General features: G+C 60.6%; 6 protein-coding genes and 2 long non-coding RNA genes across 21 annotated transcripts; 4 read left to right on the forward strand and 4 right to left on the reverse strand.

Moving 5' to 3' along the window:
• Positions 1 to 13,024: 13,024 nt before the first annotated feature.
• On the reverse strand, positions 13,025 to 20,574 carry LOC118540272 (uncharacterized). The gene is made up of 6 exons (XR_004919547.2): positions 20,094 to 20,574; positions 18,848 to 19,472; positions 15,629 to 15,984; positions 14,561 to 14,811; positions 13,532 to 13,610; positions 13,025 to 13,253 (listed from the first exon to the last, which is right to left on the reverse strand). It is a non-coding gene; the product is annotated as an uncharacterized LOC118540272 (long non-coding RNA).
• Positions 20,575 to 44,451: 23,877 nt separating this feature from the next.
• On the forward strand, positions 44,452 to 49,115 carry C8H14orf180 (chromosome 8 C14orf180 homolog). The gene is made up of 4 exons (XM_078054287.1): positions 44,452 to 45,190; positions 46,549 to 46,678; positions 48,370 to 48,414; positions 48,893 to 49,115. Exons 1-4 carry the CDS (start codon positions 45,080 to 45,082, stop codon positions 49,096 to 49,098), a joined length of 492 nt encoding a protein of 163 aa, XP_077910413.1. The 5' UTR covers positions 44,452 to 45,079; the 3' UTR covers positions 49,099 to 49,115.
• A 1,735-nt stretch (positions 49,116 to 50,850) lies between these two features.
• On the reverse strand, positions 50,851 to 94,250 carry TMEM179 (transmembrane protein 179). 2 transcript variants are annotated; one of them, XM_078054286.1, is made up of 10 exons: positions 94,075 to 94,250; positions 76,247 to 76,391; positions 73,286 to 73,359; positions 73,115 to 73,162; positions 65,611 to 65,926; positions 64,577 to 64,805; positions 61,433 to 61,675; positions 55,716 to 55,853; positions 55,130 to 55,208; positions 50,851 to 53,371 (listed from the first exon to the last, which is right to left on the reverse strand). In XM_078054286.1, the coding sequence occupies exons 7-10, from the start codon at positions 61,600 to 61,602 to the stop codon at positions 53,192 to 53,194; spliced, it is 567 nt and encodes a 188-aa protein (XP_077910412.1). In that variant the 5' UTR covers positions 61,603 to 61,675; positions 64,577 to 64,805; positions 65,611 to 65,926; positions 73,115 to 73,162; positions 73,286 to 73,359; positions 76,247 to 76,391; positions 94,075 to 94,250; the 3' UTR covers positions 50,851 to 53,191. The 2 variants fall into 2 exon arrangements, with proteins under 2 accessions (XP_077910412.1, XP_035955277.1); XM_036099384.2 differs by lacking the exons at positions 64,577 to 64,805; positions 65,611 to 65,926; positions 73,115 to 73,162; ... (1 more) ...; positions 76,247 to 76,391; positions 94,075 to 94,250 and having other exon boundaries at positions 61,433 to 61,825.
• Positions 94,251 to 112,098: 17,848 nt separating this feature from the next.
• Positions 112,099 to 123,502, reverse strand: LOC118549537 (uncharacterized). Its single transcript, XR_004924132.2, has 4 exons — positions 123,383 to 123,502; positions 114,711 to 114,964; positions 114,064 to 114,164; positions 112,099 to 112,670 (listed from the first exon to the last, which is right to left on the reverse strand). It is a non-coding gene; the product is annotated as an uncharacterized LOC118549537 (long non-coding RNA).
• An 8,298-nt stretch (positions 123,503 to 131,800) lies between these two features.
• INF2 (inverted formin 2) lies at positions 131,801 to 159,290 on the forward strand. 7 transcript variants are annotated; one of them, XM_036113887.2, is made up of 23 exons: positions 140,909 to 141,097; positions 142,773 to 143,172; positions 144,445 to 144,560; positions 144,631 to 144,790; positions 145,143 to 145,176; positions 145,728 to 145,869; positions 146,622 to 146,763; positions 146,977 to 147,675; positions 147,822 to 147,967; positions 148,046 to 148,107; positions 148,650 to 148,752; positions 148,966 to 149,051; positions 149,430 to 149,530; positions 150,185 to 150,255; positions 150,339 to 150,446; positions 150,542 to 150,612; positions 151,650 to 151,770; positions 152,141 to 152,305; positions 152,425 to 152,527; positions 152,748 to 152,909; positions 153,454 to 154,086; positions 154,506 to 154,562; positions 157,896 to 159,290. In XM_036113887.2, exons 1-22 carry the CDS (start codon positions 141,011 to 141,013, stop codon positions 154,559 to 154,561), a joined length of 3,768 nt encoding a protein of 1,255 aa, XP_035969780.2. In that variant the 5' UTR covers positions 140,909 to 141,010; the 3' UTR covers position 154,562; positions 157,896 to 159,290. The 7 variants fall into 7 exon arrangements, with proteins under 7 accessions (XP_077910416.1, XP_077910417.1, XP_077910414.1 ...); XM_078054290.1 differs by lacking the exons at positions 140,909 to 141,097; positions 154,506 to 154,562; positions 157,896 to 159,290 and adding exons at positions 131,801 to 131,952; positions 154,275 to 154,427; XM_078054291.1 differs by lacking the exons at positions 140,909 to 141,097; positions 154,506 to 154,562; positions 157,896 to 159,290 and adding exons at positions 139,755 to 139,933; positions 154,275 to 154,427.
• A 2,382-nt stretch (positions 159,291 to 161,672) lies between these two features.
• On the forward strand, positions 161,673 to 179,233 carry ADSS1 (adenylosuccinate synthase 1). Its single transcript, XM_036113939.2, has 13 exons — positions 161,673 to 161,928; positions 169,233 to 169,335; positions 171,500 to 171,562; positions 172,359 to 172,409; positions 172,718 to 172,784; positions 173,845 to 173,952; positions 174,045 to 174,126; positions 175,069 to 175,195; positions 175,786 to 175,940; positions 176,389 to 176,513; positions 177,320 to 177,417; positions 178,611 to 178,760; positions 178,845 to 179,233. The coding sequence occupies exons 1-13, from the start codon at positions 161,737 to 161,739 to the stop codon at positions 178,895 to 178,897; spliced, it is 1,374 nt and encodes a 457-aa protein (XP_035969832.1). The 5' UTR covers positions 161,673 to 161,736; the 3' UTR covers positions 178,898 to 179,233.
• A 4,100-nt stretch (positions 179,234 to 183,333) lies between these two features.
• SIVA1 (SIVA1 apoptosis inducing factor) lies at positions 183,334 to 197,628 on the forward strand. Of its 6 annotated transcripts, none has more exons than XM_078054295.1 (4): positions 183,338 to 183,502; positions 185,112 to 185,306; positions 186,099 to 186,255; positions 186,370 to 188,065. In XM_078054295.1, exons 1-4 carry the CDS (start codon positions 183,385 to 183,387, stop codon positions 186,440 to 186,442), a joined length of 543 nt encoding a protein of 180 aa, XP_077910421.1. In that variant the 5' UTR covers positions 183,338 to 183,384; the 3' UTR covers positions 186,443 to 188,065. The 6 variants fall into 6 exon arrangements, with proteins under 6 accessions (XP_077910419.1, XP_035969760.1, XP_035969768.2 ...); XM_078054294.1 differs by having other exon boundaries at positions 186,374 to 188,065; XM_036113855.2 differs by lacking the exon at positions 186,370 to 188,065 and adding an exon at positions 188,072 to 188,266 and having other exon boundaries at positions 183,339 to 183,502.
• On the reverse strand, positions 192,741 to 213,553 carry AKT1 (AKT serine/threonine kinase 1). Of its 2 annotated transcripts, XM_078054292.1 has the most exons (15): positions 213,404 to 213,527; positions 212,012 to 212,077; positions 210,693 to 210,831; positions 201,798 to 201,926; positions 198,837 to 198,948; positions 198,546 to 198,693; positions 198,270 to 198,401; positions 198,126 to 198,191; positions 196,923 to 196,991; positions 196,553 to 196,678; positions 196,349 to 196,477; positions 196,051 to 196,265; positions 195,533 to 195,620; positions 193,866 to 193,968; positions 192,741 to 193,630 (listed from the first exon to the last, which is right to left on the reverse strand). In XM_078054292.1, exons 2-15 carry the CDS (start codon positions 212,030 to 212,032, stop codon positions 193,551 to 193,553), a joined length of 1,557 nt encoding a protein of 518 aa, XP_077910418.1. In that variant the 5' UTR covers positions 212,033 to 212,077; positions 213,404 to 213,527; the 3' UTR covers positions 192,741 to 193,550. The 2 variants fall into 2 exon arrangements, with proteins under 2 accessions (XP_077910418.1, XP_035969719.1); XM_036113826.2 differs by lacking the exon at positions 212,012 to 212,077 and having other exon boundaries at positions 213,404 to 213,553.
• Between the last annotated feature and the right edge of the window lie 1,911 nt (positions 213,554 to 215,464).

The following is a 215,464-nucleotide window of genomic DNA, read 5'->3' on the forward strand; positions in this document are numbered from 1 at the left end:
CCCCCATCCATATTGTTGTGTGTATTGAAAGTTCATCCCTTCTTATTGCTGAGTTGTGTACTATTGTATAGATAAAGCAACAATCTGTTTATCCATTCACCTGTTGATGAACGTTTTTGTTGTTTCCAGGTTTGGTCTATTACAAGTAAAGCTAATATGAACATAAATGTGTAAGTATTTATGTGGATATATACTTTCTTTTCTTTAGGAATGGAATAGCTAGGTTATACAGCAAGTGTATGTTTAACTTTTTAAGAAACTGCTAAACTTTTCCAAAGTAGTTGAACTATTTTGCATTTCCACCAGCAATATAAGGGTTCTGATTCCTCCACAGCCCTCACCAGCACTTGATGAATTCAGCCTTTTTCATTTTAGCCTTTCTATTGATGTATAGCTCTATATCATTATGGAAATTTGTATTTCCCTAATGAATAATTATGTTAAGTATATTTGCATGTGCTTAGTTGCCATCTGTATAATCTTTGGTGAAGGGTGTATTAAAAATCTTTAGCCTGTTTAAGAAAAAAGTTGTTCAGACATGGGAGAGCATGAACACAGTCTAGCACTACTACAAATTATGCAGTCAAATTTCTGTATTGGGGGAAATCAGAGGGGTCACCATATTAAGTGCAAGGGATAAACCACGCCCTAGGAAAACCATTTTTATGATCATGTTATTTCCCCGCAGTTAATTTGTAATTGGATTCTTTTTTCTCTTATTACTGAGTATTAAGAATTATTTATAGGGTGCCTGGGTGGCTCAGTCGGTTAAGCGTCTGCCTTCGGCTCAGGTCATGATCCCAGGGTCCTGGGATCGAGCCCCGCATCGGGCCTCCTGCTCAGCAAGGAGCCTGCTTCTCCCTCTCCCTCTGCCTGCCGCTCCCCCTGCTTGTACTCTCTCTCTCTCTGTCAAATAAATAAATAAAATCTTTAAAAAAAATAAGAAGAAGAAGAAGAAGAAGAAGAAGAAGAAGAAGAAGAAGAAGAAGAAGAATTATTTATATATTCTAAATAGAAGTACTTACCAGCTAGATTGCTTGCAAGTAGTTTTCTCTCAGTCTGTGGCTGGTCTTTTCATTAACTTAGTGTCTTTTTCAGAGCAGAAGTGCTGTTACTGTTGTTATGAAATCTAATTTATTAATTTAGTCATTTATGGATTGTGCTTTCAATGTCATATCTGGTAAATTTTTGCCTGAACCAAGGTCACAAAGGTTTACTCCCAGGTTTGCTTCTAAAAGGTTTGGTTTTAAGTTTTACAATTTGGTCTATGGTCTATTTTGTGTTAATTTTTGCATGTGATATGAGAAATGGATCAAAGTTCTTTCTTTGTGTGTCCAACCTTTCCAGCACTTTTTGTTGAAATGACTGCAGAATTTCTTTTGCATTTGTAGAAGATCAGTTGTCCAAATATGTATGGATCTATTTCTGGACTCTGTTCTGTTCCATTGACCTACTTGTCTATCTTTACACCAACCACACATAATTTTGATTACTCTAGCTATATAATAAGTATTGAAATGAGGTAGTGTTAGTCCTCCAACTTTGTTCTCTTTTCCCAAAGTTATTTTGCCTATCCTAGGTCCTTTGTTTTCATATCAATTTTAGAATCAACTTGTCAATTCCTACAAAAAGACCTCTGGGAATTTGATTGGGATTTCATTGAATCTATAGATAATTTGGGGAGCATTGACATTTTAAAAACATTGTCTTCTGACATAAAAATACAGTATAGTCATCCGTTTATTTAGGTCTTATTTATTTTAGCAATGCTTTGCAGTTTTCATATACTTACAGGTCTTTCATATATTTTATCATATCTATCTCTAAATAGCTCATATCTTTAAATTGTAAATGGCATTGTTTAATTTATGATTGCTGTTAGTATATGGAAAACAATTGATTTGTTTTTATTGATCTGCATTTGTTCACTATGCTAAACTCACTTTATAGTGCTTTTGTAGATTCTATTGGACTTTTTACATAGATGATCATGTTTGCAAATAAAAAGTTTTATTTCTCTTTCCAATATGAGCACCTTTTATTTCTTTTCCTTACCTTATTGCACTGACTAGAACTTCCAGCACAAGTTGAGTAAAACTGATGAGAGTAAAACATCCTGGTCTCATTCCATCTTAGGAAAAGAGCCTTCAATCTTTCACATTAAGTGTGATGAGAGCTGTATGGTTTTGTAAATGCCCTTTGTCAGACTGAGAAAATTCCCTACTGTTCCTGGTTTTCTGAGAGCTTTTGTTAGTAAAGGATGTTGGATTTTGTCACATGATTTTTCTGCATCTATTTAGCTTATCTTTTTTTCCTTGATATGATAAATTACACTGATTGTTTTTCTGATCTTAAGCCATCTCTGCATTTCTGACTTAAATGCCACCATCATGTTGTACTGTTTTTTAAAAAATATTGTTAGATTCATTTTGTTAAAATTCATTTAGAATAGTTGCACCTATGTTAATGAAGGATGTTTTTCTGTAACTTTTTTAAATGTTTTTGGTTTGAGTATCATAGTAATGCTGTCTTCTTAGAAAGAGTTAGGAAGTATTCCTTCCTTTTCAGTTTTTCTGAAAATGTTTATGTAGAATTGGTATTATTTCTTCCTTTCAATGTTTGGTAAAATTCACTACTGAAGAAATCTAGGCCTAAGGGGTTTTTTTGTGGGAAGATTTTTAACTATAAATTCAATTGCTTTAATAGATAAGGGACTGTTCTGACATCTACTTCTTTTTGAGTCAGCTCCGGTAGTTTGTGTCTTTTGAACAATTTGCTCATTTTATCTAAGTGGTCAAATATGATGTGGGAAACAAAGGCAGAAGAAAAATTATTAAATTTCCTCACTACCTACATCCCATTGACAAGTCCTTGAAACAGGCAGAGGGACATCCCTCTAGGAACCCAGCTGCCTCAATGTTGACACTTTGCTAAGGGCAAAAGGCAATCTTAGCCCAACCCCCCAGGATCCTGTAAGTCTACTTTAACATATAAACATTCCTTTGGAAAATTCCTTTATCTCTTAAACTCATTCCCCCACAAGATACATGTTAGCAATCATCCTCCAAGCATATGACTCACAGATATACGTGGGTCTCATGACTGAGGGTTTACTAAATAAACAACAATAGCTAGCCCCCTCAGGATCCTGAAAACCTTGTTGCCAAAATACCTGGGAAGCTTAAGCTATCCCTAACTCCCTCCCAACTTAAAGGTATATAATGGCCCACTCCTCCTGACCCCAATGCAGCTCTTTCTGCCCACAGGTCCTATCTCCACGCTTTAATAAAACCACCTTTTTGCATCAAAGATGCCTCAAGAATTCTTTCTTGGCCATCAGCTTTGAACCCTAATGTCTTTCCTACATCAAAATATATTAGCAAAAAGTTGTTTATAATATGCCATTATTATCTTTTTAATATTTGTAAATGATTTGCAAGTGATGTCACCTTTCTCACTCCTAATATTTGGTGCTATCAATTTCCCTCTGCATACTGCTTTAGTAGTGTGCAACAAATTTTGATATATTGTGTTTTCATTTTAGTTAAATTAAAATACTTCATAATTTCTCTTTTAATTCCTTCTTTGACCCATGGGTTATTCATAAGTGTGTTATATTTAGTTAAATATTTGTGGCTTGTCCAGATTTCCTTTTGTTACTGATCTCTGACTTAAATCCGTTGTAGTCAGAGAAAGTACTTTGTATAATTTGAATCCTTTTAATTTATTGAGACTTGACTTACTGCCCAAAATGTGGTCTGTCTTAGTAAATATTCTGTGTACACTTAATGAAAATGTACATTCTATTCATTGTGCAGAGTGTCTTATGTCAATTAGGTCAAGTTGGATAATAGTTTACCAGTGTATCTTTTTTTTTTTTTTAAGATTTTTATTTATTTATTTGAGAGAGAGAGAATGAGAGAGAGCACATGAGAGGGGGGAGGGTCAGAGGGAGAAGCAGACTCCCTGCCGAGCAGGGAGCCCGATGCGGGACTCGATCCAGGGACTCCAGGATCATGACCTGAGCCGAAGGCAGTCGCTTAACCAACTGAGCCACCCAGGCGCCCTACCAGTGTATCTTTGATGGCTTTTCTAGTTTTTCTATCAATTATCAAAAGAGGAATATAATTATAGATTTGTCTATCTCTCCTTACAGTTCTACCAATATTTGTTTCATGTATTTTTTAAGCTTTATTATTAGGCTCATGAACATTTAGGATTGTTATATCTTCCTCATTAATTTATACCTTTGTCATTATGAAATGGCCTTCTTTATACCTAACAATAATCAATGTTCAGAAATTTACTTTAATATTATTATAGCCACATGATTTTCTTTCAACTAGTGTTAGCATGGTACATCTTTTTCCCATATATTCTAACTTGTGTCTTTATATTTGGCTTTTGTGTCTTATAGGCAGCATATACTTGGTTTTTTATCCAATCTGAGAATCTTTGTCTTTTAATTTAGGTGTAGAGACCATTTTCATTTAATGTGAATGTTGATACGATTAGGTTTTAGCCTTTCACCTTGTTACCCTTTTTTTTTTTTTGTCCCAACCCAATACATAAAAGGGATTTGGAAGAACAAGAGATTTGAATGGACACTTAACCAAAGATGATATTATAGTGACAAATAAGCATATGAAAAGATTCTCAACATCACTTCTCATTATGCAAATGCATACTAAAGCCACAATGAGATACCCCTGCAGACTTATTAGAATGGCTAAAATGGTTGTCCTTATCTAGTGCTGGTGGGGATGTGAATGAACTAGAATCCTCACACACCACTGAGGAGAGTGTGAAATAGTACAAACATATTGGAAAACAGCTTACAGTTTTTTAAATAGTTAAACATACCTACCATATGACCCAGCCATTCCACTCCTAATTACTTACCCAAGAGAAAAGAAGCCTTATGTCCATACAAGTACCTGTACATTTATGTTTATGTCAGCATATTTGTCATAGTCCAAAACTGGAAATAACTAAAATGTCCACCAACAGATGAAAAGACAACTTGTTCCTTTATCCACACAATGGAATGCTAGTCAACAATAAAAAGGGATGAACTGTTGATAGATGTTACAATAGGGAGGGATCTCAAAATAATTCTCATGAGTGAAAGAAACCAGACACAGAGAGTACATATTTTATGAATCCTTTTGTATAAAATTCATAACATACAAACTAATCTGCAGTGAAAGAAAGCAGATCAGTGTTTTCCTGGAGAGGGAGGAGGGAGGAAAGAAGCAGGAAGGAGAACAGCATTACAAAAGGACACAAAGATAATTTGGTGATTGATTTGTTCATCTTGATTGGAATGATGGTTTCATAAACATACATATGTCAAAACTTATCAAACTGTGTACTTCAGATATGTGCAGCTAATTGTGTGTCATCATATCTCAATAAAGCTGTTTAAAAAATACATCTTAAACTTAGAATTTATCACTAAGAGAATACAAATAAAATGAGGTCTTCCAAAACCCTAGAGAAAATAAATAGTAAACAGCTCACAAAGCCAAAGACAGAGAAAGAACAAGGAAAACAGAGCATAAATAACAGATGTATCAACAAACATGTCTGTTTTGACAATACTCTAAATAAAACAACCCAAATATACACTCTTTGCCCAAAGTACACCTAAAATAAAATACTTGAATGTTAAAAAGGAAAAGATAGGAAAGACATGTTGCACATATAAGAAAAAGGGTCAGTAAAATGAATATCAAGTAAGGCTAAAAGAGACAAACAGTAATTTGGTCTGAGGAACAATTCAAGATCCAATGAAAGCATAGCAGTGATTAATCTTTAAGCAGCAAATAACTTATCATCAAAATCTATAAAGCAAAAACTGTTAGAAATACCATGGTAAATTAATAGCTAAAATGTAAATGCGAAGTCCTGAAAGTGTTAACCCCAAAGCCCAAGTTATATGAATCATGTTTGGTTTAATTCTTTTGAGGGCTGGTCATTGCATACCTGCAGGAACTTGAACCAATAGCCAGGCCTTCCACAGATTTGCCTAAGAGGGGATTAGCATGTTCTGCAACTCAATTATTTTTCAGCAACATAAATTCCTGTATTAAAGCAGTCAAGAATAAATATCCACACCTGCAATTGCAGTGTGGTGAGAATATAACAAGAATGTTGATGATAATTAAGCCAGATATCAACTGAGCGCCACCACTGTGTGCAATTTTGTTAGCCTAAGGCCCTGCACAAACTCCATGCCCTGTTACAAGTCAGGTGGGTGGGGAGCCTGGGTAGCTCAGTTGGTTAAGCATCCTACTCTTGGTTTCGGCTCGAGTCATGATCTCAGGGTCCTGGGATCAAGCCCTGTGTCAGGCTCCATGCTCAGCATGGAGTCTGCCTGAGATTCTGTCTCTCCCTCTCCCTCTGCCCCTCTCCCTGCTTGCACTCACTCATTCTCTCTCTCTCTAAAATAAAGAAAATCTTAAAAAAAAAAAAAAAGTCAGCTGGGTGCCTCTCACTGTTCTGCAAATCCCTGGGGGGTTACACCCTTCTGCTTCCTCTGGCCCACGGCTCCTGACTCCAGTCCTTCCACGGCTCCCAATACTGTTCTCCTCCCCAAGTCAAGGCAAACCCAAATGCAGAACTACAACCGTTTTCCTTGTTTTTCCAAATCCTCCTTCCAGAGCCCGTGTGTGGCAGCAGAGTCCACTAAAGGTCTGGGGAGGTGGAAGGAGTTTGCAGCTCACAAAGCTGAATGCCTTACACATCTTACCCCAGGATCCACCGAGCCCCCTCCCTGGGGTCAGACTGAGCTCCCGCTTTCTTCCCACCAGGCCTCTTCCAACTTAGCCACACATCCTTCTGTCCCTCCCGTCCCTGTGTCTCTTTCCAGTCCCCTCCTTCAGCAGGTCATCGGGCTGCTCCCCACAAGGATGACTTTGGTGCAGGAGGTAACATAATGACCTTTGTACGTACTTTCCAAAGGTCCTGGCCACCCGAGCTTTCCTGCATCGCAGTGTTGAGCCCTGTCATGGCTCTGGAGGCACATGCACTGCTGTCAGCCCCAGTCAAACAGGACCCTGAAGCTGGAAGAAACTGAGAGACATGACCGAGACCACGAAGCAAGTGTGCAGCCAGGATCCATATGGGTCTCTCTTGCATGCTGACACCAGTGGGCTGGGAGCTGGGTATTGAAAAATGCAGATTCCTGAGCATGTCTGCAGCATCCACAGCAGCTGCTCCATCTGGCTCTGAGTCGCTCCATGTTTAAGCACCACACACCCAGCTTGTGCAAAGGTGTGTGTGTGCGTGTGTGTGTAAGAGAGAGACAGTGTATGAGAGACACATGTGTGCACGTGTGAGAATGTGCAAGTGTGTATGTGCACGTGTGAGAGTGTGCCTGTGTGTATGTGCACATGTGAGAGTGTGCATGTGTGTGTGCTGCACATGTGTGCACATGTGTGCATGTGAGAGTGTGTGTGTATGTGCACGTGAGAATTGTGTGCATGTGTGCACTGTGAGAGTGTGCACGTGTGAGAGTGTGCATGTGTGTGCACACGTGTGTGTGTGTGCGTACGAGTCGTGTGTGCTGCACATGTGGTGTGTATGTGAAGGAGTGTGTGCGTATGTGTTGTGTGCGTGTGTGTGTGTGTCCATGAGCACTTGGGTCTGGGGGCTGAGGTCCCTCTCCTCCCTTGCCTGGGAGGCTACCCCTTCCCTCTCAGCCAGCCCAAGGGGGAGGCAGCTCCCCCACCCCTCTGCCCACCCCCCCGGGGGGCCCACTCCCCTGCTGAACGACTCTCCCCTTGACAGTGAGACTGGGCAATCTCAGAGGCCCCCCGTGTGTGTGCCCTCTCTTGGACTACAGGGACACCGCCATGGCTGGGGGGCACTAAACCCCCACGCTCAGATGGTGGGAGGGGGAGAGGTGAGTCTGAAGCAGTAAGTATGGCTTTGGAACGAACTTGGCTCTTCCGGTGACAACTTGCCTTGTTCCAGATGGTTCCTGTGCGCGTTCTCCTTCGTTAGCATGCTAATTTATTCTGACTCATCATCGGGAAGCGGCTGCAGGCGGGGCTGGCACACACCTCGATGCCAGAGCACGACCTGGGGGCTGTGATTCCCAGCTGGAACAGGAGCCCTCCCCGGGGGCTGTCACCACCTCCAGGAAGAAAGAACAGTTGGGGACAAGGCTTCGGTGGCAGCCTGAGCAGCTTGTAATTTCCCCTCCGGTGGCCCTGACGCTCTGTGACAGGATCGGGAGAGCAGGGCCGGAGACGCAGGCTTTGGGAACACTCGCGCCGCAAAGTTCCCGTAGAGCACAAATGTGGTTAAAACATAAGGGAGGCCCTGGGAACAAAGACCCAAGGCAGAGAGACCACAGTCTGACGCTCCATCAAGGTCAGTGCCCGGGCGGGGCAGAGCCTCCAGGTGCGCGCCAGGCCCCGGGCCTCACCTCTGCCCTCTGGTCGCAGGGGTGCAGCGCACCAAGGCTGGGACACTGGGACACACGGGAGGGAAGGCAGAACCACTCTTCCCCCCGACCCCCCACCTCTCCCACCCCCCCCCTTCCCTGTGCGCGCCACCAGCAGACCCGTGCCTCCCACTGCGAGGCTCACAACCCGCCCAGAGACATCGCCTGCTCCCCTGCCAGACGCGGAGTGACCTCCCCGGAGCAGCTGGGCAGCTGTGAAGCAGGAGAGGCAGGGCAAACACCCGGCCCCCCAGGAGGACAGCGCTGGGCCCCTGGGAGCCAGGCCCCAGCGGCCAGCTGACCCTGCACAAGCCTTCCCTGCCTCGCCCCCCAGCACCCTGGACACTGCTGGGCTCCCCCCAGAGGAGGCTCAGCCTCTGGGAGATCCAGCCTGTGAGGGAGCGGGGAGGCAGGCCCTGCCCTCAGAAGCAGCACCCTGACCCATCGTACTGGGCAAAACTCGCCAAAATGGCCACGCTGGCCGCTGGGGCCTGGAAGTCGGGTGTTCCATCCTGGCCGAGGTTCCCCGGTAAAACTCGGCGCCCCCCACAGCCGGCTCCCTCCCAGGCATCCCCAGGCCACGCTCCCACCCTCCCAGGACCGGGGTTCCCTGCAGCTCCACCCCCAGTGCTCTGCAGAGAGGAGTCCCCTGTCCCCTGGGAGACAGTGACCAAGTAGCCAGGACCCGAGGAGCAGGGTTCTGGAATCCCCAGAGCCCCATCCACACTGTCTGCCGTTGCATGGCAACCAGAGCGTCTGTTTCCACTGAGGAGGAGGGGGTCTGAGCCAGGCGCTGGGACCACGTGCGCTGGGCAGCCCCGGGTGCTAGTCATAAGGACCCGGGAATATCAGCGTGAAGCAGGCGCTGAGGCTCCCCGACTCCTGGGAACACGGTGGAGGCAGACGGCCATGTGTGGGGGGGAACGCAGGGACCAGGATGCCCCCGGGGGGGGCGGGAACGCTGGTGGGGAGAGGTCAGAGCCCCCTGGTGTCCTGGATGCCGGGATGACCCTTGAGACCCAGCCCCAGCCTTGCATTCCCTGCTGGGCACAAGTATGTGTGATCGGGACATGGCTTCGGGACTGTCATCTCTCTCTCGGGGAATGCTCACCCCCCCCACCGCCCCTGGGCCGTGAGAGTGGCCGCCCTTGGTTGCAAGAAAGGGAGACAGACGGATGAGCAGGAGGCTCTGTGATAGCCTTCTCTGCCCACAGCAGCCAGCAAGAACAGTGTCCTTCCTCCGGAAAACAGGCAGCAGGCTAATGCCACCTGCCACATGGTGGGTGAAGGGAGAGTGCCCATCCGTCCCAGCCTGCCCAGGACAGTCCTCGGTGCGTCTGGGGCCCTTACATAGTTGTTAGAAGCACCTGTCACTCCCAAGTGTCCTGGGTGCATGGCAAGTGGTAGGGACTGAGACACCCTCTCTCAACTCCAGAGCCGGCCAGGAGAAGCACTAGTCCGGGAAGAAGGCTGCGTGAAGGGGCAGCAGGGAGGGCTGGGGGAGGCCAGCCTGGCCGGGGCGGGCGACCCCGCAGGACCCCTGTGCGAGATGATTTCAGAAGCACAGGGGCTTGGCACTGCCAGGCTGGGCTGTGGACGTGACTCAGCTGGGCCCCGGGAGCCATGAAGGCTCAACACTGGTCCATCAGCAAGGTGCATCAGACAGCCATGGGGATACCCGCTCCTTGTCACATCCTTGCCCCGGCCCCTGCATTCCTACCTGTTTGGGACAAACCCCTGCTATCACTTTGTTACATTAACACCCACTAAGTGGGGCACAGGTGCCTGATGATGAGCCGCATTCGCCAACAGGCCGTAGAGAAAGTGAAATCGAGAAGTCTAGAGGCACAGGTCCTGGAGGAAGGGCCCCATGCCTCCAGGAGCCATGCAGGAAGGTCAAGGCAGGGCACAGGGGGAGAGGCAGGACCGGAGGCCATTCCTGGCGTCCGTGAGCAGAGTACTTTGTGATTCCCAAGCTAGGGCCTGATTGGTACGGTAGAACCCAAGAGTGGGGTTTTGGTCAGCCCCGTGGGGTGTCTTCTCCAAGCAGCACACAAGGGGAAGGCCCCGGGGAGATGGCAGGGGGTCAGATCGGGGACTTGCATTTGCTTGGGGCTCTGTGGCAGCCCTCTGGGGACTGTGGTCGTGTGAGTGGTGAGGGGCGGGCATCCATGGATGGCCCCCAGGCCACAGGGCCACATGACACCATGCAGTAGCTGAACCACACTCCGCACAATGCCCCACTTGGCGAGCTGGGCGGGAGGCAAGTGGGAGGGAGAGGGGGTCAGGGAAGCTGCGTGGGCATCGTGCCGCGGTGCACGATGTGAGGGTTACAGCCGCCGTGGAAGGGGCCGGGGCCGGCCATGCACACCTCACGGGCGTTCGGGGGGGAATGATCCCGCCCAGCGCGTGTGGATCCCACCTGGGATGGCCGGGAGGAAGCTGGCACGGACGGCCGGGGCGGGGCGCCGAGCAGACCCTGGGGGGGGGGCCATCCGAGGCACTGGTAATTCCAGTTGCTGGATAGCTGCTGTCAGAACTGGGGCTTCAAAGAAAGAAAACACACACGCTCCAATCCCAATTCCTGGCTTAGAGGCTGAACCCCGATCCTCACTGAGACCATCTTAGCTCTAGCAGACACCGGGACGGGGGCCACCGCCCCCTTCGAAGGTGACTCCTTCCAGTTACAATGTCTGCTTTGGGGTGCCCAGACGCAGAGGGTCTCTGATGCGAGCCAGGGCAGCCATCCACAAAGAATGGGCCCGCAAGGATTTAGAGGGTGCTTTGAATGCCTCTGCGGTCCCCAAATCAGAGAGGGAGCTCAGGGGGGCCTGGGGATAAAGGCATTCTGATCTGTCTCCCTCAGGTGTTTCCAGGGTGCTCCCCCAGCCCTCCCACGGCTCTCTCTGGTTCCTGAGGGCGTCGCTGGAAAAGCACCTAGCAGAACAGTTGGCTCCTGACCCTGGACTGAGGAGGAGCCCAGTGGGGACCCAGCACTCTGCCTGCTGCCAAACCCCAAAGTTTCACCACGTTCCTGGAGGAATTTAGGCAGATAGGCGCCATCCCCCAAAGACTAGGAACGCACTTACTGCCCAAGCACGGCTGGTGCTGATCAGAGATGGACATGGGCATCGACGTCACGCAGGGCTGGATCCCGCAGCAGCTGCTCCCGATGTGGGGTCCGTGTGGGGAAACCAGCCATGCACCTGCTGCCCCATGTGCGGGCAGATTTGGGCAGAAGCTTCTCCCCGCTCTCGACTCAGGCACGTACCCCAGTGTGGCCCACAGAAATCTGGATTGTTCCACGGGAACCCAGGCCACGTGGGGACCTCATGCTGCGGGACGTGGCGCCTGGCCTACCAGAGGATGGAAGGTAAGCCCACGAGGAGGTGAGACCTCCCAGTGGAGCTGTGTGTCCGAGGTTCTGGTGGCCTGGGACTTGTCAGGACATCCCTCCTTGTCCCCCAGCTGCTAGGAAAGAGGCAGCAGGCGCAGGGAACTTTGTGGGTGTGGCGGAAAGAACTCACCGTGCAGGGCCCCCCAGTGCCCCCCAGGCCCCGTGCATGGTCTCTGAGGAGCAGGGACGTCTGCAGGTGGGGCAGACAGGAATTCCGTGTAGGTTGCCACCAGTGGCCCCAGTGGGAGGGCCCTCGGCAGCACGTAACCATCCTCATTTGGAGAAAGAGCGCCTGGCTCGGGCCAAGGGGGCTGTAGACCCCTGATAGTGGGACACCGAATGCCCAGGTGGCCCGAGCTGCCCGCGGTGGAGGGACGCTGTGCCCACACTGCTCCATCACCAAGCAGGTGTACCCCGTCAGGTGTCTGCTGCACCTGGGATTCCCTCCACGGCCAGCTGGGGGAAGGGGGCGGCCCACCAGCTAGGGGCCCAGTTCACAGATGGCTACAGCCGCTGCTTGCTTCCGAGCCCCAAGGGGCCTGTCACCAGTTGTGGACCCAGTGCCCGGTCTCTGGTCGCCCTGGCCATGCCCGGCACGTCCCCCAGGCCTGCGGGCCCTCAAGACGCTCAAGCAGCCCCAAACCAGATTGTCAAGATTGTCGAAAGCCCATTGAAAGCACATGGTAATTACTTCCAGGGCGTTTATAGTCCCGGAGAGTCTCGAGCCACGCCCCCCGGCCAGGAAGGCAACATTTTACCGTCAAGGACACGACCCTGGGTATTTACAGACGGTAATGAGACTGTCCACTGCTCGATGTTGCCATAAATAAGCAGCGAAACTGCTGAGTTTCACGCAATTCTCCCTGATTGCCTGGAAGGCGCCATTATTTTAATAAAAAAACTAATCAGCCAGCCTCCCCAGCATCTCAGGCTCGGTGTTAATTACAGAGCGGCTGGCCGGTGGGCGGAGCGGAGCATCGACTGTCATCCCAGGGGTGGGGGGCTCTTTTATGTTAAAAGGAGCGAATTAAAAAAAGAGGAAGAGTGTGCTTGCCTTAAAAATAATGGTGATCATGCAGGACGTCCTTCTGACCCACGGGACAGACACCACTACCCCCACGGGCCTCCCCTGGTCCGGGCAGCCCCCGGCCTCCTCCGCGCCCACGCGTCTAGGTTCCCCGAGGAGCAGGGGAGTGGGAGGGGACCCCGGCACCGTCTGGGCCAGTGCCACGGAGGGAACAGAGCTGGGCTGGGCTTCCCAGACACGGCAGGGACAGGGGAAGACCCAAGTGTCAGGCTTCCTTTCCTCTTGCACTCCCTGTGTCCTCTGTCCTGCACCTTCCTCCTGCCTGGAGACAGATGTGATGCTGGAGCTGGAGCAGTCATCTTGTGACCATGAGGCTATGAGCAGAAGGGCAAAAGCTTCATTAGCGATGGCTGGACAGAAAGACAGGAAGCTCTGCGGCCCCGCAAGCCGAATTCAGAGGCTGCCTGCTTTACGCCACACCGCTTGTCACGTAAGAAACGTAAAGCCCACTTGATGAAGAAACCGTTGTGAGCAGGTTTTATTTAATCCCTAAGCAGTGCGTCCATGAATAATCGTTACTAATTAAAAAAAACAAATAAGGCCACTAGAGAAATTTTAAGTGGCTCATTTGTAACTGTGGGCTCCCCAATACCTGGATCATGCATCTCCTGGGCGCCCAAGACGACAGGGCCTGCCCCCAGGACGTCGGGTGGGGTCCTCTGACTTCACCCCTACAGTGAGATCGGGCAGAAGCGATATGTCCCTTCCAGAGCCTCGTTCAGTTGTCAGTTTCTTTCCCTGTTTCGACAAACGTGAGAACACGTGGCACGTGGAAGCCCGCTGCGGCCCCTGCTGGGAGGGCGGCTGCCCCGGGACCCTCTGTGGGCTGTGGGAGGGCGGGAGGTCAGCTGGGGGAGTCACCGGGGCTCGGGGACGGCTTGTCAGCCTGTCCCGGCCAGTACAAGCAGAGGCCCATGGGTCAGAGAAAATAGTGGGGAGAAGTGAAGCCAGGAAAAAAAATAAAGTTTTCTATTGCACTGAATAGAGGTTTAGGCTTTAATTGCAACTTGGCACTGATTTTCAGAATGAATGGAGAATGCACCATTTGATTTCTGTTCATTTTCCCAGTACAGTCATTTGGTGGCACGCCCCGTGGCCCACAGGCCCGTCTCACACCCTCCCTGAAGGTGGCTTTCCTCGAGCCACCCTCGGGCACTGCCTTCGGTTCTGAATGGATGGCGCCCGCAGGGGCTGGTATTGGGCTGGTGTTCGGGGCTCCTCCTTGGCGTCTGGGGGATCCCTGTTTCCTGTCTCATCAGCCCCAGGAAGCTCTGCACGTCCCTGTGGCCGGGGTCACACTACATGTTAATGGGATCCCCAGAACCGCTCCCTATTGAGAGACTGGCCGGAAGGGCAGGGGAGTTGGATGGGCCGGCCGCTTCCCCACCCCCCCAGGTCCGCAGGGCAAGGCCTGTGTGCTGCTCCCAGAGCCCTGTCCTTCCCCGGGGATCCCGGGATCCCAACATCCCCCTCCCCTCCCACTTCTACCCTCAAGCCATCTCTCCCGGGCCCCCTTCCCTCCTGTTCACCAGAACACAGCGCCGGGCCCTGCAGACAGAATCCTGGCCCTGTCACCCGTCCTCTGGCAGATGTGGAGGCCCCAGGGTCCTTGGCCTCTCACCGGCTGCCTGGTGAGACCAGCTCCCGAGGCCACGGCGGGGTACAGAGGGCAGCGGTCCAGAGGACAGCAGTCCAGAGGGTGGGGGCTTCTGGTTTCCTGCTCAGGATGACGGTGAGATGGGCCACCCTCCGCAAGAGAACTCGTCATGCTCCTGGCCCCTGTCCAGCCAGGAGTCCCTCGTGTGCCCCAGGCTCTCAGGACGGTGAGAACTGAACAGAAGTGGGGATGCTTCTCCCGGCATCAAGCAGAACCTTTCAGACAAGTCTGCAGACGCGTCAGTCAGAGCCGGGAGGGGCAGGCACGCGGCGCCCTTGCTTCCCTCCGATGCACCGCGACGGGCCCACCCTCTTTCCTGCTCACATCCAGGAGTCTGCCCCAAACCGGGTCCCTGAAGCCACAAGCAGAACCTTCCGCTGGGGGTGAGCCCGAACAACACTCCAGGAGGCCAGGGTCAGCAGGACCTCCGAGGTTGTGCAGGCCCTGCCCAGGGGAGGCAACCCCGAAGTCCCTTCGACCTGTCCTGGCAAATGTCACCAGGCTGGTCCCTGACAGGCAGCCAGGCCCCCATTCGCAGTCACCCATCTCCAGTTAGCAGGCCCCACGCGGACAACAGAGCTGAGCCTCCGAGGGGTCTGTTGATGGAGTTGGTGTAAAAATCTACTTTGTAATAAAGCTGTTCATAAAAGAGAAACGCCATTTAGAGGCTCTGTTTCCGCGGGAAGCGGGCTTTCTGTCCCTGTGCGTCTTGGGGAAGCAGGTGCCTCTGCTCACCGTCCCGGCCGGGCCCGGCGTGGGGCCCTGGTCTTCGCAGGGACCGTGCCCGGCGGGGGTCTCTGTGAAGCTGCCGTTTAGAGGGAAACCAAATGCCTCTGCTCCCCCCGCCCTCGGCCCCAACGTGGGCACCAGCAGGATGGGACCCAGAGAGCAGGCTGGGGGCGGGCAGGGGAAACCAGCGGTGCAAGCCGGCTCCTGGCTCATCTAGGAAGGAAGCAGGATTGAAGCCCCTCACTCCCCTCCCGGCCCCCAGCCGCCTCTTCACTCAGCTCGGGCCGAGTCTACACCACTCACCGCAGAGCCGTGTAGTGAGATGGACGCTGGCCTCGTCCCACGGGGGCCGTGGCCGAGCCACGGAGCCAGCAGATGGCAGTGCGGGCAAAGGAGCCAGGGTCTGGAGCCGACTCCTGGGTGTGGAGGCTAATCTGGACGCGAAGGGTCTGATGACACCAGGCCGGGGGGAGGCCTGGCCATGGGTGAGGGGTCACCCACGTGGCTGCCCTGAAGGTGCCTGAGGCTGGAGACGTCACAGGCTTCCTAAGCCGCAGGGCCGGGACACTGGGTGGCCTCCCAAGTGGCCTGGGCTTCCTCACAGCGTGGCAGCCGGGTTCCAAGGGGCTGCCGCAGAGGGCCCGGTCAAGCTGCCTCACCTTCGGGGCCGAGAGGTCACACAGCATCACCCCCCACGTTCTACTCACCTGCCGAGACCCACCAAGATCCACGGAGGCCAGCCCCATTCAGGAAGGGCCAGTAGGCCACCCGACGGGGACGGTGAGGCCCTGCACGGGCCTTGGGGGAGCAAGACCGACTCACCCAGCTGTGTCTCTCTGTCTCTGTCTCTCTGAGTCTCTCTGTGTCTCTCTGTATCTTTCTATGTGTCTCTCTAGGTCTCTGTATCTCTGAGTCTCTGTGTCTCTCTGTATCTCTCTGCATCTCTCTGTCTCTGTCTCTGTCTCTCTTTCTGTGTGTCTCTCTCTGTCTCTATGTCTCTCTCTCTGTCTCTGTCTGCCTCTCTGTCTCTCTGTCTCTGTCGCTCTCTGTGTCTCTGTCTCTCTGCATGTCTCTCAGTTTCTGTCTGTGTCTCTGTCTCTCTCTGTGTCTCCTCCTCTCTCTGTCTCTCTCTTTCTCTCTTTGTCTCTCTCTCTCTGTGTCTCTCTGTCTCTCTGTGTCTCTCTCTCTCTTTCTCTCTCTGTGTGTCTCTATTTCTCTGTCTCTCTGTCTCTGTGTCTCTGTGTCTCTCTGTGTCTCTGTGTGTCTCTCTCTCTGTCTCTCTCTCTCTGTCTCTGTCTGTCTCTCCCGCCCCCCTCCCCCGCCCTGGGGGTAGCCAGCTGCCAGGGCACGAGGCCGCCCCGCGGACAGGCCCGTGTGACAAGGAAATAATGTCTCCGGCCAGCAGCCAGTGGGGACCTGAGGCCACCAGGAGGCAGGTGAGGGGCCTGGAAGCGGGTGCCCTGCTGAGCCCCAAGGACACCTGGCCGAGCCCTGGAGACACCTGGCTGAGCCCCGGGGACACCAGGCCGAGCCCCGGGGACACCTGGCCGAGCCCCAGGGACACCAGGCCGAACCCCAGGGACACCAGGCCGAGCCCCGGGGACACCTGGCCGAGCCCCGGGGACACCTGGCTGAACCCCGGGGACACCTGGTCAAGCCCCGGGGACCACCTGGCCGCAGCCCGAGAGGCCCTGGGCCAGAGGCACGAGGCTAACCCCGGGTCCTGAGCGTGGACACGGTGAGGCGGGAGCTGCTCTCAGCTGCTCGACGCGGGTGATGGGGACACAGCAGCAGGAAAGGAGACACCCTCGTGGTCTGGGGGCAGCAGGGACCACTCAGATTTTGTTGTTCTTCTTGAAAGGGTCTGTGTCATTTAGAGACACTTAGAGATGCACAGCTGCCCCGGGGGTTCGCTCCAAACCGCCCAGGGGACAGGGACGGGGCAGGGAGGAGCAAGCACGGGGAGTCCTCTGCGTGGCCTGCCCGGCCGTGGGTGTGCCTGGGGTCAAAGAGTTCACACGTGGGGGCGCAGGCAGGCCCCGCCCTGCGGTGCTGGCCCAACAGCCCCCCTGCCTCTCCTGGGGGCGGCCTCCCTCCCTCCCTCACACAGCCTCTCCCACCTCCCCACGGGCCCTGCGGGAAGCCACAGTGGTCCCAGGTCCCCAAGTCAGCCTGCTGGACTCAAGGGGGGACAGAAGGGCAGGGGGGTCCCTGCTGGGAGCCAGAGCACCCTGGGGGTCCCTGAGTTTGGAAGTGAGTGGGCCCCACAGCCCCTCTGTCCTCAACACTGCCACCCTCTCCTTGGTGAAGGGAGAGCCCAGATGAGGGGGCCACGTCTGTCCTGCTCCCCTGCATCTTTCCTGCAGACTGTCCCTACGGTCCTGGCCCGGCCTCCACCAGGCCCGCCTCCTCCATCCAGCAGCCTCCTGCCTTCCTCCCTCCTAAAGGCCCTCTCTGGGGGGCTGGCAGCCTTGACTCTGGGGCCGGGATGCTGAGCTGGACATTCAGGCCGACCTCCCAACCCAGCCCCAGTGGTCGCACTGACCCCCCCATTCCCCTCTGCAGGCCAAGTCTTGGACTCCAGGCCAGGGCCAGCAGAGGCACCTCATTCCTGCACTGCTGTGGCCACCGCGGGGTGTCCTGTCCCCGTACAACAGCCCAGGCAGGACTGCCTCCGGGAGAAGAACCCAAGGGCTCCTCCACCAGGACTGAGCTCGGAGGGCCGCGTCCCACTCCAGCATGGGGAGCAACTGAGACACGTGCTCTGTGCCCACCTCGCTGCCCGAGAAACCCGCCCAGTGGGGACGGAGGCCCTTCAGGTCCACGCGACACCGAGTATCCGGCCCACCCATCCCAGAAGTCTGCTCCCACCTGCCCTCCTCACAGCACCCCTACAAGCCCTCCACCAGGAGGGCAGACCACATCGGGATTACAGCATTTCCTGCCTGCGCCTTGACCCTCCAGCCCGCGTGCACGGGGTTCCCACTGCCCAGCTCTCTCCTCAAACGGGAGAAGTCTGCAGAGGTGGCCGGGACAAGGGAGCAGCCGGCCCCAGCACGGGCACCCGTGGGCCGGCGAGCAGGGGGCCAACACCCCCAGGGACCCTGAGCCTCCTGCACCAGGCCCGCCCGGGTCCGTCCTGGGCCGGGGACCTCATACCAGCAGGGACGGCCAGGCAGCAGAACCAGATTCCTGTCCCCTCCTGGCCTCACCTGGTTGCGCTGGTGCCCCGCCCGCCCGGCCCAGTGCCATGGAGCCAACCTGCCTCCACTCCAATATGCTCTCCTTCCCGGCTAATCCAACTGGAGACTTCCAACCTCATTGTAATTTACAAGGCAGCTGGAGCACAGGATATTTTTAATAAAAATTAGGTACAAGCAGATACAGGGGATTAATAGTTGTATTATGATTTTATAGTTTTCCATATACAGCAGCGTGGAAAAGACAATCAGAGAGCAGAGCCATTTCAGGCAGATAAAATGGGGCATTTATTTTTAATGGAAAGAGAATTTCAGGACTCACCCAGCCGTGGAAAGAGAGCTGCTGACGGCCCTCACTGGCTGGAACAAAGAGGAGGCTGGCGGTGCGGCGGCCTCTCCGAAGAGCCCCTCTGGGTCCGGGGAGAGGCCCCTGGGTTTGCCGAGCACAGGAGGGAGTCACCAGGTGGGAATCTTCAGCCCAGAATCAGAGGGACCTGGGCTGGAGCCTTGCGGGCGTGGCTAAGTCTCTGTGAGCCTCAGTGTCCCCGTCTGCGCAGCAAGGACTGGCTGAGCTCTTAGGAAAAGCGGATGCCCCTCAGAGCCCACGGGAGGGTGTCATCGAAGCTGGGACCCACGATCACATCTGCTCTCCGCTTGGGGAGCAAACACTGAGCACCTACTGTCCTCCCTGAAATCACAGCTGTGCCTTCCATTCAACCCAATCCTGCGGGCCGTACACCGGGGCCTGCCTCAGCCAGGGGGTCTGGCCCGGGCTCAGGCCTGGGGACCGCTTTCCCTGAGCTCCCCAGCAGAAGCCACGTCTCTCCAGGAACCACCAGGAGGCTTCGAAGCTCAGAGCTTGGAAAACGTACCATGGGTTGGAAGGGATTCTGCGGGAGCTGTAGCAGCCCGGAGTCCCCACGGCATCACAGAAGGTGGGAGGTAGCCTGGAGCAGGGCAGCAAGAGGGCAGAGCTTTGGAGACCTGGGGCAGGAAGGGGGGGGCGGGGCAAGGACACCCGGGACACGCAGCCCACCTGGACCAACCTGCAGCGCTGGGGAAGGAGCCCTTCCAGGAAGAGGTCATCTGGCTATGACTGGCCTTCCCTGCTCACAGGATTGCTGTCCGGATGGCCGCCTCTACCCACCACCTGGCCTCCCACAGGGCACTGCTGCCCACCAAGGGCCTCCCTCCAAGCCCCAAGCCCACGAGGCGAGCGACAGGCAGAGTCACGGGACGCATGGGCCAAGCCCGATCCCCACCATCCTGTGGCCTGATAGGACGCGGGATGGCTTCCGAAGACGGGCTCTGCACCAGCTGGGTTGGTTGGGATTCACTGTGGTCTAGGGATTCAGGGCTAGGGAGGAATGGGGTTCCTCCCATGGTTACCCCGCCTCACCCTGAGGAGCCTCAGGGCCTGGTCCTGAAATCAGCTGGCTGTGGGCCTCAGAGCCAGGCGAACATGCCGGCGACGGGGGAGCACCCCGGGCTGAGCCCGTCTTAGGACCAGCCCCTGAGGCCCGGATGAAACGGGGCCTGCACAGCTCAGGCCAAGTCAACGAACTCACCTGGGAGCGGGGGCCTGAGTCCCGCACACGGAACCCCCGGGGCGCACGGGGCGCACGGGGCGGAGGGCGGCAGTGGGGGCCCCACGCGTGGACAAACCATCCATCCATCAGCCCACGAACACAGAACACACGACCGAGCCAGCGCCGGGGCCCCCCAGAACGGAGAGGGGGGCTTAGAGCGCCCACTTTCTAAATCACACAAATTAATTTAGAAATCAGAGCGGCTCCCGCAGCTAGACTGCAGATTTCAAAACAGCTTAACCGATTACCAAACCCCCTTTAAGAAGACAAATTATACCCGCTCCTCCGCGCCTGCCTGGTTAATTATGTATGCGCTTCTGGGAGGCCTTGTGAAATATTCACTAGCTGGGGGTGTGCACTCGCCACTCGCGGCCTCATTTCCGTGCGGGGCCCGCAGTCGCGCCCCCCACCGTCCCAGCACTGGGGGACCGCCAGCCTTGGGACCTCAGGACCCACAGATGCCCCCACCTACCTGACCGCGCACTGTCGCCTCCAGCTCGGCCGCCCAAGGCCTGCCCCCAGAGCAGAGCCCACCCGGCACACCCGCCGCGGAGTCTTCCCACCCTCCCCGCCCGCGCAGCAACCCGAGGCCTATGCATAACCATGTCCAGTGCCAGGCACGGCTTCTCCCTGGCCCAGCTCCTGGCCTCCCCCTCCCGGCCAGCCCCTCCACACCTTCCCCATAATCGGTGTCTGTGTCCCCCAAAAAGGAGACAGGGCCCCCCGCCTCCAGTGGTGTCTTCCTCCTCCTGAGTATTCGGGGGAGCGGCAGAAGGAGGTCCCAGCCACCGAGGGCTGCCTTTGCCAGTGAGGGCTGCGGCCCTGACTCCACAGGCAGCCGGAGCCCCTGTGCCGGCCTCCTTCCCGGGGTCCCAGCATGTCCCCCAGCTCGCACTGGGCACCACAGCCCACGCACAGGGAGACAGTCCTCTGAGCGTCCCCGGGGGGACCGAGGGAGGACACCAGGGGATCATCACCTTCCTCCCCTCCCAAGCTCGGCGGCCTGAGGCGCTCAGCTTTGCCAGGGCCCGCAAGTGCCCGCCGTCCCCTGGAGCCCACCCAGCCGCCCAGGCCGCCCCCTCCCTCCAGGCCACCCAGGGTTCACGAACCCCTTCCTTCCCTCGCACTGACTCGGCACAGCACCGCCAGGCCTCACTCAGGGGCCTTAAATCTCTCAGCCCCTGATCCTGGACATTGTCCTCAGCAGGGGACACTCAGGGTCCAGACGGCGCCAGGCTGGTGTGGACCGGGGACTGCGAAGCAGGTGACACTAAGTGACTGGTATAACCAGCCCAGAGCGAGGGCAGCCAGCCAGCTCTTAGAAGAAGCACCCTCCTCTGCTGGGGTGAGATCACCGGGCCAGTGCCCCCACTTGAGAAGCTTAGAATCACAGACCCTCAGAGCCAGAGGGACCCTCGGCTGCCACCAAACCAGCCTGCCCTTGATGGATTGGAGAGCAGAGATCTGGGCTCCAGGGAACCCACCTGCCCCGCCGGGCCGTCCCAGTCCTGGGGCCTCAGGCACCTGCTCCCCCTGCCCCATCAGCCCCCCACGGGCTCCCATGACTCTGACAGAGTGAGAGATCAACCCCAGACGTCCTTCACAGATATTCCGCCCCATTAAGTCCACATTAACGAGACAGAAAGGACAGGTCCACTGGCACCCACGCGTCCCCATTTGACTGGGGGAGATGCACTGGCGGACCCCAGGCTCACAAAGGGGGGAGCTGCCGTGTACATGCCCACACACGTGTGCACACACAGACACGTGTGCTCGAGTGTGTGCGCACGCCCGCACGGATGCACACCCAGGCACACGGGCGCACACCCACCGACAGCCCGGACAGCCGCGCCACCGTGTGGCTCCTCCACGGGGCCCGGGGGAGCAGTGGCCCAGCGGGGCTCACCGGCTCGTGTCCTGCTCCTTGCAGAGGAGCTGGGGCCGAGGGAGGGACGGGGACTCGTTCAGGGTCTCCCAGCGAACTGGTAGCCAGCCTGAACCAGAGCTCCCCTCAGGGCTGGGCCGAGCAAGCAAGGCAGGTGCATGCAGGTGCAGGGGCGTGGGGGTCCCGCCAGAGTCTGCGCCCACGCCTCCCGGGGCCCCACAGCCCCACGGGCTGCCCTCGCCGTGGTTGGGTCCGTGCCTGTCTTCCCTCCCTGGGCGGCAGCCCAGCCCTCAGGCTTCGGTGATGGTTGTGGAGCGCCCGGCACGAGGAGTCTGCCGTGTCCTCACTGGGAGCCCACGTGTGAAGACTCAGGAGAGTCCTTATTTGTGTCCCAGTGTCCAAACTCTCCAGGAAGCAGGGATGTTGGGCGGCAGGCCCCTTGCAGCCCCGCCTGGCACTGCGGGGGGAGGTGGGGGCTGCTTCCCTCCGACAGGGCATGCACCCTCACCCCTGGGACCAGGGGCACACAGTGATGGACAGCTCTGGGTGCTGGGGCTTGAGACTGGGCTTCTGGCCCTCCGTGCCTGTCCCAGCCATCTGGCCCTACCCCGTGTCCTGGGCAGCACCCAGAGGCAGATCAAGAAAATTTCACTCCCAGCTTCCCTGGCCACCTGTGTGCTACCACTCGGCTCACCCCAGGGGGAAGGAGACAGCCCAGATCCTGCTCCTGGCCCCAGATCCTGCTCCTGGCCCCAGATCCCGCTCCCGGCCCCCAGCCCACCGGAGCCCCCACACCTAAGCTGCACACCGCGCTCCCCACCCCCTCCCTGGGCGTCTCTGGGAGCCCAGAGCAGCCTGTGGTTGGATAGGACATCCTTGACTTTCTCTGCAAGGAAAAGACACAGTCACCCCTCCAGAGGGAGGCTCCGGGGCGCGCGCGGGGGCTCCGGGCAGCCGGCAGCAGGCTCCCCCCAAGCCGGTCGGCCGCGTGCCTTTGCGCTCACTTTGGAAACTGTCAGTTCAGCAGTCTGGCTAACTACCTGCTCGGCGGTGGCCTTAAAACTGTCCACACTCATAAATCACCCCGAGATTTAAATAAGCACTGGTGGCAGGTGATTTTTCAGAACTCCCCCACACTCGCGCACAGGACCGTGGGTGGAGTGGACAGAAAGCGAATTAAGACAGGGCTGAGAACAGAGCAGAAGCCCGTCCCCCGAGGCGTTTATGGAGGAAGGTGGACAGCACTGGGGCCGCGAGACAAGGGGGAGGCCCTCCCCCTCTGCCGAGGCCCCCACCCCACATCATCAGAGACACGGCCAGCTTGCAGCCTGCCCACAAAGAGCTCCTCACACGGGTCTGCTGTAATGGTGTGGAGCTTTCCTCCCTCTGGGTTTTCTGGTTAACAGCAGGAAGCCTTTACTTAGGGTGAGGAAGGACTGATAGGGGATCAGGCACTGAACAAAGAAGCGGGCCACGAAGGGTTGTGTTTAGGGCTCCCGAAGGGCATCTCCTCTGCCCCACACAAGTCACAGGGCATTGGTCCCACGAGCATAGCAGGAGGGGGAAGGAAGAGAATCACATGCCTCCTTGGGACATTTTCCAAGACCACCCCCCTCCAAAGCAGAAGGAGTGTGGCCCTCCACGGCTGCCCTCCTGCTCTGATGCTCACCCATTCATTCAGCAGACTCTCAGAGCCCTGTGTGAGGTCAGAGTCTACACTCTAAGTGATCTGAGGTCAGGGTTCCATGTAAGCTGGGACCAGTGCTCAGTGCATGCTGGGGCCAGAGCTCAGGGTGGCCTGGGACCAGGGCTCAGTGTGAGCTGGGATGTGGGCTCAGTGTGAGCTGGGATCAAGGCTCAGTGTGTGCTGGGACCAGAGTTCAGTGTGTGCTGGGACCAGGGGTCAGTGTGGACTGAGATGTGGGCTCAGTGTGGGCTGGTACCAGGGCTCAGTGTGTGCTGAGCTGTGGGTTCAGTGTAGTCTGGGACTAGGGCTCAGTGTGGGCTGGGATGTGGGCACAGTGTGAGCTGGGACCAAGGCTCAGTGTGGTCTAGGACCAGGGCTCAATGTGGGCTGAGCTATGGGCTCAGTGTGCACTGGAACCAGGACTCAGTGTGACCTGGGATGTGGGCTCAGTGTGAGCTGGGATGTGGGCACAGTGTGAGCTGGGACCAGGGCTCAGTGTGTGCTGGAGCCAGAGCTCAGTGTGGCCTGGGACCAGGGCTCAGTGTGAGCTGGGATGTGGGCTCAGTGTGTGCTGGGATGTGGGCACAGCGTGAGCTGGGACCAGGGCTCAGTGTGGTCTAGGACCAGGGCTCAGTGTGGGCTGGGATGTGGGCTCGGTGTGAGCTGGAACCAGGACTCAGTGTGTGCTGGGATTGGGGCTCAGTGTGCACTGGAACCAGGGCTCAGTGTGTGCTGGGATCGGGGCTCAGTGTGGGGCAGAGTCAAAAGTCTGTGGCACAGGCTCAGAGAGGTGGTCTGACATGCTGATGGTCTCACAGCTGGTGACAGAAATGCTGGTGGACCCCATCTGTCCCACTCTCCCCACCTGCAGCCCGTGGCACCTGGTCCGGCTGACCACAGGTCATCCTGTCCCCTTTTCAGCCCTAAGGTTTGCAGACCACCAGGAGGGCAAAAACCACCCACCTCCCGGTAGCTCGTGTCTGGACTGTGGGTCCTTCTGAGCTCCCTGGACACTGGCCAATGAAAGGACAGCCACTGACCACACGGGAGGATTCTGGTGGGCACCAAGGCTGTGGCCCCCACTCACTCCTCCAGGGAGGGCCCCTCCCCACTGCCCGGAGGGAGAAGTTCCCTGCCATTCCAGGCTGCCCCGGAGTGGGGAAGATGTCAGGGTCCTCCTGGCTCCCCAGCCCCAGGGGACCTCCATCCACCTTCCTGCTCCATAGTAAGATTCCCAGCAGGAGGACCCCCAAACCGGCAGGGGCAAACGGTCACAGCTCCCCATGCTTCCTGTCTGCTGCCAGACACTCTCGGGAGGGTGGCCTGTGACCCTCTGACACAGCACCCACCCTGATCCCCAGGGTGACCGTGAGGAGGGGGCCGGGCCTTTTCCCAGAATGCATCTGGCTCCTGGCTCAGCAAAGGAAGATGGGGGAGGTGTGGCCCTGAGGCCAGTCGTCATGGGAAACACACGGTGTGCGGCCCTCACTGGGCACCAGGACCGATGGCTGGGCCTCTGCAGCCTGGGACCCACTCCCCTTGCCCACGGGCCTCCTGGGGGGGCCCCTGCCTGCACCCCATTCCCTCCAGGCCCAGCCAGGTGGAGCCGTGCATATGTGGGCAGGGGGCCAGCCAAGGAGCAGGGGTGCTCCTGAGGAGGGCATGCCCCCTCAACTAGGCTGTGATTCCCTCAGGGCCTCCCAAGACCCCGGGCACGCTGTGGGAGCCTGTGGGCACGGGGCGACCGCGGCCCACCTGCCACTGCACTCTCGGTGGGTCCTGCTGTTGGGAAACGCCCTGCCCTCACTGGTTCCCTGCAGGTACCAAGGCCGCTGCCCCGCTAGCCCGGAGCCCAGGCCTGCCAACCCCGCATCCCTCCCGGCCACCCCAGCCCCCTAAGACAGGCCTGGCCTCCTGGCCGGTCCTCCATCGCCACCTGGTGGCCCATCTGCCCGCGCCCGCGCCCGCGGCCAACCACCGGCCTGGGCCTCTGCTGCTTCGGGGCTGGACTGGACAACTGTCCCAGGCCTTTTACGGGGCCGGACTCCCTGCTGCCCCCCGGTCCTGGCTGGGGAGGGGCCCGGTCTGAGCAGTTTGCTGGAGCGGCACCCTTAGTCTTGAAAAGGAGTTTTGCTCATCAGAAGGAGCTCCATCCCCTGAGGGTAAACGCAATAAAAAGCACATAAATGCAAGAAATTAGAGCTGGCCCAGGCAGAGAGGGGCCCATCCTGATTGCTAATCAAATTCCCATTCCCGAAGATCTTTAAAATCCTTCCTGTGCCGTGTTATTGTCTCGAAAGAGCCGTTATCCCTCGTATAAAAAAAACTTATAAAAAATTCTAATCAACAGTGGTCCTAAAGCACAGCGCCCCGCGCCCCACTCGGCAGCATTGGGAGGGACGTTTATGAGGCATTTCACGCCTCAGGCTGTCCCCTCAGCCTCGGAGCTTCCATTGCCCATCAAAGTGATAAAGAGGGTGTTTTGTGACTCAAAAGTTATTTATTAACATGCAGTCTTTTCCACACAAGCCTCTCGGGCAGCGAGGGCAGGCCTCCCTGACAGGGAGCTGTCACCAGCCCGCCCAGCGGCACCCCCACCCCTCGGCAACTCGAAAATGCGTCGGCACCAGCCTGCCCAGCGCAGCCGCAAAGCTGGGCAGACCCTTTCGCAGGACGGGGCATCAGGCCCCCAGCCGCCGGCTGCCGGGTCCTCCTCGGTCCCTGCCCCGACGGCCCACGCGGCAGTCACACATCCAGGCCATGGCCGTGACCCCCGGGGCCAGGGCCACATCCAAGCGAGCAGAGAGCCCCGAGCTGGACCCAGCACGCTGTGGGACCCTGTCTGCTCACCCCCGCGTGGAGCCTTGGTTTCCCCATCTGGTCCTGACTCACAGCACGGATTTCCAGCCCTCCTTCCCTGGACCCAGGCCCGGGGCCACCCACCCTCACAGGGATGCATGTGGCAGTGATGGTGGGGCTTGGGCCCAGATCCTGTCCCTGGGCTGTCTGACCCCTCTGCCGGCAGGCCCGTGTCTAGCCGGGTGCCAAGGGCCCAGCGGTGTGGAGGGCCCCTCACCGGGGGACGCAACCCGCAGCTGTCCACCCCCATGGTAGCTGCAGACAGCCTAAGGGACAGGCTGGGGGCCGAGGGACCAGCATCCCCGCCGCCCTCTGCAGCTCCTGCCCTCTGCAGCGCTGCACTCCAAGCACTCTGCCCCCGGGGTGTGGGTCCACCTTGGCCCACACAGGCCTGCAGGGCCACCGACCCGGGAGGGATGGGGCTGTGGGAAGTCCCCGGCCCGGCCCCAGCTGGGGAAGAGGGCCTTGGGGCTGCGGACAGAGGCAGGTGCAGGGCATCCCAAGAGCAAGGGACAGGACACATTTAACACAGGATGTTTCTGGGGTGATCCTGTGCCCCCCAACATGAAATTGGACCAAGTCAGTTATGCTCCAGAGGGAACCTACTTCCAGGCAGTGCCCCCGAGTGCTGGCAGGACGGCCTTGTGGGGGCCTCTGCAGGGGGCACCCTCCTCCTCCCACGGGTCCTGCAGGGGACCTGCCCAAAGAGCCTTCTTGCCCCCCAAGCTATGAACGCCCCCCAAGGAGGGCTCGCGGCATTACCGCAGATATGGGAGGCTGCACGAGGCTGCACGGTGGCAGGGACCTGCCCCACAGGTGGGCACTGCCCCCCCGCCCCGTGGCCCCAGGGCCCCAGTAGAGAATCTCGCATTCTGTCCAGCTCTGGGACCTTGCCTGTCCACCTGGGATCCAAAGAGGCCAGTCTGCTGTTCAGGGTCAGGCTGGAGGCTTGTTTCTGGGTGCAGCCGGGCATCCGGAGGCTCGGGCTGCTTCCCAAGTCAGAGAGGGCCAGAGACCAAGCTGGGGTGATCCCAAGTGCCCCTTCTTACTGGGGGGCCTGTCTCTGCTTCTCCTGTGCCCACTGGAAAGTCTGCATCTATGATGGGTGGGGGGCCCTCAGAACATGGGGGCTCGGGGCTTGAGGCCAGCGGTTCTCCCCAGGGAGGCACAGAGAACATTAACTGCGCCCTGGGGCCTCCGGGTAGCCTTTTCTGCCTCCCCAACTGCAAGCAGACGGGCTCCCACACAGGGGCATTTGCTCATAAGACCCTTCGCAGCCCACAGACACCCAGACCCTCCTGGGAGCCAGGGCTGGTGGCTGCTACTTGGTGGGGGCCGCAGCCCTGCCCGAGGCTGGAGGAGTTCCACGGAGGCACCTGTGGGCAGGCGCTGGGGTCAGGGGCTGAGCCCGGAGGGAGTGAGGGAAAGGCCCAGAGGGGAAGCCGGTGGAGAGCAACCGGGGTAGGGAGGAGCCCGGGGAGGAGGAACAGGGTGCTGGTTCTACCACCCGGGGTCCCCATTCTGCCATGCTCCCCACATTGCCCAGATCCAAATATGGGCCCCTTGGAAAGCCCCTCGGGAGGGCGGACTGTGGGGCGACCGTGTGCAGAAAGCCAAGCAACACCCCTCGGCCGAGGCAGTGGGCTCGAAGATATGATCGGAGAAATCCTCACGCAGACTCCCGAATCCCCACACCCTCCCTGGGACTCTGCCGGGTTCAGAAGGCTCGATCCTTTGATACGGGGCTGGAAAGCGAGCTCTGCCTCGGCTTCAGAAAGCCAACCATAACTCAGCCGGCAAATATCAGCCAGCAAAATCAGCCAGATAACCGCTGAGAAGCACCCGAGCGCTGAGGGCTGCAGGGGTCCCCCCGGTCCCGGCCCTGCAGCAGCCCCACAGCCCCTCACTCAAACCCCCACCCCTAACATGCGTTTGGCGGGGGGCAGGGGGGAGTCCCTGCTCGGGGCGTCCCCGGGGCCTTTATCAAACTGTCGACAGAAGGAAGGGTTGGCCAGGGTCAGGGCTCGCTGAGCTTGGCCACCCGCAGGTATGGACGGGACCCGCGCCCCCCGATGACCCAGCGCCAGTCCCACAGACGCTCTAGACATGCAGGCTCGGGCCTGCCCAGACCTCGGGAATCAGAACCCCGTTTCCACAAGATTCCCAGCCAAATCACCCAGGCACGCATGGTCATGGAGCACCTCTGTGTCTTCAGTCTGGGGCCCCTGAGTGGGAAGGGGGTGCCCTGGGTCCTGGAGACTGTGAGGTGGCCCCTCCGTCCGCGTGAGGTCCCTGCAGTGGGAGCCGAGGGGTCCATGTGGGCCTCTGCCAGGTCCCCACCCTACACGTCTTGGCTCCAGCCTCCCCTCCCCCCAGGGCCTGTGCACGGCTGGCTTTTTATCATAGGGCTGGCCTCTGCAGAAGGCTTACACAACCTCCCACCCCCACACCGGCCACCCCCCGCCCGGGCCTCTGCCCAACTTCAGAGACATGGCCCCATGACCCTGGATCAGGCCGCAGCCCCTGCCTCCCCTGGGCCCGCTTTGGTGGGGAGGTTCCCCTGACTGTTGTCTCCAGCCCCCACTGGGCTATGGACTCCACCTCCAGAGCGCGGGGCATGAGGTCCCCTGGGTGGACGGCAGACGGGCTGCGCGAAGGGTGGTCCGCATGACCCTGCCAACGCCTCCCGCGGGAAGGTGCCTGCAGGCGTCGGGCCCCGCTCCCCACTCGCACCTGCCTCGGGGGCCCCCCATTGGCACCTGGAAACAGTGCAGCCCTTTAAACAGTGTTATACAGAGAAGGCTGCGTAAAGGCTCTAAATAAGCCCCAAAAAGGAAAATAAGACTGTTTTACCACTGAATCAATTCGCCTCTAATTTTAATGCTTTGAAAAGGTATTTTATCTTAATGACTCCATTATTTTATCATACGGCGAGCAATCAGCTCCCTCGGTTTCTTGGCCGGCCTGCCTTGCCCCTGCCCGAGTGTGCGGGGCTCGGAGCGTTTACGGCCAGCTCTCGACGCGGGCTGATTTTATAGAAGATCCCACCATTCCAGCTAATAGAAAGTCTAGCACTTAATGAGCCTCCATCAGCTCCTAGGCTGGCTCGGCGTGGGCGTGTGTGCGTGGGCAGACAGCGCGCACGATCCCCCAGACACGGAGCAGGAGCGCGGCGGGGCCCGGAGGCAGAGCTCGGGACTCAAGCGGGCTCCCTGGCCCCGGCCCCGAGCAGCTCCTGACATCCTTCGCACCAGGGCACCAAGGGCACCTCCCTCCCAGGGGTCTTTGTTCCAGGGTGTGCGTGTGCACGTGTGCATACGTGTGTGTGTGCGTGTACACGTGTGCATACGTGTGTGCATGCATGTGTGAGCCGGCAGTCACGGGAATGACCGCCGGTGGGTGCCAAGGAACAGCGGGGGACAGCCCAGCTGACCAGGTGCTTCCGGTCACGGTTTTCCAGACCCACGGGGTTGGGGGTTGGGGGCAGGTGGGCCCACATGAGGCGTCGGGCAGGTTACAGGAACACGGAGGGTAAGCAGGGGCCCTGTCGCGGTGCGGGGCTCAGCACAGAGCAGGGGAGGGTGACGTCTGGGGGCCGTGGAGCCCGAGTCGAGTCTTCAAGGAAGAGGCCTGGAGACCACCTTGAACATCTGTCCCCAGAGACACACAGCATAGTCCCTGAGCTCATGCTGGGTCCCGTCAGACCCATGTGGTTGGAGGGAACCCAGGATCAGGGTGGGGGGGGAGGGGAGCATGCAGAATGACCGCGTGAGCCCTGCTGAGCACAACCCCCTGCGTACCCTTCCACTTCCCTAGTCTCTCTTGCGTCCTCTATGCCCTGGAGGACGGGCAGGGCTGTCACTCACCCCCGAGGCGCCTCTGCCCTCCTCCAGTAAAACTAAGCTGGTTTCTCACTTCACAACCTGAACAACAGCTCATGGCCACCGCCCAGGGGTCCCGGAAACAAACTTCCTGTAAACTGAGCAGCAGAGCCGTGTGCCCTGACTGGGCTGTTGCACGCCCCTTGTGCTGCACGCACACCCACCCCGCACCCACTAACGCTCCCGCAGGTGCCAAGCACACCTCTCCTGACCTGGTAAGGCGACCTTGACGTCAGGGGGGCAGGGCAGGCAGGAGCCAGGTCGAAGGAGCAACGGGGGCAGGAGAGCGGGGGCAGGGGACGTAACCTCGGGGACACCTGTGAACGTGGCCGTGGGGCGCACCTGCAGGACCCCCTGTGAGGCTAGAGAGCCCAGGGCGCCCTGCAGAGTGGGCCAACACCGTGGCAGGCAGTGCCCCCTGGAGGCGGCCTTGGGCACTGCAGCCTAAACGGCCATTTTCGGCCACCCTGGGATTGTTCCCGTGTACCCAGAGGGCGCACGGCTGTTCCATAGCGCGACCCCGCCACACCCTGGCCCAGGTCAGTTTCCGTGGCTCGGGTCTCCTTGAGGTGAAGCCCGCGTGGGCCGTGGTCACCAGGACGCCCAGCCTGTGGCTGCATTCAGAGGTGGGGACGCGGCAGTCCTGGCTTCAGTGATGGAACACATGGTCGTGGGGCCCGGCGCCTAGGAGACCCCGCGAGCAGCCACCACGTGGGCTTCTGCTGAAGGAGCCGGGGCGCTCGCTGGCCACCAGCAGCCACGCGGTGCAGGGGCGTCCTGTGACGGTCTCCCGGCTGACAGGGGAGACTCACCCACTCAGGTACACGTTCACCCCCTTTGCGCTGAGACCACGCAGTTATAACCCCACCACCGACCCTGGTCCCACAAAGACCTCACGCTTCCAACCGCACTTTAAATACCTGGATGCAAGTCGGGGCCTTTCTCCTAGTGTTAACTGTGCCCGATGCCCGTTGGTCCAACCCTGAGGGTGTCCCTCCCCCTAGCCACCCCCTGACATCCCCTGTGTCCCCACAGCACTCCCTGGGGGAGCGGAGTGGCCCCTGCAGCCAGCAGTGGGGAGGCCTGGCCAACCGTGCTGGGGCCAGCCATGTGCGGCCCTCGCCGTCGCCCTGCGCCCCGGGCCGGTGCCGCGGCCCCTTCCCCTCCGTGAGCCCGGCACTGTCGTCCCCTGGGGGCCCTCGCCATCACCCTGCGCCCCGGGCCGGTGCTGCGGCCCCTTCCCCTCCGTGAGCCCGGCACTATCGTCCCCTGGGGGCCCACCAGGGCCCAGCTCCTGACAGTGATTTTTGAAAGGCCACTTTTTAAATTACTTTTTCACTGAAACTTTGTGGCTGGTTTCATCACGTGGATGCAGAAAGACCCAGAAGCCCAGGGAAGTTGTCATTGAAATGCAAATGGCAGAGTCGCTGGCGCATCCAATCAATTTTGTCACTAATAAGAAATGGAAATAGGAGCCCCAAGGAAGAGCAGGATTCCAGCATCTGGGCTTCCCAATTCCCCAGGCCGTGGGATCACCAGGTTCCTGTCTGGCTGCCGGGGAGGGGGGCCCCTCCCCGAGCTCAGCCTGCGCCTGCGCACCCAGCTGGCCCCCACCCCAGACTCCGAGCCAGGAGCCCAGGAAGCCGCAGCCGGGAGCACGGGCAGGGTGAGGCGGGGAGGCAGGCACGGCCCCGAAGGGGAGCCCTCGCCCTGTCTCCTGTGACCCGCATCAGCCCCCACCCGGCCTGTCTGCTGCTTCTCTCTAGATCCGCACGCCGTGTGCCTGCCCCTGGGCCTGCCCCGTGGATCCGGACCCCTTGTCCTCGGGCTCCCACCTGCCAGGCCCCTGACCACCATCACGGCCATTCCCACTGTCCAGGAGCCTCCGGCCGCCTCTCCCCATGCAGAGTGGACACGGGGCCGTGCTTACAGCTCTGGCCCTGGAACGTTCCGCGTGCCTGTCGGGGACAACAGCTCGTCTGCTGTTAGTTTTCCTGTTGTGCGGACAGCGCGGGCAGCTCCTGGGGACCAGGGCAGGACTCTTCCATCAGGAGGCCCTAAGTATGAGTTGAGGGAGTGGTGTTGGGGTGAGAGGCTAAGGGGTCCGGGCCACCTATCTGTGCGACCTACTGATGCCCTCCGGTTTGCGTGGCCGCCAGATGACCGTTCCTGGCCTTCCACGGTGGGGTCTCCTGGGGGCCATGGCCACCACAGCGGCCTGGCAAACAGTGGGACTCCTCTGCCTGGCAGGCACGTGGAGCCTGCCAGAGACCCCGCTCACATCGGCATCCGCCATGGGTCCCTCTGGCACCACTGGCTCAACCGAGCCACACGGCCCTGGTGCCGGACAGCTCACAGCAGCGCCGGCCCTGGCCGCAGGTGACCTCACAGGAGGTCCATATGGGTTGTGAAGGGGCCACACGGTGAGCTGAGCGGGGACAGGGTGGGGGCCTCCAACCCTGTATGTTTTGGGTCTTTGGGGACCATTGGGATTTCTGTAACCACTCAAGGATATGGAATGACTCTCCTGGCCGGGTGGGTGGTTTTAGAAGCTTCCACGGGTTTCTTTAGGTTTTATCCCCACCACCATGGCTTCCACTGCCCACACCAGGAAGCAGTGAGGGGCCCAGGTGTGCACGGGGGGCTGGGGCTCCCAGCATGACGGGATGCGCATCCCTGGGCTCCCACCCCGGGAAGCCGTCCATAAGGAGAGCTTGAGCCCGGATGCACGTGTCCCAGACCCCGTCAGCCCTCACCCTGACCATGGCAATGTCTGCATCCCCCAATACCAGTGCCAGCCCAGGCTCTTTATCCAACAGATGGACTTTTCGTGCCAGCCAGCTTGAGGGTTGGGGGGCTCCTGCTTGCATGTGGTGGGGGGTCAGGAGGACTGAGACTCCCAGGAGGGGTGGCACTCGGTGACACGCACACCTGGGCCATGCAGGTGGTGGGCATCGGGTCCAGGGCTGCTCAGCACCACACACCCACCCACCAGCCCCACCTGGTGCCACACGGCCCCCGCGGGGGAGGGGTCAGCAGCTCTGGGATGGGCAGTGACGGGCTCCAAGTCATGCAGGCAGGAGAGGGGGGCGGGGGCACCCCAGCCCTCTGGCTCCAGCGTCAGCTCTTTCTAATGCCTCGTGCCAAATGTCCAGGCAGCCGCGTGGTGCAGGGTGCAAGGGAGGCCGCCAACGGCCCCGGCGCGAACCTTCACTCCTTGCGCTGCCATTGCAGGGCCCGGTGTGGGACACCCCCCCGCAAAGCCCAAGAACCCAGGGGGCCAACACGGTCACCTACCCACGGGGCTCAGCTATGCGAAGGGTCAGCGAGCACACTCCGCGAACACACATCACATCTGTGGACCAAGCACATGCCCACACACGAATGACGGGGTGCGCGATCACGAGTGAAAACACGGGGGCGTGTGTCATGCATACGAATACTCAGCCCTGAGGCCAGCGAGCCTCGTCCCTGTCGTGAGTCCTCAGGGCCCCGAGCTCAAGGACGAAAAACCAGTGGCAGCCACATGGCGGGAGCCAGGCCCCCATCTGATGGCTCTGAACCAGAAGCCCTCACCCAGGGACCATGCACGCGCTCACCCCGTTCAAGCGCACACAGACCGCCTGGGCGGGTTGGCCGAGCCGCGGAGCCCCCCCACTCCACACCCCCCGCCTCTCCAGCCAGCCCGAGACCCTGCCGGAAAGCCAGCTGCGACAGACAGCTTTCCGCGGCCCCCAGCTTGGTTATGGCTTATGTACGGCCCCCCAGGCAGCTGGCTCGCGGGAGGGACCGGCTTTATAAATAAAATTTATCATTGTAATTATGGCTCCTGTAGAGAGCTGAGGACTTTTACAGCCTCTTGGAGGTCATGAATAATTTAGGAGATGGGAAAAGGGGCTGCTTTTGTTAGTGCACAATGGGGCCCAGTGGTTCCCATTACTGCAGCTACTGGAGACAGATGACAGGGCCCCACGTCCTGCGGTTCTGACTGGCGTGGACCAGCGGTATGCGGTGACCCGGGGCCCCGCCAGGCCCAGGGTGGGGGATGCCACCCAGGCAGCCCGGCTTCTGAATGAGGGCTCTGGCTGGGTGCCGGGGTGGCCAGGCGTGCAAGCTGCCTGAGGGTGGGTGCTTCGGTCCGAGAATGACAAGCTGTGGGCTCCAGAGTGACGGGCACTGACCGTGCCCAGCTGGCCTGTGACCTCAGGCAGGACCCTCCACCTGCATCGACAGACAGGCGTCTGTCCCAGCAGCGGCAGGTCAAGAGCACCCTGGTGGACACACGGGCCAGACACCACACACTCCACGTTGCCGGCGTCCCTCCCTCCCTGCTTCCCCCACCCCAAGTGTTATCCTGGAGTCGTGCGGAGCCTTTGCGAGACCCCAAAGGCAGGAATCTTCCTTTGCTTGCCTCCAGTAGTGGAGGACTCACTCCCTCCCGTTCAGCTGTTCCTCCCCTGGACAGCTCTGCCTGGTAGAAAATCCCGCCACCCCCACCCCACCGTGTCCCATGAAGGACGGCCTGTGGACCATAGACTCGGCTCCAGTTCAGGGTCTTAACCAGAGCATGCATCATCCCCTCCATGTAAAGCCCATACTCTCCCCCCCCTTCCCCTTCTTTCTTCCCTCCTGAGCCACACCCCCCCCCCCCACAGGCTTCACTCTCCATCCACCAAAGGGCTCTGGCCACTCCTCATCCCTCCTGGCCCTGCAATGGTGCTGAGAGCCCTCTTGTTTCTCCCCACGCCCCACCCGGGACCCAGGACCCACAGGCCCCATGCTCACACTGGAGGGTCTGGGACCCAGGACCCACAGAGCCCATGCTCACACTGGAAGTTCCGGGCCCCAGGACCCACAGGCCCCGTGCTCACACTGGAGGGTCCGGGGCCCCAGGATCCACAGGGCCCGTGCTCACACTGGAGGGTCCGGGGCCCCAGGACCCACAGGCCCCGTGCTCACACTGGAGGGTCCGGGGCGCCAGGACCCACAGGCCCCGTGCTCACACTGGAGGGTCCGGGGCCCCAGGATCCACAGGGCCCGTGCTCACACTGGAGGGTCCGGGGCCCCAGGACCCACAGGCCCCGTGCTCACACTGGAGGGTCCGGGGCGCCAGGACCCACAGGCCCCGTGCTGACACTGGAGGGTCCGGGACCCCAAGACCCACAGGCCCGTGCTCACACTGGAGGGTCCGGGCCCAAGGACCCACAGGGCCCGTGCTCACACTGGAGGGTCCAGGGCACCCAGGACACACAGGCCCCACGCTCACACTGGAGGGTCCAGGGCCCCAGGACCCACAGGCCCCGTGCTGACACTGGAGGGTCCGGGACCCCAAGACCCACAGGCCCGTGCTCACACTGGAGGGTCCGGGCCCAAGGACCCACAGGGCCCGTGCTCACACTGGAGGGTCCAGGGCACCCAGGACACACAGGCCCCACGCTCACACTGGAGGGTCCAGGGCCCCAGGACCCACAGGGCCCGTGCTCACACTGGAGGGTCCGGGGCGCCAGGACCCACAGGCCCCGTGCTCACACTGGAGGGTCCAGGGCCCCAGGACCCACAGGCCCCGTGCTGACACTGGAGGGTCCGGGACCCCAAGACCCACAGGCCCGTGCTCACACTGGAGGGTCCGGGCCCCAGGACCCACAGGGCCCGTGCTCACACTGGAGGGTCCGGGGCCCAAGGACCTACAGGCCCCGTGCTGACACTGGAGGGTCCAGGGCACCCCAGGGTCACTCCTCCAGCCCCACGGCTCTCGGTGTCACCACGGAGGCCATGCACCTGCCATAACAAAATGCCACAAACAAGGTAATTCGAGCAATAAGAAACAACAGAAATTTACTTACTCCCCACAGGGGACACAGCCCTGTGACCAAGGATGCATGGGGGCCGCACAGGGGTGAGCGGGCCCCTCGAGCCTGGCTGAGCAGCCTGCCCACGCGGGACCTGGCCCTGGATCCAGGCCATGGTGAGGGAGGGGCCACACCCGGGCCTCCCCCCCACCACCACCACAGGGCTCCTTCACCCAGCAGGACCTCAGTCCCGGGGCGGCCTGGTGGTCAGGGCCAGTGCTGGGCCACAGGTGGGGGCCCGTGTCCATGCGCTTGACAACGCAGAGGCCACCGTGACGCTCCCAGGCCATGCTGAGTCCCTGGGGTGGCCCCACCACGGAGCCCCTGCGGCCCTCCCTGACCACTGGATGGAAATCAGCCCTGCAACAGCTCGCTTTACCCGTCCGCGTGGCTGGGCCATGGGCGCCCAGGCATTTGGTGGAACATGACTCCGCCGTTTCCGGATGAGATGGGCATCTGACTCCGTGAACCAAGTAAAGCAGATGCCGGCCCGGTGTGGGTGGGCCTCGTCCGATCAGTCGGGGGTGCGAACAGAACATCAAGGCGGAGAGAGAATCCGCTGGTCCAGCTGGGACACGGGCCTGCTCGGCCTGGGGGCTCAGAGTGGAGCCCACGGCTGGCTCTCCTGGGTCTGCAGCTCACCGCCCACCGGTTGGAGACCTCGCGGCCTGCACCGGGTGACCGGTCCCTTAGAGCGACTTTTACATACACACACATGTGTGTATCTGTCTGCTTCTCTGGAAAACACTTTTCTCTTCTGGGCTTCACAGCTCTTGGGACCACGTAAGTACTGAGACGTCTCCTGCCCTCCCGAGACCCCACAGCCGAGCTAGGGCACAGCTGTGTGCCCAGGGCCTGGCACAGACCAAGGGTGCCGTGAGACCCACAGTCCGAAGAACTGGTGCGGTGCAGGGCGTTGCTTCCAGCTGACGGGAGAGTCGAGGCATGTTGCCTGGGGTCCCCTCGCTGGACAGCAATAGACCTGGGACCAAACCCGTGCTCCTGGCCCTCCACGGTGCCTCCCCGGGGCACAGGGACCAAGGACCCTCTGAGGGCTCCCCTTGGCCTGCCTTATCTCACCCTGCAGACACCAGGCAGGTATGAAACTCAAACGATGGAGGCGCATGCGGAAGGCACAGCGCATCTGATCAGATGAGGCCGGTAAACAGTACCAGGCTGGGAGCGGAGCTGGGGGCAGATCTCGTGCCGCCGGTCTTGGGGCGTGCCAATAAATCACCCGGAGCGAGCTCCTGCGGGAGCAGGCGATGTGGGCTCCCCTGCCTGGCCAGCAAGGGGCACGAAGGCAGCTGTCCCGGAGTCCTGGCCTGGGGGGTGCGGCCGAGTCTCCCGTGGTGGGGGCCCCCGGGCGCAGGCCGTCACCAGCCAGGCACGGCGGTCGGGGCAGGAGGGGTGTCTGGCTCCAGGGCCTCGGGAAACCAAGCTGCAGGCAGGACCCCCGGTGCCCTCAGCCCTCCCCGGTGCTATCCCTAGAACAGGGGACACCACACTGTGTCCCTTTACACACGAGGGTGGGAAGGGCTTTACAGGAACACGCCTGCCCGTCCATCCTCCACCCGGTCCACGGCTGCTTCCGCCCCGTGAGGCAGAGTCAAGCCCAGAGAGCCTCACATCTGCCGTCCGACCCTTTACACGGAGAGTCTGCTGCCCCAGCACGGAGATACGCACCCCCGCAGGGCACCTCGCGACCTCTGCGCACACCGTGCACCGACGCTGCGTTCCAGGCGCTGTGGCTTGCGTGGCCTGCGGGGGACCCCTCTGCTCCCACTGCCCCTCCCAGCCCTGGTCCTCCCTGGACGCCCGGGGGCCCTGCAGCTTTGCCTGAGTGCTCAACAGAGACAGAGTTGGGGGATCTCTCTACACCCCCTCGGGCCGCCCCAAGACTGGCTGAAACCATCCAAACCCATCAGGGATCTGCCTACGCTTGGGCCCCTTGTCCTTCCTCGGGCCTCACCCCATCAGGGCTGTTACGTGCGCCAGCGCATTGGGAGCGGGCGGGGGGCACTGAGCCCCGGCCAGGCTGCCACCTCCCGGCTGTGTGGCTTCGGGGGGGTTGTCTCCGTGCTCTGAGGGCACGTGCTCATCTGCAAATGTGGGGCAGCTCAACACCTGCCAGCTGATACCCCCACACAGCAAGGAGCCCCAGCCCCAGCCCAGAGGGAACCCCAGGAAATGCTGGTCCCTTTGCCCCTGCTGTCCCCCTCTGACCTGAACACCGGCTCTGCCTGTTGGGGCGATATGGGGCTCAGCCAGTGCACCCCAGATCGGCAGCATGGGATCCATGCTTGGCCTTTTCCTCCTGGGACCCCAGAGCAGGACGTAGAGGGTGCAGGGGTGAGAAGCAGGGTGGGCTGGGTCAAGGGCAGGGTCAAGCAGGGGCTGGACTCTATGCTCCCCTCCCCTCCCACAGCCCCCACATCACCCCACCCCCGCCTTCACCACCCCCACTCTGCCTCTGATTCCAATCCATGGGCTTTCCAAGGGCTGCACAGCTCTGGAACAGGAAGCTGGGAGGGCAGGGAGGGGACACTGACCCCTTATCTTGTCTGTGTTCAGGGCCTGGGAAACCAGTAGTTCCTCTCCTGCACCAGGGCCAACGGCCTATCCACAGGGTTACTGCTATTTCTGCCAAAGGGGGGAGATAATTATAGCTCAGCTCTTGCCAGCTGGCCAAGCTCTGCCACCGAGGGGCCTGGGGCGGGGACGCCGGCCGGCCCCAGACTGGCCCCACAGGCCGACCGGCGGCAGCTCCAGTCCAGAGCAGCTGCAAGAGGCCGGACAGGCCCGGGACTCCCTCTCCGGGGGGCCCAAGATCGGGCCAGCAGCACACTAGACCACTCCCACTGGACGACGCCACAGAGCCTGGCTTCACGGACCCAGGAGGGAGCCGGGTGAGGTCCCAGCTCAGGGCAATAGGGAGAAGCTCACTTCCCATTTGGGAATGAAGCTGCCAGAGCAGAGATTCGCAGCCAGAGATGTGGGCAGAGAACCTGGAACGGGCAGGCGGACGGGTGGGCAGGTGGGCAGGTGGATCGGCAGACAGGTAGGCAGGTGGGCAGGGGGGCAGGCGACAGATGGACAGGCGGACAGGTGGATGGGTGGACACAGGCCAGGCAGAGCACACTGCGTGGCCCTGGACAAGGACTGGGGGCTGTCCATCCCATTCACCTGGGACGTGGGCTTTCAGAGCTAAAATGGGCACATTCCCAAGCAAACCAGGGTGGTCAGTGAGCCCAGAAGACCCAGGCCCCTCTGAACCTCATGTCTTGTCTGAAAGTTGGGGGTGGTGGGTGCTCGCAGAGACACCACCAGTCCCTGGCGCTCTGAGCCCTTCCTCAGCAGCCTGGCCTGACCCGAGGGCTCCTGGACGCCCGTGGGTGAGGTCGGGAACTTGGCCGGTTCCCACCACAAAGCTGGGGTGCAAGTCCCTACAAATCTCCCCTGGCGATGAGCCAAGCGCCATCCCTTCGAAAGCAGCCGGCGGCAAGGATTCTTGTCATTTCGTGGGGGCCAAGGCCAGGACACCAGCGGGCCCTCCTCCAAGGCCCCGGGGTTCCTGCTGAGGGCAGGTCTACGCAGGTGCAGCCAGGTTGAGCCAGGAATGGAGTCTTACTCCAGTCACTTAGCCCAGGCCACAGCATTTGGTTATCCCCAGGGAACCGGCCCTTTTCTGAGCTCACTTGATCAGAAGGAATCTCTGCTCTGGCCCACGGTGCACGTGGGTCACCCCTCCAACTCAGAGCACACCATGTATTGGGCACCTACTGCGTGCAGACCCCTCCAGGAAGGTTAGTGCATTATCTCCATCTTTACGGCATGCTAGATGGTTGGCATAGACCTCCGCTCTACATGGGGGCCCGGAATTCAGGGTGAGTGGCCCACCTGGGTCTCCCTGTGGCCAAGGTCTAGGCCAGGGTCTACCCGCTCCCTTCTGCCTGGGGCTCTCAAGGCCAAGATCCCCCATACTAGAGTACCCCCCGCACCCAGCAGACAGGCAGCCATCACCTTGACCTGCTGTTGCCCTATGTGCAGAGATGTGGGGGGCTGTCTTCAGAGACGGCAGGACCGCTCCTGGTCCCTGTGCACCCAGCTCCAGGCAGGTGCCTGGGCAAGCCCAGTGAGCCAGCTGTCAGCCAGGGGGTGGCCCCCAGGGGTTCTCCTCTTGCTTAAGTCAGAAATGTGTGTTATCTGGGGAGCTGCCAGCCTGCTCTGGACTGAGTGCTGGGCTGTGGGCAGCCGGCCCTTCCTGGGGACCCCTGCCCACTGGCCCTCACTCCGCCCCCCAGCCTCCTGAGGGGAGGCCGGCGTGGGCGTGTCCATGGCCTCCTGTCCCCTTCTCCAGCTGGAAGAAGGTGTAGCGTGTGTCCTGTGGTCTCAGCAGCACCCGCAACTTAATTCAGACAAGCTGCTCAGGGGAGGGGGAGGGCAACCACCACCCAAGGCCACCAAGCCCCGTGGTGACAGCTTCCTCCACGGCCAGACTGTCCAGAGGCCACTGCCCCACCGTTGTAATGGAAACTTCTCAGCTGGCCTGTGAGCCGCGGCAGCTCCGGTTCCCACTCTGCTCAAGGCTCCGATCGCCAGCGCACTGGGGGCCGGACAGGTGGGCGAGTTCACCCAGGGGTGCAGCACCTGCAGGAGCCCAGGTGGGCCGGGGCGGCGCCTCTGTGTGTGTGTGTGTGAGTGTGTGTGTGTGTGTGTGTGTGTGTGCACGCGCACGCACAGGGTCGGGGGTCGGGGGGGGCTGTGCCCGTGTGTGGTGTGTGAACGGTGGGGCTCATAGCTCCAGTCTCTGCAGGGTAAGGTCCCAACGTGGTTCTCCCACCTGCGCCAGCCCGGCGGCCCCTGGAGGAGCTGTCACCAGGACAGGTGCGCAGGATGAGCCCGGGCGGTGGCTCTGCTCGATCAGGCTCCAGACCTGCCGGGTCAGGAGGAGACGCTCAGCCTCCCCAGGCTACAGGACTGCCGGCGAGCTCCTCCATCCCCCGAGCCCTGGGGTCCTGTGGGTGAACAGGCACAGCGCAGGGTGTGAGGGGTGACGGGGAGCAGTGTGGGTGCCGAACTGGCTGTCGGCCCCATGGTCACAGCTGAGGAGGGCCCCTCCCTGTGCAGGGCTGCACTATGTGGGGGTCTCAGAGGGACCCCTGGCGAGGATGGAGACGTACCAGCAGGCAGTGGGTGGCCGGTGGCACGGGCGTGGGCATGGGGGTGAGCGGGACACAGAGGCGTGGCCAGCCTGGCCCGGGTGGAGGTGAGAGCGATGGCAGGACAGGTGGCCCGGCTGTCGGAGGCGGTGAGCCGGGCGGGAGCTGGAGCTGGGGGGGGCGGGGGGGAGGCTGGTGGGAGCAGTGTGCAGAGCTGGGGCTGGGGGGGCCATGGAGGGTGCTGGGCTGCCGAGCTGGGCTGCAGAGGCTCAGCCTCCGTGGGCCAAACCCCATAGACGGTCAGGGCTCTTGTGGACGCACGGCCTTGGTCGGCCTGCGCTCCTAGGAAGGAGGGCAGGAGAGCCTGAGGCTCCCCGCTCGGCACTCCTGCCCCACCACGCCTGGAGCAGGAGCTCTGGGGAAGGCCGGGGGCAGGCCCTGCGCCTCAGGCTCCCTTGGCCCACCTCTGACCAGCAGGCCCAGCCAGGCAGGCCCCCACCCAGAGACAAGGCTGGGCAGGCTCGGGCTGCAGCGACCAGTGTCCCTACCCCCAGGGGAAGAGGGTGTCCCCTCAACAGAGGTGAGAGGCTGTTGACCGAGAAGCCCTGCCCTTGGGGCGTGTCCTCCACGGGTGGGGGGGTGGTGGTGACACTCCGCAGGCCCCAGGCCTGAGCTATTTTCCGCCCTTTATCACCCATCTGTCACAAGCAGCCTCCGAGTGGAGGGCACTCCTGTTACACTCTGCTGCTGCTGGAGGCCCCGAGGCCTCCCCGCTCCCATGCGGGGCCCTGCCCTGGGCCAGCCGGCCGGGGGTGGAGGGGGCACTGCCCGGGGCTGGAGGGGGGCTGTGGAGGAGCCGGGGGCGGTACCAAGAGCCATCCTCACCTCCTCCTGTGCGACGGGTGGGGAGACTGAGGCCCAGGACAGTCATGCTGTTGAGAAAGACGCTGAGCCATAGGGAGACAGAGCCCGGGACTCAAGCCAGTCCTGGGGGTAGGCAAAGGCCCCCACTTCCTCTCGGAGGAAGTGACATTTAAGGGGAAGCTGGAGCCTGAGCAAGATGCAGAGATGGGGCAAAGGCAGGTGGGGCAGGGAGGGTAGGTAGAGGGGAGGTGGGGTGGCGGGGAGGTGGAGGGAGACCCCCCGGCAGCAGACGAGGACCCAGGCAAAGGCACATGGCCAGAGAAGGCCTGGGGCTCCCGAGAGCCGCCTGGGGGGAGGGCACCGTCCTCACACGGGCACAGGGGCCCCAGGCTCTCTGCCCGAGCAAGGCCACTCTTCCCCTGAGCGACTGTCCCAGGCTCCCTCTGAGCCCCTGACACACACGGCCGTGCTTGCCCTCACCGAGCCCACGGAGGACGTTGCCACCAGGATCCCTATTTTCAGCTGAGTAGACTGAGGCACACAGAGCTTAGAGGCCTGTCCACGGTCACACATGGTCACACAGGGTCCCTTGCTGAAGCTGGTGGGACCCACTGGGCTGCCCGCACCAGAGCCACGGAGACACACACGAACACACACACACACACACAGAGGCACATTTACACTCAGACACACTCACGCACATGGCATGCACCCACATGCTTGTGCGATCACACCCCCCACTCACACTCACAGGTGCTCCACGTGCATGAGCACACTCATGCCCATATGTACAAATAGCCATGCATACTCGCATGTGCGTGCACACGCACGGACACGCACACTAAGGTGTATGTGCAGCCACCCTCACACATACATGCAGGCACACACAGACATGCTCGCACATATATGCACATGGACACACGCTCACAGGCACACACGTGCACACACACGCACGCTCGTGCTCACACGTGTGCACACACGCTCACGTGCACACTCACACACGCTCGTGCTCACACGTGTGCATACACGCTCACATGCACACACTCATGCTTGCACACACACACGCTCGTGCTCACACATGTGCATACACGCTCACGTGCTCACACGTGTGCATCCATGCTCACATGCACACACACGCGCTCGTGCTCACACGTGTGCATCCACACTCACATGCACACACACGTGCTCGTGCTCACGTGTGCATACACGCTCACATGCACACACTCACACATGCTCGTGCTCACAGGTGTGCATCCACACTCACATGCACACACACGCGCTCGTGCTCACACGTGTGCATCCACGCTCACATGCACACACTCACACGTGCTCGTGCTCACACGTGTGCATACACGCTCACATGCACACACTCATGCTCGCACGCACACACACGCTCGTGCTCACATGTGTGCACACCCGATGGTGTCCCCAGTCCCGAGCGGTTCCTCACCTGAGAGGCCGGCAAGCCGCCCTCCCTGCCGTGTCCCCCTCGCTGGGCTCGAGGCTCCTTCCCTGACTCTATTTGCAGTAAAACCCTGACGCTGAGGAGGAGAAAGCTGCTCCCTTTAGAAATAATTAAAGCCACCTGGCTGCGGAGCGCGGCTGTCATTCCCAGGCCCTGCACGGCTCTGCTGCTGACGCCTGCCGGGGCCGAGGGCGCAGCCACCGCGTCATCTCCCGGGGGAAGACTGTACGGAGGCCCCGCTCAACCCTCGAGGCCGTCCGGCTCTCAGGGGACCCTGACGGCACCATGCAGGGGACAGTGCGGACCCTCACCGTCAGCCCCGCTCTCAGCGCTGGGTGCGGGGGGCATCCTTGGAGGACAGAAGCCAGGGACGCTCCTCACAAAACCCAAACGTTCGCCATGTACAGAGGCGGCAGGGATGTCCGCAAAGGACCCCAGACCAGGGAGCCCTGGAGGAGCCTGGGGCTGGGGATAAGGAGGGGCAGGTGACCCCCATGCCACCCCCAACGCCTCTCGTTATCCAGGGGGAGGGGCAGAGACTGCCCTGGTGTCCGAGTGGCTGGGGAAGCCCTGGGCTCAATTTCTCCACATGTTCACTGAAGAGGGTGGGCCCATCACCGCCCCCCCCCCGCCAGGGCCCTGGAAGGACTAAAGCTCAATGCCTGGCTTCACCTGCAGGGTGCCTGGCGCGGTCTGCGCCCACAGCAGGACCGGGGGAGGTCTCAGAAGTCAGGAACCCTTCAAAGGCGAATGAGAACCCACCAAGAGGGGCCGCGTCAGGGAGGACAGGCTCACGGGTGGACGTGGGGAGGCGCCACCTTACACCTAGAAAGTAAGCAGGTTAAACCTGGGACAGGGCGGGACAGACACACGGAGACAAGAGAGTCTGGGCGGGCCCCACCAGCTCCAGCCCCTCACGGAGCTGGAGACCCTCTGGAGCAGCCTTCCCAGTCCCATGGAGCCCCAACAGTGCCCGGCCCTGGACCCCTTCCCTCACACCCCGGAGGCCCCCCAACATGACCTCAAAACATGCACATGACATGATCAAACGCACGCTTCCTGAGCACCCAGTACCGGAGGCTGGTTGTAAGTTACCGACGGCAGCCCCGTGCAATACGGCACAACCGTGAGGGCTGACGATGGGGGACACTGGCCGCCGGGGAGGGTGCAGGGAGCACTGTGCTGGGAGCACCGGAAGGAAAGCCCCGTCTGCTCATGGGCAGGGCAGACAGACGTCCCCTCCGTCTACTCCTACCAGTGCTGCTCGTACAATAAATAATGTCCCTGCTTCTTTTAGGACCATGTTCCAATAAATGAGGACTGCAGGGCGAGCCTTGAGCCCCAACTCCCGGCCAGAGAAGCGACATCACACCAGGAAGAATGAAGAGGCCGCTCCGGGCTCGCTGATGCCCAGGGCAGGGAGGGTAAGGCTGGGTCCTGGACAAGAGCCAACCCCAGGATCCCAAGGCCAAGTGCACCAGGGTCAGCCACCTGGGCCCCCCGCCGGGGGCAGGGAAGGGGAGCTGAGACAGGAGGCACGGTCCCTGTCCTTGCCCGAGCTGTCCTGGCCCCAGGAACCCCAGGAGAGAAAATCACCGGGGTCGGGAGTTGGGGGTTGGTGGCTCTTCAAAGGTGTGGTCTGGCAGAGAGGGTTGGAGACCCCTGGAGGGGACACGGCATGCCCAAAGGTGCAAGGCCAGGGCCGAGGGCAGGGGTACAGCATGCAAGGGCAGGGAGAGTGGGCCAGGAGAGAGCGCAGGTGAGGCAGAGAAAGCAGGAGCCATGGGGGTGCTCCAGATGCTTCCCCCGCATGGTCACTTTGCAGCCCAGGGAGGAGGGCTTGTGAGTGGGGGAGGGTGGACAGAGGAGGGCCAGGCCAGGGCAGTGGGGACCGACTTCAGACCTGAGTCCACACCTAGCCTCTGTACTCACTTCCAGGCTGGTGGCAGGCCACAGGCCCAGGCGTCCCACCAAGTGGAGGGGACAGCTCTGAGCTGGGCCCAACCCCAGGACTAGGCGGGTCCCGTGCCCCCCAGAAGGCCAGCAGTAAGCTCTGTGAGACCAGGGCCTCCCAGCCAGGAGCCATTCAAAATGGGTGTACTCAGCTCAGAACAGCCTGTTGTCCCCAGTTTATAGGTGGGAACACTGAGGCTCAGAGCAGTCTAGCAGCTCCACATTCCAAACAGCACGGTGGGAGGGCAGCCCCTGGGCGGGCACCTGTGTCCAGGCTCTGTCCCGCCGCAGCCCAGGTCTCATGCTCAGATCCCTCGCCGTGTCCACAGGTGAGTGACAGAGACCCGCTGTGTGACACAAGCCAGGCACTGACCCCGGACAGCCCTGGCTCAGGGCCCGGCCTCCTCCCCGGCCCCCGGGTGCAGAGGAGCCCTGGGGGCCCAGTGCTCCGGGATCCAGAGAGGTTTTGTGCGGGCAGCTCGGACAGGAAGACGGCCCTCGGTGGATAGCCACAGTTACTGATATGATCATCATTATTGTTACAGATACCGTCGGGGTTGGGGGGGCACGGTCCTGGGCGGCCATGAACACCGCCATCCGTTGTGATGGCCCCGATGGCTCTGTTCCAGCCCCCACCACCCGGGAGCAGCCCCGCAGTCAGGCCGCCAGGCTGGGGCAGCAGGTGGGGCAGGTCCACGGGGGTCTCCACGCCCCCCATCGGGTCCCCCACAGCGCATCCCTCTGCATAAACCCAGAGGAGGCAGCGGGGATCCTGGCCCCTGGGGGCTCACTTCTGCTCACTTCCCTCTGCCTCCCACCCCTGCCCCAGGAGGGCGACAGGAGGGGCCCCCCCTCCATCCTGAGGCGGAGCGGGCCGGGGTGCGGCAGCCACGGGGCCGAGCCACAGAGGACGTCGAGGCGTGTGCGGTTCCGGGAACCCCTGGAGGTGACCGTCCACTGTAAGAACGGAGCTCAGCAAGCAGGCGCAGGGCCAGGTGGGGCGGGGGGCCACATGTCCCAGGACCTCACAGAGGGCCATCTGGAGGGACCACAGCCACCTATCCTGTCTGCAGACAGAACCCCAATAAAACCCGGCCCACGGCTCAGGCTAGACAGTAACAGTCAACAGAACAGCCACTAGCAGGAAAAAAGCAGATCAGAGCTGCCCAAATCGCAACTGTCCTCTCGAGGGAAGGCCAGTGGGCAGTGTCCCCAGCGCCCGCCCACCCTTCCCGCCAGCACTGGAAGCTTCCCACTGCCCCTCAGCTGCCCCCACACCTGCGTCCCTCACTGCCCACCTCCCGAATTCTCCCAGCCCCAGCCGAGGTCCTGGGGTCCTCCTGCCCCAGAGCCCCTCCCCGCCACCTGCCCTCTCCTCCCCTGGCCCCTTCACTCCCTGCCCATGGGACTGGCTCCTGTATCAGCTAGCTACGCCATGTAACAAATTACCACAGACTTAGAAGCTTCGAGCAGCCCACGTTTATTATCGCGGTGACCCCGTGGGTCAGGGCTCTAGGCACGGCCTAGCTGGTCCTCTGCTCAGGTCTCCCAGGGCAGCTATCCAGGTGTGGGCCGGGGCGGCCTCCCAGCTGAGGCCTGGGACCCTATTCCAAGCTCACAGAGCTGTTGCAGACTTTGTTTCCTTGCAGCTGTAGAACCCACAGCGGAGCACCTCCAAGACCAGGAGCAGACCCTCCCTTTTTTTTAAACAGCTTGCCTGATGAGGCCAGGCCCACCCAAGATAATCTCCCTTTTGATGGGCTCAGTCAGCTGATTGGGGTTTGCCGCTCAGTTGCAGAATCCCTCCCGCGTTGCCTTCTTCTGTTGGGTAGAAGTCACAGCCCCACACTAAGGGGAGAGGATGACACTAGAGGGGTAGGAACCACGGGGGCATCTTAGATCCTGCCCACCACAGCCCCCAGGCAAGGTACTTCCTGAGACCTACTGAGTGATGGGTAAAACTCCCACCCAGCACGTGTTAGCTCCTCCCTGGATGGCCCGCCCTAAACGTCCAGTCGAGGCCTCAACCCCGCTCCCGAGGCCCGTGCCGCTCGCTAGGCTCCTCACACCTGCTCTTCGCACCCATCCCTTCCAGGTCCAGCGCTCGCCCCACAAGCACAGCTCTGCACTCCCCAGGAGCTTCCCAGCAGCCCTGGAGACAGACACTCAGCAGGCCGGGAATCAAGGCCCAGGCAGTCCAGGGGGTGGCCTGGGGCCCCCCAGTGCACTGTGGGGATGGGCAGGAGCGAGGGCCCTGCCCGGCCCTCTCCCAGTGCCAGCCTCTAGGGCCCTGCCCAGGGACCCCCGGCAGGCCCCTCCCCCAAGCCACCACGGGGTCACCACATCCACACTCCCACAGGCTCTGAGAGCAGCACCCAGCCTCTTGGGCTCCCCAAGTTCTGGCAGCCTGAGCCTGAAGCCGTGAGGCAGGGGGGACCCCTAGGTGGTGCTGGGGCCGCTGGCCGGCCGGGGGGGCGTGGATCTCCCACTTGTGAAACAGGGTAGCTGCATCTGACTCGCCCGTCTCAGGGTGCTTTGCGGGGTGGGCGTGAGATGCGAGGTCCTGAGGGCACGGGGCAGGCTGAGGCAGCGTGCGCCCCCAGGCAGGGGGCCCTCCCTGCCCAAGCCCACCCTCGGTTCTCCTTCCCAGACATCGCCCGCAGGGAGCCCACCACCACCACCACCACCACCAGGGGTGAGTCTGAACCCTCGCCCCCACCCCCGCATGCCGTGCCCAGGCCACCCTTGCAGCACACCCCTCACCCCCAGTGGCTCCAGCAGGGCCCGCCCCCCCCTCCCCCCCCGCCCCGGCAAGGCCACTCCCTCAGCCAGGGTCCCTGACACACAGCATGGCCAGCAGCTCCCCTCTGCAGTCACTCCCCCTTACTCCTTCCCCAAGGGAGGGTGCCGGGCACAGCCGATGGGAGGCTCTTTCACAAGGAAGCCACCCAACACTGGCAGAGGCCCCAGGCAGGGAGGGGGGTGCCCCACGCCCCACGGGGACCATGGGGGCACCCCAAGGACCCACTCCGAAGGAGCCCACCCTCGGGGTGAGCCTCCCTCTGTCTGCAGCCTCCCCACCAGCCCCGCAGGGAGGAGGGAGCCCCACAGGGTCCTCATGGTGGGGCTGGGCCTGCGGGCAGGGGTTCATCCGGGTCCCGCTCCGCCCCCAGCGCCCAGCCGGCCCAGGCCCCGAGGCGGCTCCCTGCTCCTGCAGCTGTCCGTGTGTGTCCTGCTGCTGCTGGTGCTGGGCCTGGTCTACGGCCGAGCCAAGCCCGTGGCGCTGGCCCTTGAGGACCTCCGGGCCCGGCTGCTGGTGCTCGCCCTGCGCCTGAGGCATACGGCCCTCACCTGCTGGCGGGGCCTCCTGCAGCGCTGACGGGGGCTGGCCGGACGCTCCCCTCCACGCCTGGGGCCCGGCCCGCCGTGCAGGGCAGGAGCGGGGGAGCCCCAGGTCAGGTGGGAGGGCTTCCAGCCGAGCCCGCCCCCTGCAACAGGCCCCTCTTGCTGCACATGCTAGGGTCCACCGTGAGGTTTTATTAGAAAGAGAATTCCACACAGGCTTCGGCCCTGAGAGCCCCCCAGGCCCTCCCTCACCCCGGTGGGAACTCTCTGTACCCTTGGGCCAGGCCTGGACGTGGCCACACGCGGAGCCCCCTGAAGACAGGGACACCGGCCCTGTGTCCATGGGGCCCCTCGGAGGTGAAACTGGCCTTTGCTACTTCGGGCTTGCAGGGCCTGGACTTTGAAACCCCGTTGAGACAGGGGGGTCTGGCTGTCGGGGTAGGGTCCTCCCTCCTGAAACTGCACACGGGGTGGGGGGCCTGGCATCTCCCCTTGTTTGTGGTGTTGGGATGCCAACCTCTGAGCCCAGGTCTGACTGCTCCCCGGGGCCCCAAGGCCTCAGGGACCCTCTCGTGCCCCGGGGGGACATACGTGCTGCCCCCCTCCTCAGCTGTCCACCTGGGAATGGCTGAGAGGGAGCTCGCTCCGCCCGGACCCCAACACCTTCAGAACACAGCCGCCCGTGCCGGGACCCCAGGCTGCGCCGCGCACCAGCCACAGGGTCTGTGTGTCCCATGACTGTGTGCAGACAGAGAGCCACTGCGGGCATTGCGAGGCCATGGGGAGACGTGGCAACAAACTCCAGGGCCCCCCCAGACCCTGCATGGAGGGGGATGCCTGAACAAAGCAGGGAGGCCCATGGGCAGACGCCAGGAGGGACTGCCAGGAAGACGCCATCTCCCCCAGCCACCTTCAGACAAGTGTCCACGGGACGGCCAGTGCTGTGCTGTCCCTTCCCAGGGTTATGCCCTGAGTGCCCGTCCCCACTGCCTAAGCGGGGACACACTGAGTTTCTATTAAACCACACTGCCACCCCTTTTATTAGTCTGGGGATTTTTACCCAAAGGAGGGATATGGGGACCAGTTTCCTCGGCTAAAGCACAGGTGGGGCGCAGGGGAGCCTTCCCTTCTAGGCCTCGGGCGCTAGGGTGGTGCTTTCCAGGATTTGGGTTTGGGGAGCCCAGAGCAGGGAGCCCAGTGGAGAGGAGGGGGCTGTCTCCGGGAGCGGTAGCCTCCAGGGGGTCCCGACGGGGACCCCATCTCATCTCACCCCCATCCCTGAAGAAGACAGGCAGGTTACTGCCCCATACTCCAGGCAGGGAAACTGAGGCTCGGAGAGGTTGGGTCTCATGCCCAAACCCGTGGGGCAGGCACAGTCCTTGGGCTCAGCCCAGTCCAGTGCCGGTCCCGTCTGGGGGAAGCCCTGCCACCAGGGCTCTCAGCCAAGGGCCGGCCGGTCTCTGCAAAGACACCCGGCTCTGGAGGGTCTGCAGACCATGAGCCATGGCTTCGGGGAAGACGCTGCTAGGCAAGTGCGCCACGACCTGGAGACGTCAGTCCTCACACCTGGGGGTGCCGTGGCGAGAACAGAGCCTCCCGGAACAGGCGCGCATGAGGGGCACAGCCACGGGAAGGCCCAGCCCTAATCCCGGCCAGTTTCTGAAGCTACAGGGATGAACACGGGCAGGTTTCTAAATCTTAGCCGCAGACAAAACCCAGGAGCCAGGAAGCCGAAGACAGAGGAGGGCAGGGCGGGGACAGGCGGCCCAGCGACCACACCCAAGGCTCAGGACCTCTGTGTTTATTTTGACTTTGAGAAATAGATACACTTAAGTGGAAGAATCATCACTTCCAATTTCGTCAGAAGTAGAATGAAAACAAAGACGCATTATCCAACAGCAGCTGGGAGAAGCAAGGCACCAGGGCAGAAGAGATCCTGTGGTCCCGTCTCAGGAAGTCTGGGGCCGGCCCCTGCCCTTCCAGTCCGCCCCAGGGCGCCCCCGCCCCCCGCCCCCTGCAGGGCACACAGCGCGGTCCCACTACCCTCTCCCGGGAAGCCCCCGGGCACAGACGTCTGGAGGTGCCTCCGGTCTGAGACAGGTCCGTGCCAGGGACGAGCCCCGCTCTGCAGGTGACCCTCAGAGGTGCGTGCGGACGCACGTCTCTGCCAGCCTGAGCGAGGGGCGCCCCACACCAGCTCCCAGTAACCCACGAGGGGCAGCTGCGAAGGGCACACCCAAGCCTGCCGTGGACCCTCAGGCTCCAGAAGTCCACGCCTGACCCTGCTCGTCCTTCCCGGGGCCTGGCTGGTTGCTGCCAACAGACCGGAACTCTCCGGGGCCGGAGAGGGTCCCCACAGCCTGTGCGCGAGCGCCCGGTGAGAGCAGATCTGCTGGGTGCCTCAGTTCTGCCAACACAACTCCCCCAGGGACCGGCCAGCCGCGCTGCCTGGCGTCCTCGGCCAGGCCCTGGGGCCAGAGCGCCTCTGCAATGCCGGGGCCCTCATCCACCTGGCCCTGATCTCCCCCACTGACAGGCGCCCCTGAGCAGGATCTGTACAGGTGACCTGCGGGCCCCCCTCCCTGGCCCAGGCTCCCTGCCCTACTCGGCACCTCGATCCAGACCCAGATCCACGGCCTCTGGAGACCCTGTGCCCCCCACGTGGGAGACCAAACTGGCCTCTGGCAGCACAAGGCATGGACATGGGGAGCCGGGTCTCTCCTTCCCTGGAGGGTCAGCCCAGGAAACAGGAATGGCTCACTGAGCCCGGGGGAAGGGGCGCCCCACTCCTGGGCAGGACTCGGGGGACTGTGTGCTGTTGGAGAAGCTGGGGAGCCCTGTGAGGAGGGGCATCCCCAGCCAAGCAGCCCCAGTTGCTCATCACTGAGCTCTAGGGTCCCATTTCCACCCCCAACTCCTCTTCCTGCCTCCGTGTGGATGGGGTCGTGTCCTCGGGGGCCTCGGTGCTTTGGACGCCATCAGATGGGAAGGCAGCCCCTCCACTGAGGTGCCAGGGGTCCTGGGGACGTCCCAGTGGGTGAAGGTACCAAGGAGCTGCTGTGTCCTCCCCCGCTCTGATCTCTGCTCACACCTTCCAGTGCACACTCACACACACATATGCACGCTCACGCGCGCTTACCCACATTCTCGTGCACATGCATGTTCACACTCACACTTGTGCACACGCGTGCTCACACACAGCTCGCTCACACCCTCCCCATGCAGACTTCCACGTGTGTGCACACACTCATATCACACACACACGTGCAGACACCTGCAGCGGCACCTGCCCCATCCCTCCCTCCGTAGGAGGTGGGGCGCCCCCCAGCCCATGTCCCCACCTCCCCACACTGTGCCCCTCCAGGCAGGGCCATGCGGGGCTCCCCCAGCCAGTCCTGGGGCACCAGGCGCCAGCTCCCAGCTCTGACACCACAGCCACTTGCCAGGACGCCCGCACAGCCACCACCTGACTGCGGGCAACACCACTGGCCCTGCGCTTTGGATGCTGAGACCCGCCTGGCCACCGGGGGCCACAGAGCCGGACACAGGGAACTCAGCCCTGCGGCAGGGGTGGGGGAAGCGCGGGGCCAGAAGACGGGCCACACAGGGCAGGGCAGCTCCTTCCTGCCGTCGGCCCCCTGCTCCCAGGCCCCACACACTGCTCAGGAGCAAGGGACAAGAGTGACGAGTGGCCATCCTGGGTTGGGGTCACTCTGGGGACACGGGCTGCTGCCACAGGATCGGGCACAGTATCACACCTGGGCAAGCAGGTGGAGACAGCATCCAGCCGAGGCAGGACCTGCAAGCCCTATGGCCAGGGGCGTCCAAGAGGGTGGACCCCCCCACACCCAAGCTCGCCCGGCCAGTGCCCCTGGGACAGGCGTGTTGCGTGTGCATGAGGCCCGGAGGGGGTCCCGCAGTCTCTGTGTGTCCCTGTCTGAGGGCTGGCGCCCACCCTAGTCAACTGCCACACTCAAGGTGGGAATGGGGTGCTTGGGTGAGCGGGGTCACTCACGTCACACAGTGCCGAAGGGAAACATGCAAGGCGAGGGGCAGGCGGGGCCAGGCAGAGTCCCTAGCCGCTCCCCTGGGTCGGGCCGTGAGCACCGGGCGGGGGGGGGGGCGTCCTAGATGACGGCGCTCTTCTCCTCCTGGAAGGAGGCCCGGGGGCTCGGCCTGGCCAGGAGCAGCTCCTTCTCGTGGACCAGGTTGTCCAGCAGGTCCTCCTGGCGGTAGTTGTGGTAGACTTTCAGGAAAGCCAGGATGGTGATGGCCAACCAGGCTAGCCACGAGGCCCAGAGGCCAAACTACACAGAGGGCAGAGGCGAGGTCAGGAGGCCAGCCAGACCCACCATCCATCGCCCAGTGCACCCACCCACCTGCCCCCGGGAAAGGTGGGACCCACTTCGGGGACAGGTCAGGGGCTAGCTACGGGGCCCACCATGGGGCCCGCCTTGCCTCCTTCGTCACACAACCATCCCTTCCTGGTATGTGTCGGCCAGGCCTCTGAACCCCAAGCTGGGCAATGCTTTCGGGGACTCTGACCACCCTCACCCCCAGGCAGCCAGGCCCGCCCAGCTCCACGGAGAGCCCGTCTATAACACAGCCTCCTCCAGCCACTGGAACAAACTGACCTTTAGCTGCCGTTACCAAACAGCTGAGGGAGAAACAATTTAATCAGAACCAGGCCCGAGCCACATTAAACAGATTCTCATTGGGGGTTATTTATCACCAGACTCAGCTCACACCTTTCTAATCTAATTGGTGCAAATTAGGGCTGAAGCATTTTCCACTGAATTTTCGTGAAGCTGTCTCTGGCAGTTTCAGCTCATCTCGGCAAAGAACCTTCAGACCCACCGGATGTCCAGCCCCTAGAGGGCTCCTCTCCGTCGGAAGAGTCCTCAGACCGGTCACTGGCCAATGTGAGCCCTGAGAGGCGGGCCTGGGGTCCAGAAATGGACCTGGATGCCAGCAAGCCCTGCTCAGTGCTGGAAGGAGCCAGCCCCACCTGGGCACCCCTCACCAGTGACATCTGCCTGGACACAGATGCAGATTTTGGGAAACAGCCCTTACTGACCACTAACAAATCCTAACACGCCTGCATCCCAGCAAACGGGGTCCCCAGAGATGCACCTGGAGGGCAGGGAACGAATCTCACACAAGGGCAGGGCAGGGAGAGGAGCTGTCCCCCCAAAGCAGTTGGGGGTGGGCTCCTCCAAATTCACAGGCTGGATCCCCCCACACCCTCCCTCAGACACCGCATCAGTTTCCCCTGGCCAGGGAATAACCGCCAGCCCTCCAGCATTTACCAGAGCGTGCCCACTTGGTGCCAGGAGTCCAAGCTCCCTGCCTTGGCTGCAGACCCAGGATCAGATGCCTAGTGTCCTTTCCACCTGGGACAGAGCCACTCCCTCAGCCCCTGGACCTCACGTCTGCAGTTAGCTCACCTGTCCCCTCCTCCTAGGATGCCCCATGCCTCACCCCTCTCCACATCCACCTGCAAGAGCCCCCACTAAGTCTCCGAAGCCCAGGAATACCACTCACTCAGCTGTATCTGCTCTGCCTGGCACCATCCTCAACCTCCCCTGGATGAGGGCTTTGGGAGGCAGGCTGTGCACTCAGTGAACGTTCAGCAGTGAACGGACCCCTCCCCAACAATGCATGCTTCCCGGTCTACCTGGCAGCCCCTCCCACCAGAAGAGCCCTCCTACCTGGACAGCTCCCTTCCTACCAGAACAGCCCTGCCTACCGGGGCAGCGCCTCCTACCTGGCAGCTCCCCCGACCAGAACGACCACGCCTACCTGGGCAGCCCCACCTACTGGCAGCCCCTCCCACCAGAACAACCACGCCTACCTGGGCAGCCCCGCCTGCTGGCAGCCCCTCCCACCAGAACAACCACGCCTACCTGGGCAGCCCCTCCCACCAGAACGACCACGCCTACCTGGGCAGCCCCGCCTGCTGGCAGCCCCTCCCACCAGAACGATCACGCCTACCTGGGCAGCCCGCCTACCTGGCAGCGCCCCTCCTACCAGAACAGCCCCGCCTATCTAGCCCCTCTGCCTACCTGGGCGATGGCAAACTGGTCATAGAAGGCAGAGTTGTCCACGCTCAGCTCCAAATTGATGTCCTGGAGCTCTTCACAGCTGAAACAGCAAGACACAGGGTGGCAGGTGACGCTGGGACACGGAGCACAGGGAGTGACATGCAGCACCCCCAAACGGTGAGGCAGCTCTTCGGGCCCCAAAGGCCTCATCCCCGACCCCCTCCAACCAAAAGCTTCTGCTCGCGCTCCTCCCCATCCCTATCGCCGTCTTCCAAACCCTCCAGGAGCCGACTCAGCTCAGTACTCCGCAGCCCACCTCCAAAGCAGCACAGGGTGGGATCTCCCGGGCCTTGCCGTGCGGTCATATCAGGCCTCCAGGACCCAGAGCACACTGGGCCTCCGTCCCCCAGCCCGGATCCAGGGCCCTACTCCCAGGTGAAGCGGGTCCTGACGTCAGGGGGGCAGGTCCAGGGGAAGGCGCTGGTCAGGTGTGCACAGGTGGGAGCCCCAGGCAGGATGAGCAAAACCTCGGGCTGCGCTCGGAATGGGATTCATGCCCCAGGACGTCGCCGCGGGGCAGCGGGGGTGGGGCGGGGCGCAGGCCCACCTGTGGGGCACAGTGCCCTTCTCCGTGATGGCGTCACACCACATGGTGAAGCCCACGCTCACGATGGTGCTGGCGATGAAGACGAGGAAGACCACGGAGGCGCTGACCAGGAGGTTCAGGAAGGCGTAGAGGAAGGAGCTTCGGCAAAGGACAAAAGAGGACAGTCACCGTGCGCACCGCTGGGGTGTTGGTGCCAGGAGACAGCGGGGGCTGGGCCCGGCTGGGGCGAGGGGGCCATGCAGGGCCGCCAGGGCCACTTTTGCCTCCCTCACTGCCCCTCAGCCCGAAGTCCCATCCCAGCCTCCCGGAGGCCTGGAGGGAGAACGCTTGTCAGCCCGGCCTTACAGAGGGGAGGCAGAGCCGAGATCTAACCCCAGGGGTGCTGGCTTCCAGCGCATCCGCGCTCTTCCCGGGCCATTCCCCCACTCAGCTGCCCTGGGGCCCTGTGCCCTCATGGTCATCAACACCACCGGCCTGGACCTGCATCAGGGGCTTGCGGAGTCACCCCGCTCGCATCTCTCCACTGAAGCCTAAAAGGCCCAGCTGTGACCGGGGGGGGGGGGGCACAGGAGGCAGGGCCACGAGGACGGAGCTCGCTCCGGGTCCTCACAGACATGGCCCCACTGGGGGCTCCTCCATCCTCCGCCCGAGGGGCCGGCCCAAGGAGACCATGGCAGTGACCCCTCTCCTGGGCTCCTGGCTGGGCTCAACCAGTGCGGACCCGGCAGGGGACTGGCAGTGGAAATTCTCCTTCCAGGCCCCTGCTGGGGATGCCCCTGGTCGGCTGTCCCTCTACCAAAGGTCAGCAGCCCCTCCAGGCGGCCGCTTCCACCCAAGCCTCCCCTACGTGGTCCCCATGACCAGAGGAGGTGACAGGGCCGTTGCAGGGCCCACACCTGGCCCACATCCTCGTCTCTGCCAATCGCCCTCCTCGGGTTATCCTCACTTGGGTGAGCCATCCGTTTCCAGTGGGGATCCTGACGGCAAAATCCACCTGGCCCCGGGCACTCTGAATCAGAGGTCGGGGCCTACAGTCATAAAGAGGGGTACGTGATGGCCCACCCCACCTCCGAGGTTGTCACCAGACAGAGCAGGCTGTCAGATCCGGCCCGCCTCTTTCCCAGCTGCGTGACCTTCAGCAAGTTGCCTTCTGGGCCTCAATTTCTCCCTCTGTAAATTGGGGAGCAGGAGTCCCCCCACAGGGTCATTGTGGAAACTGAGGGAACTTATGTGGGCAAGGGACAGACAGCGATAACCGCAGGGGTGCTGCTCCCTCCCCAGGACAGGCCTCCACCCATCACTGGAACCCTGACCTGCTGGGCCGGAGCTGTGTGCCTGCATGGGGCTGGGCCTGCGGCCACAGGAGATGGAAGCGTGGGTGGGGGCAGGAAGCGTGGGGGCAGGGTCAGCAACCAGATACCTGGAGACTGGGCCTGGGGGCCACCTGTGCCCCCTGCAATCAGCGTGGGGCTAGGCAGTGTACAGGGGAGTCCACTCCCTGGAGCTAATGCTCTAAGGGAAGCAGAGGTTACCCAGAGCCTACACCCCGACTTTGGATGCCCCCCCACTCCAGCCGAGGAGAACGGGGTGGTCCCAGGGGGACCAGGACGGAGCTTCCACAGGCAAAGCAAAGAAGCTGCCTGCCCTCAGCACAGAAGGCCAGATCACCGGGACAGCGGCTCCCTGGGTGCCCTCCACCTGCCAACACCGCTGTCCCACCAGGCACCCTGCCCGGCAGGTGCCCAGCATCCTGGACGAGCAGCTGCTGCCCCCAGGAGGCCCTCCTAGAGGGAGGAAGGATGCCCAGGGTGCAGAGGACATGCGGACCGGGCAACCACCACCCTCAACTCCTGCCCCCTCTCATGGGAGCGGGCGGCATGCCCCACGTTCTGTACTTAATTCTAGAGAGGCACACCAGCGGCTTGCTGTTCCCTGTGTGGCCAGAAGCCCCCTCGGGGAACCCCCTGAGACACACGCCCCCCACCCCCATCCCGACACCTGCCCCTCCCGCCCTCAGCGGGGTTTACAACACAACCTCCCGTAGCCAGAAGACCCGACTGTCTGCAGGCTCCAGTCGCATCCTATTACACAGGCAAGATTTGGGGTTCTCCTCCCATGACAGGAACATGGCGTCCCCATCCCATCCCCCCAACAGCCTCCTCCTATTCCCCAAGTCCATTTCTGGTCCGTTTCCGTGGAACCTGCCTGGGCTTCACAGTGTTTTGAAGAATTGGGAGCGTTCAGAGCCTCACTGGGCCCGGACCCCAGAGTCCCCAATGCCAACCCCCTCCCCGCTCCCCAAAGACCCACAGGGCAGCGGCCAAACAACCAGGAAGGCCGGCACACACAGGGTTAACTCCATCCTTCTCGCTGCCTCTCAGGGTGCCGGCCTGGATGTGCCGTCTCCATGGTGACCGCTATCCCGGGAAGCCCTGGGAGCGATTTGTAGGCTGCGGGACACGTGTGGGCAGACAGATGGGTTGTTTTGACCCGGCGCTGCCCGGCCATCAATCACAAACCGCGACCACCTGCACACTCCAAGGGCTCAGCACACTCAGGCCTGTGACCCACCCTCAGGTCGCCCATGCGCCCCCAGCCGGAAGCACCCCAGGAAGCCACAGGTGCCACCGAGTCACACACCCATTCCTTTCACCCTGTCCACGGCTGGGCACAAGCTGTCCGGGCCCCCACTTTGCCCAGGGACACACCCTGGAGGGAGCTAGAACCACAGACAGGGTCTGACCCAGGCGCTGGGGACCCAGCCGGGAGCCCGTCACACAGACCAAAGGGTCGGGCTCTGCCCGCGCTCTTGGCCGGGCTCCTGGCTGGTCTCTGCAGCCGGACTCAAGAGAATTAGTGGGTAGGGCCCTCTAGAACTCCAAGTCGGACAGCATGTCCCTGATGGGCTGGACACCCTGAGGGCCCTCGCTGTCCCTCAAGCTCGCTCTAACAGTCCTTCTGAGCCTCCTGTTGGTCCCGAGCCCCCACTGACCCAGCACTTGCTTGCCTGCTCCATGAGGCCTGCCCAGCTGCTGAGCTGGGGGGGGGGGGCGGTCGGCGGGGGGGGGGGCTGTGAGGCAGCAGACCCCACATGCAGGCATTTTTCTGTCTTCATTCGACAAACACTAATTTGTGACTCCCAAGCTCAGCCCTGAGCACGCAGAGAGAAATGAGGTGCACGCCTGCCTTGGGTTCATCCAGCCCAGGGTCCCCTCAGATGGTGGGTCACCCCAGATATCCAGGGGAGCTCTGGCCCAGTCCTACCACCAGACCAAGATGAAGGGTCGGCACCTTGACAGATGGCACAGCTGGCTGGCTGCCGAGGGCACCTTGTCCCGATAAGACAACTGGCTTTGGGGTGTTCAGGGTCTAGCAGGTGAGGACCAGGAAGCAGCTCTCTGGGTAGGGCCCGGCCTCCGTGGCTCAGCGATGCGGGATCCTGGAGCCCCAAGAGACCCCTAGAGACTGGGAGCAGAGCAGTGAGAGCTGAGAGGCCCAGAGCCTTCGAGAAAGGAGTCCTGGTCATTTCGCACAAATTGGGCAGCAAATCTGGGGAGCTCAGCAATAGTGGTTTCTGTCCTCTCATCTTAAGGCTGTAAGATGTGGTCTCTTGAGACTTGTCTTATAGGGACAAGGTGGAATGATGGGCATGAGCTGATGGCCAAACCATGGCTCCCGCACGGCCTATGCCCACTGCCCTCAGCTTCCCAGACCAAAGGGACCTCAGCTACCCTATGCTGCTGACTCCCTCCTTTTCCTCAGACCTTGTCTCATATTTGGAGATGCTTCCCTGCCCCAATCTGCACAGAGACACTGACCAGACTTAACAAGGTGCATGCAACGTGAGGACATCTCAAACACCTCCTGGGGACACCAGCCATCGTTGTGGGAAGGAGGAGGTCTGTGGCAGGGCAGGATGGCCCCCTGACCAGCCTGGGCTCACCGTAGGCTGAGCCCCAGCCCCACAGCACCTGGAGGCCCCCAGGCTGACACGCGGCTTCCTGCAGACTCTCAATCCAGAACCTTGGTGTAGTGTGCTGAACACGTGTCCGAGGCTGCACCCCAGGACAGAGTGACAAAGCCCCAAGCCAAGGAATGTCAAGGGTTGCAGGCAGCTACCAGGAGCAAGCCTAGAAAGGATTCTCCCTCCCAAGGGAACCTACCCTGCCAACACCTTCATCTCCAACTTCTGGCCTCCAGGACTGTGGCAGAATAAATTGTTTGTGGCGCTTTGTGAGAGAAGCCCCGGAAACTCATACACGTGCATTGCTGGACTTCACCCCCTCTGGGTGTTTCAGTCCCCACGCTGGGCTGTTCCGGTCCTCTTCACCCTGCCACCCCTGTTAATCCCCTCTGTCCATGCCCAAGCCAAGCTGAGGGCTCTCAGGGGTCCCCACCTGACCCTCCAACCCACTGAGACCTCAGAGCTTATCTCTCAGGTCCCCAAAAGAAAGAAAAGCCCCCTAAAAAATACCAACAAATAATGGATGGGGGCATGGGTGGGGCGGGGTTTGGGAGAAGGCCGGATTTCCCCTGTGGATGTGAGGCCAGCAAGGGCCAGGAGCGGCTTTGTCACTCTTACCACAGTCTCTGTCTTCACGCGGCCTCTCCTCTCTCCGTTTCTTCCCCTCTTATAAAGACACCAGTCATTGGATTTAGGGCCCACCCTAAATCCAGGATGACCTCATCCTGAGATCTTTAGCTGAATGACACCTGCAAAGACCCCATCCCCAGTTAAGGTCACACACACCTGTCCTGGGGTGCAGCCTCGGACACGTGTTGTCGTGGGCACAGTTCAGCACACTACACCAAGGTTCTGGATTGAGAGTCTGCAGGAAGCCACGTGTCAGCCTGGGGGGCCTCCAGGTGCTGTGGGGCTGGGGTTCAGCCTAGGGTGAGCCCAGGCTGGTCAGGGGGCCATCCTGCCCTGCCACAGGCCCCCTCCTTCCCACAGAAGGTCCCAGGGGTAAAGGTGCATGGAAGGCTACAAGCTGAGGACCCCAGGTGAACCACATCCCTCTCTCACAGAATTGTGCCAGGGTGGGGAAAGGTGAAGAGGAACACAGAGACCAGGAGGCAGGGAGGCCTCGTGGACATGCTGCTCCCTGTCTTGCATTCCCAGCCAAGCCCGTGGGCCTAGAGAGGTACCCTCTGGCCTTTGCCCCACCATCATCATCCTTCCCAGGAGGATGGGAGTGGGGATGAGGAGAGGACTCCCCAATTTGCCCTGTCAGCCACCTGCCTGACCTGATCCCTCCCCTGCACCTGGAGGAGTGCGGGGGGGGGGGGGCAGACCCGCTAGGGGCTGTCCGCAGCACTGATGCCTGAGCCTGGGCCAGCAAGCCAGGGAGGGCCCAGGTCCGCTCAGAGATGACAATGCAATATTTGAATCCCAGGGGCGGGGGTGGTAAATGCCCAAAGCGGGAGGTGATGCGCACTTGGGGTGGAAAGTACTGGCCTTGTACAGAGCGCGGGAGACCCTCATGGTCCGCGGGTTCTGCGTAGACAAAGGGCAGTTTGCATGGAGGCGGTGAGCACCAAGGGTTGATATTTTTGGGCCTCTGAGCTCCCCCCCAGCCCCACCCCGGGAAGAGGGTGGGACTCATGCTCCTCCTTTGGGGAGGATGGCCTGGGGCGCTGCGGGCTCGGAAGGGACGCCGTGCCCGGCCTGAGGGCTGCGTCTGATGGGGCAGGGCGGCCGCCAGGCCCCCACTTACCCCTCGTGTCCCTTGCAGAGGAAGAAGAGCGTGCGCCAGGCGTGCGCGGCGGCGAGCAGCAGCGAGAGCAGGCTGGCGAGCAGGCTGAAGCGGCAGGCGGCCGGCGGGCCCCACTCCTGCACCGTGAAGCGCTCGCGCTCCTGCACCGTCAGGTTGGCGCTCAGCCACATGCCCTCGGTGAAGAGCAGGCAGCGGCCGCGGAAGTCGTGGCCGTTCTCGGACAGCGGCACCACCACCACGAAGCTGAAGAGGAAGGCCAGGAAGTAGCAGACGCACTGCGCGAAGAGGAAATTGTTGAGCGCCATGGCTGGCCCGGACGCGCCGAGGAAGCGGCCGGCGGAGGCCGCGGGGCCGGGCAGGCGGCGCGGGGCGCGGGGCGCTGGGCGCGGGCCGAGCAGGGCCGCGCGGGAGGCTGCGCAGTGGCGGCGCCGGCGGGTCCTGCGCGCCCCGCCCGGGACGCGTGCGCAGCGGCCGAGCGCGGGCGGCGCCTGCGGTCAGCACCGCGGACAGCTCCCGGAGGGCGGGCCGGGCCGAGCCGCCGGCCGCGGGGGGCCGCGCGGGGTGTGCGCTGGGGAAGGGATGCACCCATGCAGGCGCGGAATGGAGACGCAAGCGGGAACGGGAGTGCGGCTAGGTCGGCGCACGGAGAGCCGACTCTGCCATTAACGGTACCAGGAGCGACCCGTGGAGCTCCACCTAGCCTGCCTCTGTCCCCAGCCCCCATGAGCCTGAAGGAAAGGAGGCTGAGAGGTCCAGGAGGGACGTGTCCAGGAGGCCCACGGTGCTGGGCGGGAGTGAGGTTGCAGTCCAGGCTGGAATGATTATTTTGCGGGGCTCTGGAGTGCGAGGCGTTGGGGAGAAAAGACAGAGAGCGGAGGAGTTGGGGTCAAGGGGAAGGCGGAGGTCATCTGAGGAGAGATGGGGGTGGGCGCAGGGAGGAGGGAGCAGTCTGTGAGCTGTTTGCGCTTCTCCCCAGCACCGCACCCTCAGAGGGGACATCTGTTACACTGCCTGACACAAGTAGGGCCCTGAGTTGATATTTGTAAGATAAATAATGGATGCCCCGAGCACCTCATTAAGACAGCCTTTGCTGAGATGGAATCTGCTGGTGCATTAATTAATAGAATTAATGCCTTGTCTAGTTCCCTTAAAGACTAAGTCACGTTTGGTCCAATTCCCAGTGAGGAAACTCTAGCATTGCTCCTTCTAAAAGAAATTGCCAACTGGTTTAAATTTACATCAGCATTTTTGTTGCAAGCACTAAAAAACCTTCAAGCCAAAGTAATACATGCCTTTTTTTTAAGTCAAGCAGTATAGATATAAATTAAGTAAAAAGATAAAGTGTCCTTCTCATTCCCCCCACACCACCCTGCCACACTATCAGGGGTAACCACATTTCTAGACATTTTGCTAAGCGCCTAAACACACACGCACACACACACACAATTTACACAAATGCTTCCTACTATACATACCATCCTGCAGGTTGATTCTTGTATTCAACAATACATCATGGATGTTATTCCCTGCCTGCACATTCAGATCTATTTTATTCTGCTTAATAACCGCATAACGCTCCATAATAATGATGATTCCACCATTGCTTAACGATTCCTCTTTGAATGGATGTTTAATTCTTCAATATTTGCTATTTCAAATACTGTCGAGTGAATATCCTTATGCATATATGCTTGTGCACTTGTGCAGGTATTTCTTATAAAGGAAATTCTTAGAAGAGGAATTGCTACATCATAGGTTGATGCACATGCTAAGTGTTGACAAAATTTGCCAAACTGGTCTCTAAACATGTTGCACAAATTCACTCTTATATCCATGTCACAGACACCTTCTCCAAAACTGAGAAATATCCATTGTTTTAAAATTCCATCAGTCTTGCATGGAAAACAGCATCCCATTGATTGTAAACTTGGATTCTCCTTATCATGAGCTTGAACATCCTTTCTTATGCTTGCTGCCATTCGTAATAAGTCTCCTGTAAGTTGCACCTTCAGTTTGTAGTCACTTCAAAGCACACACTGAAGACCACCCATGGGTCTGTGACAGCAACCCTTTTCTTAGATAATTCACTTGGAGTTTCTGCTACTATTGAGACCCCTAATTCAACTAAAGGAAGCCCACTTAGGAAATTCAGCATCTACACACCCATACACATCCTTGGGCAAGAGTGGACATCCCATCCATCCATTATCCAGTGGGTTGATGAGTTTGAACATATCTGGAGGTGTTAGACTTGAGGGTTTTGCCAAAACTAAAAAGACCATGCAATGAAGAAGGAAGTGGCTAACAGGAAAACTATAGAATAAGCTGGAAAGATTATTAAATTTCTACCATCTTAAAAGGCACAAGACCCTGGTATTTTTAAAGATGAGTTCTATTTAACCTTCAAAAGTCAGGGAATTCCCTTTCTATTGAAATAACTCTGATCTATTAAAAAAAATACAGAAAACTCCAAAATTCATCTTTTAAAAGTCAGCATTACATTAATGCTAAAGCCTCACTAGAAGAGTAAGGCAAAAAAAAGTAGCAAGAAATTTTAAAATATTGGCATGTTGAATACAATTCAATGTAGAGGATAATCAAAAACATGAACTAGTAGCATTTATTACAAAAGCAAGAAGAGCTGAGCTTTATGAAATCTATCAACAATTTGTTACACCAACAAATAAAGGAGAAAAACCCAAAGTGTTTTTGTCGAGAGATACCTAAAAGGCATTTCATACAACTGAATGGCCATTCATTCAAAAAAAAAAAAAAAACTGTGTAAGACAAGAAAAAAATTACCTAGATATGATAAAGACCACTTCAAAAATCTGCACCTATTCAGATCAGGAAAAGAGATGAGAATTCTCACTATTACAGCTATTACTGACAATTTGTGTGGCAATTCTACCTAATGAAACAAGTCAAGAAATTAAAATATGAGGCATATCTGTGGAAACAAAGAGGCAAAATTATCTTTATTGGAGGATAATATCATACACTTAGAACACTCAAGACACTACAAAAAACATTACAATTTGCAATTTTGTGCAATGACTAGATATAAGATAAACACACAAAACTCAATGCCCTTTCTGTGGTCTCTTAGGTCAAGTTCTCTGGGAAATAGACTCTGAAATTTACCTGCAGCAGCACACGTGGTGAAGCCAGACACAGAACCAGGTGCGGGGAGAAGCTTCACAGAGGCCTCAGCCACCACCATGGGGAGCTCTGAGAGTCGGTCACTTGGAGATGTCCCAAGCTGAGGCGTGGAGACCACGTCTATTCTCCCACATTTTCCAGCCAAGGGATGCGGCCCTGGGGAGGATGGATGATCTTGGGTGAGGCAGCTTCCTTCGGCAGAGGGCAATTTCTAGAGAGAGACGTGGTTATGGGCAGAGAGCACGCAACACTTCCGGCAGCTGGAGGAGCAAGTGCCTCTGTCCCGAATGGGATGTGAGCAACCCACCACAGCACCCACCATGGCCCTGGAGCAGCCCAGGTCCACCTGCAGCAGACAGGAAGTCCCCCCAGTTTGGGAACAGCTTCTCTGAAGCTCTATTCTTTAGGAAGGTTTCCTCTCATCTCTGCCTTCGGGGCCAGAACCAGAGATGGGCTCTACTTTGTCCCGCAAACCTCTCCCTTGTGAGAGTTCTCAGGTTGAGTGCAGCAGAATCCTGCTCCTGCAGCGTACTTCTGGCTGTGACTGTTCCTGATCTAGGTAGACCATTTCTCTGTGCTGGTGGATTGCTGCTGGGTAGGCATGACCTTATGCTGTCGTGGGTCAGAGAGAATCCAGCTCCTGCTGGTCAGTTCTGGCTGTGGGGTCAGCTAATGTCCTTAGTCAGGCCCTCTGCCTCCACCAGAGCCCAGCAGCAAGCCAGGAGCAGCTGCATACGTGGTATTCGATTCTCCTCTGTAGACGGCAGGGCCTTGCTCCAGAACCTTAGTGTCTACACTGTGATGATCCTATTGGGCTTTATCATAAACTCCACATAGCATCTTTCCCACCATAAACGCCTCTAGTACCACAGGAATAAGATCTGCCCATGTGTATGTCCCAAGGGCTGTTGGTACCATACTTAGCATTTCCACAGGTCTTTTCCTGCTCTGGGACCCAATCAAAGGTGGCAGCCTTCTGTGTCACTTAGTACACGTGTGTCACTCAGGAGGCTCACCTGTGGGATAAGTGAGCCTCAGAACCCCAAGAGGCCTCCAAGGATTCTACTTCTTCCTTCTTGGTGGTGGCAGGTGCAGAAAGCAGTAATCTGTTCTTTCCTTCATAGACGATGTCCCAGCACGCTATAGACCACCCAACTCCTAAACAGAAGCTGCTGTGGGGGGCTCCTCAGTCCTGCAGAGCTCACGCACCTTAACGAGGCCTCCAACATACTTGCCACTTCTTGTTCCTTCAAATCAGATTAGCATGATGTCACCGATACAGTGGGCCCGTATGACAGTATGAAGTGTATCCAGATGGTTCGGTCCTCTGAGCTACATTATGACAGAGGACAAGAGAGTTAACACAGCCCTGGGGCGAGACTGAGCGAACACTGTTGTTCCTCCCACAGGAATGCAAACCGTTTCTGGTGGGGTGGAAAAGGACATTTGCCAGATCGACGGCTGAATGTCGTGTCCTGGAGGGACAGGACACATTATCCTGCTTTGCAAAGACAGCAGATCTAGAAAGGAGGCTGCGGCTCAGATTTCTACTTGCTCGTGTTCGTGGGGGCTCAGGGTCACCCTGTAGAACGCGTCCAGGCCCCGCAGGCTCCAGGCTGGTGACTCAGATGGCGATGGTGGGGACCACCTTCTACACCCTCTAGGTCTTCAAAGTGGTTCTTATCTCTGCTACTTCCTCCAGGGTTGGAGACTGGTTTGGGTTAACTCTCTTGGTGGGTGCGGGGGTCACTTCCAGAGGCTTTGACTGCCCTTTCCCTCCACGAAAACAAAGTACAGATTCATCCAACTGCATGTGCACATTTCGCACTATTTATACCTTCAAAAACCCAGTAAATGACAGCAGGTGACCCACTGTGAGCCCAGAACTCTGGTTATGACCTGGGAATCTACTATAGCAAGGAGGCCAAGATGACCCTGTGCCCCCTGGGTATTAATTTCGACTCAAATCCTGTGCCAAACCATCCTTGAAATGTGCGGGTATCTCCCCTTCCCCCATGAAGGGGCCTGAGCAGAGGGCTGGGATCCTGCCAGGGAAGCACAGGGGCTCAGCACCCAAACATGCACCCCAGTGTGGCGTGTGGCCAACCCTTCCCTGTCCTTCAGCCAGTGGGTTCTGGTCTGTAACCTGGCTCCGGTCTGGAAAAGGGACCTTCCCAGCAAGGGATCATGACATCATATGGGCAGAGGGGCTGCCCTCGGGCTCGTCCACTACTCACTTCCTTTGATGCTCTGGAGTGTGGAGTGGACAAGACAGCCGTCTGTCCCCTGGGGACACCAAGCCCATCACCCATCTCATACAGGTGCGTGTTCTTTAGGTCCCGCACGTCCCCCAGGGCACACTCACTCCCCTCTCAGCAGCAGCTTGCCTGTGACTTAACGTGTCATTGGTCCCATTGCCAGTAGGGGAGTGTGGCAGACCCCTTCCCAGAGGCTGGGTTCTCTTGCAAGGCAGGGACCCCTGCATCACCTTCAATCAAGATGCTAAGGATTGAACCCAAAAAAGATATGTTGTAGTCCTAACCCTGGGCACCTCAAAAGGTGACCTCATTTGGAGTTAGGGATGGTCTTTACAGAGGTGATCAAGTCAAAATGAGGTCATGAGGGTGGGTCCTAACCAAACACAACTTGTGTCCTTATCAAAGGGAGGGATTGCAGACAGACCCACATGAGGAAAGCATACCTTGTGAAGACAGGTGGAGGTCACCAAACACTCAGCAAAGCTCCAGAACCTACAAGATCCTGCAACAGAATCTCCCTCGCAGGCTCAGAAGGAACCAGCCCTGCCCACACCCTAACCTCAGACGTCCAGCCTCCAGAAGCAGGAGCAAGTAAACGTCTGTTGTTTAAGCCCCCCAGTGTGGGGGTTTTGTTTGGGCAGCCCCAGGACACTGATCCCCAAGGGAGCACCTGCTTTTAGCCCGGAGCGGGGGGTTGTGGGGTGAGAGTGGGCCACTTCCGTGGCCCCAGGGGTCACAAGGACCTAGGGGCTGTAATTTCTGAGCCTGCACCCGGGTCTGGATCCCTGGGAAGCAGTCTGAGCCTGGCCCACACGGGGAGGGCTACTGGGAGGGGCGCTGTGACCAGTAGCTGGGAAAGGAAAGTAGGAAAGCCAGATGGGGCAGAGGGTCAACGTGCAGTCTCGGGGCTGGCCTCCGCTGGCCCTGTGGGCCTCGGACCTTCACAGCCACGTGCTGACCAGTCACAGAAGCAACTACCCTGGGACAGGCGCTTGACCTCAGCAAGAAGCCTGGGAAGAGGGCAGCGCTCCATGGCTGCTGGGGGAACAGGTGTTTCCCCTCTGAAGCAGAGCTGCTACAGAACAGAACGCTGGCGGGTGGACTTGCCAAGGTCGAGAGCCCCATCTCCTCCAGAGCTCAGCTGCTCTCAAAATCAAGGCCTGGGTCTGGACCCGGCTATTTCTGCCCTCCATTCATAGGCTGTCAAGGAGGCCCTCTGCCTGTCACACCTGGCCTTAAACCGGAGGTGAGTCCTGCTCTGCGTGCATGTCTTTCTCCAGCAGCACCTGCCCCCGTGCGAGCATCTGATCCCACACTTCGGCACTTACTGCCTTCCCTCCACCTGTCAAGCTCCCAAGATGGGGCACCAACCAGTACATTTCCTTCCCCTGGTGCCCCACCCCAGGTGAGGTATCCCTGATGTGGCCAGAGCTGTCACCTCTCCACCAGCCACCAAGATGGGGGACACTGCTGACCAGCCCACCCGTGGTTGGTCCCGGCAGAATCCTGTGTTAGCATCTGCTTCCTGAGACCACCCCCAGGTCGAGTTCCTGGGAAACAGACCCTGGGCTTTGAGCTCTGTGGGCAGGAGGATTTGGAAGGCAGGGGGAGGGTCCTCTTGGGAACAATACCCATGAAGTGACCAAGAGCAACAGGACTGGGCCAAAGGAAAAACCAACCAACAACTGCCAAACAAAGGGTGGGCTGCTGAGAGAGTGGATGGATGGAGGATGGCTGGGAGGATGGGGAGATACATGGATGAAATAAGGAACTGATGCATCAGTAGGGTGGTTTGACAAATGGATCAGAGGGTGGGTGGATCAGATGATGGATAGATGGGTGAATGGATGGATGATGGGTGAATCGATGGATGATGGATGCATGGATGCTTGGATGGATGCATGGATGGATGCATGGGTTCATGGATGAATGGATGCATGGGTGGATGGATCCATGGATGGATGGGTTCTTGGATGGATGGATGGTTGGATGATGGATGGATGGATCGATGATTGGATGGATGGATGGATGGGTGGATGATGGGTGAATGGATGGATGATGGGTGAATGGATGGATGCATGGATGCTTGGACAGATGCATGGATGGATGGATGGCTTCATGGATGAGTGGATGCATGGATGGATGGATGCATGGATGGATGGGTTCATGGATGGATGGATGGATCGATCAATCGATGATTGGATGGATGGATGGATGGATGGATGGAGGGAGGGATGGATAGATGGATGGATGGATGAATGGCAGGTGGATGGAAGAATGGCAGGGAGGATGAAGGATGAACAATGTATTGAAAGAGCAGTAGTGCTGGATGGGTGGATGAATATGTGAATAGGCAGGTGGATGAATAGCTGGGTGGAGAGATTGGAGATAAAGAATGAGTAAAAAAATTTTGCAGCCACACTTTGATTCTGGTGAGCTCTCACAGAATGATAGTCATGGATTTTTGAGTTTGCTATTCTGGGGTGTGGGCTTCAACACTGCCAGCTCAGAAACACGTTATTTATGGGCCCACCATCAGTGGACCCAGTAACCACACTATAACCAGATTCAGATGGCTGACATAGCAAGCCAGAGTGTCAATGTACTGATATACCTAGACAGGCGACCGTCGGCAGGATGAGAACACCAGGCATCCATCCGCAAAGTGCGTTGGCTCCCTGTCAGCAATCCCAGTGGGAAGGGGTCTTCAGATGGCATCTTGCAGAGCATGGACTTAGATGGAGACTGAGATCACTGGCATGATCGTGGGCTCCGGCTAAGGGAGCTGATACCTGCATCTCCCAGTGGTATCCACCTGCCCAGGTGACTGGAAGCACGTGAGCCCCAAATGGGGATGTGGGGGACCCTCCCTCTCCCTCGACCATGCCAGGAAGGGCACAGCCAACACAAACCTCTGGGTCTGTTTCTGTGGCTCCATGGCACCCTTAGGATAACACTTCACTTCTCTGGGCTTGTTCTTTTTCTAGCTTCTTCAGTTAAAAATCTTAGTCTATCAACTTTCAGTTTTAATAAATGACTTACATCCGTCCATTTTCCTCTTGGTAACACTTTTATAGTCCATTCTCTTCTTTGGTTTCTGGGAGCATCTCCTGCCATGACTATGGATTTATGCATTTCCCTTTGCTTCACACTCGACTCCATTTGACGACCCTCCAATATTCTTTACGAGCTGTTCTATCTGCCAAGTGGAATACCTCCCTTTGCCCCTTTTAAATATTTTGCCTTTAACTTTATTTTGTATGATATAAATATGACGAGGACTGCTGACTTTGTGTTAGCATTTTTGACATTTTCTTCCGTGTTTTACACTTTAGCGTCCTAGTTTACGTTAAGCATGTTTTTCGTAAGCAATATTTTCATTAGAACTTATTTCTGTTCAGTCAGAAAGTCTATCTTTTGACACATTTGCCTAACCCATTGGCACATACTACTATTCCTGGTAAAATAAAATCTTACTCTCTATTTTCTATTTTGTTTGCTTTTCCCATTTTCCACCTTATTTTAGAGAAAAGGTTTATCTTATTCCATCCTTTGCTTAGCTGGCTTTGAAATATTTACATCCCATTTCCAGTCTGCTCTTGATTGCCTACCGATCCACCAAACACAGACTAAAGCTCTACTTTTGCTGACAGCGTTGAGCATCAGGCAGGGTCCTGGTGTCCTTCCAACAAGACGATCCCGTAAGTTACTTTCTTCCGATCCTAGAACGTCCCCCGAGCCCCCACGTTGCCCCCACCCCAGGTTGTAGCTCCAGGCTGTGAACCATTTTTCACCATCGATACCTGTGTTGCCACTCGGGTTCCTGCATTTCCTTACCTGTGTAATGCGAGGAGCTGCGCCCGACCCCCAGCACTGCTGTGAGGATGACGGAGGTGGCCCCCCACACCGCACTCAGCAGGTCACAGTGATGACAACTGTCACCCCCAGCTCCTGGGCTCCCTGTCTTCCTCCTGGGGAACGTCTCCCAGTGAATCTTTCAGGGTCGGTGGACCGTAGCAGCTAAAGGTCTTCATTTTCCTCATTCACACATCAATAATGGGTTGTCCAAGGATGTCACCCCTGAACTGGGAAGATCCCGCTGTCCTCATGTGTCACCCCCGACACGGAGAAGTCAGGAGTCAGTCAATCTGGCCCTTGTTCCTTTTCAACAACCTGGGCATCCCCTAGCCACCCATCCAACCTTGGAAGCCCTTGGGATTTTCTCTGTATGAGGGATGATCCACGTTGTGCTCTGCTGGGTCAGGGAGCGAGTCTGGGGTTTGCTAGGTTGTATGCATCCTGTTGGCACCTGGCAGGGCCCATGCCTGCGTTTAGCTCTGGAAAAGTCCGTAAAGCCTGCTTGGACCGTTGCCCCTGCTTTCCCCTTATGGTCTTCTCCTGCAATCCCAGCACAGGGGTACAGGGACTCGGGGTCCTCACACCTCCGCTGTCCCGTGTGCACTCCCAGCTCACTCCCCTCCCCCCCGCCACGGCATGTCCATTCTCCACGAGCCCGTCTGTGGAGACACGTTTGGTCTGTTCTTCGTGTTTTGTTTATTTCTAGACCTCTCCTTGTTTCTCTGAAATGCCTGGCTGTCTCACTCCACTCACAGATGCCAGTTCCATCCATTGGGTCCCTCCTGCAGGATCCTTCGGTTCTGATTTACTTTCTCTTCTTGGAGCCTCACATCTCTCACGGTGGGGACTTTCCTGGAAACTGGGTAACGCCTGGCTGTGACCCAGCTTTGCAGGGACCCTTCCCTGGGGAGGGCACCTGCTGTATTTGTTTGCCATGACCCTTGGGGGTGACAAGGACCCCTCTTTGACCAAACCTCAGTCAGCCTCATCCTTGGCCAGCTGAGTCCAGTTTTACCAAAGAATCCAGCTAAGCCAGCTTCTCAAGAATCCCCCACCTTCCAAGGACAATCAGGGCCTCTTTCTCCTGGTAATGCTCCTCTCATCCGCTCCCCCTGCCCGCCTGGCGACAAGGGCGCACCTGTCACTGTCTGACGCAGAGTCAAGCCTGCTCTCTCCCTACTGCAATAGTCTTCGATAAAGTCTTCCTTGCCATTTTTAATAGAGTCCAAGGCAAAGATTTTTTCTTTTACAAGGGGAAGGCTAAGGCTTTGGCTAAGACTTAACGTCATTGGGTCTTCCTCTGTAAGAGCAGGGGCGCAGGCCAGGCCCGGCTGGCGTTCTCTGCCACAGGCCGAGCACAGAGGCCCCACATTCCCCCAGAGCCTCTGGATGCCAGGATGTGCCCCGTCTCTTTGAATGAAGACCCCACAGTTGGTGATCCTGGTTCAGGCAGATCCATCCTCACTGCAGCCTGACCCAAGACTGGGGGGGTCCCCATCACTGCGCAGGTGCACTGATTTAAGAAGTCAAGAGGACAGTCTGCACAGGTATGGGGTAGGCCTTCAGGGGGGTGTGGATGCTCCAGTATAGTTAGAAGGAGCGGATGTTCTCCGGGAGAGGCAGGGGCAGCGTGGTGTGGGGAGGCAGCCCCACGTGGCCCGTGCTGTGGGAGCTCTGTGTCCTCTCTGTGCCCCGAGTGCCCCACACCCCAGGGAGAGCTCTCTTCCCAACCCCGGGGTCAGATGACCCCGCTCACTATCCCTACCCGCCCCCACAGAAGGAACGCAGAAGCAGTCTCCAACTGGGGACCATCTGGCTTGGGGTGGGTGGGGAGGGATGAGGGCAGGGGATGCAAGTTTGGAGAACTGCTGCCTTTAATTTGGCACTTCCTTTTTAAAATGAAAAATTTTATTATTTCAGGAAACCAAGAGAAGAACCAAAAATAAAAAATTATCATGCCCTACTATTAAAAGGCCAGTTGCAAGGCATCAAATTGGTGCACATAGGCAGAGAAATCGTTCCGAAAAAAAAGTGCAAATTGCTACTTGGCTGCATGTAAATGAACCGTTAATTGCTTTTTGCAAACAATATTTATGCAAATGGCCCCACATTCTGCAAAGCTGCACAGATGACGCGTTCACGTTTACATTTGTCATCACCCTCCTTTTACCCGAAGAACCGCGGGTGCTGTGAGGGCAGCCCCCACCGCAACACTCAGACTTTCTTCCTCCGCGTCCCTGCAGGCCCCGTGCCTAGGAAGGGAGCCAAGTGTCCCCGGGTCCCGCCTTCCACTCCAAAGGCCCTGTTCTCAAATCCCAAATGCACATAAAGGCCTCACCGCCCCCCTGCACTCAAAGTTTGTAACGCCTCCTCCATCAGCAAACTCCATAGACAGCCTACAAACCTGGGGAAAGTCCGACGTGTCCCGATTCTTCTAACATGGAAAGACTTTCTGGGAATCAGGAAGAGAATGGCCCGCAGTCAGTAGAGGAAAATTTACAAGCAAGATGAATAATCACAGAAAATAAAATGGACTGATTCCTCAGCGTGTGAGAAAGACCTTAACATCACTCACCATCACACAGACTTCTGGGCGCCAGAATGGACGGGAGCCACCTGGCCCTGCGTCCCCCGTGTGGCCGCCGGACTCTGAGAGGAAAAAGAAGAACAAATAAAACCACAGGAAAGCCATTCTCTCGGCGTGATCAGAACACAGGGAATGCCCAACTTCAAAACCACGGTAAGTGAAGCAGGAAAAGAAAAAAGGGGGGAAATCCCAGTGGGTGGCTTCTCACATTCTTTGCAGACAGTAAGAGCAACCCAGGAATAATCACTAATCACGGGAAAGAGGGAAGACGAAGGCTCGGGGAGGGCGTGGGCTGGGCACGGGCTGGGCACGGGGAGGGCACGGGCTGGGCGCGTGGTGCTGCACAGTGCGGAGAGCAGGACCGCTGCCCCCCTGTTGCCCGCGCCTGCAGCGTCCTGGGACATCGGAGCACTAACCCAGCACGTGGGGCTTCAAAGCACCTGCGACATAACCTGGAGTCTTTGAAAGGTGAAGCTTCCGGAGAAGCGAAGAGCAAGAAAGAAGGCCAATGTGCCCTTCAGGGATCAGGTGGCAGAGGCAAAAAGGAGTAAAAAGGGGAAGTTTCAGGTCCTGTTAGAACACAAGGAACCACAAGTTTGGAGGACTTGCAGTCCCTCCCTCTCCCACCACCAGAACATAAATCCACTGAAGAAACCAGACTCGGTTGTACTGATGGGAGAGGGGCCGTGGAACCACGGGTCCTGTAAGCCACCCAGATCCACAGAAGGAACGGGAGGAAATTACATCTCTTCTAAGTCACCACAAAAACCAGAATGTGAAAATCAACACACCTGATAAGCCCCTTCCTCGACAACGGCAACAACAACAACAAAAACGAGGCTTTAACGACCTTGAGCCTCTGCTCCAAACCAAATTCCATATCCTCCCAGAAGCGGCTGAGGTCTGAAGACCCATCCACAGAGGAAGGGAACAGTCCTGTCTGCCATGCAGACTGATTTCAAGATGCCCAAGAAGGAACAGACTTAAAGTTTAAAGGAGGGGCGCCTAGAAGGCTCAGTCGGTTGAGTGTCTGACTCTGGATTTCAGCTCAGGTCACGATCTCAGGATGGTGAGATCAACCCCACGTCGGGCTCTGTGCTCAGCGGGGAGTCTGCTGGAGATTCTCTCTCCCTCACCCCTCCCCCCCACTCGCTCTCGTGCTCTCTCTAAAATAAATAAATAAATAGCCTTAAAGCAAAGCGGGAAAGCAACCAAGAGAATGAAAAATGAGACAATGAAGGAAGTAAAGAGAGCCAGAGAGAGAGAATGGAGAGCACAGAAGGGACGTGCCCAACAGGAGCCCCTGGAGATGGAGAGCCGAACCACCACCAGGGACGACGTCTAAAACTATAACCCAGAAATGAAAGATGCAAGTCCACATCTTGAACACCCATCCCTGTGGCCCTCTGCAGTGGTTACCCTGAAATGATGAATGCTGAGACATCCCCCGAGGAATCTCTTGTGTTTCCAAGATAAAGCAAACACAACTTACATGAGCAAAGGAACTAGCCTGGCAGACTTTTCGAAAACAACAGCAAAGCAAAGCAACCGTGCGGCAACAAAGAGGGAAGATGCCGTAGAAAACAGGCAGAGATGGGAGAAAGTCTGGTGGAGGATTTTCTATGTCTGCAGAGGAAGTGTTTGTGTTCCTACAACACTGTGGCTGACGAGCCTTGGAGCCCAAGACGGTGAAGGACCCAGGACAGGACAGGGGATCCCAAATCTGTCTCCCTCTGCTGTGTGTTCCGACTCCAGAATGGGATAAAACCAGAGCCAGTGCTTCACATCCCAGAGGGCTGCAAGCCAGAGCCTTCTGTTCTCTTCCCAGAGAGAAAGTGTTTGCCCTAGAAGGACCTCCCCTGGCCAGGTGGGGTGGGGTCCGGACAGCATATGAGCCCCAAGACCACTCCAGCAACACAAAACTCCCGTTTCACAGGATTTCACACCACAGTGCCCACATGGACACAGGTCATAGGGACTCACACGGAGGCCTTCTGTGAATAAATCACGGGCGGATCCTCCTCTAATCCAGAAACCTTGCACTCGCTTTCAGGATAAAGTAAATTAGCAGGGGCGAGAATGTTCGGGAATCCAACCACAGCGTCCTCCAAGTGCCCAGGCTACAGCCAACAGTTCCAAACATACAAGAACTCGGGAAATGCTGCACCATAAACCTTTCCTGAGGAATCTACCAGAAGATCAACTTCATCCATCTGAAAAAGTGATAGGGGAAGACTTTAGGAAAAGGATGAATGTGGGGAGAAGGGCAGAAACTAACCTACTAATGTTCGAGCTGTGACAAGGCAGGAATGGGGGCACGTCAGAAACAGAGAAGAGGGATAGGCAGCCAGCGGGAGTTGGTTACCATTAAAAACCGGCAAACCAACAGTGAAATGTTAAATAAGAAAACAGGAAGAAAAAAAAAAAAAAACAGAAACAGGAGCATTTAAAAAGTACAAGAACAGAGGGACTCATTAGAACAAAAATACAAATCTTTTAAGAAAAACAACAAAAACAAAAGAGCAAAAAACACACATCACACAGCAAATATTACAATACGCATGTAATTATAAAGTAGTACACCAAACACATAAGTCATATTAATAAATGTTAACAGGCTTGACTCGTCTATTAAAAGAAAAGGATTTCCATTTGGCTCACAAGCAACACCCAGCTATATGCTGTAAACAAGAGACACGTGCAAAATGAAGTGAGTCCAAAAGCTACAGTTAGTGGGACTGATTAAACTAAAGGCATGTTGGCATATAGAAGGTGCCAGAAAGGGGGCGGAGGTCCAGACAGCAGTCAAAGTAGAACTGAAGACAAAAAACACTAAACATGACAAAGAAGGATTTTTTTATGCAAAAGGCACAATTCCCAACAAAAATAAAAAGTTATGCAACAAATAACACAATAACCACCTTTATGAGATGAAAACTCAGGACTTACAAGGAGTCATGGAAGCACGCTGATCACCGGAGACTGTCCCCCAGAGCAGGACAGACCAAGTGAACAAGAGGGAACGTGTCAGCACAGGTCTTCCAAAGGCAGCAGGAAATAGAGTCAGGACCACAGGAGGTTTATCGCGGGACACCTGTCCAGGGTAAAGATGGGGACACAGGATCGGTCAGGAAGAGCCTCAGACTGGGAGATGCACGTCAGACAGTCTTCACCAGCCCGAGGGGGGTTTCAAAGCCTGCATAGCAGGAGCCCCACGTGGGGCAAAGCTGGCCAAGTGCCAGTACCTCCCTCCCACCAGCCCCTTCACTGCTCTTGTCGGAGATGCCCAGGAGCAAGGTGGCCTTGGTGCAAACGTGACAGGTCCTGAAGGTGCTGCAGCCGGAGGGCATCAGCCACCTGCTCTCCTCACAGCTGAGCTACAGGTTCTTCCTGGAGGGGAGCTTTGAGTGACACGTAAGGATATAGAAGAGCTACACACACGACCAGTAGACAGAGCTTGTGGGTGTAGCTAGTATTTGCACACACACAGCCTGGAGGATCCCAGATGCACCTTCTCAAGCATTCACGGAGCATTCCCAAAAATAGATCATAGATTAAATCACTAAAAATTAGTAAGCTCCATAAAGTAGAAATATTACAATCAACACTCTGTGATCACCATACAATAAAACTAGAAATTATTGACAAAATGAAAAATTTTGGAAAAAAACATTTTTTAATCTGTAAAAGAATTTTTGGGTGAAAGTGGAAATGCACACTGAAATTACTTTAAAAAAAATAATGACAGTGAAGATACATAATATTGGCTCCATGGGATATACTTAAAGCAGTGATCAAAGGAAAATTCAGAACTGTGAACACTTTTATCAATAAACATGAAAGAATGAGAAAAGCAATAAAATTCCCAGCTTATGCAATTAGAAATAGGACCATGGAAACCAAAAGAAAGCTCAAGGAATGAAATAATAAAGATAAAAGTAGAAATTAATGAGGTAGAGGAACAGAAAAGCACTCGACCTAATTAATAAATCAAAAGCCTAATTTTTTTTAATTAACAAAATGGGCAAACTGCTAACTAACCTGATCATGAAAAAGCAAAAGCTCAAATACACAAAATAAGAAATGACAAGAGAAAGCAACTATTGGAGAAGAAGATAGCTTAAAGTCATGGGACTAGTTTGCAGACATCTTGGCAAATAAATCTGAAAACACTGATGTTACAGGTTAAATTGTGTCTGTCCCCTGTCCAAAAAGGGATATGTTGAGGTCCTAACCTCCAGTGCCTCAGAATATGATCTTATTGGGAAACGGAGTTGTTGTCAGTGCAATTGGTTAAGCTGAGGTCCCTCAACTCACTTTAACTCCTTGGCAAGAGTGAGCCCCTAATCTGACTGGGGTTCTGGTAAGAAGAGGGGAATTTGAGGCACGCACACATAGAGGGAAGATGCCATGAGAAAACAGGCAGAGATGGGAGTGATGCATCCACAAGCCAAGGAATGCCAAAGGTCACCAGCAACATTAGAAGCTAGGAAGAGGCGAGGGGCGGAGCAAGCTGGCGGAGGAGCAGGAGACCTGGATTTCGTCTCCTCTCGGGAATTCAGCTGGATAGGGATCAAACCATTCTGAACACCTACGGACTCAACAGGAGATCGAAGAAAAGAAGAGCAACAACTCTCTGAACAGAAAAGCGACCACTTTCTGGAAGGTAGGACGTGCGGAGAAGTGAATCCGAGGCGATATTCGGGAGGATAGACGGCGGGGGAGGGGCCTCCGTCGGCCGCTTCTGGCAAGTGATAGAGCCGCGGGGCACAAAGTCAGAACTTTTAGAGTCTGCTCCGCTGAGGGACGTCACTCTGGTGGCGAAGTGGGGGGTGGAACCCTCGCGGGACAGTGTGGTCTCAGGACCCTCGGGGTCACAGAAAGACCGGGGGTGCCGAGTGCGGCAGAGCTCCCAGGGATCGGAGCGGGGAAGCCGGCTGCAGAGACGGAGCCCAGGCGCGGGCTCTCAGCTCGGGGTTGTCATAGACCGTGATCCGCGGCACAGTCGGGCCACTGCTCCTCCAGCAGGGACCCAACAAGCGGCAGATCCGGGGAGACTCACCTTCTTCCCCCGGGAGGAGAGGTGCGGGAGTGCACCGCGGGGATCTGCTGGGTTTGGAGACTCCACCCGGGGCCGGGTGCCAGATAGAAAGGCGCGGTCACAGGCCGGGTGAGCACGGAGTGCGGCCGGAGACCGGGGAGACGGGAGTGACTGACGGCTTTTCTCTGGGGGCTCACTGAGGAGCGGGACCCCGAGTTCTCGGCTCCGCCGGGGCGGAGACTGGGAGGCCGCCATTTTCACTCTCCGCCTCCAAAGCTGTACGGAGAGCTTGCAGGGAACAAAAGCTCCGGAGAGCAAACCCGAGCAGATGACTTAGCCCGGACCGGCAAGGGCGGGGCAATTCCGCCTCCGGCAGAGACATTTGGGAACCATGGCAACAGGCCCCTCCCCCAGAAGATCAGCGAGAACAGCCAGCCAAGACCAAGTTTACCGATCAGTGAGAACCGCAGAACTCCAGCGCTAGGGGAATATGCACATAGAATCCATGGCTTTTTTACCATGATTCTGTAGTCTTTCAAAGTTAATTATTTTTTTTAACTGTCTTTTTTTCTTTTTTCTTTTTTTCTTTTTTTTTGAATTTTTCTTTTTCCCTTTTTCAACCAACATCTTATCAATCCCTTTTTAAAAAAAAAAAATTTTTTTTTTTTCATTTTTAGAGTCATATTCTATCCCTTCATAGTAGTTACCCGTATTTTTGGCATATATATATAAGTTGTTCTCTCTTTAAAATTTTGAGATAGTTTCTTCTAACAGATCAAAATATACTCTAAATCTCTAGTGTATGGTTTTTTTCTACTCCCCTGCCTGATCACATTCTCTCCCTTTTTTCTTTTCTTTTTTTTTTTTTTTAAATCCTCTTCTTTCTTTTTTCAAACAACTTATCAAATCCTTTTATAAAATTTTTTATAGTTTCCATCTTTATAGTCATATTCCATCCCTTCATCATATCAACCCTTATTTTTGTACATATATAAGTTTTTCTTTCTTTAAAATTTTGGGAGGTACTTTCTTTTAACAGACCAAAATACACCCAAAATCTAGTGTGTGGCACTGATCTATAAACCAGCCTGATCATATTTGATCACATTCTGTTTTTGTTTTGTTTTGTTTTGTTCTGTTTTTGTTTGTTTTTATCTTTATCTTTTTCTTTTTTCTTTTTTTCCTTCTTTTTCTTTTTTCTCTCTTTCCCTTTCTTTTCCCACTGCTTCAGGTCTTTTCTGATTTGTTTAGAGTATATTTTCTGGGGATGTTGTTACCCTGCTAGCATTTTGTTCTCTCATTAATCTATTCTCCTCTGCACAAAATGACAAGATGGAAAAAATCACCTCAACAAAAAGAACAAGAGGTAGTACCGACTGCCAGGGACCTACTTAATACGGACATTAGTACGATGTCAGATCTAGAGTTCAGAATCATCACTTTAAAGATACTAGCTGGGCTTGAAAAAAGCATGGAAGTTATTAGAGAAACCCTTTCTGGAGAAGTAAAAGAACTAAAATCTAACCAAGTAGAAATCAAAAAGGCTATCAATGAGGTGCAATCAAATATGGGGGCGCTAACTGCTAGGATAAATGAGGCAGAAGAAAGAATCAGTGAGATAGAAGACCAAATGATGGAAAATAAAGAAGCTGAGAAAAAGAGAGATAAACAACTACTGGATCACTAGGGCAGAATTCGAGAGATAAACGATACCATAAGACGAAACAACATTAGAATAATTGGGATCCCAGAAGAAGAAGAAAGAGAGAGAGGGGCAGAAGGTATAATGGAGCAAATTATAGCAGAGAACTTCCCTAATTTGGGGAAGGAAACAGGCATCAAAATCCAGGAAGCACAGAGAACCCCTCTCAAAATCAATAAAAATAGGTCAACACCCCGACATCTAATAGTAAAACTTACGAGTCTCAGAGACAAAGAGAAAATCCTGAAAGCAGCTCGGGAGAAGAGATATGTAACCTACAATGGTAGAAACATTAGATTGGCAACAGACTTATCCACAGAGACCTGGCAGGCCAGAAAGGACTGGCAGGACATATTCAGAGCACTAAATGAGAAAAATATGCAGCCAAGAATACTATATCCAGCTAGGCTGTCATTGAAAATTGAAGGAGAGATAAAAAGCTTCCAGGACAAACAAAAACTAAAGGAATTTGCAAACACAAAACCAGCCCTACAAGAAATATTGAAAGGGGTCCTCTAAGCAAAGAGAGAGCCTAAAAGCAACATAGACCAGAAAGGAACACAAACAATATACAGTAACAGTCACTTTACAGGCAATACAATGGCACTAAATTCCTATCTTTCAATAGTTACCCTGAATGTAAATGGGCTAAATGCCCCAATCAAAAGACACAGGCTATCAGATTGGATTAAAAAACAAGACCCATCGATATGCTGTCTCCAAGAGACTCATTTTAGAACCAAAGACACCCCCAGATTGAAAGTGAGGGGGTGGAAAACCATTTACCATGCTAATGGACACCAAAAGAAAGCTGGGGTGGCAATCCTTATATCAGACAAATTAGATTTTAAACCAAAGACTGTAATAAGAGATGAGGAAGGACACTATATCCTACTTAAAGGGTCTATCCAACAAGAAGATCTAACAATTGTAAATATCTATGCCCCTAACATGGGAGCAGCCAATTATATAAGGCAATTAATAACAAAAGCAAAGAAACACATTGACAACAATACAATAATAGTGGGGGACTTTAACACCCCCCTCACTGAAATGGACAGATCGTCTAAGCAAAAGATCAACAAGGAAATAAAGACTTTAAATGACACACTGGACCAAATGGACTTCACAGACATATTCAGAACATTCCATCCCAAAGCAACAGAATACACATTCTTCTCTAGTGCCCATGGAACATTCTCCAGAATAGATCACATCCTAGGTCATAAATCAGGTCTCAACCGGTACCAAAAGATTGGGATCATCCCCTGCATATTTTCAGACCACAATGCTTTAAAACTAGAACTCAATCACAAGACGAAAGTCGGAAAGAACTCAAATACATGGAGGCTAAAGAGCATCCTACTGAAGAATGAATGGGTCAACCAGGAAATTAAAGAAGAATTAAAAAAATTCATGGAAACCAATGAAAATGAAAACACAACTATTCAAAATCTTTGGGATACAGCAAAGGCAGTCCTAAGAGGAAAGTATATAGCAATACAAGCCTTTCTCCAGAAACAAGAAAGGTCTCAAGTACATAACCTAACCCTACGCCTAAAGGAGCTGGAGAAAGAACAGCAAATAAAGCCTAAACCCAGCAGGAGAAGAGAAATAATAAAGATCAGAGCAGAAATCAATGAAATAGAAACCAAAAGAACAGTAGAACAGATCAACGAAACTAGGAGCTGGTTCTTTGAAAGAATTAACAAGATTGATAAGCCCCTGGCCAGACTTATCAAAAAGAAAAGAGAAATGACCCAAATCAACAAAATCATGAATGAAACAGGAGAAATCACAACCAACACCAAAGAAATACAAACAATTATAAGAACATATTATGAGCAACTCTATGCCAGCAAACTAGATAACCTGGAAGAAATGGATGCATTCCTAGAGATGTATCAACTACCAAAACTGAACCAGGAAGAAATAGAAAACCTGAACAGACCTATAACCACTAAGGAAATAGAAGCAGTCATCAAAAATCTCCCAAAACACAAAAGCCCAGGGCCAGATGGCTTCCCAGGGGAATTCTACCAAACATTTCAAGAAGAATTAATACCTATCCTTCTGAAACTGTTCCAAAAAATAGAAATGGAAGGAAAACTTCCAAACTCATTTTATGAGGCCAGCATTACCTTGATCCCCAAACCAGACAAAGACCCCATCAAAAAGGAGAATTACAGACCAATATCCCTGATGAACATGGATGCAAAAATTCTCACCAAAATACTAGCCAATAGGATCCAACAGTACATTAAAAGGATTATTCACCACGACCAAGTCGGATTTATCCCTGGGTTGCAAGGTTGGTTCAACATCCGCAAATCAATCAACGTGATACAATACATTAACAAAAGAAAGAACAAGAATCATATGATCCTCTCAATAGATGCAGAAAAAGCATTTGACAAAGTACAGCATCCTTTCTTGATCAAAACTCTTCAGAGTATAGGGATAGAGGGTACATACCTCAATATCATAAAAGCCATCTATGAAAAACCTACAGCGAATATCATTCTCAATGGGGAAAAACTGAGAGCTTTCCCCCTAAGGTCAGGAACGCGGCAGGGATGTCCACTATCACCACTGCTATTCAACATAGTATTGGAAGTCCTAGCCACAGCAATCAGACAACAAAAAGAAATCAAAGGCATCCAAATTGGCAAAGAAGAAGTCAAACTCTCACTCTTTGCAGATGATATGATACTTTATGTGGAAAATCCCAAAGACTCCACCCCAAAACTGCTAGAACTCATACAGGAATTCAGTCAAGTGGCAGGATATAAAATCAACGCACAGAAGTCAGTGGCATTCCTATACACCAACAACAAGTCAGAAGAAAGAGAAATTAAGGAGTCGATCCCATTTACAATTGCACCCAAAACCATAAGATACCTAGGAATAAATCTAACCAAAGAGGCAAAGGATCTGTACTCAGAAAACTATAAAATACTCATGAAAGAAATTGAGGAAGACACAAAGAAATGGAAAAACGTTCCATGCTCATGGATTGGAAGAACAAATATTGTGAAGATGTCAATGCTACCTCGAGCAATCTACACATTCAATGCAATCCCCATCAAAATACCATCCACTTTTTTCAAAGAAATGGAACAAATAATCCTAAAATTTGTATGGAACCAGAAAAGACCCCGCATAGCCAGAGGAATGTTGAAAAAGAAAAGCAAAGCTGGCGGCATCACAATTCTGGACTTCCAGCTCTACTACAAAGCTGTCATCATCAAGACAGTATGGTACTGGCACAAAAACAGACACATAGATCAATGGAACAGAATAGAGAGCCCAGAAATGGACCCTCAACTCTATGGTCAACTAATCTTTGACAAAGCAGGAAAGAATGTCCAATGGAAAAAAGACAGTCTCTTCAACAAATGGTGTTGGGAAAATTGGACAGCCACACGCAGAAGAATGAAACTGGACCATTTCCTTACACCACACACAAAAATAGACTCCAAATGGTTGAAAGACCTCAATGTGAGACAGGAGTCCATCAAAATCCTAAAGGAGAACACAGGCAGCAACCTCTTCGACCTCAGCCGCAGCAACTTCTTCCTAGAAACATCGCCAAAGGCAAGGGAAGCAAGGGCAAAAATGAACTATTGGGACTTCATCAAGATAAAAAGCTTTTGCAAAGCAAAGGAAACAGTCAACAAAACCAAAAGACAACCGACAGAATGGGAGAAGATATTTGCAAATGACATATCAGATAAAGGGCTAGTATCCAAAATCTATAAAGAACTCATCAAACTCAACACCATAAGAACAAAGAATCCAATCAAGAAATGGGCAGAAGAAATGAACAGACATTTTTCCAAAGAAGACATCCAAACGGCCAACAGACACATGAAAATGTGTTCAATATCGCTCGGCATCAGGGAAATCCAAATCAAAACCTCAATGAGATACCACCTCACACCAGTCAGAATGGCTAAAATTAACAAGTCAGGAAATGACAGATGTTGGCGGGGATGCGGAGAAAGGGGAACCCTCCTACACTGTTGGTGGGAATGCAAGCTGGTGCAGCCACTCTGGAAAACAGTATGGAGGTTCCTCAAAAAGTTGAAAATTGAGCTACCATATGATCCAGCAATTGCACTACTGGGTATTTACCCCAAAGATACAAAAGTAGGGACCCGAAAGGCTACGTGCACCCCGATGTTTATAGCAGCAATGTCCACAATAGCCAAACTGTGGAAAGAGCCAAGATGTCCATCGACAGATGAATGGATAAAGAAGATGTGGTATATATATACAATGGAATATTATGCAGCCATCAAAAGGAATGAGATCTTGCCATTTGCAACGACGTGGATGGAACTGGAGGGTATTATGCTGAGCGAAATAAGTCAAACAGAGAAAGACATGTATTGTATGACCTCACTGATATGAGGAATTCTTAATCTCAGGAAACAAACTGAGGGTTGCTGGAGTGGGGGGTGGGGTGGGAGGGATGGGGTGACTGGGTGATGGACACTGGGGAGGGTATGTGCTCTGGTAAGCGCTGTGAATTGTGCAAGACTGTTGAATCTCAGATCTGTACCTCTGAAACAAATAATGCAATATATGTTAAGAAAGAAAAAAAGAAGAAGAAGAATGTAGCAGGAGGGGAAGAATGAAGGGGGGGAAATCGGAGGGGGAGAAGAACCATGAGAGACGATGGACTCTGAAAAACAAACTGAGGGTTCTAGAGGGGAGGGGGGTGGGAGGATGGGTTAGCCTGGTGATGGGTATTGAGGAGGGCACGTTCTGCATGGAGCACTGGGTGTTATGCACAAACAATGAATCATGGAACACTATATCTAAAACTAATGATGTAATGTATGGGGATTAACATAACAATAAAAAAATTTAAAAAAAGAAGCTAGGAAGAGGCAAGGATGAATTCCCTACAGGTTTCAGAGGGAGCATGGTCTGGCTGACATCTTGTTCCAGACTCCCGGCCTCCAGACTGTGAGACAATAAGTTTCCATTGTTTTAAGCCCCCCTGGTTTGTAGCACTTTGTTATGGAAATCCTAGGAAACCAATACATGTGATAAAAGAGATAAATTCCTAGAGAAGTACCTATTACCAAAATTGCCTTGACTGGAGATAAAAAACATTAACAGAATAATTTCAGGAAAAGAAATGAGAACTTCCCCCCAAGAAAAGCCCCAGGCCCAGAGGGTTTCACAGGAAAGTGTTACCAAATTTTCAAAGATTGAATAGTTCCAGTATCTCATAAATTTATCCACATCACTGAAAAGGAAGGAAAACCTGCAAGTATAACATTGAAACCTCAATCTTATAAAGACGGTATAAAAAACAGAAACTGCGGAGCAGTCTCGCTTATAAATATTAACGCAAAAGCACTAAGGAAAGTATTACTAAACAGAATGCCATACCACACAACGAAAATAATGCACCACAGCCAAGTGGAGTTTATTCCAGGAATGCAAAACTGGCTCAGTATTAAGCAATGGGTATACCACAGTGCACACACAGAGGGAAGACTCCATGTGAAGACATCTATATATAGACCTTGTCCTCAAGCCTGCATCTCACTACATGCGGAAATAGTAAGGAATTTCCTCTAAGATTAGGAACAAGGCAGGGATGTCTAGTATCTCTGCTGATTCAGTATTGTACCAGAGGTATTAGCCAATGCAATTAGACAAGAAAAATCAAATTGAAGCATAAGTATTAGAAAAGAAGTAAAACTATGTCAATTTTCAAATGATATACTAGTATTTCGTGAACACATCTAAAGAAAAAATGATAAAACTAACTCAGACAATAAAATATTCCAATAAGGTGGCAGGATACAGAATTAACACAGAGAAACCGATAGCCTTCGTGTATACAGAACACTAACCAGTTAGAGGACATAATGGTACAGAAAACCCCAATTACAATAGCAACAAAGAAGATTAAGTACTTAGGGATAAACTCAGCAAAAATGGGCAAAATCTATATGAAAAAAACCTTAAAAATGCTCCTGGAAGACAAGCTAATGGAAAGACATCCCCTGTTCTTGGATAAAATGGCTCATCACAAAGATATCAGTTCGCTTTCAGTTCATTTATAAATTTACTGGAATCCGGAAAAATCCCAACAAGGTTATTTATAGAGCTAGACAGGTTAATATTGAAGTTCATATGGAAAAAAATATATACAAATAGTACCAGAAAAACACTGACAAGATCTGTCTCTACCAGATCTTCAAACGTACTGTAAAGCCACTTGTGGAATGGAATAAAAGTTCAGAAAGAAACACGTGCACATATGAAAATGTAGTATGTCATAAAGATGACAGCTCGGATCACAGGGACAAAGGTGGACTCCGTGTGTGTGTGTGTGTGTGTGTGTGTGTGGCAGATCTGTGCATTTCTTAACATGTTCCATGCACAACCCCATCCACCAACACAATCAAACTGCAGAGGGCATTCACGGGCTTCCTTGTGATATCACTCTACAGCCCCCCAACCCCTTCTACCTCCAGACCGTAACCCCTGACAACCACTAATCTGTTCTCTATCTCTCTTGCTGCATGGTTCCAAAATGTTTTATAAATGGATTCATACAGTAGGAAACTTTTTGAGAATTTCACTCAGCCTAATTCCTAGTTACTATGTGTATCAGTAGCTTGTTCCTTTTTATGACTGAGCAGTACTCCCTGGTGTGGATGAACTAGTTTGTTCAACCATCCACCTGCTGAAGAACATTTGGGTCATTCTTAATTGGGGGATATTACAAACAAAGCGGCTGTGAGCATTCATGGACAAATTTTTTGCATGAACTTAAGTTTTCATTTCTCTGACATAAAAGCCAAAGAGCACCATTGTTGCCCCAAAGTAAGGACATTCTTCCTTTTAAAAGAAACTGCCCAAAAAATCGATAAATTGGACTTCATCAAAATGTAAGACCCTGTTAAGAAGGTGATAAGACAAATCACAGGAAGAAATACTGGCAACCACTATTTGACTAAAGGCTTGTATCTAGAATTTATAAAAGAACTGTCAAAACTAAACAGTAAAATAACAATAATAGTCCAACTAGAAAATGGGCAAAAGACATTTCGCTGAGGAAGATGTCCAGATGGCAACTAAACGTGAAAAGTTGTTCATACAATTAGTAGTTAGGAAAATGCACATCAAAACCACAATGAGCTGTCACTACACACCCATCAAAATGGCTAAAATAAAAAGTTTGATAACACCAAATGCTGACAGTGATGCAGAGAAACTGGATCCCTCCTACATGCATTGCTGGCGGGGGTAGAAAGTGGTGCGGCCACTCTGGAAGCTGGGCGGTTTGTTCTAAAGACAGACTTTTTTACAAAAGGCAGTGAAGCAACCAGGCAGCCACGTGGGAAAGATAATGAGACCCTTACCTCACACCACGCACACAACCAAGGTCCAGACGGCCCAGGGATCCAAAGACTAGCTACACCAGTGCCAGAAGGAGATGGGGTGAGTCCTTGTAACTTTGGTGCAGGGAAGGGGTTCCTAACTAGGACTCAACATCCAGACGCAATAAAAGCCTGATAAACTTTACATGGGAAAAATACTATGAAGTCAAGAGATGACTGACAAACTGGTAAAAAAAAAAAAAAATACATATATATATATATTTACAAGTCCTGTCATAGACAAAGGGTTAATACTCCTAACATATTAACAAGTCTTAAATATTGAAGGGGGAGGAACAACAACCCGCTAAAGCAATGGAAAGAAGATGCAGACAACCCCCAAAAAGGAAGCGAAGCTGGTCCTGATGCTCAACCTCACACAGGATTCTCAGATGACGGAATTAGGATGCAGATCACCAGATAATGCAAACGAAAGCAGCCTCAGCGTCCTCAGATTCAAAAAGGAAGGACCTCCGGACACGGGCTGCCACTTGGAGGACACGTGCACGTGGAGGACACGTGAGGAACGCACCGCTCGGTGACGTCAGCCGTCACGAAGGGACAAGGACTGTGTGATTCCACTCACACGAGGAGTCACATCCACAGGGACAGAAAGTAGACGGGGGTGGGGGGGGTGGCGCCGGGGGCTGGGGAGGGGGACAGAGCCTCCGTTTGGGGACAAGGAGAAGGTTCTGGAGAGCAACGGTGGCGGCGGCTGCACGACAGTGTGAATGGGCTTCGCGCCCCTGAGCTGTGCACTTGGAAGTGATTAAAACTGTAAAGTTTATGTTACGTGGATTTTACTACAATAAAAACAAGCGCACGAGACCCCATTTCACAGGGATGAAATCAGAAGGGCATGACCACGTGCTGCGCATGCAGCTGTGGGGTACAAGGCCTGTCCTCTTGGAGGGGGACCTGGGCAGCATCTCACAGAACGGGGCACTTACTCCCGACCACCACCCCCGTCCAGGGATCCACCCCCAAATACACAGGTGCACCGTGACTCGCCGCAGCGGCGTTGGGGGCCGCAGGGTACCACGGGCCTACCCCCAGCCGGCCACAGGAGAGCGCCGGATACAGTATGACTCCCTGGGGGGCTCGGCAGCCTACCCAGAGGGGTGAAGACCCCCATGAACCCGGGGCTGTGGCCTGCCGTCCAGGGGACGTCTGCAAGTTATAAAAGCAAAGAGCAGAAAAGCATCTAGCATGCTGCCTTTTGCGCAAGGAGGAAATAGAAAATCCCATGGAACTACATGGATCCGCTCATTTGTGCAAACAGAGACACAGGAAGAGTAAGTCGGAGAGGCAGGAGGTTGTTACCTATGGGGCTTGGGAGGAACGGGGAATAACATGGCAGGGTGGGATGAGCCCACGGCTTGGCGGGGGAGACACTCCTCCACGCAAACCTTCCCGGGCGTCGTTCTGACTTTGAGAACGACGTTCATGGTTCGCATACTCAAATACAAATAAATGAATTAAAGATCAATAAAAGGAACCAGGGCTTCTTGGAGAAATAGCCAGTAAGAGAAAGAACAAAACAGTCCTGAAATCCAGAAGTGGTCAAAGGAACACAAGACCACTCCAGCGAGCCCCGCCCCATGGCAAGAGGATTAAGTTAAAATGGATAAAATGAGAACTCAGGAGTTTATACTGATGCAAATATGCAATATTTATAAAATATGGATTATAATACTGATGTAAATAAGTAATTTAATGAATACATGTATAAATTATTAAAATATTATTTTAAAACTATTAAAATCAACATTTTTTAAATCAGTGGATAGATGCACCAGAAGCTCAGACACAGCGGGAGAGTAAGCCACTGGGGGCGCAGATTCAAGGAGTCGCCCCGAAGACAGCCGGAGAGAAGGAAAGGTGTTTGCACCACGGAAGAGTCAGGAAGGAGAGGAGGTCAGGTCTAAGGTGCTCTGACCGGGGCTCCGGGGGGAGACTGTGTCGGGGTCCCCCGGACCACGCCGGGGTCCATGACTTACCAGGAGGACTCACACGACTGGGGGTCTGGTGGCACTCACGGCCGTGATCGACCGCAGTGAGGAGATGCGAGCTAGCTCAGCTGAGCGCCAAGGTGCGTGGAGTCAGGTCTGAGGACACCAGGCCCCGGCTTCCAAGAGTCCTTCACCAGGGGGGTCACAAGGCCCCAGGAACAAAGACGGGAAGAGAGACCACACACCAAATCCTGATTTACGCCGGGTCCGCCCAGCGGCTGCCCAGCGTCTCACGCCGTTCCAGGCGAGCGGTTACCGTGCACATCGAAGCCTTTTCTCCGCTCCTCACACTTTCCTCCGTGAGGATGAACTCTTTAGAAGCATTTTTTCATTTTGAAACTACGGGTTTTGGGGCTTTTGATTGCTACACTGACTGCAGTTTGGTCGGAGGACGTGGCCCCGCAGGACCCACTGCGCGGCACTCTGAAACGTGGTGGGTCTGTGCCCGTGCTCGGGGGCACTTAGGGAGGCGAGGCCTCTCATCGAGCGCCGGGGCCGGTGCACCCGGGCCATTGAAGCGCTTCGCTGTGTTCTTCCCATCTTTCCTGCCCTGGCTCATTTTCCGGATTGCTTGCCAGTCACACGCGACCGCTGAGCCTTTGAAACAGGAAACAGGACCAGCCCAACTGGTCTGAGACACAGCTTTACATTTCATTCCATGCCAATTAGTTTAAATTGAAAGAGCTACACGCGGCCAGGGGCCACGTGCTGTACCAAGAGGGGATAAACGCTGGTTTGTTTAACACATGACACCGGGAGGACTTGGTTCTGTTTCTAACACCCGCACACATTGAACCCCAGATGGGGTAAAGACCAGAACGTGAACAGCAATGCTGCAGAAGTTTTAGGAGACAACAGAGAGAATGTGCTTACAAGATTGGCGAAGCAGCAGATTTCTTACCGCACAAAATAAACAAACAATAAAGGAACATATTGATAAGCTTGTCCAGCTTAAAAGTAAGGCCTCTGAATGTCAAAAGCATAGAGGAAAGCAAGCCCAGACCTGGAGAAAAATATTTGCTGTGCACTTGACTAATGAATTATTAGAATCCAGAATATATTTTTAAAAACTCCTATAAAAAGCAATTTAAAAAGGAAAAAAGGACGCTTCCCAGTTGAAAGAGTGAGCAGAGGATGTGGTGAAGGGGGCCACGGGCTATCGGTCACCCTTTGTTTCTAGAGGTGACTCCTCCTGGGGCAGGAGCCGCGGCCTGAGTCATCACCCCATCAGTGGCCAGCCGTGCACCTGCTGTCACTCACTGGGCACTTAGACACTTAGATCCTCCCCCTGGTTCTTGACAAATTCAGGCCAATCCATCTTCCTCCGGGCGGCCAGGCTAGAGGCGCCCAGGACGCGGGCACTGATGAAATGCCTCTTAGTGAACATCCATCTGCCCGTCCCATCGGGCTCAGCAAGAGCAGGGTGGCCGCAGACCGGCTGTCCACCGGCCTGGACGAGACCCTGGCCTGAGGTCTCCACGGCAGGCCGACAGATGGAGACGGATGAGCAGGGCCAGCTCTGAGACCCCACACAGAGCCATGGAGCCACGGAGCCACGCTGAGGTGAAGGGCCTGGCCCTGCGGGAGGGTGGGGACCCTCCCTTCCTCTCCTCCCCTGGGTCCGGCCCCACACAATCCAGCCAACGCGGCCAGGACTGAGCGGCTGGCCAGGCCCCTCCTGTGAGTGGACAGAGGCCAGAGCCCTTCTGACCTCATTTAACCCATTTAACCTTAATTACTTCCCATCTCCAAATGCAGCCACACTGGGGGCTTCAACAGAGGAACTTGGGGGGGCACCATTCAGCCCAGAGCGTCGTCCCAGCCCCTGTCTCCCAATGCCCCCGTGGGGCTCCCCACCCGGCCCTGGGGGTGGCTCAGCCGCCCAGCACCCACCAGCAGGGAAGCAGGGTGGGCGCACATCCTTCCCGTGAGCAGACCCACCAGGGGCAGCTTGCAGTCCAGGGCCTGGAGCAGGAAGGAGCCGACACACACGGGTCGACAGCACCTGGGATTTGCACGGGATCCACACGGAGGGGCACTCAGGCCGCAAGACGGGGCAGCCCGATGCTTCCGGGCAGGGCTTCTCCCCCTGGGGCACTGCTGAAGGAGGCAGCAGGCTCCAGGCTGCACCCTGCCAGGGTCGGGGAGGCCCTCTCCCCTGAGCCCCCCACCCCAGCAGGGTCCCTGTCCACCCAGCTCAGGCTGCTGCCTCCTGGGGCTGCACTGGGCCCCCAGCCAGCTCCCAGCCAGCTCCCCAAGACAGGTGCCTGTGGTCCCAGTGCACAGAGGGCAGAATCGAGGCCACTGGGGACGTTCGCCCCTTCGTTGTGGGGCCGCAGAGCACCCCCCTCTGAGCCTCCTTCCCCGCCTCCACGGGACAAGCAGGGCCGCTGACACTTCCCGTGGGCTACTGACCTCCTGCCTCTTATTTTATGGGTAAATTAATGTTGTATACACGAGCACACTCCCGACCCAGCTGAGAAGCTGGAGTGATGGCCGGCGGGAAGGCGTAAATTGTCAGGCGTGCGGCTCCGGCCGTTGCCGCATGTCCCCCCTCCCGCTGACCTTTATCCCCTGGTGCACAGAGCTCCAGACGCTGGGGGCTCATTAATTTGCCCGCCTTCAGGACAGACTGGACTTCGTGGCTTTTCTATGCAAATCAGTAAAAAGCTTTTTGCTATCTCATTTAAATCACCGAATAATTCACCAGGCTGGGCCCCACCCTCAATTCTCTGCCCTGGGAGGGAGGGGCCCGGGCGCTACCCGTCAGCAGTCCACGGAGCGGGCAACCCCACCGACGGTCTGGGCCACGTGGGTGCCAGGGAACTGACAGGGGCCCCAGGGGCTCCGCCTCCTCTCCCAGCATCCTCCGAGACGGGGGCCAGCAATGACCTGAGCCAGCCCCATTATGACCCCTGGCCTTGCCCCAGAGCGACCCTCCCCTAGGTCTCGGAGAGAACAGACAAAAAGGAGAAGGTGTGCGGCAGAGGGCCTGCCCATGAGCCAAGACGCCCCGCAAGGCCCACTGGAGCGCCACCCCTCCACCCTCCACCCCTGTGCTCCTCGACCCTCCACCCCTCCATGCTCCACCCTCCATGTCTATCCCTCCACCCTCCACCCCTCCACCCTCCACCCCTGTGCCCCTCCACTCTCCACCCCTCCGCCACACAACCCATACCCTACGACCCTCTACCTCTCACCTCCACCCTATATCCCTCACTCTACACCCAACACCTCTCCACCCTCTACCCCTCCATCCTCCACCCCTGCCTCCTAAACTCCCACCCTACACCCCTCCACTTCCATCTCCACTCCTCCACCCCCCTCCCTCCACCCCTCCATACTCTACCTCTCTACCCTCCACCTCCACCCGTCCACCCTCTGTTCCTCCTTCCCTCCCTCCCTCTCTCTACTCCTCCATCACCTTACCGACCATCCATCACTGCATTCTTCCAACTCCTTCCCTGCATTGCTCTCTCCCTCCATCCTCCCATCCCCCATCCCTGCACCCCACCTTCCATCCATCCCCCACCAGCTGCCCCAGATGCCCACTGTGTGCTGGGCCCTTTGCAGAGCATGGGGGTACTCAGGCCACCCTAGACACCAAGCAGCCCCCACTGAGGGAGGCTGACCTGCTCCACAGGCATTCCCCTCCCCTGTGAACTTGCTGCTGTTGTCCTCAGGAGGGTGTCAGGACTCCGCGCCCCGAGGCCTGGGATGCAGCCCAGCGCCATCCTTGCCATTGCCCCCCACAGACTGGGCCTGCAGGAAGAGAAGCAGAACCCTCCCCAGAGCCGGGCGTTCTGCTGAGCCCTGCCAGGACATTGCACGTCCCCTCCCCGCCCTGCCCTGGGCTCAGGTTCTAGTCTTTTCCTGCTCTGCAGGTGAGACTCCGGGAGGAAGACCACTGAGCAGCCAGTGGGAGCCTCCAGGCCTCAGATCAGAGCCTGCTCTGCGCAGATCCTGTTGAGGAGGGAGGCAGGGGCGAGGGCTGTGGCCTTCGGGTGACCAGGGCCCCAGGCAGGGGGACAGCAGAGGCCTGTCCCACAGTGGAAAGTGCCCTTCCCAGAGGCGGATCCTACGTGTTCAGGGCATCCTGGGGACAGGAGGATGGAGAGGGCACCCGGGACCAGAAGAAGGGCCTGGCCTCAGTCCGGTCCAGCGGCCCCAACACCACAGACTAAACGCCTAGACACAGACATTCCTTTCTCACAGTTCCGGACGTCCCAAGTGTGAGGTCAAGCTGCAGGCAGATCCCGGCTCCCTCTTACGAGAGCACAGACTCCACGTAGGGGCCCCACCCTCCAGGCCCATCTAACCCTGACCACCCCCAAGGGCCCACCCCCAAAGCCATCGCATGGGGCGTAGGGCCTCCACGTGTGACTCTGGGGGACACACACGTTCAGGCCACGACAGGCCTCGAACACCCTGCTGCCTCCCCATGGGAGCCAGGTCAACGCAGCAGAGACAGGTCCGAGCCTCGCTTCAGAAAATCCCTCTCCAGAGAAGACAAGGGGGTGCATCTCCGCGGCCACAGCCTAGTGCGGCTGACCCCACACCGGAGTCACCAGCCAGACCCCAAGGCCTGAGCTTTACTGCCCACCGACCTCTGTCCTCCAGCCTTCCGGAAGCTCTTCTTCCCAGCTCGTCTCTGAACTCAGGCAGAGGACCCGAGGGCATTCCTGATGGAAAGAGAAACCACCCCTTGGGCAGGGACGTGCGCTGGGCAGAGGAGCTCAGCGGCGCAGACCGCCCAGCCCGGTGTGAGCTCACTCCGACGCACGCCTGTGCACACGCACCACGCAGCGGCCCACGGAGCGACCCCCGGTTACCTCCTTTAATACCGACACCTCCGCCCGAGGAGGAACACAAGCCTCGTTTATGTAACGCGCAACCTAAGTCTGGGCGTGTCTCCCTAAAGCGCATGCGCGACGTTAGGCCCGCCTCCACCCCCGATGACAGGCCCCTTCCTGAGGATTCATCCTGACCCTAAATAAAAGGAGTCCACCCACCCCTGCTCGGGAGTCACGGCTTTGGCACTTAGTCCCCGTGATCCCTGTACTCGCTGCAAATGCAGTTTCCTTCTGGGACCACTCACCTGGTGGGGTCTCTGTCGGTGACTCACCAAGGAGCGAACTCACGTTGGTCCCCTTACACCTGCACCACCCACCCTGCCTCTGCTGGGGGCACAGGGTCTGGGGGCTTGCTGGGCGCCCCTCCGTGAGCCCCCAGGCCTGTGAGATGACCTGCCCGCAGGACAGCGCACACAGAGCCCGGGCTCCCCCTCTCCCCGGGTGATTCCGGGTGATCCCGGGCTGCCCCCCGGTCACCCAGGACCGCTCCCCGCCCCACACACCCCCTCCCTCTGCCCCCTGGCCCTCACTGCTGCCCCAGTCCCACCCCCAGCGCCCGGCTCCCCATGCAAATTGTCCACAGTCAAAGAACAGGAAAAGACACTGATTCTCCCGTTCGGCTTCGAACGGCGCTGGTGCCCTGAATAAAGGGGGGGTCACCAGAACCCAACAGCGTGCCTCCGCCTCCCTCCACGTCCCAGCTACACACGCGGCTCACACTCTGACATCCCTGAAGCAGGAATCACGAGTTCATCTGCTGGTGGTTGGGCTCCTGGCAGAGCTTCTAAAGCCCCTGGGCTCCCAGCGGGCAGGGCTGTCTTTGCTATTCAGGAGGCCTCGGACCACATCTGAGCTCCTGGGAGGGGCTAACCGCCAGAGAGACCACGCAGGGCAGGGGCGGCCACAGAGGGGAGGGCTGGGGACAGCGATCCACTCCATCATGACCACATAATAGGACCCCGAGAAAAGCTGGACACCAGGTCTTGGGCTCGTGCCCAAGGTGAACACAGGAATGTTCTGGGCGAATGGTGTCCCAGAGTCAACAGGGACAGGCCACGAAGCTCAGGCCTCGAACGCGTGTCTGCTCACTGGGCCGCTCCTGATCTGTGTCCTTTCTATGAACACTTCCATCCCGAGTGCCCGGCCCTCCTGGGCTCTGTGAGTCTGTCTATTGAATTATTGCACCGGGGGATGGGCGGCCACAGGAACCCCGGGTTTGTAGCCAGACAGAGTGCAGTGACTCAGCGTCCCTAACACGTGTCTGAGGTGGGGGCAGTGCCGGTGGGGACCGTGCCCCTTCACCAGCAGGGTCAGGACAGAACTGAGCTCAGTACCCCAGGCAGGGTAGGACAGAACACAGGACGATCGGTGTCTCCCAGTGGACACAGCACTTCCCATCCCAGGCCGTGGGCAGCGGCATGGGAGGGCCAGTTCACCTGCACGCACAGCCCCACACGTTCCCCGTGGCCGGGACAGCCTGGACCGTGAGCCAACAAGACGCCAAAAGGCCATTTGAGGAAGAAGTGTGTCCGGATGCCTCCCCCTGACGTGCTCTGGAACAAGGAGGAAAGCGCCAGCATCCACGACCAGACGGGTGTTAGCAGCTGGGAAGGGAACCCGGAGCCACGTTGCCACGTCTCCAAAGCGCACTCCCCACGCTCCTGATGGCACAGGGAACAAGTCTGTGCAGAAAACAAGGACAGGGATGAGTCACGTCCAGGAATGACGCAGGGGAGTCCTTCCTGACAGTGAGGGCACTTAGGGACCGCCTGACTCATCTATTTTGCTTTTATTTTGGGTTTTACGTATGCATCGAGGGCACTATGAAGAAATTCTATGATTAAAGAAGTCTAAAAAAAAAGTCTCAAGAATCCCCGGATGAACGTGAAACAGAACTTCTGCACTGTGAAGCTCTATGTCAGTTTTGTAGGCAGCATTTCGTCTCTCTTAGAGGTACATGAAATAATGGTGCACCTTAAGATCAACGGCATTCCACAAAACGTGGGTAAAAATGGGAATAACGCACAGTCCAGAGAAAGGCTCTCCCCGGATCCGTCCATTGCTGTGGCTCACGGGGTCCCCTAAAAGGACTAAAAGGGCAAAACACCCCCAGGAGAGTGTCTCCACAGACACAGCAAGGGACTGGATAAAGTTCAACACCTACTTATAATTTCTGGAAACTCAGACAACATCCTTCACTTGATAAAGTCTATTTCCCAAAAAAAAAAAAAAACCCTTGAAATACCAGACTTGAGAGAGAAATCCAAGACACGGTCTCTTCGAGAGCCGCAGGAAGTCAGGATGTCCCTTGTCACCCTGGTTAACATAATTCTGGAAGCACCAGAAACGCACCGCGAAGTAAGGCGCGTGAGGCTGGAAGGCGCTGCTCGTGGCTGATGTGACCGAATGAACCAACTACTGGAACTAATGAGACTTACACGATAAACTGAGAGCCTGACCGTGCCGGCAAAAATCACCCAGAAAATAAGATCGCGCTCACAGCAGCCCCTGGGGCCACGGAGCCGCTGGGAACTCAATCACCCGGAACTCGGGTGCCACCACCAGACGTGCGTGACTCGGCATGGACTGTTGTCCCCACCTCGCAAATCGCGGTTCCAGCAGGCTTTTTAAAGAAACTTGGCAATCTGGTTGTAAAGTCACGGAGGAAGGATGAAGGCCCGGGAGCAGGGGTGCCGATTGCGGAACGAGCAAGAGACGAGGCTGGCTGCCCCAGCGTGAAGACAGACCGTGACGGCTACACACGCCATCAGCCACGGGCCGCGTGGTGCCGACCACAGAGCAAGCTGGCCCTGCACAGGCCTGGGGACACGCAGGCTCCTAAAGGGAAAGTGGGGCCGCAGGGCCGGCTCGTTGCACGGGAGGTGCATCTGCATTCCCACATTACGCCCTATAAAAAGCCCACTCCAGATGGACCGGAGGCAGAAACGTAAAGGAAAATGTGAGAGCAGCCGTGGGGGCTGGCCCGGCATGTGGGGAAGGGTTCCAGCAACCCACAGAACACAGACCCGCGGGCAGCTCACCAGCCAGCCGGAGAAATGCCCTTGAACCGCACAGCTGCAACTCCCGCCCCCCGCCTGGCCCAACCGATGGGGTCCGCAAGGACACGGGCAGAGAGGACCATGGCCCGTCGCTGGAGGTCACGCAGCATCACCACGTGAGAGCGAGGACACGTGTGTCCCGTGGCCCAGGGGCCCTGGAAAGCCTCAGCCATCTAGAAGAGCAGAGCCAGGAGGGTCCTCACCCCCCAGACTTATAAATGGCAGGGCATTATGGGCCCCCACTATGGTTAGTGCAGTCCGGGGCCTGCCAGATGGAGCCCTAGGCAGACGCGGCTGAAGGTGAACACACACAGAGCCCCTCCCCCGCCTGTGGACGGGGCCCAACCTGGGGCTGGGGAGGGGACACAGAGAAGGATATGTTGCGTGGACAGGCTGCTGGAGCGTGGGCACTGAGGACCGCCAGTGACCACCCCACCGAACCAACACCCAAAACCCAACAAGGACCGACAAGACAGCCCAGACTGGAGGACAGCAGAGGGCAGGCCGAGACCCCCACCACCTGCCCATGGGAGGCCCCTGCCAATCCCTGAGGTCAGCCTACTTCACCTCTTCTGCCAGACCCTCACCCATGGCCTCTGCCAAGTAAATCACACTGGAGTGTACATGACTGATAGATTCCTCGGGGGAACAGCTCACGGTGTGGAGTTTGCACCCGGCACAAGAGCCCTGACCATGGGGACTTGGCCACCTCCTGACCGGTCCCAGGGACCACTCTGGGCCGCTGAGCCCCACGGGCAGGGGCAGGCCAGGTGCTGGCGGGGGCCTCCGCTGCTTCCAGCCCCCAGGCCCTCCCCGGAGACCCCGCTCCCCACCCCACCACCAGCCCCAGCTTCAAACAGGTTCCTGGAGGGGGAGGAGAAGCAACCTCCTTCATATAAATGTTTAATTGGGAATTAATATTTATGAGGCTCTTGAATGACGGGGCCGAGGGCTTAATAAATATTAACAAGGGATGAGTCTCTCCCCCACCTCGCGTTAATACCTCTGTTTGTGCAGCATCCATTATTCACGAGGCCCTCCTCCTGGGCTCCCGGGGGCGGGACCACGGGAGGAGGCCACCGGAGGAGGCCACAGACCGGCCGGCGCTCCGCGGGCGGGGTGCGCACTGACCGCGCGGCTGCCCATGGGCGCGCCCCTCGTCAGCACCACGGAAGCCACGTCTCAGCCCCGCCCCCAGCTCCACGCGGGCTGCCGCGGAGATGCTGCCTCCCCCAGGAAGCCCTCCCGGCCTGCGCGGAGGAGCAGCGCCGGCCCTGCTCCCTCGGGCTGACTGTGCTCCTCCCCACAGGCCCTCATCCGTGGGCCGGAGAGCCAGGCCCGCACCCCGCGGCTGGGTGGCCCGCCCCAGCCGGTCGGAGCGCCCTAGAGCCCCGGGTTTTCCGACTGGAAGCGGCCGGTGAAGTTGGGGGGTGGTCCCCGAGGCCGGGGCGGTGGGTGGAGCTCGGGCGCCCTCGCGTGGCCAGTTTGGGCACGACCTCGCGCGAGGACGCGAGTGGAGACTAGGGGGTCGCGCCCAGAGCTGAAGTAGACCCGCAGGGCCGCCACGGGGCGCTGACCGCGTGACCTGCCCCGGCTTCCCTCCCTGACCCTGCTCAGGGACCCCCTCCTCCAGCTGCCCGCGGATGCCCCTGCCGGGACGGGATGGAGCCCAGAACCTCTGCCTCCACGCCCACCAATGGAGCCCACCCCCGCAGCCTGCAGCCCCGGCCCTACCTCCCTCCCTGCACACGCTTCTGTGGGTCACTGTGCCTGGGGGTTCACTCCCATCATCCCTGGGGCGCCAGACCCTCTGGGGAGTCTCACCAAGGGCAGCATCCCCCAGGCCTGGTCCCTGGGCTTGTGGTCCCCCTCACCCCAGGGCACATGGGTCTGTGGACTCCCATGGGAGATGCAGGACAGAGCCCCACCCCTGGCCCCTGTGCCCACCCCATCCCTCCAGCCACCCCCACTTCCCGTGGGCCACCAGCGCCTGAGAGGAGGAGGCAGGGAGACAGCCCCTCCAGAATGGGGGCACAGACAGACCTTGCAGGCTTGCTGGCTCAGGTGGGGGCTGGGGCCTGGCAAAGGCAGCTCCCCCAGGCGGGCCAGCACCAGTCCTGCCCTCATCCCACTCATCCTGCGCCCTGACTCCCAGGGCCGCCTCCCCGGTCCACCCACCATCTCCTGTTCCCTGGATCCCCCTTGGTGCTCACCTGCCCCCTCGTGCAACACAGACCGCCAGAGGGGTCGTCCTGAAGGCCAGCTCGACCCTGGCACCACCCCGCTTAAAACCCACCTCTGCCTTGCTGTTCTCTAGAGAGAGCTAAGCCCACCCTGCCCTGCCCAGCCTCGCCCCTACTGCCCCCTGCACCCCTCTGACTGCTCCTCAAAGCAAGCTCACCTCCGGCCTCAGAGCTTCCTGCCGTGCTGTTCCCTGCCTGGAACCGGCTTCTCCCTCCCTTCACCTGGGTTTCCCTTGCTTCAGTTTAGAGCTGAGTCACCTCCTCCCGCAGGGGAGGTCCCAGGGGAGGCGGGGCCCTCTCTCCTCCCTGTCGTGGTCATTAGTGGAGTCCAGTGAGCTGGGACGTTTGGGCCGTGGGGCATAGGAGAAAGTGCTTTGGGCAGCCGGGCTCCCGGTGGAGGGTGGAGCCCCGGCGGGCAAGGTGACGCTTCCGGCCCAGGCCCCGTGCCGTCCAGATGGTGACGCACACGGGCGTCTGCCACGACCCAAACCCTGTGTGCGGCCACGGGCCAGACCTTGATTCTGGGAGGGCAGGAAAGACCCCACGGGGCAGCCGCACCGGTGATGCGCTGGTTGTGCTGTTAGCGATAAATCCTGACCAATCTAGTCCTTTACTTCCTAATATCAATGTACAACTGAGAACCCGGCTCGTCGGGGAAGGGCAGCAGGACGGAAGCGAGGAAATGCACGAGGCAGGAAGCAGAAGGAAAGCTGGAAAGGCCACTGCGGGCCGTGCAGCAAACACGGCTGCCCCGGGAAAGGAACAATTTTGGAACCCGGGAGAGCTCCCAGGAATCAGAGACGCGGTCGGCGGCAAAGCTCCCCAGGAAGGACCTCGGGGCAGAACAGCCAGAGAAAGCTCCGTGAGCAGCCTGGACGATGCACTGACGTCCATCTCCGCCTGAGCCGTCAGGTCAGAGGCGGGCGCGGAGATGGGCGGCAGGCGCTGTGCCTTTCCCCCTGCCCAGCTCCCACTCTAGAGGCTAAGAACATCAGCAGTTCATTCTCCCAGTCTCCCCGGAAGCAAGGGTTGCCCCATGAAGGCAAAATATCTGCTGAGGGGCTCCTGGGCAAGAACTTTGCTCTCCTGTGAAAGAGGAAAGGCTGGTGAGGAATCTCCCACACCTCACGGGCATCCCCTGCTTCCTGCCTTTAAACACAGTGTGCATGAACCTGATGGCTGGAGCTCTGGCAGCCAACTTGTGGTCGAGAGGCAACAAGTCCACACACTTAGGATGGCAGGACAGGAGGAAGATTCGAAAGCCGTGGTCCCCATGATCAAGCCACTGAACCCACTCTGGGACCCCCGTCCTTCGGCTTCTTGATAAATAAGTGGCAAATATCCACAAAGTAATAAGGCAAATGTCCATATGGTTTAGGCCACTTACGCTCGCGGCTTGTTACCTGTAGCTGAACAGACTGCTCCGGAAAGGGTCAGATACGATGTAGCAGGAGCACGTCCAGGAGCTATGCAACAGATGCCCTAGGAGGACAAAACGGGGAAAGAAATGTTGTGAAAACCAGTTTTCCTTATAGGAAGATTCAATCCCAAGATCGCCCCACAGCTCGGTGACCACACTTAACGAGCTTGTACTGAGTACGGGGAATATTCCAGAAGAGGAGATTTCAGGGGTCCTAGATGTAACTAGGGCCTGACCATAGTCATCACTTCCTGTGTAACATGCATCGCGTCATCATGCTGCCCACCTTACCTGTATATAATTTTATTTTAAAATAAAATGCATTTTAACCTTCAAATAAAAACGCTTAACTAAAAAGAGAGACATTTTCCTGATCTGAACAAAGACTTGAGGTCTTGTCGTAATGACCACCCATCAGGCAGGAACGACAGTTGAAAGAAGCGAGAGGTCACATGCCCAGCACGTGCAGGTGACAATTCGGAACTCCAGAGTTGAAAGGGACGGACGTCAGGGAGTAGCTGTCTCCTTCGTAGACAGTGGAGTGCCATCCGCCAAAGGGAAGTAGCTTTCAGAGGAGAACTTTGGGGCCTAGAGCTCTAGGCCCCAGCCGGCCGCCGTTCAGACGTGAAGGGGAAACGGAGTTGTCCTCCGACCTCTCCGGGAAAGCGAAACCACTCAAGTGTAGACAGCAGCCAATACAGAAGGTAAACTGAAGAAAGGGGGGAAATGGAAATCAAGAAATGATGATGAACAAAGGAACCATAAAACATAAACTCTTCTTTTTTTTTTCCTAAAGGTTATTTTTTTTTCAAAGATTTTATTTATTGAGAGAGAGCGAGCACAAGCAGGGGGAGCAGCAGAGGGAGAAGCAGATTCCCCACCGAGCAGGAGCCTGACGCGGGGTTCGATCCCAGGACCCCGGGATCATGACCTGAGCCGAAGGCAGACGCTTCACCATCTGAGCCACCCAGGCGCCCCCAACATAAACTAGTCTTAATAATTACCAGCCACACTATCATAAGGCCCTAACGTGATTGCTGAGAAATGATTTCTCAAAAGGTAAAAAGCATTCACAGCAGCTAGAAACTAAAATTCTGGAAGAAGTCAACCAAACAGAAGAGATGAGAATGCAGAACACATGCTAAGTGCCCTCGCGCTCAGGGCGAGGAAGGAGACACAGTTAATCTGCAATGCGGATCGGAAACAGGCTGCTTTTATTTTTAAAATATAGGGCTAACCATGAATAAAATACACATGGAACGTCGACCTTCCCAACAGGCCAGGTGTCCTTCCTGACTCTACCACTCACCCGCCCCGTGACCTTGGGAACTCCCTTCATTTCTGCAAGCCTGGGAACAGGAATGTGTACCCACAGGATGGGCACCAGGAAGAGATGCACCCGGTGGGCACTCGCCAGAGTGTCGGGGGCAGATGGTGGGGCCCAGGGAGCCCCAGGCACAGATCAGATAGCCACACTAAGACCAAGCACGCAGTCAGCACAATAAATGTAAATGCAGTAAATTCCCCAGGAAAAGACAAAAGCTCTCGACCATGGATTGTTTGGTAAGTCCAGCTGTGTTGTTCACAAGGGACACACCAAACACAAAATGACACAGGTTGAATATATTATGACGAACAGAGATATACCAGGTGAGTCTTTTTTTTCTTAAAGAAGGTAGAACCAGTGGCAATATTATGATCAGACAAGGTAGATTTCAAGGCCAGAGCACTCAATGAAACGAAGGGAGCCCTTTATTTGGATAAAGAAGGCCCTCTACCCCGTCGGCTAGCCCTGGAGGAGGCCGGCCTCTAAGGAGACGGGAAGCCCTCTGTGACCCTTCGAACGGAGCATCCCTGCGCCTGCACGCGCCACGGTGAACTCCTTCTCAGAAGGGCGGGGTCTGCAAAGCCAGGCCAGGCATCTCAGATCATAGAGACAAGCTGGGTGGGGCCACGGGCCTGATTGCAAGCAGGACCTATACGTAGAGTAGAAGAGGTTCTCTGGAGAATCCTCCGATACGGGTGTGTGTGTGTGTGTGTGTGTAGAATGATTTATAACGGACTGGCCCGCGCAGTTTCAGAGGATGATAGCCCCAAGATCGGCAGTCAGCAAGCTGGAGGTCCAGCAGAGCCGACAGTGAGGTTCCAGGCTGCGTCCAAGTGCAAAGGCAGGAGAAGACCTATGTGCCAGATCAAAGACAGGCAGGCAGAGGGAGTATTTCCTCTTACCCTTTGCGTTTTATTCGGTCCTTCAGCTGCTTGAGGGAGGCCCACCACGTGGGGAGGCCATCTGCGTTACTCAGCCTCCCAATCCCATCAGAATCAGCTGCATACCCACAATACCCCGACCCCACAGCCCAGTCACATCAAACTAACCATCACATGTAGCCAGCCTGCCATCCGTCCCAGAATACAGCTGGGGTCAGCTCGGTAGGAGCTGAGCTCCTGGCATCTCATCCTGGTGCCCGTGATCCCTCTGAGTGACCAGGAGGCCTGGCTTCCCATCACAGCTGTGGCCGATGGGTCTCTCCTCACAAGGTCCGAGCCACCTGGCAGATACTGCCCAGTCCGAGAGGCTCCCGAGGCCCAGCCCACAGCAGCGCCTCCCAGGGACGCCCCACAGCCACCTGTGCCGGCTCGGTGGGGACACGTCAACCTGGTGTGGCCGCAGCGAGCTCTACAGTCATCAGATCAAGAGTCCCAGCTCCATGCGACTCGGGAGCCGAGCCCAAGAAGTCCCGGCTGATGACGTCCCAGGCCTGAGCCTTCTTTTCTCCGCCCGCCCAGCGGCTCCCAGGTGGGGCCAGGGGACAGCAGGGGTCGGAAGGAGGGGCCCCCATGTCGGCTCAGCCATCACTCCATGCTTCGTGCTTCCTGGTCTCCGAGTTTCCGTCGGCTGGTATGAGTCTGGGGTGGTTGACTTAGTTTCCCAGGAGCCTTCGGGAGCCAGACCCCAGTCTTGCAGGAAATTAAATTTGGAAATTAGGTACCAAGGTTGGCAGAGAGCATAGCGGAGCCCCAGCAGAGCCGGACGGACACGTCCACGGAGCCCGCATCACAGTTATTACCCTTTTGCTCCCAAACATATGGAGAAAAGCTGCCAGCGACCCAGGGAGACCTCGCCCGCACAGCAATCACAGCGGGTGATGAAGACCTTGTGCAGCGACTGCCAGCTCAAGACGAGTGAAGGAAAAGAGGATATTAGCAGAAGGATTACGCACCGTAGATTAGTAGGTGTACACGCCTCGGCATTCAACAAAGAGAGTGCATTCCTTTGAAACACCAAACAAAAAAGGGCACGTTGGGAACCCCCAGACACCTGGGTGGGTTCCGCCCCGGGGAGGGGCGCGGGCAGCCCTCCCTGACCTCGCGCGGGGAGCACGGGGCCAGCAACAGATGCGGCTGTGGTAACCTTGTAACCTCCTGCCCGCTCGTGCGCCCGCCGGCCCTGCCCGTCCAGGCTGGGTGGTCCCGCTGCCGCGGGGGCGGGGGAGGGGGACCTCGCGGTCGCCTGCCCCTGTGACCCGGAGGTTAAAGGCCGTGAGGCATTCACAGACGGCGCAGCTGCCGCGGCTCGTGCCACGCGCGGCCCACGCGGTCTTCCGAGTTGAAGGGGAACCGTCCCATCACAGGCCCTGGATGCATTTGGTGACGCGGGCACACATGCCAGAGACCACGACGTAGCCAAAGCCACAACCGGTAGCCGTAAGCAGTTCTGGCGGAAGTAAGGAAGTGCGAGTCTACGTAGACGGAACACGAGACCCACGCCAGGCGCCGGGCCCCCACCCCGAATGGCATTCGAGCGACACCGGTTCCTGAGCTGTCTGGCTTTTCACAGGGAGCACGAGACTTCTAACCCGCGGAGGAGCAGAGACAGGCTTCCCGTGCTGCGAGTCCACCCCAATCTCCACAGCCCGGGGGCCGGGCCACCTCGCTGTCCCCCGCACACGGGGCCAGGGCCCGGGGCAGTAGGTCCTCAAGGTCAGGGCTCCTTCCACAGGCCGCTCCCAGCACCACGCTCCGAGTGGACCACCCACGCGGGGCCCACACCGCTCGCCCGTCCCCACCAGCTCTCCGTCCCTCAGGCGCCTCGCTTCTGAACGCGTTTCAAAAGAAACTGCGCACATCTGCCCGCCCCTGAAAGCTCTCCAGCAGACAGACGGTTAACTGCCTGGAGTTCCAGATTCGCTTACGGGTCTCTTTGTCCTTTTGAGGAAAGATGTGCGGATTACTCAGCCACAGAAGGGAAAGCAGCACCATCCACGATCCACGTGGCAGGATGGCCCTTGAAAACACGATACTCAGTGACCGAAGCCAGTCATAAAGGATCACCTGCTATGTGACCCCGTTCATAGGAAATGTCCAGAATAGGGAAATCTGAAGAGACAGCAGCTCAAGAGTGCGGGGGCTGGGGCACCAGGGGCCAGGGTGACGCCTCATCTACGGGGACCTCCTGCGTAAGCCGCCCCAGCCGCGATACAGAACAGCACCGTCACTCCAGAACGTTCGTTCGCGCCACGCGGGGTAAACCCTCGCCCCCGCCCCCAGGGGCAGATGCTGATGCCATCTTTCGACGCCTGTCCTAGAACTCCGCTTCAGAGCACTCACGCGGCACGTGAGTGGCTTTCCTCAGCACATTTCTGAGATTCACCCCCGTTGTCCCACGTGCCAGAAGTTAACGTCCACATTTTGAAAGTAAGTCTTGGATCAGTCTTCTAAATATATCTAACAAGGGGCGCCTGGGTGGCTCAGTCGTTAAGCGTCTGCCTTCGGCTCAGGTCATGATCCCAGGGTCCTGGGATCGAGTCCTGTGTCGGGCTCCCTGCTCCGCGGGAAGCCTGCTTCTCCCTCTCCCACTCCCTCTGCTTGTGTTCCCTCTCTCGCTGTGTCTCTCTCTGTCAAATAAATAAATAAAATTTAAAAAAAAATAAAAAATAAAAATAAATATATCTAACAAAATCCAAATATCTCGACGGAATGCCCACCACCACCAAATTAAGAAAGACAATTATTTAACGGGCATAAATTTTTTTCTCCTTTGCCGTGGGGTGTCGTCCCCCTCCCCACAGGTGAAGCGCGCGTGTGACCTGCAACGGCGCGTCGTGCTTTTTCTTCTGTTCCTCAGAAGGCTCTTCATGATCTTCAGATTCAGTTATGGCTGCAATTACTAGCTCACAAAACCACAGATTGAGAAACAATTTATATTATGCGTTTTGATAAAAAGGTTTTCGACAGCAAAAGTATATCTTAATTGGAAATGCATCTCTGGAGGGAATGGGTGGGGGTTTTCCCTTGTAATCCCTGTGCCCACAATGAATATTATTTACTGTGAAAAAAAAGCAGTGTTCAGAGCCAAACTTCTCCCACTTTGGGTTTCAAAGATGCTGACTCTAAGCACCTTTGTTCGCCTAAGTACACTGGGGACAAAAGGCGTTTTGCTTCCGCGATTACAAGCAGCACATTGATTTCGTTACCAGAGAGGATGGAGGCGGCCAGCTCATCTACAGGCCCACGGGCTGGCCTTGGCGTCACCCTCCGGCACAGAGGCGGGCCGGGGAGAAGCTGCCCCTCCATCGCGGGCGCCTGGGCAAGGCGGGACCTGGACCTCACTCCCCCAAAACTGCGTGCCCCTGCTGGGTCCTCAGAGATCTCTGGGGACCTACCCCCATTCCCGCCGGCCCTGATTTGGGACCACCGGTCAGCGAAGACAAATGAGGGTAATGCCGCCTTTCGCCACCAGAGGGCGCGCCTCACCCCCCCAAAAGGACGTGGGCGGGGGGGTGAGCGGCAGGTGGTTCCCTGCACCTGCCATAGAGGGCTCCCTGCACCTACAGAAGGCCCAGGTTTCACTGCACCTGCAGGGATGGCGGAGGGTCCCTGGGAGCCCCATCCTGGGCCCCAGCTCAGCCCCGCTCCTCTGCCAGCTCCCCATCCCCTAGTTGAGGGGCTTGGCTGTAGGCACTGGCCAGCCCCTTCCCCTTTCACTGGCCCCCACCCTGGGGCAGAGGCACTGGGTCAGGGAGGACTGGGAACGTGATGATGCCATGCAGCTCCGGCACAATGTGAAGGCGCCCCTACTGGGTGGACCCCCCACCCCCACAAAGGCGGCGGGGGGGCCCTTCTGCAACCCAGGCTTGGCCAAAAAGGTCCTGAAGGTGGCTGGGGGTCAGGGACACCTGTTCTCTCTTCTGGCCCTCTGCAGAGCACCTGCGCCCAAGCTCCAGGGAAGGTGGTCCTGTGCCCCTTCAGGGAATGACTGGGCTGCCCAGAGCGGTGGAGGGAGGACCTGTGCCCGGTGGTCACCTAGAGCCAGGCCCGACCCAGCCAGCCGCAAGCCATGTGACCTGCCTGTGGGGGTGTGCTTGGCATGTTCTGAGTCCCCTTGGGCACCCCCAGCCCTCCCACCTCAGGCTGACAGACGAAGCCTCAGCCTCAAAGCCCAGAAAGAACAGGGCAAGCGTGGGGGTCCTAGAGCCCCAGGCTGAAGCCCCAGCCACCCCGTGCAGCCCTGGGGCCATCAGGTGGCATGGGCTGCTCAGGCCAGGGCAGGTGTCCCCTGTTCCCTACACGTGGCAGGTCTGGCCTCCCCGGCCCTCACCTCCGGGCCTTCTCCCTCAGGGCCCAGCTCATCCCAGAGCTGCCTCACCTCCTGGGCCTCAGCTCTCCCCTCTGCAGAGCAGGGGCATTGACGGCTCCTGGCTGGAAAAACGGTCTGTGCACTCAAAGTGACCTCATGTGCCAGCACATAGTAGGTGCTCAGGAGGGGATGTTTCCCCTGCCCTGCCCGCCCCTGCACGAGCCCAGGACACCGTGCGGCAGGGCCACCAGCACTGTTGGCTGCCCTGACACTCAGAGACTGTTGGCAGTCGCCTGACCAGACTGGACCCCACACAGCATGGACTCCCCGATGGGGGCAAAGGCCTCACTTAGTGGTCTGTGGGGACCGCAGGACCCCGAGGACTCCCTCCAGCCCCTGAGACTGTGCAAAACGGGCCCAGAGTCCCTTCCTTCCTGGCCGGGTTGGGGGACTGACAAAGCAGTGTCTCCAGCAGGACCGCGGGGACTCCTTAGGAAGGGCCTGGCCTGGAAATCAGACCTATCTGGGAGTTGGGGGGGCTCCAGGTGGGAGGGGCCCAGGGACCGGCTGGGGACTGGGAGTGGTGACGGGGCAGAGCTCACTTGGGCAAGAGAGGGAGCTTCTGATGAGCCGCAGGGCCGGGAAGGAGCTCCCCATCACGGGCATGTGAGCAGAGCTGGGCAGGCAGAGAAGCAGCAGAGGGACCCCGGACCTGGATGGGGCCTACCCAAACCCCCAAACGCCCCTTCTGGCCCAGAGTGGAGGCTTCCTTGTCCCCAGGGGCCTCTCCCAGTTGTCCCGTGACCTTGACCATTGGAGCATCCCTCAGGACGGGTACCCAGCTCCCCCTCCAGTAGACACCAGCCTCCCCCTCTCTCCCTGCCTCCCGGGAGTACAGGTGCCTGTCGTCAGTGCCCTAACTCAAAGTGGGCACCTCCCTTGCCCTGCCTGCTCCTCTGGGAGACCACTGTGCGGCATTATGCTGTGCTCTGTGGTACCGTGTGATGCCAAGTGGTGCTCACGGGGACCAGAGACGGAATCCCTACAGCTCCCCAGAGCTCCGCGGCGTCTCCTGGCCCATGGGCTCAGTGCCCTCCACCCACACACACCGTGGCTCCATCCACCTGGATGGCCGTTTTCTAGGATTTCTCATAGATCTTTTAAGGCCTAAGAGTCCCAGGATCTAAGAATCTTACAAACCAATTGTCAGTGTGAGCCCTTCTGTGTCAGTTTCCCTGAGTATGTGATATGTCATTTCAATACATAGGTTTCAGATCTTTTTGTGCTGGGTAAGTTGTCTTGGATTTTAGTTTTTAGTGTCTGCCCTATTCCAATGCTTTGGGGTTTTCCCCCAGGAAGTCCTATTATATGTATGTTGGCTCCTTTTCTTTCTTTTTTAAACACCTCGATTGAGATATAATTTACATATTATAAAATTCACCTGTTTCAAAAGTGCAATTCGATGGTTTTTAGTGTCTCTACAAAGTTGTGCAACAAAACCATAACCTTAATCTACTCTCAGGACACTTCATCTTCATTGCCCCAGAAAGAAACCTCACACCTATTAGCAGTTCCAGCCCTGGCACCCCGAATCTGCCATCTGTGTCTACCGATTTCCCTACTCTGGACACTTCATATAAATGGAATGTACAATACGTGGCCTTGTTTGACAGGCTTCTCCTACCTAGCATAGTGGGGTTTTTAACCCTTTTTTAAGATTTTATTTATTTATTTAATTGAGAGAGAAAGAGCGCATGGGGGGGAGGAGCAGGGGGAGAGGGAGAGAGAATCTCAAGCAGACTCCCCGCCGAGCACAGAGTCCAACGCGGGGCTCGATCCCACAACCCTGAGAGCATGACTTGAGCTGAAATCGAAAGTCGGAGGCTTGGCCAACGGCACGTTGTGTTTGTAGCCCCCACTCATGCCGGACCATATTCATTCCTGTTCATAGTTGAACATCGTCCATTATACAAGCATTCCATATTTTGTTATCGGGTGATGCATATCTGGGTGGCTTCTCCTTTTTGGTTATTGTGAATCATGCTGCTATTAATGTGCATGTACAAGCTTTTGTGTGGACGTAGTTTTCAGTTCTCTCGGGTGTGTGCCAAAGGGTGCAAGTGCTGGGCGCTGGGAAGCTTCATGATCCATGGTTCGGGGGACCACCAGACTGTTTTCCCAAGAGGCCGCACCCTGTCCCGTCCCCAGCAGCAGGGCCCATGGATCCAGCCTCGCGTCCATGCCAACACGGCTGCTCACTTTCAGTGTCACCATCCTAGGGCTTGAAGTGATACATCTCCTGGCAGGTTCCACCTGCCTTCCCAAGTGTTGAGCATGTGCATCTGTGCGAATCGGTCCCTCGCATCGCTTCTCTCGGAGAAACGTCCACCCGATCTCCTTGACTTGTTCTGGATTTGCCATTTTCTGTTGAATCCTCTTCTTGGGTTTGTACACTTGCTTCTATCGTTCTCAAAATATTTACTTTTGTGTTTACCCACCTTGTGTCCCCTCTGGTTTCATCTTAATTTCCAAAATAATTTCCAGTTAATCTCTAACTCTGATAGGTCTCGTTTCTTACTGTCTTTAAGCTTTGTCGTGAAGTGGAGCCAACCTCCAGGAGGGCCTGTGTGTCCTCAGTGCCCAGTGTTCCCGCCCCTGTGTGTTCCCACCCACGTCAGATCAGGCTCCCCGGGGCGCACCGCTGCACGTGGGGGATGTCGCACTGTTGATTTCTGGGGCGAGGTCATAAACTGGATTGCAGCCTCCCCTAGATTTCTAGGACACTTGCACGGGGGGAGCCAGCCGCCATGCGGTGAGGATGCTCGAGGGGCGCGCACGGAGGGGCACGCCCACCACAGCTTGCCCTCCGTGCGAATGGTCACCTTGGAGACAGACCTTGAGCCCCAGTCACACCTTCAGATGACAGCAAGCCAAGCAACATCAGAGCCCAAGTGGAAGCCGAGCGGAGCTCGCAGGGAGCGTGTCAGATAGTAACTAATTGTTGTTTTACGCCACTAAGTGCAGCCTTCAGTAACTGATCAGGCACTTCCCCTGCCCCAGGGGGCTCCCCAGGGCATCTCCACTTGGTCCCCCGTGTCTTTCAGCTTCTCTCCTCCATCTTCAGTCTCATCTTGCTGTGGTTTCCTCTGCCCTTCCGGGGCTCCCTCTGCCCCTACAGCTTGCCCCTGGCTCAGCCGTCCCCGTCCTGCTATTTGTCGTCTACCATCATGCTTGCCAAACCTAATGCTTCCCCTAGGTTCCTTTTCTTGTGATTTTTTCTGGCTTGTTAATTTTTTGAAGGATTTTTATTTATTTATTTGAGCGAGAGCTCGAGAGCGCACAAGCGGGGAGAGGGGCAGAGGAAGAAGCAGACTTCCTGCCGAGCAGGGAGCTCGACGTGGGCCCGATCCCAGGACCCTGGGATCACCACCTGAGCCGAAGGCAGCCGCTCAACCGACTCAGCCCCCCAGGCGCCCCTTCTTGCTTCTTACTGATAACGTACTCCTTTATCTACTTAAATAGATCTCACCCATTTGCCGTATTTGATTTTATGTCCTCGTGCCTATTTACACTCTTGGTCCATCGTTCCGCGATGGGGCTTCACACCCTCTGCCTTGGAAGTGGCTGTCTTTCGTCCTCGGGGCTGTGGTCCGGGAGCCTCGGGCTACTCTGGCCTGAGAATGCGTGTCTGGCTCCCGCGAGCTGCCCGGCCTTGTCCTATTTCCTCGGAGCCCGAGGAGGACGGGCGATGCGCCCCCGCCTCTGTGATACAGAGACCGGTAACAAGAAATACGCGTTTGCTCTACATCCTGTTTGTGGCTCACAGTTCCTCAAACCCTAGGGAGTTTCTAAGTGAGGAGGGCCATTAAGGTGTCTTTGGCATGATAATGAGGTGATGTTGGAAAGCCCCTAGGATGGGACTGGTTGCCAGGGGCCGCACCACGTGATCAGAGGGCTGGAACATTCAGTCCCACCCCCTGACCTCTGGGGAGGGGAGATGGGCTGGGAGTTCAATCAATCACCAACGGCCAATGATTTAATCAATAGTGGCTGTGTAAGGAAGCTTCTATAAAAAGCCAAACAGGATGGGGTTGGGATCAGAGAGCTTCCGGTTGCTGAACTCTTGGAGGTTGGGGAGAGTGCTGTGCTCAGGGGGCATGACGAAGCTCTGCCCCTTCCCTCCCCTCGCGCTACGCACCTCTGCGGTCCTCTGTCCCAGAGTTATAATAAACCGGTGATCTAGTAAGTGAAGTGTTTCCCTGAGTTCTGTGAACAAGTTAATTGGACTCGCAGAGGGGGTCACTGAAGTCTCTGATCGGTGGGTCAGAAGCACAGGTGACCGCCGGCCACCAGCATCTTAAGTGGGGGGAGGGGCCGTGGGTGGGACAGAGCGTTTACCCGCAGGGTCCTGATGTAGTTTTGGATGAGGTCGGGAGCCCACAGCCAAGAAAGAATTCTTGAGACATCTTTGGTGCAAAAAGGTGATTTTATTCAAGCACGGGGACAGGATCCGTGGGCAGAAAGGCCCGCCACGCTGGGGCTGCGAGGGGTGGCTGATGATATACTTGGGGCTTGGGGGTGGTAAGGACACAGGGAGGTGTCCAAAAGGACTTTGATCTGTTAAAGAGGACTCTCGGGATACCGGAGGCCTGGCCATGGTCAAGCTAAGGTCGTTTTTCCCTCTAGTAAAACATCAACACTGAGACAGTTGGGAGCTTCCTGGAGGGGAGAGGGCGGTTAGGGCCCCAGGAAATTGAGCTAGGCTATTGCTAAGAACGTTTTTTCCTTGTAAACCACTAAGACACTGGTAAACTGTGGGAGATTCCTGTCCTGCTGGACGGTGATCTCTATCCGGGAACCATCTGCGGCCGGGAATGCCTGGGGCACGTCACACTAGCCCACCTGTCCGCGGAGGGAGGGGTCCGGGGTGGGGGGTCCGCTTGTGCTTTGTCCTCCACTTGCCTTCAGCTCCCTCATCCGTCGGAGGCCGGCTCCAGGTGGAAGTGTCAGAACTGAAGGGAGTTGTAGGGTGCCCAGCTGGTGCACGGGACCTGGTGTCAGAAGCATGCTCCCCCGTAAGTGCTCCTAGCGAGCCCCCTGGTCAGAGCTTCACTTTAAACCCCCACCCACCCACCAGGGGCTCCCGAACTACTAATCCCCTGGGCGTGGAGGCAGAGAGTGGACGTGGGTGCCAGAGCGGCTGTCCTCCCGTCCTCAACAAGCCCTCATACCTGCAGGTGCATCCACCCCTGCAGCCTCGCCCTGGGGGCCAGCCCCCCACCTCCTACTGTCCCCTCCCCACCTCCCTGCAGCCCCTCTCCTCCCACAACCCACCCCATTCAAGAACCTCAGTCCCCGGGGTTTCCCACTGGGGTCTTGTTTGGTTTTTCTGGTTCCCTAAATCCATCCTTGTCTGCTGTGGTGGCTTCCCCAGGTTGAGCGGGGAAGAGCCCGTATTCGCCATGAATTGGGACAGGACACAGAAGACAGGCCGTGGAGGTGCCCTGGTGAGGAAGACGGCCCCCGAAAGCTCTGCTCTGTTCTCCTGCTGTCTGAAATGTCACTGCATGATGAGGTCTTAACCCCTGCAGAGTGGCACCTGTGGCTGGTTAGAGGGGGCCCCTAGGACACCTGCCCATACGTGGATGAGGTCATTCTGTCATCTCTGGACAGGGCCTGGGGGGCGCGGGCTGGGGAGGCTGGGACCACCCCCCACCAGTACGCTCGTGCACACACGCACACACACATCCTTCACCATCTTCTCACGTGGCATTTTCTTTTTTTTTTTTTTAAGATTTTTATGTTTGAGAGAGAGAGAGAGAGCACGAGCACGAGAGTGGGGGAGGGGCAGAGGGAGAAGCAGACTCCCCGCAGAGCAGGGAGCCCGATGCGGGGCTCGACCCCAGGACCCTGGGATCACGACCTGAGCCGAAGGCAGACACTTAACGACTGAGCCACCCAGGCGCCCCTCTCATCACATTTTCAAGCTGGGAAGGAAAAGGAATCCAGGGCAGGGAGGGAGACTCTCCCAGCTTAAGTTATTCACCAGCCTCAATCGATAAACAAGAGCCCAGGGCACTTACAGAAAGTGTTTGAATTTCTCTTTGACCAGAGAAGTAATCATCCCGCTGGACCCACGTGTCCCACTTCCAAGGGGAACGCGCTGTCCCCACGGCCCCAGGCCCAGGACTGGGCCCCTCCCCGAAGGCCCCGCTGAGGCCCTGCCAGCACAGCCGTGGAAGAAAGAAGCCAGGGAATTCCCGGAGACTGAGCCAGAACCCAGGGAGGGGTGGACCTGGGGCCACCTGCCGGGGAGGTGACAGGGAGGGTGGGGATCCCCGCAGGAAGTTGCCCCTCCTGGACCCGGAGCACCATGATCCTGTCTGCAGGCCCTGGTGTGGTGGCTGTCTGTTGGGGGGCTGCTTCGTGTCCCCCCAAACTCACCTGTTGAAGTCCCAATTCCAGTGTGGCTGGATTTGGGGACAGGCCAGGCAGTGATAAAGGTTAAGTGAGGTCATGAGGTCCTGATCCTCGGGGCTGGTGCCCTTATGAGAAGAGAAGGTCCAGAGCTCGATCACCATGGGAGGACACAGAAAGGAGGTGGCCGCCGCAAGCCAAGGAGGGCCTCCACCTCCCCAGAACCTGACTGCGGCACCTCGATCTTGAACCTCAGCCTCCAGAAATAAACATCTGCTGTCTAAGCCCCCGGCCTGTGGTGCTATGTTAGAGTAGCGAGCTGACCGAGGCCAACAGCAGGCCCAGGGCCCCAGGCGCAGCCCTCAGCCCCACACTGAGCTCCCTCTGGGGCCCTGCAGCACTTAGCCCCACCCTCACCTGCCCTGCCCATGACGCTGGTTAGACGAGTCACCCCACGGCCGCTGAGGCCCCAGCCAGGTCCTGAGAATGGCTGACACCATGTGTCCCCACCCTGGAGTGCAGCCCCTTCTCCCTCCCACCCCATCGCAGGGCAAGTGATATCCCAGTACAAAGGCCTTCTGTGCCTTTGGCCAGGTGACCCCAAGGTGACCTCCCTGGCTCCTCCCTACGGCCTTTGCGGAGCACCTGGAGCAGGGCGAGGATTTGCCGCCCACCTGGCGCCCCGGCCCCGAGACTGAGTGATCTGGGCATGCCTCTCAGAACCTCACGTCCGTCCTCTAGCCTGGAAACACGTTCCTCTGATTAATCTGTTATCCACAACACACTGGAGGCCAGAAAGAGGCACAGAGGAGCTTCGTGAGAGGTGGAAATTCTCCCCATCTTGTTCCGGGTGTGGGTCACACGGGTCTGTCTGTCAAACCTCATCAGGCTGCTCGCTTTAGGCATATGGACTTCACGTAAGTCGTACCTCAAAAACACAGCCCAACAAAACAGTCATTCTCTTGGAAAGTCAGGAAATAGGGACAACGAGAACATAGTGAATACCCGGAGCGTGATGTGTACGCAAACACACCATCACCACCACCACTGGAGATTTTGCTAACTTCTGTCAACCACAGAACGTGATCCTGTTTCCACCAATTCTAACACAATATTCTTCATGACTGTGTGACTTAATACCGTATGCATAAACCACGTGTTTTTTCAACAAATTCCCTACCGCTGGGAATTCACTGTTTCTAGGGTTTTCCTTTCAACATTGTAAACTGCCACCCACATCCTGGAGCTCGATCTTTGTGCACATTCTAAATCATCATCTTGAGATAAGTCCCAGGATTGGTATCACTGGGGCAAAAGGCACTCATGTTTTAAAAGTTTGGGTTTTTGTGTTTTTTTTAATGCCATGTGGAAAGCAGTGATTTCAACAGACTTTCTGCTCCTGCCTTTCATTGGATCTTTATTCCCCGGGGAGGCTGGTGGTGCTGGGCCTGGAGGGCGGGAAGGGGCAGGTCCCCCGTGGAAGGCGTCACTCCTGCTGGCGACCGAGAGGGGCCCCACACACTAGAGCCTCGCAGCTAAGTCTCAGAGAGCTGTGGGGCTGTGGAGACCTAGCCCACTAGGGGAGAGCCCACACAGCCAACGATGAGCGTTTCTCAGTTCTGAGCACTGGACCAAGGCCTGGGCTGGGCCCAGGCAGGGAGCCACAATGACAGAAGGAGAACCCAGAGGAGCTTCCCACAGCCACAGGGGCAAAACTGGAGGCTTCGGGGTCCTCGGACACACCGTTGGTCCCACCCACCCCAAAACACTTGTGAAATCTTGGTGCCATATCCAGCAGGAGGCTGGGCCCCGCCAGGCTCCTGGTTAAATCTCTGATGAGACCAGTCCCTGAACCAAGTCTAGCCAGAGCAAGACCGAGTCTCACCAAATGACTCTCCATCCTGCTCTGGTCCATCCCTGACTGGGCTGTGGGACCCAGCCCTCCTCTATCCTAACTGCCCAAGGGTTGCTCCCAGCAATGGCCAAGTGGCTCCAATTGGACCAGGTCTGGTGCAGAAACATCCACAATCACTGGACATAAAGACAACTGTCCAACAGCATAGAGAACAGTCATACCCAGACAGAGGCTGTAGGACATGGACACTCAGGACACAGGACTCTCTGGGTAAGTGTCCCAGGCTTGTGCCTCTATGTCTGAGAGCAGGCCAAAACCCTGATGGAACCCACAGGCTTGCTGGCTTGAAGAATCAGAGGACGGAGTTGGGGGTGACCACAGCAGCTGGAAAGTGAGGGATGACCCCAGAAAGGGAGCCCCAAATGCTCCCTGAGTAATTCTGCTCAAACTCCTGGCTGGTCTGTGAGCTACGCTTGCACGGGACAGATTCCAAGCAGCTCAGTTAACAGCACAGAGATTTTACACAGAGGGGACAGTGTTTACAGTTTGAGTCCAGTTCAGTTAACCCCTCAATAAAACAAACAAACAAAAAGAATGCTCTGAAAGAGAACACAACAGAGCCCCAAACCCCTACAACATATCAGTCATGATGTGCAGGACACAACCCCAAATCACTAGACACACAAAGCGGGAGGACATGTGACCGACACCCAGGAGAAGCCAGAAGACAAAGGAATGGCTCCTCAGAGTGCAGACAGCGGGGGAAAGGTCAGCCAAAAACACCGTCCCGAGGAGAAAGTGGAACAAACACAGAGAACCCGTCTTCCCTGGCCCTGCACTAAGAGGAATACCGGAGGAAAGGCTAAAGGAAAATGATTCTAGGTGTAGGCCTGAGACTGTAGGAAAACGTAAAGATGTGATGACATTTGTGGACAAATTCAAGCGAAGATACACAGTGCGCAATAGTGCTCGTAACACTTTGTGGAGTTTGAAACACAAGTAAAACTACAGACGTCACAGCCAGAGCGGAGGGCGGGTGGTGGGGCGTTTGCTATACAAACATGCAGCAAAGCCTCAAAGACTTATGTCCAGAATGTGAAAATATATCAAGAAATCCTGCGAATTAACAAGAAAAAGATAGACAACTCCACGGGAAAATGGGCAAACAGACTTAAACGTCACAAAGGAGGAGTGTCCGGAGATCAGTAAACATATAAAAGGTGCCCATTTCACTAACCGGCCTGGAAATGCAGATTAAAATCCCAACGTCATACCACAAACCCACAGAAGGGTCAACATGGAAAACACGAAATCTTCCAGTTATTGGCAAGGATGTAGACTTTGCTGGTGACAGAAGCTGGCACAACAGCACCACCGCTTTGGAAACGTGTTTGGTGGCATCTGTGAGAGCTGAACGTACGCAAGCACACACCTGAGATTTACCCAGCGCAAACGAGCACGTGCGTGTCCCAAAACACCGACCAGAACACTCAGAGCAATACAAAGGCCAAAAGCCGGAAGGCCCTCCATCAGTAGTGACTCGGGTGAATAAACTGGGTGCCGTTCGCCCACTGAAATGGCACAGACGACACAGGAGACCCCCTCCCAGACCTCACGCTGCACTGAGCAAGCGGACGCCAGGGAGCTCACACGGGAGGCTCCCCTTCCAGGAAGACCAAAGCCCGGGAGACAAATGGGGCCGATAGCCCTCCAGTATCCTTGGGCAGGGGTGCGGGTGGGAGGAGAAATGAGGGGAGTAGAGGGGCAGGACCTGGGGACGGTCACCTCCATCAGCACGTCCGTCCCCAGGGTTGTTCAGACGGTGGCATCCGATGCACTTGTCTGTGAATATCCCACTTCGGGGAACGTGTCAGGGCAGAACCACCGGAGCTGCACATTCGGGAAGCAGAGCGAGGAGGAAGCGGGGGAGCGTGCCCTGCCCCGTGTCCACTCGGGGCTCAGTGGGCCTCCACCACGGCGGCAGAGACAGGACCACCGTCCCTGTGCGCTCTCATATCCGTGTCTTTCAGTCTAGGGAGATCCTTTCAGAACCAGTCTCCTTTGTAGTGATAAAATATTTCCCTGAAATTCAGCAATTCCTTCTGTTTAAACCCAAATGAGATAAATTTGATGTTTGATGTTAGAGTAAAGCATTACAGGATTATCCCATTCTGCTTTTCAGTGACTTCCATCCTCTCTACATCATATTTGCCTAGCAGGATGTCTGGAATAAGGTTTAGCAATTTAACAATGGTTATTTCTTAGTGGTCAAATTTAAAATGACTTCTACAGACTCTTTGTAAATATTTTACCTTACTTGATATTTTAATAATAAGCATTTAAAAAAAAATTTCTTCTGTGCTTCTGGTTTAGCAATTACTAGCTGGGTAACCTTGAGAAACTCTCTTAACCTCTCTAAGCCTCCGTATTTACAATTTTAAAATGGAGATAATATCACCCAGTTCATAGATTTTGATAAGGATCAAGTTAGATCTTTCAGGAGGAATGTGGACGTGTCTATCACCCTATTGTTTCACGGGCTGAACAGGGCGGGGTTACAGATAACACAGAATGCCCAGTTAAATCTGAATTTCAGACAAACAACAAGTAAGTTTCAGCCTAAGTATGTCCCATGCAATATCTGGGACCTACTTATACCAAATATTGCATAGGACATACTTATATACTTATACCAAAACAGTATTCATTGTTTATCTGAAATTCAAATTTAACTGGATGTCCTGTATTTTTATTTACTAAATCTGACAACCCTACTCAAGGGCGTTGCTGTGACTTTGCCTAACTGGTTTAACAAGTACCAACCTGCACCCAGCACAAGGCAGGCTTTCAATAAATATCGGATGGATGGATAGATGGGTAGACGGGTGAATGGTAGGTGGGTGGGTGGTTGGATGTGCAGCTCGGTGCATGGAAGGTGGATGGTGAGTGGGTAGGTGGATGGATAGATGGATGAGTGGATGGATGGATGGGTGGATGGATGGATGGGTGGATGGATGGATGGTGGGTGAGTGGGTAGGTGGATAGATGGGTAGATGGATGGATGGTGGGTGGATAGATGGATGGATGGGTGGATGGATGGTGGGTGGGTGGGTAGGTGGATGGATGGATGGGTGGGTAGGTGGATGGATGGATGAGTGGATGGATGGATAGATGGATGAGTGGATGATGGGTGGATGGATGGATGGATGGTGGGTGGGTGGGTAGGTGGATGGATGGATGGATGGATGGATGGATGGTTGATGGGTGGGTAGGTGGATGGATGGATGGGTGGATGGATGGATAAATGGATGAGTGGATGGATGGGTGGATGGATGGATGGTGGGTGGATAGGTGGGTGGATGGATGGATGGATGGATGGTGGGTGGGTAGATGGATGGATGGATGGATGGTGGGTGGGTGGGTAGGTGGATGGATGGATGGGTTGGTAGGTGGATGGATGGATGAGTGGATGGATGGATAGATGGATGAGTGGATGGATGGATAGATGGGTGGATGGATGAATAGATGGATGGATGAGTGGATGGATGGGTGGATGGATGGATGGTGGGTGGATAGGTGGGTGGATGGATGGATGGATGGGTGGATGGATGGATGGTGGGTGGATAGGTGGGTGGATGGATGGATGGATGAGTGGATGGATGGGTGGATGGATGGTGGGTGGCTGGGTGGATGGATGGATGGATGAATAGATGGATGGATGAGTGGATGGATGGGTGGATGGATGGATGGTGGGTGGATAGGTGGATGGATGGATGGATGGGTGGATGGATGAATAGATGGATGGATGAGTGGATGGATGAATAGATGGATGGATGAGTGGATGGATAGATGGATGGATGGTAGGTGGGTGGGTATGTGGATGGATGGATACTGGATACTATAATGGTTTTGACAGCAAACAGCCTTAAGTATCCCATGACAGAGTCAGGGTGAAGCAAAGGAAGTGCCCGCAGATAGGAAGAACCCCAGCTCGAACACATCTTACCATGTCTGGGATTAATCTGCTCAGCTTCTGTATCTATCAGATGGAAATGCTCTGCTGTGCCCCAGGCAGGAGGAAGCCCAGTGTGCTGGGGCATGGGCCAGGTATCCTTGACATGGGAAGGAGGGAACCTGCCTGCAGGCTTCAAAGCCTTCCCAGCCCCTACCTGATTTCACATAAAAAGTGACCCCTCAATTCCCAGCACCAAGGAGCTGCTCCCAGACAGCTGGCCACCCCCGTGGCCAAGGCCAAGCTTTCCAGCTTCTCCTGGCTGCCGTTCAGAGGCTTCCTCAGTGCTGGTGTCCAGTCGGATACACCTCTCCCACCTGGAGGTCCTGAGCCCCAGGAGCCACATCTTTCGAGAGAGGCCCACCTCCATCTGTAGGGAAGGGGCTCCTACCGGTTGGTTGGGCCCACAGCACCTGTAGAGATCTTGCTAACCAGCCCTCCTCTTTTGGAGAGCTGCCCTCTTGTGGAACCAAGGTCTTGTGGAAAGCAGCCCACACCCCCGGCCCCCAGTCACAGAGAATGCCTGAGGGTAGAGGGCATCTCCCTGGGGTGGGGGCGCATCATCACCACATGGCCCTACCTACAAGGGCCCTGGGCAAGGAGCAGTGAGGTGTAGGCAGACAGGGCCAGCGGGCGGGGGACACAAAGCGGACCAGGGACAGGGCGCCCCACTGAGATAGGAGCTAGGAAGAGGCCCCCTCCCATCCCCGTGGGACTTCGGTGGGATAATCCCTCTTTCTCTCCTTGCCTCCTTCAGGTTGGGTTTCTTGCAACCAAAAGGCTCTTGCCTACTTCCGCATCTCCGAACCAGACCGCACAGGGTCGCAGGGCTGGCCCTCACCAGGACTAGGCTTAGCCCTGTGGGCACCTCCACCAGCCTCAGGGGCCAGGGTGCCATGCCCCACCGTCTGGTGGCTTCCTGCTGGCTCTGACATGGCAGGGGCAGTGCACGATCACCCCGAACACCCCTTGCCCCACCAGCCCCATCTTAGACAAGAAGCCAGAAACCCAGAGAGACAAATAGCACACCTTAGAAGCCGGGGAGGGGGGCGGGGGAGGGGGTGGAGCCCTGTCTGAGCCCCTGCAGGATTCTTCCTGGCGGCGTGGCATCAACTACACTCAGCCCAGCCCCTCCCACAGCTGCCCAGAGTGGCGGTGCCAAGGTTCCCAGGGCCCCAGGGGACAGGGGACATCTGCACCACTACAACACTTGGGGGAGGGGGGTTGGTACTCCATCCCCCTGTGCTGTGCTAAGCTCAGGACAGTCCTGCAGATTCTGGGGTCCCTGAACTGGGGTAGGGGAGTCCCCGGGGGAATCCCCGAGAAGCCCCTTGGCAGGAGCCCCCCCCACCGCGTGGCCTGGTTGTCTATGAAGAGCATGGGACACCCCTCCCCACTGATCGGAGGGCCCTGTGTGGGCCGAAGTGAGAGCTGCTTTGGGAAAAAAAACCCCACGCCTACCCCAGCCAGGCCCAGGAAAGGCCCGAGGTGAGGCGCGCCCCCTCCTCCCCCACCAGCCCTCTACCCGCTCCTCCTTCTCTTCCCAAGGAGACAGATGGTGATGGAAACGGCCTCCTTCGTTTTCCGGAGGATGACTCAGCCCGCAGCTGCTTCCTCAGCCCCACACAGCAGCCCGCAGCCTGCCCTCCCCCGTCCGGGAGCACCCCAGCCCACCCTACCACCCCTCCGGGACAATGCTGGGCAGAGGGGCTGCAGAATCTCTGCCCTGACACCCCCCTCCCCAGGCCTGGGTGGGGAAGGGCTGCGGGTCCCACAGCCTGGGCTGACCCCAGGCGGCCCCAGCTGCACACCCATCCCCATCCGAGTAGACACCTCGAAGCCTCTCACTTCCCGCCCACCCGCTGACGTCAGCACCCCGGGGCAGCAGGAGGACCGTGTGTTCTGGGCTCCCCCAGTGTCCCAGGGTGGGGAGAGATGTGGGGAGGAGGGCAGGGGAGAGGCAGGGGCTGGGTGGCCCGGCGGAGCCCTGGTTCTCAGGGACACTGGGAGAGGCACGAGTGGAGGGGGAGGGGAGGGCTAGGAGGGAGCCCCGAGGGAGAAGAACAAGAGAAGTTTCCAGAAGCAGGAGGTCCAGAGGTTACTGTGGAATGCAGCAAGAACCAGACAGACCAGCCTCCTCCAAGGAAAATGTGAGCCAGAGCCCAGCAGGGCAGACCCACCCAGGGATTGCCCCTGGGGACATAAACCCGACCCCTCAACTCAGAACGGGGTTCTCACTCAGAGCTCAGGGACAGCTCTCCCCCCTGGAAGCCCCCCAGGACCGTTTGGCGGGACCCCTACCGGCTCCTTTTCCTCTCCCCTCCTGCCTGGCCGGCCACAGAACCTCCCCCCAGGACAAGGCCACACATGCATGCACACTGTCTAGCTCGGGGTATGGAAAACAGAAGGCCGAGTTAGAGTCCCTCTTCCCTGCCCCGTGGGAAAGAGCAGCAGTCACCCCACCCCACCCCCACCCCCTCTCGTCCCGCGCCTCCCCCCACTCCCAGTGACTGCTGCAGAAACTGAGCTCGGGGAGGTTCGGTCCCTTTGCCCAGGGCCCTAGACCCAGACCACAGTGGGCACTGCCCTCCGCGGGAACATCCACTCAGGTAGGGCCTGGGCGGGTGGCCGGGACTCAGACGGGGGGCCTCCACCTTCCAGCCAGGGAAGTCTGCGGAGGTCCCTGGGGCGCTAGGGCTCCCACAGAGGGTCCCCTGACAGCTGAGCAGACTCCAGCACCCTCCTCGTGTTCCTCCCTGTGTGCTGCCCCCCCACTTTGAGCTTCAGGTTCCCTAAGCCGGGAATGACAGAAGCCCCCTCACCTCCTGACCAGGTCAATGGGAGGAGGGTGGGGGGCCGTGGACGGGAGGGGGCCCGGGTGCTGAACAGCTGGTTTTCTCCAGGGTGGGAAATGCCGACTACAGGGTGGAGCCCTGTTCCAGCAGGGACATCCAGATGTGAGCTTCGAGTCAGGCCCTGGACCCGTCCTCCATGTGGCCTTGAGCGAGCTCTTAGCCCCTTGGACCCTGGGTGCCCATCTGTTGACAGCTGGTGACACCGCCTGGACAGAGCCGCGTGACGGTGGACGGGCTGAGCCCCGGCAGGCACCCTGGGTCGCACGCTGAGCCCCCTCTGTGTGCTCCTGCGGCTCTGAGCGCCCTTCCAGGGCGGGGCCCGGGGCTCCTCCCCACACTCTGCCCACTGCACATTCTGGAGCTGTGGGCACTGACCCGCATCCTCACGCTGAGCCACCCAGGCAGGGCCAGGGGCACAACCAAGCACCCGGGTCCCAGGCCTGGCAGGCCCTGCGAAGGGCTGTGGGGGAGCAGCTGCCCCTGGAAAGACCTGACATGGGGTGTCTTGAGGTCATGGTTAAGCAGAACTGAGGCCTCAGAGGAAGTCAGCACGGCGGTCAAGAAGGGCTCCCGAGTGTCCCCAACCTTTGTAAGCTGCCACGTGCCCCATAAACCTAAGCTTACCTCATCCACAGCAAATGCCGGGGGGCCTGGCTGGCTTCACTGTTGGGCATCCCTGTGTCCCGTGGTCTTTCTGGACAGTCAGTCAGGCGGCGGCCATTCTCCCTGCGGCAGAAGCCGGACGCTGACCTCCGACACACACTCAGGCCACGTGCAGACTCACACACGCAGCTCTAACCCTACCAGCTCCCGCCAGGTTGGCCCTGCCTCCCTGCCTCCCTCCCCACACCCAGGGGATCTTCCCCATAAGGCTGGTCCCCCTCCCCATCCCTGCTCAAGCCCTTTCTGCCCCTTCCCCTGCCCTCCCTGCCCTGTTCCCTGGCTTGTGCAGAAGAGCCTTCCCTGACTCCCCCAGCCCCCACCCCTCAGCCCCCAGGCCACAGTGGCCGGCTGGTCCGCACCGGGCCGCCGGAGGGCTGCTCACTCCCACCCCAGCCTCCACAGCACGCCTCTCCTTTTCACAGACAGTGGAGGCCACTGCTCAGAGGGTGTCACACCCCTCACGCCGTTCGACCCTCCGGCAGCCCTGGGTGGGACCCGCACCTCCACTGGTGTTCTAATGGGGCCCCCAGCTCCAAGCAGCAAGGGTGCCCGCCCAGGACCTAGCAGCATATGAGCACAGAACCAGGATCTGGTGGCTTCAGTGCTCCCAGGCTGGACCGCTGGGCCACACAGCCCACCGTCCTCAGGGCATAACCAGCCCCCAGGCAGGTCAGGCCCACTTCTGGACTGCGGCTCATGGGCTTGCACTCCCTGTCTGCACAGGGCCACGCGGGTGGCGGTCAGACTGCACCTGTCCCCGCCCCCGGCCTCTGCACCCCCCACCTCCCACACATGCCCAGCCTGCCCATCCCTCTACTCGCCACCCCCCCAAACCAGCAGCCACTCCAGGGAAGCAGGTGATGATTCAGGCCTGAGTCAGCAGCTTTGGGAGAAGGACTTGGCCACCTCTTTGCCAGCACAAGGCGGGAGGGAGGAGAAGAGTCCAGGCTCTGTTAGCTCGGGTCAGCAGGGCCCCCCGGCCAGCACTGAATCAGCCGCAGCCCTGCTGGGTACTGGAGCCCAGAAATGCTCTCCTGCAGAAGCTTACACACACAGGCCCCATCGGGCAGGAGGGGGGTCCGGACCACCGGGAGCCAGTGAGCTGAGGTCTCCTGGCTGGAGGATGGCCTCTGGACTCACTCGGACCGCAGCCCCCCACCCGAGCCCCCCCACCCAGTGGAAACAGAGCTCCAGGCTGATGCACCCACTCAGCAAACATCCCTTGGCGCCCTCCAAGGCAGGTCCTGTGCTGGGCAAGCAAACATGGGGGCGGGGGCAGGGCGCCAAGCGCTGGGGCCATCCCCAACCTGGAATGCGCAAAGAAATGGCTCTAGCTCTCAGCAGGGAGGGGTGTGAAGGGCTCCCACGAAGCTAAAGCAGGGAGGGGGCCCCTTGCTGTCCCGCTTGCGCAGGCTTTGAATCTGGACCTCACGAAGTCGTCTGTGCTCAGTAAGTCAACAACAGACACGATTTAAAATGGGAAAAAGACAAAGGACATCCTGGTGACAGCCATGGGCAGGTGCCATGCATGTCCCTCGCCTCCGTGGACTCGATGTGGTGTTGGCTGCTCCTGGCTGGGCCGGCGTGGGCTGGGGACACATCTGGAAGGACCAGCCATAGAAGGGCTCTGGCGGGCGCTCCCCCAACAGCCAGATGCCCCCGACTTGGCAAAGGGCGCAGCTGTGCACACGGTCGGGAGACCATTCGCCAGCGCTCCGCCCATCAAATTAGAACTAGATTTTCCAGTTAATTTAAAAAATATGGCCAAAGGAATAAGGAATCGGTGGATTGAAGGAAATGGGGGTGCCACCTGGGGAGGCCCCAAAGGGCTTCCCTGGAGAGGGACACACACTGAGTCGGGGAGAGCCTGGGGGGGGTCCTAAAGGGCACACATCACAGGACAGCCCGGGGTTCATGCTGAGGGATCCCTGCAGATCTAGGGCGGGAGGAACTCGCTCAGAACTCCCCCACCCTGCACCTCCACCCCACAGCCCTTCAGCCACACCTGGCCTGGAAACCACAGGCTAATCATACACAAGCTTGTGCCAGAAAGAGAGGTCAAAGTTCAGCGGCAGAGCAGGGAGAACAGGGACTCTCCCGGGGACCCGACTAGTGGAGAGGCAGAGAGTGTCCCCGGAGGGAGGTCCAGGAAGGGCCAGAGGAGCTGGGGAGGGAGGGGGTCAGGCAGTGTGGGTGGGGGCCCCCCTGCAGAGCCGGCAGCCTAGGAACTGCTGTGGTCAGTGTCTGCAGAAGGACCGCTTTGGGGTTTGAGCTTTTTGGCTTTTTTTTTTAACTCTCAAGCCTCCGGCTGCTGGACAGGATACATCCTGGGCCCTGCTGGTGCTCGGGAAGGTACGGGGCAGGGCTGAGGAGAGCCGGGAAGGACTGGGGGCAGAGACCTGGGGGGCGAGCAGGCCAGCTGGGGCACAAGGAGCCCCTTCCCCACCTTGGACTGAATCTGTCAACTCTATCCACGGGACAGCTTAGGTAGGTGCAAACAGGTTCTCTTCCACAAAGGTGAAGAAGCTCAGCGCCTAATTCAGGGGTGGCGGGGGCAACATGGAGGCCAGACCTGAACTTGGGTTATTCTGGGATGACAGGTGGCTGCAGTGTTGGGGGGGCCCGGGGCAGGGCTGGAGGCCAAGGGGTGGGTCAGAGTGAGGCAGGCACCGGCTGTGATTCTATTCATAAATACCTCTGTCACAGGCTCCCTCCCTAAAATAAAACCTTCAAGACCTATGAGGCCCAGGCTTGGCACCGTGTCTCTAAGAAACACAGTCCAGGAGCCAAAAACCACCAGCAAGGAATTCCAGACTTGGTCCCCATCTCTCTAAGCACACCAGGTTGAGTCCAACCCAGCAGCCTAAATGCCCTTCTCTCCCTGCCCTCCGCGCTTCTCTGAGCCCCCTCCCCTTCTCCCCTGCCCCAGCCCTGCCTCTCTAGAGGGAAGAGAAGACCCACCCTGAATCTGCAGCTTCAGGGCCAAGGGCAGGGTGAGTGGGAATAGTCCTGCATGGTACAGACCCTGGGCTTGGGGTGCAGAGGGTCCCCGGTGCCTCTGCACCCTCAAAGCCCTAAGGATCCCCCCGGGGATTCCATCTGGTGTGCCCCCAATTACTCCCTCCCCTCAGTTCCCAGGACCAGGGCTGCCCGTCCCACTTGTCCGTCTAGACCTTCCCTGGGCAGCTGTGGCCACTGGGGGAGGCAGGGGAGGTCAGGGGCAGCGTGTCCCACTGGGGCTCTGCAGAAGCCCCAGGGCTGCTCCCTGCTTGGCAGGCTGCATCTCCAGCCATGACCCTGGGCACAAAGCCCCCTCAAGGCAGGCCACCAACTGCCTGGGGGACCGAGGGATCACTGGCCTAGCCAGCTCAGAGAGGAGCCTGAGGGCAGCGGGCCACGGACGCAGGGACCACAGACCCAGAGACCGGCCAGCTCTGCCCGCACCCCAGCCTCCGTGCAGCTCAGCGTCCTTGGCTTGCAGAGGAGCAGGTCCCCCATGCCTGCCCCCAGCGGTGGGGCCCCCACAGTCTCGGCAGCCCTGGGGCTTGGCGGTGGTGGTCTATGGTCACCACTAACATCGGATTTGCTTCTAGAGGACCAGGGTCAGGGTCGGCCAGCCTCTGGCCAACATGTCACCGGCTAATCAACATGTGACCTGGTTCTGTGTGTGTTTCTGGTTAGAGACACCTAATTCAGTGTAGAATTGACCCCTGAAATCTGTGCTGACCCCCCCACACACACACAGTCGAATATCCCCGTATAACTTTTAACTGCCCCAAAACTTGACTGGTAACACAAACCGTCAGTTAATACACATGGCGCATGCTCTATGTGTCACACGCTGTAGTCTTACAGTAGACGAAGCTGGAGGAAAGAACACGTAGCCAAGAAAATCTTTACAGCACCGGACCACATTTACTGAGAAAGAATCCGCGTCTAAGTGGACCCACCAGTTCAAACCCGTGTTGTTCAAGGATCTGTACGCAGTGGGCTCGCTCCCTGCGAGCTCCGGGCTGGCGGCCGCTCCGTAACCGGCCCCCGAAGGGCGCCTCCTGACACACGTGTTCTCAGGAGGCGCGCCCCAGCCACTTCAACGGCGAAATCTCCAACAAAAGGACCATAATGCGGAAAACGTGTTGCGGGACAGGCGGAGAAGGACCCTTGCTCACAGTGTGGAGTGAGCCCAGGAGGCAGGGCGCCGCCTCCTCCGACCTCAGCTGGGGACCTGCTCGCTTGGGGACTCAAAGTGTTTGCGGCCCTGGGCATGTTCCCAAATGGCTGTGGTTTTAGGGTTAGAAATACGTGTTAACCAGTAGGGAAGCTCACAAACCATGAGTGTCCTATGAGTGTGTGTGGGTGTTCAAATGAAGGGGGGAGAGGCCTCTCCCTGACCCAAGCCTCTAACCTGCCTGGCCACTGTCCCTCCTGAGAGCCGCTGTGTGGTCCCGTCTCCTGGACCCCGGTCCCCGACCAGGGGTAGGCCCCGACTGACCCCAGCCTCCTGCAAGCAGCCAACAGCCTGGCACTCAGGGGCTCCCTGCAGTCTGAGCTGGGAACACAGAGGATCTTTGGGAAACTCTGAGAGGCTGCCGTGAGCGGGTACTGAGGGGTCACGGCGCAGAGGGAGAGACAGGGACGCTGGGAGGCCCTGCCTCCCACTACAGCTCCCCTGTCCGGAGGTGACCAGAGGTATGGTGTCCTTACGGACCAGCACAGAGGCAGAATGGCTGCCCGAGGTGCCGCGGCTGCTCTGGGGCAAGGCTGTACCCAGGTTCTCACTCACCAGGTAGAACTAGCCCTGAAGTAGATGACTGGATGGACCAGTGGGTGTGTGGGTGGGTGGGCAGGAGGGTGACTAGGTGGATAGATGGACAGGTGGGTGGATAGATGGGTGGGTAGGTGGACAGATGGGTGGACGGAAGGGTGGGTAGATGGATAGATGGACAGGTGGGTGGGTGGATGGAAGGATGGGTGGACAGCTGGGTGGGTGGATGGACTGGTGAGTGGGTGTGTGGATGGATGGAATGGTGGGTGGACAGGTGGGTGGGTGGATGGACAGGTGGGTGGAAGGAAGGATGGGTGGATCAGTGGTTTGGCATGCTTTTGCTGACTCCATTCTGTAGCAGTGTCAGAGGTCATCTCAGGGCATCCCAGAAAGGAAACAAAAGGAAAAATGTTTCAAAATGAAAGCAATAAAGGGCACTCTGGGTGCTTGTCCAGGGAAATGAAACTGAAGGCCAGGCTGCTGCCCAGGGTCTCTGGGCTCATGGGTGTCCCCCCAGCACACTCAGGTTTGTCGCGGCTTTCACCTCCGCATCACACGTCAGGCAGGGAGACCGCTCTCTGAGAAATGCCCACGCCTGCCTTCCTGCTCCCAGCACAGCTCACACTGGCAGAACCAAAGCATGCTCATCCCAGTCTCCGAGTTCTGCTTCCTGACGAGAGGCGGTGGCCAGCTCTGTGCAGGTCCGGGGGGATGGGAGGGCACCCTTGCTCTGCCGGAGCGTGGAGGAGGGGCGCGTGCTCCCCCAGCGTCAGGCCCCAGCGCCACGCGGTCGCCGGCCAGCGTGTCAGAGGCAGTGAGCCACGTGTTGGAGCTCCAGCGTGTTCCTTGTCCTCGGGCATCTGGGTATCCAGAGCTGGGGGTAGGCATGGGTGCACCCCCAGCTCTGAAAAGAGACCCAGGCCCCAGAAAGGGACCTGCCAGGGGGACATGGCTTCCAGAAAGAACGTCCATCATTAGATGGGCTGAGTGTGCTGTCCTGGCTGCAGGAAGTTTCCAAGGTGGGACAGGAAACCAGGTCAGAATGAGGCCTGGATGGGGGCTTGCCTGGGGGTGTAGAGTCACTAGAAGAAATGGGGACCCAGGTTGGGGGGGTCTTTATACGTCTCGGTGGTTAAGGCAGGATGAGCCTTACAAAGCTGAGGCATGGTGGGTCAGAGCCCAAGGCCAGAGGGAAAGCCACTCTGAGAGCAGCGTCCGTAGCCCAGCCTGCCTGGCCCCTGACCTCGGCCACCCACTGCACATGGACACAGACCCGCACGGACACACACTCCCTGCCGTCTTCAGCCGGCTCTGGCGGTTACCCGTTGGCCTGCAGTGAACTGACTCTGCCCTCAGGGTGCGCACAGATGTGCCTCTCCCCGGTGCCCGCCCGTGAGGCCTTGGACTGGGGACGCCTGTCCCGGGGCCCGCCTGCGCCTGGCAGGTATGCAAGGGAGAAAGCCCTGGGCAGGAGCCCGCCCTGCTGGTGCCGGCCCCCTGCAGCCTCCCTCTCCTCCTTCGGGGCAGGGGGCCTCACCGCTGAGTGGGCCGCAGTGGGGCTGGCCGGTTGGCTGGGATGCAGACCCCGGCCAGGCCAGGCCTCTGCCCAGTCTCCGGGTGAGGCTCGGGGTTCTGCCCGCTCCCCAGGCCCCGGGGGTGAGAGCAGGGCTGCGGGGCACAGAGACCCTGCTCAACACTGAGCTCCCAGCTCGGCCATCCTCCCAAGCCCAGGCTCAAGGCTAGAAGGTCACTCTTTCCTCCACTGAATTCTTCCATCCACCAGGTCAACAAACACACCCACTGACCACAGCCGGTAGCAGCCAGGCACCAGCTCAGGAGAGCAGGGAGTCAGCCGGCCCGCGTCTCCTGCCCCACCTCCAGGTCCTGCCCACGCTGGGCGTCAGGCTCTGGGATCCAGGAGAGCTTGGAGAGGCCTGAAACCCAGCTCCGGGGAGGGCAGGAAGGCTTCCAGGAGGAGGCCCCGAAGCTCAGAGGGTCAAGGAGAGGGCCAGGGAGCAGGATAGGGGCGGGCTGGCCAGCCTTCCAGGCGGGGGCACACTCGCCCGTGCAAGGACTCGCACATGCCAAGAACTGCTGAGTCCCCATCCAGGAATGGCCCTCACATCTCCGCGTCTCCAGGTTGGAGGGCGTCCAAGAGTCGGCAAGCACCTTTCTTGGCTGGCTCTCCTAGGTACTCAGGGGCCCTCATCCGGCACTGGCTTGTTGCCAGAAGCCACTCCTGCACTGGGGCTGACCCAAGATTTCCTGGGCCGGGCAGAGGCTGGGAGTGGGCATTTACAGGCCCTACCCCCACCCGACAGAGGCGCACGGTGGGTCCTGGCGCAGAAGCTGGGGCAAGGCTGGGAAAGCACCTGGTCCTAAGCGTCTGCACCCAGCGCACTGCCCCCTGCCTCATGCCCTTCTGTGGTCAGTCAGTCCCACCCGCCCGGCCGGCCTCCCCAGGGTCTGAATTCCACAGGTCTCTGGAAAGGTTTGTCAGACAAACCCAGGGACAGGGATGCTCTATTCGCATTTTCTCATCTTGCCCTAATTACAAGCTTGAGAAGTTCCTGTCATTCTCCTTGACAGGTGGGGAAGCTGAGGCTTGAAGTTGATGTCCAGGCCAGACCCACACACTGAGCGCTGGAGCCGGGCCCTCAGGGCAGGGGCTATGTCTCCGCCGTCAGACCGGGGCTGGACAGAGCCCCGCCTGCCTCCACCTGCCCCCTGATGTACCCATGGTCCCCTGGGCCCTGAGGCCTGGGGCAATCTGCTCCCTGTGAGCTCCAACTGAGGGTTAGATATCAGAAGGGACTTCCAGAGCTGGGGGCCGCCTCTCCCTAGCCGGTCAGCCAGGCTTCCTGAGCCTGCTATGGGCAGGCCCACCCTGGGCAATGTGGAGGTCACGGACCAGGTCCTGCAGTCCGGCGGGATTGATGAGGCAGGGCAAGAAGAGGGGTGGCAGAGAACATGGCCACAGCACTCCTGGAGGAGGCAAGCAGGGGCAGCTTCCTCAGGCCTGTTGCCTGCAGGCCCAGCCAGTCCAGGCTGCCCCAGACCCCTCAGACCCCATCCTGGGCGGGCCCTGAGAGGACTGCTGGGAGGCCCGCAGGGGAGGGACCCTCAGACGCGGGATCCAGCTGGCCAGAGCAGGGGTCCCAGGTAGGGGGCAGAGGCAGATGAACGACAGCCCGACTTTGACTTTGCCCCTGAGCCCTGTGGCTGCGCGGGTCAGACAGCTTGCTGCCAGTGGGGGCTGGACCTGGAGGAGGGGTCGGGGGCGAGAAGATGGGGCGCAGGGGCGACCAGGGAGGCGGCCCGCAGTGAGGTCTGAGGTGGGGGGACCGCTTCCAGTTGTTTCCCAGGCCCCCGCTCCGTGCGCTGCGCCCCCACCGCCACCCCCGCCCGCCAGGAGTAAGGCCAGCAGGGTGGGGAAGGGGCGACCTCTGAGGGCGGCGGCCGCGGGGGTACCGCCCCGCGAGCGGAGAGCCCCCCCACTGGCGCACCCGCCGCCGCCGGGCCTGGCCGGGCAGGGCGGGGCCTCCCGGCGACCCCTCCCCGACTCCGCCCCGGGCCGCGCCCGCTCCCCACGTGGCCGCGGGCTGGCGGGGCGGGGCGGCACCTCCTCTTCCGCGCGCCCCGCGCAGCGGGAGCCCAGCCCGAGCCAGCCGAAACCGAGCCCAGCCCGAGCGGTGCGGAGCCCGCGGTGGGCCGGCAGCCGCGGCCCCTGGCCCGACCCGAGCGAGCGCCGCCGCGCCCCCGCCCGGTAAGTCCGCGCCTCTGCGCCCCCCGGCCAGGAGCCGCAGGGGAAACTGAGTCCGAGCGAGGGAGCTCTTGGGGCCGGGGAGGGGGGTTGGGGCAGCGCGGGGTGCGCCCCAGGTGGCGGCACAGGGCGGCGGGCTCGGGGCTCCCAGCTCCCGGGCGGCGCCCCAGGAGCCCCTGGCCCCAGGGCGCAGCCCACCGCGGACTGCCGACCCCCGCGCGGAGACGTGGCCCGCACGCCCTGGCCGCGGTCGCGGGTCGAGGGTGAGCCCGGCCAACGCCCCACCCGCTGCGGGCAGAATTTCCCCTCCCCGCGGCCTCCACATCCTGACCATGAATCAGCCACAGTTGGGAAAATAAACTTCAGCTTCGGGTCGGCAGCCCGGGTAGCCCCGCGAGGCGCGCGCCGGCCTGGGGTCCCGCCGGTGCTGTTGTGTCCGCAGCTGCCTGGGCGCGGGTGGGCGCACACGGGGCCCTGGCACCCCCACAGGCAGGCCTTGGGGGCACGAGCCCCCGTCACTGCTCGGGGCTGGTAAGCCTGGGGGTGGGAGGCTGGTTCTGTGCTCCTCCAGCCCCACCCCTGAACCTCCTTCCTGAGGAGGGAACTGAGGAATGAGCATGACCTCAAGAAGGAACTGGGGTCACCACCTCCATCAGCCCCCAGCTGCTCCCGGGGAGCTCGGGCGGGGGTTCTGTGTGCCTGGCCTCCTGAGGGTCTGTAACCTAGGGCCCCAGGGCGCGTGGAGGCTGGCCTCCGTTGTGCCCCATCCTGGCCGGCCACACGGGAGTCCATGTGGGCGGAGCTGGCCATGACCCTGCGTGGGTGAGGCCCACCCTCAGGAGAGCTGCTGTTGGGAACTTCCCTTCCCACCAGCCCCGCCTCCTGCCCCCTCAGGCAGTGGGACCTGGGCAGGACTCTTGCCTGCCCTGGGCCTCAGTTTCCCCATCTGCACCCTGAAGGATGGGGACAGTGGTTCAGGCGTGGACCTCCTCCCTGTCGCTCCCAGTGGAGAGGAAGAGACCCAGAGCAAGTGCCTCAGATGCCTCCACGGTGCTGTCCAGGGCAGGAGCCTTCGGGGACAGGATGCTGCAGACCTAGGGTATCAAATATCCGCATTCAGTGCCAGGTCTGGAGTCTGGGGCCTCGCACTCAGTGCCCCCACTCCCTCACCAGGGCAGCACCAACGCCTGATTTAAAAAGCCAAGTTGGGCAGTAGCCCCCAGCTGACCGCTGCCCAGGCCCCACCTTCCGCCTCCCCCGAGGAGCTCGGGGGCTGACGGACAGGTCATCCGAGGGGCCCTGCTGGGGAGGGGACCAGGGTGATCTGTCTGTCAAGGTTGCACTGCTTTCCAGCAGAGAGTTAACTCTCAGGTGAGGCCCCCCCATTCTGTGGAGGTGCTGATGGCTGTCGGAGCTAATTGCACACACCCTACATGCCAGGCCCCGGGAGCTCCTAACCTTACATACACTCTGTTCGCCTTTCATCAAAGTGCAGTGATTTTCCAGGCTGGAAAAGTTAGCAGGTGCCTGAGGGCTGGGGAGGGATGGAAGGCAGCCGGAAGATGTCGGGCGCTGCCGCAGGGTGCAGGGCATGATGCGGTCGCCCTGGCTCTGGAGCAGGGCAGGGAGTGTTCTCCAGGGCACCCAGAAGAGGAACCGGAAGGCAAAGTCCCCCCACAGTCTGAGGGATGGGGTCTGACTCAGCTGCCTGGCTCCTTCCCGCTCTGGGCTTGCACACAGCGGCTATCTAGTAGTTGCATGGTTCGAGGCCCGGTGGACACAGTGGATTGGGAAAGGCATGTCCACCTCTATTTCAGGACAGTGGACAGAAGTGGGTCTAGAGGAGACAGGCCAGGATTGGAAGGTTGAGGCCAGGCAGGAGCCAGTCTCTTCGGGGCTGTCCCCAGACAGCGCCACGCCTGGGGGACCCTGGATGCCTAAGATGAGGAGGCTGGTTTCAACCCATAAGGAAGGAGTGCATGTGAGGGGGTGAGCTCCCCATCACTGGAGGTGTGAGAGCAGGGTCTGACCCCTGGCTGCCTACCAGCCTCACCCTGGGAAGGAGGGTCTTGCCCGTTCCTCCTCTGAAACGGGGCAGCCTGGTCCTGAGCGGGTGTGGGGTCTGTTCACACAGCCGCCCGTCTGCGCAGCGTGTAGAGAAATCTCCAGGATGCGGGGAAGCTCTTTGGCGGTGACCGCCAGCCGCCTCCCCAGCCAGGCAGGGAGAGAGGGGCAGGGTGGGCCTGCACCTTCCCCAGGTGTGACTACGGAAGGGACGGCCTGGGTGTGGGGCTTCTCCTCCCCGCTCTGCCGGGTGCGCAGCGGAGCCTGGCCTGTGCGCGGCCGCGTTGCCCAGGGCCCTGAGCAGGGTCTGTGTGCGGAATGAGCCAGCCTGCCACGTTCCGCCCCACGGCCTCCGACCCTCGCGCCGGCCCAGTGGGGCATGGGTACTGTGACTACCATCTGCTTCACAGAAGAGGAAACTGAGGCACGGGGCTGTTGGGTTGTAGAATCAGTGGTGCCATTGTGGCAGGACGCATTTATAAAGCCCCTACTATGTGCATCCGCTTCTGTGCTCACTCAGTGCTCAGCGGGCTAGGGTGCGGGCGTACAGGAAGTGCTTCCCCGGGGTCAAGGTGAGAACGGGCTGGCCCCGGGGGGCACCTGGAGGCCAAGGCTAGCCCCATGTCCCTCGTCACCGCCACAGAGACCCGTGGCGTCCCAGCACCACCCTCTGGGAGTAAGAGAGCTCTGTCCTGGCCAAGCAGCACCCCTGGGGCTCCCAACCGGGGAGGGCGGGGACCGGGGCACCCACCTGTGTGACTCCGAGCAGCCCACGCAGACAGACGCTGGGACGGCTAGACCACACAGAGGCCCCTGCCCCGGGGCTACCTGAGGACAGGACGCCTTCTTCTGCCTGCCCCCCTCATGGCCCCCTCCCACCCAGCCCCACCTCATCCCTGCAGTTTTCCCTGGTCAGGGCCCCCTCCCACCCATGTGCTGCTGCAGCACCCTCCACCACCCCCTGCCTGTGAGCTGGGTCCCGGCAGGAAAAGAGGGGCTGGAAGGTGGACGAGAGCCCCCTGCTCCCATGAGGTTGGCCTGGGCGACCCCACAGGGAAGGCAGAGCCCCACCGAGCCGGAGTGAGTGTCCAGGGCCACTGAGGGTCGTCGGGTAGAGCCGTCCGTGGGTGGGAGACCAGTCAGGAAACACACTTGGGGGGTGGGGGCGGACTGTGCTTCCCATTTAGCAGATGGTGGCTCTGAGGCGTAACCTCCAAGCCTGGCCTTGAGGCTAAGCCAGGGCGCAGCGGGTCAGAGAGGAGGAGGCCGGTTCCGCACACACACAGAGCCCTGGGTGATGGCTTCCCTGCACTGTCCCCAGCACCCATCATGCCCGGCCAGTGCCCGCCCGCACACATGCTCACACACGCTCACTCACACACACGCTCACATACACAGTGCCCGCCCCGTACACACACTCACACACACACACACACACACCCCGTGGGGCAGGGGTTTCTCTGTTCCTGAGCTCCATCTTGGCCTTGCCGAGTGCTGCTGGACATGAGTGTGGATGCCAGCGTGGGCCCTGGCCAGCTGTGTCGGAGGGCCTCAGTCTCCCCGTCTGTGCCTGGTCCCAAGTGTGGCCTCAGTGTGCAGCCTGCTTCCCCCCCGTCTGTGTCCCCATGCCCAGGTCCCCATTTCTGCTCAAGTACAGCTTGGCACACAACAGCAGGGAGGCCACGTCTGCTCTCCGGCTGGCCCGGGTCGGGGGCGCTCCCTGTCCCCCCTTCCCTGCCTGCCTCTGCCTTCCCCGTGCGTAGACATGAGTGTCTGAGAACAGGAGCCCCACGTGCCCAGATGGGATCCTGCCCGTTCGGAGGCACCTACGGCCCTGCCTGGTGCTTCCGGGCTGCATGGAGGTGGGGACAGAGGAGGTGGGGGGCACAGCCCAGGAGGGACCGTGCAGGCCAGGCCAGCAGGTGGGACTGACTCAGCCAACCCAGCATCCCTGGAGAACATCCTGGCCATTTTAGGATGAGAAGACCAAATCCTCGATGGGCCTGGCCCTAGGCAACTGGCAGGGAATGCCTCGGGGTGTCTCGTGCTGGACACCGAGTGTCTTGCTCACCCGCCGAGCCTGGGGGTCCAGGGACCGAGTGGGGGCTGCATCCCAGCTCGATGTTGGTCCCTGGCAGCCTGGCTGAGGAGGAGGAGGCGGCAGTGGACACAGTGGATGGGTGGGAACTTGGGCATTTCCAGGGCCCGGTTTACAGATGGCGTCCTGTGGATCTATCGGCGGGCTCGGGGGTGGGCATTGACATGCTCGTCCCCATCGGAGGACTGCAACCAGGGCCCTGGCAAGTCCTGTGGGTTGTCCAAGGGACACAGCCAGGCCGTAGCAGAGCCTGATCTCACCCAGAGCTGAGCTGTCCTCTGCCCCCAGGGCCCTAGCCACAGCCCCTGGCAGTGCCAGGCGGCCCCTCCCCCCCTTCAATCCACTGCTTTGTTCTCCCTGCTCCTGGGCTGGAGGCTGGCACGTGGGACAGGGCCAGGGGCTGGGACTGCCAGGACAGGCAGTGGGCAGTCTTCAGCTGCACCCCAACAGCCTGAGGCCTGAGACAGGCACACACATCAGGGCGTTGAGGGTCCTCCCAGCCCGGGAGAGGCCTTTCCCGAGGGCAGCAGGGAGACAGGGAGGGACATGGGACCTCCTGGAGGAGGCATCTCTGAGCTGCATCTGATCTTGGGGGGCAGAACCCAGGAAGGAGGGATTCTGGTGCCAGCCTGAGGTCCCGGTGGGGCCCAGGGGAGGCCCTGTTGGTAGAAGGTGCGGCCGGCGGTAGAGCGGCCCCAGATTCAGATGCCGCCCTGCCACATGGGGGCCAGCCAGCTCCTCGCAGTCCCTCACACCCAACCACAGGTCTGTACCCCTCACTCCCCTCAAGCAGTCACAGACGGAACTGGCCACCCCGTGCCGCTCTCCTGTGCTGGGGCAGGCCGGCAGCCCCTCCCCGCCTCGGGCCGCCAGACTCTGGACCTGAAACCTGAGCAAGTCGGAGGCGGCCAGGCCCTCCCCCCCCCCCCCCCCCCCCCGGCCTTGCTTTTACGCACAGCTGGGGAGGTGGAGAGCTGGCGGCAGCGAGACGCCAGGGCAGACCCAGTCCCCGTGAGCCCGCAGTGCAGGTGGAAGCGAAAGCTCAGCTTCCTGGCGTGGGTGCCTCTGCCCTTCCTGCCCTCCCCTAAGAGCAAGCCACCCACTGGGGGAGGTGGGATCCCAGACCACCCCCAGCCCTTCCCCAGAAATGCACACACACAGTGCCGGGCCCAGGGCTGCACTGCAAGCACCCTCCTCCCGTGAGCGAGGGGCTCCAGAGCCATGCACCACCCTCTAGCAGGCGTTTCCTGTTTGTCCAAGTCCATCCTCTACACCAGGGCAGCCCTCTCTGTGGCTTTCTGTGGCTGCCACCCACTTCTCTCCTAACCCAGGAGGGTGGAGGAGGCAAACAGGCCAGGCTTGGGCACCGCGTGTCTGATACCAGTCCCACCTGCCCCCAGACCCCAGGCCTGGCCTCCCTGACCAGCGGTGTCGCCGGGCTCTCAGCGCCAGCCTGCCCAGCCCAGCCCCCTCGGTCCCCCTCCACCCTGTGGTGCCACAGGGGAGACCAGCTGCCGGCTCTGCCCTGCGTCCCTGGCGGCCTGCGCTGGGGGCGGGCCCCCTCTGAGCCCAGTTCCCCTCAGAGATTGTGGGCCTTTTCTGTCACTGTGCTCTTTCTCTCTTTCTAATTATGAAAATGACCACATGCACCCCAGAAGCAACTTCTGTTAGCATTCAGGCATGTGTCTGGTGGGACACGTTTGATGGCTGAAATCCTACACAGTACGACTTGGTGTCCTACTTCCTGTCTCTGTTTTTAATTCAGCACCGCTGTGGAGGTCTTGGTGCCCACCCACCCCCAAGCGGCCCCTCCTGTCTTGTTGCTGGATGCGCAGTGGCCCGGCAGGCCCCCTCACACACGGCGGGATTGGGGGGTGGCGTTCAGGGGAGGGCTTGGGAAGCACAGGCCCTGCACTCCATCCTGGGACTGCAGGCAGCAGGGGGCTGGAGCGCTGCTTGCACGTGAGACCGGCCAGGGGCCCGTGAGGACACCACCCCTTGGCCAAGGCGTCCGCACTCTGTGCCTGGGGATGGGAGGGCGGTGGGTAGGCACTCGGTTGTTCCTCCTTCCCCAAGGCCCACTGTGCATGGCCTCCGGCCTGGGATGAGCCCCTGGTGGGTGACCCACGCTAGTCCTTTGAGGGCTTCCGGCCTGGTGGGGAAGGTGGTGCGTGCACTGGAGGCTTGAAAGGAGCCCAGGTGATGGGAGGAAGGGACATGGGGCATCTGAGTAGGAATCAGCTCCAGGGGCATCCCCCAATCCTGCAGGGTCCCTACTGCCCCTGAGCTCCAGGGAATTGCTGCTGGAAACACAATACAAGGGTTGCCAGGCAGTGGAAAAATTTGGAGCTAAAAATACAGTGTGGCAGCCCCTGCCTCCCAGTTCCGGAACCCCGCTCCTGCCATTGTACCCGCCTTCCCCAAGGAAGACAAGCTCACTCTTTGCACCCCGCCCCCGCGCCCTCACTGGCTCTGGGCCCAGAAACACCCAGCCCCTGTGCTGACGCTGGCAGGGCTGCCCTGAGGCTGCCTCCCCACAGCAGCCAGCCCCTCTCCCGGGTGCCCCTGTCCCCAGCCGGTGCCTCCCCTCCCCCTCACTCCCACCCCTGGGCCCCCCAGCCCCTCCCCCAGCCGTCGCAGTGATCTAGGAACAGAAGGCCAAACCCGCTCCTCAAGGGTGCTGAGCGCTGGCATTTCTCTGGGCTTCCCCACCCCACCACACTGTTCAGACCCCAGGGGGCCCATGCGGGGGCCTCCCAGCAGCCATGCCCAGGACCCAGCTTGGTGCCCAGTGCCCGCCTCAGGAGGCCCTCCCTCTCTGGCTCAGTTTCTCCATCTGCATGGCAGGGGCTGGACTCTGAGGTCGGGGGGTGGGGGGGCAGCTTCGATCCTGCCCCCTGTCCCCCCCCAGGAACACACTCTGCTTGACAGACGCCTGCCAGGCAGGGGCGGTGCCTTCCCATGAGTCCGCACAGCTGCCTGGCATGTGGGTGCCCGGATGGAGGTGCGGGTACTGCTGTGCGGGGCTGGCAGGGCGTGGGCAGAAAGGCAGATGGGTGTCCGCGTCTCCTCCGGGTCCTCCGGGCAGCCCCGGCGTGGGCTGGGTGAGCTCGGGTGAGCAGCGCGCCCGGTCAGTGGACTGACCCAGCTGAGGGGGGAGGCGTGACCCCGCCCCAGCGGGAACCCCACTTTATTGGTAGGACAAAATTGAGCGCTGAAGAAGCATTGGGGAACGTGCCACTCATGTCAGAGCCCCAGTGTCTTCCTCTGCAAAAGGCCCCTGTTCACCAGAGTTCCCCTGGTGCAGGGCGAAGGACGGACTGCCTGCGGGGCACTTGGGGGGCGCTGAAGCTCTCCCACCTTTCAGCTGCCCGAGGGACTGGGTAGGGCCTGAGCCGCCAGGTACTTGGACCCTGGGAGACGGTCGTGCTCTTCAGTGGGTGGTGCCTGCCGCGGAAAAAGGCTCTGCAGATGCAAATTCCTGCGCTGGCCCCGCCCCCGGCAGGCTGGCCCCACCCCCATGTGCGGTGCGGGGGCCCGGAGATCACATTCCGGAGCGTGTGGCCCCGCCCCACCCTGACTAGGCGGAGTCTGGGAGGGACCCTGCGACCCCGCCCTGTCTAGGCGCCAGGCTGGCTTGCAGCGGGACACTCGGCCCACGGGTTGGGCGCGGCCGGGCGGCCCGTGGACGGTATGACAACAGCCGGGAGCGCTCACTCGGTGCCCGCCGGGTCCAGTTTATCCACTGGGAAGCCCACCGCACCTGTCAGTTGACAGACCGGGAGCAGAGGGCAGAGTCCCGTCCCCAGGAGCACGCAGCCAGTAAGCCCAGGAGCCTGGCTCCCGCCTTCCAGCACGCCGCCTCCCACGCGGGTCCCGGCTCTTGCCAGGAAGGCTTGTTCCCCACCGTTCTCCTGACTGCAGCAAACGCCTGCTTCCCTCCGGGGCTCCCGGCAGAAACGGTCAACCACCCCCCGCACAGGGACAGGCTGTGTCTCGGGAGCTGCTCCTGGCAGGGACTGGGTCACCACCCCCTGAAATTGGCTGAGACTCCAGGCGGGCAGGAGAGCGGGATCGCTTTACAGTTTGGTTATATGTATACGCGGTCGTGGTTCCTGTGGACGCACGGTGTTCTATGCGTGTGTACGGTGTGCATGTGGAGCGCGTCTATACATCCTGTCTGATTGTTGCCAGGTGTGCGATATCACGTGCCTGTATGTGAGGCATTCGAGTACATATGGACATGTGACATGCTGTTTACTGTGTGCGTGTCCTCTTCTGTGCGCGTGTATCGTGCGTGCATGGAGCGCGCACCGTTCTGTGTGCGTGTATAATGCACGCGTGGAGGGGCATGACCAGCTTGTGAAACTCAGCTCCAGGGCACACAGCTTAGGATCCTTCGTGGGCAGGCAGGTAGACAGGGCTGATCACCTCCTGCAAGGGGGCCCCTGCAGGTGGGGTCTCCTGGGGTAGTGAGCTGGTGGCCCCAGGAGCTGGGGGTGCACAGGGAGGCCTAGGCAGTGCCAGGTGGGGCGCTCTGGGCTATGCAGGCTGTCTGGGAGAGGTTGTTTTCTGCATCTAGGGACCCCTGGGGCTCTTGGCTAGAGAAGACCCTTAGGATGCTGGAGGCCTGGCCTGGGAGAGTTCATGCTCCAGCACTCAGCGTGTGCCAAGGAAACAGGGACTTGGGCCAGTGGGGCGGGGGTGGGGCGGGGAAGGGAGGGTCAGTCCTGGCTGCGCCTTTAAGCGGCAGCACCCGAGGTGGGCAGCAGTGTGTGCGAAGACCGCTTGCTGTGCTCTTCATGGTGCCGGGAGCAGCCCCCTCCCCTGGCCCCGGGAGGCTGCCCAGGAGGGACCAGAGCCACAGCTGGAGGCCGGGCAGCTCAGTGGGCAGCAGTGATGAGAAGCCAGGAGAGCGCGAGGGGCAGCCTGAGGCAGGGCCTGGAATGGGTGGGCAGAGGCAGCCGGAAGGTCTTGCGCATCTGGGTGAGTGGACGGTGGGGGAGGGGGGCGGGTGGTGAAACCGTGCCGTCACAGGGAGGGCTGACGGACACCCTGACGCCTCTGCAGGGATGCCCATACCCCCTGCCTCTCTGGATGCTCCCAGTGGGCAGATGCCAGAGGTTCGGGTGAGGACAGGGTGGCTCACGCAGGACAAGTGGCCTGGTGGGCCCAGAGCCGGTGCGCACGCAGGCCAGAGCCTCTCTTCCCCTCAACGAGACCACCTCCCTGGGGCACCCCCACGAGCCTGCCTGGCACTCAGCCAGGCAGGAGGATGAGGGGCTGGCGGGGGGCTGGACTCCTGGTGTGGACCCACTGCAAACAGAGGAGGGGCTGCTGGAATGCCAGGCCATCCCATGCCTGGGGTGGGGGGAACTCGGGGAGCACAAAGGAGGACACCCAAGACACTCACCAAGGCAGAGGGGGAGTGGGGCCTCCAGGAGTGCCAGCCGTGAGCCAGGCCAGGGACAGGCACCTGGGCTCCTGTCCCCACTCCACCTCTATCTCCTGTAGGACCTCAGATGGCCCCTGGAGTCCCCCCCTAACGTACCGGGTCCGGCAGCCCTGAGAGGGAGGCTAGGCTGGATGGCCAGCCTCTCTCCGGCCACCCTCTGCCTGGGGTCCAGGCTCACTCAGTTCTGCCCTTTCCAATTCTGGGGGCTGGGCACGTGACCTGGCTTCTCTAGGTACCACCCTCCTTTCCTCTCCTGTAACGTGGGGCGGCTGGGGACCTGGGGGGGGCAGTGGCGGGGCCAGGCCCTGGGCATGAGGCTCGGTGGTCCTGCTGTGCTCTGCTTCTCGGGCGCCCTCTCAGCAGCTCCGTGCTGTCCTTCTCACGCACTAAATACAAGACCCGAGCCATACATGGTCGCAGGAGAGCCTGGGCTGCCCCTGACCTTTGAGGCCAGTCCCCAGAGGCTCTGGCTGAGGACAGCGTCACCGTCGAGGGCCCCGAGGAGGGGGGCTTAGTGGGTTTGGCAAAGGCCCAGTCACGGCCGGCCTGTCCTCTTGGGGGAAGGCAGGGTTGGGGGGCATGCTGGGTGGGGGGCTCACACCTGTTGAGGCTGCATCGAGTAGAGCTCCACATGCCAAGGGCCTCAGGGGACATCCGGTCCTCTGCCCACACAGATGGACGAACTGAGGGCCTCAGAGGCAGGGCTACTTCCCCACGGGGCCCTGGCCTTGCTCGTGATGGGGGGGAGCTCCGGGCATGACCCTCAAGTCGGCCCCTTCCCCAGCCACACGCCTGATGCCGTGGGCAGCCCCCAAGTGCCCAGGGTCTGGAACGGCCCCTCCCGGTTGCCCCTATCTGACCCCGTCCCCGGGGCAGGGGAAGTGCTCTGGGACAAGATAAGGGAGCCCCAGAGACGCCACTTTTGTTGCATCGTCACTACTGGATCAGTGGTGTTCCTGCCAGTGTAGCTGCCTTGAGGTCCTCGGGTGGACAGGGAGGCGGTGCTGCTGCCCACTCGGCCGATGCGCGGCTCGTCAGGGGTGCGCACGAGGACAAGCCCGGGACGGCGGCGGCCCTGACGGCGGGACGAGGGCACAGTGTCCCCCGGGCAGGCCCGTCTGGCAGGCGGAGGGAGACACCGAGGCAGAGGACACTGCCTCCCCCCACGGGCCGGGGGCTCACACCCGACTCCCCCTGGCCCCGCAGGTCGGCAAGATGTCGGTGAAGGAGGGTGCGCAGCGCAAGTGGGCCACGCTGAAGGAGAAGCTGGGGCCGCAGGACTCGGACCCCACGGAGGCCAACCTGGAGAGCGCGGAGCCCGAGCTGTGCATCCGGCTGCTGCAGATGCCCTCCGTGGTCAACTACTCGGGCCTGCGCAAGCGCCTGGAGAGCAGCGACGGCGGCTGGATGGTGCAGTTCCTGGAGCAGAGCGGCCTGGACCTGCTGCTCGAGGCCCTGGCGCGCCTGTCCGGCCGCGGGGTGGCCCGCATCGCCGACGCCCTGCTGCAGCTCACGTGCATCAGCTGCGTGCGCGCCGTCATGAACTCGCAGCAGGGCATCGAGTACATCCTGAGCAACCAGGCCTACGTGCACCAGCTCTCCCTGGGTGAGCCGCGGCCCGCTGCTGGGCGGTGGGCGGGCAGCCTGGCACACACAGCCCTTCGCAACTCAGTATGGAGGCTCTGGGCCTCGGAGGGCAGCGGGAGGGCTGGGGTCGCAGGAGAGAACTCCGCGGGGCAGCAGGGAGGGCTTCCTGGAGGAAGAACCAGGTTCCCGTTCGCCCCAAGTCTGAGCCCTCCAGGTCAGCTCAGAGCCATGGTCCCCCAGCCGCTGCACCTAGTTGTCCCCTCCGTTCTGTGACTTGGCCTGGCCTTTCCGTCCAGCCCTGTGCTTGTTCATGCCCCGCCCCCTTCCCCGTCTCTGGCCTACAGCGCCCCTCCCTCCCACCTGCCACCCTGGTCCGTGCCCTGGCAGCCAGACTCACCTGGGCCCAAAACGCAAGTCCACCCTAGTAGCCCCACTTACCTTCCGCCTGGCTCCAAGCCCCTGACCTCCGCAGGGCCACAGCCCTTCGGTTCTGGCCAGCACCTGAAGCTGGTGGCATCTTCTTAAGACCACCTTTCCCCACACCCCTACCCTGCCCGCTCGGTGCCCTGCTCCCACCTCCTGCTCAGGCTGCGCTGTGCCTTTGTGCACCTGCTGACTCCTTCAGTTCTCCCTCACGGTCACCTCCTCCAGGAAGTCTCCCCAGGCTGCACCCAGCGTCAGTCTCCTACCTTTGGGAGTGACCTCAGGTGGCCCTTAGTGAACAGGGGTCACTGTGTGTCCCTCGCCTGTCAGGCTGTGCTGCCCTACGGCAGATGCTCGGAGCTGCGGGAGGGGGCGGTGACGGAGGGTCGGCCGGTGGGGGGCCCGAGTGCCTGTGTGGCTGAGCAAGCCAGCGGCTACTCAGGCCCGTCCTACGCAGCCCGGGCTTGTGCGCTGCGTGGAGTCCCTTGTAGCCTCTCAGCAAGGCCGGCCAAGGGGCACCCGCAGCGCTTCCCCAGCGCGGGGGATGAAGTGGGAGGCGGGGGTCGGGCGACGAGGAGGCACCAAGGCTGTTTGGTGAAAACCTGGGCTCAGCCCGGGAGCTGTGCCAGTGTGGGCCAGCAGGGGCCGCTCTCGGAACTACGGCCCCGCCCGAGCGGACCGGTCCTGCAGGGGCCTGGGCGCCGGTGCAGAGCGCCCCCTGGTGTCCACCTGCGGGCCCTGCTTGTCCCGCTGCAGTGGGGGTTCCGTCGGGCGGTCAGACGGGTGGGGAAGGGCCGCCGGGAGGAGGAGGAGCCCAGGCCTGGGATCGATGCGGGGGGACCCACTGAGCCTCCCTGGCCCTCGGCAGCTCTGGACACGTCCAACGTGATGGTCAAGAAGCAGGTGTTCGAGCTGCTGGCCGCCTTGTGCATCTACTCCCCCGAGGGCCACACGCTGACCCTGGATGCCCTGGACCACTACAAGGTGAGCCGCGGGCCGCCGGGGTGCACGCGGGGCCGGGGCCCGTGCTGACCGACCCTCGCCCGCCCTGCAGACGGTGTGCAGCCAGCAGTACCGCTTCAGTGTCATCATGACTGAGCTCTCCGACAGCGACAACGTGCCCTATGTCGTCACCCTGCTCAGTGTGATCAACGCCATCATCCTGGGCCCCGAGGACCTCCGCACCCGCACCCAGCTGCGCGGGGAGTTCATCGGTAAGCGCCCGCGGCCCGCCCCGTGCCCCCTGCAGGAGCTGCACCCCCCGCTCCCCTGGGGCCCCGGAATGAGTCCTGCATGGCTCTCAATGTGAGGCTGACCCCCCAGTTCCAGTCCCGCCAGGGTGGCAGTGACCGTTTAGCGGGGACGACCGTGTTGCCCTCCAGAGCGTTCTGGGTACCTGTAGGAATGGCAGGGTCCCCCTCCCGCCCACGGGCTGGGTGTTCTGGGTGGTGGGAATGAGCCCAAGGAGAGCGCAGAGGGGAAGGCCTCAGAAGACGCAAGCAACCCGGGGCGGGGGGCTGACCAGAGCAGCCCCTGAGGCCCGCTGACCCCACGGTCCCTTCCCAGGGTTGCAGCTGCTGGACATCCTGACACGGCTACGGTGAGTCCCCACCACTGTTCTCCAAAGCCAGGCTCGCCCTTTCCTTGGGTCCCACACGGCACCTCCAGATGGGCAGAGGGGGCTTCCAGGAGTAGCCCCGGTGGGCCTGGCCCGCTGGACCCAGGTCCCAGTGACAGTGCAGTCTGCCGTCGCTCCCACTGCCTGACGGGCCACCCTGCGGAACCTCTCGGCCCAGGGCCTTGGGGGTTGCCAGACACAATGCAGGACACCCCGTCAAGTGGGAGTGTAGACCGACAACAAGGCGTTCTAGCATAAGCATATCCCAGATGTCGCATAGGACATACTCATGCTAAATACCACTCGCTGTTTTCCTGAAATTCAAACTTATTTGGGTTCTGGGAACCCACGCAGCTGAGAACGCCCCTCCCAGGCCCCATCAGGACCACTCTCCTGGGTGGGGCCACCTGTCCCAGCCACAGGGCCACGTGCCCAGCACAGCCCCGCTCAGAGAGGTCTGTGCGTCTGTCCAGGGTCGGGGGGGAGGCGGGGGGCGGGCAGCAGCCTCAGCCCACCCGGCCCTCTCGCCCCAGGGACCTGGAGGATGCTGACCTGCTGATCCAGCTGGAGGCCTTCGCGGAGGCCAAGGCTGAGGACGAGGAGGAGCTGCTGCGCGTCTGTGGGGGCATCAACATGAACAGCCACCAGGAGGTCTTTGCTTCTGTGTTCCACAAGGTGAGCTGGGCCGGGGCAAGCTGGCCGGGGCCTGTCTCCAGAGGCGGGGCTCCGGGGCTCAGACTCGGCTGCCTTCCCTGACCCAGAGACCCCACCCGACCAGAGCAGTGGGGCCAGATCTGGAGCCACATCGGGGAGCAGCGAGGGATCAGGGGGCTGGAGACAGGAGGAGCCCGGAGCTGGAGCGGGCAGCCTGGGGGCAGTCTTCGCTGTCACAGGCAGCGAGCCAAGGCCACGGGACCCGGGAGGACGGCGTCCCAAAGACCAGGGCTGCCCAGAGGTAGCTGAGCTGTCCTGGGCCCCCGCAGGTGGGCTGCCTCGAATGGCCCAAGGGGCTTCCGGACCAGCAGGAGGCCAGGAGGCTGCGTTCTGGTCCAGCTCAGGCCCTCCCTGGCCGGGACCTCCTGTCCTTCGCTGAACCCACGGCTCTCAGCCAGGGGACGAGTGTCGCCAGGGGGCATCCAGAAACATCTGGACACATTTGGGGTGGTCTCAGTCAGGCAAGGGGCACTACCGGCTTCAGGCGGGTGGAGACCGGGGATGCCATGAGACCTCCCACCATGCCCAGGGCAGTCCCCAGCATGGAGAGGGCTCCAACCCCAAATATCACCGTTGCAGCAGTCAGGGAACCCCAGCTCCGGCTCATCCAGAGCGGTGACGGGGTGGACGTTCCTGGCAGTCTGAAGCCTGCCGTTATCAGCCTGCCCCGGGAAGGGCACGGCTGCCCACGCATCCTTTTCCTCCCCACCCAGGTGAGCTGCTCCCCGGCCTCTGCCCAGCTGCTGTCCATGCTGCAGGGCCTCCTCTACCTGGAGCCCACCCTCCCCTCCAGCCAGCTGCTCTGGGAGGCTCTGGAGAACCTGGTGAACCGGGCTGTGCTCCTGGCCAGTGACGGTGAGCAGGTGGGGCAGAAGGGGGCGTCCTGCCCACAGCGCCCTCCCTGACCCCAACCCAGCGGGCAGACAGTGGGGTCTTAGACCGTTATGGGAGGGTTCCGTCCTTGGCCCCTCACCCACCCTCTGCCTGAGGGCAGTGGCCATGCCTTGCCCGCCGCCCACCACCCACCTCCTCTGGCACCTGCCCTGACCCTGGACAACCCCTCCACAGTCCAAGAATGCACCCTAGAAGAGATGGTGGAGCGGCTCCTGTCCGTCAAAGGGCGGCCACGCCCAAGTTCCCTGAACAAGGCCCACAAGAGTGTCCAGGCCGACCTAGGCCAGAGTCAGAAGGGGAGCGTGCCCCAAAACAGTGGTGCCCCGAAGGCGGGTGTGGAGGGCCGCCAGCCCGAGGCCGACCTCACCAGCCTGCACGCCGTCGACGTCCAGGGCTTGAGCAGCATGGTCGCCCCACAGCAGCGGGCGCCCACCCAAGTCCCACCTGCACCCCCACTCCCCGGCTCCCCTGCAGGGCCTCCTGCCCCACCCCTACCTCCCCCACTGCCAAGCCTGGGGGCCCTGGCCCCCCCACCCCCTCCCCCACTGCCAGGCCTGGGGGCCCCCCCACCCCCTCCCCCACTGCCAGGCCTGGGGGCCCCCCTACCCCCTCCCCCGCCCCCTCCCCCACCCCCGCTGCCTGTCTCGGTTGGGGCCCTACCCCCCCCACTCCCGGGCACAGGGTGCCCCCCTCCCGCCCCACCCCTGCCGGATCTGTCTGGCTCCTCTAGGGTGGGTGGCGAGGACATCATTGTGGCCCACGTGAGCCACGGCCTGGACTCTGCCTGGGTCCCAAGCCACCGGCGAGTAAACCCTCCCACTCTGCGCATGAAGAAGCTCAACTGGCAGAAGCTGCCGTCCAAGGTGGCACAAGGTAAGGACCCCTCGTCCCCGTGAGTGGCTGCCTTCCCGCGGCCAGGGGCTGGGCTGCTGGACAAGTGGCCCGCCGAACCTGCAGCAGCCCTGCTCCTGTCTGGGCCTAGGCCCGGGCGTGAGCCTGACCGGGCACCCCATGCGCAGAGCACAACTCCATGTGGGCCTCGCTGAACAGCCTGGATGCCGAGGTCGTGGAGCCGGACTTCTCCAGCATCGAGCGGCTCTTCTGCTTCCCCCAGGCCAAGCCCAAGGAGCACGTGGCCGCCCCGGCCAGGAAGGAGCCCAAGGAGGTGGGGCCGGGCTGGGGCTCGGACGGGGGCCTCTGTGCTGCTCTCAGGGGCCAACACCAGGGCCGGGGTGTTTTCCAGATCACTTTTCTGGACTCCAAGAAGAGCCTGAACCTCAACATCTTCCTGAAGCAGTTTAAATGGTGAGCAGCCCCTCCTGGCGAGCCCCCTCCCCTCCCCCGCACCTCCCATCTTGGGCTGCGCAGTGCCCTCTGCAGGCCGCTCCTGGGAAGTGCACGCCCCCCTCCCTGCGGCCGGTCATAGCCGCAGGCGGCCCAGCTGGGGGCCCTGCGGAGCACCAGGCCCCACTTCCTGGGGAAGCTGAGGCCCAGACAGCACCGGGCAGTGCTCCTGGCCCCCAAGTCCTTGCCTGCAGCTGCTGGGCACTGGCTCCTGCCAGGGAGCTCCCTGGGCATGCATGAGCCGGCCTGCCTGGGTCCTGAGCAGCCGCCCGCAAGGAGGAGCGGAGGGTGCAGACCCGGAGGGCGGTATTCAGCCCCCAGCCTCGTTACTGTGTGACCCCAGGCAGGGGGTTTGCCTTCTCTGTGTCCCGGCAGCTCGGGCCCCCAGGCAGCAGAGAGATCATGGGCTGAGGGCAGCCCCCGACTGGCAGGGTCCCCAGGAGCCCCCAGGAGGTGGCCGTGCTCCCTGGGCTCCCACCCCAACCACGCCCTCCCTCCTGCAGCTCCAACGAGGACGTCACTGCTATGATCCGGGCTGGGGACACCACCAAATTCGACGTGGAGGTTCTCAAGCAGCTCCTCAAGCTCCTTCCTGAAAAGCACGAGGTGAGTGGGAAAGAGCCTGCCAGCCCTGCCCTGGGGGCCCCCAGCAAGGGACAGAGGAGGGGACGCACGGACGCACAGTCCGGAGCCGCACGGAGCTGTGCTGGACACGAGTGGGCCCTGGCGGGGCAGGTACACGCAGGTGCCGGGCAGTGCAGGGGGCTTCCTGGGAGGGGATGGGAGCTGGAATCCCATGTGTGGGCCTCCTCCCTGCAGATCGAAAACCTGCGCTCCTTCACAGAGGATCGGGCCAAGCTGGCCAACACCGACCAGTTCTACCTCCTGCTGCTGGGCATTCCCTGGTGAGTGGGCAGCCCTCGGACCCCAGGGCCCAGTGGTGGGGAAGGGGCGGGGGGAACTGGGCCTAGACCTTGAGGAGGGAGTGGGGCTGTGCAGACTGTTCCCTCGGGACTCCGCGAGGACCGCCGCACATATCGCTCACGCGCCCACCTGCTCTGAGAGGGAGGGGCGCCCCGCAGGGAGGTGACTGCCCTCCTGGGCCCACCTGGTGCTTGTCTCACGTGCCCCCTCCCGGGCCCTACGCCAGGCCTGCTGAGTCCGCCGCTGGGACCTGGCCCAGGAACGTGCACGTTGAACAGGGCCAGGCCGTCGGCCCCCCGAGCTGCAGGCCCAGCGCCGGTGAGGGGGGCCCAGTCCCTGATCTCCTGCTCTGTCCCCAGCTACCAGCTGCGGGTGGAGTGCCTGCTCCTGTGTGAGGGCACGGCCGTCGTGCTGGACATGGTGCAGCCCAAGGCCCGGCTGGTCCTCGCGGCCTGCAACAGTGAGTGGGGGGCAAAGCCTGGGGCTGGGGGGGACCTGGCACCCGGAGAGCGAGCGGTCCCGGGGCGCTGACCTTCCCCACCTCACCATAGACACACAGACACACCCCTGCTCTGAGACACGCACCGTACACAGCTGCGTGTGCACACAGTCACACGCACACACAGACGCAGGCCCCCGTGCACACGACGAGCATGCACACACAGGTACGTGCTCAGGGACACACGTGAACACACCGCTTTCTCCAAATGAGGGACGAGCAGGAACATAACCGAGCCCCAGGGTAGGGACACACGCAGTGGACGTCCACTCCCATCCTGGCCACAGAGCCAGGAGGGCCACCCTCCCCGAAGCCCCAACGGATGGTTAGGGGAGACCCGGGGAGGCCACAGCTACAACCTTCTGGAAGGTTCCTCCCGGCAGCGTCATCCCCAGCAGGGGGCAGGGGTCGTCCGCCCCCGGGGTGCGGGGGTGCAGTGAGTGCTAGCAGTGGTAGACCTGCACCCAGAGCCCCTGAGCCTGTTCGCAGTGGGGGGGTTCCAGCCACCCTGCCCCCCCCGGACCGAGCCCGGGGGAGGGGAGCGAAGAACCCCACGCCACAGCCTCCGACACCGGGCAGCACCCTCCCCTCCCTCACCCTGGTGCCCTCCCACAGGCCTGCTCACCAGCCACCGGCTGCCCATCTTCTGCCAGCTGATCCTGAAAATTGGAAACTTCCTTAACTACGTAAGCGAGCCCCCCCCCGCCCCCCCCCCCGCTCCCCCCTGCCAGGCAGCAGGGGCCCTCACTCCTGACCCGGGCCCTCGCAGGGCAGCCACACGGGGGACGCTGATGGCTTCAAGATCAGCACGCTGCTGAAGCTCACGGAAACCAAGTCCCAGCAGAGCCGCGTGACCCTGCTGCACCATGTGCTGGAGGTGGGACGGGGCTGCCCCCCCCCCCCCCCGAGGCTCGGGCATCCCTGGGGCTAGGGTGTGGCCACGGGGCTCTCACTGGACCCGTCCTGTTGCAGGAGGTGGAGAAGAACCACCCAGACCTCCTGCAGCTGCCCCAGGACCTGGAGCAGCCCTCCCAGGCAGCGGGGTAGGTGCCCCCTGCCCCCCCGACCCGCCTGACCTGCGCTGGCGCCCCCCCACCTGCCTCCCCGCACTGGCAACGCCCCCCCACCTGACCTGCGCTGGCGCCCCCCCACCTGCCTCCCCGCACTGGCGACGGCCCCCCACCTGGCCACACTGGCGCCCCCCCCACCTGCCTCCCGCACGGGCACCCCCCCACCTGCGCTGGCACCCCCCCACCTGCCTCCCCGCACCGGCGACGGCCCCCCACCTGGCCGCACTGGCGCCCCCCCACCTGCCTCCCCGCACGGGCACCCCCCCCCCCACCTGCGCTGGCGCCCCCCCACCTGCCTCCCCGCACCGGCGACGGCCCCCCACCTGGCCGCACTGGCGCCCCCCCACCTGCCTCCCCGCACGGGCACCCCCCACCCCCCCCGCCTCACCTGCGCTGGCGCCCTCTTCGTCCTGGCCAGTGAGGTGGCTGGGCCAGGCTAGGCCCCCAGGAACCACTGCCCCATAGAAGGCTCACTTTCACCTCAGACTAGGACCTTGGGTCCATCATGGCTTCTCCCCACGTGATTTGCAGGAGGAAACTGAGGCCTGGGGGAGGTAGGGAGTGACCTGGTCATGGTCACACCAGGGGCTAGGCTGATGCCACCTCTTTACAAGGTTGAGCCTCACAACAGCCCGTGAGGAAGGCCATGCCACTCCCATTGTACAGATGGGGAAACCGAGGCCCAGGCAAGTGGGGCTGCATTCATGGGGCCCCTCAGCGCAGAGGGGCAGCTCAGGGAGGGTGGCCTGGACCTTCCAACTCCAGGTACGTGCTGCTGCGGAGGGTCCTCAGGCCTGAGAGCCAACGATGGGCTGAGCCGCTGGGTTCACTGTCCCAGCATTTCAGCCCCAGCCCCGCCTGGCCCGCCCAGAGCTCTGACGTGTTTCCAGCAACCTGCGGGTGTGTGGTCCAGTGTCCCCCGCTGTCCCTGCGCAGGCAAGGGGCTCCACTGACCCCACAAGATTGGACAGCTGTCACCTGACCCCACCGGGCTCTGGGGTGTTTTTCAGGATCAACCTTGAGCTCATCCGTTCCGAGTCCAGCACCAACCTGAAGAAGCTTCTGGAGACAGAGCGGAAGGTGTGGTCCTCCATCCCTGAGGTGCAGAAACAGTACACCCAGCGCGTCCAGGCAAGCCGGGGCCGGGGTCTGGGCCGGGGGGCGACGGCGGATCGTTTCCAGGGCGGGGGGGGGGGGCCTCGCTGCGGGTGCGGCAGCCTAGGCCAGCGAACCAGGCAGGGGCCGGTGAGCATGGGGGAGGCCAGGGCCCGGCCAGGGGCCCCGCGGGAGGGCGGCATGCTGTCCCCGGTCCCACGGTGGTTCCTGCAAGTGAGGGGCTTCCCCGATGCCAGGGGCCGCAGTGCCCAGACCTCCTGGGCCCGCTGTCTGTGGGGTCCGCTGCAGCTAGCCGTCACCCTCCTGCGGCCGGGGGCCCCGCCCTGCCCCCAGGGCTCCCTGCGCGGGGGCCCCCCCAGGCTGTGACCGTGCCCCCTGCCCCCAGGCCAGCATCAAGGCCTCCCAGGCGCTGGATGAGGTGTTCCAGGCCATCGAGCAGAAGAAGCTAGAGTTGGCCAGCTACCTGTGTGAGGATGCTCAGCAGCTGTCCCTGGAGGACACATTCAGCACCATGAAGACCTTCCGGGACCTCTTCATCCGCGCCCTGAAGGTGGGCCGGGCCGCAGCCCCTCTCCAACCTCGGCAGAGCAACTGGAATCGCCCCTCAGTGCCAGACTCCTGTCGTCCCTTGAGGGCTGGGGGTCACGGGCTCTGTGTCCACCCGCACAGGAGAACAAGGACCGGAAGGAGCAGGCGGCGAAGGCCGAGAGGAGGAAGCAGCAGCTGGTGGAGGAGGAGGCGCGGAGGCCGCGGGGGGAGGACGGGAAGCCTGGTGAGGCCGGGCCCAGCTGGGGGGTGAGGGAGAGCTGGGGGGGCGGGCCTCCTTGGGGCCAGGTCTGCGAGTCCTCCGTGCTCGTGCTCGTGCTCGTCCCCCATCCTTGAAGCTCTTGGGGCACCGCCCACCCCCTCCAGGTCATCTCCTTTTCAGGGTCACCCGGGTGGGCTCCAGGGACCCACAGGCAGCCTCTCTGAGGGTCCCTGGGGCTTCTCAGTCAGGAGGGGAGTCGGGAAGCAGGAGGAAGTGTGTGTCATCGACGCCCTGCTGGCTGATATCAGGAAGGGCTTCCAGCTGCGCAAGACGGCCCGTGGCCGAGGGGACGCAGAGTGGGGCAGCAAGGCGGCTGCCACGGACCCGCCCAGGGACAAGGCGCCTGGTGAGACCCTCTCCTGCCTCTCATCACCATTTCCCTCCCGCCATCCCTGCTGCCTGCTCCCCCCTCCTGCAGGAAGCCCTCTCTGACCTCATAGGAGAGTCCTCCGGGCAGCTCCCTTGTTGCCTGAGAAATGGCACGGCCACGAGGTGGGGCTAGAGGGGCAGCTCGGCCTCCTGGTGCTCCCGTCTGCAGCGAGGGCCTTTGACAGGTGTCCCTGTCCCCGGGGCCCAGGGATGCTGAAGTGGTGGGAGAGGTGGGCACGGGGCCTGGGAGAGGGGCGCTCCACTCAGCGTGGCTGCTCGGTGGGGGGGCGCTCTAGGGACAGGGATGAAAGCCCAGTGTCCCCTGCTCGGCCACACCGTGGGCCTGCTCTCTGGGAACCCACACCTGGAGGCCACCAGGGAAGTCTCGGGGCTGTGGGCTCTGCAGGGCTGGTGGCATTCGGGTAGAAGCTGGGGTGGACGGAGACCTCCCCCTTGGGCACATCCTCAGGATGGTCTGGGAGTCGGGGCCCGCCCTCAGCTGCCATGTGCTGTGTCCACAGCGGCCCCCAGAGTCCCCTCAGGAGGCACCAGCTGCCCCACCTCTGAGCCCCGGGGCTGGGACCTCTCAGATGCCACTGCCCCGAGCCCACAGCCCACTGCAGACCCATCAGAGGAGGGCGGGCCTGGGCCCCTGGAGAGGCGTTCTTCCTGGTACATGGATGCCAGCGATGTCCTGACCACCGAGGACCCTCAGAGCCCCCAGCCTTCTCAGGGCGCCTGGCCCGTGGCGCTGGGAGGTGCGCAAGCCCTGAAGCCTCTCAAGCTCTCTGGTGACAAGCCTCCCGGGGTGAGAGGGTCGAGCCAAGATGCTGAAGACCCCACAGCCCCTGAGGGCGTCTGCCTGGCCGAGGCCGACAGCACCGTGGAGGGGCCACCGGACGCAGCTGCCCACGGCCGCAGTGCCGACCTCCCCGCCACAGGCCCTGGCGTGGCCGGGGACGGCGACGGGGACGGCGACGGGGACCAGGAGGACACAGCCCCAGATTCTGCACTGGACACATCCTTGGACAGGTCCTTCTCTGAGGACACAGTCACGGACTCTTCAGGGTCCGGCACTCTCCCCAGGGCCCGGGGACAGGCCTCAAAGAGGACGGGCAAGCGAAGGAAGAAGCGTCCCTCAAGGAGCCAGGAAGGTAACTTGGGGCTCCCCTCCTGTCATTCCTCGTCCCCCGGAAGCAGGGGACCCAGGTGGGCAGGGCACATGGGGCTTGGGGGCATTGATGTGTGACCCACAGCAGGGCCCCGAGCGCCGAGCCGCGGCCGGCCGTTCCCTCCTCTCCCCCCAGGAGTGGGTGATGCCCGGACACCCCATGTCCTGCAGGAGAGATGGCCACCCTTGTGCTCGTGAGAGGAGCGGCTTCGGGAGGGGGAGCCCTGCCCCTGGCCCACCGACTCCTGTTCCACAGCGTCCCCGGCAGGGAGTGGTGGCCGGGGCGGGTGCGGCCAGGGGCTGCCTGAGACCCCGCCGTGTCTGGTGCAGCCGGAGCGCCAGCTCCGAGCTCAGGCAGGTCAGGAGCAAGCCGCTGAGGGCGTCTCTCTTGTTTGGAAGCAGAGCCTGTCCCTGACTCTGACGATAGTAAAACACAGAGACTCTGTGTGGTTCAGTGAGGTACGTACCCGCGCGGGCGCTGAGCACTAACGGCGCCAGAGGCCGCCCGCACCCAGCCCTCCCGGACGCTAACCCGCCCCCCCAGAGCCTGCCCGCCTCTGCCGCTGGTGGTGGGACCCGCCTGGCCTCGGCCTTCCCCCCCCATGGAAGGGCAGGAGCCGTGCCTTGCTTAGCTGGTGTCTCTGCTGCGGCCAGGTGTGACCTTGGAGCTGTGCGCTGGCCAATAGGCCTCAAGTGGGGGGGGCTCTGACGGCGGGGGTCTCTGACGGCGGGGGGGCTCTGACGGCGGGGGCGGCTTGGCCTCCTAGGCCGGGCAGGACAGACGGAGGTTGCACCTGTCCCAAGCGGTCTGGCTAGCCCGGGGCTTTCTTGACTCCTGTCTCTCAGGGTGGCACCTTCGCTCTGAGACCTTCCATGAGGCACACCCCAGCCCTCCTCTGGCCCTTGTTGGGCCACAAATGTCCCCAGGGAGGCAGTGAGGGACAGAGACAGTCCCAGGGGTTGGCTGCCAGGGAGAAGCGGGCCACAAGCCCTCTCCAAGGAATGGCCGGACCTCCCCTCCCTGGCGGCCAGGTCCTGGGGACCACAGATGGGTCTGTAGGCACATCCCGGGTCCACTGCACCAGGCCTCCCAGGACTCCCAAGTATGGGCAGGACCGTCATTGTCTCTGACGTGGCCCGAGAGGCTCACAGATGCAGACAGACAGGCCTGGGGTCCCTGCCGCATTCCGGACCATGCTGGTGGTTTGCAGACCAGTTCCTCACGAGCGGGGAGCCCCCTGGGTCTGCACACACCTGCCCCCAGCTCGGAGCCCCGGTGCTGTGCTGGCCTGCAGGGCCCGGGGCGCAGGACTCGGGGCACAGAGGAGAGGTCCAGCAGTGCCCAGAGGAAGCAAGGGCAGAAGCGAGGTCAGGTGCACCCCTCTTTACAGTTTATCCTCACTATTGGGTACAGCCTTTAGTCTCAGTTCCAGAGTTTGCTCCTGGGGTTACTTTCTGAGCTTGGCTCTCTGGTGGGAAACACCAGCGTACACTAGCAAGTGGGGCCGAGTGGTCTGTGGGTTTGGGGGGCTGGCAGCCACATGTGGCCGCTGCCCAGGGAAAGATCAGTGTGCCCAGCACGGTTCTGTGCTCTCGCAGGACCGCCCCCGTCCTCCAGCATAGCGGTCCCGCTGCCGCGTGCTCGCTCCCCCACCCTGGGCCCCAGCATCCCAGTGGCTGGGGGCAGGAGGAAGGAATCCCACCCTCCTTGTCTCCTCAACCTTTTATTTGGAAAAACTTCAACCAGACAGGGAATTTGCAAGATCATAACGAACACCACATACCCTTCACCCCGAAAGGGCAAGAACTTGTAAAAAAGAGTGAAATGATCAGCATTTGCTGCATTGCTCTCAACTTCACTAAAGGATTTGAGAGTTAGGGGCATCGTGCCACTTGAACCCAGCCCCCAGGGTCTCCTGAGAATGAGGCTGCTCTCCCCAGCCCCCATCCAGCATGTTTCGGGGTCTGTCATGTGCAGCCCCAGGCCCCAGCAGGGCCCAGGCAGGGGTCCCACCTTGCCTGGTTGTTTTGGCTTGTTGGAACCGAGACACCCCCCACCCCTGGGGACCACACATCCAGCCTCTGTCTGTCTCGGGTGGCCCCCGTGTAGAAGGCACCTTCACTTCAGGGGTGTCCCATGGCTTCCCCCCCACTGCTTCCAGATTGTGTTTGGGGCAGGAATTCGACACACGTGATGTGGGTCCTCCCCAGGGCCCCTCAAGAGGGGCTTGGGGCCTTTTATCCCCTGGGTAGGGGCCTGGATGCCAATTACCTGGTTGAGGTGGTGATTTGGGAGCCCCCTGCTATGTGGTGCCCTGGCCCCGCCTTGCCCTGGGTCCTGGCACCCTGGGGGGGCCGACAGAAACCCTGCTCTGAATGACTTTTGACTTTTCTTCTTCTCACTTCTGTGCCCCATCTCTTTCAAGCATGATCCTCAAACCTGTCTGCTCAAGACCCACAGGGAGCCTGGGGTGGCCATGGGGGCAGGGCATTTGCAGGGAAGAGCCGAGCAAGGGGCCCTGGACCAGAGGGCTTTGGTGGGCAGGGGGCCTGCAGGGCCGGTTGGGGGCGTGCAGGTGGCAGGAACTGTGGAGGTGGGGCCCTGGTGCCCTGGGGACCAGAGCTGGAAAAAGACAAGTCAGGAGGCATCCAGTGTAAGGGGTGGATAGGGAAGCAACTGAGGAAGCTCCAGGGAGAGGCAGCAGTGGGGACTGACTGATGAGGGTGGACAGTGTGGCATGGGCCTGGGCTGGGAGAGCAGGGCCTGGGGGGAGAGCAGGGCCTTGGAGAGTGGTGAGGGGAGAGAGCAGGGCCTGGGGCGGGTGGGAGAGAGCAGGACCTCTGGTAGGGGGAGAGAGCAGGGCCTTGGGTGGGGGGGAGAGCAGGGCCTCTGGTGCGGGGAGAGAGCAGGGACTGGAGGGAAGGGAGAGAGCAGGGCCTGGGAGGGTGGGGGAGAGCAGGGCCTGGCTGGGAGAGAAGGCCCTAGGGGGAGGGGGGAGAGCAGGGTCTGAGGGGAGGGGAGAGCATGGCAGAGGGGGGAGAACAGGGCCTGAGCAGGGGAGAGAGCAGGGCCTCGTGGGGGTGGGGCGTGAGAGTGGAGAAGGTTGGGGAGAATAGGACCTGGGTGGGGAGAGAGTAGGGCCTATGGTGGGGGAGGAGAAAAGGGCCCAGAGAGGGGGAGAGAGCAGGGCCTGTCAGGGGTGGGGGGTGGCAGGCCTGGGGAGGGGGCAGGAGAGAGCAGGGCCTGGGGGCAGTGGAGAAAGGGGGGATGAGGGGAGAGAGTAGGGCCTGGTGGGGGAGAGCAGGGCCTTGGGGGGTGGGGGAGAGCAGGGGGGGCAGGGGGGGTGGGGGAGAGCAGGGGGGGCGGGGGGGTGGAGAGCAGGGCAGAGGGGGAGAGAGTAGAGCCTGGGGGCTGGAGGGAGAGCAGGTCCTGTGGGGAGGGAGGAGAGCAGGGCCTGAGGGGGGAGAGCAGGGCCTGAGGGGATAGGAGAGAGCAGGACCGGGGAGAGGGGAGGGCAGGGCAGAGCGGGGAGAGCAGGGCCTGGTAGGGGGTGGAGAGCAGGGCCTGGGGGGGGGGCAGGCCCAGAGATCCAGGTGGACAAGAGCCAGCTGGCTGGGGGTCATCCCAGCACCTTCCACCTGGAAGAGTCTTGCTGCTCAAGAGCAAGGGCCTAAGGTCAGCGTGGACCCGGGGAGACACAGCCAGGCCACCAGGCCATGGTGACGGGATCCCAGGAGCCTGTCCCCAGCAAGTCTGCTCCTGACGATGCCATTTCCTCTCGCTCTCCACAGGCCTCAGCCTTAAGCCCAAAGCCAAGTGAGCGTGCCCGCGGCCGGCCCCCGCACAGCAGTGGGCCCCGGACGTGCTGCTGAGTGGGGCTCCTCCAGGGCCAGGCTGGAACTGGGCCCCTGAGAAACCAAAACTCTGTGCCTTACCCTCCAGGGAGGTGGGCCTCCCGGAGCTGCTCGGGGGCATGTGGCCGAGACCCCAGCAGGCACCAGGGCCCGGCCCCCGGCCCCGTCCTGGACAGCCTGCACGCCCCCAGCCCTCTGTGGTCTGCTTTCTGAATGCCGATGCCCACGCCTGCACCTGCATGCACCACAGCACCCCCACGGGCACGTGGGCAGGGCCTGTGTCCCCAGGGCGCCTCTCAGCCTGCGCCCTGCCCTCCAGCCACCTGGCGCCCAGATGCTTCTAGAGACAGGCCCTCGCAGACCTCTCCCCACAAAGCCACGGGAGCCGGGCAGAGCTGGAGCCCCACACCCCCGCCCGCTGCCTCCTCACCCAGCCCCGGGCCCCTGCTCCCAGCTCGGCCTCTCAACCGGTTTGGCTGGGCTGGAGCTGAGTGGATTTTAACTGAAATATGATTGTTTGTGCATCTCTGCTCTTCTGTGGTAGCTGAGTTGGGCATAGGTGGCGGGCAGAGGACCCGAGGGCCTGGGGTAGGGGCGGGCAGGCCAGCATCACCACGAACAGGCCATGGTCCCCCCGCTCAGCAAACGGAGGGCGGCTCCCCCGGGGCTGGCCCCCGTCCCAGTACACCCAGCCCTGGCTGCCACGGCCGGGGCCTGGCCACCTTGTCACCAGAATGACCCTCCCTACCGCTGCCCCCTCCAGAGGGACCGGGCTCTCCCCGCGCTGGGCTGAGAGGAGGCTGAGGACCCAGGCCTGGCGGCTGCCAGCTCCCCCTGCCCCGCCCCTGCCCCAGGTGTGTGCTCCCGAGGCTGGCGTCTGCAGAGGCTCAGACCAATAAAGAAGAAAAGAGCTGGCCCCGGGAGCGGCGGCGTGGCGTTTAGGAGCAGCGGGCAAACGTGCAGTGACCTCTCCCAGCGGCTGTGCGGACACGGGCCTGCCTGCTCCCGAAACACCCCCAGGACCGGAGCAGAGCAGGTGCCAGACAGACCCAGAGTGGGGGCGAGGGGAGCCCAGAACGTCCGTGCAGAAATCTCACCCGCTGAGTCTTCAGCGGATTTACAAGGCCTTCAAGCACCGTGATCCAGTTCTAGAATATTCCATCATCCCCCCGAAGTTCCCTTAGCGGCCACTCCCCATGCTGCCTCCCCCAGCCCCCAAATCTGCTTTCTCTCTCCATAGATTTGCTTTCTCTGGACGTTTCCTATAAATGGAGTCCCGCTACGTGGCCTTTTGTGGCCAGCTTCTCCTACGTAGCGTGTTCTCGAGATTGACCGTGTTGTAGCGTGTGTCGGGACTCCACTCCTTTTTGTGGCGGAGTGGGATTCGCCGTCTGGGTGGGCCTCGCCCTGCCTCACGGCGTGGACGCCGCCGGGGGGTTTCCGTGGGAAGCTGCTGCGAATATCCGCAGGCCGGTCTGCGTGTGGACGTGGGTTTTGGTTTCTCACAGGCCGGCTCGGTAACTGTAGGAAACTGCGAGGTGTCTTCCAAAGCGGTGGCCCCGTGTTGCACTCAAGGATGTGAGCCCCTGTGCAGGCGTCTGAGGGCTCTGCGTCCGGGCCCACCGCGCGTGAGGTGGTCCGCGGGGCGCTGTGGCCCAGGGTGGAAGCCCCAGCTGGCTGAGCCCACCCGCTCCCTCGGGCCCGCCCCGCTCCCACCGTGAGCCCCCCAAGCTCGGTGACCTGTACTGCCCCTACCCCGGTGACAGGCCCACGGTGCACAGGCCGCCGCAGGGGGGACGTGTTCTAATTCAGGAGAGGCCGTGTGACAGGCCGGACCCAGCTGCCGGGCAGGGACAGGGCTGTTTATAGAAAAGCCTGACTCCCCCCCAGGCCCGCCGGCTATTTATAGACCTGGGCTTGGGGGAGTTGGTGCCCCTGCCGGCCAGCGTCCGGCCCTGCAGATCCCGTGTGAACCCCCATGGTGGCCCCCTTAGCCCCAGTCTCCCCCAGGAAGGGCCCCCAGCCAGCAGCCCCCTTCCGCAGAGGGAAGCACCCCGTCTGACGGGACTCCGGCACATGTCCCTCCCCTCCGCGGCTCCAGCGGGCACTCCAGCCGCTCAGCAAACAACCCTTCCCGCCTTCTTGCTCCCTTCTACCACCAGCCCGCCTTTTCCTTGTCTACACAGCCAGCCTCTGCTCCAGCTCCGCTCCACCGCCTCACTCCCAGAAACACCCAGGCCACTGCCGGCCACCCGAGGCCTGCTCGCCCTGCCCACAGCCCCTGCCGGCCACCCGAGGCCTGCTCGCCCTGGCCTGCCTTCGAAACATTCAGAGCCCAGAGTCTCAGGCCCTCCTGCCCCTGTTCAGCCACTTCCCACGGGCTGGCAGTGGGGGGTGGGGGGAGCGGGGGGGTGCTGCTGTCACCCAGGAAGGCCAAGGACACAAAGCCTGCCCCTCACACCCCACTTACCCCTGCATTATGGTGTTTGCCCCACGGCGATGCCGGGAGAAAGGAACTGGTGGGGTCCCCATGTGAGAGAAGAGGGTCCGGGACCCAGAGGGGTCAGAGCCAGGGTCCCAGCGGGAGCCCAGGGGAATGTAGGAAGGGAACAGGAGGAGAGAACTAAGGAGGGCGGGCTGGCAGAGCCGTCCTCTGCTGGGACTCTCCATGAGTGACCTCTGTGTGACTACCCTCCTCCTCCATGGGAACTTCTGGTCTCCCCGTGGGAGCCCAAGGAGCCCAGCGGCTGTCTGAGCCCCGGCCACAGGCTAATTGCTGGGCTCCAGGTCCCTCTGTACTGAGACACTCCCCCCACCAGAGAGGGGACAGGGGCTCCTGGCCCTGGAGGGAGGGGCCCATAGCGCACGCCTGCCCCCGGGGGTCCATCCCTGGCCCCTTCTCCCAGTGGGGCTAGCCATGTCCACACCCGAGTCCGCGTGGGACGTCGGGGGACCCGGGTGGGCCAGACGGGAGCCCCGCAGACTGTTGCAAATCCCCTCTGGAAGCCCTGTCCCCCCAGAGGCAGGCCAGGAAAGGAATCTGCTGTGGGGCCTCTTGGAGACCCTGGTCGTGCGGGGCTGGTGAGCATCCCCGGCTGCTTCTCTGCTGGCCAGGTGGCCGGCCATCAGGCGTCCTGTCCCCCTGGATTCTAGGGTCCTGCAGACCAAAGGCTGTGCCTCCTGGTGGAACCTGAGAGCTGCTCCAGGCAGGCACGTTGGTCCCGCCACTCCCTGTCCTGTGCTGGACACTGAGCCCCTGAGAGTATGGGTGGGGGCGCTGGGGGAGGGGGCACACTGTCCTCTCTCTCCTTGGCCACCAGAGCACGCGCATGGGCCCTGGACCAAGGTTCGCCTCAGGGCAGGTCCCCGCCCCAAACCCCCAAGGATGCAGACCCTCCAGGTGGAGTGTGAAGACATGGCCCCCTCTCCCACCCTGAAGAGGGCCCCCCAAGTTTCTAAAACCCTGAGGTGCTGGGCCTGGAGTGGGGCAGCACGGGTGCCCCCATTAGGGTTCCCGAGGGAGAAACCTGGCTGGCGCGGCTCACCGGCTGTCCCTGTGCCCCCACCCCCAGAGCTAGGTGCCCGAGGCCCAGCTCGGCTCCCCAGTGGGGGCTGGGCTGGCGGGGGCGGGACCCGGCGGCGGAGGTCACCCAGAGGCGCCACTGCGCCCGCCGGGCCCGCCCCCGGCCCGCCCCCTGCCCTGGGCCGGCTTCTTTTAGTGGCGGCGGCGGCAGGGCTGTCCCGTGGCCCAGCACAGCAGAGGAGTGACCAGACCAACATGTCGGGGACCCGCGCCTCCAACGACCGGCCCCCCGGCCCGGGCGGCGTCAAGCGGGGACGGCTGCAGCAGGAGGCGGCGGCCACGGGCTCCCGGGTGACCGTGGTGCTGGGCGCGCAGTGGGGGGACGAGGGCAAAGGCAAGGTGGTGGACCTGCTGGCCACGGACGCCGACATCATCAGCCGCTGCCAGGTGCGGGGCCCCCCACCCACCCAGCAAGCCCCCTCCTCCCCTTGCACCCAGGGGCCCTGACCTCCCTGTTCTCCCACGCCCTGAGCTGGACACGCCTCTTGGAGAGCTCCCCTTCCTGGACTCCCTCCTCCACCCCACGGCGCGGACCCCTCTGCACGCACACTCTCCCCTCCCCCGCTCCCTCCCCCGCTCCCTCCCCCCGGGACCGCCTTCCCCACCCAGCCCCACCCCTCCAGGCAGGGGGCCAGGGAGGAGTTATAAATACCTTAGCTGAGTTGGGGACACCCGATCTTTAGGGGGGCGGGGTGGGGTGCGCCATGGGTGTGACACTGGGCCCTCCGGTGTGGGGGTGGGGTGGGGTGGGGTGGGGCCCCCAGCTCCTGGCTGTCGGGGTCTGGCACAGGGCTGGCCACGGGGTGGCCCTGGGGGGCCAGCCAAGAGGACGCAGAGGCAAGGGCAGGACAGTGGGCCAGGACCTGAAGGAAGACAGGCCAGGGACAAGGAGGGTCCCCGGCCAGACTGGGGTGGGGGGAGAGGGAGGGGCCACGGATGGCTGGCCAGGGTGACCCAGCGGCTGGCGGTGCCACCGGGGAGGCCAGACACAGGCTGTGTCCCCAAGGGCCCAGGGTGGCCACTGCCAGCTGTGGGCTGCCCTGGGTGCTGCTCCCGCGGAACCACGCCCCTGTGCCGGGGCTGAGAGCCACGCCTGCTGCTGGGCCGACTTAGAGCCCCGGGCACAGAGGGGACAGCTTTAGGGTGCATGCTTTGGCTGTGCTGGGGTTTGGAGCCATGCCCGCTGCCCCAGATGGGGAAGGGGCACCCCCTGAGTTCCTTGTCTGGTCTGTGGCCTCATTTCCCAGCTCCAGCCCGGAGGGCTAGGGCCGGGGCACACCCCCGGGGAAGGAAATGGGCCCAACACTTGGCTCAGGGAACACCCAGCCGCTATCTGGGCCACTCCTGTCCGATGCAGACAGTGGATTCCTGGAAGGAGCTTCCTGGCATCGTGAGAGACCTCCCACCCCCTCTGCCCTTAGCCAGGCGAGCAAGCCCACTCCTGGCCGGACAGCCCCCAGTGCCAGAGGCGGTCTCCGGGCACCCTGCTGCATGGGCTGGGGGCCTTTGCCCCCCCGCAGCCGGGCACACAGTGCCAGCACTCTCCATGTACCCTGCTGGCTCCAGGGAGCCTCACAGGTCTGTCTGTGGCCCGTCTCCCTTCTGAAGAGCCCGGGCGGGCTTTGCAGGCCCTCCTGGCCACAGAATGGTTCTGGAGTGGGGCGTCCCTGCTCTGCCACCTGGGTCAGCAGGACAGACCGGCCAAGCACAGAGCAGGCTGGAGCCCCGTCACCTGACCTGGGGGCCCACTGGGCACCTTCGCCCCTAGGTGACTTCTCAGACTGAGATCAGATGTGTCTCCGCCTGCGGGAGCCCCGGCTGACCTCACAGTGGGGATAATCGTGGGCCGTCCTGGGAGCCTAAGGCGCCTTCTCCAGCCTCCCAACAGTGGTGAAGCAGGGAAACTGAGGCCCAGAAAAGTTGAGGAATGAGAAGAAGCAGCATATGTGGGCCCTCACATGTGCCACACATCCATCGAGCCAGGACGGGGTGTCCGGATGCATAGTGAGGGCCCCGCGCTGGCCCTAGGGAAGGCTGCCTCTTACCTAGAGTGTGTGTGCATGAAGCTCAAAGTCACAGCCGTGGGTGCCCAGAGCCAAACCCAGCCCTGACCCCAGGAGCCGGGCAGCACATGGGAGCAAGGGGCCCCAGGAAGCGGGCAGCGGGGCACGTGCAGTGGGCAGGAGTCCCGCCTGGGTGGCTGCCTGGAAGGGCTGAAGCCGGCCAGCCCCAGTGACCAGAAGGGTCACCTGGCCTGTCACTCGGGCCCGGGGCCGTCCTGAGTGGCAGCTGCATGCCCCACAGCTGCTGGGCTCCACTCTGCCTCTGCTGACCCCCCACCACCCCTCCTCCCATTCGGCACCCCTCTGAAGCCCTTTGTGGCCCTCAGCGGTCTGGGGCCAGGCCCACCTGCACCCCCACAGCTGTCCTGGTTTCTTTCCCATCAATCATGTGGGGCCTGTGGTGAGCACCCCAGGACTCCCCCACCGCCTTCCCGACGGTACAGGGTCTCGGGCTTGGGTCCCTCCTGCTGTTTTCTGTGCTGTTTGGGGGGGGGCAGCCTCCCCTTCTCACTGAACCGACTCCGCACGGCCCACCCTCCCCTAATGTTCCCATGGCACCCCCAGCGCTCTGGGTGTGTGGGGGCTGCTCTGGGGTCCCTGGGGTCGGGGCTTGGCCGGGAAGGCCCCCCTTTGTTCATTGCGGTGCAGGCTCCCTCTGGGCCATGTCACGGTGCCCCTGGGGACCACTGCTGGCCTCCAGGGGTGCTGGCAACCCTGTTCTCTGCGGTGACTTTGCACAGGCATTCGGGCTGTGAGGTCTGCCCACCCCGTCTTCGGAGTCCACACACCTCCACTGGGCTCTGTCTTTCTGCGTCTGCCACCATCCTTCCCTCGACCCTCTCCCCAGCCCGGAGTCGGCTCCAGGCCCATGTAGCCTGCTGCTCACGCCCACCCTTCCTCTGTTTCCGAAGTTACTTTGGCCAGAAGGCTCTGGGGCTGCCCAGGACTGCCAAGGTCGGAGTTTAGAATTCCCTCCTTTGCAACTGCAGTGTGAATGGTCCTGGGGCTCCATGCGTGACTGTGCTCAGTACAAGGGTGCTGTGTTTCTTTCAGTTTCCACCACAGTCTCCATGCAGTCACCCCGTCTGGGGGGGGGGGGGCCGTGTCCAGCCGGGGCCATGTCCTCTGATGGCAGTGGTCACCCAGCGGCGGCTCGAGAGGAGGGGCCTCCCCAGCTTACACAGCCCTTTGTGGCCGTGGGAGCGTCTGCCCTGGGCAGCTGACCCTGCATGCCCACCTGGAGCCCCTGAGCTCTCCCTCCTGCCCCAGTGCCCTCTGAACGAGTGAATGGGGCAGATGGTAGATGAGGTAAAGCCCTGCATAGGTGGGTGGACTGCAGGTCTCCCCAGCGACAGGCAGGGGTGGGTCACCAGTGTCTCCACCCTGAGGGCAGGCCCCTTGCTGTGTGTCGCCCAGGACCCAGACTCAGCCGGACCCCACAGCACCCAGGGCTGGCCAGGAACCTCTCCACCGCCTCTGAGAAGCTGCCGCCCTCCCCTGCTCACCTCCCTGCTCCTTTTGTCCACGTGCCCGGCACTCAGACCAGGGCTGGGGATGGACGCAGGCAGACGAGCTGGTCCCGAGCAGGTCCCTCTCCCAGTGAGCCAGACGGGGGGGTCAGCAGGCTCTGTGGCTGCCGGGGTGGGGGGCGGGCTGTCAGAGAAACAAGATCAGGAATGTTGGGGAGAGTCTGGAGCTCACAGGCCTGGGGCCCCTCAAAGCTGACGGGGGGGGCGGTGCTGCATCCCAGGACAGCCAGCCAGGCTGGTGCCCCCCGGGGACCAGGGCCGAGGGGGCACTGTGGCCAAAGGAGCCGTCCAGAACAGCATGGAGACCCGTGTCCTTGGGGGTCCAGAGAGAATGGGACGGGGGGCCCTGGCAGGTCAGAGGTCAGCGGAGGACGACAGCAGGGTGCTGGGGATGAGGCCAGTACGAGGAGGGCAGGAGCGGGACAGATGCTGGCCAGCGTAGGAGACAGGGCATGCAGGGAGCCTCGCGGAGCCGCGTGCGTGTGGAGAGGGCCTGGCAGGGGGACGGCCGCAGCTCTGGGGGAGCGGGGGTGGGCACCCCAGGGGCATCCCTGAGCCCCTTGCGCTGCCCCCAGTGCACACTCGCAGCCCACCGCACCCCACCCCGTTGGCTCCAAGGAGGTGGAAGCCCCTGACCGGCGAATGGAGACCCTCTGAGCCAGCTGAGCCCACCCGTCATCGTCCCGAGGCCTGCGCCAGCGGGTGCCAGGCCACACTTGGGGACCGAAGGCCTGGCCTTCACAGGGCCCAGCTGCCTGCCCTGGGCTGCTGCCGGAGCAGGTCCCTCAGCCCGGGACGGCCCCCAGGAGACGCGCTGTGGGAGATTCAGGGGCTCCGCAGAGGGCGGCACGGGGGGGAGGGGCAGGAAGATGGCTCTCACAGGCTCTCTGTCCCCTAGGTTTTGGGCCCCGGTGGAGCATCAGAGCTGGCTCTCAGGGCCGCACAAGCCTCGAGGTGCCAAGGAGGGTGGCTGAGGCCGCGCTCTCTAGGTGCCGGGTGGGGACCGGGGAGGCGGTCTGCACTGTGGCCCACGGCCACCGCTCATACTCCGGCAACAGGCCATGTGTGTATCTCCCTGCTGGGCCTGGGCCCTCCTGGACTCCTGCAGGGACAGGAAGGATCAGAGCTGGCCAGGTTCCTGAGTGGGCCAGCCTTGGCCGTGGTCCTCTTCCTCTGTCCAGGAGTGAGAGAACCCCGTTTCTTAGATCCCTGCCTCCGGGGAGGCAGCTGGCTGGGGCGTCCATGAGGTTCGAGCAGGAGTGGTGGGAGTGGCTTCAGGGTCCGTGGTGGGTCCAGAGCTGGGCCGGACCGAAGGCTCCACTGCAGAGGGAGGACCTGGAGGCAGGCAGAGCCCCCGAGGGGCCACACCAAGCCCTGCCTCTGTGCCCAGCTCCCGCCTGACTTGGCCTGTCCCCAGGGGCACAAAGGTAGGGGGAGGCCAGCTCCAGCGAGCTGTGGGGCAGACAGCAAACCTGAGGTCTGGGAAACGCCCCAGGCTGCCCTGAGGTCCAGGACAGTCCTCGCTCACTTTCCCAGGGCACAGAGCATGGAACCTCCAGAATCTGCCCTCTTAGGACAGGGAGGCTGAGAGCCGCCCAAGAGGCAAAGGTGGCCAGGCTGGGCCGGACATTCGCACCGTCCCTCACTGGGGCCCTGGACAAGCTCCTCCCTCCACGTGGTTTTCCAAACGGGGCAGGAGCTGCACCCCCCAGCCCGATGGCCCCCTGGCCCGGCCCTCCTTGGGCCCGCAGATGGCAGCTGGCAATTGGGCTAAAGCCTAAGGAGGGCAGTGGGGTGTTCCTGCCCCCACCTCGCCACCTGCCCGCATGCCACCCGGATGGGGGGACAGACCAGGGTCTCTCTGGGACAGTCACCCTGGACCTCGGCAGAGCTGCTGGGAGGTGCTCCTTGCAGGTCAGCAGGCATCCTGGGGCAGGCTCATGCCCCTGCGAGTGGACTGTGGTCTGAGGCCTGGACCCTTCAGCTGGCCGGGGTCATCTGATGCCCACTGGCCCGCGATGGCCTGTGCCTGTTCCTGGTGCCCATGTTTACCCCAAACAGAGGTGGGGGTGTGCTCAACAGTGCTTCTGGTCTGTGTGTGTGTCCTTGGGCCAGCTGACCTTGGCACTGGGCGCTGGGAGAGCAGGGCCGGGGGCGGGGGTCTCCCTCTGAGGCTGAGCCCACTGCCTCCCCTCCACCCTGTCTGCCCCACCCCATCAGCGTCTGCTCTTTCCCTTCCCTCCGGCAGCCCCTCTGGGGTCCCTTCCCCAAGCCTCCTCTCCGTGGCAGCCCAGCCCGCTCACCTCCCACTACCATCTCCATCCTGAGCCCCCGAGGCCTGGTGCTGCCTGTCCGCCCTTGCTTGTGGGGTGGCCCCCTAGGCTCCCAGGCCCCCAGCGCCCCCTTTGTCCTTCCCGTCTGCTCCCCACAGGGCAGCCCATCTGTTTCCACCATCATTCCCTCAGAGGCTGCGGTCAGTTCCCACAGCCAATGACCTGGGAGTCCCAGGGCAGCTCGGCCCCCACTGGCCACGGGGAAGCCCAGGGACATGGCACGGTCGTGCAGCAGGGCCGTGGGGTGCACACCTGGACTGCCGTGGCCCCAGGAGTCTGTCAGAGACATCCTCCACGCCGTGTCGGAGGTGGTGGGAGCAGCCCCACACGGACCTTCCACATGCACCCCAGACACTCAGTGCTCGGCCGTCTGGGGCCCTCCGTGGACCCGGCTTCTGGCAGGAACATCCTGGGCAGCTGGTAGAGCTCGCAGGGCTGAGCCCGGGGTGAAGGGGTGTTGTGGAAGTCAGGGAGATGCGTTAGGGGAGGGCCCCACTACTTAATTTACCAATGCATGATGTGAGGTCCAGGAGGGAAAGCCCTTGGCCTGGTGTCTCTGGTGTCTGCCCCTTGCTGTCCCCGGGCGCCCTGCCACCCCCTGCCTGGGCTGTTTGGGTGGAGGAGCCGGGAGACATAAATCTCATCCAGATGCTCTGTAAGGAACAGGTGCTCCCGGTGAGGAGGAGGGGGGAGGAGGCCACCGTCATTCAGCCCTGCCTGGGGTGGGCAAGACTGAGGCCGCTAAGAGCCAGCCGCCCAGCGCCCCCCTCTTCGAGGCAGGAGGACAGTGGGGTGTGGTAGGGAGTGGGCCTTGTCCGTGGAGAGGCCCTGTGGATAAGCCAGTGTTTCTGCGGGAGCTTAGGGCAGGAAGGAGGGGCTGGGCTGGGCCCAGGGCACCGGGCACCAGCCAGCATGCTTCCCCACCCAGGGGCAGCCCTGAGGGTCCGGTGCCGCACACCCTGGGGGCCCACAGTGCCCTCTGCTCGTGGGAACAGCAGAATGGGCATCCCTCCTGGGGCTGGCTCTCCTTGGGCTCCCCTCAACCCCCTCAGCCAGCCCCAGCCCACCATCAGCAGCAGTTCCAAAAAGAAAGGACCCTGTCACCCAGGTATCCCCCAGGACAGGGCTAGACTCAGAACCGTGTTTTCCTCTTTATTCTTAGATGGGAGGCACAGGCCCAAAGGGAGCGGTCCCTGCTCAGGGGGCGAGGGGCGCTGGTCCCACTGGCCAGTGACTACACCTGTCCCTCCCCCCGCCCCAGATGACAGTGTTGCCTAGTCCCCCCCGCCACCACGGAGCTTGGGTTATGGGGGCCTGGGTTTGTGCCTCCAGGAGAAGTGGCCCCCTCATTCCTGCATCAGAGGACGGACCTCCAGGGGGGCTCGTAGGCGGGGCCTCTGCCAAGCCAGCCTCCGTGGGGCGTCGGCCTGTGCCCACGAGAGATGGTCCAGGGCCGGGTGCAGGTGTGGGGAGGGTGGGGCCGGCCAGGGCCAGGCCCCCTCCAAGCCAGTCCGCTGGTCAGGGCCCTGCACCTCATCCATGGGCTGGGTCACCGACCCGGAGCACCCCAGGCACACCTCAGAACCAACCACAGCACCAGAGGCCCCAGGTCCAAGCGTGGACAGCATCTCGTGCACCCTGGGGGACAGAACCACCGCCCCAAGCCACCTGTGCTTGGAGCTGGTCCGCAGTGAGGCTGGACAGGCCCTCCCAGGGCAGGGCCAAGCCCCGCGGCTGCTGCGTACTCAGCGGGCTTCTGTTCCTAGGGGGGCAACAACGCCGGCCACACCGTGGTGGTGGACGGCAGGGAGTATGACTTCCACCTATTGCCCAGCGGCATCATCAACACCAAGGCCGTGTCCTTCATCGGTGAGTGCCAGCAGCCGGGGGTCCCGCGTGTGTCATCCAGCCCAGGGCCCCCCTGCAGGTGGGCCTGGACCCAGCAGGAGAGCCGGGCTGGCCCACGGGCCTGGCCTGGGAGCCTGTCCTGGGAGCCGCCAGCCTGGGCGGGAGGGAGAGAGGGCGGGGAGCCCCGCGGAGCGGTGTGTGCGAGCCTGCTTGCATGTGAGGGAGTGAACGTGTGCGGGCGTGAGTACGTGCGCAGTGTGCTGTGTGGATGGGTGCGTGCAGGTATGCGTGTGCGTGTGCGTGTGCGCGCACGGGCGGGGCCAGACTCCGCTGCACGGGTGGAGGCCCAGCCTGCGGGCTCCCCGGCCTCCCCCTTCCCACAGCACTCCCTGCCCTTCCGGGGACGCCCGGCCTCTAGGACTGTGGGTCTCTTGCTCTCTCCGTCTCTCTCTCTGTGTCTGCCTCTCTCTCTCTGCGCCTCCCTCCCTCCTGGCCTCCAGGCCTGACCTCCTGTCCTGCCCTCGGCTCAGCCTGAGCCTCCCTGCCCAGAGCCGCCCCGCCCCGCCCCAGCCAGGCGGCCTGACGGCCCCCGCAGCGTGCAGGACTATTCGTCGGGCTCCTTGCACGACTTGGCAAGACCACCCTCGTGACTTATCTGCCCCCCCCCTCCCTGGTTGCGAGGCGTGGGCTGCAGCTGCGGGTGTGCCCAGTGAGGGCACAGGGCTGGGCGAAGGGAGGCAAGTGTCGCTGAGGGGCCGTGTGCGGTCGGACTGCACAGGAGGACACACCGGGGCCGCTGCAGTGGGCGAGGACAGCACGGTGACCTCCCGCGGTTCACCCGGGGTGGGGGCCCGGGGTGGGGCTCTGCTGCAGCCTCCTCCAGGCCCAGCCTCGTCCGCTGGGCCCTGGGCCCCACCTGGCAGGAAACGAGGCCAGGGAGGCCCGCTTGATGAGAGGTCTCCGCCCGGCGTCTGAGGAGCTGGGGTGGGTCAGGGCCAGCAGCTGGAGCCCAGGCTGGGTGGTCCCCGGGGAGCATCGCGGGGGTCAGCTCGGCCAGCCCGGCCGGCAGCGTGCTCAGCTGGGGGCGAACGTGCCAGAACTCACACAGCTGCCCCTCGGCTTGCGACATTCCCGGAGCCCCTGCCACGTGGTCATTTCAGGACGCCCTGGCATTTAGGTGACCTTTTGTACTCGGTGTGGCTTGCACAGTCTGAGCCACTCCCATCTGGACCCATGTCCTGTCTCCCTCGGCCGAGCCTGTGCCACCGGCAGCCCTGGGGGGGACCGGGGCCGGGGGGGCTCCTCCTGGGCAGACAGCAGGTGGCCTGGCCCAGCCGCCTTGGGTCTAAGAGAAAAGGGCTAGCATTTCGCTTCAGCCTGGACCCCACACTAACATGCTGTGTGACCTGGGGCGGGTCACCTTCCTTCTCTGGGCCTCAGCCTCTGCCCCTGTGAAACTATGTGGATCGCACTTCAGTGTTGTATGGATAGGGAGGGCCCGGCTCCCCAGAGGCCCTGCCCGGGGCCCGGGAAGGGTCGGGGGCTGTGTGTCTCCTGCTTTCCCATTTTCATGCCATTCGCATAGACTGTACCAGCTTAACTGCGGTATAATTTATGTGCCATGACATTCAACACAATTCAGCTCTAGAGCACCGTCCTCACTCCAAGAAGTCCCCTCTGCCATTTGCCGGCAGCCCTGCCCCCGCGGCCTCCGCAAGCTCTCCTCTGCTCGCGGGCTCTGCACACGCTCCCCGTGGCTTTGGTTTGGTTTTGGGCCATTTCTTCCACTGTCGTGAGTATGCACAACAGAAATTTTCCATCTTTGCCATTTCTAGGCATAGAGCCCGGTGGCATGAAGCACATTCACGCTGTTGCACACCCATCCCCACTGTCCGTCTCCAGAACTTTCCATCTCCCCAACCTGAAACTCTGACCCCATTGAACACTAACCCCGGCCCCCTCCCCAGCCCCTGGTGCCCCCTCTACTTCCTGTCCCTGTGAATCTGACTCCTCCAGGGACCTCCTATGAGTGGAATCACACAGGGTGTTTGTCCTTTGGTGACCTGCCTGTGTCACTCGGCATAGTGTCCTCAAGGTCCCCCCATGTTGTAGCAGGTGTCAGAATTCCCTTCAACGTAAGTTGCCGTGTCCGCTGCACGACTCAGTCCCCTGTGATGTGTTGCAGGCAATGGGGTGGTCGTCCACTTACCCGGCTTGTTCGAAGAAGCAGAAAAGAATGAGAAGAAAGGTAGGTCCGAGTCCCCGCATGCGCACCCTGGCCCAGGCAAGTTCCTAGCAGCGTGGTGGCCAGGGCCTCCCGTGTGGGTTCTTGGGAAGGGTCAGTTTCCCCAGCCCAGCAGTCCCCCACCCACCTCCTGCCCGCTCTGCCTGTGCAGAAAGCTGGGTCTGCACTCGGGATGCAGAGAGCAGGGCAGCCCAAGGCCCCAAAGTCTGGCTGTGGGCCTCAGTGTTTATGGGGAGCTTTCATGACACTGGGGACAGGTGGCATCTGGAGGGTCCCACTCAGGAAGTCTGGAAGGGGCCCTGGGACCTAGAATTTGATGAAGCTCCCCAGGACACCTGGATGTCTGGCCGAGATTGGGGACCACTGGGCCGACCACACCTACAGGGAAGGATGTGGTTCCTAGGGGCTCCTGGGGGCTCCTGGGGGCAGGCAGCAATGGAGGCCACCGGCCAGGGTGTCTGGGCCAGCTGCCCCCCTGGAGAGGTTGTCTAGAGGTGGCAGCCCCAAGACCCTGATGGGGTCCGAGAAGGAAGCGGGCCTCAGCCTCAGGGCTCGAATTCAGGACAGGAGTGAGAAGAGCCAACAGGAAACTGACCCTGGGCATGAAGCGCCAGGACAGAGGCCCCGCAGGGAGAGGTGGGGGGTGAGATTCTGGGGCCCTCAGCAGGGAGAGAGGCCATGAGGGGAGGGCACACCCCATGTGACCTTTGTGGACTCTTGCCCTGGGTGGGGGCTGGGCCAGCTGCCCAGCCTTGGCCACCTTGCCTGTGGCGGCTGACTGCCTGCCGCGTGACCGCAGGTCTGAAGGACTGGGAGAAGAGGCTCGTCATCTCCGACCGCGCCCACCTCGGTAAGTGCCACCCACCTGCCATGGGAACCACTACCCCACAGTGGCCCTCCCCCCCGGCATGCTGAGCCCATGTAGCTCCATGAACTTCCAAGTGGGCAGTGGGTCGGAATCACAGTCCCCAGTTGCAGATGGGAAAACGGAGGCCCGAAGGGACTCCCGGCACGTGTGAGTCTGTGCTGGGCAGAGGCAGAGTCCAGTGTGTCCCCTTTCAAATGGGACCACCTGTCCCGGGCAGCCCGGGCGTGCACAGGGGAGCCCCATAACCCTGTGTCTGTCTCTTGCTTGGGGACACTCACCTGGCCGCGCAGTGTTTGATTTTCACCAGGCGGTCGACGGGCTGCAGGAAGTGCAACGGCAGGCCCAGGAGGGCAAGAAGTGAGTATATCCAGGGGCTTCTTTGTCTCGCTGGCCTTCGAGTCTGGGAGCTCTGGGGTGTGCCAAGAGGGGAACGGGGTCCCCTTGAAGCCACCACGACCACGGGCAGCCCAGCCCAGCCTGACCACATACATGGGCCACCCAAACCCTTGCCCCACTAGCACCCACGGCCATTCCTTTGTCCTCCAAAGATATTTATGAAAATGTGCCGAGCACTAGTTCTCCAAGCGAGGACAGGGTGAAACCATGGCCATCCTGCCCCATCAAGTGACACGCTCACTTGCCACCCACATGTGTGCATGCACTCACACGTGTGTGCACACTCAGACTCTGCACACACACTCACACACAAGTATGCCAGGTGGCAATGCTGAGCAGGCCATTCACCGAGCCTGGGGCTAGGGCAGTGGCAGGCAGTGGGCACAGGGTGGGCATGGCCAGCGCGCCCAGCCCCCAGGAGGCAGCAGCCGGCAGACGTGGACAGGAGCATCCTCAGTGCCCGGCCAGAGGGAAGCTGGGGCCCAGTGCAGACAGGATGTCTCAGAGCCAAGGCATGGAGTGACGGGAGGGTTTCAGCTGGCCCAGAACCGCCGGCGGGGCCCAAGCCCCCGGATGCCTGACAGCCAGCCAGTGGAGGGGGCCGCTGGGCTCTCATAGCCATCCCAGACTGCAGGTGCTACTGCTGGGCAGGGCCCCTCCGAGCTCAACCCTTGTTTTTCTGTTTGTTTGTTTGTTTGTTTTTGTTTTTTTAAGATTTTATTTTTTATTTATTTGAGAGAGAGAGAGAGCACAAGACGGGGTAGGGTCAGAGGGAGGAGCAGACTCCCCGCTGAGCAAGGAGCCCGATGCTGACTCCATCCCAGGACCCCGGGATCACGACCTGAGCCGAAGGCAGATGCTCAACCGACTGAGCCACCCAGGCGCCCAACCCTTGTTTATAATAGGGGTGCACACAGGCGCCTGGGGGTGCTGGCCTGGAGCCCCCGGAGCCCCGAGTGCCCCGGCCCCTCACAGGCCCCGGGGCCTGGCCCCCCAGGCTCACCGCCGCCCTGTCTTTCAGTATCGGCACCACCAGGAAGGGGATCGGACCGGCGTACTCCTCCAAAGCTGCGCGCACGGGCCTCCGCGTCTGCGACCTCCTGTCGGACTTTGATGAATTTTCCGCCAGGTACCTGAGCCGCCCGAGGGGGGACTGTGGCTAGTGCTGAGGCGCGGACACCCAGGCGGGGCGAGGGGTCGCAGTCACTGTCGCCCCCTTAGATTCAAGAACCTGGCCCGCCAGCACCAGTCCATGTTCCCCAGCCTGGAAGTGGACGTCGAGGGGCAACTCAAAAGGCTCAAGGTAGAGCAGGGGCGCTGGCGGGCCGGGGGCGGGAAGGGGGGCGGGGGGGGCGGTCGCGGTCGGGGGCGGGCCGGGGGGTGGGCAGGCGGGGCATGGCGCGGTGGGGGGAGCATGGCAGGAGAGGGTGCGACCGGGTGCAGCGGGGTGGGGGGCGTGGCATGGCATGGTGGGGGCGGGGCGGAGCCCAGCGGGGCGGGGGGCGGGGCGCGGCGGGGGCGTGGCGGGCAGGCCCCACCGGGGCACCGCAGCCTTGCCAGACGCCCAGGCAGCACTCAGGGAGCGCACTGTCCCAGGCACTGCTGTGGGGTGGCTGGCCCTCTTGGGGACCACAGGCCCCCTGTGCAAGCCCAGGCCAGGGAGGGCAGGAAGGTTTCCCCGGCCCCCAGGCCAGGGGACATTTCCCAGGACAGGCTGGGGAAAGAGGCTGTCCCTGTTCTATTTGGGGTAGCTGGTAAAGGTGGCCTTGCTGACTCATAGAGGGTCAGTGCAGTGTCAGGGATGGGATGAGGAGAGCACAGAGCCTTTCTGGAAGTTTCCAAGGCTGGGCTCCTGGCTCCTCCCAGCCCTCTTAGGGGAGCTGTGAATGAGGACAGGGCCAGACCAATGAAGACGTCAGTCACACTGGATTAGGGCCCACCATAGCGACCTCAATTTAATCCCCCCTTTGAAAGCCTGTCTCCAAATACAGTCACGTTCTGAGATGCTGGGGGTCAGGACTTCAACAGATGAACCGGGGAGTCGGGGGGGGGACGGACAATTCAGCCCATGGCTGTAGGAGGCTAGTGTGAGCCTCACAGACAAGACCCAGACAGGACTGGGGGTCGCTCCAGGTCTTGGAACAGGTTTGCAGGCCTGGCCTCTTTCGGGAAAGGAATGCACTGGAAGTGTCTGGCTGTCAGGAGGGGCCTGGCCCCACCGCAGCCTCCTCTGCCTCCCCCGCAGGGCTTTGCTGAGCGGATCCGACCCATGGTCCGAGACGGCGTCTACTTTATGTACGAGGCACTCCACGGCACCCCAAAAAAAATCCTCGTGGAAGGTGCCAATGCAGCCCTCCTTGATATTGACTTTGGTAGGTCCCCAGCCCGGCTGATCCCCATGATCCCCCTTTCCTGCCTGCTGGGGACCAGGCTGGTCGCTGACCGGATGTGGCAGGGCTGCCTTCCGCGGCCACACTGCCACCCTGCCCATGACAGTGATCATGCTGCCCCTCATCTTCCTACTTCAGCTGGGAGGGACAAGAGAGAGAGCTGACCTAGACAGAAAGGGAGAGAGGCCAGAGCTGCGGCCAGGGCTCCCAGCGAGGCGGGGTAGAGCCGGTGCTTCCATCCGTGTGGGCCTTCTATACGTCCTGTCCCGACCCCACGGCCACACCAGCACCAAGGCCACGTGGTACAGGCAGGGCAGGCACCCACCATCCAAGTCGGGAGCAGCCTTCTCCCTCTATTCACCCCCAGACTCCTACACAGGCCACAGCGGCCCGATGCACAGTGCCCACGTGGGTCACTCCCCCAGGATGGTCTCTGGGACCACGGGCCCTGGAGATCCCACAGAGGGGACATGCAGGAGGCCGAACCACGCACCGCCCTCTGCCGAGCTGGAGCCCGGGGCCGGGGTGGCCTGCCGGGGTGGCAGTGGGCCCTGACCCGCTCGGTCTTGCAGGGACCTACCCCTTTGTGACGTCATCCAACTGCACCGTGGGCGGCGTGTGCACGGGCCTGGGCATCCCCCCGCAGAACATAGGCGAGGTCTACGGCGTGGTGAAGGCCTACACCACACGCGTGGGCATCGGCGCCTTTCCCACCGAGCAGATCAATGTGAGTCCCCAGCCCCAGCGGGACCCCAGCGGGGCGCCCAGTGGTGGCGTGTGCAGAGACACACAAGGCAAGAGCAGAGACAGGCGTCCACAGGTGCACGCAAGGTAGCACGCGCCAACAGCCCTGCACCACACAGGCTCCCGTGGACCCGGGTTCCCCAGAGAGCACTGCAGACGGGCGGAGGGCCTCACGGCCCCTCGGAGCAGCCCGTGTGGCGCGGCTCAGGGACCCCTCAGGGTGCCGCGGGCCGCCTTTCCTCAACATGGCCTTGTGCCCTTGGCAGCGAGGGCCCAAGGCTCTGGTCCTGAGCAGGGGTGCGTGAGGCCAGCGTGGGAAGGGGGGGAGGAGGGGAGGGGCAGGAGGCAGCCGAGAGAAAGGCTGAGCCCCGAAGCAGCCAGGCGCAGGCTCCCCCTCCATGCCGCGGCGGGCCTGCTCTGCTGTCACGCAGGAAATCGGAGACCTGCTACAGAGCCGTGGCCACGAGTGGGGGGTGACCACAGGCAGGAAGAGGCGGTGCGGCTGGCTGGACCTGATGATTCTCAGATATGCTCACATGGTCAACGGCTTTACCGCGTAAGCAGCCCTTCCCGCACAGTCGTCACGTGGGGGTGCAGGCCACGGAGTCCCCCGTCCGGCACGGCAGGGCCGCGGCAGTGGACGGCCTCAGAGCCGGCCAGCCATCTGCTCCTAAGCACGTGCGGGGGAGGCGGCCGCAGGGGGTCAGAGGGCATCCTGGCCCCTGTAGGGGGTTAAAATTGTCCGTCTAGAGAGGGAGAGGAAGCCTAGCCCCGAGGGCCTCCACCGTGGTCCTCAGGGACACGACTCTTCTCCACGGGGCCTGGCCTGGCTTGGCTTGGTCGGACCTCACTCCATTAGGTCTGCTGGGGTGTGGGGCTGGGCAGTGGGAGGGAGACACTGTCCCCACCCTGGGACCAGGTGCCAAAGAGGCTGCGCTCTGAGCGCCAAGGTGCTGAGGCTGCAGCAAAGCAGAGGACAGGGTGGCCTGGCCACCATGGGCGCAGGAAGCACGGAGAGACCCACCCGCGAGGGCCCGTGAGGGAGGGAGGAAAGGGAACGCGGAAGGAACAGGGCCTGTGCCAGGGAGGACTGTGGCTCGACGCGGTCCCTGGGTGTCCCTACACGCGGTGCTGTCGGAGGGCCACTAGGCCCCGGGGCCGCGGGAACGGGGTCCCATGGGGACACCCGAGGCGAGGAGACCTCAGCCAGGCAGAAGCCGCACTCCCGAGCCCGCCTGCGTGCTTCTGGGGCCACCCCGTCTGCGTTTCCTGGCGACTGTAAATAGCAGGGCAGAAGCAAGGGTGCAGGCCCAGCATGCCGGCAGCTTCTCCAGTGTCGCTCGTCTGCTGGTCTGGGGACAGGCTGGCCTTAACGAAACTGGATATCCTGGATGCCCTGGACGAGGTGAAAGTCGGCGTCTCGTACAAGCTGAACGGGAAGAGGATCCCCTATTTCCCAGGTACGGGGATGCCATGGCTTCTCCCGTCTGTTGCATGGGAAGAGGAGAAGGGACGGGTCTGCAGCCTGGGGGGACAGGTGGGAGCCAGCCCCCGCTAACCCCAGACTCTGCGGGACTCTTAGGCCCTGCCAAGGCCCACCTCCTGGGCATCCTGGAAGCTCCCCGGGCAGGCGTGGACCGCTCTGTGCAAACGTAAAGATGACTGTTTTACCTAAGAAAACACGGTTTTCAGTTATTTAAGACCTAAGGGGTTTCTGCTACCGTGCGTCCCTTCTTTTAGAAAGTACAAAGGCGAATGTTTTCTTGGATCTCACAGTTCCCGTTCTGACCGCATCCCCCCCGCCCAGTGGCTTCTTCTCTGCAGCCCTCACTCTCTTCTGAGCTCATGTGTAGACCCCCTGCTCCCCTTGGCCTGTGTCCCCTGGCCCCACTGACCCCTGACCTTTGAGAAGACACAGCGGGGGTATGGTGTGACCCCAGGGATCCAGGGCCCAGGGGAGCGTGCAGTGAGGACCCCTCAGTAGACAGCTTGTTCCAGCACCTTCCATCAATAAGGGTTGGTTGGCATCTACTGTGAGCCACGTGCCCAGGAGCCACGGAGTCCTGGCTGGAGCAGGGTCCTTGCCCTGGGAACAGGACACAGAGATTCTTCAGGATCCTGTCATGCTTCAGGACTCTTAGAATTTCCTAGTTGGGAGAAGGGGGGACACCTGAGTGGCTCCGTCAGTTAAGCATCCAACTCTTGATTTCGGCTTGGGTCATGATCTTGGGATCGTAAGATCAAGCCCCACGTAGGGCTCTGTGCTCAGGGCAGAGTCTGCTGGAGATTTTCTCTCTCCTCTGCCCCTCCCCTTGCATGCTCACTCTCTAAATAAATAAATGGATAAATAAAATCTTAAAAAAAAAAAAAAAAGAATTTCCAAGTGGGGTCCATGGAATTCCTCAGCTGAGCCAGCTGTGGAGGTTCTAGCAGAGCCCTTAGCAATCCTTGTCTGGGGTGGACATGTCCCCCGGTCTGGCAGGGATACAGCCAATGTCAGAGAACCCTCACCCCCCCCCGCGCCCCCGAGAAAACCAACCAGGGCCATGTGCCTTCCGCCTGGCTGAGCCCCGCGGCAAGCAGGTCCCCGGATGGGAGACCCGAGCACCAGAATCTTCGGGACATGGGCCACCCCGACCCTTTGTGTCCCCAGCGAACCAGGAGATACTGCAGAAGGTTGAGGTTGACTACGAAACGCTGCCTGGGTGGAAGGCGGACACCACGGGCGCCAGGAAGTGGGAGGACCTCCCCCCGCAGGCCCAGAACTACGTCCGGTTCGTGGAGAATCACGTCGGAGTGGCAGGTGGGTGCCTGTGCCCCGGCCACCATCCTGCCCTCTGTGCCCCACCCCCCACCCCCACGGCTGAGCAACTCTTTTCCCTTCCAGTGAAATGGGTTGGGGTCGGCAAATCAAGAGATTCGATGATCCAGCTCTTTTAGACGGAGAGCGCTGAGCCCGCGGAGCGCAGCGGCCCCGTCCCTCATCGGCAGCCGCAGAGTCACCGCCCGAAACGCAGAAGTAGGAAAACTAGTTTCTGTACTTTTTTATTTCTCTCCAAGCCTTCAGCTCAGCCACCGATTTCTACAGTGATCCAAACATCTGACGGCCAGCGTTGTGTATGTTTGTTTTTTTTTTAAATCCTGCTACTGAAAATGAGCCAAAGTACTCAAAACAGAGAACTTTTATGGCACATTGATTGTCACATGGTTGTATGGCTGGCTGGAGCCGTTTAGTAATAAACATATGCAGTAGCCACTGAATGGTGGTGATCAGTCCGTGTCTGGTTCTGTCCTTTCGTTTTGACTTTGGCGGTGATAACAGTCTGGGTGACGCACATTTCCGGTATCACAAAGCCGAACTGTTTGCTTGCTTAGACGGCAAACTGGAACACTGGAACGGGCCCAGGTAGGCGAACCACAGGCATTCAGTGCTTCCCAAAAGGGAATCGTTACAGGAGCGGCCCCTTGAGCTCTAAGCCCCCCTGCACGGGGCGGAGGCAGCCCCCCAGCAGCCCCTCTTCACGTCAGCTGCATGCACCTGCCCTCATCCCTCTGGAGGTCACTGGATTGAATAAGTCACTTCTTAACAGGCCACAGCTGCTCGAGCTTACTGTGGTCTCCACTGGAAGCTGAGGAGCCTCCTTGAACAACTCTTCAGAGTCTGGGGTAAATTTAGAAAAATAACCGCCCTTTCGGTATCATTCGGGAGAGGGAAGGAATTAGATGGGGAGACCCAGAGTCGACTGGTCAGGGTTAAATCCCGGCTTTGTAACCCTGACGCTGGCATCTGGGCTCATGGAAATGGGTCGAGTGCCCACGGGGCTTGCTTCCCAGGGACCACACGGGGCTCCAGTCTGACTGGCCTACACCAGGGGGCCGCTAACCACGTGACAGCATCTTTAGTGAGCAGGCTCCATTCTGAAACTCCTGTGACGTCACGCACTCTAGCAAACTGCTCCAAACAGTGCCCAGATGAGTCTTGAGTGATTTGAAAGAAGCCAGGAAAGTGGGCTACAACCAGCTTCCCTGGACCTTCCAGTCAGTGAGGAGCACAGCTACTTGAAGGCAGGAGTGAGAAGCACCACCAGAAACTGTTGAGTTTTCCGAGAATTATTTCCTTCCATGATGCGGCAAAGCAGGGGTCGGTTCTTCGGGAAAGAGGGGCCGCCCCCTCAACTACACTGGACCCCACACGCAGTTCTCTGTATGAGACGGCCGTCTGGCCCCATCTTGCCACAACAGAGATGCACGCCTTTGATAGTCAACCGAGCCGGCATTTTTCAAAAGAAAGAGAAATCATTTCATTCTGCCTAAAAAGCTTTGTAAGGTTAACCTGCAATTTAAATTAGCTGCAAAAACTGTTTTCAAACCTCTATCTTGTAGTGGCTGCTAAATCCTTCACTTGAAGACAAGTTGTTGTTGATTTTCTTCTACCTCTAGACAAAAATCTAGAGGAGGCAGCCTCAGGCAGTGTCCTTGGGCGTCTGTAGCGTTGTACAGGCTGAAAAGACCAACTTCCAGGGACAATGATTCTTCCCTGGCACCAACTTCCTCACTCTCATGGCCCAGGGACAGGAGGCTGTCTCCTCTGAGGGATGGGTTAGTGCACACAGCCCCCCTTTTCTAGCATCAGGTGTTGGAGGGTTTGAGTAGTCATGAGGTGCTCTCTCTGCTTTGCACCCTAACACCTGCAGCGTGGAGGAGCTCATAGTGGTCTCAGCTCAACACACGAGGAAAAGACAAATCAGTAGTTAATGCTGATTGCTGTGCTCTTCCAAACACTCTGAAAAGCTGCCAGTTCCCTGAACATTCCTTTACCTGCCACCCAGCCATCCCGCTCCCAGGCGCTGACCACAGTAAATGAAGACCGATGTCCAGAAAAAGCCTTATAGAAGACTATTCAGAGAAGCTGCCTTTGTCGCATCCCAAACTGGGCGCCAGCCCAGGCATCCCGGGACAGGTGAGCAAACTGCGGTCCATCCACACACGGAATACACTCAGCACCAAAAGGAACCACCACTGGGGGTCTCAACGTCGGCACGCGAAGGAGCCCAACACAAACGCACACGAGTGCATCTGCAGAATGAGTCTGCCCACGTGTGAGGTTCTGGGGCAGTAGCCCTACCCTGCAGGGACAGAAAGCAGAGTGGCGGCCTCTCGTGGTCCCGCAGGCATATGCCTCTGTAGTCATGGATGCCACTGTGCCTCTCATCCGGGCACTCCACCGGGTAGAGACACATACAGCTTCGCTCTGAGTAAATTATGCTCCAACTAAAGTTGCTGAGAGTCGTACAACCGCACTACCTAGCTTTGGAACAGCTGAGATGGTAATTACTCAAGATCTTAGGGCCCCGAGGCAGCCTTGACTAGACATCTCAAAGAGTGTGTCTCCTCTGTCCGTCTGTCCGGAGGGGAAAGTGTGCTGCCTCCTCACGGGAAAACAGAAACTGTGTTCTTTCCTCGATCTGATCAATGTTCATTTCCAGAATGTCCAGCTTTCTGAGGTTATGCTGTTAGGCTCATGCTTCCCATGAGCTCCGAACCTGGCTTTTGTTTCCTGGGGTGTCCTCTGACTTGGGTGGGGCAGGTGTCCTTCCCCTTTTGTGACATTTGTCCCACCAGGGGGAGGGACCCTACTGGCTGTACCCAGCACCACTCCAAGAGCCTAGTGCAGAGCTTGGCATTTGTTACAGGCTGAATCCCATCCCCCTTAGATTCCCATGTTGTCCCAATTCTCAGGCCCTCATCATGTGACTGTATTTGGAGATAAGGTCTTAAGGGAGGTAATTAGCCTTTTTCCTAGCATTGAGACGTAAATGACATATAACATGTGCCTTAATTGTACAGAACCCATCGTGTAAGTTTAAGGTGTACAACGTGATGATCTGATACACAAGGAGGTCAGTTAACACATTCTTCACTCCATTTTGTTGTGAGAAAATGCTGAGAACAATTAAGATCTACTCTCTCAGCAACCTCCAGGTAGGCAGTGTTGTTAAGTACGGTCATCATGCCGCACAGATCCATCTTTGACCAGCATCTCCCCACGTCCCACACACCCCCTCGCTCGGCAACCACCATCGGCTGTTTCTGGGAGTTTGACGATTTGAAATTCCACGTTATTGGTGAGGTCGTCCAGTATTTGTCCTCTTCCGTCTGATTTATTCCACCCAGCATAACGTCCTCCAGGTTCGCGCCTGCGTTATTGCAAACGTCCTTCCTTTCCGTGGCGGAACAGTGCGCTGGGTGCCCGGTACAGCCGCGTCCTCCTGCACCCATCCGGGCAGGACGGCGGCGGGCGGCTCCGTGTCCCGGCCCCGCGACGCGGGCTGCGGGGGACGTGGGGGTGGCACGGTCTGCCCCCACTGTGATCACGCTTCCTCCCTAGACACCCTCGCGCAGCAGCTCCACTGTCGGGGGCTCGCCGCACGGAGGTCGTCTGGGGGGCCCTTGCAAGAGGAGCCGAGGGCGCAGCGGGGCCTCAGGGGCCGCCCGCCCGCCGGCAACAGCGCGTGACCCCGGCGAGCCGAGGCCAGCTGCGCCCCCGAGGCCCCCTTAACCCCGCACGCCGCACCCGGACACAAAGCCCCTGGACAACGTCCCAAGACCCGCACGACTAAGCCAAAGCCCCCGCAGGTCCCCGCAGCGCGGCCCCACACGGCCCGGCAGCCCCCAACGCCACCCTCCCTCCCGCCGGCCGGAAGTGACGTCGTGTCCAGGACGGCCGGACGGCACGGCCCACTTCCGTGACGACTAGGAGGTCCTCCCGCTTAAAATTTAGGAAAACGCGAATCGTCCTCCAACTCCGGTGACTTAAACGAGGGACTATAACCAGTTTCAACAGTTGTGTAGGGACCACCCCCCTGCAAAACCCCGAGACACCCGCCCCGCCCGCTCAAGCACGCCGAGCCCCGCCCCCGACGTGGCCCCAGCCCCTTTCGCCACGCCGCGTCCCGACTCGAGGTCGCCCTAGGCCTATCCCGCGGCGCGCCTCACACAAGGCCCGCCCCCGGCGCACCGGTTCCGCCTTCAACCTAAGCTCGGCCTATCTCGCGCCGCGACGCCTTCGAGCCCCGCCCCACGCCCTTGCCTTCGGCCCATCCCTTGCCGCGCTCGAACCCCGGCCCCGCCCCTTCCCTCGGCTTTTCCCGCGCAGCCGGGTCCCGCTCCGGCCCTCGCCCACAGCCTATCCCGCGCCGCACCGCCTTCGAGCCCCGCCCCCGCCCTCGCCTCCGGCCTATCCGGCGCCGCGCTCGAGCCCTGCCCCCGTCCTCGCCCCCAGCCTATCCCGCGCCCCACCGCTTTCGAACCCCGCCCCCGCCTTAGCCCCCGGCCTATCCCGCGCCGCTCCGCGCTGGCGCGCGGCTGTGACGTCACGGGTCGCGGCGACGCGCGCGGCTGAGCTGCGCCGCTCCGGGCCCGCGGCCATGCCCAAGCGGGGCTGTCCGTTCGCGGACGCGGGCCCGCTGCAGCTGAAGGTCCGGGTTGGCCAGAGGGAGCTGAGCCGCGGCGTATGCGCCGAGCAGCACTCGCGAGAGATCTTCGGTGAGTGCGGGGTACCCCTCCCGCCCCCGGGAGCCTGTGTCCGCGGTGTCCGCAGGCCGCGCCCCCAGGAGCTGAGAGGCCGCGGGAGCCGGCCGTCCCGCCGGGCGCTGGGAGCCGTGAGGGCGGCGGGAGCGCGCCCAGGCCCACCTGCGCTGCCGCAGCCCGCGAGAGGTCTGCCTGCCGCCCTCCCTGCCGGCGCACCGCGGGGCTCTGTCCCCCGAGGACTCCGACTTCGGCCGGGAGCTACCCCGGGTCTCAGGCCCCGCGGGAGGTCGGGGGTGTCACGCTCCGAGTGGTGAGCGGGCGCGAGCGCCCATCCCAACCCTCGGGCTGCGCGGAGGCCCTGCCACCCGGGAGCTCCCTGGTTTGGGGGGGCCTGCAGGGAAGGGAATCCCCACGGGCACGGGTCTCGGGGGGCAGCAGAGTCTCAGCGCAGTCCTGCGGGCTGAGCAGGAGTCGGGTGGGCAGGGAGGGAGGGAAAAGGAGTTCGGGCGGAGGGGCAGAGTGTGCAGAGGCCGGGAAGCAGGCCAGGGCCGTTGGATTCCGTGGGACTGGAAGGCGCAGTTCAGGGTGAGACGTGAGGGCGGCGAGCTGCAGCAGGTCCTCTCGTCCGGCTTTCTCGTGCAGGTGCTTAGGTGCGTTCTTGGTCCCGTTCGGGTGGTTGATACCCTGAGGCCGCTACAGAGTGGAGCTTACCTTACCTCGTGGTTAGGGGCGCAGTGTTGGTAATTGCGTGGAGCTGCCGTTGTATTAGGGATGTGGGGAAGAGACGCCCTGGGAGACCCCAGTTCTCCTCCTCCTGCTGCCGCCCGCAGCCCACAGCAGCTGTTGGCCCTTTCCTTCCTTGCACACTTGGGTTGCAGGTGATAAAAGTGAGCACAGCCGCGGGGACTCTGGCAGAACTGTAAGTGCGCACCCTGTAAGGACGCTCAAAAACACTGTGCTGGCAGAAAAAGAGTTTAAAACAAATGGGGACTATGTCAGTCTAGCTCTTTACCCCGCCCGCCTTGACTGCCCTGGGCATTCCAGCCCCATCTGGCACCTGACCTCTACCTTGCTTGGATCCCAAGCCTGGAAAACGAGCATTCACCACAGCGCAGGACACCCCTCCCCCATTCCATCCCAGGAGAAGGCGCGGGGTGGGGGGTGCTGGAGGCGGAGGAGGCGTTGTCATCAGCCTCATTTGAGTTGCCCAGTAACTGTCGTTCCTGTCGCCATCACACAGAGCCAGCAGCTTCTAGGATCTCCGCCCCGGCTCTGTGGAGACAAGGCAGAAAACCACAAAGCATTTTGGGGGCTGGAGTTGGGCATTTGATCTTGTGAAAGTCCCCAGATGACTGACGCGTGGCCTGATGGAAAACCAGTGCTGAGCAACCCGTTCAGCTCTCGGGGTGGGGGTGCCCAGGGCCCACCGGGGTCTGGAAAGTTCTGGGATTCCTCTGTCAGGAGCCAGTTGCTGCCATGTCTTTTCCCAGCAGCTCTGCAGTAGGTGAGAGGGGTGCACACTGGCCAGGGTCATACTGGCCACACCTGGCTTGACGGACGAGGTGGCTGTGCAGGGGTTTCACGCCACAGGGGTGTGAACACTGGGACTGATTTGTCTTCCCAGAGAAAACCAAGCAACTCCTTTTTCGAGGGGCCCAGGCCTACATGGACCACTTATGGGAGGAGAGCTGTGCCATCGTTGACCTGCCAGAGTCCCCGAAGCCTGGCCCCACAGAGGCCCTCCGGGCCGCACGTGGGCAGATGCTGATTGGACCAGACGGCCGACTGACCAGGAGCCAAGCCCAGGCCTCTGAAGCTGGTGAGTGAAGCCAATAGCAGGCGCCTTCCCAGCTGTGCGCTAAGGGTGGATGTGACAAGTGTGTCGCCCTTCATTCCTGATACTGTCTGCCTGGGGCTTCCCCTTCCCCAGCCAGGCAGGAGCTGGCCCCAGGGTCTGAGGAGCTGGTGAGCACCAGGAGGCTCTGCCCTCCCCCCCGCCCCCCAGCCGACATCCGAGTCTGGGGCTTGTGAAGCAGCTTCTGGCTGGGGGAATCAGGAAAGGAGGAGAAACCTCCTTGGTGTCCTGCCTGCTTTCTGCTTGCGGCGAGACACGGAGTCCCAGCCGGGTGGGGGTCGCTGGTCGGGCCCCTGTGTGCTGTGTAGCTCAGACCACCGCCTTTGTCGTTGGTTACAAGCCATAGTCACTGCCCCCCCACCCCCCACTCCCCAGGGCTGGTCTGGGGCCAGGAACTCTGTTCACCAGGGGTGCAGGGGCCACACTCTGAGACACAGGCGCTGGACACACGAGAGAGTTCTGGTACAAGCCACCGAGGGAGGAAGTGCCGACGTCTAGATAGCGGGAGCGGAAGGAGCGCTCAACCCGGAGTCCCGGAAACTGCCCTCTAACGTGCTCCTGGGCGCCTGGGGTCTTCCTAGTGAGCAAGGGTCTGTGGGCTGTGCTTTCTTGAAGGTTGTCAGGAGGACCCAGTGGTAGATGGCATGCAGGGATTCAGGGCATCCCTCTGTCCGCGGGGTCGGGAGGCCGTGGCCCCACAGCCTCCAGCACTTGAGATCCCCTGTGGGGCTGATGGGTGGCGTTTCTTCCTCACAGACCCGTCCAGGGCAGTGACCAGAGCCTGTTCCTCGTGCGTGCGAGCGCTGGACGGGAAGGCGGTCTGCGGCCAGTGCGAGCGCGCCCTGTGCAGGCGGTGCGTGCACCTCTGCTGCGGCTGCGGGGCCGTGGCCTGCGGTCTGTGCGCGCTCGCGGAGTAAGTGCTCGACGGGGGTGGGGGAGCGGCTCCCCCCGCCTTGCCCCTGGGGAGGGGGTGCCGGGAACTGCTTCGCCTAGCTTGAAGTTTTTCTGAAGACTGCTCTTCCCTGAGGAAGTCCGGATCCCATAGGCTGCCGGTTCTGCCTTTGCCTGCGGCCGTCTGTCGTAGCGGCTGGGCGAGCTGACCTTTCAGACTGGCGTCAGGACCGTCTCTCGGGGTTTTCCTGTTAGCGTGCTCGCCGCTGGAGGAAGCGGGGGGGCGGGCGGGAGCAGGTGTGTGGCTGTGTGGCTGCTTGCCGGCCGTCTTGGGCCACGACGGAGTGTTGGCTTAGTCTGTTGCTTGAGTGTGCGTGTCTGCCTCTGCCGGCCGAATCCTGCACCTGCTTGGGAGGCGCCGGGTACCAGTCCCACCCCAGCAGCCGCTGTTGGCTACCGGGTGGGGGTGTAAGACGAGGCCCCCCCACAGACTCGGAGCTGGCTGTGTAGACCTCAAACTAGTTTAGTCCCAACAGTCTGAAACCAACCGTGGCAAGCAGAAGCCCAGCTCAGGTGGGCCAGCCAGCAGAGCCTGGGGAAGCCAGGGGCAGTGTGTGCGGCACAAGGCAGGTGGGCACCTGGAGGTCCCCTGCAGTCCAGCTTGGGTCGTGTGTTGACCAGTTATGCACGTGGACTACTCTTTCCTTTGCTTCTGCCGGCTTATTCTCCCCTTCCTGTTTCTGTGCAGACTGAAGAGGCCTGGGCCCCCAGTGTCCCAAGGCTGTTTCACGTGGGGAGGGACCCAGCTCAGCAGCAGGGCAGGTTAAGGGAGAAGAAGGGATGCCTGGAGCCCTCCTCCCACCCGCCCGTGTTTGGGAACCTTCCTCCTGTCCTGACAGCGTCCTCCTGGCGTTTACTTCCTGCTTTTTCCCCAGCTACCTACACAGTTCACCCTGTGATGGAGGGGCGGGGAGAGGGGAGCGTCCATTTCTCAGACACGACTGGGGGCTGGGCTCTCTGCTGCGTTTTACAAACAGATCGCCCTCCAGGTCACAAGGCTGAAGTGGCATCCCCAGGTGTAGAAGCCAGCCTTGGCCTGCTGCCCCCTCCCCTTCAGGGGTGGCCCCTCGGGTCCTGCTGCTGGGAGCCGTGGAGCTGGGTGCCCTGTCAAGACTGCTTTCACTACAGGGCGGCCCAGCGGCCATCGCGTCCTGCCCGCGCTGGTCGTCCTCCACAAGTCCTGCCCCGTGGGCCACGGGCTCACTGTCTTCCCTGCCAGGTGGCAAGCAGCTCCGCCTTCTTGCTGGCGCATCTTGGCCTACAGTGTCTGTCCATGTGTGTTCTGTAGCATGCTGCCAATTTCTTGTCCTTGTGGGATCTCTCCTGATGAATCTCCCCTGCGATTCACTGAACCTCTGGGGCCCAGTAAATCCTGACTGGATACGGGGAGGTTTCTGTGCAGGGTGGGCCGCAGGTGGGCCATCGGCCATCTCCGTCCGCTGAGGCTGCTGTGGAGGACGCCACACCCGGGCGGCGTAGCCAGCAGCTGTCATGCTCTGGAGGCCGGAAGCCCAGGATCAGGGCGTCGGCGGGGTTGGCTCCTCCCCAGGCAGGCCCGGGGTTGTGGGCGCACCTCAGCCTTCTCCCAGTGGCCTCGCACGTGGGTAAGGGCCCACCCGTCTGCAGTGGGGCCTCATCTTAACTGGTTCTGTCTGCAGCTCATGGCTCTATCCCCAGATACGGCCAGGGGACCGGGCTCAGCACCACAACATACCGATGTAGGGGGGCACGACTGAGCCCCTTAAACCACTTCTTCTCTCTTGCCTGTGATGTTGCAGCTGCGGTGATGTTCACGAGACGGTGCTGTGTGCTGGCTGCGCCATGTTCGAGGCCTGAGGGCCGGAGCGGACAACAGCCTCCCCGGACAGGCCGCCCGGGTGCCGATGCTGCAGAGTGGGGGCGGGGGGCGGGGGGTCTAGTTTATATTTTGTACTGAGGGCAGAGTGAATAAACCCCTTTATATTTGGACCAGAGGCCTGGCTCAGCACTTCTGGGGGTGCAGCCTCCTGGGGCGTGTGTTCCCCCTGGTGGCGTGCGGGCCCCCATGCCCGGCGCCCACGCGCGGCAGCTTGTGCAGTCCCTCGGAGCTTCGGGTGAATGTGTTCCCGCTCGTCCCCATTTTGTGGATGGGAAACAGGCGTCCAAAGTCAGGTCCTTGAGCCCCTCCGGCCAGTGCTGATGAGAGAGGATTTGGACCCAGGTCATCTGACTCCAGAGTGCAAGACTGCACCAGAGCAGCTCGGGACGTGGGGTGATGTCGTCCCACACTGTCCCTGAGATGGCTCCGCTACCTGCCCCCATCTGGTGTCCACTTGGTTTTTCGGGTGCCTGCGTGGCCTGGGCTCCGGGTGACCTGACGGTCCCTGCTCTCCAGGAGTGATGGCCAGCTGGGCAGTATCCTTGCTGCATTTGGGGCAGTGCAGTGTGTGGCCTGAAGGGAGGGGTGTTGACAGCCACAGCGGGGTGGCCGGGGGAGGGCACACACGAGCAAGCTGTGGGTCTCCCGCACCTGGTGCGAGCGTCCCCTGCAGGGCGGACTCAGCATCCTGTTCACGGGAGGGAAGTGTCCAGGGGACAGTGGGGTGTGATTCTTAGAGGACAGCAGGGGGGTGGGCTGGAGCTGGGCCCAGGCTGTGATTTGCTACCATGGGTGGAACATAGAAACCACTCAAGTTCAGGTGGGGAGGGCCGCGTACCGGCGAGGAGGCTGGCATGCAGTCAGGGCCGCGAGCCCCGGAAACAGCTGTCCGTTGGCCATCCTCGTCACGGGATTGCCTCCTCTCACCTGGCTTCCTGCAGAGGCCCTGGAGCCTCCCTCTAGGGGTCCACCTGCAGGCCGTGGCCCCAGTAAGCACAGCATCACACTGGTCGTTTGGGAAATTCAAATCAAAGCCACAAGGAGATAGCACCTCACACCGATGGCCATTATTAAGAAAACAAAACAAGTGTGGGCGAGGATGCGGAGAAACTGGAAGCCTCGTGCACTGTTGGTGGGAGCGGTGCGGAAAACTGTGGTGGTTCCTCAAAAAATGAAAAAGGGAACTACCGTATGAGGCGGCCATCCCTCTAGGGTGTGTGTTTACGCAAAAGAACTGAAAGCAGGAACATGAACAGACGTGTGCACCCCCGTGTTCACTGTGGCGTGAGTCACCGTGGCCAGGAGAGGGGGGCAGCCTGTGTCCGTCAACAGGCGAGAGGGTAAGCAGACTGGCCCGTCTGTGCGGGGGGGCATCCAGCCTCGGGGGCCATCAGGACATGCAGCTCCGTGACCTGAGCCGGCACACGAGGACCGGTCCAGTGTGATCCTGCTCACGATGTCCCTCGGGGAGTCTGGTCATAGACGTGCCCGGGGGGGGGGTGGTCAGTGTTTCATGGGGACTTTCAGTTTGGGAACATGGGTAGTGGCGGTAAGCGGCACTGCAGTGATGCGAGGAGTGGTGCCGCTGAGCCGCGTGCTCGCTGAGGCTGGGGGCGTGGCCGGCTCAGGTCCCCGCGGGGTCCCGGGATGGAGCCCGCTTCTCCCTCGCCCTCTGCCCCTCCCCCCGCTCGTGCTCTGTCTCTCTCTCAAATAAAAGCTTTTAAAAAATAAAATCTTTTATTTATTTTTAAAGATTTTATTTATTTAATTGACAGACAGCGAGAGAGGGAACACAAGCAGGGGGAGTGGGAGAGGGAGAAGCAGGCTTCCCGCCGAGCAGGGAGCCTGATGCGGAGCTCGATCCCAGGAACTTGGGATCATGACCTGAGCCGAAGGCAGACGCTTAACGACTAAGCCACCCAGGCGCCCCCAAAATAAAATCTTTTAAAAAATAAAAACAGGCACCTGGGTGACTCAGATGGTTAAGGGTCTGCCTTCGGCTCAGGTCATGATCCCAGAGTCCTGGGATCGAGCCCCACATCGGGCTCCCTGCTGAGCCGGGAGCCTGCTTCTCCCTCTGCCCTTCACCTTACTGGTGCACTCTCGCTCTCGCTCCCACGCTCTCTCTCAGATTTTTAAATAAAGTCTTAAAAATATATATAAAAATAAGGCATGTGGCATCATTCTGCAGAGTCGCACATGCACCTATATTAAAAAAAAAATGCCAGTTGACTCTTGAAAGCAGAAGTTATAGCACATTTAGAGGTTTTGACGTTTGTGGATGCAGAGTGTGGGAATGGAGCGTGCCCTGTCCTGGTCCTGCTTGTGAGGCCCCGACCGCACTTGAAGACGAGAAATACGAGGTATGCCCTGTCCGTCCCAGAGCCGCTGGGCTGGGGCCCTACGTGCAGCTCGGCATCGTGGCTGGATCCTGCAGTGGAAAGGAGCGTCAGTGGGAAAACTGGTAAAACAAGCCAGTCAGGGAGAGAAGATGATGTTTGAAAAAAGTCATTTAATCCAAAATCAGGCGAGGAAAGATGAAAGAAGGAACAAAGAGCAAATGGGGCGCAGAAGAACAGCAAGAGGGTTCCTAAGCTCAGTCTTGCCCACAGCCGCCTGCAGTATGAACAGACCCAATGCCTCAGTCAAGGTGGGAAAGGCCAGAGCTGGTCGGATTGTCCCAACAGACAGCAAAAGAGCGAGACCCTCCTCTGTCGTCTACAGAAGTTCACCTTAGGTATAAAGACACAAAACCCAAAGGACGATAAGCTCCATCTCTGAGCAGCTGTCCCTGGCTGGCAGCTTCTAGAGAGCAGGCCCAGCCCCTAACCCCCCCAGCTCTGCAGGGCATGCCCGTGGCAGCACACCCCCCATCACCAGGCAGGTCCGCAGCCCCAAGTTAGCTCGTTCCCACACCTGCCGCGATGGGGGGGGGGGGGCAGTCCAGGTGCTGAGCACGGGTTCCCACCCCGTCCCTCCGGAGGCAGCCCCGTGCTGGCCAGAGCAGGTGTGGGGGTGTGGGCCAGGATGGCCCCCGGGAGTTTTCTGTCCAAGGTGCCCATCGCCTTTGCGCCCCCCCACGATCCCCACCCAGAAGTTCAGGGTGTTCACTCATTTCCTCAGCTCCCCCCACTTGAGATGGGGTTGTATTGTGTCCATGCCCTTAACCTTGACCCCTCTCCTGGGACAGAAAGCATCCCCCATCACCTGTGGGATGGGGTGGGCCCGCCTAACAACGGGCCCCAGGCTCCTCCCCGGTTTCCGCCCGCACCTGCCACTGCAGCCGTCTGCCCGAAGTCTGAGGACAACAGAAGGGTGTCACTGTATTTTCTCTGGTGGACTTTGCTCTTTTCTGTGTCAAGGTATACATAAAACTTAAAGGCCTTAACCATTTCAAGTGTACAGCTCGATGGCATTAAATACGCTCACCACCGCCCACCGTCGTCTCTGGAACTCTTCATCTTGCAAATCCGACTCCCCGTTAAACTCACTCCCCGGCCCCTGGCACCACTTTCTCCCCACGCATCTCACTCCTCAGGGCCCTTGTGTAAATGGAATCCTAATGTCTGTTCTTCGGTGACTGGCCTGTTCCACTCAGCATAATGTCCTCAGGGTCCATGCATGTGGCAGCGGGAGCCAGAAGGTCCTTTTCTGAAGGCTGGGTCATAGTCCTGTGAATGGACGGGCCTCGGTTTGCTTATCCATTCACCCACTGTGGACACTCGGGTGCCATCCACGGTTTGACCACCGTGAATCATGCTGCAGTGACCACGGCGACGGGCTCTCTGCTTTCAGCCCTTGTGGGTACAGACCCAGAAGTGGACTTGCTGGGTTATTGGGGTCTGATTTCTCGAGGAACCGCCATACTGTTTGCTCTCAGCGGCTGCACCGTTTTACCTTCGCGCCAACAGCGCACGGGGTTCTGATTTGATGCCCATGTTCATCCATGTGACGTCTGGACGTCTCTTTTACCTCTTTCATAGGTAATGTTTGGTGTGTGCGTGTGGTTCCAAAAGAGCTGTGTCCTCTTGTGACTGGGGCCTACTCCGGATGTGCCCCCAACCTGGCACTCCACAGGCGCTCCCTCCAGCGGGAGGGGACAGCCACCCCACCTGGAGTCACCTTGGGGTCTGGAGAGGGAGGGGCCCCCACCCCCAGGCGCATGCCCCAGGACCTATAAATGTCCCGGTATCCCGGCCACACCTGCACGGGAGAGATGAGGCCAAGGCTCCCAGGCTCCCTCCGCCGGTGCTTGCCGGGCAGCTGGCTCCCCTGCGCTGAGCAAGCGGCCACCAGGCATCCACCAGGTGGCGCCTGCCACACGTCCCACCGGGCGGCTGGGTCCCCGTCTGGGCCACTCGCACCCCTCTACCCAGCAGTCCCAGACTTGCTGCGTGACCTCCGCCAGGCCTCCTGGGCTGCGAGGGGGTGACCCGGCTGAGCGCATGGACAGCCTGGGCACCTGCCCACTCCGTGAGCGCCGCCAGGGAGGGCCATCCTCTCTCAGGGGCAGGCTGATCCTGCTCCCCCTACACACGCCGGCCAGCCCACACGCTTTCACCCGCCACCCACCAAAACAAGCCACAAAGTTGAAAAGCAGTGTTTATTGAAGAATTTGGAGGGAAAGTCTCATAATAGTAAAAATAGTAAAGTTGAATGTAAAAAGCGCCCCGGTGCGGCATGGCGTCCAGCCGCGAGGCGCGGAGGGGGCGCTGAAGGCCCCTCCGAAGGGCGCTGGGCGCATGGCGGGCCAGTGAAGCTGCTCCAAAGGACGAGTGCTACCTGGGGACACCATCGAAGTGAGACGCCCCGGAAGGGACCAAAGGGTGGGAGGGAGGGGCTTTCTTGTCACTATGATTAAAAAACCCCAAAATGCATGTGAATAGCGTAATACACAGCAACGGATTGCAACCTCGTTCCTCTGCCTCTCGGGCGAGCCCGGCCTGGCCTGCCCCAGGGAGGGGACCAGGCCAGCGTGCCACAACCAGGCTGCTGCTGGTGCCCCCAGGCTGGGCCGAGACAGCTGGCGGGAGGGACGGAGGGGCCAAGGCAGGGCGCACCCGGACCCCCAACTGCACATGGCTGCATAAGGCCCTCGACCTTTTCCTATGTGAATCTAATCATTCTGAAGGCCAAGGCCATGTCTGGAGACCTAGATGAAATAAATTAAAAAAGCCCGCAGGACACCTTTGCTCCCGGCCCGGCTGGCAGGGAGGGTGCCCCCTTCAAGGCGGGCCGCCCCGCCCACAGCACGAAACGTCTTCCCATCCCCGCTCGGAGGAGTGACATGGCTCCCAAACGCATCCAGAGATAAACATGAAATACAAATCATCCCGCGAGGCTTCCTCCCCGTCCCCTGAAGCCGCCGTCAGGAGTGCGGCGTGGCCAGCTGGCCTTCCTCAGGCCGTGCCGCTGGCCGAGTAGGAGAACTGCGGGAAGTGGGGCCTCCGCTCGCTGTCCTCACCCTCCATGTTGTCACCTGCAGCCGGGTGGGCGGGAGGTGCGCTCAGACCCCAGCACCGGGAGCACAGCTCCCGTGCATCCAGAGACTGAGGCAGGCCCCTGGGCTCGCCTCCCAGGCCCTCTCACTGCCAGGGCCGGGATGGTGCCCTCCTGCCCCCATCACCACCCTCCCGCAAGGGAACGCTGCAGGCCTCAGGAGAGAAGGGAAGAAACAGGCTTGGGGTTTGGCGGGGAGGTGGCCCACCCCTCACCTTGGTCGGGTGGCGTGATGGTGATCATCTGAGCCGTGAATTCTTCATCAAAATACCTGGTGTCTGTCTCTGACGTGACCTGGGGCTTGAAGGGCGGATTGAGCTGCAGGGGACAAGGGCGGGGGGAAGGCAGGTGACAGGCTGCACTCTGCACTGCCCCCAGGGTCCGAACTCCCCCTCACCCCCCCACCCCCTGCCGAGGGAAATGCCTCCTGTCTCCAGGCCACACTGAGGCCATGGAACGGGGCTCCAGCAGGGAGACACACAGGGGAGGGTGGCAGCCTGGAGCCCTGCAGACATGCCTCTCCCCCAGGGGCAGGCCAGGCCATGCTCGCAGTGGCCCCCACAGCTGACCAGCTCTGCAGGGCCCCAGGGCCCCAGGCAGAAGAAGACAAGTCCATTCTCTTTTCTAGCCTTCACTTTCTTTCTGGTTCTCTTATGAAGTAGGAAGGAGATGAAGAGGGATGCCATGGGGCAGGGTGGACTCCCAGCCCCATCCTTAGGTGCCACTCACAGCCTGCCTTCCTGACCACAGCCACTCAGCCCAGCTGCCAGGGGCTTCCACTCTGATGTTCATGATAAAGGGACAGTCCCAAACCCACCAGGGCCAGCAAGTAGTATTCCCATACAGTGGCTCTGGGGGCCCACGGCAGCCCTGGGAGGGGACCCCAGTAGCACCCAGATAGTCCTGGGGTACAGGGTGAACTTGACATGCCCCAAACCCACACAGGGCTCCCAGGGCCCTCCCTGCCCAACTCCCACCAGGAGAGGAGACCAGGCCTTCCTATCTGCAGAACGGGGAAGGGACAAGTCCTGAGCGCAGGGCCTGGCTGGCCTCATTCACGGCTCAAGGACAAGAGTGCAGCCAGCTGAGTCAGGCTGCAGAGGATGCAAGGGCAACTGTACGGGATATGCCCGTGGGAGTAGGGCCCTGCAGGCAAGCACCGCCCCCAGCACTCCAGGGCTGCCCCTCACGAGCTAGCAGGGTCTCCGGTCAAGGTTGGGCAGCTGGGCTGTCGGCGGGCAGGGAAGTGGATAGGAGCTGGGCAGGGCGAGGGCGCCTGTCACGCAGGCAGGACAGAGGCCCAGCCGGCAGCGTGTGGCCGGCAGTGGGCCTGCACGGGGAGGGTAGGCGGGAAACCAGGTGGAAGTCTGTCTGGTGACAGGGTGTCCAGCACAGCCTGGTACAGCCTTCCTGAGCCTGCTGGGCCACCCCGCCAGCCTGCGCCAGGGCCTGGCGCTCCCACGTCCCTCCAAGGGCGAAGGGCAGGGGGATGTGTGCACAGAGCAGCTGCCTCGCTCCCGGGAGGCCTCCCTCCTGCGCCGGACGGGCAGGTGCTGTGCCCCGACCCTGCACGCTCGCGGAGAGCAGGCCTGGGCTCTCCCTGCAGCAGGAGGCACGGAGGTCGGAGGGAGGGAGGGGACAGCGCGGCTAGCGGCCCCACTCCACCACCAGCCTTTAGCAGGCAGCGTCGGGCACAGGGCGCCCTCTTCGGGGAGTCCATGCCTACGTAGCTCCTCCCGGGGCTTGGAATGAGGGAGGACCCTGCAGAGCTCCGGAGGAAATCCCGCAGTACAGACCCTGTGAGCCGGGGGAAGAGGTACGGGCAGAGGGCAGGGAGAGGGATGGGTGTGCACGGGTGAGTGTGCGCCAGGCCCCCACACACCTTCTTCTCATACACGTCCTGCCACACGATGCTGGCGAAGAAGCGATGCTGCATGATCTCCTTGGCGTCCTCTGAGCCTCCTCCAAGCCTGTGGGGGCACATCGGCTGCTGCCACCTGCCTGGCTCGGCCACAGGCCCCTTACCGGCCCTCTTCCCTCCCGCTGGGGTCTCAGCGCGTGGGGGGATGGTGCAGGGGGGACAGCGTGGTCCCGGGGGGGGGGGCACAGTGTGAGGGTGACCGCATAGTCCTGGGGTGGTGGGGATGGTGCAGCCCCTCTGGGGGGCTGTGGACAGCACCATGCCAAGGGCCATGCCCCAGCACATGTAGGACACTGGGGAGAAAGGTGCTGCCAGCATGGTGGGGTCCCCGGAGCAGGTGTGAGAGGCTACAAGGTCGGGGTCAAGGTGCCCATCTGGCCCCAGCGAGCCCTGGCCGAGGACGTCACACATCAGCCATCGGTGTGGCCTGGAAGCTGCCCTGCTGTCCCGAGGGGAAACTGGGGGATCGCGTGGCTCACCTCTGCTTGGGGTCCTTCTTGAGCAGCCCCGAGAGCAGGGACTTGGCCTCAGGGCTGAGCGTGCGCGGGAAGCGGAGCTCCTCCATGAGGATTAGCTCGAAGAGCTTCTCGTGGTCCTGGTTGTAGAAGGGCAGCCGGCCGCACAGCATCTCGTACATGACCACGCCCAGCCCCCACCAGTCCACCGCCCGGCCGTAGTCATTGTCTTCCAGCACCTGGGGGCGCAGGGACACAGGGTCGTAGGCTGCCCGGGGGGCGTGGGGTCCCAGGCCGCCCAGGGGACGCAGCAGGGCCACACCTCGGGGGCCAGGTACTCGGGTGTGCCGCAGAAGGTCTTCATGGTGGCCCCGTCCTTGATGCCCTCCTTGCACAAGCCGAAGTCTGTGATCTTGATGTGCCCGTCCTTGTCCAGCATGAGGTTCTCCAGCTGTGGGGGGCGGCCTCCAGGTCAGCACCAGCCCGCCGCGCTGTCCTGCGCCCCCGGCCACTCCCGCCCACCCACCTTAAGGTCGCGGTAGACCACGTTCTTCTCCGAGTGCAAGTAGTCCAGGGCAGACACGATCTCAGCGCCGTAAAAGCGGGCCCGGTCCTCAGGGAACACGCGCTCCCGGGACAGATGGAAGAAGAGCTGCAGGACAGGGGTGTGAGGAGCGCAAGGACCGCAGGGACCCTGGCTCCCTGGGGCGGGGCACCCGCAGGCCGGGCACCACACCGTCCCTGTGCTGGGGGCGGGGGGGGACACCCGAGGGCTCCCTGTGCTGGGGGGGGACGGCGAGGGCTCCCTGTGCTGGGGGGGGAACGCCCAAGGCTCCCTGTGCTGGGGGGGGGGACGCCCGAGCGTCAGCCCCATGCAGGCCATGCGGCCACCCTACCTCGCCCCCGTTGGCGTACTCCATGACGAAGCAGAGGCGGTCGTGGGTCTGGAAGGAGTACTTCAGGGCCTACGGGGTAAGCAGAGTGGCTACCGTGGGCCCTGGACCCGCCCGGAGCCCCAATGCCCACACGCCATTCTTGAGGAAGGCGCAGTGTGGGCTCTGTATCAGATCTCGGGCCCCCTGCACGGCAGGCAGGGCAGCAGCTGGGGGGACCCTCGGCAAGGGGAGGACGTGCCCAGGGCAGAGCTTACCGGCCACTTTCCTACCTCACACCACAGGGGGCCTGGCTCTAAGAGGAAAGGCCCAGACGATCGAGTCGTCCCCACAAGTGACCGATGTGTGCATCGGATCTAACCCAGCGGCCGGGATGAGCCCCATTCACAGAAAACGGGACGAGAGGCCAGCTCCAGACCTCAGGCAGCGGGGACCAGCTGCGCCACATGACCCCGTCCCCATGGAGAACCCGCAGGAGGGAGATGCCATCGCCAGGGCAGAGGGTCAGGGGCCGGCGTGTGTGGACCCCAGCATCTCTGTCGAACATGACAGCGCTGCTGGGCTCACGGGGCTGCACCAAGGGGGAGGGAAGGACACTAAGCCTGGACATGAGAACGAGGGGCAAGCTGATGCAAAGGAGGTAAAACCACCATAACGAACAAGTCTGGGTAAAAAAAAATGAGACCTTTTAAAAATGTTGGTCACTTCTTCTAAGAAACTGTTTTAAGGAATGCTTTAGAGAAGTACAGACCTTGTCTGCTCTGCCCCCACTTTGGGCCAGGAGGTCCCCCGGGATGAGGACACCATGCTGAGCAGGTGACAGGGCCTGGGGGCTCCCAGGGAAAGCCCGGGTAGGGGGCGGCGGCCTGTCCACTCCACACGGACCAACCAGCTCGTCCACAGCTCCCAGGAGCCGGCTGAGCCCGGGATGCTCACTAAGGCTAATTAGTGGTTTTCCATACACCCCTCCTGGGCTGAGTGCCCCGCAGCACAGGGACCCTCCACACTCGAGCCTCAGAGGGGAAGCAACTGGAAGGTGGAGTGCAGAAGGGTAGGCATGGGGGCTTGGGGGCAGCAAACAAGCCCCCACCCCTTTCCGGCATCAGGGCCTCCACCCCCGGCACTCGGAAGTGCACCCACCCTCTGAACTCTGAAGCACACCAGCCCTGTCTGCGGGGAGACGGGCACACGGCCTCCAGCACTCACCGTCAGGAACGGATGCCTCGAGTTCTGGAGAACGCGGTTCTCCGTGAGCGTGTGGGCGACCTCGTCCTGGAAGACAGGGTCAGGTGAGCCGCCCCCCCCCCACCTCCCGGCCCGCCCTGGCCAGGCCCCGGCCCTGCGCCCTACCTTGGCCACAATGACCTCCTTCTTCAGGATCTTCATGGCGTAGTAGCGGCCCGTGGCCTTCTCCTTCACCAGGATCACCTTCCCGAACGTGCCCTTCCCCAGCAGCTTCAGGTACTCAAACTCGTTCATGGTCTGCAGGGCGGTGGGCAGGCACGTGCGGTCGGGGGGGGGCCCAGGCCCCCCTGGAATCCCGCCTCCCTGCCTTACTTCCCACACAGGGCTCCCGGGGGCCACACTGGGACCGCCAGGTCCCTCTGAGGTGGGGGAGGGCCTCACCACACGGTGCTTGGGCTTGGCCAGGGACACCTCCATCTCCTCAGCCCCCGAGTTGTCGCTGGGCGAGCCCGACCGAAAGTCCATCATCTCTTCCTCCTGCCTCTTGAGCCCATCGGCCACCGTCTGGATGGCAGTCGTCCACTCCTCCCTGCAGGGCCCGCAGGTCAGGTCCCGTGACCCGGGCCTGGACCCCGGGGACACCGAGGCCTAGCTTCCCACAGGGTGGTGTGCCCTCCCCACCAGAGAGCAGGGCCCCGGCACCCCGCGCGTCCCCATGGGTCCATCTTGTACCGCTCCTCGGGTGTCTCCACGTGGAAGGTGCGCTCGATCACCGTGGTCCACTGCAGGCAGCGGATGATGAAGGTGTTGGGCCTGGGCCGCTCCGTCTTCATCAGCTGACATTCTGGGGGCAGGGCTAGGTGGGTGTCTGCACACACAGCCCCACCCCCAGGACCTCACCAGGGGTCATGGGAGGCCCGCTCCCATCCCCACTCCAAGCCTTGGCTCCCCTCCTTGTAAAATGGGGCCAGGACGCCCATTCCAGCCCAGACACCGGGTGCCGTGCTCTGGAGCAGCGAGGCGCCCCTGCGGGGCCGGCTGGGGCTGGCTCACCTCAGCCCCCTGCCATCACCTCCCTCAGTCCTTCGGTCTCTGAGCCCACGCTGCAGGCCAGGCCACGGCTCGACCGGCCAGACGGTGAGGAGTATGGATGCCCCGGCGAGGGGCCCGCAGGAGGGAAAGCAGCTGGCCCCTGAGCAGGAACCTCCCGCCATGTTCACGGCTGTGACTGCCGGGCCCCCGCCCCCTCCAAGCAGGGCCAGTCCCAGAGCAGAGGCTGCTGGTGACGCAGCCTTCAGAGGCCGCCTGTCCTGGCAGGAGGCTGGAGGACATGACCCACCTGGAGGCTGCTCGGGCTGTACCCGCCCCATACTGACGGCGCCCCATCACCCCCCGAGGCTGGGGATTCCAGGTGCGTAGCAGAACATGCACGCACACACTGGGAATGCGTGCACACGGGGAGCATGCACACACCTGGAGCACGCACACAACCTGGAGCACGCACCACCGGGAATGCGCACACACCGGGAGCACGCGCACACCTGGAGCACACACACACCTGGAGCATGCACACACCTGGAGCACGCACACAACCTGGAGCACGCACCACCGGGAATGCGCGCACACCGGGAGCACGCACACACCTGGAGCATGCACACACCGGGAGCACGCACACCGGGAGCACGCACACACCTGGAGCATGCACACACCGGGAGCACGCACCACCGGGAATGCACGCACACCGGGAGCACTCTCACACCGGGAGCACACTCTCACACCGGGAGCACTCTCACACTGGGAGCGCATGCTCACACCGGGAGCACTCTCACACCGAGAGCGCGCGCTCCCACCGGGAGCACTCTCTCACACCGGGAGCACTCTCACACACCGGGAGCGTGCGCTCACACCGGGAGCACTCTCTCACACCGGGAGCACTCTCACACACCGGGAGCGCACGCTCACACCGGGAGCACTCTCCCACCGGGAGCACGCTCTCACACCGGGAGCACGCTCTCACACCAGGAGCGCACTTTCACTGGGAGCACGGTCTCACCAGGAGCACACTCTCACACACCTGTGTGCACACACCAGGAGCCCAGGGACCGTGGGGATGCACCAGGCCCTGAGAGGGGTGAGGCAGTCAGGGGGTGCTGCTGGGAAATTCTAGGCCGATGCTGGCCCAGCCTGTGTGAGCAGAGAGGGGGCCCAGGGCCAGTACAGGGGCTTCTGACGTTCCAGTGTCTGGGCCCTGGCAACTTCAAGGGGCCCTGGCCGGGCTCAGCAGAGTGTAAGGAAGTGGTCCACCAGGGCTGGGTGCCAGGAGGGGGCTTGGGGCCGGCCTTACGGGGAGGTGGCCTGTGTCAACATGGGGGTGGGGGACAGAAAACCTGTGGCCGGTCTTCTCCATCCCGCACCCCCAACTCCCACTCGCTCATCAGAGACCAGGTTTTCCCAGGACCTAGGCACCTGGCGCCCATCTCAGAGCCTGGTTTCTTGTCCCCCCACCCCTGGAATCCATCCCCAAGGAAAAGCCCCTCCCCCACTGCTCAGGCAGCCCTCTGGATGGTGTCTGCCTCCACAGAGTCCCTGTCATCCCCCCCGCACTCTGCCGACACAGAACATTCCTGAGGGCCCCCACGCCCCTGCCAGCAGGGTGGCACCCACCCCAGCCAAGCCTCCTTCCTGAACCCTGAAGCCCCTGCCCAGCCCCAGCCAGGGAGGCAGTGAGGGGGGCCCACATGGTCACCAGGCTGCAGGGGATAGTGGTGCCTGCCTCCTTGGTCTCCCTTCCGCCTGGGGCCCCTCCTCGAACAGCTGCCTTGTGGAAGCTTGAGGCTGGGGGAGGGGGGACTCAGGACTCACTGGACCCAGGTCACAGTAAAGCCTCCCTGGGAGACCCCCAGGCTGGAGCCTCCCTGACAGAAGGCCCTGGGGTGGGTACACTGGCCATGCCCCTTGCCCCTGCAGCACAGCGCCAGGTACACTGGGAGGGTGGGCGGGACAGCCAAGGTCCAGGAGCGCCCCTCCTCTATATTCCTGCAGGCATGGAAGCCATGTGCCCCCCCCCACCCCGTCAGCCCGTGCTACTTCCTCCTGAGACCCTGCACCAGAGCCTGCCCCAGGCCATGTGCGGGGCTGGCGGGCAGGGAGGGCAGAGCTAGGCGGAGAGTGGAGATGCGTGAAGGAGCCTAGGGTGGATCCCGGACCCCCAGCGGGCACTACACTCTGTACCCGAGGGCGTCCCATGAGGGACCCAGGAGGCCTCTCCGTTGCTGAGCCCCTCCCTCATCCTCCCGCCCCCACTGGGCCTGTGTGCCAGGGCAGAGCCAGGTTTCAGGGCGGCTAGACCAGAAACAAGAGACCAGGCTGGATGGCCTGCCTGACTCAGCCGCTCCCCCTCCTTGGCAGCCCAGCTCCGTGCCCGGGGCTCCCTCACCCCAGGGTCACCAGCCTCGGGACTCAGCATGAAGAGCTCCCACCAGCCAGAACCGGCCACTCACCAGTTCCCACGGTGACTCAGAGCCAGCCCAGCCCCCCCTGGTCCCTGGCCACTGCTGGCCCCAGACACAGAGGCCCGGGGGCGGGGGGGGCATCAGTGTGGAGGCTGCTGGGCACAGAAGACTCCTGGCACCCTGCCCACCTGCCCAGCCAGGGCAGTCCCCGCTGCAGCCCCACGTGGCCGCAGGTACTTACGAGCCACAGAGAAGTTGTTGAGAGGGGACTCTCGCTGCTCGACGTCCTGGGGCCGCTCCTTGTAGCCGATGAAGGTGCCGTCATTCTTGAGGAGGAAATATCGGGGCCGCCAGGTTTTGATGTACTCCCCTGAGGACATGTGGGCAGTGAGGGGCCGCGGCCACCGGGCCCTGCTCTCACCTCCCCCCAGAAACCCCGTCCCTGTGGCAGGCCGGAAGCTCACTGCACCCGAGCAGACAGGACACCCTAACCCCAGGCCCCTGCCCCCTGCCCCTCACTCCCAGCACGGCGGGCAGGGGCTGGCTGGGAAGGCCATGGGCCAGGTGTCAGGGCTGAGCTCTCCCCACCCAGCGGGGGCCAGCCAGCTGCTACAGTGGCCGTGGTCAGTGGACTGCCCACCACAGCTGAGCCCTGGCCTGCAGGCCGGAGCCTGGCATCCAGCACTGCGGGGACAGTGAGCGAGACTCAGGGCCCAACCCCCTGGGCTGGGCACTGGGACAGCCCCTCACCGCCCATGTGACAACACTCCCTGTCCAGGGCCCCACGGGGAAGCCAGACCCAGGAGGTGTGTGTGCGGTCCTCAGGCTGCCACCTCCCACCCTTGACCCCCGTGGCCCACAATGGGTTACCCAGGTACACGGGGATGTTTTCCCCAAAGTTTCGCCACATCAGCCATAAACAGGCATTCACACTTAAGAACCAGAGCAGATGTCCTCTGCGATATCCGAGCGACTGTCATTTTTCATACTGACACCGAGAAAAAAGATGTTTCATTTACATTTTGCCGAGCAAGGAGTTTGAACAACAACAGAGAACTTACTAATTAGACAACTGCTTTATCGCAGGGGCCACCAGGCAGCAGGTGGGGAGGGGGCTCAGCCCCGGGCAGGGGCTTTCCCTCCCAGCTGAGCCCCAGGGGAGGGAGCAGAGCAAAGGCCCCATCCGGGACCAGACACCTCCGAGGTGCTCCCAGCCCCTCACCGCCCAGCCCCTCCCCACCAAAGGCCTCTGGGTGTGGCCTCTGAGACCCAGCCAGCCCTCCCGCCGCTCCACCCGGCCTGTGGGGGGCTTGCCTGGCTGCAGGCAGTGGGGGTCACCTCCAGGCCCAACACCGCTGGCCCAGGGAAGACCCGAGCGATGGCCAGTGACCTGCCCTGTACCCCAACAGCATTTAGCAGGATCTCCACCCGGTTCCGCTGAGCACCCCCAGCCCATGAAGACGGTGGGCTGGGAAGGCTGTGGTCAGGCCTCGTGCAGACGCTGCTCCTGCCCCTGGTGGCCTGGGACTCCCCCACGGACACCCCCTCCCCGCCGGTGCAGTGGGTGGGCACGAGCGGAGTAGGCTCCGGGGCCGTGTGTAGCCCACCACCCGTGCGGTCCCGGGCCACTCGCTCCCACCCGCCTGCGTGCCAGTCTGGAGCTGTCGGCCCCTGATGGAGTGCCTCCCATCCCACCAGCTGCCGCTCCCCGGGATGCTAACTGAGCGGGGAGACTGATGAGCGCCTCGCCTGCGCAGCCCCGAAAATCCATCTTGATTCACCAACTGCTGCCAGCTCCCACCGCGCCCGGCACGGCCCCCCAGCACTGTGCCCTGTGCGTGCAGTCGGCACGTATGTGCCTGCTCAGCAGCACCCACACGCCTGAGCGGGCCTCAGTTTCCCCACTGGGTCCAGGATCCCTGGAATGGGGGTGCCAGTGCTGCTAAAAGTACCCAGGACTCCCCCCGGCCACTTGGCCCTGCACCTGCGGTCTAGTAGCCTTCACCCCCTACCCCACTCCAGGGCCAGGAAGGTTCTGGAACCCAGAACTGGGGAGCGGGGGTGGGGGGGCAAGGGAGCAACACTGGCAGGGAAGAGGTGGAGGAGGGGCAGGCACCCACCCTGAGCCCCAGACAAGAGGGGTGACTCTGCTGGGCCCTCCACCAGCTCCCAGCCCCAGGACACTGAAGGGGGGACCACGGCCAGTCCCCAGCTGCCCCCTGCCTGTGCCCCACATGGCTGAGCCCAAGAGCCACACAACACCCAGGTGGGATGGAGGGCAGGGAAGGCGGTCTCACTCAGCCTCCCACCTGGGCAGCCGGGCACACAGACCCCCTGAGGAGGAATGGGGACCCTAGGGGAGGCTGGGGCCAAGACAGACACACAGACCCCTTCTGCCTGGCGGGGTGCAGCCTGGCGGTCACCTGGGGGCCGAGGCGGTGCCAGATGCATCCTGGGCCGTGGCCTGCCTCTGAACGAGTCCAGCCCAGACAGATGGGGGCCCCAGAGCCCTGCTCACTCCCAGGCCTTGGGGTGACACAGACGGACCGCATGGGGACGCAGCCACCCCTGTGCCTGACCACGGCTGTCCACAGCCACAGGAGGGCAGCCATGGGCGCTGGGCGGGGACAGACAGACATCAGCCAGTGCTGCTGGTGGGAACTCCCGAGCCTTCACTCCGGGCAGGTGACAAACGGGAGCCCAAGTCTGCCCTTCAGGACACGACTCCCTAAGTGGGCGTCCCCACCACTCCCTCGGGGGCCAATGCCTGCCCACAGCCAGGGTGATCTCCTGGCAGCCACTCAGGGGGCAGCAGGAAGTGGCCTGGACCCAGGCCCCGGGCCTGTCTTTGGTCCCTGCCACTCACAGCCAAAGCCCAGGATCCCCAGAGCGGCTCTCCACCCACCCCATCCCACCCCATCCCACCCCATGCAAACATTTCAGACCAAGGCCCACACAGGGTCTCAGCACAGGCCCAGGACCAGCTCGGCACACAGCTCAGCAGCCCAGCCAGGATCCCGTACCTACTGCCACGAGACAGGAGCCACGGCGAAACTGGGGGCAGGCACCCCTACCCAGAGGGTCTGTCCTGGGTGGGCAGGCAGGAGGGGCAGCATCTCCGTCCCCGCTCAGGGTTCTCTCAGAAACCCAGCCCCGGGCCGGGGTCAGGGAGGGACCCATACTGTCCCTCGGCCCCGCAGCACCACACCTACTCCTCGGAGACCACGTCCTGCCCGGCCACCAGAGAAGGGGACTCATGCCCTCCTGAGCACCCACAGTAAGGGCTCCAGCGGGGGTGGGGGCGGGGCAGGCAGGCTTAGCCAAGCTCCTATTCTGCCCAGACTAGGGCTCCCCTACCTCCTCCCGCCCTCCAAGGGCCCCTCAGCTTCCAGCACTGGCCCCCTCGGTGTCCCCATGTATCCTCCACCAGGAGGACCCTTCCAATATCCCTGCTCATCTTGGGAGGCAGCCCATGCCCAGGAAGAGGCTGGAGGTGCCCAGAGAAAGGAGGGGTTCCTTGTAAACAACCTGGCCTCCCACAGCCCAAGTCACACTGCCAGGGCCACAGGGAGAGGGCCTGGGGACAAGACGGGCAGAAGCTGAGGGCCTGTCCCCACTGTGGCTCCCAGGCACGTGTCCCGGGCCACACTATGGTCAGGGCACCCCAGGCAGCAGACCTGGGGGCTGGGACCCATGCTGTGGGCAAGCCGGGGGCCCCACCACAGTCCCTGGGCCGGACGCTGCAGAGCCGTCCACACCGCCAGGGGCCCCGGCCCGAGCGGCCGCCACGCCCTGAGCTCCGTGAACACTCCCAGCCCCCGGCTCCCGGGGAAGCTGCCGGATAAACACTCTGCCGCAGCGGTGGTGGCGGCTGGCAGGGTGCCAGGCGGCGCCGAGCTGTTTCTCCACAGCAAAGCGAGCCCCAGCAGGCCCGGGGAGCGGGCACCAGCTGACAGCGGCGACCGTGCGGTCCCCTGCCGCCGACACATCCATCGCGGGCCGACAGCTGCCGGGCGCCCATTTACCTTCTCCAGCACAGCGAGCAAACGGGCCTGCTGACGGCAGCCCATCCATCGCCGCCCCCCAGGACGGGGGCAGGCAGCGGGAGGGCATGGGCACGGGTCATCTTGGGGGGCCCCGCCTGCCAGGCCTCTGCCTGTGCACAAGCCAGGGTCCCGGCTCCCCGTCCCACAGGCAGGATGCTGGGCCACAGCCTGACGTCCAAAGCCCAGGAGCCCCAGGAACCAGTGCCGGGGGGGGGGGTCACAGCCCCACTCAGACGGGGCCCCGGGGCTGTTGGGGTGAAGCACACCAACCTGCTCGAGCCGGAGCCTCTCCGAGGGCAGCATTCACAGGGTCCTCCCGGAGGCAGGGCTCGGACGGCCAGTGTGGCCGAGAGAGGCATCCACTCCGTGCCCAGCAGAGGGGCGCCACGTGGAGGAGGACACACGCTCTCCTGGCATGGCCCTCGAGCCTGGCTGCACCCTCCCCCGGCCCACCACCCTGCCCTGCCTTCCCAGAAGGCTCCCTGACAGGCAGGGAGGACAGGGCTCATTATGCCCACCAGCTCCCTGGGGAAACTGAGGCACAAGTAGGGGACTCTCAAGGTCACAGACGGTGAGCAGAGCTGCCGATCCTGCTGCCCAGGCCGGGCTCGCTCCTTAACACCAGCTCAGCTCTTCACGGGTCTTTGGTTCTGCCGTCCAGCAGGCAGGCCCCCAGAGTCACGGCCCAATGCACACAGGTAGACTCAGGAACACCCTGGGGCCGCTCCCGCCTCCCCCCTGCCTCAGAACAGCGCCTCCCACCAAGCACCACGTCCAAACCCACTGCCACCGACCAGCCGCTGCCGATCGCCTCCGCCTAGACGTCCCACCCAGCCGCCGTCCTCCCTGCACGCCCCCACCTCCTGCTCGGGCACCGGGCATCGTCTGCACGCAGGCCACACGCGGCGCTGCCCGGAGTCCCAGCCCGGCTGCCACACCTCCCCGTCCCCCTGGGATATGCCCACGTGCTTGGTCCCCACGGCCTGTGCCCACACCCACTGTCTCAGTGCTAGTCTCCTGCCCCCTCCAGAGCCCCCGCGGACAAGGCCACAGCCCCACTGCCCTGGTGCCCTCTGCCGTGCCCTGCCCACTCTCCCTGCACCAGCCTGGGCCTGTGTGCCCACCCCCCCACCCCCCGCCTATTCCAACAAGCCAGCCACTGGGTCACCTGTCTCCTGCCCGCCCAACTGATACGCACCTGGCCTCACCACAGTGGGGTTCGGGGAGGCTGGGTTTCAAAGACCTGGGTGTAGTGGGGGGCTCAGGGGCAACCACAACCACACCCCTGCCTGAACAAGAATCCCAGGGGGCCGGGAGGTTGAGCGGGCAGCCCCCAGGCCCGTCAGTCCACCAGCTGCGCCCCCATCTGCTGGCCCCTCAGGTCACAGGCCTGGGGAGAGGGGGCTGCAGTCTTGGGGCCCCCTGGGGTCTGCGAACCGAAATCCAGAGCCCAGAGAGCCTAGCTCAGAGCACCCACAGTTCGCAGAAGCAGCTTGGAGGAACCCCTCCCCAACCAGGCCATCGAGTCTCACGTCCCCGAAATACGGGTCTACTATTTCTTAAGGGTAAAGACACACAGCTGAACGCAGGGAGGAGGAAAGTGAGGGCTGCGCCCGGCAGGGGATGCGCAGCTCCCAGGAGCTGGCCCGCGGCTCGCCCTGCGGGGACCTCTGTCAGCCCGTGCAGAGCCAGATGAAGCCGGGGGGCCTGCCCGTGGGGCTGCCGGACAGGGGCTGGGCGTGCCGAGTGGACAGGAACGGCGGGCCTCAGCCCACGGCAGGGGGTGGCCCCAGCGAGCAGGAGCAGAGCCTCAGCCACGGGCTCCGGTTACAGGAGGGCCCGCAGGGAGGGCGCTGGCCCCGAGCCCGGCTGGGTGTGCCTGGGCAGGAGGGACGCCGAGGAGGCCGAGCCAGCCCCCACCCCGCGCCGTCCCACGGCACTTCTAGGAACCGGGCCTGGTGCAACCCAGGCTGGCCTCTCCTGACAGCTGCTGGTAGGCGGGGGTCTGGGCATGGCGCTCCGGGCCTCAGTGTCCCTCCTGCACGAGTGCACTGTGCTGCCCGGGGCCCCCAGCCCCACCCCCCTGCATGGAGTCCGGCCCTCCGCAGGGCAGCCCTGCCCAGAGAGCACGCCACAGCCACCGGCTGGGGCCACCAGCACGGGCCAAGGGACCCAGGGTTGGCGGGCGGTGACCCCTCACCCCCCGAGCGAGTCACCCCAGCTTCCTCTTCTGTTGTTTGTTCTGCACGGAGAGCCCAACAGGCTCACAAAACAGGAAACAGCCCCCAGCGGTGGCGGCCACGGCCACGGCCACACGCCAGGGCCAGCAGGCCCTGGGGCACACCTCCCAGCCCCGGGCCCGGCCGCCCCGCACCGAGCTGTCCCCGGGGCTAGGCCCAGGCCCTCACAGACACGTGGCAGGGCGCCAGCTGCCCCTCGGACCGGGGGGCTGCCGGGACCAAAGCCACAGCCACCTCAGCGTGAGCTGGGCCGGCGCTGGGGCCACCCCTCCCCCGACAGCCAGGGCGACCGAGGCACACGGGACGCCCAGAGCAGCCGTGGCCTCCAGCCTGGGGCACAGGGTCCGGGGAGCGGACGTGCACCTTCGCTGGTCCTGCTGAGCCCCCCGCCCCGCGAGGCACCCGGCCGCGCCCCCCGTGCAGACAAATCCCAGGGCCGCCCTGCCTTCCTCCCCCCTCCTGGTCCGCCCACCCGGTCCAGCCGGCCTGTCCGTGGGTCAGGGACAGCCAGGAAAGCCCCCACGAGCCTGGCTGGGCAGACGGTGCCCACACGGCCATGGGCTCCAAGAGTGGGGCCAGTGGGCAGGGACGCCCCAAACCAGCTGCACAGACCAGGCCACGGCCTTAGCACAGAGCAGCCTGAAGACAAAGCGGACGCCACAGGCCAAGCCCGGCCAGACCTACATCCTGGAGCACGCTGGGTGTTTTTAAGTTGTCAGCCTTTAAGAATCAAGAGAAGGCACAGAAGGGACCAAATCCTTGAAAATGCAAATTTTTGAGTAATGCCGAGCCCACCAGCCCCCAGCACGAGTGGCTAGAGCTGGGCTCAGCTGCTCCTTACTTGGGGCGTCTGCTTATCGCTCGGGATACGTGTGTCAAAACATCCAACTCTTGCTCAGGAAGCCCACCCATCTCTGGGGACCCCCGTCTGCCCAGCTTACTCTCCTGGGGACCGGCTCCCCACTGGACACACTGGGACACTGAGGCCCAGAGGGCCTGCCTGGCCCCCAGAACACCAGAACAGGTCAGTGCAGGGCTGGAACTCACCGCCCAGGCTGGACTCGCCTCTGCCCATGGCGGCTGCTCTGGCCCAGGGCACAAAGCATCAAGACACCAGGAAACAGCCCAAAGGTCACTCCCCACAGATGGACGCCCACCTCCCCAAGGGGAGTAGGGGACCCTCTCTCCTGGCCTGAGGCTAGGGCCGGGCAGCAGGCCCTGGAGGCTGCTGAGCCTGACTTAGGGCCCCCGATAAACAACATGCCAAATGTCACCAGGCCATTCCCCACCACCGTTCCATCATACACACAGGGAAACCAGTGCCCAAAGAGCTCAACAGATTTGCAGTGACAAAGCAGCTAAATCAGATTCAAACTCAGCTCTCTAGATGCCCCACTGGGCCTGATACCCTACCCCCCAGCCCCTTCAGAAGGCACAGGCCCTGAGTGGCAACCTGGAACTCAAGCAGGCAGCAGAAAGGCAGCCCTGCCCCAGCCTGGCTGGCCAGTGCACGTCCCAGTGACGGGGTCGGGGACCCTGAGCAGCCCTGAGGCCTTAATCTAACAGTCAACAAACGTTTGCCAAGAATTGAAGGCGTACCGGTCCCAAGTAGGGGCTGTGGATGTGTGCCGCCAGGCACGGGGGCCAGGTGAAGGGGGAGGGGACATCAAAGGGGGCTGTAAGGTGAGGCAGACAGGGCTGGACCCGGCAAAGGGGCTTCAGGCAGGAAGCAGGACTCGAGGGAAGCAAGGAGGAGGTAGGCAGTGGGGGAGGGGATCAAGAAGGCAGGCGGGTGCGGGGTGCTTAGGGGAAGCTAGGTGGAAGGGCTCCCCACGGACCACAGGGCCCTGGAGCCTCCTCACCTCTGTCTCAAGGCCCGGTTCACTGTTCTCCCTGCAGCTGCCAAAGCAAGCTCTAGAAACACACAACTGACCACATCCTTGATCCTCTGCTTCGAGCCCTCTGCAGCCCCCAATCCCTCATCCCTGTCACCTCTCACCTCCCACTGCAGCTCCTGCAGCTTCCCAGCCTGCTCTGCTGGAGAGCTCCTATGCATCCTACAAAACCCAGTCGCATGACACCCCCTTTTGCCACACCTCCCTGTCTGCTCCCTCTGTAGCTGAGGTTCCCCTCCCAACAGCCTGTGGGGTCCTGGGCTGGGGATGGGGCATCCTCACGGCATCTGCTGGAAGGCATGCATGAGGAGTGGTGAACTAGCTAGCTGGGGTCACCAGAGCTTTGGGAAGGAACAGGTCTGGAGGAAGAGGAAGTTGGGGGCAGGTAGCTAATCCCCGCCCTGAGGCAGGAGGGAGTCACTCGCCAGGCGCACCTGGACGTGAGGCCTGTCCATCCCCCACTACCCATCCCTGAGCAACAGAGGGCTGTGAGGCAGGGGGCTGTGGGCAAGGCTACAGAGCAAGGGGCCAAGGCCACGGCTCCAGCCCCCCTGGGTCCCACCAAGCCCGTCCGTGGGCGCAGGGCCCTGTGAGTGCGGACAGGGGAGGCTGGGCGGGCACCGGCCTCAGGCAGCTCGCTGCTCCAGCACAAACACACCCCATGCTGGGTCCCTGGGTGGTGCGGGGCCCCCCCACCCCAAAGCCCAGGCCCGAGGCAGGCACCGGGCCAGGCCAAGCAACTCTACCCTGCCCTCAGGAGCCCTCGGGCAGTGCCCCGGGCCGCCAGCGAGCCAGGCCTTGGACGGGCCCCAGTGTCCTCACTGCCTTCCAGGAAAGCAGGGAGGGAGGCGGCAGCCACTAGGCCAGCCAGCCCACACGGGCTCCAGAGCACCCGAGGGAAACCTGCAAGCCAGCTCCGGGACCCCGGCCCCGACCCGACCCCGAGCGCACTGACCTCTCTTGTGCAGCCAGCCCTCCTTCACGATGGCCACGTCGTTCATGGTGTCCAGCTCCGGCACGCCGGGACAGCCCCAGCGCCACTCACAGGCCCCTCTCGGCAGGCTCTCCTGGAGCCCAGCCGGCGCACCCAGCGTCTGCAAGAACCAAAGGGAAGGGTGTGAGGTGGTGTCCAGCTCGGGGCCACTCCTCCAACCCCAGGGGAGGCCGGGAAGCCCTCTGCACCTCGGGGCCCATGCAGGGCCCCCCTCCCCACGTGGCTGCCCCGCTCACAGCCACAGCCTCCCCCCACTAGCTTCCATCACGGCACCTGATACAAAGTTCACGGGACTCGACCTGTTCCCTGGGGCCGGGCCTCCCCTCCACCTGGGCTGCAATCTCCCTGCCACCCCTCTGACCTCCAGCCCTCAGCGTGATGCCCCCTGCGCCTGTGCCTTTGTAGAGATCACCCCCATCCCCAAAAGGCCCTCCTGGCATATTCTAGCCTCCCTAACCTGCCAACCCAGCAGAGGCCACCTCCTCCGGGCAGCCCCTCTGACTGCTTGGCCTGCCCAAGCCCCTGGTGAGGGTGCCCCTGTTCTCCCTGCCCATGCTGTTCCCCCCACCCCATAGGCTGGGGTTCTCGGGGCAGGGCCCAGGGTTCCTCGTTCTTGCCCCAGACTAGGAAAGAAGAGAAATTCAAACATGAAGCAAGTAGGGCCAGGAGACCAGGCGGCTGGCTCAAATGAGAGCCCAGAGCCCTCTGGGGTGACATAAAAACCTCCAAGAAACCCCAAGCCCCTCCTAAACCACAGAACCCCTGCTGGCCTGAATCTGGTTCATTCATTGGGCCAACATGGAGCAGGCATCTCTGGTTTTGCCAGGCTCGGCCCTGGGGACAAAGAGAGGTTCAGATGGGTCCTGTCTGTAAGAAGCACCCAGTCCAGGGTGGTTACGGGCCCATAATCACAGCATTCAGGAGGCAACAAATGGGGGGTGCGCTGTACGAATGCAGAGGCGCCACTGGCCCACCAGCAGCCTTCTCCTGAACACACACGTTGGCCATTGAACCTGAGTGGCCCTCCCCATCGCTCCCTGCTGGATGAACTCCTAGGCATCCCTCAAAACCCAGTTCACACATCACCCATCCTGGGCATCCTGGGAAAGAGAATTCTTCCCACGCACCGGCCTCCGCTAGCCCTGCCCACAAGCACTCCTGAGGGCAGGCCGGGAGCGACCCCACACCCCCGGACTCCCAGGCCAGGAGGACCCGAGGGCCTCTGCAGTGGATCCCAGCATGGGTCGTCCCACAGCTGCGGACCTTGTCGGGCAACGCACCTTCCTGGCCTCCTGAGGCATGGGGCTGGGGCCCAGAGAAGGCTGCTCCGCACTGATGGTCTCAGGCTAAATTTAGAAGAGCAGGAAGACCCCACTGTCTGTGTCTGCTGCCAGGCCGGGGAGATACACTCTGCCCCAGGAGAAAAGGGCCCAGCGTGCTCAGCAGGCCACGGGGCGGCGACAGGCAGCACGCAAGACTGAGGGCAGGAAGAGACCTCCAAGGACAGGGCTCTGAGCCCCTGCGAGGCAGGCGCGGCCCCTCCGGCGACACAAGTGGGCGTGGCCTGCAGGCAGAGGGCTGGACCCAAAGACCTCTGGACGTCCCCGCCCCCACCCCGGCCTAAGCGGGGCCTGCCGCGGACAGAGTCAGCTGTCCAGCCCCGTGTGTAAAAATATCTGTGCACATGCACAGGGTGATGTGCATCTGCACAGGAATGAACACACCCCGCCAGCGCCTGGGCCGCCGCCGGGCGCAGGGCCGGAGGCACGGAGGGTCCCCGTTTCCCACGGCTTCCGCACCGCCAGTGCCCTCACCATAGAAGTGTGTTCGTGCCGTGATTATTTACGGAACAACCTACCAAAAATCGCCTGTGCTCTTATAGGGCCCCCTCCCTCGGTCTCCAAACCCTGGTCTGTGAACTGTATGTTCCGCTGGGGGAGGGCAGGGCACCCGGCCCCGCCAACGCACCCCCTGCCCTTCACTTGGCCCAGGGGCTCAGGGCAGCCAGGGGTAGCCTGGAGCAAGGCTGGGGGGCCCTCTGGCTACAGAGCACAGGCCCGTGCCCCCCACTCCGCCCACCATGGCAATACGCAGGAACCAGTCCTGCCCGCCTATCCCCCAACCTGGGGGGCAAGTCCCAGCCGCCTACCAGGCCCCAGCCTCCGGGATGGGGTGGGCAGCACCTCCAAAGCCCACCCAGGTCACGAAGCAGTTTCGGGGCCCGGGCGGGTTGCTAGTCCTTTGTGGGCTGGCCCGGGCACCTCGCCATCACCTACAACTTTTTGTCTATGGGCAAAGGAAGTCTTCCCAAGGCCCACCCACAAACTTGAACGAGGGCTGGAGCAAGCCTCTCCGAGGTGCCCCTGAGCACCCGCTGTGCGCCGCGGCCGGCCAGCCCGCCTCGTCCCCCGCCCTGCCCGGCCCCACCAGCCGCTCGCCCAAGGTCACGAGGGAGGCCGGGGCCACGGCCCGTACCCCCGCCCGCCGCCGGCCGGGCCCGCGCGCCCTCCCCGCCCAGGCCGCGCTCGGCCACTTCCTGCTCCGCTCCTCCACCCGGCTGCGCGCGGCCCGCGCCCCGGCCCCGCCGGCCGGGAACAAAGCGCCGGGCCGCGGGAGGAAATCCGGGCCCCGGCGGCGGGCGGGCGCGCGGCGGGCGGCGGGCGGGGACTCACCGGGCGCCGCGTCCGGGCCGAGCGCGGGCCTAGCCGGGCCGCGGCCTCCGGCGCCCGCCGCTCGGCATCCCCGCGCGCCCGCCGGGCGGGGCCGGGCTGGAGGCCGCGGCGGGCGGGCGCTGTTCGGGCGGGCCTCGCGCGCCGCCGGGCCCGGTGCTCGTGGCGGCCGCAGGCTCGCGTCCTCCGGCTGCGCTTCTGCGCTGGCTGCGCTGGGCCGGCCGCCCGCCCGCCGCGCTCGGTCCCGCCGCCGCCGCCGCCGCCGCCGCCCGCCGCCGGCCCGCCCTCTCCCCGCCCCGCGCCGCCCCGCCCGGCCGCCCGCCCACATCCGCCTCCGCCGCCCGGGGCGCCCCCGGCGCGGCCGGGGCGAGGGCGCGGCGCCGGGAGCGCGCGGCGGGCGGGCCGCCCACGCTGCCCGGGCCGCGTGCTCCCCGGCCTCAGTTTCCCGGCGCGTCCAGGGCGCCCGTGGGGGAAGGGCGGGCCGGGGACGATCGCCGGGCTTCTGCCTCCGTGGCGTGGGGGTGGGGTGGGTCAGTGTGCCTTTCCACAGGTGCCCCAAGTGGGTAGCCGGTGCTGTGGGCCTGGGAGCGGCCAAGATGACCCCACAAGGCCCAGTCCGAGGACCCTGCCAAGCGAGTGGTCCTGGGGCCGCGTGCGGGAGGCTAGGTGGAGGTCAGTGTGAGCGGCCGGGGGCCGGAAGGCTGGCTGGAATGCACACAGGAGAGGGAAGGCTCTGGAGGAAGGGGTCACAGGCCCCTGGGCTGAAGGACCACCTGGCCCTGGGCAGGGCCCTCCATCCCCGGAGAGGGGCTTCCAAGACCTTCCCCTTGCCCCTAAGAAAGACAGGGACAGCTCTACGAAAGCAGATGGGAGACTTCACATGGTGACAGAGGCAGCAGAGGGCCACAGGGACCGTGGTCATTGGGCACACCTGGCCTGGGTTGCCTGCCCTGAGCTGGACAGACACCCAGAGGGGGTTCAGACTCCAGAGAAGGGCTGTCAGAACAGAGGCAGCCCAGGCCCCTCCCTTCTGTCCACCTTGGGGGGGGCGGCGCGAGGCTGAGAGGCTGACAAGCCAGGGGGACCCCAGTCCCCTCCACCTACAGATTCCCAGGACGCTGCTGATGACTCCCCAGCCCTGACCCCTCCCTGGGCCCAGCGCTCAGCTAGAGCCAGAAGTTTCTCCAACAGCGGCCCCTCCCCCCATCCCTGAGGCCTCCAAGTTGATAGTAATCCTTTTGTAAAAGGAAGACTCTTGAGAGTTATCCTCCTGGAGTCAGTATGTATTTTGTGGGGGAGAGGGGCATTTTTGTTCTTCATCCTGGGTCAGAGTTCAGCCTGGGAGGTCCAGATACTTCATCTGGGGCAGAGGCAGTCTCCCTGCTCAGGGGGAAGTGACTGCCAGTTCCTCCCCTTGGCCCCGCTGCCCCTCTCCCCAACCCAGCCCAGCACTCTCAGCTCTGAGTACCCCCAGGCAGGGCCTTGCCTCCAGGGGGCCGAGGGAGAGGCCTGGACCAGTCATCCACGCTTCTGGGACCCAACACGGGCCCTGAGGCTCAGCCGCCAGATGTCCTGCATCTGTCCATCCCTTACCCTGCGAACCTTCCCGGTGGGCCCCTGGGGCCCCTCAGGGACTGTCCCACCTACCCACTGCTCTCCCAGGAAGGGTGTCCATACCTGCCCCCATCCTGGCCCGGCAGGGCTATGGAGAAGGCCCAGGACAAGAAGAGAATGGGGGGGCGGGGTCTGGGAGGGTGCCCTCTCATGGAAGATGTGGCCTCGCTGGAGCCCCGTGGCCATTTGAGGAAAGGCATCTTGGCCAGGAGGCTGCATCGAGGTGGTCCAAAACCTCCCGGCTGATCGGCCGCTGGCCTGTGTCCAGGAGGCCTCCCTGCCTGCTCTGCATGGAGCTCTGGTGCCCGCCAAGTGCCGGAGACCTGCCGCCAGCCCCACGCCCCATCTCCGCAGCCCCCAGCCCGTCTGCGCCTCTGTGTGAGCCTGCCCTGGGACTGGGGCAGCCCCGCAGGCAGGGCCAACCCTCTCCTCCTCTGGCCTCTCTTCTGC

The sequence above is a fragment of the Halichoerus grypus genome, chromosome 8 (assembly GCF_964656455.1).
Source record: "Halichoerus grypus chromosome 8, mHalGry1.hap1.1, whole genome shotgun sequence".
NCBI lineage: Eukaryota > Metazoa > Chordata > Mammalia > Carnivora > Phocidae > Halichoerus > Halichoerus grypus.

Coding starts and splice junctions, on each gene's coding strand:
- C8H14orf180 (XM_078054287.1), top strand. CDS start 45,080: ATGAGGACTGCAGGGCGAGCCTTGAGCCCCAACTCCCGGCCAGAGAAG. Junction 45,191..46,548: donor TGATGCCCAGGGCAGGGAGG/GTAAGGCTGGGT, acceptor CCCCTGCCCCAG/GAGGGCGACAGGAGGGGCCC. Junction 46,679..48,369: donor CCTGGAGGTGACCGTCCACT/GTAAGAACGGAG, acceptor TCTCCTTCCCAG/ACATCGCCCGCAGGGAGCCC.
- TMEM179 (XM_036099384.2), bottom strand. CDS start 61,737: ATGGCGCTCAACAATTTCCTCTTCGCGCAGTGCGTCTGCTACTTCCTG. Junction 55,854..61,432: donor CTCTGCAAGGGACACGAGGG/GTAAGTGGGGGC, acceptor CCTTTGCCGAAG/CTCCTTCCTCTACGCCTTCC. Junction 55,209..55,715: donor AAGGGCACTGTGCCCCACAG/GTGGGCCTGCGC, acceptor TTGCTGTTTCAG/CTGTGAAGAGCTCCAGGACA.
- INF2 (XM_078054288.1), top strand. CDS start 141,011: ATGAGAAGCCAGGAGAGCGCGAGGGGCAGCCTGAGGCAGGGCCTGGAA. Junction 148,753..148,965: donor TCCTTCCTGAAAAGCACGAG/GTGAGTGGGAAA, acceptor TCCTCCCTGCAG/ATCGAAAACCTGCGCTCCTT. Junction 154,087..154,274: donor TCCCTCAAGGAGCCAGGAAG/GTAACTTGGGGC, acceptor CATGTCCTGCAG/GAGAGATGGCCACCCTTGTG.
- ADSS1 (XM_036113939.2), top strand. CDS start 161,737: ATGTCGGGGACCCGCGCCTCCAACGACCGGCCCCCCGGCCCGGGCGGC. Junction 161,929..169,232: donor ACATCATCAGCCGCTGCCAG/GTGCGGGGCCCC, acceptor TTCTGTTCCTAG/GGGGGCAACAACGCCGGCCA. Junction 172,785..173,844: donor CAGGCCCAGGAGGGCAAGAA/GTGAGTATATCC, acceptor CCTGTCTTTCAG/TATCGGCACCACCAGGAAGG.
- SIVA1 (XM_078054293.1), top strand. CDS start 183,385: ATGCCCAAGCGGGGCTGTCCGTTCGCGGACGCGGGCCCGCTGCAGCTG. Junction 183,503..185,111: donor GCACTCGCGAGAGATCTTCG/GTGAGTGCGGGG, acceptor TTGTCTTCCCAG/AGAAAACCAAGCAACTCCTT. Junction 185,307..197,203: donor AGCCCAGGCCTCTGAAGCTG/GTGAGTGAAGCC, acceptor CTCACACCACAG/GGGGCCTGGCTCTAAGAGGA.
- AKT1 (XM_078054292.1), bottom strand. CDS start 212,032: ATGCCTCAGGAGGCCAGGAAG. Junction 210,832..212,011: donor TGCCTCAGGAGGCCAGGAAG/GTGCGTTGCCCG, acceptor TGGTTCTTGCAG/ACGCTGGGTGCGCCGGCTGG. Junction 198,949..201,797: donor CAACAACTTCTCTGTGGCTC/GTAAGTACCTGC, acceptor CCCTGCCCCCAG/AATGTCAGCTGATGAAGACG.